The 244,434-nt window shown below is 41.0% G+C and overlaps 3 protein-coding genes across 4 annotated transcripts; all 3 read right to left on the reverse strand.

Moving 5' to 3' along the window:
* Nucleotides 1-12,134: 12,134 nt before the first annotated feature.
* LOC147198024 (histamine N-methyltransferase-like) lies at nt 12,135-16,545 on the reverse strand. Its single transcript, XM_086123896.1, has 6 exons — nt 15,040-16,545; nt 14,627-14,679; nt 14,130-14,237; nt 13,681-13,802; nt 13,089-13,182; nt 12,135-12,784 (listed from the first exon to the last, which is right to left on the reverse strand). The coding sequence occupies exons 1-6, from the start codon at nt 15,186-15,188 to the stop codon at nt 12,435-12,437; spliced, it is 876 nt and encodes a 291-aa protein (XP_085980022.1). The 5' UTR covers nt 15,189-16,545; the 3' UTR covers nt 12,135-12,434.
* A 589-nt stretch (nt 16,546-17,134) lies between these two features.
* Nucleotides 17,135-23,441, reverse strand: LOC147198025 (histamine N-methyltransferase-like). Of its 2 annotated transcripts, none has more exons than XM_086124567.1 (7): nt 23,351-23,441; nt 22,036-22,182; nt 21,485-21,537; nt 20,306-20,413; nt 19,872-20,002; nt 19,632-19,725; nt 17,135-18,604 (listed from the first exon to the last, which is right to left on the reverse strand). In XM_086124567.1, the coding sequence occupies exons 2-7, from the start codon at nt 22,170-22,172 to the stop codon at nt 18,243-18,245; spliced, it is 885 nt and encodes a 294-aa protein (XP_085980693.1). In that variant the 5' UTR covers nt 22,173-22,182; nt 23,351-23,441; the 3' UTR covers nt 17,135-18,242. The 2 variants fall into 2 exon arrangements, with proteins under 2 accessions (XP_085980693.1, XP_085980694.1); XM_086124568.1 differs by lacking the exon at nt 23,351-23,441 and adding an exon at nt 23,051-23,204.
* A 1,961-nt stretch (nt 23,442-25,402) lies between these two features.
* On the reverse strand, nt 25,403-143,242 carry thsd7ba (thrombospondin, type I, domain containing 7Ba). The gene is made up of 27 exons (XM_086124152.1): nt 143,082-143,242; nt 109,166-110,012; nt 107,245-107,493; nt 104,831-105,000; nt 100,495-100,653; nt 93,679-93,876; nt 88,796-88,987; nt 86,879-87,107; nt 80,558-80,673; nt 77,604-77,736; nt 76,915-77,018; nt 71,949-72,140; nt 66,241-66,507; nt 65,775-65,953; nt 54,651-54,784; nt 53,596-53,749; nt 48,236-48,383; nt 45,563-45,678; nt 44,214-44,331; nt 42,555-42,700; nt 41,934-42,102; nt 34,580-34,753; nt 32,504-32,599; nt 30,366-30,448; nt 29,170-29,359; nt 28,789-28,876; nt 25,403-28,479 (listed from the first exon to the last, which is right to left on the reverse strand). The coding sequence occupies exons 1-27, from the start codon at nt 143,239-143,241 to the stop codon at nt 28,398-28,400; spliced, it is 4,893 nt and encodes a 1,630-aa protein (XP_085980278.1). The 5' UTR covers nt 143,242; the 3' UTR covers nt 25,403-28,397.
* Nucleotides 143,243-244,434: the final 101,192 nt, after the last annotated feature.

Raw genomic sequence — 244,434 nt, forward strand, 5'->3', positions numbered from 1 at the left:
GTTTCTTTCGCAGAGCCTCTGGCAGAGCATTTGAAGTTTTTAATCTGGTGCTCCAGAGACTAAGGTCACCTTAGACTTCTCCTCTTCCTCCCCACTTTTATTTGCTCTTCTGGCAACCTTGCTATTTCACACACTATTAAAAGAAATCTGCTAATGCAAGGAGTGAGGTCCTTGGCTCGTGGAATGGAAAATGATGGCATTTCTGAATGCTGTCTCTCGAAAAAAGACCCCAGGCATCTTGTGCAGGGTTTATGACCCAAAGATTAGTCACTTTTTGGAGCTGGATGTACTGCCCTGAGCTATTTCAGCCAGAAACTGATTTTCATATTGATGTGCGATGTTGAGCTCTCCCCAGTCCACATATTGGCTCATGCATCACCTGGAGTCTGCAGCTGTCAAGCCTCAGTGATAGCAAAGTGAAGCAGACAATTCCTTTGTTAATAAATAAACAAGTGAGGCACTGCAGGTACATTATATTTGTCAGGCACGACGCATTTCGGCTACAGGCTCCACATTCCATTACCATTAACATTGCATGTTATTCAGTCTCAATCTGCTCCTGATTTACTTCCCCAAACCATTACTATGACATCGAGACTCAACGTGTTACTTGCTCTGTCATCAAGAATGTAAATTAATTCTTGGGGGAGAAAAAAAAATAAAAGGAGAAAGTGGCTTTCTCCTTTGCTCACCAGAAACATTTGGTCATGATTTTGCTGAAACGAATATGCAACTGCGGCAGTGTCTCAAGTGTATTTTGTAGAGAGGGACGCATTGAAAACAATGGAAACTATGTCGACATGTTGATATACTTCATCGTACTAACGTGATGTCTTTGACCTCGCCAAGGGTGAAAAAAAGAACAGCCGGGGAATTACATGAGGCAGGGCTTTGCATGTATTACACAGGAAAAGACTAAGGAGAGATTATCCAAGGCCAGATGTGTCTCTCAAAGGAATAATAACGAAAAAAAAAAAAAAGAATCACGTCGCCGTCCGCTAAGATGCTGTCATATTCTGCTAGCGGAAAGCAACAAGCAGCAGGACATTGGTGCTCGGCTGTCTGCGCCGCCGCTTTGACTGTCTCCGAATAAGCAAGATTTCAGGTTTAGGTCCTCTTCTAATGCTATCATCCATCATACTTGAGACAAAAAAAAAAAAAAGGCCCCAAGTTGACCGAGTGATGCTAATGCGGCATTAGAATGCTGTTTGCTTCGAGGCAAGCGTCTGTATATGGGAATGGAGATGTGCACATTTGGCTGGTTATACCATCAGCACTTAAGCTAAGAAAAAAGACACAATGTTACACATGACGTAAAGGAGCATGACACTACTGATGTACTAACTATTATTCTCAGAGGTGTCATACCAGGAAACTCTTACTGAACCTGATTTAAAGATTTTCTATTGCATGCGAGTGTGCGTAGAGAGTAGCCATCCATCCAAGGGTCACGGGGGGATGCTGGAGCCTGACCCAGCTGTCAGCGGGAAGTCGGCAGGAGACACCCTGAACCGGTTGCCAGCCAATCGCAGGGCACACAGAGACGAACAACCATCTGTGCTCACACTCACACCTAGGGACAATTTAGAGTGATCCATTGACCTGCCACGCACATTTTTGGAATGTGGGAGGGAACCAGAGTTCCCGGAAAAAACCCACGCAGGCCCGAGGAGAACATGCGAACTCCACAAAGGAAGGCCGGAGCCGGGATTGAACCCACGACCTCTGCACTGTGAGGTCGATGCGCTAACGACCACTTGACTACCAAACCACCTGTAGAGTAGCCAAGAATTATAAAATAAAGGTAGCAGTACTTTGGAGGACTACTTTTTGCTTGAAAAATATTCCAAATTATTATAATGACCCGGTACCTGAGTTGAATGGCTCGCCAATTCTAATATTTCCCAACAATATCATTTTATTCACACGCATCCGTGATGTGCATACAACGCAGAGAGCTTTTCTTTCTGTTCCTTTTGAATGTGCACAACAACTTCCACAACAAGCAACAGACAACTCCGACGGGTCTGAGTGTGTCCAACAAATTCCAATTGCTGGTTTTATTTCACTACAGCATTACATTCAGTTTGTTGTAGTTCCTTCAAGAGCCACGTGGAATTGTTGTTGGCCGAATGTCAACATTTTTAGGCAGACGCTATGCATAATTTAGCTGTTCCTTTTTTTTCTAGTTATCCATTCATTTTAGATGCCGCTTATCCTTACTGGGGTCACGGATGACCTGGATCTATAAGGTAAGGTTCTGATATTTTTCACGTAAATAAGTCGCTTTGCAAAATATGCTTCACATATAAAACAAACACCGATATAAATCACAGCCCCATGCTGTGGATCTGGTGGGGTACTGCCCCAGTGACAGTATCTATCTCAAATAAAATTACCATCGCCTCTTTGAAAAGCTTTCGTGTCACTTGTGAAAATTAGTTGAGGAATATCCCAAAGCAACCTCACGCATGTCGTCCAATGTCGGGATTCAGAGATACCAACGCATTCATATATCGGATTTTCATGTCAGCACTTTTGGTCAGCTGGTAAAATATAATTGTGTCATCCTTTATGAAGCAGTGTTGAGGTGACAGCACCCACAGAAGTGCCATTACTCTGCTTTTTATTAGGGTGCGAGGATGGGACATTTTGTAGGTGATGAATAACGTCTCCCTGGCGCAACGTTACTGTGGTGCTTGTGTGCTCCGCTGAACGTGCATGGGTCATTGAAAATGAAATCAATTCCAAATGAAGAATTAGTTCTGTTCTCCATAATGGGTTTTATTTGACAGCCATCAATACCCGCATCGATTTGCAAGTCCAATTGAATCTTGTGAGGCACAAATATCGGCAGAGCCCGGCAACCAGTGTAAGAAAGGTGTAGAGTGGCAACTGTTAATCAATCAAGATTTTCTTCAAACTGCAGCACAGAAGCACACTGAGATAAATAAGGTCAAGTATCTGAAACTGAAAGCTCTTATTGAAAAAGGCCCAGCAGAGGATGTACTTCCTGAGGCTGCTGAGGAAGCATGGCCTGCTACAGGAGATGCTCAGACAGTTCTCCACAGCAGTCATCGAATCAATCCTGTGTTCTTCCATCACAGTTTGGTTTGGGGCCACCACAAAAAAGGACAAAATCCGACTGCAATTGACAGTTAGGACTGCGGAAAAAAATCGTTGACACCGCCCTACCCACGCTTGAGGACTTGCGCACCGCAAGAACCAAGACAAGGGCACGGAAAATCTTACTGGACCACCCACACCCTGCCCACCACCTTTTCCAGCTACTCCCCTCAGGCAAGCGCTACTGATCCAACATTCAAAAAGCTTCTTCCCCCTAGCCATTAACTCCCTAAACAGTAACCCAAATCTACCTGTATAGTGGCTCTTTGCAATTTTGTACACCCCTGTGGAACAGCATTACCACAATAATCATTGTTGCTCCAGCTCTGTACTTGTCATGTTCCGTATTTGACAGCAGGGGGCAGGCGTTCTTGCTTGCCGCCTGCACACCTGCCACCCATTAGTTGACGATTGCACCTGCTATATCTAGGCACTCCGACAGTCAACTCACTGCCGGAGTATTCCACGCCGTGCCATTTGCTATCGTCTATTCCTTCTCGGTTAAAACTCTGACTTACATGACTATATTGCGTGCCTTGATATTTCTCTCGTGATTGATTAATATTTTACTTAAGAACTTTCTCCTTGCCGTTTTTGTTTCGCAAGCGTTTTCTGTTATTTTCCTGGTCCTCTTTTTTACCAGCGTTTTCTGTTGCTTCGTTATTATTTCCTGGTCCTCTTTTGACCAGCGTTTTCTGTTGTCCGTTTAGACGGGGATTTTGTGTTATAATAAATTTCATTTTTTATGACAAAATTCTTTTTCTGTGTCTGCTATTTCGGGGATCCACTTACCTAGTAGTTGTGCACGAAGCGATTATTCTGTCGCTTCGGGCTCAACGTGACAGTACTTACTTGAACTATTGTCACTGATCCCTATTCCACAGGACCAGACACTTTAAAGCGCTCAAGGACCTCTGTACAATTACACTTAAACTTGCTCTACAAACTGCGACTGGTCACTTTAAAACTGCACAACTGTTACAGTATTGTTGTATTCTACCACTGATCACTTTAGCTCTGCTTGATACTTTGCACATTGTCTCACAGCTATCATTGGGTGGTACTACCGCAACAGTACCCTTACATTACAGAATGTCTTTCCATACTTATTTGTCATGTCCTTGTTTCTCGTAGTTGCTTGTTATTGATGATACTAGTGTAGCCTGTACTACCGGAGACAAATTCCTTGTGTGTTTTACATACTTGGCCAATAAAGATGATTCTGATGATTATATTAAACACATTTGAACGGATCTATTTTTTCTATTTGCAAATTGCAATTGAAAAATGAAAAAGAAACTCGTTTTGTCATTTGTTTTCAAATCCAATACACATTTAAATTGTTGGCTCAGAGGAAACATTTTACTAGACTTGCTTCAGCCAGGTTTGAAATAAAAAATAAAAATGTAAGAAAAAAAAGAAAAGAAAAGGAAGAAGAAAAGGAACAGGGGAATTTAATTGTGAGCTATTAAGGCAGAGGGGTCACTCCCGGGAGTCACACTTCAAATAGAGCTCCAAAGTTTCCTTCTTCATTTCCGATGCGCAGTCAAGCTGATGCCCACGAGACCGAGGATATTTAAGATCCAGTGAATGAGACAGAACCAGCATTTAATAAAGGCAAAAGATAAGATACATGTAGATTAAAGTACTAAAGAATAATAAAGTCAGAGCAGAGCTGCAGGGAACTGTAAGGTCTTATTTTCCTTTTCTCATAACAGGGATTAAGTACAAATATCCCCGCTGCGGGTATTAACTTGTGGCAGGATTGTTCGGCGTTATGAACACTTCTTAACGCCGCTCTCTAACAGAACAGACAGAATCATCCTCAGTAATAAAACGCGCCACGGATAAACAACTGTAACGTTCACTTGGTATGGAGTTTTTCAAATCCTTTGCCAATATGTCAAACCTACAAAGTGACCATGTTTGGCATTTTTCATTTGGCCAATGTCAAGCTCGAATGCGCGACAGATTTGCTGCTCTTTCACTGCAACAACATCACATAGTTTAAATGTTAACTTTTCGTTCGTGTTTTACAGAGGCTGATGTTAAAATTAAAAATTGGAAAGATGGTAAAAACCGCAAAATTGTATTCCCCCCCCCAAAAAAAATCGGTTTCCACACTTTCTTCAGCATGAAATGGTCATTTGATATTTTGCTGATTAGTAACATATGGCAATCGCAACAACTGTGAATTATGAGAACAACAATATGCCCCTTGCCTCTCTTATTTTGCTTTTTTTGAATGTGTGCATCTTAACAAGACTGAAACACGGGGTCAAGTGGAGGTAAACTTGACAACATAGGAGAACCTTCTCCTCTGGCGTTCTCTCAGTTGACATAGCGGAACATTTGACAGCTTCTCATTCATCCAGATAAGAACACGGAAAACTGGTAGAATGGCACTGTTTATTAATTCTTAGATCACACTTTGTCAGGCACATTTGATGTTCCGTTTTACACGTTTGACAGTGTTAGTACCAAGAAGCCGAAATGGAGACTACCGGTACATTAGCTAAACCTGTACAATGTAACACATGGGCCACCACTGTTTTGAAATTGAGAGCTCAATGTGAAGGGCGACAAGTTTGATCCACTCTTGATACCTTTAGGCTATTATTAAATATTGAAATTCATCAATGTGAAGACACTGATACATGATGACGATATCTCAAAATTGATAAAAGAATTATTTAACAAGGTAGAAAACCATCAATTATAAAAACGCAACAATTTATTTCAATCAATCTCTCCAATTGTTTACATTTTCAAATGATCCCTTCTGAAAAAATGCTCAGGAGATCCCAATGTTCCCCCAATGAGGAGCTATTTTTAAAACAGCTGGTGCCCTGCCGGCCATGGGTAGCAACGATGCTGGTGAGCCCTTATCTAACAAGAAAACTAATATAAACACTTAAGAATAATTGAACATTTACTTCAGGCCTTACAAAGATAAAGAAAATCAGTCAATGAAGCCTTTTGGGTGGTAACCCTCTTGGGACGCCATGGCACTGGCACTGGCTCTGTATATTCATGATGTAATACTTTTAAATTATTATTTCATATTTAACGTCTTTATTTTTGCATGCTGTTTTTTCCCCCACTATAAAGTCAAACCGACATTTTCTGGGCTGTACATTTTGCTCAAAACATTCCTTATGGAAAGGTTTAATCTGACTCACCCAAAAATAGTATGGCGCTCGGTAGAAAGTTTGTTGATGATTCATTATTTAAGATGTATTCAAGTGTACCTAATATAACGGCCAGTCAGTGTACATACTACTGCATCTGAACACAATGCCTAATTCTGTTATGAATCATGACATGAACCAAAAGGGTCAGGAATTTGTGTTATGTTTTTTATTTTTTTCCCCCCAGATACATATAATTCTCTGTACTTCTGCTTCGATATGTTGCACTTTGAATCAAGACAACTGCTTATCAGAGCAACTTGTCTACGTTCATTCCCACGGGAGCAATGCAGGATAGCACCAACAAGGCCTTTGAACCACTCGATTAACGAGACAGACAAACAAAAACGTGATTAGAGCAGAGTCACCACTTTCCAACCCTTTTCTGATTTGTGCTTAATCGGCTTAGATTGATTTAAACCGGTAAGCGTGCACCATCACTTCTCTGCAGTCAAGTTCAACCAGAGGCAGAGAGAAAAGCCAAATCACCGACTGAAATATTCAGCCCTGCACCTTACTGTATTCACTATTTAGTGCTATTATCCAACTGAAATAAATGGCGGAGGGGACTCTTTGAAGTCGTCAATCAAACAGCCATATTGTGCTAGACCGAGTTCCGCGGAGGACAACTGCTATATAACAGCGGCTGCTAAACAGGACTAATTCTCCTGGATGAAATATGTCACAGAGGCCAGCCATTTACAGGACTGATATCAGAGCTATATTTCAAGGCCTGGGAGCAGCCTCTGCCCATTAGAGGGTGTTTGATGTATTTTAGGGCCACTTTACGTGCTGCTCGGTCTCAGAGAGCTACTCTGACATGATAGCTGATAGAAGAAGACTCTTGGCCAGTGTGGCGAGGAGAGAAGCCATATTAAAGAAGATAAACATCTAAAGAGGGAATTTGGCCAAGCGCTGAATATCTAAGCTCCGAAAAATACTCAGATGCCATCAAGGGTTTGTCCTCTAAGATAAGTGGAATCCAGGCGGTTTATGACAAATGTGCAGACAATAATCAAGTGGGGTGAAAAAAGTTTGAGACGTTTGATACAAACATTTTCAAACAAAAAAATCTTCAGCATTTCTTTTTTGGTGGCCACCGAAATAAAAATGCATGAGAGGATATAAACACAGTGACTCGTTCAGGGAGTTATTTATGTTATTTATGGTGGTTAAAGGTGGAGTTTGCATTCTAAATAAATAAATAAATAAATACCGGTATACACCTTGCACCCCCTGACAGTAAATATTTTTAAAATATTTTTGGGGGTGAGGGATCATGCCTTTTTGGCCTCATTTCATGCTTCCATTTTATTTTTAATTATTATTTCCAAACTTATCACGGCATGCATAAAATGAACCAATCAGAGACTTTGGAGAGAGAGAGAGAGAGAGAGAGAGAGAGAGCGACCGAGGGATCCCTCAAACTTGTGCCACGCTCACACACGATTTATGGGGACACAGATGATATAGCAAACAAGACTATTGTAGTTTCTTGGCAGGTTATTTAACTCATTTACACCCTTTGACGTATAAATACGTCAATTAGTGCATAGCCGCTCCCTCCCCATGACGTATTAATACGTCAAGCACGTGTTTTCATGGGGGAGGGTGCAAGAGAGTCTGATGCAACTTCTCACCTCTCACAATGTGTGAGAGATGTTGAAATGTAAGTGGAAAGCAACAATAAAAAATAGAAAAATAAAAGTGTGGTAATTGTACATACTTCTATAAATTACAGATTGTCCAACCAGAAGCCAAAAGATGACGACTCCTCGCTTTGGTGGTGGAAAGAAAGGTAAATACAATTATTGTACCTCACTCTGCAGCAAGATATATTTGTAACTTTTTATGTTTCTATAATTTATAGGTCGTGCATCTGGATGTGGTGGGATGAATCAATGTGGTGACAAACTGGATGGAAGCCAAAAACCATCTTCTCCACAGCTGCACTTTTGTTCACAGTTCAATAGTTTTGTTGTGTGCAAATAAATTATTTTGCTACAAAAACATTATTTGTAATGTTCTTTTGTAGGAGGAACACATTATTGAGGTATTTGAGCTGTCACAAAAGCAAAAAATAGTGTAAAACTTGAAATAATGCTAGAAATGAATGCTTTTACAAAAAGCTCATTTTCTCTGGATTTCTGCAGAAAATCGGCCTTTTCCATAAAACTTAGCAGTTTTCTAATGCTGATTGCCAACGAACGGCGAAAGCTAGAAACAAACGTTTTTTTCTGCTCAAAGAAGAGAGTCTCACCTTTCTTTTGACAGGTTGCATGTATATATAGCCATAGAACAGAAAATTCTGTGGGCCTTGCAAATCAGTCAAAATTCAGTAAAATATGAGGGATTGAGGGGGTTGCTCCAGTGAAAAGGGGTGGTATTCAATGAGTTAACTCCGGTTAGAAACAACATTTTAAAGAAGGAATTGGAAAGCTCTCTACCTCATGTCAAGGGATGTACCGGTCATGTTTAAGGCGTGGACGGCTGCAACCACCGGCGCCGAGGTCATCGTTCACATCAGGTCATCATGTCAGTTGATCGCCTCTCATAGATTTTCATAGATTGTACATTGCTAAAAAAAAAAAAACATATAATGTCAAACCGATGCATTTTGTGTTTGCCAATACTCCATCAAGAATAAGAAATGCTAGCACGTAAATGCTTTAGTGTAACGCCACGCATTAGAAAGATGGGGGGGGGGGGGGGTTCTTTAAGCAGAGATGCAAATGGGAGGAGTGAAGTGTGGCTACATTCAAATCTTGCTAACAGCTTCGAGACTACTTGTACATACAGAAGCTTTAAGTCATTGCTAGCATAGCAGTACACTTACTTCACTTCAGTACAGCCAGAGTAGAATCAGTTTCCACTCAGTGACGGTGTTATATGTTTGGAATGTGAGAGGAAATGGTTGTCCGTCTCGAAAGGTGCCTTGCGACTGACTGGTAATCAATCCAGAGTGTAGTGTAGTCAGCTAGGCTAGGCTCCGGCTTCCTGCAACATGGTACAGGGTGTGCATTGTATCATCCTTCGTCACATTTTGGAAACCTAATTTAGAAGAACAGAAATGCCATTAAGACTTTGTCAATCAAAACGAAAGTCATATCTTTATAGAGCACAGATGTCAAACTCAAGGCCCCCGGGCCAGATGCGGCTCGCCACATCATTTTATGTGGCCCGTGAAAGCAAATCATGAACTTGCAAGATCCTTGCTAAAATCTGTACTGAAATGTCAAATTGTCACATGTAATAAATCCATCCATCCAGCCATTTTCTAATCCGCTTATCTTCACGAGGGTCGCAGGAGTGCCGGAACCTATCCCAGCCTTCATCGGACAGTAGTCGGGGTTCAACCTGAACCAGTTGCCATCCAATCGTAGGGCTGTGTAATGAAGAACGCTGAGATTTTTGCAATAATTTTGTTACCCTCTTTACACTCACTTGAACAATAATTGAATAATTGTAGTTTACCTGATTAGTAAGCCATTAATTTGTTGTTTGCAAGTAATAATGCAATGACACGATTAAACATTTGGTGGTTTCCCGGTCATAACGACCCTCAGAGGAAAGACGTAACTCCAAAGTGGCCTGCGGCAGAAATGAGTTTGACACCCCTGTTGGAGAGGTATAGCTTTTCAAACAACTCTACGCCGTGCAAAAGATCATCAGCCTTTTACCATTTTAGTGCTGTACTTTGTCCTTACAGTTACTTAGATGACATAACATTCGGCGACAAGTATGATTTTGCACACATTGTACCAAAAGTCACATCACATAAGCTTTCTCAGATTAAAAAATATATATATAAATAAATAATGATGGGATTTGCTCATTAGCCTGAGCCAGAGTCGAAAGGTTCATCTGTGATCGCCGACCAGATGGAGTGAAGCAGGTTGGCTTCTTTTCGGATGAAGAACTTCATTGAAAGGTGTCTCAAAATCAGTGGGTTGGCACGTGAGCTACATCTGACATGCTTGGTGAGGACGGATGGATTTCACACGCCATTATCATAATAGAGACAATTACAACAAAACGGTGCCCATGTCATGTCATAGTTTGAGATGAGCTGTGAAAATGTATTTATCTTCTGCGATAAGACGCCAAGTAGCACAGTTCTTGAAGAGAATTAGCGTCGGTGTGTTGAGGTTGATTATCTCAGTGACTAATACTCTGTCTCTTGGTGGTGCGTGAGGGCCCAGTGAGGACCGCCTTTAATGAAGCCTGAGCAGGTGCTGAAAACGCACTGACATCGGCAGGGGATGGAGAGGGGGGGGGGGGGGGTGTTGAGGGTAGTGCATGGACAAGAATTTCTGATGAATTTCAATTACTGAGCTAATAAAGCTAATGAGGTAAATGAGCAGCCAGAACACATTTACCAGATAGCCCGAGACATAACCTGAGGAGCTTGACATGTGTTGTGTGTAGATGTGGAGTCACATCATAACCAAAATGTTACCTTTCAAAGTCGGCCATCAATTTTAACATGTTTTTGGTGAACGTTAATGCTCATTAGTGTTTTTCTCTATGAGGTGTGTCTGTTGTGTGAAAGTTAAGTCGTTGTGCCCTCTGGCGAGGAGCTTGTGAAGCACACAGATGCAGTTTGCGCCATTCTTGCACAGGCACCGCCATCTGCTGGCGTTCAGGTGCAAAACAGTTGCTTTGGTCAAAGGTACTGTTTCTTTTACAAGCAGGGGTGCCCATCACGTCGATCGCGATCGACCGGTAGCCCCCGGACAGCCCCCAAGTCGATGGCGAGGAGTGTAAAGGAAAACAAACAATCGGGTATCTCTGTGCATGTTAGTAATATACTTTTTGTGTTAATGCACACTGCACCCTAATCATCCTATTGGTCTCACTTTCACAAAAAGTATTTAAAAATCAAATAAAATACAGCAGGTCAACTTTAACTTATGGTGGTGTGTGACTTGCGTCACCAGAATTTGTTAGCGCTTAGCCGTCTGCAATTGCAGCTTGCGATCAGAGCTGTTGCGCTATATCTTTTATTTTTATTATTATTGCCATTCAGAATGTGTTCCATCTGCATTTTATGGATTGTTCATCCTAGGGGCAGTTATGGCTGTTGTTCATCATGGCATGTGTCTACAAGTGCGTTCGTAGGCGCGCGTGCGCGGTAACCGGTCGATCGCGGGAGGTTGGTTGATCGAAAAGTAGATCTTAGGTCTAAAATGTTTGGGTGCACCTGTTTTAAAGCATCCAGTTGATATGTGGTCGATATCTGGGGTGTGCCCAAGCCGGGTCCTCAAGAGCCTGTTTTCGATCCATGCCGTTACTTATGCCTCAGAGGGTGTGTTCCCTGGTCAACAATAGATCGTCCTGCACAGCAAGCAGTCGTTGACTCATCAACAGTTTATAGTGCCACTCTTCCCATTGAATGAGGCAATCTTTTGTGTGGAGAGATGGAAGGACATTGTTATCAGCAGACAAAAGGTGATGCCTCAAGCCTCATCCCCTGTCTTAGAGTCGGACATAAAAAGTTTCTTTCAAACCAGCGGTGTCCAGAATCTGTTGTTGAATGGCCCTGCTTCTGGATGCAAACAAACTGACGATTTCGCACCTGAAGAAGCTGCCCACTGATGTTATGACATGTGTCTTGTGCAGCGGCTCCTTAGTCTCTCTAAAGTAGATGTCTTATTATGGAATTATGAACAGTTCAAAATAACAATCAGCGTTTGAACAACTCTTTAATTTCATGCAAGAAAGAGAAACAAGGTCAGGAAAAGCCTATTAGAACAGCAGAAATCTATTAGTGTTATTCAGAGGCACTAAAAATGTAGAAAGGCGTGCGCTGGCTCCCATTTAACGATGAGTTTGAAGTGGTTAGTTATTCTGGATACATTCCCAATTAGAAGAGCACGCACAGGCCTTATTTCAGATGTCTTTCTTTCCATGTCCTCTCTAAATTTATTAGTATTTTTTTCAATTGAGTTGTACATGTTAAATGTACCTAGTTACACAAAAATATTACTTTTTTACTTAAATACAGTTTAGTTTAACAGAGTGTGCTACATTCAACTCAACACTTTTTCGGGGCGATAGGCCAGTTTTCTTTTTAAGTGAGCTGATTAATGATGCCTATCACTCCAGAGGACGAAATCAAGCATGCACAAATATACAACTCAAACAATTGTCGAAAAGTATCTTGCCATCTTTTTCAGTGCTACACTTGCTCCTGATAAGGTTCAGTATGTCAGCTCTTATTTGTGGCGTGAACGACTGGTAAAAATCATCCGTTGAGGTAAGGTAACAAAGCAGACGCTGTCCGGTCTTGCTGTTTGGATCAAAGCACTCAGTGATGTCAAAGGTGGTGGGGATGGAATACTCTTCGTATTTCAGACCCAGAGTCTTCAGGGAGGCCAGGACATCTTCGGATGAGCGATACCGAGGGGTCTCCTCGTCTTCCAGCTCCTCTGAAGTCCTCCACAGGGTGTCCCAGCTATGACCGGCTGTATCAACATAGTCATTTGAATTAAAATTCAAAGTTACAGCATCAGAAGAAGCATTTTTCAACTAACCCTTTTATTTTTCTGTCGAAGCAACAAGCAGCTGTGCATTAAGAATGTAGTTGATCTATGCTGATTCATCTGCTTGTGAGCTAAAATGGTGTCTCGGTTTTATTTTCTTTTTTTATTTTGAAGCCTGTGTATTTTTTTGTCTGTGTGGCAGAGATACTGGAAGCAATGACACTGACAATTAAAATAAAATTGAAAACCACAAGAGGTGACACGTAACAGTTACTCGGGGACTTACTTTTTTCTATTATGATCACAAGGCTGCCGTTCTTCTTGAGAATGCTGTGATAGAATTTGATACTTTCTGTCAGGTCATCAACGAAGTAAATCATCTGTAAAGCAAAGGATTGAGAGGAATATTCACTTCACAAAACAACAGTTAACATTTGAATTGCTGTCGGGATATGCTGTAATAATTGTGGTGAAATTGTTCGAGGGAAAATGTACCAAAAATTGTAGGCTGAAGGAACCGCAAACTATTTTTATGTGACAAGAAGTAAAATACTCTACATCTCTTGAGCAAAATATTTTGCCTTATTGGCTATTTCCTGCTTCCTCCTCTTGGATGTTAAACTCTCTGAGTGCTCCAAATAAAACTAAGCCGCTAAAAAAAACATTTCTCTTTTGCTAAATCCTGCACGCAACAAACATCATTGAAATTTTGTCAAAAATGAACTGATTAGCTTCCCATTTTTTGCCTTTAAAGATGACTATCAAATGGTAAATGAAAAAAAAAAATCAGCAAATTAGTTGATTCAAAAAAAGACAAATTCCCATCATGAATACATAGATACAGACGAACAGAAAGAGAACAGACTGATAGATAATACCTGAATCAGGTGAATGAAGTCATATTTCTTCAAGCCTTTGATTTGCTTTCTGTAATCCTCACTTGACATAACATGCCAAGTGAATGGAATCTTCTGAAGGTTTTCAGTCTTTCCTACCAATGCTGGAAATATAATACAGTAAGGATCCAACCATCATTAAAAAAAAAAAATACTGTTTATTTGAACAGGTGATTGGACAGGGGAAAAGGAAATATGGACAAAACGTTTCCTTTGATGAGATTGAAGGTTGAATGTTTTCAGTGTCAACATGGGCACGGATTCAAAAACACACATCGCGGCTCCGTTTAAATGCTGTGTGGACTCAAACTATTTAGAAGAAGCTGCTTATAAATGATATGTATTATTATTATTATTATTATTGACGAGGTGCATGAAAAAAAAAATCGACAACTTCCTACATCTAAAGCCTCACATCATGTTGCCCATACCTTTGAAGTTGGCAAGCAGTTCAACGCTTCCATCGACAATGTCGGCAGTGATGGGAAGAGTGGGGAAGGTGGACTGTAAGAGAGACAGGATCTGGACATCCACCTCGCCTGCACCCAGTCAAGAAATAAGCTCCTTAAAGTCAGCTTGCATACAGCATATTAAAAGTAACTGAGGTTACATTTATGAAGCATCTAGTCTGAATAATTTGGAATCCCACATGGATTCTGTTCATTGAATAGATAAAAAAAAAAACAATAAAATAAGAATGCAATGACACTGTGAAATGCTGTTAGAATTGTATAGTCTGCAAGGCCATGAAGATCTCTGAATGTCATTTGTGGTTGGATAGTTTGTCCTCATTTGGTTCCCGGGCTAAACTTGAGCTGACTCTGGGCGAGAGGCGTCGCGTATGCTAAACTGGTCGCCATCCAATCGCAGCCATCACATTTACAGTCAGGAAAAAGTGAACAGGTGCTGCATTTCACTCGTCATATACCTCCACCACTTCCCACACCGAGAACAGCCAGCTCGTTTTTATCTGCTGCCATTCTGCACCAACACACAGAAAAAAAAGAAAAAAAATCATACACTGCATCAAGTTACGGATACATTGTATCAAGGAGAATGACACCATTTCGTAAAAACTGATCAATCAAATGTACAGTGGAATGTCGGTCAGGTTTTAAAATTCAGTAAATGATTTTACTGCTCATCAAGCGATTTTGGTGTAATAAATACATGTAGACAGTGTTTTTTTTCATGTGCAATATATATTTTAGTTATTGAAATTCAAAGGTCTTCGAGATAGAATTTTTTTAAACAGTAGTTATAATAATCGGATAATCGATATCTAGGAGAATCAATGTTTGACCTGTTCATTTCATCACATAATAAAAGACATTTTGGTACCTCTTGAACTCCCCTGGGAGGTGCTCCTCGAGAAAACGGACAACATCTGTGTGCTCGTCCGAATTTTGCAGATAAAACTGAAAAACTCGGGCAGCACTGCCCTCATAGCTGGTTGACTTGGTCTTTGCTTCCATAATTCTGAAATGCATTAAAATAACAGCATGGTTATACAATATCAGAACAATCTTGTAATTAACGCTCCTCCGTGTCGAATACCAGTCAGGTCAGTCAACTCCGGGGAAAATTAATTATTTTGGAGCAATTCAAATAGGCAATTTCAAAATAAAATCCAGCATTTTCGTAATCATCCATCCATCCAATCGTAGCTACGATATCGTAGCTCACGAGTACTATTTAAAAATGCTTCTCTCGGCTCTCCAGATTATCATTCTTTGCCAGTACCCTCGGTAAATTGTACCTGAAACGTTTTTTTTTTTTTTTAACAACAGCTGAAAAAGACGACGAGTAACATTTACTTAAATAATTCTGGCAAATATTTGCACTCACTTTAAGTAAATTCTTCAAGTATGTCCTACTCATCATCGTAACATTTACAAGAAACTAAAGATTATATGGAGGGAAATATTAAGTAACTCTTACTCAACTCAATTATTAAGTTACACGCTATAGTTAAGTAAAATGTAATAATTGCAATTGGGTTCCATACATTAAATAATTAAGACTCAATCATAGACTCGTGTCAAACAAGCATGTTTTCCATATTAAATTATACAATGCATCTGGTCAGTTCACAGACTATTCCAATGTAATAGAAATGTCCATATTCAATACAAGTCCTAGTCATCGGTTCATTTAACATAAGGTATAGGCTCTGCGCATGCATGCATTCCAACTCCCCTACTTTCTGAGAAGATGTGGTGTTGAATGTTTCCTGTCTAGTGATATTAGATTAATTCATTCATGTCATGTGCGACACACCTTTGGAACACCCATGACACCCTGACAAATGCAAACGAGCTTCTTGCCTGAAATACCTGAAAAACAGTACATTTAAAAATCCTCCAGGCTATGAAGCAAAAGTTGTGTAAATAAGTGCATTTGTCACACCCTCTAAAAACACACTGGACAGTTTCTTGCTTTTCAAGATGAGTCGCGAGGTAGTCAAAATACTGTTTCTCTGAATGAAAACAACACAAGTTACAAATAAGGCACGAAAAAGACAGTTTGTTCGAAGGGCACACTTTGGGGATGATCTCAAAATAGATGAGAGTGAAGTATTGTAGGAAAACATTGTGTAGAATTTGCACAATTATTTTAAGTTGTCATCAAAACCAAATACTGTATATGTAGATATTATTAACATTTAGTAGATATAATTTACTAGAGCAAAAAGTTCGTTTTTACGGTGTACGTGTATCGCAGGCTATGACGCAAATCTTCGCTGACAGAAATGTTGAAATGTAATATTTATTCTACACAGTTTTACAGCATCGAGAAATGTTAAAAATGTTTTTGTCATGTTTGTCCTATTACAGAAACCACATTAAAAAAAAAAAAAAATATATATATATATATATATATATATATATATTTCCCTCCCCCATCTTTTTCCATTTTCAAACGTTGTTGAAAAAGCTCCAGGGAGCTACTAGAGCGGCGCTAAAGTGCCGCCTGCAGCTCTTGGGCCGCGGGTAGCCGACCACCGGTTTTGGTTGTTGTAACATTGATTAACTTCTATTTACTTTTACATATCTATATTGTTGCTTTTGTAAATGAAATTCTGTCATCAAGGTGTAAACCCCAAGGTCAAATTCTGAAACAAGAAATACTTGAACCTTGACGGAGTATTTGGTAAAAACAATGGAAGATCCCCAAGTGATATTTCACAGTCACACACAGTTCCACTTAATCATACCACCCTCAAGATGGTGCCAATAGCTCAGAGTGAATACAGTACTGTAATGCAGTCAGTTCAACCTATGTAATGCCTGTATAAAGGCACGTAACATCATTGAACTTCAAGGATGCATCCTTTAAAGTGGAGAACCCAAAGATTTGTGGTAACCTGTGATACTGTACTGTATTCTTTTTGCCTACTGATATTAGGTTTTGTTGCCAGTCATTATTCAAATAGTCATTATTCGATACCTTTAATTAAATAAACATTTTGCAACACTTTGTAAAAATGGTTGCTGTTAATCTAGTTAGTCATCACATTTATTTGCCTAGATTGAAATACAGTTAATCAACATTGACAACCGGTTCAGGTTGTCCCCCGCCTACTGCCCGAGGACAGCTGGGATAGGCTCCAGCACCCCCCGCGACCCTAGCGAGGATAGAGCGGTTCGGAAGATGAATGAATGAATGAATGACAAGTTTTAACAGTGCAACTGATCAAAGTCAAAGAGTCGACATTTTATCAAGTGACACACAACATGACGAGAACAGGCTGATTCCAACCCTGAAACGCAGCACTGTAAGGCAGGCGTGCTTAACACAATGAATGTGACAGTTGTCATACAACTTGCAATTTGATCAACATTTTTGAGGCATCTGCATATCACCCAAGGCTTTGCTGCTTCTTTAGCCTTTTCATGCATGCGGCACAAGAGGGAGCCATACTAGCAATTGCAAAATAAAAGTGGGCGGGGTGGGTAAATGTGTTGATAATACTGGAACCAAAACTGGAACACTGCATCACTCAAAAGTTACGATGATGACTTATTTTTTTATACTATTTTTGTATGTGTATGACAGATAGGAATATGTAAATGTGACTCAAATTAATTATTTAAAATGTAGTCGATAAATGTTATATGATAGCACTTTGACCCTGGATTGGATAAGATAAGAGAAGATAAGAGAACTTTTATTTGTCTCACATCGGAGAAATTTGCAATCTACAGCAGCAACAAATGAAGGGGTGGGGGTGGGGGGCACTAAAGAAAGTATTGCATGCACAAAATAAATGTTTCAGAAATCATTTCCAAAAGAGAACATTTCATTCCAGGTGGAACAAATCACAGATTGACAGAATGGATTGTGCTCCACTCTAAATGACCTGATAAACAGTTTAGAGAGGATTACAATTTCTATATCTTTCGCACAAAATTATGCACAATTAATATTAAACATGATGAAAAGGAACTTAAGTGGCTCAGAGCTCAAATCACTTCACCTACCTGGAATTTAAAATGTATTTTTGCTTGTTTTATACGTGTGTATTGAGTTCCAATTAACTTTTATCTGGGTGAATCAACAACAACAACCTCCAGGTTGTTATTGAAGACAACTTTTCCGTCTGCCTCCTGAGAACAAGCTGGGTCTCGCAGTAACTTCAGGACATCCGCTTTGAGTTGCGGCGAGGCCGTTTGGCTGAAGTGATCCACCTCGGTGAGGAAGTCAAGCAGCAGCTCTCCGCTCTCGTCACCCTCTGTGAAACACTCGGTGATATCCATTTGAGAAGGCAGCACGTAGCTCTTGTATTGCACTCCCCCCGCGTCCAGGATGCTTTTGACGTCTGCTGTGGTCGTACACTGAGCTATATCGCAGGCACAGATCTGACCCCTGAAGGTCTGCCACAACTTTCCCCAACCACTCTCACCTGAAAACAGACCACAGTGAAGACCAGACAATGTCTTTATCTCTACTCTCATATTCACCTTTTGATGTCTGACACAATGTTTTGCAGTCTACACTCAAAATAAAAATCGGCTTGACTGGGAGAGGAGTGTGAAAATCTCCCTGTTTTCAGTAATCGAAGTCAAAAAAATTCGAAAAGCATAATTCACTACAAACAAAAAATTGACATTCTGGATTTTATTCAGATAATTTGGATTGATATACTGTATTTTTCGGATTATAAATCGCTCCGGATTATAAATCGCACCAGCCCAAAAAATGCATAATTAAGAAGGAAAAAACATATATGAGTTGCACTGGAGTATAAGTCGAATTTTTGGGGGAAATTTATTTGATAAAATCCAACACCAAAAACATACATGTCATCTTGAAAGGAAATTTAAAATAAAAATAAAATGAATAAGTGTACGGTATACTAACGTTACACGACTGACATGCCTGGTAATGTCAGTAACGACGTAACATATTAAGAGTTATTCAGATAACTCTAGCATAAAGAACATGCTAACAAATTTACCAAACTATCAGTTTCACTCCAAATCACTAAATCCAATGAAATCTTCATCCTCTGTGTCACTTTTAAACAACTCCCCCAACTCGGGAGGTAGACGATGCGCCGCTTCCTCTTCTACGTCGCTTACGTCAGACTCATCGTCAATTTATCAACACAGGCCGAGAGCGCCCTCTTGTGGTTTAATGTGAAAATAACATGTGAAATGACATAATCACGTGTTAATAATTTCACACATAAGTCGCTCCAGAGTATAGATCGCACCCCCGGCCAAACTATGAAAAGAATGGCGACTTACAGTCCGGAAAATACGGTAGTTTAAAGCTAGCAAAACCCCATAGTTAAACCATCTCCAATGTAAGTCAGCACATATTTACTGTTAAAAAAAAAAATCAACGAATAGCTACGTCTATTTTCCACCCTAATATTAGAAATGAATGTAGAAATACGCAGAGAGATAAGAAAAACGATCCCTTACCAGACACCAGAATAATGAGAAGCTTCCCATTCGGGGCAAGGAGACTCCGGAAGAATGTGATGGTCGCTTCGACATCATTGACATAGTAGAGCATCTGTCAATTGCACCACAGATCAATGAGCTTCAGATTTGGATTTATGGAATGCCTAATTAAGGCATCACATCATACAAACGGATTTTCTAATGGAATAATAGATACCAAACGATGGAAGTTCACTTTGGATTGTCTGCGGCACTCACCTGAATCATGTGAATGAAGTCAATCTTCTTTGTTATTTCCTTCAACTTCCATTGCTCCTCAAACTCAATGGCAGTCATCTTGTTCCACTTAAATATGATGTAATCCAAATCAGACTTCTGCGACAGCAACACTGCACCAGCAAATGCAAAATGTACAGTTAAGAAAAAACATATTTTGACTTTTCACTTTTCTTATTTTATTTTTTGTTTTTATATCACAAAAAACATTTGAAAAGGGGTGTGTAAACCTTTCATTTGTAGGGAATGGAAATCTACAGAACATTTTTTACCCCTTTGTAAATCCTATTGATAGAATTTTGTGTGCTCCGATTTGCATATGAATTCGAGTTACCCCACCAATGTAAGAACAGAGCTCCATTGTAAGCCTGAGTAAAGTTAAATAGCAACACGCGGTTAGCGGAAAGCGCAGCTACCTTTGTAGCAATGAAGCTGCTGGCTGCTTGGTTCTACAACCTCGTAGTCCACCATCGCCTCAGGGTGCTTCTGATGGAGCTCGGAGAACATCTCGAGATCAATGCGACCTACAAGCACCAGCACATTTTTCATTTTCAAACACATACACACACACAGAACATATCTGAGAAATTGTGACCTACTGTATAGGTACTTTTTCCACACAAACAAAACTATTGAAGAATTTATAACAAAATGATGGAAGTAAGTAACAGCAGGGAGACAAATGAAAATATTAAACGTTCAATATTTCAAATCGGGTATCCATACGCGCATTGTACATTGTGTTTTGCCAACCTAGAAACAACTACACTATTTAAAAAAAAATCAGTTACAGTCAAACCTCGGTTTTCGAACGTCTCTGTTCTCGACCAAATCGGTTTTCGACCAAAAAGGGAGTTTTTTAGGCCTCAGATTACGACCAAAAATCGGTTCTCGACCAAACTGAGCAAACTTGAATGAGCCACCTGACTCCTCTCGTCTTCCTTACACAAGGAAGTGACGATTCCTCGGGTAGACTCGTGTAGAGTTCCATTGGGAGCAGACGTGTTCAATAAAGATTTTTTTTAAAAAAGACTGTGGTTTCGGTTTTCGAACAGCCTTCGGGAACGGATTATGGTCGAAAACCGAGGTATGACTGTACGATGTTCAAAATCGCAATGTGTGTATCCTGCTTGAGGCTGAAAAATGGTCTGTGACATGATTTTCAGTTCACTCAACTTTGATTTGTCCATTAGAGTGTGCAACATCACCACAACGGGCTGGGTGTAAATAGTTCAGGTAAATGAATAGGATTGGCTTGGACAGCAATACAAAGTAGCAGCAGCACTTGATAGCTTGAAAGTTGTGCTCACAGTGGTGAGCACCGAGGAGTAAAACAGTGACTTGATGTGGTCACATTATCTGTGAATGAGATTTTAAAGACAACAAAACAGATAAATACAAACTCTTGGGAGTGATCTCTCTTTTTTCTTTTCTTGCTGGTAGGGCAATTAAGGACACAACAGTGTAGTTACTGATACAAGAATGTGTCCTCACCTCAAGTGACCGCTGCAGAAGTTACTCAGTTATATAGTGTGTCATTAAATGTGAGGTTGGACTGACTATAATAAAGCTATGCTTTTAAAGCGGTCTCTTACCATCACCACTTCCAACTCCAATAACATTCAGATGGGGCTTGCCGTTTCCGATGCTGTGGAGGACAGAATAAATTAATAAAGTGACATCGTCAGACCTGCCAAACATCGGGCACACTCTTTGACCCTTTTTGTATCCCACCAAGCATGTACGAACTCATCATAAAAGGTAAGATTAATTATTTCTGTCACGTAGAGTATCCTTCTGCGTCATTCATCACAGACTAACATTTCAAGAACATTTAAATACTTTCCATTTAATGATCTATGACAAAGGGTATTCTGAGCTAATCCAATGCAACTGTCTCTCAAGCACATGGGTTTAAACAAGTGCCACGTGTGAAATCAACCTTCCCTCATCTTAAAGGTTAAAGCCATGTTCTTGACAATGGAGCTAATCTGCTAAAATCAAACCATGTCATAAAATAAATTTTATGACCATTGTTACATGGAGTACAATTGGTCTTGGTCAAGCCTTTCACCATTGAAGCATTCGGCCAATTGTGACAGTACAGTATTATTGCAAATGCAAACAGGCATGTGAGGTGGATTACCTGGCCAAAACGTCCGGTAGGATATTGTGTATAAAGTCCTTCATACACTGATGTTCAGAGGAGCGCTCCAGAAAAAGATGGAAGGCCTTGTGGTACCGATTATCATCATAAACGAGACTCCTCAGTGAAGATGCCATGACACGACGTCTGGCAAAACAATAGAAAACACAATCAGAAACACCTCGGCACAATATTCGTTCCACCTACAAAAGACTCCAGTAACCATTTTGCCCTCATTAGAGTATATCCACATACTTTATAACAATCTACATACAGGGGATGCAAAAAGTCTACACACTGAAGTTTACAAGGCGGGTTTTTGAAAAAATGCAGGACAGTCGGCCTTCATAAGAAAAGGCTTTCATCTTGCCAGCCTACCAGATTTCATTTACGTTAATTGAATGGATTGAATTATACTTACTTAAAATAGAGTTTGTATTCAGATCAATTTTAAATTTAGTCTGTAAATATGCAGTTAATATATACCTATATTAAACAACATGCGGAAGTAGGATCAAGAGGTCTAACAATATTGCATCCGTGTGAAGATAGTTTAAAAAAAAAAAGAAAAAGAAAATCACAGATTTTCCCCTATGTATAGGGGTGGCCACGGAGGTGGCCACAGCGTGACCAGAGTCAGACAAGCTGTAGCTCCGGCCCTGGTCTAACCCTACATGTAAAGGCGACTTGGGGACATTATTGTGATTCTGGGTACTGACACACGGTCTACAATAACAGTATGCACTAATGTTGAGTAGCACCTCTCTGACAGTGACAATCTTTAGCTGGATTATTGTTTTGTTAATAGTTATTGTATTAGATGTTCGTATTGTGCAATATCTATACGGTTATAGGTTGGGTTATACAACCGTTTTTATGTAATTTTTTTAGTATGCAAACTTCTCAATATTTTCCCTTCGACGCAGCGTTGACAATAATTATTCTGGAATTACGTTTGTATTATTACATAATTATTATGATTCGCTGGATTTAAGAATGGTAATGCAAAACTCACGGTTTCTGAATGACGTCACTATTTCCTGCTTTCGAACGAATATTCCACGCTGCGATCGCGTTTAGATTGCTTGATCAATCCAGGTGATTCGTGGTGCATTTCCCGTGTGTTGAAGCATTAGTCGTAGAATTGTTTAAATGCAATGTGCGGATGTAGAACGAGAAAGAGGACGAGGCAAAGCACTCGTGGACAACGTACCGGGAGGTGAAATACAGGTGCCATACCAACTGTGCATAGCACATTTCTGTTTACTTACACGCACCAATCGTGTTCAAAAACGGCAAATATTAGTGCACTTACTTTCTGGGGCTGTGCGTGCAGATTTGCGCAGTCCAGGCGGTGAATGTGCACTGACTGTAGCAAGTTTGGGAAAAAAACGTTCCGGTAACCCTGTCACGTTTCAGGTTTTGCGGTAGGGGGCGCCATAGCTCCCGTTGGAAAAGCAACAGTGGGCAGATTTTCAAAAAAAATAGGCAGAACTCAAGATTTACTTGCCTGTTTGATTTCACATTTGGTGGGTTCTGAAAATTATTTTGTTTAAATTTGAAACCTTTGACATCCGCAAACTATATAGATCTTGTGGTCCCTGAATAGCAATGGATACTACCCGGTATATTGCTCGACTCACTGCTTCATCACTGTTTGTTTACTCGTGCAAACTGTAACAAGACCATAAAACATCCCAGTGTTCATTTGTACAAATACATTCCTCTGACACGTTTAAAAGCAAAACATCATAAAGTAGATATACACTAATGAGCTGTAGCAATTATATATGAAGACAAATATGTGTACATTGTCAAGACTGGGGAAGGAAGGAGTATTATTTCACAAAATGGTTTGCCAATTATGACATTCGTGGCGCTTGTTATACCGTACTGTAATGCCAAATCAGGAATTGCGCCGAGCACCCCAAAATAGATAGTTACTCTCGGCCACACATCCGTATGATAGGATTTGAATTCATGACTTGAATTATGGAAAGGTTTTTTTGTCAGATTCGCAAAGATTGACCCTATTGGAATTTGAAGACTCCAGCAACTATGGGAGTTCTTTTCAAGCCAGCCTCTGTATTTTTAATGACCGTGTCGAAGAGCAGGATAAAGCTCTTTTTGAACCTCCCTAGTCTAGTCTGTTGCTCAACAATGTTGAACACACTTTTTTTTCTCCTCTTTTACTGTAGTCAGCAACAAGACCCTTAACTATGACACAAAAGCATAACCATATTACATCACTTTTTCCTCCCAGTCCAGCCTGGATTTCAAAAACTTTTCACTTAATTAGGAGGGCTTGCACCATCTTACATGTCAACCCTCATGATTGGATAAAAATATGCAAACACCTGCTGATTAGCAACCCAAGTTCATTGTTGCCAATCCCACATTAGGGTTAGGAGTCATTACTAAATAAATTGACTTTTTGACCCAGAGTAGCCCATGATTTATTGATCCAATATTCCACTCTCAGACAACATCATCATTTTATCCCCAAGTTTAAAACTAATGTATATACTGTACTCTCAACATAGCTGTATTTGTAAATTGTGGCACCATTACTCATCCTATGGCAAAAGACTTTGTTTGATCAGCATGTTCGCAAAATACAAAATCAAGCTCCACAATGGTGGTCCTGTGGCAGGTGGGTCAATGGCAAAGGCCAATTAGAGTACAAGGTTGCCTAATGTTGTGGTCTCGAGATAATGGGGCATGCCGACACTTCGAACTACCATATTTTATGTAAATCCATAGAAATGTTGAGAAAAATGGGGTTACATCTGACTGATGTTTTACACGTTTTAATGGATTAAAAAAAAAACACTTAAGTACAGGTATATGACTATGGGAGGAATTTCAAGAACAAATGGATATAAATGGGTATTATTGTAAATCTCAGTATAATCAATTTTATAAAAAAGCATTTGTTTGGAGTAGCTGCAGACAAATGTCTCCAAAGCCAGTCCATAATGCATTCACAATGCCACGTTCACAGATCGACACCCTGCTGTCGTCAAATTGTTCACTCTATTGTCGCGGAAGCCCTCAAGCATGCCCACGGAGCCTCTAAAATTAAATTAATCTAACTTGACGAGATTAGCCCACAGCTTTTGCCTCATATCAGGTGGCCGTGACACAAGCATTTGAATTAAACCTTCGCTTAAACAAAAGTGACAGCCCTAAATGAGTCAATTAGATACGACCAAAGATTTCAACACAGTTCTCCTTGCATCCGGCACAACACTGTGAGAATGATCATTTTTCATCATGTGTCCTTGCCATGAGAGTCGCAAGGCTGATTAATAAGATTGCAGGTGTAGCCCAAGTGAAAAGACAACGTGATTCCTTTGTTTCACAGGGTTCCACGATTTATTTGCATCAGTGTTCAGATCTCCAATTACACACAACAGTAACACAAATAGCATGGTACTTAAAAACAATAAGGGGCTACAAGTTAGTTTTTTGGGGGGGGGGGCGCACCAGCCAATCTACAGTAATCTTTTGAAAGCAGAGAAATTCCAAACTGAAACGTCATCAAACCCGATATGTTCATGGTCTTTAGAAATGATCCCTAGTTCACAGTTTGATCAAACTTAGGACTGCATCTTGTTCCACAACTACTTAAAACAACAGAGCTTTTTTTTTTCAAGGCCACTTTGAGCATTTCCGTTTCAGGATAGATCAAGCTTACCTGCACACAATCAGCTGCTGAAATACAATTGCTACAACGAGTAACAACCACAGGTGATAGTTACTGGTAATACATTCAGAAGGAGGTCAGATAACACCAGAGCAAATATTCAGATTGTGGAGACAGGGGAAGAAGATAGCGTACACTGTTGTCAGCTGCCGATTACTGAATACTCCACTCCATCACATGAATAATGCACTAAGGGTCGTATGTGGAAATGTAGGAGTTTATCTTGAATGCAGGATCCATTGGGATGACGGTCTGGTGTTATTTTATATTTATTTATTTGTAGTTTTCTTTGCATACACAAATGGTGGATATAAGAATAAAAGAAGATATACAGAAAATAAATCACTTGATTTGTGCTTTCAAATATTTGGTTTCTATCATTGGTCATGTCACCCGACGGAGAAAACAGTCAATTACATGAAGCTGTTTTTCTCCTTGATGTGGGCCACCTCTGTGTGTTTGCCTGTGAGCGCGTCCCTGTGTGTGATGCAGAATAAGATAACTTGCTCCAATAAATCATTTGCATTTGATCAAATATGAATGCACCATTTTAATTAGGCAATGACAAGAGTATTAATGAGTTTGCCTCTACACACTAACTCGATGAGTTTCATGTAAAGCAATCAAGATGTGACAAGATTGAAGAACAGATTAATTTTTAAAAATCATTGGATTTACCATTTGATGGAGGAGTTAGCAATTCAAGAAAACACTTTCGTCATTTTGTGTTACCTCACACTCGTACATGAGTCATATAATGGGGTGAGGCTTGGAGGGTTCACCCGGTATGAGTGCGCCCGCTAATGCATGAGAAATTATCGAGACCTCGTCAGTTACGCCTTATTGTCTCTGATTTGTTGTTTTTCCTCTGGCACGGTTGTTTCCTGCATATCGAAGTTGGGGCTATCGAGGGATGATCGTTTCACAGATCATTTTACTCAGGTGCTCATGTCAGGTCATGCTGACAGTTTTAATAAAATTGACAAAAAGTGATTTTTGTGTGTGTGTGTGAGGGGGGGGGGGGGATTACATCACTCCCTTGAAAGGTTTGTGTGGTTTTATATAGATTTCCTTCAAATGGCTCCCAAGCGATACTCAGACAGCCAATCAAAGTTTGGAGTTGGTATCGGGTATGAAGCATTCATTCATTTTCTGATCCGCTTTACCCTCACAAGGGTCGCGGGCGGTGCTGGAGCCTATCACAGCCGTCTTCGGGCAGCAGGCGGGGTACACCTTGAACTGGTTGCCAGCCAATCGCAGGGCACACACAGACGAACAACCATCCGCGCTCACACTCACACCTAGGGACAATTTAGAGTGTTTAATCAGCCTGCCGTGCATGTTTTTGGAATGTGGGAGGAAACCGGAGTACCCGGAGAAAAGCCACGCAGGCCCGGAGAGAACATGCAAACTCCACACAGGGAGCCCGGAGCGGGAACTGAACCCAAGACCTCTGCACTGTGAAGTCGACGCGCTGGACCACAGAGCCACCCTATGAATCAGCATCTCACAATTATTTTTATTCATTTTTTTTTTTTTATTACTAGACGTACAATAAATTATTTCCATAACAATTATTTTAAAAACTTTGATGTGGAATCACATTCTTCTTTTTCTTAGTTTCTTAGTGCAACTGAATAATGACCCTAAAACAAACAGGCAAGAAAAGAACGACTTTTTGAAAGTTGGGGAAATAAACATTCTCCATATGTTTGGAAAAATCTCAAAATACAAATGAAAGTCTTCTCTTTCAGCACAACTTGACTATCCATGGTGAAGGTGTATAAAGGCATAATCATTATGCCATTGCCCGTATAATTCCAGACCTAACTGTGTGTATGCATCTTCGTTTTCTTCCTGACATTCATGTGTGTTTTGTATGTTGTACGACGCGAGTTCGTATGTCACTCAGCGGCATTGTCTCACTGAAATGATCGAAATGTTCACATTTCTTGGTTTCTGAGTATCGAATGATATTTTGGGACAGAGAAACGAGTGCATCGCGTTGTTAAACTCAAGGCAAGCCTCCTTTTGGTTTCCACATCGACACAACATATGGCATCGTCAACAAAAGTACAATCCAACAGCAACGACTTGCATAAACATTTCAAACACTATAAAAGTCATTTCAAAGGAAAAGGAATTGTGTATCAGCACTAATGTAGTGCATAAAGCATGTTTTTTGTTTATTCTCAGAAAAAAAGGCTGTTTACACAAAGTTGTGACGTTTCCTTTACAAATTTCCAACAAGAATGAGAAAAGTGTTCCTTTTTCAGCCTCTGTATGTCATGAATTTTGGATATGTCCATTAAGAGACAACCACAGCTCCATTTGGTCCATGTGATTTTCAGCACACACACATACATGAGAATAAAACAACATTTTTAAAAAATGCTTCAGCTTTTGCAAGCTCTGATGATTTCAGGTTTGCGAGCCAGCCTGCATCGCCGCGTCCGTGTTGCGAGTTTGGCTTCTTGGCTCTTCTTTCGAGGAGCAATTTAGCATGGGAAAGTGTGTCGTTCAACAGCAAATGCTATTTGCGCGGCTCGACCGGAGTACCTTGATCCGTTCATACCACCTTGTGGCATCTGTATACGTCGAGAGTCCGTCCGAGAGGCAGAGGAGAGCATCGGTGTGAAGAATACCAACGTGGTTACATATCTATGTCACCGTCATAGGCCAGCGTCAAAGGTTTCTGCGGCGGGGGTGTCGTCTTTGCGATTTTGCCCGATTTGCTGAAATACAAAAAAACAAGACAATCTGACAGTGCGTCTGATTTGTTGCCTCAAGGCAGCCCGACATGATATCAGCTTTTATGTCGAGTTCCATTATGTGATAGCAGCAACACACTCGTGGTGAAATGTTGTGAGATGTGCAAGTCATCCTTGACAGCATGGAGAACAGATGGTTGGGAATTTTCGTGGCTTCGCAGCACTTTGCCTGTTTGCATCTACGGGTTGTATGAGGCCCCACACGCAACGAGAGGTTTTGGGAAGAAATTGTGCGTCGTGATGAAGCTATCAAGCAAATAAATTGGTACATACCAGACCAGGAATGAGAATGCAATAATGAAGAGTATTAAGATGAATCCGACGGCAGTCACGGCGTAAACCCACAGCTTTACTCTTCCATCTGTGCAATGAAAATCAACTTTTAAGATATTTTTGTATTTTCATGCTTTATGAGAAAACATTCAAACATAATTATAATACTCATAATTTATAACAAAAAAAATTAGGTTCTGCCTGCACAAACACATCCGTCTGCAGTCAAATGGTTCAGCTATTTTTATAGCACATATAACGATGAGCCCGGTGGAAACTTCACCCCTGACTTAGCGATTTAAGCTCTCGAAAGCCACACGTCAAAAGTAATGATTTCGGGCACTCGGGTCAAAGCAGAACTGATCATTTCCATTTCAGTACCTGGGCCAACAGGGCGTAAGGTCCACTCTGTGAGACGGTCTCGAGCCCGAGATGGTTTTAATCTTCCCGAGTTGGTTTTCACGTCAGCTTTCAAATTGGTGTCTACACCAGGGGTTCGAGTACAGTAGTCCAAGAAGCCGTGTGTGGTCATCACTTCGGTGTAACCCTTCTCGCAGCGACACACACCACTCTGCAGAGAAAGGGCTGGCATTATACACCGTCAGTATTTGCGTAAAACATCCATCCATCCATTTTCCGATCTGCTTATCCTCACAAGGGTCGCGGGGGGTGCTGGAGCCTATCCCGGCCATCTTCGAGCAGTAGGCGGGGGGGACACCCTGAACCAGTTGCCAGCTAATCGCAGGGCACACACAGACGAACAACCATGCATGCTCACACTCGCACCTCGGGGGCAATTTGGAGTGTTCAAGCAGCCTGCCATGCATGTTTTTGGAATGTGGGAGGAAACCGGAGTACCCGGAGAAAACCCACGCAGGCCCAGGGAGAACATTCAAACTCCACACAGGGAGGCCGGAGCTGGAATTGAACCTCTGCACTGTGAGGTCGACGCGCTAACTACTGGACCATCGGGCCGCCCCACTTTAGCTGCATAAGGTTTTATTGTTTATTATTAATAGCAAGTGTAGTAAACATTAATAATCATAATTAGTATATTAATTTTAATTAAATATGATTAGTGAATATGCACTTTTTGGACATTTTGTATCATGTTTTTTGTATACTATGGTCACAGTCGATGAAAACGGAAAAAAAAGTTTTGGGTTTTTTTTGACAAAAGAATTGACATTAGAGGGGTCGGAGCGGAATACTTCTCCCTACTTATTTTCAAAAGTACTATATGGTTCTTTTCAGTGTTTGACAATGTCTTGTAGTTCCATAAAGTCTACTGCAAGGGGCAGTAAAACTTCAAACTTTCGTTCCGTCTCCTTGATTGCTTTTTGATTTGTATGCGCCCAACCCTCCTCCCCAACCTTCCGTCGTCGCATCCTGGCATCCAGCCTGCATTTATCGGCATTAATATGATGATGCTTTATGGCCTGTTCTTAAAAATTTTTTAGAAAAAATCATGATGTCATCATTCAAAGTCTATTTGAAACCACCGCGACGGGAAGAAAGTGGCAAGACTTCACAAGAATTGATCACAGCTACGTGGCGACAGTATCACGTGATCTTACCGACGTGCAGTGCGAGAACGGCTTGGCGCACGGCGGATGGCAGTGCCGAATCATGCTCGGCCTTTTCTGCGGGAAACACCCCCCTGGTGATGAAGAAGAAGAAAAAAAAGGGTGTTTCGCTTCAGTGCCAGGACTCATCGATCACTAAATTAATGTAGTGTCACTACTGATTAATGTGGCTTAGTTGCCTATCAGGGTCCATGATCAATCTGTGAACATTTTAATTCCAACATTAGAAAATTACGTGTCAAAATATCAAAGGAGTGTTGGGGTACCTCTCCAAAGGGAGGTTATTCCTCCTGGGCTCATATTTGCCAGAAACATTTCCTTTAAAGCGATAAGATCAGACTCAGCGTCTATTTACAGCACACGGAGCTCACCCTAAGCCTCCATTCCCACAGCACCTTTGTTCCGTTTCTCTTCGCCTGCTTTTCTTCCCACACATACAAATGCATGATTATATTTATATGGATTGAAAGTCTCCCAGCTCAGCCTCTGGCTTATTGATTACTTATGCTCAGAGTGAGAGGGGAAATCAATGAAGGCCGCACTGAGAATATGCACATCAGATAAGGTGGTAAATTCGAGAGCACAATACTAAAATTCGTCTTCTCATGTGAGATGTGTTCGACATGTTGGCACCGGAGGCTATTATTTGCTACTATCAGCTCGTATTTTTAAGTTAATGCGTCGGATTTTGCTGTCGAGGATTAAATAATGCATTTTGCTGAAAATCCCACATACGTTATTTTACAAATGTGAGTACACTGATTTTAATTTTTTTTGGTTAGATATGTGGTTAGATTTTTTTTTTCATGGGACAATAACGAAGGAGTAACACTTTGAGGTAGGGTGTTGACAATATTTTTTTAATCACCTTGGCCTGTGTCCCTTCAGAGTTTGTACGTACCACTGGTGGTATGCGGGCTTCCTCTAGTGGTAAGCAAAAAAATCACTGCCCAAGTACGATTCCGTTCTATTGAAGTTTTAACTTAAAACGTTTGCATTTGATCATTACGCGTTTGCTTTTTAAACATTTATTTAGGTAGTGTTGTAGAAGTGTTTAAAAATGTTTTACCGTATTTTCCATAACTGCAGACCTTCGTGCTGGTTTTCAAACTGCACACTGTTGCAATGGCAAACAATAATTTTGAAATGTACTTCTTTTTTGCAACCGTACTAAAGAATGTTACATTGATGTCATTGTTGGTGTTTTATTTTGGTTCCTGTTTTATTGACTTCAGTTTTTTTTTTTTACTCAAATGAAATTGCATTACTTGTTTGTTTGCTGTACAAGACTTTCACTGAGAGTGTTCTAGAAAAAATATTCTTCTTATTATTATTATTATTCTATTAGGAATAAAACCTGTCTCATTTTTTAATAAACAATTATGGCCTACTGCGCTGTTGCATTTGAATGTTTTTTTTTCCCGATAGTATTTGGTGGAAAACGTTTGATAACCACTGGCTTCTTCTGTGTTTTTTCTTTCAATCCTCATATTAGTTCTTTGACTTTAAATGGCAGACTGAACTTCCCACAACCAGAATGAGGGAGCGTAAAAGCAATACACCAAATTTACCATATATGTCCTTTGTTCACACTTTATATCTATTAAGACTAATGAGTCACATGACACCAGAGAGGGAAAATTGCTTATTCGGCCCACTTTGGACATTCTCACCTCGGGGCGTCATCACGCTTGACACCATCGAGTTAGACATTAATGGCTGGTGTTATTTTGAATTTACATATAAGCTGTACACTGACTACTTTACATTGCAGTAAAGTGTAATTTCTTCAGTGTTTTCCCATGAAAGTATGCGATAAATTATTTACCAAAATGTGAGGGTATTCTCGCTTTTTGTGAGATACTGTACATTGTAAAAGATGTCACATCTGTTCCACTTGCCCACTGGAAAACATTGGAGCATAAAACCTTGATCATGCATATTGATGCACAGCTCACATCGGTTCACACCAGCGAGAGGTGCATTAAAAACAGAACTAGGACACTTAAGTGTCTGCTGCATCGACACAGACATAGTGCAAAGATATTCACATTTACGTCCAGCTCTGCATATTTCTATGACAACATGGCTTCAAGACCCATCTGGGGTGGTAAGATGACAGTGTTCACCTGTGACAATGACACCATCCGAGCGCTGACACCACACTGCTCTCTCATTATTGCTCCATCCTCCTGTCCTCCACTGGTAACTGTAGCACTGACCTCCTGCAGCAGAAGCAGAGAGGCAGATGATGCTCATTAGCAGCTCGTATCGACCATCCAGTGCGGTTGTTAGGCTCCGATGGACATTTTACCAGACAGGGTAAGACATAATGTGGATGGAGGAAAAAGGGGTACCATTTACCACTTTGTGAGGATTACAGGAAATGGGATGGCTGGAATTGGTTGGAACTGAATTAGAGACAGCCCCCCCCCCCACCCCCAAAGTAGAGTTTTTCTGGAGGGAAAGTCTGGTGAACACAACTTGGAAACATTCAAGTCGCACTCCAATCTGACTTTTGCATCAATAAAAAAACAGGATTAAAGATCAGACTATTTAGATAAGACAAATTAAGCAAGACAAGAATGTGGCATTAAATTAAATACCAAGTACTTCGACAAACGGTTTGAAAAGTGGCTAATTAATGAGGGAATAAGAAGCCTGTGGTTTATTCTGAATATCCAGGTACGGACGGGGGAAAGGGCAACGCTATTAATGAAACACAAAAACAACAGAGATGTGCGGTTGAAACAAGTCCACCAAACTAAACTCATAGAAAATACATGTGCATACAGTAGACTGTATCTGTGCAGTCCACTGGGCCGGGCAGTAACCCGATGCGTCATCTTTAATATTTCATTAAAATTGGATACGTGGCGGGGCAGTTATGACCTTTCGAGGTTTAGAATACTGACCTTTTAATAATGGCTAGTAACACTATTTCAATTTGACATTAATATGGCAAAAGCATCATTAATATCATGACGGCATATCTAGGTATGCTATAACCGTGTTTAACCTTTTTGCTTTAGTTAAGTGAAACCCACAAACCATAATTACGCGAAACTGAACTGCGGGGTGATGACGCATTTTACAAAGGGATGGTCAATTGTTTTACATACTCATGTATGTATTAGTCGTCAGGCATTGCGAAACACGGGAAGCAAGAACGAGCCAGTGGTGTAGTGCGGATGCGCAAACAGTCACCGTGAGGGCACCTCCTGTGCATGTAAACCAAAAAATGTCATTGTATAATAAGCCTTTCATTGGTTGAACGGATGCTTTAGGTTTTAGTCATGCTGCCGGTAAAATTCCTCCTCATGTTTCTAGCAGATATATAAATAATTTGTCACTGCTCTCTTCACATTCCACGCTGAAGGAAAAAAAAAAAGCATGACGCGAGCAGCGATCTGCAAGCTGTGCAGTGGGCAGTTAAATATATTGACGACACTTGTATCTGAGTCAATGCTCTGTGATTCACCCAATTGTTGTCAAAGTATTTTTCTTATCCCACTGCTTCTTTTGACTCTGTGCTGCGGCTTGGTGTTCACTCAGTGGATTAAAAAATAATAATAATAAATGTTCAATTGCTCTGCATGAAAGCAAAAGGGAGATCATGGCACGGCAGTTACTGGCGCTGTAGTGTTTCATTTGCCTCACTTGCGTCCAGGCAGTGTCGCTTGAGTTAAAGAGATTTTGGTCTCTTCATGTAAATGTTTTTTCTGTCACTAAATGTGCCCCGTGATTGTCCAAAGATTGTCGAGTCCAAAGTTTTGTCCATTTGCCGTACAGTCATACTTTGACTTACGATTGCCCAGTTTAGCAGTCATGATAAATTTGTTTTGTTTGTATTGTGATGAAAGACAAAATCTGATCAGGCGAAGACAAAAGTTGCAGTGAAACACTCAAAATGAAAGCACCTGCAAGGAGCATGGAGCAGAGGCTAAAAATGAACTAACCACTTTACACTAAGTGAGAGCGAGAGCATCTCCTGTCGCCGCCAAGGAGGCCACACTCCTTAAATGCATACATCAACACACTCATTTCCACTTTGTCAAACATTTTTCATTCTTTTTTCCAAGTCTTGCAACGACACGGTGATTTGACGGGACTGGAATGAAGTGAGCTCATTCAATCAATTTCAACTTGAAAACAGCCGCATTAACAAATAATAACAACAATCCGATAAGAGGTTTGTCCAGTACCTTTGCATGGCTGCGTTTGAAAGACTTGCTGTGGGCAGGTGTCCTGGTTCTCAGGAACTTGAATGATCACCGCTCTGGAACGGGATTGACGCCCTGTGCTTTCAAAACTCCGACCTTCCACACAAGTCAATTGGCAAGAGCTCCAAGATGACCACTCTGCCAAATGGCAGTCTCCTAAAGACAGAAAAAAGACAACCCCCCCCCCAAAAAAAAACATGACTGGCAAGGCCATCTTTTAGTCAGTAATGTGATCCGATGATTTTCCAACACGCACAGGCATTACACACACACGCACACACCTGTACACGGTGGCTGGCAAGCACTATTACAGGGATCATTTTATTGGTGTTCCCATGACAGTGTCTGGTACATTTAATCGAAACCCCCCCGCCCCCCCAAAAACTACTACTACACATCTGTGACGGATATCAAAGCACAAACAAATTACTCACAGGCCAGTGGGTATTCAGAGATAATAGACCAACCGCCATCATATATTACATTAATTTATAACTCGATAGCCAGTAGTAAAATGTGTCTCGCGAGGGAGCGGCAAATTAGTTTCATTTGGGGAGACATTTTTAGCGGAGAAGTGGTTGATATTTTTTGTCCCGCTACAAATAGCACATAAGCACTTTGCTTCCTGAAGGTCAAGCAAAATAAAAAAAATCAAAAAAAGCCTTGTAATCTTTGATAGGGTCATTTCGTAGGTAATAAAATAAATCAATATATAAAAATGCACATGCGTGCATGCACGAACGCACACACATATTTGTGACTATGTGGATTACTGATTTCTGTGGTTTAAATTTATGGCCAACTGAGGTCCACACAAGACAAGAGGTGAAATTTATGGAGTAGGTTTAAAATACATTACACATAATGCTATTATGGTAAGTACATATTAGCCCCGTTTACACAGAACAGTTAAGTTCAAATATAAATGTTGCATGGTGCCTCACATGTGATGTCCAAGTACGTTTGCAATAAGAAAATGGATTAACGTTTGTGCAGTATGAATTTTTTTTGCAGTTTTAACAGATAAAAAGTAACACCTAAAAATATATCAACAACGTTTTGACCCCCTCCCATGAAGGAAACACCCACACAGATTCTACACACATTTTGGATTTTTGAGCAATCAATCAAAGAGAGAGAATGAAAAACTGCTACTTATTTTACAGCTAATGTCAGCCTGTGGCTCAGTTCCAGTGCTTTCTTATCAGGGAAGGGCTGCTACAAGAGCTCTTGATGGTATGGGGAAGCTCTAATAGCATATTTAAGCTTATTTGACCCTTGTGACATGGAGTGTTATCCTGCTGAAAGTAGCTATCAGAAGAGGTTAATCTCAAATTAAGTGATGGAACTGGCTGGGCTGTCATGTTTGAATGATACTCAAGTCATACTAAGGTGTTAAAGCAGGCCAAAAGTATACAGGGACCATTCATATTTTCTGGATCATCCTTACTCATTCACTGTCATTTTCAGAGCAGATATCCCCCATATTGACTGAGCATTTTGACTGAAACACTGAAGTAACCAAAATAAAGAGTCATACTCTTCTTTCAGTAATGCTGGAGACAAGCATCAGAGTCCACCTGGTAATTCAACAACAATTTGGAAGTGGTTGTTTCTAACGTAACATTAACATCAACAACGGCAATAATATTCCAACAACAATGTGAACCCGACCACAAACGTACAAAGTGTTGCTATTTCTCTCCTTCATAATAGACAGGAGAGTGCGAAAGTCACCCCTTAATCTTTATCTTCTACTCAAAAGCTGTGCTGATCATAAAATCATAAACATCTATCCAGTTTTTGTGGCAGTAGTGCCCACTATACAAACTATATTGTCAAGACCTATAATGCCCATCAAGTATTAATAATCCAGGATTTTACTTGGGATTCATTCTTCTGCCGCACCACGGCTTTTTATTAATTTCAAGCCTCACCTTCGTGCTCAGTCTTTTCAGTCATAGTTCATGTTGTCAGAATGCAGTCAACAAGACACCAATCTTGTATGCGATACCACTCAGTGTATGTGTCTGTCACTCTTTTTACACGGCGTACTAAATAAGGTCAAGCACGGACGGTATCGAAAGAATGTATGCTACTTGAAAAAGAGACACCTCCCAGAAGGAGGCTCTGGCATCAGAAAACCAGTGAGCTGATTTATTTCACAAGTGAGCCCCACGTTTGAGTCCACGGCCAGTTTAGGCAGATGAGTGACGAGAAAGAATAAACAGCATCGGCTTTCATCTTATTTATTGTATACTGTACATATTTGCTGTATAAGGAGTTCCCTTACAGGGATTTGGTTGGATACACGTGCGATGGGAGAAGGCAAAGTGTACAGCAGTGACACACTTACTGTGCATTGCCTCCATTAGAACAGCCTTTCCCTGGCTGCAGGAATTCTCACCAACTGACACACAATCACATCAAAAGACCCTGATCCTGAGCCGATGCTTGCGGCACCAGTGTGTTGAGTGAGGAGGAATTAAGGCAAACATCAGAGGCGTGCTGCAAGATGGTGCGTCTTCAGAGCAAACAAGAGTCTCTGAGTCGCCAGAAGATTGTCATAAATATACCTCATATATACTTTGGCAGACTGGAATAAACGATGAAAGTCCCGATTTCCTTCATCCATCGTGCAAAAATAACCTTGCCAATGGACAATACAGCTCAATCTCTGAGCCACTTGAGAGATAGCATACAGGGGGAAAAATAATGAAGCATTTGCTATTCTGAATTCATTTTTGATCTTGCAAAATGTATCATGTAAGCCAGGGGTGCCTATTACGCCAATCGCGATCGACCGGTAGATCGCGGATCGCGAGGGGTGTAAAGGAGAAAAAAAACAAACAATTGTGTGTTTTTTTTTTTTTTTCCCTTCTCATGGTCTCACCACCCGTGGGAGGGGTCAAAGGGGTCGGGTGCAATGCGAGCTGGGCGGCAGCCAAAGGCGGGGACCCTGGCGGTCCGATCCTCGGCTGCAGAAGCTAGCTCTTGGGACATGGAATGTCACCTCTCTGGCAGGGAAGGAGCCCGAGCTGGTGTGTGAGGTAGAGAAGTTCCGACTGGATATAGTCAGACTTGCCTCCACACACAGCCTGGGTTCTGGTACCAGTTCTCTCGAGAGGGGTTGGACTCTCTTCCACTCTGGAGTTGCTCATGGTGAGAGGCGCAGAGCAGGTGTGGGCATACTCATTGCCCCCCGGCTCAGTGCCTGTACATTGGGGTTCACACCGGTAGACGAGAGGGTTGCTTCCCTCCGCCTTCGGGTGGGGGGACGGGTCCTGACTGTTGTTTGTGCATATGCACCAAACGGCAGCTCAGCATACCCACCCTTTTTGGAGTCCTTGGAGGGTGTGCTGGAGAGTACTCCTGCTGGGGACTCCCTTGTTCTGCTGGGGGACTTCAATGCTCACGTGGGCAATGACAGTGAGACCTGGAGGGGCGTGATTGGGAGGAACGGCCCCCCCGATCAGAACTCGAGTGGTGTTTTGTTATTGGACTTCTGTGCTCGTCACGGACTGTCCATAACGAACACCTTGTTCAAACATAAGGGTGTCCATATGTGCACTTGGCACCAGGACACCCTGGGCCGTAGTTCGATGATCGACCTTGTGGTTGTATCATCGGATTTGCGACCGCATGTTTTGGACACTCGGGTGAAGAGAGGGGCGGAGCTGTCAACTGATCACCACCTGGTGGTGAGTAGGCTCCGATGGTAGGGGAAGATGCCGGTCCGTCCTGGCAGACCCAAACGTATTGTGAGGGTTTGTTGGGAGCGTCTGGCGGAATCCCCTGTCAGAAGGAGTTTCAACTCCCACCTCCGACAGAGCTTTTCCCATGTTCCGGGGGAGACGGGGGACATTGAGTCCGAGTGGACCATGTTCCGTGCCTCTATTGTTGAGGCGGCCAATCTGAGTTGTGGCCGTAAGGTGGTTGGTGCCTGTCGTGGCGGCAACCCCCGTATTCGCTGGTGGACACCAGCAGTAAGGGATGCCGTCAAGCTGAAGAAGGAGTCCTATCGAGCCTTTATGGCCTGTGGGACCCCAGAGGCAGCTGACGGGTATCGACTGGCCAAGCGGAACGCAGCTTCGGTGGTCGCCGAGGCAAAAACCCGAGCGTGGGAAGAGTTCGGTGAGGCCATGGAAGCCGACTTCCGGACGGCTTCGAGGAAATTCTGGTCCACCATCCGACGTCTCAGGAGGGGGAAGCAGTGCACCACTAACACTGTGTACAGTGGGGATGGGGCACTGCTGACTTCGACTCGGGACGTTGTGAACCGGTGGGCAGAGTACTTCGAAGACCTCCTCAACTCCACCAACACGTCTTCCTTGGAGGAAGCAGAGTCTGAGGACCCTGAGGTGGGCTCTCCTATCTCTGTGGTTGAAGTCACCGATGTGGTTAAAAAGCTCCTCGGTGGCAGGGCCCCAGGGGTGGATGAGATCCGCCCGGAGTTCCTCAAGGCTCTGGATGTTGTGGGGCTGTCCTGGTTGACACGCCTCTGCAACATCGCGTGGTCAACGGGGAGAGTGCCTCCGGATTGGCAGACCGGGGTGGTAGTCCCTCTTTTTAAAAAGGGGGACCGGAGGGTGTGTTCCAACTACAGAGGGATCACACTCCTCAGCCTCCCTGGTAAGGTCTATTCAGGGGTGCTGGAGAGGAGGGTCCGTCAGGAAGTCGAGCCTCAGATTGAGGAGGAGCAGTGTGGTTTTCGTCCCGGCCGTGGAACAGTGGACCAGCTCTACACCCTTAGCAGGGTCCTCGAGGGTATGTGGGAATTCGCCCAACCAGTCTACATGTGTTTTGTGGACTTGGAGAAGGCGTTTGACCGTGTCCCTCGGGGAGTTCTGTGGGGGGTGCTTCGTGGGTATGGGGTACCGAACCCCCTGATACGGGCTATTCGGTCACTATACCACCGATGTCAGAGTTTGGTTCGCATTGCCGGCAGTAAGTCGGAATCGTTTCCAGTGAGGGTAGGACTCCGCCAAGGCTGCCCTTTGTCGCCGATTCTGTTCATAATCTTTATGGACAGAATTTCTAGGCGCAGCCGAAGCGTTGAGGGCGTCCGTTTTGGTGGCCTCAGTATTGCATCCCTGCTTTTTGCAGATGATGTGGTGCTGTTGGCTCCTTCAAACGGGGCTCTCCAACTCTCACTGGAGCGTTTCGCAGCCGAGTGTGAAGCGGTTGGGATGAAAATCAGCACCTCCAAATCTGAAACCATGGTCCTCAGTCGGAAAAGGGTGGAGTGCCCCCTCCGGGTCGGGGGAGAGATCTTGCCCCAAGTGGAGGAGTTTAAGTATCTTGGGGTCTTGTTCACGAGTGAGGGCAGGAGGGAGCGAGAGATCGACAGGCGGATCGGTGCAGCGTCTGCTGTGATGCGGACGTTGTATCGGTCTGTCGTGGTGAAGAAGGAGCTGAGCCAAAGGGCGAAGCTCTCAATTTACCGGTCGATCTACGTTCCAACCCTCATCTATGGTCACGAGCTATGGGTCGTGACCGAAAGAACGAGATCCCGGATACAAGCGGCCGAAATGAGTTTTCTCCGCAGGGTGTCCGGGCTCTCCCTTAGAGATAAGGTGAGAAGCTCGGTCATCCGGGAGGGGCTCAGAGTCGAGCCGCTTCTCCTCCACATCGAGAGGAGCCAGATGAGGTGGCTTGGGCATCTGATTCGGATGCCTCCTGAACGCCTCCCTGGTGAGGTGTTCCGGGCATGTCCCACCGGGAGGAGACCCCGAGGAAGACCCAGGACACGCTGGAGTGACTATGTCACCCAGCTGGCCTGGGAACGCCTCGGGATCCCCCGGGGAGAGCTGGAAGAAGTAGCTAGGGAGAGGGAAGTCTGGGCTTCCCTGCTAAAGCTGTTGCCCCCGCGACCCGGCCCCGGATAAGCGGTAGAAGATGGATGGATGAATTGTGTGTTTTTGTGCAAGCTAGTAATTTATTTTTTGTCTTAATGTACACTGCACCCTAATCATCCTATCAGTCTCATTTTCACAAAAAGTATTAAAAAAAAAAAAAGGGAAATCTTTAACTCTGGTGGCGTGACCTGCGTCACCGGAAGTTGTTGGCGTGCAGCAGTCTGCAATTGCAGCTTGTGATGAGAGCTGTTGCGCTATATCTTTAATCGTTATCATTATTCTCATTCAGTGTCTGTTTCGAAGGGCACGGGCAAAGTATAGGAATCTAGAGGGCCGAGGGGAGCACTTTAAAACGGTCCGTGTGAGCTACGATAGTTAACAGGCTGCAAAAGCGCGTCACATGCCTCCGTGTCAGGCTGTTGCTCATCATAGCGTGCGTGTGTGTGTGTGTGTATGTGCGTGCGCGGTAACGGGTCGATCGTGGGAGCTTGGTTGATCAAAAAGTCGATCTTCTGTCCAAAAAGTTTGGGCAGCCCTGATGTAGGCAACATATCATTTTCATCATCGAAAGTCAGTTAACGCTGCACCTTTTTAATTTTCTCACCCCCTTTTTTTGGTATGAAACAATTGGTGTGTTTTTCTCTCGTAGCTTACTACCAGATACCTACTTAGGTTAAGTACAAGGGAAACTACTGAAATTTCTTTTATTGTGCTTTTTAAAATTCCACTTTGCAAAGTAGCGACGTAGATATATATATTTTAAAAAAAGCCGTTAGTTGTTGCTAGGCAGAATTGAATGGCTTTTTTTTTTATGTGAATCGCCATTATTATTCTCCAAAAACAACACCATAAGGATTACAAGATATTCAAATACAGTAATTTTGGAACTGGATTATAGTTTTGCATTCAACATAAATAACGTACGTTGTACATATTAGAATGAAAAACAGATTGCCTTAGGTGGAGCAATGCTAGCAAAATGACAAGTTTAAAACTTGATGTGTGTGTGCCATCATGTGAATACAGGAACCAGGAGTGGCATGTATTCAATATTTGGTGGGATGTGACAATTTAAGTGTGGTAAGAAAGTGGTTTTGGTATGGTGACTGCATCAGTAGATGATGTAGTTTGGTGAGCAATTGGAAGCATTTGGAACCCAGAGGAGACTTTCTGACAAGGCCAGTTAAAGATGAATAGCTAATTAGTTATTGTGGTAGTTTATTGACTTGGCAAAAGCAGCTGTTTTCAGCAGCGGCTGAAATGTCAATGAGTTGGGGGAGGCGATGCATTCCGGCAAATGAATGCACACGTATTGACGATGTGGCATGTAAAGCAGGGAAATAATTATTGGTCTTATGAGTGTGAAATGAATGCGTAATACATAATTCATACTGGCAAAAAAATAATTACTGTAAAGTGAGAGTGCTGCTGGAGAGCTCTTGTGAATTATGTTGATACATTTAAATGGAGATGGTTACCTTGACAGGGAACGAAGCAAGGCTGCGCCACATCCTGTTGGATTTCCTTCTTCAGTTTATCGCCACAAAATTCCTCCGCCACTGGCACGGGAGGAGACTCAGTCCAGTCACCCTTGTGAATGACACATGATAGGTTTCTTCTCCGAAGCCCCTCGCCACAGTCTGCACCCTGCACAGTCACACATAAGTGCACATATACATACATGTATATTAATGGAATGTAATTAAATGAAAATCTTGCATTTGACTTACATAACAAAATTGCATGAACATACTCCATGTAACTAAAATACTGTGGTTTTGGGAAGATTATTTATGAGTGTGTGGGTAGCAAAAGTTAAAATCATCAGGTGCCCAATTTTGAATGAAATGGAAAGAAGAGGAGAAGACATAAGTAAGGATTCCGGTATGTTTGAACATAGATTAATTGTGCTGCTATTCTATTACGGAATGGAGTCGGGGGCAGAGCAGCCACATCTCTGTCCTGGCTGCTCTGTACAATCTGACAAAACGAATAAGAAGTTGACAGTCAGACTAATAGAACTGAAAACATTACAGGAGCCACGAACGCTTACCCCACTAAACATTTTTTTTATGCTGTTCCAGTAAATGTAGTCATACCTCAATGGTGCAGGGGGACCAGTCACTAAGCAGCCACGTGTAGCAAGGGCTTATGGGACATGGCTTTGTCTGGATGAGCTGGTTGGGACAAGGCCGACCTTCCTCATGAGCATCCTGCAAAATTCGCCGAGTACGCACAGACTGCCCTGTAGAACACAAGTGCACGTTTATAAACTGTTATCTAATAATAATAATAATACGTTTCATTTATAAGCACCTTTTAAAACACTCAAGGACACTTTACAATCACAGAACAATCATTTCTTTAATCTGCTTCTGTTACACGACAAACGAATAAACAATTAAAAAGTCGGGTTAATAAGCGGAAAGAGCGGACAGTATAAGCACCGTGAAACCGGCGCCTAAAATTGATATAATGCATATTCAGAAGAAAGAAGGCAGCTGTGCCCACGCTTTTCCCTCATGACACATTTTGCTCGAGACAAAGAGGAATTAGTTCAACAGCACTTTTCCTCTGTTTCATCATTAATGCTCATGTCTAACAGTCTCCTAACACAAGTGTTTCGTGCAAGGGACTCATTAATAATTTGTGAGCGTAAAAGTTTGGGAAATGGCTGAAAAGAAAGAAATGGCCCGAGAGGCTTTGCTAGTTAGAGAACAGTTCAGTGACTGAGCATGACCTTCATCAGTGGTCCGGTCAAGACAGGGGAGAAGACACACACACACACACACACACACACACACACACACACACACACACACACACACACACACACACACACACACACACTCATACACACATACACACACACACACACACACACACACAAAGTGGTATCTAATGCCACAAGCTCTGAACAACAGAAAAGACAAATGCTCCCCGCTGGCATCGTGATCATCACACCCTGAAACAGAGATGACACTAATCCCTCGTCGAGGTTGACAGACTGGCCGGAAGCGGCGACCGAACCGTGAGACTGAGTTTACATCCTCCGCTGCAGCATGATTGGCTGGGAACTTCTTGGAGCGGAGTGGGTAAGAGGCAAGAGCAACCAATGTCAAATTAAAATGAATGAACTTAGGAAGATGCCGGTGAGTCTTTCCAATTAAAAGAATAACAAGGTTTCTCTCCTGCAGATTGGTTTACGGAAGCCCTGGCAAATGATGCATGGATCCAGGTTACAATTATTACCTTTTGTATAATGCATGAGCTTATAAAACATCTCTCTCAGATGAAGCCACAGGTTCGTGGTCCCTAATTGCATTTTTGAAACCACCCTGCATGAATCCGATATATATATATATATATATATATATATATATATATATATACAGTATATATATATATTTTTTTTTTGATTTAGTCACACTAAATTATTAAAAGCGCTTATAATGTTATGGGTCAGGTGAGACAAAATCAACCTCACGATGACCTCTGAAACCAAATTTCGAGGTGACAGTTACCGATGGCAAAACGCGGTGTCAGCTTGCAAAAACACCCTCTATGTCTAGAAAAATTCGTTGAACTGACACCTTAATTTTTAATACTTTAATACATTGAAATCTATTCATGCAGAATCCTGCAGTAGAGTAGAGGAGATAATGAAGCCTTACAAATGCGATCAGCACTGTCTGTCCATCGGGTTGCCATTCCCAAAGGGTTCGGTGAAGTGTTTTTTTTTTTTTTGGTTTGTTTACCTTGGTTGCCACAGGCATGTGAGCATTCTCCCCATGGCGACCAATCAGAGAGGACGCAGCTGACCGGACAGTCGACCACACAATTCTCCACCAACTTCCAGTCCTTGACCAGTCCAAGCTATACGACAGAAGGGCACAGCAGCCGTAATAAGCGTCAATTACATATTTGAACACACTTTTTGTAAAAAATACATTTCAAACTTCCCATTGAGGTTCATAAATCCTGCCATTTTTTCCCCCCTACACAATGTATGAGAAATGAACAGCGCATTTGGGACCAAATGCTGCTTACAGTTTATTTTAAAGACACCTTTGAGAAAAGCACAAGCTGCTGCAGATCATTTAGCTTGAGACGAAATTGCCTCATGAAACATAGATAGACGCAATATATATAAATTATTGAAAGCCTGAACATCCTGTTTGAAAAAAAGGGGACAGAGGTACAATTGTTGCTCATACTGATCATGTGAGATGAATGTGAATGTCCCCAGTGGGCAGTTATATTAATTCCAGGATCCCATCCATCCAACAAATCAGAGATGAGAATTTTTTTTCTGGATGAATGTGGTTTTTTTGGGGGGGGGGGGGGGTTGGGGGATGCAGTGATTCCAAATTTGCCCTTGCTCTTTCTATAGTGGTTTTCATAATAGTAATAATAATAATAATAATAACTATTACTATTATTATTATGATGATGATGATTACAATGCTGGTAATAATAAAAATAATAAAGAACATGTTTTGCAACGTATTTATGAGGATAATTTTTTTCTGAAACATCAGAGCTAAACATGACATAAATTAAATCCATTTAAATCTGCAAGCTTTTTTAGGTTGATCTTAAAAACAAAAACTATCTAAAAATAATTTTTCAAAAAAAAGAATGTACTGCAAAAAAAGTAGACTTTTTTTTCTCTAAATCAGCACCAAAAATCCATATAGGGACATGTGAAGCCACCTCTGAGTAAAATTTATTGTTGACCAAGTTTATCCATAGGGCTTTTCCTTCCTCAGGTCATGGATGGGCAAGTGGGGGGGGGGGGGGCGGGGGGGGACACCCTGGACTGGACACCAGCCGATTACAGGGCAGAAATAGACAAACAACCTTTGACACCTCAGGACACTTCAGAGTCTTCAATGGACCTAACATTGTTTTTTTCAGAATGTGGGAGTTCTGAGAGAAACTATACAAGCACAGGGAGTCTGCAGGCTGGATTTGAATCCCCAACCTCAGAATTGTGATCACTTCCTTTTTAAATAGGCCAAACGCATCCCAGCCAACAATGCATGATACAACATATACAGCAACCTCGCAATTACAACGATAGTGTGATGAAGTTAATGATTACCTGCTCACACTTTTGCAAGTCCGCAATCTGTCCGTCACTGCGGATGCAGTCGAGAAGCCGTTGCCTGGCACCTCCACCACAGATGGCATTTTCACTCAGTCGACATGTACTCCATTCTGCAATATAAATGCACACACACTTTAAATAAACATGTACATGTGCAGTATTGCTAAAAAAAATGTCCAAGGCAACCTTTAGCTTTATTGATTTAACAGTGCTGTATGACCACAATGTCTCAGCATTGATATTCAACGCAGGCTGAACAGTTCCTACGGCTATAAATATTCATCCAGGGCACTGTATTCTCAGGGCATTGAGCCGATTGCAGCAGAACTGTTCTTGTTGTCTAGGCCAGTGATTCTTAAGTGTTGGGTCAGGAATCCGAATTGGGTTGCCGACAGATTTCAGCATAACCTCAGTTTACGATGGTCCCGACCTGATGTGTCAAGTTGACGAATGGCATGCAAGTGGCGTAAGAATACGTGATCACGCTTCACAAGACGGCACGCACATTAATTGGTACACTTTATTTATTGATTTAGTCATTTATTTTGGATCCTTTTATATTCATCAAGTGTTCTTAACAAATATTTACTGTAATTATGACTTACCGGTAGTGTGTTACGGTAAATTAGTGACAGACTGCGGCATGTCGCTACACATATTCGGTCTAACTTCTACATTGCAGTGACAGAAGTGGAACACCACCATAAACTGTGGATCCCTGATTATGAACGGCTGATTTGAGTTGGCGGATGGTGCATAAAATTATGTTAAAATGTATGCAAAAGACTTGGCCCTCTTGAAGTGTTGCAGTTTTTCATGTGGCCCCTTGCAAAATTAACTTCCCACCCCTGCTCTTACCAGTAAAATATTTAAAGTGCATCCCAGGTCGGTTTTCACTACTAAGATTTACTTTGAGTAAAATTCTGGGGTCATCTTTTGTCCAATTTTGATATTTCATCATACTATTTTAATTGACATTCTGTTGTCTTGTTCCTCCATGTCTTAATAGCATGCAAAGACGATTTGAACAAGTGAGCACATATAGTTACTGTCATGTACTGTCTATCATATTTTCAAAGCCATTTTTTTTTTACAATGCCTCTTCTTTCGAGAACATGCGAGTCCCAGGGTGACAACAGTTGGGAACCACTCTGCTCAAAGATGTTTCGTCTCACAAAGCAAGATAGAACAGATGTAGCCTCAGTGCTGGGTTGCAAACCAAAGTATTTATCGTCAGTGTTGGAGCCATGCCCAGCCACAAATGGCATCACTCTTTTGGGATACAACACAACGGTCATTAAGGTCATTGGAGAGAGGCCTTCGTCAGCTAACGGCAGTTGTTTAGGTAGAATTAGCCTCTTGAATATTAACTCATTCACTCCCAAAGACGTTTTTAAACGTCTTTTCAGACTTGGTCTAGAATTGGCTGGTACTGAATGAGTTAAATTCAGTTGTTACAATGGTCACAAAGAGGATAAATATGGAATCTATTTGGAAGGGATAAGAGTACTGAACTCCTAAGATTATCAAACATTCTACACACTAGTAGAGAAGGGATAGGTTAAAAAAATAAAAAATAAATATACTGTATACCCGTATATATTTCCTAAGCCCAAATAATTCTGAAAAAAAACCCCATTCTGACTCATTCGATGTCCATTTGCCATGATAAATGGGCAGTGGGGGATCCAGGAATAAATGGTAAAAATCCAAATTAAAAGTATTGAAACTAAAAAGGAACACATAAACTGAGGATATGCGAATCAGCGGGTGCCAAACTGTTAACATACAGGGGTCGACTGCAGCTTTAAGTTGCAATATCATCAATCAGCACTACATGGCAGACATATCTTAGTTGCGCTTACACTGGGTCGTACACTGCCCTAAAAAAATAATGTGAGTCGGCTTTTTTTGGCGGATTTGAAATGGTATGCAGAACAAACATAGGATCTAAATAATATTTAAAAATTGATTATTGTTGACAAAATTGTACAAAAAGAGTTCCATAGTTTCCTGTTCAACAGTTTTGTGCCACCCTTGAATGGTAACTTTTATGCATGAGCGCTCTTTGCCCTGGAAAAAAAAAATACAGCATGTGGTTATTTTGTTGTTTGTTACTAGGTTCAGATAGTGGATCTTTTATGCATACATTGAAAAAAATGTATTATCAAAAATGAATGGCACCATTTTGTAAGTATGCATGCAATTTGTCCATAGTTAAAACATTTTTGTCATACATCTGGTTAGGAAGAGTGCTGATGAAAAATTGTGGCTCCCTCCAGCATTTAAGTTGCCCACCCCTGTCCGAGAGTATCATATTTGTGTTTCTTACACCATCTGTTTGTTAGTTAGCAGGCAACTTGTTTATAAACAACACGAACAGACAGAATGGGCTATTATGATTATGCAGTGGGTGGTGTGGGGGGAATCTGCACCTTTATGCAGATTTGTCTCATTTCTTGCCTGTTGTGTAATCGTACTAAATCAATGTCATTAACGATGTGAAAAAAGACTTATACAAAACTGTAAATGCGGCTACAGTATTATTGCAGATGGCCAGAACAAAAGGCATCTCCTCTTCCGCTCATTAATCCATTGGCTCTCTTTCATCGAAAGTTCAGCCTCAACAATAATTGCATAGCAAGAGTACTCAGAAATGATTCCTACCTGAGACTTGATACTGGTAAGTGAAGCAGGTGGTGTTGAGAGAACAACTTTCTGACTGCATCATTTCTGGACAGGCTGCGCTTCCCACGGCAGGTAGGCGGAGGATCTGTCTGCTCCTGTTTCTCTCTGAGCCTCGTTCACATTGCTGCTTTTGCAGAGAAGAAAGCACAAACACATACACACACACACACACATACAAATACATGGCATGATGACAGCACCTGACTTAAGTTTTGTGTTTTTCTATATTTTCAGGACTGAGCATGTCAGATGGAAATGCTGCACTTTTTGCACTTGTTCATAGTGCTACCACTACCACTAACTTTGATGTATGCAGCAATCATTTCGCAAACACATTCGAATTGACTCACAATGTCAATGGGTTTGAATGACAGAAAATTTGATGGGTCAGACGTGTTGGTGAAAATGCTAAATATAACATACTGTAAGTGCTTCAGGTGATGTTAAGATCGAGTTGTAATTGGAGTTTATGGTAAAGGTTCTGCAAAAAAAAACAAAAACAAAAAAACCCCCCACTCCTTTTAACTTTCAGGCTACCTCGGCCAACACAGCAGCTCTTAAAGTTAAAAGCAAGTTGCTTTCCCAATAAATTCCAACTTTTTACTCCAGTAACAAATCAAATGGACTCCTCCCAGTTGTATTTAGTCTGACATGGCTGAGTACGCAAGACGGTCGAGAGTCTCTTTTTGCCAAAATTACAAGCGCGGTGAGAGAATGGGGCAATCGAACATTGCCAACAGCGTCTCAAAATATCCACACTATCGCTTTACTCTTGCTGGTTCCTCTTTGTAGTCATCTGTTGCTTCTTTGAAATTCATGCGAGTGTTTTTTTGGCTTGATAAAAACTTAATACAACATTATAGGTGAGCCTCAAAAAACCCCAAGCAGGGTTGTTGTTGTTGTTTTCTTTTGTTGGTCGATGTGTGTTGCCATCTGCATGACGTGTGGCAAGGAGTCGCCAACTGTTATTTTTTCCACAGTGGTCCACTTCAGTCACCTGTGGCCGCATCATTTTGTGTGCAATGGGCCTTGCATGTTGTAAATATATATTTCGGTGTCTTAATGATCGGTTTTGTAATTTAAATATAACTGATGTATTGACTGTGAGGCCTCTGTAGAGCCCTGTTTCAATCAAGCTAACTCATGTTTTACTTGTGAGTGAGTGTAAATATTGGATTAAGTCACCTTAAGTATCTTGAATTTGACGGTGCCTGGTCCACAATTTAGATGAAGAACTGTAGAATTGTACAAAAACAATGACTGTTGCTCTTCTTTGACTAAACACTATTTTATGTTTAACTTTACTTTTCTCTACCAAGAGCGCATACTAGCATGATGGCAACCAATTCAAAGTAGCGCTGCAAATCTTTCAGCGATAAATGAAGTGACTAAATGAGATGCTGAATATGGCAGATCCGCTAGGCAAGTCTCTTTGGGAGAGTAGCAGGAAAAAGAATGAAAGCTTTATTCGCCCCGGTGGTCCCGATTCATCAGAACATGCACTTCAATCAATGTCAGCTCCTAATGAGGCTCATCACTGGGAGGCTCATTAATCAAGAGCAGTTTTCACACCAACTGTCACCGAAACACACAAATCTATTTGTACATGACAACGCCGTGTCCTGCAATCTGGCTTTTTGTGTTGACAGATTAAGGCTTTGAAAGAATAGCCATGCGTACGCAGTTTCGGAATACGCTGCAATGATCAAGTATCACACAATTTGGCCGCCATACTTAACACTACCACCTGCGTGCAATCTACATTTAGCTCAATTCCATATCTTGTATTCAAATAAAAATGAATACCGGTACTATTTTTTGAGAATGATAGAAAAAGGTCCAATTGCATTAAATACATTCAAGATTGTATACTAAACCAAAAAAACTACCAGAGCAGGGATAAGCTTTGAACCCTATTTTATAGAAGAAACATATAAATACAACATTGTAGATGCTAACAGCAGGATTATTGCACAGGAGTGCCTCAGACTGGCCGCAATAAAAGGCCACACTGACATACAGAGCACACTGCTTTTACAGATGTGTGAACAATATTTGAGAGAAAAGGGCCTTTTGTGTTAATAGAAAAAGCCACTATCATGGAAAAAAACCCCAAAGAAAAATAAAAGTGTTGTGTTTATAGTTTTTCATCAATGTGTTCATTGGTAAGGGGAAGCTCTAGCAAAATCCAACAGTCGGTTTAAATCGGTTAAAAAGTTAGGAACTAATCTATGAACTCTCTTAGACGCCACAACTGTCTAAAAAGTCCAAAAGCCAACCCCCTCTTGATTTCATTGGAGCCTTGTGGAATTATTTCGCCACAAGAATTAAAGTCTGTATGCCTTTTAGACAAAAACAAGTTAAAAAAAAAACAATATCTGTTTGATATATTTTAATAGGACTGTTTTTTTTTAAAATCGATAGCTGCAATGTTGTGTGCCAGAGTCCGTCATCCATCCTCAAACTATTTTTGTGTGCAGATTAATTTCCACCTATTACAAAGTCAAGTCAGAACTTCAAAAAAAAAAATTTTTTTTAATTGCATCACTCTTGGCTCTTAGACCTTTGAAATCGGTTTGGGAAGATGATGTAACCACATTCCTTTGTTTTTGTTAACTATTTAACACCTTCCCTCAGAGCGAGCGCAGAGTTTGATATCACAGTTCGCGGCTGTGAATCAATGATTATACTGGAATGAATTAATGATTTTTTTTTGGTATTAAATTAATGATTGAAATGGATTATGGGAAGCTTTTTGTCGTGCGCAAACAGTATCGGTTGGCATTTGCTTGAAATAGTGTGCCTGTATGGGTCCTACACTAAGGCAGGAGATGCTCTTTACTTAAATAAATAAATAAATACAATCATGATTTGCGCCATCTATTTTGAAGCTGATTTGAGGTGTGATACAGTAACGGAAAAATACCACTTCCAAAGCCTTAGGGCTTCTTCTTTCGATACTGCAAGTGGATGATGTCATGTAATTAAGATATGTGCAGTGCATAACACACACCGGCGTCACCAGGGTCCTGCCCAGTTTCCAGGGCAGCCACTGTTCATTTTGCATGAAAGCGTTCTCCTTGAAACAGGGATTCATAATCAGCCATTGCCCAAATAACGAAAGAGGTATTAAAATGAACGTACCCCTCATTTCACTAATATGTCACATTGATGGAAAAATAATTTTGCCCGAGTGGTTGACATGTCTCGTTCGTTAATTGAATTTTGAAAAACAAAATGTCACACAAAACGCCAACAGACACTTCTATCAATGGCTCTTGCTGTAAAGTTGTGATGTAGGAACGAACTGAAGACCGGGACAGCTGGACCCAGACGTTGAACACACACAAACACCCGAAATCACGGAAGTAGGAAGAGGCAGGCATTCACAAAAAGCTCCACTGTATGACAAATGACATGATAAGTAGTAAGAGCTTGAAGGAAATGTTGCCTGTTTCATTTAGACCAGACCTAACACGCTCGACAGCTGGGGAAGACATGGGCCAGGAAAAGAGATAACCGCAGTCCATGAGTCTCCACCACCACCAACAACAAAAAGGTGTCCGAGAAAATCTCTGACAGAAAAAAACAGTCAAAAATGAGTCAAAAGTCCAATCACCAAAATCTACGTCGGGATTATAATGGCCGGCTTCCACCAAGTTTATATGGTGGCATAATATTCCACAGCTAAATAGATCATACTGTACATATTTGCGCCAATAGGTACACGCCTTTATGCGCAATATGCAATGTCTTGAAATGTTAATTTCATTCAAGACACCCAGAGAGGAGACTGTGATCTAATTCTATAGCATATTATGTTGCAAACATTTCCCTGATGTCTAATTAGAATGTAAATGTGTTTTTCAGCTTTTCATTTTGATTACACATAATTACCCTATTACAGAAGCTCCATCTATAGCACACTCATTGGGTGTACAAGTCATTATTTGGAGGACAAAGTACAGTTTGCTATTATTTTACAGGATCATGATGTCAGTAAAACTGTAATTCAGAACTTTCAATACAAATGTTGTATCATAACATGTAAAGCAGATGCGGGGACGTAGTGGTTAGCACTGTTATCTCACAGCAAGAATGTCCCTGGTTTGCCCTAAATACAGGTAATACTCATTTTCGGTCCTTAGATTTGACTTGCTCGCACAAGATCCCGATTAGTGACTATGAAGATCAAACATGATTCATGTCATGTTCATCTTTGTAATGTGGAGCTTTACCTAACGTGAGTCTAGATAAACAAGTCAAAACTCTTCTCAATGGCACTGTGATCATTTTCTAGGTCTACATCACCTCAGGAATTATTTTACCACTGGGTTTGCTACCATATCACGCAAATCCACAGGCAATGTGTGACCGTCAATTTGATACTTTGTTAAAAAAATTAAAAAAAAGAACAAAACTTGTCAACATTGAGCTCAAATGCGAGAGCTGTATGAAAGCATGCGACAAGTTCAGGCATAAAAGGTGAAAAGTGCCTTTTAGACAAAAATAGAGCCATGTCAGACTGCCTATCATGACATCGTTGGACGTTGCATTTCCCAACCCCGCAAAACCGAACAAGACCTAATAATAATTGGAAAATAAAGGCGATTTCTTCAAACCGACAAGCGCAAGACATATTTTACCGCGGCGAGGGCGATCACGATCCCATACGGTATGTATTTACGTCATCACGAATATATCATGCACGTCGCCAAACACTTGTGTCTTGTGAAGTTGCTGCTAATATTGCTTCTGTGGTTGAAAGTGAGTGTAACATAAGTCAACTGTGTGAAACAGTGAAAGAGAGATGGCATCATGAAAAGCATCGATGATCGCCCAAGTTGGTCACAATCAAGTGAGTCGATCTCAGAGTGTGAGCGTAGCAATCAACTGACTGCGCAATCAATGTGACGTGTCTTCACTTTAAAACATTAGATTCAAGCGCTAAATTAAGACAAAAGGCTTAGCTCAAGACCCAAAACAGTAATTCTACACTCACCTGCTCTTACTTTTTATTCACGAAGCATAATACCGACTATTTCACTGTAATTTTATAGTCAGGGACTCTTTGAAGAACTTGAGGGGGTTGGAGTTTTGTGATTAAATAACATCAAAGACCTTTTTGAAAAGATACTTTTTCCAAATTAGCCTCTTGATTGCTTCATTTGTACTGACGGAAAACAAAAACGACGAGCGTTAGTCTGGAACAAGAAATTAATATGAAAATTCTCTCTCTCTCTCTCTCACTCTCTGGCTCACTCACTCACTCACTCACTCACTCACTCACTCACAGGAATGATGGCATCAACTATCCAATAACAAATGGTGTTTCTTACCGGCAGGCAGTTGCTCCAAGATTCCCAGGGTGACAAGACACAGTCGTTGTGGCAGGCCAAAAAGCAGACCTGGGCTCTGGGTGGCATTACCTCTTGATCACACTGACTGTCCTCCACAGTGCTGACCTCCCCACTTTTTCCCTTCTTCACACACCTGTTGGAGCAGCAGATGCAGCTGTATTACCAGTCTCCAGGGTACTCCTATCTAGGTCTTTCTGGAATACATTTCCAAATTTCTGTATTTAATGTACAGTCATTTTTTTCCCATCGCCTCTCAGATTTAGTTCGTACTTTCAGATATCAATTTGTAAAAACAACAACAAAAAAACTCTTAAAAGGAGTTTGCACTTAAAATCTTACAGCTAGTATTAACCATGGTGTATGTCAATGTACAGGTAAAAATATGTAAGCTTGTTGGCTAGATTGTTTCTAGGAGACCCCGAGGACGACCCAGGACACGTTGGAGAGACTATGTCACCCAGCTGGCCTGGGAACGCCTCGGGATCCCTCGGGGAGAGCTGGAAGAAGTAGCTGGGGAGAGGGAAGTCTGGGCTTCCCTGCTGGGGCTGCTGCCCCCGCGACCCGGCCCCGGATAAGCGGTAGAAGATGGATGGATGGATGGATGGATGTTGCACATCCAGCACATTTGACAATAAAGTTGTACTTGACTTGACAATGTTCATGGATATATTTGAGTGATTTCTTAAATCAGCATCACCCTAGGCATTCAGTCGAAGCAATACGAATGTTTTTTTTTGTTTTTTTACAATTTCTGGATGTCTGAAACAGAATAATTGGATTTTCCTGAAAAATCAAGCCTTGTTAAGTTCGCATAGCCCACTATATCAAATCTGTGCATATATTCAGAGTGGATCAACACTGAACTGCTTTGCCTACTTTAAGTGCCACTCATTAGAAGGCAGCTGTTTGTTCTGAATGTTCTCTCTTGGCATCGCGAGCACCAGGACCCGAGCCAACCCAACAAACCCCCCTGGTGGGTGTTGCCATTCCAACACTCTGCCAAGGCTCACTCGCTCACTCACTCACTGACTGACCTGATCTTGCGGCTTTGGACTCCCTCCCCACAGGATGGCGAGTCGCCCACCGTGTTGATGGTGCAAATGGACCAGGGCTCGATCCTCCACTCGTATTTGTTGCATTCACTGTGGCATGGCAGAGCTTCATTTACCTGGACACACACAAGGACAAACACTCATTATGCAGTGAAAGCAGCAGTGTGTGTAAATAAAGATGGGGACGCATATAAAATATACAATGTAAACACCCCCACCGCCTTCACTCCCTACAGAGTTAGGAAAGGAGCAATTCCTGGAATTGGATAGAGAAAATTATAGGCTTTTTTTTATTCCATCGAGGTCAATCATAACCACAGTTTCACACTGAGTTAAGGTTAGGTAGGTTTCAAGCTACATAAAGAGGGCTTGAATGAAGATGAACGTGTAATGGAAGACAGAGTGAGCTCATCCTACGAGTGTATAGGAAAACATTTAGCTCACTCATGAGTGAATTTAGAGAATGGGAGAGCTACATGGTGTGTTAAATGGATGATCATGGGGGGGAAAAAAACAAAAACACCACAGGTGAAGGTGAATGTTATGCCAATTCCTTTTCAGCCAACTGAGACAGCAAGTCTGGAACAGTGACGAAACAGACAGAAGAGCCAACACCATGCTCCTGTAAACACGTTTATGCTCAAACCGCGTATTAGTCGGCTGTGGTGGAAGGTAGACTCCAGAGAACAATTTGTGGAAAAGGCCATGACAAGTTGTAGTAGGTGTGTGTGTGTGAGTGCGTGTGTTTGTATGTGTGTGTAAAGTAGAGAGGGGATGACTGTTGAGCATTGCTTCCCCTCCAGGCTGCACAGATGCCCATTATACACCCTCATCATCGCCCATCTGTCCCCCCAGATGCCCCTGCTGGGTAAACTGGCAAATAGTCTCCTCACACTTGCTCCAACACTTTTGTGGCAGCACAGCGATCCACGGTGTCACCAAGAAAAGAATGACTTTCAGCAATGTGACTACTACCTTTTATTTAGTGTGAAATCATGTCAGCCACACAGACAGTACAACAATACACAGACGGAGCAGAATCCTATAGAATATCTTCCCGAGTAGATGTGACATGACACATTTGTAATGATTTTTCGCCGCAGATGGAAGAGGAAAAATACTGAGTCGGGTCTCGGTCTGCATTTTCTCTTAACGTGCTATTGAAATGACGCATACTCTTCTGATAAGCAAGATGATAAAAAGAACCCGAGTCACTCGAAGCTGCCTTTGACATGCTTTAGCGGCTATTCACAGTTTATCAGAGCGCTAGAATTCTTTGGAAATATCAGCCTGATTCCCTCGAGTGGGAAAGCAAATGGATGCCGCATAAATTCTTTCCACCCGACTAGCAGCACTCTCTGAGGAAACTATTGTTCTTTCTCAGAAGTAAAGACAGCGCAGGGTCACAGGAGCATGTGCGAGTTAGACAGATCTTGCATGCAGTTTGTCTTCATTAGCTAAAGCAGAGTTTAAGTACAGAGTGAATAGAACTGACCTGGGCCTGCGTGGATGTCCATATTAGCAGTGCATGACAAGCCCCAGGTCGGGAAGGGAAGAGAAGAACAATGATAGGAGCATTAGTTTACTACCTTGCAGAGATGTAGAATTGTGCCTCGAGTTCACCTGATGTCACATTTTACAAAAAGGACACTGATATTGGTCCATTTTACACTACCCTCATTTTTCCCTTTAAAAAAAAAGTCAATCAGTTCAAGTCCAATGAATGGCTTGAAATTGTACAGAAGTAGTGAATTGCCAGAGATAAAAAAGCAGGTAAGGTTACTTTAAACTCATAAATAATGTACATTTTAAAGACTATACAAAAAGGCGCATTCTCCAGATTTAAACCTCAGTGAAAGCAAAGCAAGCGACAAGGGCCATACACTTATGGGAACGTCTGTAAAATAATTCGGAAGGACTTTCTGAACATTGTCTGATTTTCACTGGAGAACACAAGTGTGTTCAGGTGTGATATACTGTATCCACATAAGGTCCAGAATACATCATACTTTGATCCCGTGATTTCTTTAACTGGAACTTGAATTGTTTATCGGTCGTGTGCTTTTGTTTCTGCAGTACTGAACTGCAGGAATTGGAATTATAGGGGTGTGGGGGGGGGGGGGGGGGGAATCGGGTGTTCTACAACGTTTGGCCGGCAGTGTAGAATTTCTAATCAGTGTATATCAATGTATATCTTCTATTTGAACTTGTTTGTAATCTGAACATGAGGGAAAGAAATGTGTGGACAAGCAGAACAAATGTTTATTTTGCATTTATCATTCAGAGAGGCGTTTGTAATGATTTGAATTCCTGATTTGCACTGTTTATTTATGACGCGTTTCCATAAGAGGCAGCAAATGTGAAATATTTGACTATTAATGATTAAATCTGCAATCAAGAATGTGATGTGTTTGCCTGGTCCTCAGTGTGATCCTCTTTTAATATGGACGGAATCAACTCACGCATTGCATTTATTCTACACTAACATGAATGGGCAATGGAAAGACCGCTATGGAAAATAAGAACCGCCCCTCTCAAATTGCACTGGCTGGTCAGTGATCTCATCTCCAACTATTTGACATGACAGTTGTGTTGCCCTTCAACTGTCTTTTTGTTTGCCCCTGCCTTGCAAAAGAAATATCAAAGATAGTCTCTCTGAAAATGGCACAGCATTAGAGAAGGTTTCTTAACAATACAGCCGCGGTTTGTGAAACTACATCTCGAATCATTCAACTGTAGCAATTGTGAGGATTCCTCAAAGGAAATGACAAAAACACCATGTGTCCATCTGGCGAGATTTTTGAAGACCATTGCACACGGGGAAAATGCAGGTATGGTCAATGTGGTGCCACAAAGCAGCTAACAAGCCTGCAAACTCTCATGGACAACATTCCCCCCCAATATTTGTTTCATGCCTCTTTCAGAAGCTGAATGCAAAGACCATAAAAAAAGGCACCACGGTGATGTTACACTGTTCAGACTGCAAAATATTCTAAAAAAAGAAAAAAAAGACTAAAATGCCTTCACACATATTGGATACTGTCTCATGCTTTGTGTTTTTAATGAGGGTTAAGGATGATTGAGTGCTCATTTCCTTGGGCTCAAGCGATGTAGGATAATTTGCAAAGGTGCAAAGACGACTTTTAAACTGCTGCAGTTGGTTGCCAACAGCTGGGCAATGGTTGAGCGCAATGCTAAGCTCTGAAAAATTAATTTGTGTGAAGATGGTGCGACAAGGCGGCATGCGTGAACATATGTTTTGTTTTGTTTTTTCGAATGACTGTGCACTGTATATAAACAAGGCAATTAAAAATGAAACTTATGTTGCCGAGGCTTTTATTAGTTTTATCAGCAACAAAGACGCTAACCCAGAGGTGTGCAAACTACGGCCCGCGGGCCGAATCCGGGCAGTCGGCGGGGGACACCCTGAACCAGTTGGCAGCCAATTGCAGGGCACACAGAGACTAACAACAATCCGCGCTCACACTCACACCTCGGGACAATTTAGAGTGTTCAATCAGCCTGCCATGCATGTCTTTGGAATGTGGGAGGAAACCGGAGTACCCGGAGAAAACCCACACAGGCCCGGGGAGAACATGCAAACCCCACACAGGGAGGCTGGAGCTGGAATTGAACCCGGTACCTCTGCACTGTGAGGTCGACACGCTAACCACTGGATCACCGGGCCGCCCACTGTGTAAATCATCTTGGAAAAATAAAATAAAATAAAAAATAATTGAAAAGTAGTTTTGTATTTACTTAACTAAATAAACACGGTGTGTACTTTGGTAAATGCCACATCTTGCTCTGAATCAGTAGAAACGTTTTTTATTTTAGATTTTTCTCCACTAAAGCAAGGGAAAAAGTTCTAATTAAATGTAACGAAAGCATGTTTCCTGCAAAATACCTATTATAAATACTGTATAATGAAAATTATTGTAAGTAACGTGTGTTGGATCTCTGACACGTTTACAGAGCAGCACACACATTCACCCTTGAGTATTTATTTGTGTATTCAAAGACACACATCATCATCTTGTTGCCAAAACATTTTAGATTCACTCATGAATTCGCAGCTGCAAGCGTGCAAAGGATTAAAAAGCTTTCGGATCAGGGAGTTTGATCTTGGCTTCTTGTTAAAAAGAATTAGTTTGAGATTACCAAAGTAACAACACCAGGTATATTGGAAAAAACACTGGCACGGGGAAATTGCTTTTTAGAATAATAAAGGTTCTAAATCCCATTCCAAAAAAAAATAAATAAAAGACACCTGTATGGACTTCAACTAAATGTATGGATGGTCATCGACATATAATAGTCAAACCAAGACAAATAATTTCAGCCCATCCAGGATTGACCAAAAAGCAAAAAAGGGCTTGTCCCTAAATTGGATTTTTTGTGTGTGTGTGTGAGTGTCAGCTCGTGTTTAGATCATTGTGCTTCAGTCTCTCCTGGAAATGTGTATGAATCAGACCATCTTGGATATCAGCCTATCTTTCAAACCCAAGGTCCCTGCTCAGCGGGTGTTCCAGACATCAAGCACATTTCAAAAATCGAACCACCCGCTAAAATGACAGGTACTGGTAATATAAAAAAGTGAGAGAAAGGTAGTTTCAAACGTTTATCACCATGATTATGACCTACAAAACGTACAACTCAATTAATTATTTTTCACATTTTTGAGAAGAGAAGCAAAAATAAACAACTGGAATTATGTGGTTACACAAGTGTGCACACCCTCATATAACTGAATGTGACTGTTGAGCCAGTAAACACCTCCATTTCTAATGCCTCTGATTAAACAAGGCTGCTGTGACCACCGGGAATAAATGCTCAGCGTAACTCCAAAATACGACGATTGTTCTCAATTTATACCATGGGAGCAAACATGCTCTGGGGCTGCCTGGCGTCCACATTTTATCCGCAGAAAGCCTTGACAGAACGTGAAAACCGTGTCTTTAACTTTGATTAAAATGGGAGAAATGTGAAGGACCCCATCAGTGCATGCTAGGTCTGGAGGGAACATACGGCCACCCGAGTGCACGGACCCAACCGTAGTGCGTTTTGGAGCCTCCGAGAGTCCCTGCCTAAACCCCCCCCACCCGCCGCCCCAGGGTCAGTCACGTTTAACTTGCTTGCCCGTGACAAAACTTATACCAAGATCTAACAACACTTGAATACGGAGAACTAAACTCGCCAAATTTCCCAGGCGCACTAGGTAGCAAGGCAAACAATGCTACCGTGGCCGCAGGGAACGCTGTGTAAACGTAGCCTGACATTTCATTGTGAGCAAAGGAAACTTGCCAAAGGAAGTGTGAAAGATGAATGCTCAGCCCTTCAAGTCTCTTGTGTCAATGTCTGATTTCATCTCATCGATAGACTGCACTGTTACTCAGTAACTAAGGCTTTAGTCACAAATGGATTTTCACACAATGTCTCACCTTTTGAGATGTAAAAGGGAAGCAATGGTCTTTGTGCGAGCAATGGAAAAAAAACTACTGACATTTTTATTTTTTGTTTTGCAGTCTTGACAAAACATGGGGGAGATTATAGAATCACATACTTGGTTGTCATTAGTGATATTTGGTGCTGGTGTGTCATGATTGTACCCTGACAAAAAAAACAATACATTACGATATTGATATTTTGTGCCCCTAATCATGAGTACTTCATACGGTTTTGCTGTCGGCAATACCTTACAGCAGAACCCCCCCCCCCCCCCCCCCCCCCCCCATCATATTCCTCTTAATCTCGCCCACAGTGCTTTCTTTCTTGATAAAGGCAAAATATAGTGAGGATTACAGCAGTTCTTTGGAAAATGTATTACTGCTTGGCATGATGTTCTGTTTATAGCAATTCGGCATGAGATTTGGCTGCTAGCAAAACAGATGATTTTCAAAGCAACGGAGGGTGAACTAAGACTGCGGCTCTTCAAAATTAGCAGCACATTTTATGTTTTGCTTTTACTTTTCTGTAACCGGCCTATGATTGTATCAGTCGCCGCCTTGGCTCACTCTTGCCACAATATTGTCATCAATAACCTACTTGCAAGCCCTCCTTAAACAGTTTAGGTACTAAACAGCAAGGCCTCGCAAGGTGAACATATTCCAACTCAAGTTTGTTCCACCAACTTACAGTAGTCATATCGAGACTGCAGTAAGACTGACAAGTACTCGGCGGAGCTTCGTTGACTTTCTGAGCAGAAATTCTTCGTTCATGTAAACCAACTGTTTCATCAGATGTCTGGGAGGCTCTCTCCTGTGGAGATGGTGAGGGCTGCTGGACCTATTGTTGATTTCTCACACTTGTGTTGAATAAAAAAAACGTGCCCAGTTTGGATGATCCCACCATTTATGCATGACTTTGCCCACTGACTAATAGTTTGACGTCACATCCAAAACCCACCGACAAGAAAACTCCCACCATCAAATTTCCGTTTATGCTGCAGGGCAATCTTATGATTAAATAATTATTTAGCCATAAAAAAAATCTCCTTTTCTCATTTGTTACTTATTACCAAGGCACAGTTGAACAAGACAGCATTGCATTAGTACTTCGTTCCACAAGCATTTCATCCCTGAATGGCTTCCAGTCATAACGTGAAGCAAACAATCCTTTTCACATCATTAGAGTTTTGCAATTAGATCTCCTGTTACAGCAGAGCTGCTCCACTATCATATCTCAAATGAATAATTCCTATCTTGATTAATAATCCCTGATTAGCACCGGTGATACAGATTCACCGTGAGCTTTTAATGAGGACACCTAGAGACCAAAGTATCGGCTTTCTTTTAACCGTTCAGTGTAGTGATCAAATTACAGGAGATGAAAGTAGCATTGAAGCAACAATAATGACAAATTTGATGAGAAATGATTGCGGGGTCATTCTAGGAAACCTCCCAAATGAATTACTTGCTATAGAACACGGGGGCAAATTTTGTGTAAATTACAATACAATAATTAGGTGTATAATTATGTGTGTTAAAGGTCAGAACAGCACACTAGAATAAAAATGAAAATGGGGCAAAACCCCACTTTGGGTGCCCTAATCAAAATGTAAAATGTCAACGATGAAACCTTTGTTCAATCGGGTGAGCATAAGCGCCACTCGCATTCTCCCCATTTTGAAGGGTAAAGTTCTTCCTCTGTGACTCTCAAACTGGTGAAAACATTTGGCGCAGATGGTTTCCTGAATAACAACAATTCTGAGTTGGACACAGTCAGCCTCAATCGTCTTCCAGAAACAAAATGAGTCTCGATTAGAAATGTATGTTTACAAAACAGCAATTCGGTGTGCAAGCTGTAAGCTTTGCCGAAAGAATTTTATCTCCGCACAGGACATACTGGGATATGTGTTGATGACTTTGCAGAGAGTACGCAATAAGTCTATCTGTATATCCCATACTGTATGTTTGATCAAAACAATTTACCATTCTTAATGCTTTCATCTTGACATTCACTTAACATCCTAGAAATACTCAAAAGTTTCCTGTTGTTTGGCTCTTTCAGCTCCACACATGAACACTATGGACATACATTCAAAATTGCTCGCTCATCAAAAACTTCCAGAATTATAGATCGGTCAAACTGTTTTAGATCGGTTAAACTGTTTTGGATGTGTACTCATGACTCGTTATAAGTGATATTTTGTCAAAATATATCTAGCACCCCAAAAAGCAGCTGGCTACAGTTTTATGTACTCGGGAGTTCAATATTTGCTTTTCAGGGACTATATATCACACTCCACACACGAGCCCGTACCTTACAATCCCGGTCAAGCACGGCCAAAGCAAAATCTCGCATGTGTATTGAGTAGCAAATACAATAAACACCATTTTAGTTGACATCTGCTCTGAAGTAAACCTTGTTTACACCAGATCATTTAAGAAACAGCCGTTTAACTTGAAATTACAAGTCATTCTTTAAGGTTGGACCCAGCTGCGAATGCCTCTTTCATGATGTATGGGGCTGTCATCAGACTCAATGAACAAAAAGCCATGTCCCATTTTTATTTAATGTGGCAAAACAATATGACGTGATTACAAGCCAATTTGGACAATATACGAGCAGTTGATGACAACATTAGAACAGAATAGGGAACAAAGAAACTCAACAACCCCCACACAAAGGCCCCGACAAAGGATGTCGGCGCACTAGAGCAGCAATACTGCACCACAACAGCAGGTGATGCAGTGAGATGAATATGATGATTATCTCCACCAGACTGGCGCTTAAGTTGTTTTCATGGCAACAAATGTTTTCTGAAACTACTCTTCAACTGATACTTGTCAAGCAGAGTCGTGGATGTGTAAAAATAACATTAAAAAAGCAAAGAGAATTAAACATTGTATCTTCAAACACTCAGAGTCAAACAAACCACAAAACATCTGCTAGCTCAGTGCTAACATACAGAATATGAAATGCCATAAATAGGCGAACGTAAATTAGCATTCATTTGACGGTAAATCCTTATGAACTTTCATAGAATTGTCACATTAACACATACGGTGTAGCAACACATACAAACAGAACATATAACATTACTCAAAGGCCCGTATCGTCTATCCCCTGTGGTATCAATATTAAACAATATTAAAATGACAAGACACTTCATTAATCATGTGAGGAAAATTGGGTGATAAATTTTGCTCTACTACCATACGCTGAAGCGTCCTTTTCTTCATGCTGTTAATTATGCCATGCCCGGCACGTTGCAGCACAATATACTACTACACTAAATTTGGAACTCTGAGTTGCCTGTATGCAATGCATAATCCTTAATTAAAAAAAACAAACTAAAACTAAAACAACAAATTAAAAATCTATGGGTGTTTAAAGGGTGAACCGTGACATAGAAAAACACTGCAGTCACAAATCAAACCAATTCACCATATTGTGAACAAGTGCCTTATGCTGTATGCGTACACATGCACCTACGCACATGCACGCACGCACTCACGCATTTGCCAAGCGTGCATTGTTTTCTTCCCCCAGACTGTATAGGAGCCATGAATATGTAAAAAAAAAAAAAAAAAAAAAAAAAAAAAGTTCAATCCAAAGGTTAAAAAGCTGGACAAACTTTCTCTCAGACTGGTAAATGCCCATTGCCAATGGACTAGTGGCATTAAGTGCACAGATTATGTTCAATAATTTCCATATAGATTCAGGAGTGGTCTCGCACCCGACTCCCAAAATTGCTCACATTTCCTCAGCTTCCGTTTCTGTTCAGTGTGACCTGCTGCAATCAAAACCCTAACACACCATTTTATACGGTGTTGAAAAACACATTTTTACATATCCGTTACTAGTGTATGTTCAGAGTACCGCTAAAAGTATTTCGATTTACAGTCGTAACCACATTACAAACATGTAGTAAATGATTACTAAACATCTTTCTAAAGAACTATGTCAGAATCATATCCTAGTCAATGTAGAAACCCTCACTCTACATACTCTAACGATAAAGTGGTACTAAAATTCAAAGGTCTTAATCAACAAACTATATTATCCCCCTAGCCCCCCGATATGCACTACCCACCAACACAAACAGAACATTAAATGTGGAAGTACATTAAATGTGGAGGTGACACATCGAGTTTCTCCCCATCACTTTTGCTCAGTCAAGCACGGGATGATAGAATGAAGTGTAAATTTCATCTCTGTCAAGTCAGTCTCCTTTAGCCCTCATGGAGGGGAACCATCTGCTGGTCGGAATTCAGCCATATTCGGTCCAGAGTTCAGCTGACATGGATGAGGGAGTGGAGTTGTGGAGGATAGGAGGCATTTATGATTTAAATGTAGCCAGTATAGCATTTGTTAAAGTACTAGCCATTGACAAAAATGAAAAGCAAAATATAATAAACGTAATAAATTGTATTTGTTTATGCACATAGCATCATTGGAATGTGTTGGAAGAAGGGATTCTGGACAGCAAATGTCAGGAAACAGCTTCAGATGAATCTATTCATTTTTAATTACATTTTGCCATTTAATATGTTGCTGTCCAGAGTACAACATTAGGAAAAAGGGACTCATTTACTCAGACAAAGTAGAGCTTACAGTATATTAGCTTTTTAGCCACAGCCGTGACAGATGTAACTTGCTTTACGAGAACCATTTGGTAACATAAACAGCAGGCCCTGCTGTAACCCTGGGATAAATCTGTGAGGGCCTTGGCAATAACGGGCACCAGTTTAAGTGGCCAGGGTTATTTCAGGGCATTACAACCGGGGCCGTAAAGACCTTGTTAGCGGGTACTTAACCATCTGTACACAAATCTCCTCTTGCGAGTCGCGCCTCATCTCCATACTGACCTCCGCAAACTACAGTGTCCTTTCAAAACCATTGAAGCGTAATGGCAGCAATCATAAAACACACCTCCCCTTTAAACCGTGACCTACTAAAACATGTGCAGTTCACAACCACAAGTAACACCTGCCTAGAGAACCAAGGTGGGCAAACTTGGGTGCCCAAGGGCTGCATTGGCTTTTTTTAAATGAACAAATGGGACAGGTCAATGGTAGATAAGAGCCTGTTTTTGTTGTTTGTTGTTGTTGTTTTTTTTTTTTTTTATCTCAAGGAGAGGTGAGAATGTAAAGAGTCATATTCATTCATGTATTCATGTGACAGCACAAGGCAACAACAAGAACAAATACTGTTTGTATTTCTTCATCAGAGCATCCAGAAGCTTTTTCCAGCACCAAACCAATTTCCCTACAGTATACTGTATGCGAACAGGGCTTATCTCCAAATAACATCGTGTCATGCATTTGACCATTAGGACAAATTGACTTCCAGTGGATCCATGCAAATTACATGTGTAATGGTGGTGAACATGAGTGGACTGTAAGTGCAGATTGCCCTCATTTGCATTCAATAAAAAAAATAAAAAAAAGAGTGCAGAACATTGTGGATGAGTGAGGGGTTAACTATTATTGCCACACCTCCATAAAATTTGAAATGCATTATTCAACTGACAACGAAATGACTCACAATAGTTGAACATGAACAAAGTAACTGCATTATTTTATTTTATTTTTCACACAAGTAATTGTGGTTCGCAGTTACCACCCACAATGGGTTTGTCTGCCGTGGTGTTCACCTTACCTGGTTCTTCAGATCCAGTTTGGGGCATGGACGACCCCCGTTAAAAGCCTTTTCCCTCAGCCACTTGGATCTGACCTTGAGCCCGCCGCCACATGATGAACTGCAGGCCGACCACGCGGACCAGTCACTGAGCTTACAGTCTAGGGGACACGGGATGTGGCACACCTCCACCATGTAGCCTGTGAATGGAACGTTAGCAGACAGGAGAGAGAGTGGGGGAGAGAAAGAGGTCAGACTTGCACTTGGGTGACAGCTTCATTACGGGTCACATGAATAATTTCCCACATTGGCCTGTGCTCCGCCACACTTGCTCGCTGTGACCAAGAAGCAATTATCAGACTAATGAGTGCTTTTCTGCACAACTGTGCCAAGCGCTGTAATGTGAAACTTTCCCTGAGTTTTTTCAGGGAAACTGTCCATTACATGAGTCATATTTTGGACTTTTAGATGCACAGTGTACCCTTACCGGTGTCTGTACACAGCGTAGGCTCGACTAAGAGTCCTTGTTGATCAACGCAGGCTACAGCTCTGTAGCGTAGACCTTGACCACACTCCTTCACTTCTTGGTGGCTCATCCAACTGTGCATCAATCCCGGAGTGGAAGGTTCGCGGAGGATGCAATCAGACCAGTTCCCGAAAGGTTGGGACAAGTACTCCTCACAGGGACACGCTTCTTTCTCTTCCAGAGGGTATAACGCTTCATCCAGGCATTGTACCTTCTTTTTACTGCGACCTGATGGATGACAGCATGATGAAAAAGATGGCCAGTTACAGTATATCGACTTGGGCTTGTGTCTTCAAAAACCGGACAGGAGTTTGAGAGAGACATAATGAATTATCCACTTTCCAAGAAACCTTAAAACTTGGTATGGACCCCATTTGCTCTCATTGGACACGAACGAAATCTTGTAGAAAGTCTTTCCACAAAAGTAAAAAGTGTGATGGTGAAAAGAAAAAAAAATCTATTTTAACCACAGATATTAACACAGCAGTCTAATGCATTCCATTACCAATGTGTTAGAGGAATCTATGAGCAAAATTGTATCATGTTTAAAGTTTCATTTAATTTGGGCACATCGAAGCGTTTGGGTGCGTATCCAGCACCCCCAAATGCCTGCACACATCTGGCCGGGGGACTGTTGAAGTCCACAATTAGCACGTCAATACAGGTGGACAACCACAGGGGAGAAGGCGACACTCGGTCACAAAAGGGGAATGAATAATTCGGGAACAGCGGTTGAGCAACAAAAGACGAGTTGAGAACACCCGTCGCGCCCAGACGACATTGACCATCCGCAAAGTCTACAACATGCTAATTCGATGTAGACCAGCCAGAAAAGGCGCCAATGTACTGGTGGTTCAAGTTGGAAAAACAGGTAACCAATCACTACCGAGGAGCCGGACCGGGGTGCGGCATGCAAACATCGGGGGCAGTGTTTTTCTTGTATTTTGCATATGTTACAATAAAATGTCGAACTCGCGGTGGCGGGACTGAGAGTGTGATCGCGGAGCAACTAACCGTCGTTCGCTCTCAGAGATCCGCTCCCGCCGATATTGAAGACAATTTTCCTGTGTGCCGAGTCATTTCTTTAACTTTGTCCGAGAAAATCTCTGACACAATGTTATTAAGTTGAGTTTTTTCCTTATACTGCATAACTGGCGAGTAATTTTGGTGATGTTTGTTTGCAGTCATCATCATTCAAAAAGCGTCATCTGTGAATTGTGATCATTTTAAGAGAACTGTGCAAACTCGATGTCTGTCGAAATGCAGCAACAAAAAGAGGTTTGGAAGTGATGACAATTAAAATAGAAGAAGACAGTGCAAAATATACTTTGAACCTTTTGAAAGGCACAAAAAACAAAACAAATACCTATAATGGCCACATAGACAACAAAGATTCTCAAAAAATATGCTGGCTTACGTTCGCTCTCGATGTATTTTGAGTGCATCATATATGCTTCATTTGCATTCTTTCTTAGGCTACAAAGTGTTTGAGTCAATTCGCAGACAAAAGTGGAGAAACGACCAAAGAATTCACAGATCCTGTTGCACAAATCCTCACTAATGATAGGAACACACTTCCCTTTTTATTCATATCACCACTACTTATTTTATTAAAAACATCACATTGCCTTTTCAAATAATATTGGATTACAACTACGTTAACTTACAACTATTTGCAAGAATACACATCTAATGGATCTGCAGTTGTCAGTAGAAAGTATGAAATAAGGCTAATGGTGAAGTAAAACGTCATCAAAAACAAACAGCTGAATCGAACTAGGAATGCTTTCGTCATAGATGGCAACAGTTTCATTTTCTGCATTTCAATCCACACATGAAAGGAAGTGCAATTAAGAGTCATTCTACCAAACATCAAACACATGACCAAAAACAAAGTATGTCCAAAATTCAAAACTAAATCTCAACAGAGTTGGAGATGGCGCTGCTCTGCAGGCGACATGGAGGAAGGCTCCCGCTGCTGAGGAAATGGTGTTTGACCCTAAATCAATTGGAGACCATAGCCCCATCTCTATAAATGGTCAAGAACATCAAGCAGGTCTCCTCTTATAAATACTTGGGGATTTATATGGATGGCAGGTTTAAACTGGCAGACACACATATCAAATGTCTGTTCGAGGATCCATCAGCACCTTCATTTCTTGCGACGTCTCGGAATATTTGGAGTTGGCAGAAGCATTTTGTTGATCTTTTATAGAGCAACCATTAAGTCTGTCCTGCGCTTTGGAATAACCAGTTGGTTTGGGAACCTAACTGTTAAATCTAAAGCTCAGATAACCAGCTTGGTTAAGACGGCAGGGAAGGTAATCGGGCAGCCCTCAGCTCCCCAGGACATATATAACGAACTCCCCAGTTCGTTATTCAACAGGCCAGCACCATTTTAGACAAACCTTGCCATGTGCTACACTCACAATTTGAGCTCCTAAAGTCAGGAAGGAGGTATAGGACTCTTCTCTGCCAATTAAACCAATATAAAAACTCATTCATACTGCAGGCTATCAGCTTAGTTAACAAACAATTAGAGGGAGGCAGACAGACAAGCAGAAGAACATGAGGGCAGTGTGGGGCGTGCATATGCTTGTAATGTATTGTCCAATGTGTGTAGAGTCTATATTGTCCTGTGCTGTATGTATTGTCCAATGTATGTTGTGTATTGTATGTGGCATGTATTGCCCAATGCATGTAGCAGCATGGAGGGCCTGTCCTCCGAGACAGGTTTCTCCTACGGGAGACCAAATAAAAAGTCAAATTCAAAAAAATTCAAAAGATACCCAACTATCTCATTACGCACATATTGAGCTTTCAACAGCTGGTCGTGATGGGTTTATTTTTTTAAAATTGTTTTTGGAGTAGTAAAATAATGTTTTGTGTGTGTGTGTGTGTTTTTAATGAAATGGAACATTAAACCGTACTCTCTCTCTTCTCTCTTAAATACCATCTGCTGAGTTAGAAACACAATCATTACAACACAATACATTCTCAAAGTTAGATTCTTGAGCCAAACTATCGATGCAAATAAAACCACTCGGAAAGTCAGGGACATTAGGCTTTCGGGTGACATTTCAGGATGAACCTGAAATGCACTAAAACCTTTGCAGTAGAACATCAGACCTTCTAAGCTGCATATTTGATCTGTGAATGACTGAAACATTTTGTGTTTCAATTAGCATTAGCATTGAAGCAGTTCTCTTCATCATGCTGGTCATGTGTTGACAGCATGAGATCAAGATGACACCGAACTGTTGCTCAACAGTACCCACTGAGCTTTCTGTTACAAGACGACGGGGTTTTAGTGGTGGAGTGTGGCAAAAATGGAAGCAATCAGGCAAGGAGTGCAGGAGTCTGTACATGAATTGATTTTCCACAACAAAAAGGCACATAAAAAAGTCTAACACATCTAAATTCAAAGTGTTAATTAATACAAGGGGGAAAAAAGGGCTAAGGGGAGCATGACAAAAAAAAACATGTCAATTGACAGCAACAGAAAGAAACCAAACCGATTGCTGCATTCGTGGAAAGTCTGAAGTGAGATTTATCCGTCTCGGATTGCCCCAGTTTTCTGCGACTTCAAACCGGTAGAGGCAAATGTCAACGACAAAGGTGAGTAATTCTGATAAATTGTTTGTTGTTCTGGTTCATCACAACATATTTTTCCCCTCCAGCAAACCTTCTTTATAATTTCCTTAATTAATATAAATAATAATAATATATCTTATCGGCAAAGCACTTCATTCATTTCACCAAATATCTTCACGCAGTCGGTACAAATCATGTTATAACTAAATTAATGTAATAAGAAATAAATAAAGGCAAATACATGTTTATCATCTTGCAAATTATGTTTTTCCATTCACCGTCTGTGACTCCATGGGGTCACCATTGTCAAATGATGTCACATTGACGAACTCTGCGTCCTTTTTTTTCTGACTTCACACAAAAAACAAAAACAAGACATGTTGTGAATTTTGCTAATAAGTGTATTTTACTTGCATTGATAGCTTAGCCCAAGAGTCCAACTCCACCTATCTACACCATGAATGAGTCTATTGATTTACAACATATGCAAAAGACTTCCTCACCATTGAGTGGACCATGAGGTCATGCTGCAGTTTTGCCAATGATTGCCAGCAATTAATACAAACAATAGCCGTTCTTGCATCAACTCAGTAAAACATTCATCCTGACATACTTGACAGTTATCGTACAACTGAGCAACTCTGGCTACCTTCTCACACAATATGTTCATCCTTCATATAACCGTGTAGCAAAACTCATCTGCTCTAATGCAGGTGACTAATAAATTTTATCCTCTCTCCACATTTATGTAAATGAATGTCATAAAATTGCCTTGCAGTGGAGAAAAACCAGGCATGAAATTTTTTGCCATAAACCTAAAGCAAATGCATTAAATAAATGCTTCCATAGATATATCCTGAAATGTGACTTTGTGATTGAGAAGCTTACAAGATAATGAAGCAATTCAGAGTCAAGTTTCAGGAACCGATATCTGGGATACTATGCATACATGCACATGAAAACACTTTGCCTAAAAGCACCAGTCAATAAAACAGCCCTTCTTTCATTTTTAAAAAGAAGACTCACATGTTGAGTCATGGTTGCTTGGCGATGGATATAATAGACATCATCAGACAAGCAGGCTGTTATTGACTGTTTTCACTCAAACGTCCAAATTGTTGATCGAGAGTGGCAGCATCCTCACAGAAAGCAATAGAGGCAGGAGGCTCGGATGTTTTGCTTTGCACTGATGTGTGACGGAGGCCTTCGGACAGCTATAATTTGCTGTCAAACTAATTGTAGGTGTGCCATCATCTCCGAGTATCAATTAGTCTAAAAGAAAACACTGTTATTTGCCACCAAAGTAATGGTTTTCGCTTTCAAGAAAATTGCCAATGGCTCAGGAGTTAGAATGGTCGTCTCCCAACCTGAAGGTTGTGGATTTCACTCTAAGCACGTGTGACCCATGTTGAAGTGTCCTTGAGCAAGATACAGAACTGCCAGTTGCAGGTAGAAGAGTGCTACACAAGTCAAAGTCCATTTCTCCCATGTAGTTGACATTCTCTGCACTCCAATTGTCAAAACGTATATAAGTATGGTATAGTCAGGTCAGTGGAAGAAGATTTTTGAACTAAATGTCTACTTTAAAAGGTTAACAATTTGACAGTCTGAATAACTTTAGAAGCGGCTTGTGTTCTGTCAATTGTAATGACCTTGAAGCCTCACAAGTGTTGAATGAAAAAACAAAGTCATGACATTTAAGTAGATACAATGGCGCTAAACTTTGGCACATATATCCAGCCCTCAGGGATGACCTACTGCTGAACTCGGGCCTATTTTAATGAGTTGTGTTTGAAGAGCATTATCGAAAGAGACAGGGTGCGTTTGCTACAGCACTGTATATGGCACTGGCTCAAATATTCATGAAGACAAATAGTATCCAGACTGTTCTGCAAACACGGCATGTAATTCAGATTCGGCCATCTGTGTTGGAATCAGGGATTACATGCTATGTAAGACCCAAGGTAACGGCTGGGAGAGCGGGAAAACACAATCAGCTCAATTGCCGGGGGTGAACATGTTTAATACATCAACAAAAATTCACTTCAACCTAGTCCTAAAGGTGACACTCTTACCTGTGAGCGAGCGCTTGCGACTTTGGAAACTGCCACATCCTGTGCACTCCGAGAACGTGGACCAAGCCGTAAGAGTGCAGTCATCCTTGCAAGCCACTCGACATGCTCGGATCTGAGCAGGCAAAGGACCAGCCCAGCGCAGGCACTCTGTCAGGTTGGCCGCCTCGTCGTTCTCCCCAACACAACTGAGTCCTGCCGATATGGGGGAGGATAAATACCTACTCTGATTACATTTGACAGAACCATAGGTAATTCCGTTCTCACTGTCATAAAAATCCTATGACATCCAACCATCCAGCAATCCATCTTCTATACCGCTTATTGTCACTTGGGTCACCAGGGTCTACCACTTATCGTCACACGAGGCGTCGTGCTTGCCACAAGTCTTAAAATATTCATATCAGCGGGACCACAGGATTGGCAGTGTTCTTTGTCGGAAATATGTTATGGCCATTAATTCAGGGACAACAACGGTGTGCTAACGAGGACTTGATTCATATCATATTCACAACATGAACCAATATCATGAAGCGTGTCGCGTTGTTACCCTGTATTGTGATACTGCTGTACTGCACTCCAAGTGAGCGGAAATATTAGACAGTATGTAGCAAAAAATGAGGCTGAGAGCACAGTCATTTGCAAAAATGTGCAAATTTGTCCTCAAAAACAATAAAAGCACGAGTGAAATAGAAATGTTGAAACAGAGAATTTTTGGGGAGCCTCTATCCAATGTCCTTTCTTACAACCCGTTATACAATCACTGGCAAAAAATGATGGAATCACCAATCTCGGAGGATTCATTCAGTAGTGATGGCGGCGGTTGCCCTTTGTGGGGTCCAAAGTCATAATCGTGTACGTTTAAGGCCAACAATGAGCCAACAAGTTAAACTGTAACTAAAAGAGTAAAAGTAAAGACACAAATGCTAAAGATCAGCTAATATTTAGCTGATAGTATGCACAGCATATATGGTCCATACAAAGTACAGGCATAACCGCTACACATACAGCATTTGGTGAGAAAGACTGCTTCGGCTGCTTTTGTGAAAAATTTATGTTATGGTTAAAAATAGCCCTTTGAGTAACTCAAATTAAAGTTCACAAACAGTACCAACCCCACAAAAAAACAAAACAATAACATGAAAATAAAGATGTTCATGCACTTTATCCACAGATAATTCTGCTTAGCTCCCTCATTTTTTTTCTTCCCTTTTTTCTTTTAACGAATCGGAATAGAGAATAGTTAGTAACCGAACTCAAATCGAAAAACCGCACTCAGAATCAGGATCATTCAAATTCAAACTATCGCCAGACCTAAAATAATGTACGCCCATAAGTAATAGACAAGAGAGAAATACTTTTCACTGCTATACCAGCATGTCTGACATCACAAACATGACAATGTTACATTTTCAATGCCTTCCACTTGAACTTTTTTTTTTTTCCATCGTGCAGGACTGCCCAAGTCATTAGCTCTCTCAACCCTAATGTTCTTTTGTTAGCAGATTCGAGTGGTACAAAAGCTGAACCCTCATCTCTATTTTTAATGTAATCTGTTGAGCCTCGGGGTTGCCAAAGTCCACGTGTGTGGTATTTCACATCATCTCACCCACAGACAGGGATCATCTTTAATTACACACGAATTTGGAAAGGTGATGAATTTGGAGGAATCGCTGAAAGGACACTCTTTGAAAAGGTTCACACTCCAGAGTTTTCTCATGTTATAGAACTTGGGGGAAAATCTTCTTGAACTACTATGTATTTAATGAAGTTCCTTTCTATTTATATCAGCCAAAGCGAGTTACATTTTCCATCTCAATTAAATCTCATCCCATCAAATTTGATCATGTTAATCCAACCATAGCACATTGTGATATGAAACTGTGTAAAGTAACATGTGATCATGAGTGTGATTAATATGTGTTCGAAAGTCTTTGACAACCAGACAGTTTCACTTAGACTCAGGAAGGAGGCCATATCATTTATTCTAGTGGTTTTAAGGTGCAAAACGTGCCATCATAGTCCAGGACCATAGTTAAAAAATTACAAAGTCCTCTCCCATCCTGCTCCTGATCAGAATGACTCTGATTCCCATACCGCTGTCATTTTGGAGATCAGATAAATAAGGGTAGGAAAAAACAAAACAAAACAGAAATGGGTTTTTTTGAGGGTGGTCTGGAATGGATTAATGACATCCCCATTCATTTCAATGAAGAGCGACGATTTGAGATGCAAGTGACTTGAAGGATGCAGAAATCATATCAACCTCGATTTAACAGACTCAGAATCATCAGTCCACTCAAAGTGTCTTTTTATACAGTACCTTTCAAAGTCTGTCAGTTCTAGAATATCCCAGTAAATGGCGCTGTGGCGCCATCGACAGACATATGTCTTCTGCCATACATAAACAAGCTCTGTTCAAATTCGGAGGCTTCGTAGTACCCAGCCTACGAAAGGTCATTTCGGAGGCTTCCCATCATGTTGCCTCCGTGGACCACATAATCTGTGGCACATTTGGACAGGTCTGTACCACCGCAAAAATCACGGCAATGTGCAGGTAGAAGAAACTTTGTAGAAGAGCGGCAGTGAGTGGTATAGAACAAGAGCGGAGTAGTGTAGGCTATGAAAGTGTGCTCCGAAGCAGCCTTTGTTCACCGGACATCTCCATGGAAACGAAGGACAGATTTGAAGGCTAGATTCCAAGGCCGTGTGAATTTGGGCACTGGCATATGGTCAAGGCGCTCAAGAAGTTACATCATTTGGCCTTCAAATCTGGCTTTTGGAGGATGCAGCCTATGAAATTGGCCACAGCCAGAGTAGACTCGAGCAGATAAAACATGCGGCAGCCATGTTAACAGAGGCGACTGTCCCAACAAAGGTCACGACAAGCGTGGACATCTTAGCAGAGCTCAAAAGGAGCTGTGCTGTACGCACCAGGGCTCTAACAAAACGTGATTTGAAATGGAAAATCGGTTGAATGGATTTAAAAGGTGTGAGTGCATCAAATCAGACCGAATCGTTCCACTTATAAATATATCAAGATGCATAATGAATCATCTTTTATTAGAGAGATAAATCTTTGAAAAAAAATGCCACAATGAACAAAGGTCATATTATAAAATTCCCACAGGAAACTCATTGCATAATTATACCCTTTAGATCTGAGCCAAACCATACTGAATCGAATCGTAATCCAGTGAATAGAACTGAATCAAGATACGCGTGTCTTTTTACTCAAGAATTAGGTGCTATTTTGGGTACAACAAACATCCATCCATCCCTTTTCTGATCCGCATTTTCCTCACAAGGGTCGCGGGGCGTGCTGGAGCCTATCCCAGCTTTCTTCGGGCAGTAGGTGGGGCACACCAATCGATTGGGTTGCCAGCCAATCGCAGGGCACACAGAGACAAACAACGATTCACGCTCACAATCACACCAATTTTGAATGTTCAATCAGCCTGCAATGCATGTCTTTGGAATGTGGGATGAAACCGCAGTACCCGGAGAAAACCCACGCAGGCACGGGGAGAACATGCAAACTCCACACAGGAAGGCTGAAGCTGGAATCGAACCCGGTACCTCTGCACTGTGAAGTCAAAGCACTAACCACTGGACCACCGGGCCGCCTGGTATTGTTTCTATTTATTTTTGATGTTGTAAAGTGCTTCTCTGTGGCATCTATTCGTAACAGAGGTCGAAAAAAGAATCACTAACATCGCGGCTCAGAAACGCGAACAGAGACAAGTGTCTGAAATGTCAAAGATGTTTAAACACAGGTGTTTTTAATCATATTGAAAAGGTGAATTGCTAAAGGTCGAGGAGGATTGCGTTACACCTGCTTCATTTGCCTTTATTTCCTGGAAAAGTCGCATTGAGTCACTTGATAAATGTCGATCATTTATGAGGTTAGGTGGAAGACAGCAAAGATGGCAGCTGAAATTTTAAGTTCTTAAAGCCGCAGATCTTGCTCCTGGAAGCGTCATTACTGTAACTGAGCAAGCCAGTTTGGAGACCCATTTGTGCTCATCTTTGTGAGGTCATAATAACACTAAAGTGACATTAACCGTGGGTTACTGTTGTTCAATGGTTCTTCAGAAAACGACTTGTTCAGGCAAATACGTCCTTAATACTGGCGCTCGCCACTTAAGCCTACTTGAATCACTTTGGTGCGCCCAAGTGTCTGATTGCATAACAAAGGGTTCAATGTTTCACATTTGACAAACGTTGAAGGTCACAATCAGTTCTGCACAATCAAATGACAATTAGTGAGGCTAGAAAACTGCTTGCCATGAAAAGAAAGTCCTTTTTTATGCATATATTCCGTCATCCTTGTTGGCTCAAGTAATTAAACGCACCTGCCGTGTGTTATAAACCGACTTGTCAGGTTATACAAAGGTGGAGCCATTACTGTTGTGTAATCTATAGAAATGTATTAGAGAACCGCGGATACATCGAAGGAGTTGAGTGCCAGTGAAATCAAACAACTGTGCAATTTAGCACTCCTATCTATTGTCCCCAACATTTGACCAAAGCTTGAGTGTATTCATAAAACGCCTTTGCAGTATGTATGTTGGGGACCTGGTGTGTGTGTGTGTGTGTGTGTGTGTGTGTGTGTGTGTGTGTGTGTGTGTGTGTGTGTGTGTGTGTGTGTGTGTGTGTGTGCGCGTGCACTGCATGTCTAAGTTATCTCTCAGTTGGTAATGCGCCTGTGGCCGTCCGGGCTTGCTCCATTAATAAGGAACCAGTGGTGTGATGAGATCGTCAAGACAACAGACAGAAAGATTCATCTTATTACACTCTCAGGACAAATTGCCTCCGTGTTTTATGGCGCCATCAGTTGTTTGTTAAAGGAGCCGTTATGAAAGGACCGTTAGGACTCATTAAATAAAGACAGTTAACTAGATAGAAGCTTAAAATCGGCTAACAAGTACTGAAAGACAAATACTTGTGGGGATAAAGAAAGACTTGCCTCTTGTTTCTAACCCATTTCCGCAGGATTCTGCTGTTTGAGATAAGCTGCGTTGGACGGAATTAGGAACCAAGGTACAGGGGCGCCACTTGTGTATCCTCCATCTTTATGGAAAAAAAAACAAACAAACAAACAAACAAACGTAAACCCTCAAGCAACATTGCAGGCATTCAACATTTTGTGGGTTTCAAATTGATTGTCTGGGCCCCTTTTCGTCCCCATGTAGAAAACTTGGGCAAGACAATACAAACAGTAAAAGCAACTGCATTTGTGAAGACTGCACAGAATAAAGAAGTACGAAATCTTTTTATGGTGTTGCAATAATTGTTCACTTTTGCCATGCTTTCCCTTTCATATGAGAGGCATTTACCTTTTTTTGTTGGTTAACAATTGATCCAGGGCCACTTGTTGCCAATATGCCAAACAGAATAAAAACAAGAAAAAACACTTGGGAGTTCAAAGGACGAGCGGTTCCCACATGGCTGGGAGTAAACAAAATATTTTTGCTATGCTTTTCACTTTGCTTGTGTTTTCATAATAGGGCTTGAACCAGTTAATCGATTTTAACACTCCACAAAGCTTGAAGTCGATATATCAACATGGATGCCTCGCAGAAATCAATAGGCAAGGAAGGTCGCGGGTCCGCGCAGCTAACTAGCAACGGGATATGAAGAATGTGTGTGGTTTACCTGTAAATTGGACATGCTGCGAGTGATTCACACTCCCTCTCTTCATAAAGAGTGTCAGGGCACTCTTGACCTCCATTCGCGGACCTCTGAATGATAGTCCGATGCCGAGACTGTGTGGCAGATGTGGCATTTTCTGTTGGAAAAAAAATACAAATCAGATTCACAGGCTTTGGAAAAATCTGAAACTTATTGTGTTTAGAAAATATCAAATGTAATAGGTAAATGAGCTTTCATAAATGAAAGCTGGAAGGATACACTTTCAATCGTTGCACAATATGCAGCCTTTGGAATTAGAACTAAAATCCTTTTTTGTTCCTCTCTCTCTAATGAGGCAAACACATTTTTTCAATCCAGAAAGAAAATGTCTCCAGCTCAGGGACAACAGAGAAGTTCTCCCCACCATTTTTTGACAGACTCATACTGTATATTTTCTGTTAACTAAACACCTTCAATGTATGAGTGGTTGCTTTTATGGGCCAATTCCTGGACTGACTTTCTTTTCTACACAACCTAAAAGGATCTTATTGAATACCTGCTCCCAACTCTTTGTACAGTGCCGATGTGAGCCTTCGTGCTATGGCATTTCCCACTTACAATTGTGTTTAATCCCCCAGAACAAGGGAAAAACAAACTGATGATTTTATGATCATGGCACACCGGTCAAAACTACAAATAATTATTCTCTTGTAACTTCTTAGAATTGGTTCTGAATTCATAATAAAAATAAATAAATAAAAATCATCAAAAAGAAAAAAATCCTGGAATAACTATTAAGATCACATGAAGAATGGCTACTTCCAACAGTCCTCTGTGTGGAGTTTAAAAATCAAACAAAACGTTTGTAAATTTGTGCTTGGTGGGTTATTCCTCTGTTGTGAAAATGCTTACCGAGTTATGTGCGTTGAGACCATGTCAACTGTGGCAAATCTCCATTGCCTTTTTCCAAATAGCTCTCATTTTGCTGTTGTGTAACTTGCAGTAGCCAGTTGAGAATAAGCCACGCTAAAGTGCTCATTCGGCGTCTGCACCACCAATCAGCATGCTACCTTCATCTGATCTCAATAAGGCCCACTGCAACAGGAAAACTTCAAGGTCTTTCATTTAAAAAAAAATCAGTGGAAAAGCAATTCAAGTCTCAGTGCACCGAATTTGGCCTATCAACAGCCTCGGCAGCTACCCAACTGAATGCTTGTGAAAACCACTTGACCAAACAAGAATAAATAGAAACAACAGATGTTTGGCATAGGCATGCACCTATTAACTTAATTGTGCTGGTCATGCCATAAATGTGTGTTCTTGATAGCTGAGGCACTACTGAAAGGCAAAGAACCCTTCCACCTGTACAAATGAAATTGGCACGCGTTGTCATGACAGAGGAAATAAGCATAACATTAAACAAGCTTAACATAATTTCCAAAAGGTGGTATTTTATATTTATTGACACTTTATAATACAAGCAACTTCCTGCAAAAAGAAAATCCAAATTTTCAGAGTCAAAACTTCTGAGTGCATGTCTCGACAACAAGTATTCAAAGTTGATGAGGTAATGATTAGTGTGCCCGTGCATGACTATAATTTTCTGCAACACACAGCCCTTAATTACTCGACATACAACATTATAATGACCACGGACTAATCACCTCACATTAAAAATGGTGAAAAGAAATGTGACTGCATCATCAGCGGACCAATGAGCCAGAGAATTTTTATAGAGATGAGTTGCTGTTGTTATTTTGATTATTTATTTTTCTATGAAGATATTCGTTTCTGGTAATGTGCAAGTCAATGTAATATATATTAGCTATTAGCGAGAAAAAAAAATCTGTGGAGTATGAGACTGCGTAATCGTTTGGAGAGATACTTAAACGTCCAAATGCCTCTTATCATTTTAACTTGATTTAAATATACCAGGTTGAATTTTGACTACATCATTCAGAATCTGTGGTGCCTTGAGATACGAATGACCCCAGTTAAGAACTTTGCAAGATATGAGCCATAGATTTGTCTTGGGGAAAGTCTGCTTGGATTCATTCAACAATCAAGGCAAAACACGAGTGGCTATAGTATGGGTTAACATCAACAGTAGCGGTTTTAGAATCTTTCATGTAAAGGGTGTTTGAACAAAAATGGTGGAACACCACATTTAGACAGATAATACTCACAGACATACAGTATATTCTTAATTTTCTTGACGAAATGAAATAACAACATGACAGCACCTAACTGAGTCACAGCAGGAGTAATATTCTTCTTTGTTTTGGGTCTGCAAGTGTCATGTCTGTCTTTTGATTTTGTTCCAGCTGTAGTTGGAGTGAAGGGTGTTTCCCTCCAGCAGGCCCACCTGTTCCTTGTTCCCAGTCAAAGTCTTGCCCAGTATTTAAGGACTGAGAAATTGCCAACTCTCGGTCAGATTATTGACCTTCGTTGCTAATGCTTAAGTGTTATTTTCCAGGCCCCTCGATCTCATCATAGTTGTTTTGGCTCTCAAGTTCATCTTTTGTAAGTATTGAGATTATGTTGTCTTTGATCTCACTTTTATTTTGCTTTATGTAATTCATAATGTAATTCATATCCCAAGGCACCACTGTATGGGTCTTGCAACCATAACATAAAGAGAAAAAGACCCAAATGGAATCAAATATTGTCTAATAAGAATCATGCCTTTTCCAAATATGAATGAAAATGTGATATGAATTGGATATCAGTTAACATGACTGCAGCATCAACTATATAAACTACCCTGAAATTGAGGTCATGAAAATGCCAGTTGACGATGTGCACATGCGTGCGCCTACCCACACGCTGCAAAATAATGCACACAAAAAATAAGCAAAACAATGAGAAAACTGTGGTTAAATCAAAACTACAGCAAAAGTTCGAACTCTCGACATGACATCGTGCAAATACAACATTACAATTCTAGAATAGGTTCAGTAATGTATGCTCGAGGTTACCTGGCATGCAGGTTGATGGGCAGGCCGTCCATTCGCTGAAGGGTGTCACAATGCAGTCTTTCACGCAGGGAAGAACACAAGGCCGGATCGTTTCTGGACGAGCAGAATCTGGGCATCTACACGCACACACAAACAGTGGTCTTATATTGTACTCATCCCTTAGGCGATGAGTGATAAATGTCCTGAGTCTTGCTTGCAACAGGACAGTGCAGTGAAACAAGTGCCTTGTCCTTGACATCACACATCTCCCCACAGGAAACATGATTGATTATTTGTCCCGCTGCTTGTACGAGCCCAGGCAAAATGTAGACAGATTGCAAAAAAATAAAAATACGGTTGTCTCACACTCGCCGTTTGGCAGAAGAGTATTAGGGCCGCTCTGAAAAAAATGCAACAATAAAGTCATTAAAGCAGATGTAGCGTTGAGATAAACTGACATTGTACAAGCAAAAGCAGTAACCGTTAGAAATAAGTATGATTTGTTTTTCAATGGAGAAAAACGTTTTTAAACATTTTGGTCCTTTAGCGATTAAGAGTTAGGGTCCAATGCAATAGTGTGAGGACAAATGCAGAATCAATGATTTCAGAGGAACAGTTGGAGCCCTATGTTACCTTGGGAAAATAGAGAATTTAAATAACTTTTAATTTTGGTATGTTTGGTTAGCGAATTTACTCAATATTATTTCTTCAAGTGGTTGCGCAAAATGATATCTGGATCCAGATATGTTTTTTTAATGGACCATGCATCTCATTTTTAAAGTAGATTATATTCATCTATGTACAAAAATGCTCTTGATACTGATGATTTTATTTCGTGCAACCATTTGACAAAATAAAATTGAGTAAATTCAACTCACCATTTTTTTTCTGTGCAGGATCATTTAAACTCAATTAGTCACAGTTTGACACTGCTGTGTGCGGTATGTTTTTTTTAATTATTAAAATTAATAATGCCTATCATCAGCATGTATAACCACTGTAAGTCTGATAGAGAAATCTATGAGCAAAATTGTATCATGTTTAAAGTTTCATTTAATTTGGGCACATCTAACCCCCCAAATGCCTGTGCACAAAGGCGCCGGTCACCTGGCCGGAGGGCTGTTGAAGTCCACAATTAGCACGTCAATGCAGGTGGGCGATCACAGGGGAGAGGGCGAAACTCGGTCACAAAAGGGGAATGAATAATTCGGGAACAGCGGTTGAACAACAAAAGACGAGTTGAGAACACCCGTCGTGCCCAGGCGACATTGGCCATCCTGCAACATGTTAATTCGATGTAGACCAGACAGAAAAGGCGCCAATGTACTGGTGGTTCAATGTTTAAAAACAGGTAACCAATCACTACCGAGGGGCCGGACCGGGGTGCGTTATGCAAATATCGGGGGCAGTGTTTTCCTTGTATGTTACAATAAAAGTCAGAATTGGCGGGAAGGGAGCCCGAGTGTGTGATCGCAGAGCAACTAAACCGTCGTTCGCTCTCAGAGATCCACTCCCGCCGATATTGAAGACAATTTTCCTGTGTGCCGAGTCATTTCTTTAACTTTGTCCGAGAAAATCTCTGACAAAGTCGGAGAGGCTTGCGATAAGAAAATGAGTGAGTCCAACAAAAAAGGACCGATTATTGGCTAATCCTGCCACGCGACCATTGATAATCCAAAGTGTTTGCCCTCATTAGTGTCACAGGTGACTTGGAGCACGTCTCAGCCGACTTTGGGCGGGAGGTAATATACACCCTGGACTGGTCTCCAGGAGCACATCCTTACATTCACACCATCTTACTGTCTAATACTGCTAATGATGCCATCTCCATTCTACAAACACGGACACCCTGATTAGGAAAGGACAGAGCCGACTCTTCCTACTCAGGAAACTGAGGTCTTTTGGGGTTCAGGGGTCGCTCCTTAAGACTTTCTATAACTCGGTGGTGGCCTCGGCCATCCATTATGGCATTGTCTGCTGGTCAGGCAGCATCTCAGCCCGGGACAGAAAGAGACTGGAGCGACTGGTCAGGAAGGCCAGTTCTGTCCTGGGCTGCTCCCTTGACACTCTGGAGGAGGTGGGCAACAGAAGGATGCTAACTAAGCTAAAAGCTATGATGGACAGTCCTTCCCACCCTCTCCAGCCCGCTCTGACAGCACTAGGTAGCTCCTTCAGCCAGAGACTGTTACATCCGCGCTGCAAGAAGTAGAGATACCGACGCTCGTTCCTACCAACTGCTGTCAGGCTGCTGAATAAAAAATAGCAACAATATTAATAATAATTAAATGATGTGTAAAACAACTGTAAATAGCACTGCGATTTATCCATTTTGTATTTATATTGCACTTAATTGAACGGTGTTTGTTTTTTTCTTCTTCTTTCTGCCTACATTCTTGCTGCTGGAGGCTGTAAATTTCCCCAGTGTGGGACAAATAAAGGATATCTTATCTTATCTTATCTTATTCAGTCACAAATGGATTTGGACAGTATCAAATCGGTTTGGTTGAACACAAAGCTATTACTTACTGTATTCTCTTGTATGAATAGCAACCGGTAGTTATGCAGGTTCATTGTAAGTTCTGTTATTTAAAATGGAATACATATTCTATTGTTCTTCCTGACAAGATATGTCACTGGCAAAGATAGATTAACAAAGATATATTTTTAATGAATAAATGATCATTTTTGGACAAATGAGGTGAAATTTGATTTTTTTTTTCTCGCGGGACCCCTGATGATCTCTCAAGCCCACTAGTGTACTACAACACGTTGGTTGGCAATCACTGGCTTAATTATCCCAATAGCATCATAATGAGGTGATAAAATGCCAATGTTGTCATTGGTGAAATTTAATGCCTCCCTAAGGAAAGCTTTGATGATCATTAATATGGACAATTGATTAATTACCGAAATGCAGTTTTACCAATGCATGAATAAACAATGGCCTACATGACGGTCTGAGTCTATTGGTCCGCAGCAATTCTTTTAACACTAATGTGAATGTGCATTTCCTTGTTTACGAGCATAGCGTCGGCAGTCTGCCTTTGGCGCCATTAGACCCAAGGGACTCCCCGCAGCAAAAATCAATTAAAGTTCGCAACATGCAACGTGCTAATTAAACCTGACAAACTGAAGCCGATGCAAATTGTTCACCAACATGTTATTCACCTCCAAGGACACACCGCATTGTCATCGCTTTTAAAAAGTACATCACTAATATTTAACCAATGTATCTGTCTTCATGGAAAATGATTCCGCTGTTTAAGCTGCCACATTGCTTGTGTCACATATTTATGACAGGCCGCTGGCGGTGTTTTGCCAATGCTGCAACTTTGAAACCTTTCATAATTCAGGCGGCAATGTATAGTAAATCATATGCTTTGATGTCTTCATCCACAGGGAGCTTCACACACACATTCTTTCACTCAAACAATAGGCGCAGACATTTTTCCTCCCCCTGCCCACTAAATGGCTTTACTCAACCTAGCAACTGAGATCCAGGTCTCACTAGAGACTCAGCATGGTGCCACATTCTGCCAGTAGCAGAAAGTCAGCAGGCACAAGAACCTGATCAAAGTACATCCAAGTACAAGGAGCGACATGCAACTTTCCTTCCTCAACTTTATCCTCCTTCCCTGTTTGCAGTGATGCATGCCAAAGGGCACAGCAGTGTAACTGGGCAGCTGGGGAATAGTGTCAGCTAGTCCAAGAATAGAGCGATGAGAAATACTGTAGCTGCCTAAAAACTAGTGCTGAATACCTATTCAGTCCAGGGTAACAGTAAAACAATGAAAAACATTGTATGATTTTTTTTAATGTCACTGTAAAGCTCGCAGAATTGTCTTCATGACAAAACCCACAATGTTGATGAAGCGTTCTGGACAGTATTTCTAAAAACTGTCAGTTGTTTGTAAGATAACGTTTATATTGTTGTTGCATGGAGGGGTGCCAGCTAAAGTGCTTTCAAGTGAAACCCCCGCTGCTCGGGGCATTCATGTGTGCATGCCCAAAGGATCCTGATTGTGCATGTGCATATTTCTGGCTAAGTGTATGATGCATGTTGAATCCAACAGTTTAAAATGCGAATTTCCCAAGGGGTGGGACAACAGGAAATCTGTGGAATGCTGTTTGAAAAAAAATGTGTGATGAAAATTACAGCCAATGAACACAAAGGCAGCATTTAAAATTCCCTTCATTGTGGCTGACACCCAATAGCTATTGTGTCTCTGGTAGCAAAACTGGTTTACAATGTCAACATACAGTATGTGTGTTGGATTCTTGAAAGGTCATGACTATTTTGTACACATATTTGAGATCTGGTTGAACTATCTATACATGGCAGGAAAAACTCAATTGAAGATTCTTTTCAAAAACCCTGTCATGTGAATTTTGAGTGTCATTTCTAAATGCATGACCGTATTCACATTTGAAGATCATCGTTGAACACGCGCAGAGAGTGAAAACTATGTAGTACTCAAATGTGAAGACACAGCAATAAACAGTTGGTTATCATTTCAGTTTTCCTGATGTTTTAGGATGTGTCACGAGCAGTTAAACGGCACAGTTGCAGTTATATTGAAATTCGCTAGTTCACGATGCCTGCACTCAGAAAATGCATCTTTTCATATACTGGCTCGGACGGCTGATTTAGGGCTCCTTGTTATTGGCAGTGAGTGCCCACACCTGCTCACTGTAAAAAGATAGACAAACATGAAACACGAGATGTTTTTTTTCCGTAGAAATGTTCAGTCTTAAGATTCACATCCTCAAATAATAACTGAAGGCACCAGCTTCTTACATAAGAGCAATTCATAGATATGATGAGGGTCCTATATTTCAAAATAACAGATTTAAATTCAATTATTGACAAAACAACTAATACAATCTAATACGCCTCATTTTCGAGGCAGAGAAATAAGTGTTGTGTAGTTCTGATGGACCCAACTGCTATCAGGTTTGAACCAATGACAATTCTATTGTTTTATATACATAAATAATCCAACAACAAAGAGCACCGCGTTATGAGTGATTAATGAAAAGTGATGCAGGGAGTATTACAATAGCATCTGCTCTGCTAAAGGACAACTTGTTGCCACATTGTCGACTTTCATTACACCTTCTGTATTTGTGTGTGAGATAGCACAAGGGTAAGGGGTAAGAAATCCTTTCTATAATTCAGTTTAGAGCACTGTCAATAATATATGGCGCTAAGGAAGGCAAAATGTTATCAGTTATTTATGCGCCTTTCCAGTGCCAGCATTAGCACTGTTAAAACAACAGCGTTTGGAATTGTAACGGTCAAAAGTCAAGGAAAACTGTTTCACAACATATCCCTTATGGGGAAGTTTTACAATTCCAAGAATTAATTGAATATGCCAAATGAGCATCTCAAATGAGCAAAAATAAATCAATATTCCTCTCTGACACAATTTACCATTTCACTTGGGCTCCATAATCTAATACCTCAAATTTTAATCGAAGGAAAACTAAGAGAAGAAAATAATCGGTTGAAAATGCTTTGAATTGGGAATTTCTCCATTGCGAGGCTTATAAAGGTTTTCTTATCTTATCTTATAAAACATCAATGAAATTCTCAAATCATGTGCTCCACAGTCGCCCCCTGAAGACTGGCGGTTTGCCACCCACAGATATTTGCAGATTTTCTCTTCAATATTTTTTTTCAGTTGTTATTCAAGTTCAAGTAAACTTTATTGTCAAATGTGCTGTCTGTGCAACATACAGCACAGATGGAATTTCTTTCCTCTCAACCACAGAAGAGAGAGGAGCCGCTGCGGGTGCCCGCGCTGCCATCAACAGAACAGTGAACATAAAATGACAAAATAATACACCACAGCACATACGACAGAGACATTTATGGGATTTTATTCTCCATTTCTGCCTGGTTATTGTGGAAAAATTTCAACGGGGGTCCATTTTTTTTGCTATTCACAGGCCCCATCCTTGGCGAATACCAGTTGACGAAAATGGCAAGATGTGCAAAGTTGTTAGGTGGGCAAAAGGGTGTAATAATATACAATTCAAAAAATGTCTTAACATTGAAGAAAAAGACTGAAATGTGTTTTTTAATGGAACTGTAAATTTTGTTTTTCCAATTGTACATTTCCATGGTATTATTTTCTGAATTATCTTTATTTTGCAATTAAAACACACATTCTACTTTAAAAGGTTCAGTGCACGCTGTAATTTAGCTTTCATATTTTGTATATACATTTCTCTCCAATTTAGAAATTTACAATTTAGACTCTAAACTGTTACACGTCAAATACAACAAAAATTATGTGTAACTCAGGAGAACAGAAATAACAGCTTGTATCGCATTACCTTTTGCTGCCAACAGATCCCCCATTCATCTTCATGCAGGAGACTTTACGAATTTGGGCTCCCAAAGCACAGGTAGCGGTGCTATTCCGGAAATAGGTTCGGTTGAGATCCACAGTATCGTGAATGCAGGGTCCCCATGTTGAAACTTCCCAATAGAATACCAGGCAAGGATGGTCATTGCAAACTCTCCACTCTTCCAAAGCTGGAGCCCCTGGACATTCTTTCCCACCTGCGCCAAACACAAGTATACACTGGTTATTGCACATCATGTGAATGCATTTCAAAGGCGGCTAAACTACTGACTTGCAGATGGATTGCATGTATAGCCTTATGGACGACCGCTAGTGGAGGTTCAAGTTTAATTCATGGCCACGGTCTTAACTCAAAGCAGCCGTATATCAAATAATCATTTCCCACTGAAATGAATGAACATGACATTATTACGTTCCAACTGTGTTTTTCTAAGGAAAATAGCACTCTATAATATGGTACTTTTAAAAATCATTAAATGGAATGTAATGAATTCATCAATTGGGAATTTCTCCATTGTGAGACAAATAAAGGTTTTCTCTATCTTCTCTTAATTTGCATATCATGATTCGTTCACTGCCACTCCTTCTGGTGTGCATAAGCTGACCACGTAGGGCCAGTATAAATAGTTGTGAAGACAAAAAAAACTAAGAAGACTTTCATGACTGTAAGTGACTCAGTAAATTGCATGTCCCTGTGACTATGGTTCATATTGTCTGTCATCGGTTGATGTACCATATGCCGTTTTGCACTGTGTGTGTTAACATTAAGCGAGTATAAGGCAAAGTTGTGTGATTGTTTTAAAGAGTCAATGTGTCATTTTCTTTCTGGCATTAAATCATCTTGAGCCTCCTTTTGAAGAGTTGTTCATTACCTGCCAAACTGATGCTGGCTGTAAAGTGAGATCATTTCACCACCAACATACAGCGTTTGGTTCTCAAATATATGCTTTCAAGTCAAAGCAAAAAAAAAAAAATTGACCTTATCTCGAAAATCTTAAATCTCCAGGCAGCGCTGTGTTTTCTCATAGTATATAGTTTGGCACACAGGCATTTTTAAGTGATAATGTTTTTTTCTAATCAGAATGGCAAAATCCAGTTTTGATGTCATGATATGCCCTTTTAATGTTTTCCATCCATTGCAGAATTTCTCAGGCATCGTGTCACAGCTAAAATAAGACAACTGATGCATGTTCTGCCATTTAAAAAAAAAAAAAATATATATATATATATATATATATATATATATACAGTATATACTGTATATATACCGGTATATGTATATTTGTGTGTGTGTGTGTGTGTGTGTGCGTGCATGTGTTCCTTCCATCCATTAAAAATATTCACTACATTCAGGAGCCTGAATTTGTCATTCTTCCGCTGGTTTCTCAGTCCATTAATATTGCAGTTCATTCCAAGCATTTCATGGAACTTCTTTCTTAGAAAAACGACACCACTGTTAAAGGGTTCAATAGGAATGCACTGTGTTCTGTTTGTGCCCTTGACACTTTACATCTCATGCTGTTACCTATTTGGCCCTGGCAAAGGGACAAACAGTTACAATGGAGTCCAGCAATTAGCCCTACTGCAAGGAAAGTGGAGGATGCAGGCAGGGCCATATTATCACAGCGAGAATTTTACTTGTGACAGAATGTCAGACACATTCCCGGTGGGTTTTTTGGGTTCACCAGCCAGTGTCACATTCAACATTTTCAGCAGCATCTCAAGGTGTCATTAGGACTAAGCGGTGAAGTTTTGGGGGACAAAATGTTCACCTCTCTGCTTTTTGCTGACAGATGGAGAGTAGAGCTCTGAATGTGCATGTGAAAGAAAAACATATTCATAATTCTGGCAGAAAACATAATCATGTCGAGGTGAGCAGCGTTACCTTTTCCTGGAAGGGCCAACACAGTGCGTGTGCGACTTTGTCGACCCTCTACTGTTTTGGAGGCACAACTATGCGAGCACGGGGACCAGGAGGACCAAACGCTTACAAGGCAGTCGGCAGGACAGGCTACCTCGCAGGGCACCTGGGTCGGTGGAGGGTCCTCTGTACAGTAAGTCATGGGCACATCCTCACCTGGGCAACAAGAAAAGTATAAAAGAAACATCAAATGGTCACCCACCCACTGCTGAAATCATTTTTACAATACAAAATGAAAGAAAAAATAATATGGAAATCTTGCTGAAGGTCTGACCTGCTTAAATAGTCTTCATTCTAATCCAAAGACTAATGAGTGAGTTGAAGTGCTGTAATTTTACAGTACGTCTGTCGTCCTTTATCTTGCACAAATAGAATATTTATAACTGCGACCAGTTAACTCCTGCCCATGAAGAAATAGTGATTCATTTTCACAATTCAGAATTTTTCTTTAAGTGTTTCCCATTTCAGGGCCATCGGAATCTCTCAAGTTAGATCTATTCAAAAATTAAGATGAACCGATAACATGAGCCATCATGGGATGTACTTTCATGCAGAGCAGCATCGCAATCTGATTTAAACTCTTGCAAAAACATAATGGAAAGTGTTTTTATTTTATTTTTTGCAATAACAACCCAAGGGCAGTTTTGAAACCAATTTGTTGTTTTATTTCCTCTCCAGGAGAATATCCTTGGTGCAAGAGAAGAACAGTCAAGCGAGATCACTTCATTACAAAGATATGGAGGACAAGTTGGGGGATTATGGAACCCTTTTGTCCATAAAGTGACACTGATCTCACAACAGCTACTAAAATAGCTGCAGTGTTTACAGCAGAGGCATTAGTCTACTGCTGAGATTGGAGAAAAATAATAAAAAAATCCCACTGGTGACATTGGGGCAATGGCTTACGGTAATTACTGAACAAAAACTTCTGACATATTAAGAATGGATTGATTTTTATTATGACGAGTTTCACAATTAACAAATACAATATTTGGTCATGGAAAATAAAACACGGGATTGCTTGAGGCTTATTGTCGGACTCTGTATGTAGGCACTGTGCGTTAATATGCAAAATAAATTACACGATCAATATTTGTGGAAATGACGCGCATGCAAATAACCCCCGCCCCCCGAAAAACAAAGGAAATATGCAAACGTTAACATCTAAAATCACAAATGTGTATGTGCGTCTGTGAAAGACAGAGACAACATGGGTAAGGGAACTCTGTAAATAGATGGGTGCCCTGAGGTCCTTTTGCAATATTAATAAAGGGAATGGTAGATAATACCGCCTCTGCCCGCCTCTATTGAAATGATTTTTGTTCCGCTCTCCCACCCACCGATAAATCTTTTAACTGAGGTAGTTATGGATAATCCTCTCACCCCTTGCCTGAAAGCACATAAACACATCCAATTGTCTCAGATGGCCTTTTAGACAAAGCTATATAAAAAAAAAGGCACTTTAAAATGACTGTGGTTACTATCAAGATGGGTCACTGAAAAGCTATCAAGAATCACTATTTATTTTTTGAAGTGGGCTTTATACTTTTACTGGCACAGTCAAATGTTGGACCACTTAAACAATTTGCATGATTTTTCCAGAATTGGGTTGCCCAAGGGCGGTCCTCAAGAGCCACTATTCTGCCTGATTCAGATCTTTCCCTCCTCCAACACACCTGATTCACACGATCAGCTCATTAGCAAGCTCTGAGAAGCCTGATAACGGTGCTAATCCTTTGAATCAGGAGTGTGGGAAGAGGGACAGATCTAAAACAGGCTTGGTAGGGGATCTCAAGGACTGGACTTGGGCATCCCTGTTCCATACTGATCCAAACGAATTACAGTCGCTCATGTAGAAGATAAAAGCATTCAGATGGATTGAGCTCAAAAGGAACAAGTTCCTGTACAATTGTATAATGTGCACCAAATCATAGCAACACAGGTTGGAGGTCTTGGCCATACGTTTCAGCAAGCAGGGGCGACGCCAGAGAATTTTCCGTGGGGTGACAAGAGTGACTTCAGTGAGGGAACGTCAGGGGTGGACGTGCATGCGCCCGTCATTCTTTATGATAAAAAAAATTACTTCTCAGCCATGTTGTTTTCTTGCTATGGTGTGCTTTTGGTATGTGACTGACACCGACTCTAAGAATTGAATGGTCTTTTAGTTTTTTACTTAAAAAAGATTATTGTAGTTTTCATTCATATCAATTGTTGATTTTTTTTTTTTTTTAATGTGAAAACGGCAGAAAGGATTTTACAGATATCAACATTTTCACCCCATGGAGTGACAAGGGGTTGCCACCCTGTAGCTCTGCCCCTGCCAGTAAGCAAGAAACCAAGTTTCAAACTGGATTTTTATATAACTTTGGAGCTTCCACTGTATTTGTGATTGCCAATTAAATGTCTAATAGAATGGAACCTGATAAAGTAGGCCCAGAGTGCATCAACTAAAGCGCAAAAGGAATAGCTACATCAGAACCACGCAATCACATCAGGCCTATAAACGAGCACACAATACATACGGTTATGATCAACTCACTCAATGTTGTGATAATGAAGGTGTCAGTTCATAAATTGGTATGTAATCAGTGCTAATTTCTATCAACAAAGAGGCTCTGATGAAGACGTACAGGCATTTTACACAGCAGTTGCTGATCTGTCTACATCGAGGACAATGTTTCGTATGTGGAGTGAATTGAATTAGCAGCAGGCAAGGCCAAAAGAAAAGATGAAACAATGTAATCAAGAGGATGTTCATATCGTCGATTGCTCAGATTGAGGCATTCTCCCATCAAGTAACCTGGAATAACCCTGCAATGTCTCTCTTGGCTGGGCCCCAGAATCAATTTGGAGTACATGCTGTTAACTCATTCACTCCCAATGACGTTTTTAAACGTCTTTTCAGACTTGGTCCAGAATTGGCTGGTGCTGAATGAGTTAATAGGGGGATGCTGTTGAAATTAAACTAATTTAGTCAACAATACAAGTAGGGATTTAGTTGACACAGGATACTGATAAAAGATCGATTACTGGTAAGTACAAACCAAGTGTTAACAGTAGGTAAGCTAATATGAATTACTAGGGAATATTTGTATGTCATTATTTTTGTTTTATGTTGTGTTTAAAAAAATGGCTGATTTTTGCAGCTTTACAAAAAAATTATTACATCAGATGGCCGATTAATCCGTCAGGCCCTGTAATCATCAGCATCAGACAGAAATGTATTTGTTCAATAAAATTATAAAGCAAAATTGTTGACTCATGTAAATATGTTAGAAGCACGTCACTTGACAAGTACATTTTTAGATTGTCCGTAATGACACAACATGCAAACAGCATGCTATCCACCGTTGTAATATATGACTTCATTTGTTTTTGTCACCATTCTTTTGTCACGTCTTCATTCAATTTTAATAAGGAGCTGTAAGCAACACTACATTAAATTCATCACGGGATGTTTTATGGGGTTGTTTTCATTTAATAATTTATTATAATTTCAGTAAAATTGCACAAGGGCCATCTGTACTGTCACACAACTTTGCATTACCCATGTTAAAATGTTCCAATTTTGTCCATACAGTTTGTATAAGTTTCATTGTGGCAAATTCTGACCTCCTAAAAGATATTTTGGTTGTTTCGGGAATGGAACAAACAAAATACAAATCAGGAAAAAAATGGAGTTTGATCAGCATCCCAGAATGGAATGAACTTGACCTTAGCATGTTTACTATTTAAAAAAATAAAATAAAATAAAATAAACAACTCTCTCTATCTATATATAGTCTGCAGCCTCGAAGGTGGGGCAGGGGGGGGGCACAACAGGTCCCCTTCGAAGGAGACTGTTGTGGTGCCCTAACTATGGGATAGATTGACGTTTACTTGTTGTAATGACACTGCTGCATAGAACTCCAGTAGTGATAAAGGAAATATTTTTGACTTGCACTCATGGCCAAAAGCTTGGGGAAGAATTAAAAATATCTTGGATGACAAGGTTGATTCAAGCAAGTGATCTTTTCTCACCGAGGTGTCAGCTGAGGTGATTCAGCCAACTAATTAGAATGCATCACTGCTCCTTTATCTTGTCGTTTTTCCATTATTATACTGACTTGGCTCCGAGGTGGCCGCCTGTGAGAACAATTCATTGCACTCGGAGGGGAGTCTCACAAGTCAATCAAAAGTGCACTGATGATCAACATGTCAACATCCTTTCACACGAATTTGAGTCTCGCTAATTTCATTCTTTTTACCTCATATCCACCAAGACGCCTTTGCCTGTAGGCCTGTCAAAACGTATTAGACTCTAAGTGAATGATATAGGACAATGAGTTAGTGGATGGGCAACTACTGAAGGAAAGCACAAAGGGTGGAAGGAATTAAGGATGGAGAGAAGGAAGCCAGGATACTGAATGTTTGAACTTTTAGTCTTTTCTATGACTATGAATGCAGTGATGGCCACTTAATGAATAATGAATAGAATCGCATAATACATTTATCACAATGTTGCACATAATATTACTTTTTCGAAACTGCAGCTTAATTGTGTTTTTAAATCATCATTAATTTTTAAATCGAGCTTATGCAGAATAAAAGACATATATTTTGCGATACAGTATAAACATCTTTCTTAGAGGTTAATGGGATCAGTAACTAATACAGAAAAAATACGCACTAATTAAACATGAAATATATCCATACAATAACAGTTGGTGCTCAATTGATCATTAATAAACATGAAGACAAGTAGTGACCAGCCCGGGGTGGGGGAGGGGGGAACCATGCCAAACACAATAGTCCAAAACCTTTTAATTAATTTCAGAATGGTATTGCTAAAAAAAAAGAAACTGTACCTTCAGCACTGATGCACTTCGCGCTTTGGACCACAGTTCCAGTACCACAACTGCTTTTATTGGGTGTACATTTGCCTTGCTGAACTTGCCACAGATAGCAGGCAGGCTCCTCACAGGGGATGGACTCCACCAAATGAGGGCAGACATCAAGTGGACTGCTGGATGCCCACAACACTTCTCTCCTCCTTTGTATGAATCCTTACAAAGAAGACCAAAGGAGAGAAAGAACAGAGGTTGTTAAAATAGATTATCAAGCGTATCTGTTGACACATTTGGTTTGAACACCGCCTCCCACACTTTTCTGAAACTCTTTATTCATCCAGAAGTTCTTGTCTTGGCTCAGCTCTACTCATCTGTGGTCTGACGAGACAAAGGATGAGTTCTTTGCTGTTAAGCAGACAATGTTTGGAGGGAACCAGGCCATGCTCATTACATGCCCAACACCTTCCCTACAGGACAGCAAATCTATCTATTTATTTTTGTGCACTCTGATTGTGGCGAGGGTCAACTTTAAGCAGAACAATAACCCAGTACACAACCAAAATATCAAAGGATTGGTCGCAGGACAAGCCTGTGAATATCCTTGCGTAAGTGGCCCCGGCAGAGCCCAGCCTTAATGTGGTTGAGAATCTCCGGAGAGATCACTAAATGCCTGTGTACCGATGCTCCCCATCCAACATGATGGAGCTTGAGAGGTCTTGCAAAGAGGATTGAGTGAAACTGCGCAAAGGTAGGTGTGCCAAGTCATATTCCAAAAGACTTGAGGCTTCCGTTGCTAGTATTGAGCAAAATGCGCTTATTGACATGGGGTTTCCTCATCTTTTTAATATTATTTGTGAAACATATGCAAAAATCTAAATGCAAAATAATCACATTGCCATTTTGTAGTGTTTTTTTTTCACTGAGGGCATCAAAAAAAAAAAAAAAAAGGTTTCACTGTAGCAATGCGGAGACTCTGGAGCCGAACACAACACTATCCAGAGCTATGCTACATCAACCGGGTTAGCATCAATTAACCTGCTTGACCAGAGAACAGTGGTTTACATATTTATTTGGCCAGTGATGTTATGAACGCGTTTCTCAGTCATGCCTTTCAAGCAACTAATAATCACGTTACATTATCAAATGTCAGTCGTCATCTTGTGTCCCTCCGCTTTTGACTTATTTGTGCTGTTACAGTGACTCTTATACGTTATATACAGTACGGTCACCATCTGAAAAAAAAAACGTCACCTCTGGACCGGTATCTAGAATTAAAAAGTAACACTTCTAAACTATATGCAATAAAAATCTAACATTTTTGCACCATTATTTTCCAGCCTCTCCCTCAGCTTGTGTTAGCCCCTCAACTCACTCTAACGCATGAAATTGCCTCAAAGCCTGATTTGTAATTAATGTCATTCTCTTTTAAATGAAATAAATACAGACTTTGCTGATTGGACATAACTGAATGGTTTACTTGAAAATAACGAACTTTAGTAATTAACTATTGAAGGTTTCCCATTCCTTGATGAAAAAGAGAAATGTTGGCGATTAAATAATGTAAACTTGGCTCTGTACCACCTCTCCCTGGGGTATTTTCACTCCACTAGAGCAGCAGCCACATTCATCTTCAGCTATACTCATTTTAACAAAGCCCTGACATTTGGCACAAAGGTCCCAAGTTATTTCCTTCCACAGGTGGAACATCTAATCTCCAGTAGGGTCATAGCTTAACCAACACATCCTCCAACAAACTACTAATATGACCCACTGGTTCAGGAGGCTGATCTGAGGTGTACTGTCCAGGAGGCTGCTTGAAGAGCAGTGATGGTGAGGATCGATTGCAGCTATGCCCGCTGCACTGACTGCTGCTGAAATCCGCACCACACACACACACACACACACAAAATCAAAAAAAAGAAAAGAAAAAAAGAAGGATTTTGGCATGGGTGAAACGAAGAGATAATAATGAATAATTGATATGCCTCTTGGTCACGCTGGTTATTTCAGGCAGGTGAGCTACACCACAGTGCGAAGATAGAGCACTCCTGTCAGCGCTGTAACCACAAGTAGCATAATTACAAAACCTCTATTAAATAAAGCCTATAGTTAAATACATTTACAGCACATCACAGTCAAATCTGATAAGCACTGAGAGTCGAGTAAAACATGACAAGCATTTACTGCAGGGCAAATTCAGTGTAGTCAAAAAATATGCAGCTGACACAGAATTGTTATCTTTAGTTTCGTGCTGTATACTAGTATCATTTTGATTTAGCGTTGATGTTATGCCCACATAAAAAGGGATTTGTGTGTGATAACACCTGTCTACAAGGCAGTTGTGGACAATCAAATGCCTGAAAGTTAATTCTGGAAAAAAACGGAGAGGTAATAGCCACATACAATAGCTAGAATGTCAATCGGGAGACTGTACAGAAGATTTACACCAAGTGTTAAACAAGCAGCTCTAATTCTTTGTCAATATGCTTGTTATCTAACTGTCTACTTTGTGGTTCTGTAGAATGGCGGACTGTGATCCTGAGGGTGGATTGTTCCATTAATGTCAAATATCACTTCTCACTGTTTGGGATTGACCAAATTTTGGTTTGTAGAGACTTGACCCTGGCTGGAGGTTATCAAGTCAGTACAGTGACTGATGGTCAAGCGCAGTGGTTCTTAACCTGGTTTTGATCGAACCCTAGGGGTTCGGTGAATCGGTCTCAGGGGTTCGACGGAGCCTATGCCATGGAGGGTGAGACACACGCGACTCAACATGTCAATTAGTTATGACACACCCACTTGGCCATCACTGGCTGCCGATGATCACGGCATTGCTTGTCCAATCACTGCTGCGGGAAATTTCATTCCCTCAGTCGTCACTGTCGACTTGAGTTTTAAAAACTGTACTTCCAGCCATCCATTTTCCGAACCGCTTGATCCTCACTAGGGTCACGGGGGGTGCTGGAGCCTATCCCAGCCGTCTCCGGGCAGTAGGCGGGGGACACCCTGAATCAGTTGCCAGCCAATTGCAGCGCACACAGAGACGAACAACCATCCACACCCACACTCACACCTAGGGACAATTTAGAGCGTCCAATCAGCCTGCCATGCATGTTTTTGGAATGTGGGAGGAAACCGGAGCACCCGGAGAAAACCCACGCAGGCACGGGGAGAACATGCAAACTCCACACAGGGAGGCCGGAGCTGGAATCGAACCCGGTACCTCTGCACTGTGAAGCCGACGCGCTAACCACTGGACTACCGGGCCGCCCAAAACTGTACTTAGGCCATGTAATTTTATTAACTTTTTTCAGTTTTTAATGTGTTTTTTTTCTTGAATTTGTTATATATATATATATATATATATATATATATATATATATATATATACTGTATATATAAAGACATATTTATTTATTTTTCACTAATGAAGGGTTCGGTGAATGTGCATATGAACTGGTTGGGTTCGGTACCTCTAAAAAGGTTAAGAACCACTGGTCTAGTGGTTCATGTGCCCGACATTGGTGCAGGTCGTGACGATGTGAATGTGGGTGTGATTGTCTGTCAACCTGGGCCTTGTAATTGACGAGTGAATTGTGCAGGTTGAAGACCGTCTTTGGCCAAAGGTCAGCTGGGATGGATTCCAGCTCCCTGTGACCCTGAACAGGATAAGCGGTACAAATATTGATTGATGGGTAGTTTGTGTCTGGAGGGAGGGTCAAAATGCATAACAAAAAAAAAAAATAATAATAAAACCATTTGAAATATCCGATACCAGTTGAACATGGCCTTTAATGTTTTGACTCTTAAAAAGGGGACTTGGCACTATTTAAACCGCTAGCAAGATTTGAATAGAGCTTCACTTTGCTCATCCCTCCCCAGCTTAGATCTAACCAGTCCCCTGAGTAAATCTAACCAAAGTCATGCCCCCCACTAACATGCATAATTGCAATTCTAAAATTTCGGCATTCATCATGGCATGCGATTATGAAAGAGCAAAGTAGTGATTGTCACAGAGAATGCTAATCAGCTTAAACAAAATAGCACTGCCAACAATATTAACCTGGCATTAGCATCACAGTCGACATGGCTACTGCATACTTTAAATGGGGTGTTACTATCAAACTAAGGGCCCTATTTTGGTGGACAGGTGCACGTGTGCTTGGTGTAAAAACTGGCACATCTTCATTTTTTGTGCCGCGGCAAGTCAAGTTTACTGTGACTGGTAATTTGGCAGACCGTGCTCCATCTCGCTGGCCATTCTGCCAGACCGAGGGCATTTTCTCTCACATGTTCCTGGTGCACCTGACAATTTGCTGACAGAAAGTAGACTAGATTTTACACCAGGTGAAATCAAGTCACACACATCTGGTGCAGTGGCGAACTTTACCTCACCGCAAGTGGACCTCATCTTGCAGTTCCCTATATACATATTTTGAAAGCGCCAATCCTCTGCACGGAACCTAGCAGGTCCATCAAGCTTCCGCCATGTACAATGCACTCCTGTCTGTGCTGAATTTGAAGGGAATGGGGGGGGGGGGGCTGTCATTCACTTTAGATGTGGTGCACTCATATCTCGCATGGAGACATCTCTTGTGTGGACAACATAAGCGAGCGGGTACTTTTATCAAACTGGTGAGAACATCTGGTGACTTCAATATGTCCGTGGACCGCATGGAACGATCATGTCTCGTTGCTCTGCTTCTGTTTGCTAGTCTCATGCCCTGTTGTTGGCAAACAAAAGATGAGGATTTTTATTTTTTTACACTTTCCTGAGTAAGATATTCCCAAGTAGTTTTAGCCAAGCTCCCAAAGGCCAAGGTAACAGGTCAGCACAAAGCCAAGGGGGACAAATGATTGACATCTCATCAGTCATTGCTTCTGTCTCTGATTGGTTGTTTTTCCTCGGGCATGATAGTTTCTTAAAATTCTAATGAGAAGATCAGGCCAGAGAGGGCTGCCCCCCCCCACCCCTACAGACTAGAACAAGAAGTGAATCTTCTTTTTTAATTGCAAACTCAAACTTTGGTACCCCTTGGTCTTCTTTAGCAAGGGTTCAATCAAAAGGGCACTGCATTCCAAGAACCTCAAGCAAACACGCATCGGATCAATTTTACAGCAGGGCTCACTTCTTTTGATATTGTAATAGTTTCCTTCAGGTGCTCTGGGCCTACTAAAGCAGAAAGAAGTGCCAAACAGCAGATGCTGCGTCTTCAACCCCTTGAAATATATTAATGACACTGTCTGGGACACGAGCTGCCCGTGGTCTCATGGAAACCAGTGTGGGCATTGACCTGACTGAACAATCCGCGCTTCAGTCGTTCCCTGGGGGGCTTTCGTGCACATTTACACACGACAGCGATGAGGTCGTGCTGCCCTTTTAGTAGTGCGCTAACACACCAACAGCTTTGGCACACTCACACACACGCAAGAGGTGTAACTCGCATTGAATGCCAAGCCTGTCTGAAGGTTGTGACACACCTGTTCACCTGCTCCAAAAGGCAGTGAGACAGCACCATCCTGTTGAAGGCTGATGCATGCCAGCCACGTGCACACCACAGATAGACACACACGCACGCACGCACACACACACACACACACACACACACACACACACACACACACACACACACACACACACACGCACACACACTCAGGAAGCATCTTATCCATCTCTTAAAACCTCCTGGGGATGGAGAGTCCGGGCACCAGCTCACTCTCTTTGTGGTTTTCATCAGTCATGGCTTGTTCAATTCTTGCTTTTTTTCATAGCAGACTTCGTCTCAGCCAGTCACTTATACACCAGAAAAGAAGTATGATGCAAACACACATTATCTCGCGTCATCTCCTAATCACATCCTCCCGGTGTTCTTGCCATTGTTTAGACATTGAAAACATGGCACGCCTCTCAAAATGAAGTCATTGGTATGCAGAGCAGCTCTCAGGTCTGTTTAAATCTTGTTGACTACATTGAAAGTACTCAGCTCAGTTGCCGTGAGCAGCTGGTTGTAAAAACATAACTTGGCAATCTGTCGTAGAAGTGTGTGGTAAATTGATAGTTTCTGTACTGTGTGCTAATGTCCACGTCTTACCCATTTGTGCAATTATCGGTATCAACTTCAGCTCATATGAGCTACTTATAGGTGTGTTCTTTTGTATCCGAGGGATTGCTCCCAAGTCCCAGCTCTCATCTCATCCAATATAGGGTGAATGCATTTAGCTGCTAAAGTGGCTTCAGCTAATTTGCAAGAAAGTATCACATTAAAGTCAAAGTAAAGAAAAAGAGCAACTTTTAAAAGCGTTAATAAAGCAAGCTTTCTTGCTTAATTGAAACAACATTCCCTGAAATTAAAGTTAACATTCGCCAAAAGGCAAACAATTGTATGGATGGCTCCAACCAAGGAATACAATAAAATAAAATAAAATAGATACTACAACAAACAAAAATGTAGTGACATTGTAAAACTAATTTGCTAACAAACACTGGCCCCTTTACACCATGCAACTCTGTCTGGCCCATTCATGAAAAACAGTGCTAATAATTAATACACAAACGGCCAATAATTGTTCAACTCGAGTCCTTGGCCGTCATGCGCACAACCCGACTAAATCAATTCACTCTGCTTTACATATTACTACTTACACTGGTATCGAATACACATATACAGTATACTGTATATTAAAAAAATACAATAAATTAAAAAAAACTATCAACTTGTTTGTTTCTCAAACTTGGACACCAGTTGAATGGTGAAATATCAGCACTTGAGTTTGTATTATATGTATTTTATGCAAATTCTATGATTACGTCCAACCTTTTTTGTGATTCAATACCTTTCTTCCCCTCTGGATCTTTGCAGTTATCATGTACGCAGGAGCCCCAGGGTGACCAGCGGGAGAGCAGACAGCGGTGCTGGCAGGGAATGGAGCAGTTCTTGATGGCCAGGGGAGCTTCTTGACCCCCACACAGTCTGGCAGTCACAGGCCTGGACACTGTGCAAACATGAGTCACACAGCTGGTTGAAGTACCGCTCCGGCACACACAGGAAGCAGTGGAGCCTGCCAGTGTGATATTATGCCACTTGTGAGGATGTAGTGTATACCCATTTCTGCTGTTGCATGCCTGGAAAAGGTTCAACCAAAATGAATGTGATGTTGTTGTAATTGTGAATAGCTGCCAGTTTATGAGGAAAATTTGATTAGCTACAAGTGTGTTGATGTCTGTCATTCTTACAAGCTGTCTGTCGGTCTCCAATGAGACCGATTGGTTTTCATCCATCTTGGGGAAGGCTTTAACATCGGTACAGAGGTGCATAAAAACAGATTCAATTTCTGACTACAGTATGTCCCAGCAGTTTTTTTTAAGAGATCAAGGATTTTACCTCAGTTGATGTGCATTCTCAAATCCTGTTGTGACTGTCGTCTTCTAAAACACAGGTGTCAAACTCAAGGCCCGGGGGCCAGCTCTGGCCCCCCCACATCATTTTATGTGGCCCACGAAAGCAAATCAAAGATGGCAACTTTCATGATACTTGCTAAAATCTCTCCCAACATTTCAAATTCTCATTTGTAATAAATAAGAGTGACACTCTAAGCATTTTCTTCTTATCAAACGCCTCATTACAGTAACTTAATAGGTGAATAAACCGTGATTCTTGACTTCTTTATATGGTTTGAGTTATAATGGCCCTCCAACGGAAACTCACTAAAATCTGGCAAACAATGAGTTTGACACCCCTGTTCTAGAATATCATCACTGTTGGGCCGAAACCTCCTATCTCCAAATTTGGTCAATGTCTTTTTTTTTTTCTTTAATTGATCCTATTGGTAGAGTAGATCCTATTGACCTATTAAAGGTGTATTTTTTTAAGACCAAATGTCTTGCAGGTACACATGACTCAGGTTAACAATTAAACCAAGATTGCCAATGATGGTGAAACAGGTTGGCCTGGTTCCCAACATATTAATGCTTGTGTTATTTGTAGACTGAAGACAATCATAAAACATCCGTTGTAGAGGGTAGAATCATTCTTTACAACAAAGTGAGATTATATTCTTCCAATATAGGAGTTTTTATTTAATCTAATATTCCAGTTTGATGCACTTCCACACATCAGTGCATATCACATTTCCATTTAAATGAGAGCCCAAAGAGAGATTCAGCAAATGTCCTTCCTGCATAATGTCTTCTAGCCCTGAGTCATTTTACATGGTGTTTGATCTTCTGCGTCGAAATAACATGCATGCTTAAACACATGGATAAGGTGCATATTACACATTTATCGGCTTTGTTCCCGAGACTGCGGGTGACAATTACGGGGCTGTAGACATCCAACAGCAGCAAATTGTTTTCTGAGTAAGTTGCGCAAGAGAAACGCTCCGTGTTGAAGGCAGAAGCCACATCGGTTTACATCACCTGAAGCTGTGCCAGGGTTGTAAACACAGCGGCTTATGTATTGATCTTTGTCCTACACTGCAGTCCACAGAGTGCTTCATTGATATACTACACACTGAAGAGAAAAAAAAAAAACCTCTGATCTCCGAGCACTTTGGTTATGTTACGGAACGAGGCAGATGGAATGTTTCTTTATTTTTCAATTGGACATGTTTACTTGCCATCAATCGAGCGGCAATTGCAGGACAGGTTTCTCTAATTCAAAATAATCAAAATGCTTTAGAGAAGAAATAGAGCACGCTGTGACCGTGCTTTTACTTCAAAAATCATCTTTTAATCCGTTCCAGCTCCCACAAAAAACACACAGCACACTGAACCCTCACCATTGCAGGTTAAGGGTTCTGTGTCCTGCTAGTTTGCATTTTTGTTGTGTTTTTTTACTCTGTTGTTCTGCCTACCATTCGTTTAATTTCACTGTCAACCACTAGATGGGTAAACAGCATTTAGTTTGACACAGCATAAATATAAAAGGAGAACACAAAAAAAGGGAAGTACTTCAGCCCAGCCTAGTTTTATCTGAAGATTATTGTCTATCACATACTTTTTAATCCTGCTTTTTAACGGTGACCCAAAGCGACGGCTATAATGCAGGTTCATTTTATAACTACCATCTTTGGGCATGATTATTTATGTATATTGAGAGATGATAAGTTAAGTTAGGAACTTCACAGTTTTTTACAGTAAACAGGGGGATCAGTATCGGTACACTGTTACACTATTTGTATTTTTGTGTGATGAGGTGTTGGTGAGTTTGATAGCCAAGGGGAAGAAGTTATGAATGCGGCAGGAGGTTGAGGTCCAAATGGACCGTAGCCTCATGCCTGAGGGGAGAGTGTTGAAGTGTGAGTAGCGGCAGCTTTAATCTGACCCGCACGCTCACAGGTCCTGGAGACGTATAGGTCCCGAATTGATGGAAGTTTTCAGCCAATAACTTTTTCAGAAGCTTCTTACTCTGTGGCACCATCACACCGCACGTTGACGGAGTCGGTGAAGAAGTACTCTATGGTGGTCATGCACCAAAATTTTTGTTGGAAGCTTGAATTTGCATAGATGCTGGAGAAAGATGCTGCGAGGAGCAGATGGTTGGCTCCCATTTGAGGGTAGAAGCTGAAGTCCACAATGGCGATTGAGGTGTCTGTGAGGATGAGAGTGCACTTTGGGGCTGTGACCTTCCGGAAGTTCACATTCATCTCTTTTGTTTTCTGACTGTTATGCTGAAAACAGCTTAAACCGGAGCAAATTTAACCCTGCTCAGGAGGTGGTTTAAAAATTTACTCCAGAGCAAATGCTACTTTGCGGGGCAGCACCGATATAAAAAAAGACGTGTGAAACCTACAGGGGTAGACTCGCTACGCGTGAGAAGAGTTAATTACATACGGGTATTGCATAACTTGCACCCTGGGTATTTTGAACTTCTTTCCTTTCTCTCTCTCTCATCCTTTTACGGTGTCCGATAGACCACAGCGTTGATTTGTCTGGAGAAATATAAACCATGCTTTTTGATATGTCACAAACAAGGCGGGGAAAAGGAAGTACACTTTACTCATGTGCATGTTTTATTTCCGTATTATTACTTGCGGTCGTATTGCACGACCACAGAAACTGCCGTGTGAACGCAAGTGGGACTGCACCGGGGTTCACACGCTTCTCTTTAGTAAGCAGCTTTACATGTGTGAACGCTCCACAAAATTTACACCGGTGTAAGATACATCGGTGCAGCACCGATGCAAATGTGTGCCGTGTGAACACCCCTTATAATGGCTCAACAAACATTGTTTCATTTTTGTTTGGGGTGTAATGAAACACCAGCTTCATGCTCTTGGCGGACAAGCCAACTCACTTTATGCTACTGATTCAGCACATTATAACATAAAGCTGCTTAAAGGCAGAGACGTAATCATCTAACAGCATGTGGAATGATTCCAGGCCTCTCTTACGTGAAAATGTTTTGAACCTTAATAATGTGCCCTCTGGTTAGGGCAGATTTGTTTGCCAGCATAGATGTCAAGCTGTGCAATGGTCCACATGTTTTAGCGTTCTATTCTTTCTTGAACCATATACCTTAATGTGTGCGCTTTCCTTTCAATTGTGCATCATCACACCTTTGCTTGTGTGAATAATTGCTTCAGTGTCTAGCTAAATTGTTTTCCGAGCTTTATAGTCTCGCCGGGCCACTAGCACGGCCTGAGATGTTTTATTCTGCTCACAAACATGCTCCCTGAAGACTGCTGTTTTTACAACAGCTTAGCCAGCGAGGATGGAGTGACACTTTCAACTGCTGCGGAGGCTATGTTTGTACAAGATTTGTCAGGCTCTCTTCATCCCCTACACGAACAACTGACACAATGTTACCTTAACACACTTAGAAATTGATGACAACTACTTAGTGTTGTGGTTTAAATGCTTACCATGTCAGCGTTGTGCGTTCACTGTACGGCGTAAACAACAATGCGAAGATTTCATTTTATCTATTTTCACACCACACTGGGGTGTGCTGCGGATTAGGTTTTAAATGAAACTGCTTCGCCAATGAGTAAGTCGCTCCCAGGAGAGTCTACTGTAGTTGTAGATAAGCTTTGATATACTTTGAACAAGCTTAAGCTTCACCATCGCTGTTTGCTCTTTATTCTTCAAGCCTGCACGGCCACGATGTCTTTGTACGTACGTCTCAAACCAAAGCTCAGCTGTGATGACGGTGGTTTTGTCTTGTCTCACCTTCCTTTCTGTGATGTGGAGGTGAGTCATCAGGAACTTGTACACAGTAGGTCTTTCTGGTCTGCACCCCCCCTCCGCAGAGACGAGTGATGTTAGCCTGACGGCGGTCCAGCCTGCTCAGTAAAGGGGAAACCAAGCACTCATCCCAGTCAGTGGCTCTCCATTCATACCTGAAACAGGACCAGAGGACCAAAATGCGTTAACACAGACCAGAGTCTGCCTGACCAACCTTTTACTATTAGTGACGTTCCATATCACAGATTTTCCTTGACGATCTGTTATTGAGTAAAACTGGTATCGGTGATACGATTCAATACCAATACTGGGCTAAGTTCGTCTGTGTGATTCTCTCAGTTGTATTTTAATATGAACCCATGCGGCTATTTGGTGGAGCATGTACCGGTACTTATTTAATTACCAATTTGATAGCTGGACAAGTTAATATGAAAAAACTCCAACAACAGGTGCTTAGTTAAAAAACTCAAAACTCCACATTTTCTCCCTCCTTACCTAGAGAGTGCCAGAGACATCTGACACTGTGCTCTCCCTTTCTGTCCGCTTGATCATAAATGCCCCGTATTTTGAGTTCTGGTTCAATCTGACATGTTTCCCAAGGTGACACTCATTTTGCCGCAACAACTGGACACAAACGGTGTCTTGGCTGTTTGTGGAGCTGAAATACAGTACCTCCACAAATGGCTCCGTCTAGTCTCTGCAATTAGCTACGTATAAGACTGGCTTCCCTGTGTATTATGGCTAACGATGATTTCTACGCTGACTCAGGTGGAAGAAATTATAGTTCCCACCAACCCAATATAATTTTGACAATGTCTACATAGTTTAACTGTGTTTTGGTTTATGCAATACTTTACCTCAAATGACTGTAGTGTCTAAACCAGTGGTGCTTAACCTTGTTAGAGGTACCGAACCCAACCAGTTCATATGCACATTCAGCGAACGCTTCATTAGTGAATAATAGAAATACGATTTTTTTACAAATTCAAGATATTAAAAATAATAACATTTATTAAAAACTGAAAAAAGTCAATACAATTAGTACAAGTATAAAGTATACATTTTTTAATTGTGCACAAAATGAACCAGCCAGTGATGGCCAAGCGGGCATGTCATAACTAATTGGCATGTTGAGTCGGGTGTGTCTTAACCACCATGGCAGAAGCTCTGTCGAACCCCTGAGACTGATTCATCGAACCCCTAGGTTTTGATCGAACCCAGGTTAAGAGCCATTGGTCTAAACTATTAATTGATTTGACATTGCTTTCACAGCATAAAGATACGTATCAGGGGAATTCATATTTCAGGATCAATCTACTCTCTCTACTATCTACTAACATTATAGCTCACGTTTAACCTCGACTATCTCTATAGCACTACTTCCTGTCACCCGGGGGCAAAACACTGTCAGCCCACAGTTTGATATTTTCACAGTCTAATAGGCGTGACTGGCTCATGACAAAGTTTTTTTTTTCTTGGCCAATGGTTGTTCCCAATTAAGTTGGAATAAAAAGAGGCTGCTAAAATATTTGACGTGGCCAAGTGTAGAATTCTAGTAATGGTATGTTGATACTGGTGTGACTAAGGTTACATTTCTACTTCTAATTCTATTCTCCTTTGCAGTTGTACCATGAACTGCAAAGGATTTGTGTTGTCCGTGTCATTTTTAACAGTGTCTTTGGAAGAGACACTTAAATTTTAATCAAACAATAACAAAATAGTGCCTTGACCTAATTAAATGGTTGGTGCCCTAAAAGTAGTATAAAAATAATACTGCTTGTAACGGGGGGGGGGGGGGGGAACAGCTGAGTGAGAAAGAAAATGCAAATCAGTGGAAGGTTGCAGAATTTCGAAACAAATGATCACTCTTTGTCATGGAAAGTGCACCGGAGCATAAAGCAATAATATTCGAGGAGTTTTCCTGAACAACGGCCCTAAGTAATCCATCAGAGGCTTATTTCCTGTAATGAGTTTTCTCCCAATCAAGTGAATCCTCCACTCTGATATAGCGAATAAAACAAGATATTCCGACAGGAAAACAAAGCTGACTACATTATTTTCTGAATGAAATTACCTACTGTCTAACTTTACCGTATAACCCGAGAAACAATGGCGGGCCCTGTGGACCACAGACCCGTAAACTGCTGCAGGAGTTTATATGAAATGAAATTAAAGTCAATACTTAAGGTAGAGGGACAAATTAAATGAACAGCAACATCATGAATATATGTAGCCTCTGGGTATACTCTTGTAATCATTCTGGTTAGAAAGCTTGGGACATCTGAATGAATTTTAAAAGAGCTTGAAATAGTGTGCATGGAAGATTAAATATGAGCCCAGCGTTTCATTCTGATGATCGCGAGCAAGTAATGATGAGAAACATGTCAACTAAAACATACCTCGGACAGTTTGGAAGCAAGTCCCCGATAATGTTGCAAGCTTCCTTTTCCTCAAGGATGGGACATTGTTTCCCGCCACTCAGTGGAATCTGTGTCAGGACTCGTGACCGCAGACGGTAACCAGGAGACAGGTCGGTGGACCGGCAGGTCTTCGAACAGGTACTCCACGATAACCAATCAGAAGTGTGGCAGTCTGTGGGCATCACGCAGGCCTGGTAGGTCACAGGGGAGTTGTATTTGGCACAGAGGCTGCGGGTTGAGAAGGTAAATGCATTATAGTGAGTAGAGGGAAAGAGGATGCAGAAAAGACATTGAAAAATGGTGACATATTATGAAAACTGCACATCGTCATACTACCAGAGGTCAAGAAGGTGTTATTGGTATCTTCCTTAAATTCCCCTCAAAATCCTTCAACTTAAACTGCATTACTTTTTTTGTTAACGGAATTGCTGACTCAATCAAAACAAAACAAGCAGATTAGTTCTGTAATTATGGCTTCTATTGTTCACTTTACACTGCTAAATTAGGTTGGTTATAAAGATGGGGCTGCAATCCTGATTTAATTTGTTAATTAGGCTGTAATTAGAGGAACAAAATGATATTGAGCTCTCAGTTTAACCAGTCTTCAACATTAACGAAAAAATAATAATAATAACATTCAGAGGCCAAAAATAAGCTCAATCAAGACTGCAAAAAATGTTTTCCATCATGGCAATTCTGATTGATGGGAAGGAAATTAGAACAAATACTGTGTCTGCGCATGCGTGTGTGTGTGTGTGTGTGTCTTCTGTTCTTATCAAAATGGCAAATACCAAAGTCAGTTCAAACAGCAGGGACAGGAAAGGAGCAGTGCTTGACATTTAGCACAATAATAGTTCACTGCAGTATTGATGTGGTCAAACAGCATCGATAACAGGACATTTTAACTGAAAAAGTCCAGCCAATGCAGGAATCACTAAATTCAAGTCTCCACAATGATATACCAGGATCATGCAATGGGTGACCATTGGCTGAGTCTCCTTTGTACGATGACAGAACAGTGACAATAAACACCATGAAAACTAACATTATAGCTCATGTTTAACTTAAATAGGGAAAGGGGTGGGGCGGGGGGGGATGAATGTCAAACAAGCCACTTATCTAGACCAACAAATCAAGTTTTCAGCCTTTCAGTGAAGCACATTAACAATACAATGGTGCCTTGAGATCCAAGTGACCCGACTTACGAGTTTTCAAAGAAACAATCGTGGAATTTATTTTTTTGCTTTGACTTGCCAGCCAAAATTTACGATACGACCACTGTATTGGTGAACTCAACAAAGAAGCAGTTTGGCAATTAGAAAACAATTCATCAAAAAAAGAAGCTTAAAGCCCAGTGTCAAACTCAAGGCCTGGGGGCCATATGTGGCCTGCCACATCATTTTAAGTGGCCCGCGAAAGGAAATTAAAGATGACAACTTCCATGACGCTTGCTAAAGTCTGTACCAACATTTTAAATCTTCATATGCAATAAATCAGTAACATATTGTAAGTGTTTTCTTGTTGCCAAAACCCTCATTACGGTTAATTAAACAATAGTTGAATAAAACGTTATTGTTGACTTCTTTATCTAGTTTCAGTCATTACGGCCCTCCAAGGGAAACTGTCATTTGAATGTGGCCCGCGACAAAAATGAGTTTGACACCCCTGCTTTAACCTGTTTGTTGCCACTCCTGGGTGAAGTTTACTGTCAAAGTCATCATAAAACAGAGAAATGAACATTGTGTGCGTGTGTGTGGTTTTTTTTTTTTAATGAAGAGCTAAAAACATATCTGAACTTGTTGTGTCTCAAGGCACCACTGTACAGTGTTTGCCAATTATTCTAACCCCCCGCCCCCCAATACAGTTATTACAGGACCATATTACTATTTTCTTTGCTTACCTCAGCATTGTGTTCTTTCCATCACTGCGTGTGCAGCGGACTTGCCGTGTCTGGTATCCTACCTCCAGTTCCCACAACATGGGGTACTTCTGATGGTGACGATGGATATGATGGTCTTGACGGTAATGGGAAGCATGTCTGTGTAACATGACTGTATTATTCTCCTTGTTACTGCTGAAATCCACGGTGGTCCGGCCATTTATTAGGGTGTCTTTATGATGGGGTAGCCTACATTCGCTCCAGGCTCCTACTTTAAGGCTGTACTGGTACTCGTCCACCCCAGAAGGGCAGCCAACAGAGCCAGAACAAGTCCTGGTTTCGGTCAGGTTGGGGCAGCTCGCGCCACCATACATCGGCATAGTCAGAACATGTTGAGTTCGATGCTGCAGGCCAGCGCCGCATGTTCTACTGCAACCCGACCATGAGGTGAAGTCCGACACAACGCAGTCCTGTGGGCAGGGGATCAGACATGCCTGCTCCACTGGGGGTCTCTGAGAAAAGAAGTCACAAATCCTCGAAGTGACTATCGTGCGGTTAGAAGTGCGCATACACTGCACTTTGCGTCTCTGGATTCCATGCTGTGCTGTGATGCACTCTGCGGTCCGCAGCTTGAGCTCGTTGGAAAAAAAAGGGACAAGAACACAGCCCTCCCAGGGAGAGAGCTCCCACTCGAAGAGGTCCTGGTGCCAGTCGCACACCTTAAAACAATGCCGCCGACTCTCGGGTTTGTCCATGTGGTTGCAGTGAGAGTGATGGGTGGTCCAGCCCTCTGTGTGGACACACCATACTGTCCTGCTCTGAACTCCACCGGAGCCACAGTCTTCACCCATACAATGACCCCACTGGCCTGGAGAAGAGCAAAGACACCAAATAAGGACATTTTCACAAAAGAGCAAAACTCTAAACAGGGTGATTTAAATTGCTGTTATCTATCAGTTTGCAATCAAACACAATTCCAGGCCAATCACATACACAAAGGAAGAAAATCAACCAAAAGCAATCAAGCCAGCGGCAAATCAATGTCTAGAAATAAAGTGCACGTTTCTTATCACAAAGGAAGAATTTACTTAGTTGCTCAATTCCAAAATGCTCATTTATCTTCAGTTATGTGAGTCATGACCTGAAGATCTTGCGACCAAGTGACCTTGTGTGTGAAGTAAGCGATGCTGCACTGACGGCACAGTAGTGGACATTATGTCCATCCATTGATTTCCTGTTTGCTCATTTTCTTCACCAGGAATGTGGGTTAGTTGGAGCCTATTCCGCCTGAATTTGGATGAAAGACGCAGTACACCCTGAACTGTTTGTTTGTTTGTTTGTTTATTGAACATAAAACATATATACAGTAATAATTTGACAGAAAATAAGGTAGATAAAAAAAGTAAAAAGAAAGAAATCAATCTTCATTCAACACAGTTATTATGTTCAAGGGAGTAGGATGAAGTAAAAAACTTATCTAGTCCTACCCCGTTATGTGTTTATATCTAATAAATCATTTTTATATCAATCAGAAAAGAAAAAAGTAAGAAGAAAGAAGTCTCCATTAAGGCTCATACTTTACCCTTAACCGTGATATTTTTACAACTTTTGGTTTGTATCGGGATTATATACTTCCACACCCTGACACTCTTGTGTCAATTTTCTCTTGTATTCATAATGGATATTTATATACCTTTCTCTATTTATCAACTTAGTTCTGATTTATCATTATACTTAATGTTTTGAATTTATCATTTTAACTCTGATTGATGTAGGTTGTTTGAACTATTTTTTTGAATTTGTTTTTGAACTCAGCAAGCGATTTACTCATTTTCAGGTCCGTTTCGAGATTATTCCACAGATTAACACCTTTGATAGATACACTTCTTTGCTTGATGTTTGTTCTTGTTTTGAGTTTTTTGAATAAGTTGGTACCTCTTAAATCATAGCTGCTTTCTCGAATTTCGAAAAACTTCTGAATGTTTTGGCAGAGCAGGTTATTGTGTGCTTTGTACATTAATTGGACGATTTTAAAGTCAACCAGGTCATAAAATTTCATCGTATCTAATTTGATAAATAGTGGATTTGTGGGTTCCGTATATTTTGATCTATTAAAAATTCGAATTGCTTTTTTTTGTAGGTTGAGAATAGGGAGTGTTTGTTTTGCAGGCATTTCCCCATATTTCCACACAGTAGGTCATATATGGTAATAATAATGAAGTGTATAATGTGTACAAAGATCTCTTATTTAGCACTTCCTTGGTTTTGTAGAGGATCCCTACGGTTTTGGCTATTTTTCTTTTTACGTTATCGATATGTGGCTTCCAACATAGTTTTGAGTCTATTACTAATCCGAGAAACTTGGTTTCATACGCTCTTTCTATCTCAATTGAGTTTACCATAATTTTAGCTTGGTGTTTGATTGGTCTTGTGCCAAAAACAATTAACTTCGATTTTTTCAGGTTAAGTGACAATTTATTTCTGTCGAACCAGTTTTTTAATTTGTTTAATTCGTTTTCTACGGTTGTCAGGAGCTGTTTCAGATTTATTCCAGAACAGTAGAAAGTTGTATCATCAGCAAATAGGACACATTTAAATTGTTTTGAGACCTTGCAGATATCATTTATATATAAGACGAATAGTTTTGGACCAAGCACTGACCCCTGAGGAACTCTGTGAGTGATTTTCAGTCGATTTGTTTTTTTATTGTTGAGTTGCACGTACTGATATCTGTTTTCTAAATAACTTTTTATCCATTTATAAGCTCCACCTCTAATGCCATATCTTTCTAGTTTTTTCAATAATATACTGTGATCTATTGTGTCAAAAGCTTTTTTTAGATCTAGGAAAACCCCAACAGTAAATTCTTTGTTGTCTATATTAGTGGCTATTGCTTCCACAAACTCCATAACTGCCATTGAGGTGGTCCGTTTTCCCCTGAAGCCATATTGATTCTCACTTAACAGTGCATGCTTTTGTATAAAGCTATCAAGTCTGCGAGAAAATAGTTTTTCTAATATTTTTGAAAATTGTGGTAGTAGTGATATTGGTCCCACAATTTTCAAAAATATTAGAAAAACTATTTTCTCGCAGACTTGATAGCTTTATAGAAAAGCATGCGCTGTTAAGTGAGAATCAATATGGCTTCAGGGAAAAACGGACCACCTCAATGGCAGTTATGGAGTTTGTGGAAGCAATAGCCACTAATATAGACAACAAAGAATTTACTGTTGTCTAGAATTTACTAGTTGGCAGCCAATCACTGGACATACATCATAGATGTCGCATGGAAACCCTGTTCATCCAAATGTGGTCAATTTCATATTTTTTCACAAATAAATTCTATTGGTCTGTTCGCACATCATTTGTTATTTTCACACATTATTAACCAATTTCAAATGTGCAGAATACTGTATCTTGAGAACAAATCAATGAACTCTCCGGAAAACGCTCAACTGCCTGAAAAATGTTGTAAAACTCTGCCTCCTCCCTCACTCTGCCAAAGCCCGGTGGCATTATGCCATTTTTAGACAGTAACGAGTGAAAATAGTTGGGTTGGATACGTTCGAGTATCTCTTTTATTTATTGCATCACGTTTGAGAAAGGGTTGGGGGAAGATTATGTAATCACAATTGTTTACCATAACTGAGCGGGGGCGGCCCAGTGGACCCTACAGTGCACAGGTTGTGGGTTCGATTCCGACTCCGGCATTCGTGTGTGGAGTTTGCATGTTCTACCCCGTGCCTGCGTGGGTTTTCTCCGGGTATTCTGGTTTCCTCCCACTTTCCAAAAACATGCATGGCAGGCTGATTGAACACTCAAGGTTGTCCCTAGGTGTGAATGTGACCGCGGATGGTTGTTCGTCTCTGTGTGCACTGCGATTGGCTGGGTGTCAGGGTGTCAACGCCAACTGCCCGAAGACAGCTGGGATAGGCTCCAGCATCCCCCGCGACCTTGTGAGAATAAGTGGATCGGAAAATGAATGAATGAATAACAGAGATTTTTCGGGGCGTGTGTGTGTGTGTGTGTGTGTAACATTCATGATTGAACATTTTGGGGTGTACTGTAAATGGAGGTTGTATTGATGAATCAAGATTAAAAAAAGATAATACAAAATTATCAGAGTGACAAAAAAACTAAAACCAGAATATACTGTAAATCTTGTGTTTCAAATCAGTTTGGTTGGTGAATGTGAATCATTAATTTTGTAAACTGATGATACGTTTGATTTTCTGTCAATGGCAGTAATCATGAAATGATCCTGCCTTTTAGATATTGTTGAATGAAGCCTTGATTTCTGGGCCAATCACCAATTAGGAAACACTGCTTTGAAAATGCTGATTTATGTTTAAGAGGACAATATTTCAAATTACTGAATTATTTCATAGTTCGTTGGAGCATGTGATTGAGTTTGTCTTGACTTTGTTATTTTGAAGCTGTGTTTAAGGGATTTTTTTTCAACTTGCACACTATTTCTTTTTATTTTTCAGAAACATGCTGAACGAAATGCCCCCACTTTAATAAATGCATTTTTGATTGTGAAATGTATAACCCATCCAATGGAGAGGCAATAATTTCTGGAAAATGAATTAGTTTTATAAGACAAAAAAAAAAGACAAGCGCATGAAAGTCAAAAACCAATTCAAAGTTGGGCAAATAATTAAGCCATAGAACTTTGATTTCTGCTCATTTTAATGTGAATATTAAATGATGTGATGATATTGTGAGCTTCATGTGAACTAAGGTCATTGTAGTTAATGAAAACCTTTTTAAAAAATTAATAAAATTGGAAAAAAACAAGAGTGCTTTAAAACAAAGCATCATGGAAATTACATTTTAGGCTCATAAAAATAACGATGATTATAATGAAAATGTCCTTTGGGTTAATTTAAAATCTATTTATATCAGTAAAGACTTTTTTTTTACACAATCGTGAGCGAACTTTTTTTTCTTGCACACAAGTACTCGATGGAAAAAAACTAAAACTAATGCGAAAACTTCACAAAAGCAAAGCATTTTGCACAAAAACAAAAGCCATTAAAAGCTAACAAACCCACTCCAAAAACTATTTGAAACTGGATGGGTTGAAAAAAATAACATAAAATAAAAACTCTGTACAGTATCACGAAAAATCCAAAACTATCATAACCCTGGTGCTTCCCACCTGTCATCACAATGTTCAAAAACAGAATGTGCTGTTCATAATATTACTCTTAAACAGTAATTATTTCAGTTTTTAATTAAAATATATATACATATCTGAAAATCAGCGTTAAACAGGAAGACTTTGATTGTCAGCGAAACACAAGTTCCAGTGGTCACTGATGGCCTCCCACACGTTTATCAGCATCATTTTGAAACCCTGCCAGGATGGGTGCGCATGCTATACAGAAGTGTGATTGAGAGTGATTCCGCTGCCAGGAGAACCAGTGAACACAAGCATTAGCTCGCTCCTAAACTCTGAATAATCTCTCATTCAATCTGTCAGCATCAACACACATCTGCCTCTCACGAATGAAGAATTCGGCCTCAATTCCTTCATTCTTATTGCACTTATGCGCTTTGCTTACACTTTTAATCTTCCTTAGTATGGATCTGCGGGCTCTCTGCGGTCCCTTCTACTGTACACAGTGTCGTGAAAAAGTATTTTCCCCACTCCTGATTTCTGGAGGGGGGGTGGGGGGGGTTGCATATCTATGATAATACTTGCGGTTTTTGCAAAAGGATCGGCAGTGCTGCGCAAATGTATGGAGCAAAGTAAGTGCTGTCTCGTCCGTAGGGTGTTATCTTTGAAGTCAAGATGGCGCCCGAGTAGGCAGCCGTCAGCAAGTGCTCTCATGAGCCTTGCTTTTTTTTGTTGTTTTTGTGTTTGTTTTGTCACTTTGTGTTGTTTACGTCGTGTGGACCTGATGTGGACTTTTTTCAGCATTTTTTGGCCACGACATTCATCAAGGAGGAGACTCTGTGCTCGGTGGTTGCGCCTTCTCGGCAGCATGGGTATACCAGCACTGTTTTTGACTGGGAGGAATGTCGGCGCCATTTGACTGTCGTTGCTGGACAGTCCCGGGGCGCTTGTGTCTTGCGCCTGTAATGGGCAGCATTTTTCACAGCCCCGCTTTGTTCAGCGGAGAGATCGGTGCTGTTGAAGGGTCTGCGGCTGGATGGATGTAAGGCTTGAGGAGCCGACGATGAGAAGAAAGGAGCGTTAGCGCGGAGCGCCGATGCGGATTTGGAACTGGGAGTCACGGCTTGGAGTTTGAAGCGGATTAGGTGGGACAGGAAAAGTGAACTCATCTCTTTTCGTCAATGGACGCTACAGCTTCGTGTTTGCTTTCAAAACTTAGCTTGTAGCAGACGTGTGCACATTTTCAGCATGACGTCTCTGATCCACTGGTGAAAGGACACTTTGATCCTCTCCTCTTTCATCTAGAACTGCTTCAGACAACAAAGTGTATGCAGAAAAGTGGTGAAGATTGCACGACTGTCTGTGTCCTATGTGTTGTGTTGTGTCATTTTTGTTATTTTGACTTCAAAATGGCGCCGCGTGAGTGGCTGCCTTTCCAGCAGCTCCTATATTTTGTTGTTCTACTTCTTCCTTTCATAACTTTGCTGCTGTGAATCGGGAATTTCTCCATTGCGAGACTAATAAAGGTTTTCTTATCTTATCTTCTTAACTGCCAGGGCTCTCTCCCACCGTGTCATGCACGGATGTTTTTTTTTTCTTCGGGGGTTTAGGGGGTCGGACTGGGACGGATGCACTTCTAAAGGATGAGGACGAACGGGGACAGAGGAGGATTTTTACATGATAAGGACAGAGGGACGATGACGGAAGGGGACCCAGGTTGCGGACAGGAGGACGGACCGGCCACCTAGGGTAAAGTGCCAATTACATCCCAATACTGGAAAAGAGAGAAATTAAAAGGTCATGTGCCTTAAGTGAATCAGAATGTGTTTCTTTTTTTCCCCCAACATCTTTCACTTGAAGTCAGGCAAAAGATAGCAATAACAAGCCCCTCAAAAACATTGTACTCAACCCCAGGAACTCACAGATGGACACAAATTGGGAGCAAACAAGAGTAATACACTCTCTCATCAAAAGCAGCAGGCAGCACTCAGTCAAAAAAAAAAGAACTGAACGGAGTGGAATCACTTTCCTCTCTGGTCCATTTAATTACATTTTTTAAAAGTCTCTGGTCCCTTTAATTACATTTGGTAAAAGCTGCACTGGGCAAGTTCAGAAAGAATTTACTGGACATTTGGGTGCACAATTGTTCACCTCGTATGCAGTTTAGAAGCTATTAATGTCCAAATGTTTGTTTGGAATTGTAATATAAATGTCTTGGTTATATGTTTCAGATTTGGTTTATGTTCATATTTACACCTGCCAACACTGAACTGCATACCTGACCAAGAAATGGATATGGGTTAAAATGACATACAGCGGATGTATATATTTTTTAGATATATTTAGCATCAAATGTTTTTCTAAAACAAGCCCCGCAAAATGTAATCAATTATGACAGGATTCATAATCAAACAATTCAGAATCTGAATTTCAATACTTTAATTTGATGAAATCATGTGTATAATTTTGCAATTCAAGTCAACTCCCTTCCCATGAATTTGCCTTACCGTACTTGAGCTTGAGACTTTTGCCCCCCATGCCCCTCCTGTCCAAAAAGAACATGAAAAAAAAAAGACATTTCCGAGATGGGAGTTTCACAGTACAGAGCAGCTGATCCTCTTCAGTCACTGGTCCAATGTACCACAAGGTTCAGTTATTCTGCCGGTGAAGTCTTTCCCGACATTTTACGGTAATTTATTTGATATTTTTCACCTTCCTTCTCCGTGTGATTGCTGAAATTGGGTTATGCAGTCGTGATAAAAATACAGTAGGAGGGCCGTCATTACTCTTTCGATGTCATCCCCCCAACTTCTCCTTTCACACTTTAATATCATTTGAATAAACACACGTTAAATCACCTGAGATGACATGAGATGTCAACTCACACCAAATGAATTCACACTTCCAGCAGCGTTTGATATTGTTTCTCTTGGGAAAATGTACGTTCATCAATACAAGTTGGAACAGCTGATAAACTACAGGGGGATGACAAATATTTCTCAAGATTAAAAATGGAAGCCAGACGATATGGAGTACGTAGAACGTAATTTCCTCTGGCCGTGGCTGCCTTCTTCATTTTAGTCACTGACAGTTTTCCCGGCATCCATCTTCTATCTTGCAGCTTGATTCAAGTTGGACTGTTTGTTGTTTGTGCCATGACACTTTTTAATTAAATGACGCCTGTGCCACTGTGCCACATTACGTTTAAGACGTCCCCTGTGCCAAACTTACCAGCAATTACCGTTTATGAGTAGTGTGACACATTTTCAGTTACAACATACACACATGCACACACATATATACATATACATATATATATACTGTATATATACATACATATACTGTATATATACATACATATACTGTATATATACATACATACATATACATCCATACATACATATATATATACAGTACACATATATATATATATAAAATGAAAAATCCTCGTCTCACCCCCCCCTCGGGTGGTGTCCGTCCCTCATTCAGGTCGGGTCCTCTACCAGAGGCCAGGAAGCTTGAGGGTTCTGCGCAGTATCCTTGCTGTTCCCAGCACTGCACATTTCTGGACTGAGATGTCCGATGTTGTTCCCGGGATCTGTTGCAACCACTCATCTAGTTTGGGGGTCACTGCCCCGAGTGCTCCGACCACCACAGGCACGACTGTCACCTTTACCTTCCAGGCTCTCTCCAGCTCCTCTCTGAGCCCTTGGTATTTCTCGAGTTTCTCGTGTTCCTTCTTTCTGATGTTTCCATCACTTGGGACCACGACATCCACTACAACGGCTTTCCTCTGCCCTTTATCTATGATCACAATATCTGGTTGGTTCGCCATTACCATCTTGTCAGTCTGGATCTGGAAGTCCCACAGGATCTTCGCTCTGTCATTCTCCACCACCTTTGGAGGTGTTTCCCATTTTGACCTTGGGGTTTCCAGTCCATACTCCGCACAGATGTTTCGGTAGACTATGCCAGCCACCTGGTTATGGCGTTCCATGTAGGCTTTCCCTGCCAGCATCTTACACCCTGCAGTTATGTGTTGGATCGTCTCAGGTGCCTCTTTGCACAACCTACACCTTGGGTCTTGTCTGGTGTGGTATATCTGGGCCTCAATGGCTCTGGTGCTCAGGGCCTGCTCCTGAGCAGCCAGGATGAGTGCCTCTGTGCTGTCCTTCAGGCCAGCCCTCTCTAGCCACTGATAGGACTTCTTGAGATCGGCCACTTCAGTTATGGTCCGGTGGTACATCCCTTGTAGGGGCTTGTCCTCCCATGATGGTCCCTCTTCCAGCGCCCCATCTTCTGTTCCCCATTGTCTGAGACATTCTCTGAGTAGGTCTGAATCTCTTCCTTTGGCCACCTTATTATTCCTGCAGGGTATCTGATCACTGGCAGGGCATAGCTGTTTATTGCCCGGGTCTTATTCTTGCCATTGAGCTGACTTCTTAGGACTTGCCTCACTCGCTGGAGGTATTTGGCCGTAGCCGCTTTCCTTGTTGCCAGTTCGAGGTTGCCATTGGCTTGTGGTATGCCGAGGTACTTGTAGCTGTCCTCAATGTCTGCTATTGTTCCTTCAGGGAGTGAGACCCCTTCAGTGCGGACTACCTTTCCTCTCTTAGTCACCATCCGACTACATTTCTCAAGCCCGAATGACATCCCGATGTTGCTGCTGTAGATCCTGGTTGTGTGGATCAGGGAGTCTATGTCCCTTTTGCTCTTAGCATACAGCTTTATGTCATCCATGTAGAGGAGGTGACTGATTGTAGCTCCATTTCTGAGGCGGTATCCATAGCCTGTCTTGGTGATTACTTGGCTTAGGGGGTTCAGTCCTATGCAGAACAGCAGTGGGGAGAGTGGTATATGCCACATTTGATGGACACTTGGGTAAGTGGCTTGCCATTGGCTTCAAGTGTGGTTTTCCACATCCTCATCGAGTTCGCAACGAAGGCTCTTAGGGTCCTGTTCACCTTATACAACTCCAAGCATTCAGTGATCCATGTATGTGGCATCGAGTCATAGGCTTTCTTGTAATCAATCCAGGCTGTGCACAGGTTGGTACGTCGGGACCTGCAGTCTTGTGCAACTGTTCTGTCAACCAGGAGCTGATGTTTGGCTCCTCTGGTATCTCTACCAATGCCCTTCTGTGCTTTGCTCATGTATTGATCCATGTGTCCACTTATCTTAGCCGCAATGATGCCTGACATGAGCTTCCATGTTGTGGAGAGACAGGTTATTGGCCGATAGTTGGATGGGACTGCCCCCTTTGAGGGATCCTTCATGATCAGGATCGTTCGCCCTTGGGTTAGCCATCCTGGGTGAGTCCCATCCCTCAGCAGCTGGTTCATTTGTGCTGCTAGGCGCTCATGGAGTGCTGTGAGTTTCTTTAGCCAGTAGGTGTGGACCATGTCCGGGCCTGGTGCTGTCCAGTTCTTCATATCTGAGACTCTTTCCTGTATGTCTGCCACTGTTATGGTAACTGGCTTCTGTTCAGGGAGGTTGCTGTGCTCCTCTCTCAGGGTCACCAGCCATTGTGCACTGCTGTTATGTGCAACCTCCTTCTCCCATATGCCTTTCCAGTACCTTTCAGTTTCCAGTCTTGGTAGGTCAGCTCTGTTGTTAGGACCCGGCCACTGAGCGTACACTTTTGCAGGTTGTGTTGCAAACAGCCTGTTTATTCGTCTGGCCTCATTCTCTTTCGTGTACCGCTTTAGGCGGCTGGACAAGGCTTGGAGCCTTTGTTTGGCAGTTTCGAGTGCTTCAGGTATGGTCATCTGGATGTACCTCTCGGGTATCGGCCTTTTCATCACACCTCTCTGGGCCTCCGTCAATTGACTCACATCTTTCCGAGCCGCCTTGATCTTAGCCTCCAACCGTCTTTTCCATGGTGGGTAACGTATCTCATGGCTTCCATGGTTGCTCTTATAGCCAAGCATCTCAAGGATCACTGATGCTGAAGCGTGTATCAGCTCATTGGTTTCCGTGATCGTTACGGTAGGGATCGCCCTCAGTGCTGCATTCACACTTTCCATGAGACTTTCAGGTGGTACTTCACATAGCCGTTGTAATTGGTTTCTAGGTTGCCCAGCTTTCATTCTCGCCATGATCTTAGCTTTCAGGTCAGTTGCTGCCTCGCTCAGCATTTCATTCGTTGGGGCTGGCCTCCCAATCTCATCATCTGCATTCATTGGGGCTTGCCTCCCAATCTCTGGTATGACCTCCTCCTCTAATCTGGCAGCCTGGGGCCCTTCACCATGGAACCTGCGTTGTACCTCATCAATCTCAAGTTGTGACAGCAGTTGCCGTTTGTGGATGTTGGAACACTGAGCTACTAGTTGTTTCGTGGTCAACCGTGACTGTGGGTTTCGAAGAAACCATTTAGCCCACATTCTCTGCATGTAACCACTCTGACTAGGGTTGCTTGAGTAGTAGCATTCCAACAGAGCCATGTTATCGCATCTCGCCCATCTCCGCTTTGTTCCAGTAGCCCATTTTTCATCAAGGTGCTCTGGTTCCCCAGCACCTGACGCAGACCTTGTTTGGCCGGGCGACGTCTGAGCCGGCATGTCATTCATTTTACTGTCTCTCATCATTGTATGAGGTAGGCATTAGCGTGAAGGACCTTGCCCAAGGACCCATACTGGATGGTGTCATGTGCTCATTTTTTGCCCCAAGCGGGATTCGAACCACCGTCTCCCGTATGCCAAACCGATGCCTTACCAACTGAGCTATATATATATATATATATATATATATATATATATATATATATATATATATATATATATATATATGCACATACATATACAGTACACACACACATATATATATATATATATATACATATACAGTCATTTACATATTTATATATACATATGTATACATGTACATATATATACATCTATTTGTCTATGTATATATATATATATATACAGTATATACACACACACATACCTGTATATATATTATATACATACACACACACACAGATTGATAGATAGATGGATAGAAGGATAGATAGATGTACAGAAAATTATCATTTGGTACTCAAACCTCTTAAAAGTGGTGAAATTAGCCTAAATCACATTGGCAGGGACCCATTAACAGAAACTGCTAATTTATTGTGATGGCAAAAGTATAAACTTTCTTCTCAGATACTTCCTAATTTTTTTTCATTAAAAAAATAAAATGCATCGAGTGCTTTGCCTTGTTTTACTTTGGTACTGCACCTTGCACTGTCTCAAGTCAACAGATCGAATGGGACTTGGACATTCTACAGTAATGAATTCCATAGCCCCAGGCTGCTTTTCTATATGCTCATGGACCCAGCGGGCTTTTGTTGAGATTCAGCATTCATCCTTACAGCATTAGTGCCAGCTCTACATGAATGCTAAAAGCATAACCGCAAAGAGAGAGGTAACGCGTGGTGCTGACCAATGCAATCCTCAATTTGGCTAATCACCAACAACTGTGCGGTAAGACGAGCTCTGCATTCGCCAAACCAATGACTGCTTTCCTCCCCATTAACGGAAATGTGAAGCGACTAATAACGATCAAATTCACTTTGTGTCGACACCGTGCAACCGACACAACGCTCTAACAACCCTCTCTAATCTGATGGAGAGAGTCATTTAAAACTGTCAGCTTTAAGAGTTTGATATGTATTTGTAGTTTTTGCTTTTAAAATGAGGTCAAATTGTACAATTGTGCCCCACAATATTTTGTTAATCATTTATTTTGAAAACTACTAAGTCCAGTGAAATGAAATTGAACAGTTCAGGTGTTGAACATCATAAATTTACCCTGGGACCGATTTAATAAGTGTTCAATATGTGCACCGCTTGTGACATGCTGCAAAATCTTGGGTGTGCGAGCATATTGCAAGACGCAAAATGACTCTTTTTTTTTTGGAGTGAATGGCAAGGCTTAATCTGAAAACACAACAAAAACAAACATTAAATTAACTGAAATTTTGATCTGTTTGTACACATTGTGTAAAATGTCAATTTTACACAATTTGTATAATTTATACAGTTTAATAAATACGGTTTATTTCCAGAGGTGGGTCCCTCAGAGGCATTGGTAACAGCCAAATGGTGTTGAAAACGGACTTATGTGTACCATGTCACACACAGGTACTGCACACCTGACACGCCAAATACAGAAAAAAAAATTAAAATTGTGACATGCATCTCATATTGTTTTACTCCACCAATCACCACGCAGTGCGTGTGTGTACCTGTTGTTTTTCGAGTAGTCATTTTCTTTACTTGACTGCGTGTTGGCCGGTGCGGTGCCAGCGTGGAAATTATGTTCTCGATTGGCTGTCCCCGAAGAAGGACGGACTGCGCTGTCGTGGGTCAGCCTGAAATATTGACGGAAACGTTGACGGACTGACAGGCCCTCTGTCAGTCTGATGGAATGCCCACCTCTGTTTTTTTTTTACATTTGCCAAAATCTCACTGGTCAACAGCAAATTTTCATTCATCATTGATATGTCCGGAGTGAATTTTTGACACTGATTTGTTTACTTTTTTCTAACACAACAGGTTTTTGAGATGTTTTCATTTTTTGTTTTTAAGTTTGACCTGTAAAAGGTACCACAAGATGGATTTGACCATGTGTTTAATATTTATAGCTACCATGTTTCAAAAACAAATTCCACTTGTTGCTGAACCTAACTCTTAATTGGTAAATATTACAAGATATCCATCCATTTTCCAATCTGCATATCCTCACAAGGGTCGCAGGCATGCTGGAGCATATCCCAGCTGTCTTCGAGCAGTAGGCAGGGAGAAACCCTGAACCAATTGTCAGCCAATTGCAGGTCACGCACAGACAAACAACCATTCGTGCTCACACTCACATCTAGGGACAATTCAGAGTGTTCAATCAGCCTGCCCTGCATGTTTTGGAATGAGGGAGGAAACCAGAGTACCCGGAGAAAACCCACGCAGGCACGGGGAGAACATGCAAACGCCACACAGGAAGGCAGAAGCCGGAATTGAATCCTGTACCACTGCACTGTGAGGCCGACGGGCGAACCAGTCGCCCACCGTGCCGCCCTACTAAATATATTATGATGTTCAATAATATATGACAGTGACCTCTCCTAGTATTTACTCTATCGCCATTCAGCAGAAAAATACGACTTTTGGGCCATGTCACCCAGTCATATATCCAACAAAGAAGCAGACCAACATCCAAGAAGCAATACAGCTCCAGTAACAAACCAAATACTGTCCAACAGTGTTAGTTTACTGCCTCACCTGCACTGACCACCATTTGTCACCATGTGCTAACACACTGGTGGCAAAATAACAAGACATCCAGCGAAGGTGCATGGAGCCGTACCGGAGAATATTTTTTTTCCTTTTAAACACTGTACTATGATAGAAAATGATACAAGACTTAAGCCAGTGAACTCCATGTGTCCCTGTTACAATAACTGGTCTCCGGAGGCCCAGTAGTTAATATAAAACACACAGCCCGTGTATTTCCCTTCAGGTTCTTCTTCACATATACAATTCATGCAGATCCAACTTTGATTTCAAGCTGGGAAAAAATAAAACCCTCAGGGTTTGCCGAAATCAATGTGTTTATGCTTTAGTCTGTCTCGCTTTAAGACATGGTGAGAAGAGCTGCGAGGAACAGCTAAAGCTGCGCGATAGCTTTGTGGTGATCTGAATCTTTTTTCTGTGCAATTGCTTGTCTTATGTGGTTCCCTCAAGTCCCTGCAGCAGCCTGGGCCGAGGTGACAAGTAATTGGATAGGATGTCATTCACTCCTTGGTCTCGCCGCCGTCCACTGAGCTGAGATTTCTTTCCTTTACGCACAGGGCTAGAATTGATGGCCTTATGTTCTGATCTGCAGAAAGGCCCAGGTGTTTGGGTGATGATACAGGCCAGTGTGGCCATAGTGGGAAAAAGAGACCATTGTGAGATATCATGTCTCTGCTTTGCTCTCCAACTGTACATTTTTTTTCAAGCAACTACGTAATTGTAATTTTGTGAGATCAAGCAATTTTTATTCGACACAGGGAACGTGAACATTTAAACATAACGAATGCCAACAAGGAGTTTTTTTAAATGGATTTCCTAAGAGTTTGTAGGTGCAGCGATAGAGCCCAATGCGGAATAAGTGGATTCGATTTGCGCCTGGCCTGATCATTTCCTGTACATGTTTGCCTTGACATTCCATCATGGTTGCACAAGTGCTTTCATCTGTTCAGATATTTTCCCTGAGCTCCTCTCAGAAGGAGGATAATGTTCCGCTTTGTTTCACCTCGAAGATAGGATGAGAGCACTTCCAGCTATGTTACATTTCAACTTGCCAAGTACTTGCTCCTCAAGTACTGACAACTAAGAGCGTGAAGAGCACTCTTTAAACACTAGCAAACAAATTAAATGACAGCATTTTAAGCATTGATGTTAATTTTTCGCTACTCTTCGCCTGACTGCATGAAGAGCATCTAAATCAGCAGTGTCAACATTTTTTTCGCTTAGGCTCTCAAATGAAAAATTGAGAGGATATCATCACTTTGACATTCTTGACCTTTAGTTGATCAAACTCACTAAATCATCGATCCATCCATTGTCTAATCCGCTTATCCTCATAAGGGTCGTGGGCGTGCTGGAGCCTATCCCAGCTGTCTTCGGGCAGTAGGCGGGGGACACCCTGAACAGGTTGCCAGACAATCGCAGGGCTCACATTGACAACCATTGGCATTTACAGTCACGCCCAACCTCAGCTGCTGATGTTGCTCAATCGGCCACGCCCTTTAATTCATTCACTGCAAGCTCTTTCCAAAGCAGGGTTTGACAAATATTTCTAGATCCATAGAAAGATGGTAATGTGTGACAACATAATCACCAAACCTACCAAAATAAAGAGGCCCTCTACATTCATCAGAAAAAAAAATCTCAACTCATTTCTGTTCTTCAGTCAGCAGCACAGGAACATTGGTTGGTCTCACCGAAAACGCCCGTTTCTGACCCAAAAGCAGAGAAATTAGCTTTCTCTCACCCAATGAATGACCTGAAGATTAGATTCTTCACCCTCTAATTAGCTACTCGAAAAGTGTATTGATTCTAAATCGTAAATTATTAAACAGCGCCATCTCCAAGGATCTGCTAGTTATTACAGTTATTTAAAAACCTGAGTGAATATACTGTACATATATATATATATATATGGATAGAATGGAATCCGCATTCAGAACCAAAACAAAAGCAGACTGTCTCAAGCTCATCATCTACTTTACTTTAGGGAGGGTTTACTTGGAGATCATTGATGTGAGATATTTCACATATTGAACCCCGATCAGATGTGGAAAGTGGAGCAAAAAAGTTAGTTGTTCCATGTACAGCACTTTGTATGCAGCAATGGCTGTTTGAAAGTGCTCTATAACTACAGTTGAGTTGAGTTGAGCAAATGATCAAATTCACAGTATTTACTGCCATAAATGGATTATCATTATTCATTGGGGAGTTGTGAATAGATATTTTAGACAGGCTGTTGAGCACGACATTGGTTGCCCCTGTCCTTGCTCTGAAGGCTAATGGAGCAAAGCATGCCAGGCGAGCGTACATGCAAGCCATAGGGTTCAGGGTTTCAGATTTATTACAAGAACAGCAAGGCAATGTTCAGATAGCGTACACACTTTTTCCACCATTCATTCCACAGAGACTCAAACAAAGTGAGTTGAGTGTTGTCAACACTCAGTCAAGAAAAATGTGTACAGCTGTTTTATCTTTCAGAATTATCAGAAAAAGGATGAGGAGCGAATGGAATGTTTGGGAAATCTGATATAAACATGAAGTTTCCTGACAATCGATGACATTCTCCATATTGATCTTGAGAGCTTTGAAAAAAAAAAAGACAAAAGGGGCGGGGTTGTTTCATGATGGCATGTCGTCTCCTTCCTCTGAACAAGTTCTGCTGCATAGCACATCTCCTTGAGCAATGCTATCCAGTCTCATGTCCATGTGGTGGCTCAAAATAAAGTCTGCCTCAATTTTCCATTACATTGCGGAGTGTCACTGCATAGGCCACAAACTTTGTGAGTCGACAGCATGTCCCATCAGAATTCCAGGATTGTATCATTTTTGTTTTTGCCCTCAGTACTGTTGAGACTTAACAGACCACCATCATTTCTTTTTCTTTATGAATACACTACCTTTCGATCTACAAAGTAGATTTGTTCATCTTTTTTGCGTCCTTGTTTATTTTATGTGGCCTTAGAGGGGTCTCTGAATTTCCTGTCGTATTTGTACTCATCCCACACTTTGAGTACCTCTATTGTTCCTTTTCTTGTTTCATTGCGTTTTATGTCCTTGTGTACCACATCCCACTATTCAGAGTGCATATGTCTGATCGTCCAGTGTCTCTTTTCTACTCAACAGGCATTCCTGACTTTCAACACATTATTTAGTGATGTGCTACCACATTGATTTACAAGCCTTTTAATGTTTTGGGTCCATTAAAATATCATATCAACAACGGTCTTTCAGTCAATGATTAGAATATCCCCAATCAACAGAGCAGGACGTTTTATGCGTTTGAGGGCTCACTGACTTGGACCTTCTAGATAGCTTCGTACATTCTCTGGCTTAGGCCTTGTGCTACCAAATCAATCAATCTGAGAGCATGATCCTGGATCAAGAAAAGCCCCCCAAGCATCCCTTGAGCGAAACCCACCAGCACCAGTTTCCCAGTGCTGATTGCTTATTAAGTACTGTCTCTCTCCACGAGTAACATTTTATTGAAATGCGGCTTTGTCAATTCATGCTGGAAATCTGCAGCTCAATCCACCACCACTCCCCACCCCCAAAAGAATATACACTTGGAAGGCATAGTTTCAAGGCAATGTCGCTTTGGTGAGATAAACAGTCAACACTTGACACTTGAACATTCGTTGCCAGTTCTAAAACAATCTACCAATGGAATCTCTAAGAGTCCCAGATGCTGATCAAACAATTGAAATGTAATAAATCTTTTCCACAAACCTTTGCATTCACAAAACCCTTCGGAACATCTTAACATTTTTAACATCATTGTTATGTAGCACATGAATGCTAACCATTATTCGGGATTTTCATCACTAAACGCATATTACTAAAAACTGATATTTTTGGCTGCTTATATAGCCCGACTGTGTTTTGGAGATACACACCAAAAATACATTTGTGTATCAAAGTGGAAGTGTACTCTGAAAAACAACGCAGGGATGATGTTGTGTGCGGTGGTCACGAAAAGGAGCAAGTTGTGGCTTCCCCTGCGATGAGGACATTACTGTGGCGAGCAGAGATGCACACTGCAAGTCCAATTAGAGATGCGCAAAACCTCACTATTATATACATTATCAACTCAAACACTCAAGAGCATATTCACTGATTACAGGATCAAAAATGCACTTCGGGATAAGACAAACAATACAGCTGGCAACGTGAGGTTTTGATTCTACAATTATCAAAACTAAGCACAGTGTTTATTTTATATGTGAACCTTGCAGCCAACAATCTGAATAGGAAAAAAAGTCTATGAGGTTTATCACTGCTTTATTCTCATTTAAAAGCAGTGGATGAGGAGACAGCCAGTTTATAACTCATTCCTGGTGAGCTGCCCCGGGAAGTTCAACTCAAAATTCCGAAATAAGGCCTGCTTGTTGGAACTAAATCAAGATCATGAAATTGAAAAACATCCCAGTTAAAAGTGTAGCTGCCTGTTAGTATTAGTGATACTCTATGTGTAACGAGTTGATTACGTCAGCTCAATGCTACATTTGCCGTTTGATAAGTGGCACAGGTGATCGTTCCAAGCATAAATACAGTACATCCTTGGCAGGCACTTACAGTTTATCTGGCAGGATAATTCTGCCGCTCGTCATTTCTTTCCTCGGCGTTCCACCTCCCTCTCGGATATCCTCTCCCCCGACTTGACTGTTTCAGCACAGCAGACGATCAAAGGATAGAATAAAGCAAGCACCATGGATCAGTAACGCAGTGGATCCTAAAAATGACTCATTTGGGAGTTTGTGAATAAAATCCATTTTGTTTCACCTCACGGTCTCTCCTGTGTGGTTCCCGCTGGGTCAAATACACAGTAAACAGCGTAGGCTATTTTAACCGGTCTCTATAGATGCTGCTGTTCAAACACTGAGAACCTCATTAGCATTCCATTCCTCCTCAAAGTGCATCTGACTCAGTAAAGACATCTCACTAAATTTTGCAGAGATCTTTGAAACGGCACCACCACCCGAGGATAAATACCATGTGATTAATTATCAAACTCGGGGGGGGGGGGGGGGGGGGGAGGAAGAAAGAGTGGGAGAAATAACATGCGCATTGACATAAGACATTTTACCAGTTGGTAACCTATTTCCATCCAAATCGGTCTTGGGGGTGGAAGTGAGTGTGCTGACAAAGACAGAGCACTCCCGCATGACGAGTGGCTTCTGAATGAAACCACTCCATTAACGGAAATGAATATGAAAGGTTTTGAATTTTTATACCGCTAGATCTCACAATGGGTACCCAGAGGACTCACGGGCTGGCTCAGACCTTTATGCTTTGTTCAGAAAAGCCAAGTTTGTGTCACTTCAATGACCGATCAATCTTGGTCTATGCAAAGCAGGCAATAGCTTAAAAAAAACAAAAACAAATCTATTGTCGTAGGACCTTGTAAATAACCAAGGTTAGAATGAGGAAAGAAGTCCGATGAATGAGCAAAAATGTAATTCAAGCTTAATTGATTCAGTGGTTGTGCCAATAATAGCCTTTTTATCCAATTAATTCCAGACAGCCGTGAAATAATTTTACAGAATTTTTATGTGGCTGACCTTCACAGAGACAGACATAATACACAAGTTCAAAGGCACACCAGCTCACCACTCATTTGTCCCAATTCCGGAAAAAGAGATCAAACACTGCCCCCCTGCTGAGCGTCACTGACAGAATACCAAACATTTTTGCAATTCTCACTTCTGTCTCATTTATGAATCAGTCGAGTTCATTCAGCACAGTAGAGTTTCAACCTTGTAAACCATGATTAGGCTTACATGGGTTTAAAATGGCATGAAAATTCCATATTATGCTTGTACTGACCAAAAGGATGGCTGTTATCAGTACTCTAACAACGTTGCCGTAATAAATACTGTGTAAACAAAGAAAATCACAGATGCACCAAAAACAAAAAAAATATGTACGAGGAATAATAAAATGAGCCAATGTAGTCTCAGCATGTCATATATAGCATAAACTAAAGCATGTTATGGCATGGATTCACACAGCAGACACGCCCACAGCATTTGAGAGTGGAGAGATTGACTTGAATAATAATGACTGGGAAGCCTCATTGTATATACTTGCAATATTTTATATTACATATATATATATACACATATATATATATATATACACATATATGTGTGTGGCGGCCCGGTGATCCAGTGGGGAGCGTGTTGACCTCACAGTGTGGAGGTCGTGGGTTCGATCCCGGCCTGCGTGGGTTTTCTCCGGGTACTTTGATTTCCTCCCACATTCCAAAAACATGCATGGCAGATCTGATTGAACACTAAATTGTCCCTAGGTGCGAGTATGAGCACCGATGGTTGTTCGTCTCTGTGTGCCCTGCGATTGACTGGCAACCGGTTCAGGGTGTCCCCTGCCTACTGCCTGAAGATGGCTCCTCCAGCACCCCCGCAAAAAAATATTTTCATTTTACAAGGACTTTAAGTAAACAAATGTGTTATCAAGTTTCATGTGAAGCAGCTAGGTCGGATGTCATTCAAGTTGGAGTTACCGCTACAATTTGGGACCACTTGCTTGAAATTTGGCACAGGAACAGAAGAATGGAGAACAGCCATGCAAGGCTACGGCCCCTCAGATGCTCCCTTTTGATGCTCAATTTGTGAGGTCAAACACAAAATGATCGTTTCCACCCACACAGCCGGCCGCCGTACCTCTGCACTGCTTTTTTGCCTGCCTGTGAATGTGTCTTTGTGGAGATAAATTAAAGTGTTCGATGCACCAAAAAGACGAACAAACTCACATCCAAAGCCGGATTTAATTAAAACAGAAACGTGCAGTTCATCACACAGTTAAACTCACACCCACCAACAAGAGATCGTTGATAAAGCACAACACACCTTTTTTTCTTCACCTTCTTCATTTTCTAAATGTTGCTGGTACCGCATTTACCATTTAGGCCTGTCTGCAGAAGTTAAAAATCACTTGGCGTACGATTCAATTTCTAACACCAACATCAAATCGCCAAATGCCCTGACTTGCAATGAAGTGCAGCACCCGGCAAAGGACAAGGTCAATAGTGAAGATGCGGTTTCTTCTTGCTCACCATGAAGTAAATAGCTCAATAAAACACGTTTTAAATTAGCCTTGAAATGAGAAGGTTATCTGTAAAATGAATAGCAGGTAGAAACAGCAGCTAGCATTAAGCCGATATTAGACAACAAAAAAAGTAAGGTCATTTTATCCTCATTTTCACATTTTATTCAGCTAAATGGTTCTTTGTATAAAGAAACTCAGATGGTAATCTACTCATTGCTACACTGGATTATTTAATTTAAGTGACATTGCATATTGTACAAATTGGTATTATACCTTTTATTACTTTCAAATACGTTTGCACACTAACATCAGCACAACTCCACCTCAGCTGCTCAATTGCGAATTCAATGAAGTAAGAGATTGATCATTTATTATGTTGTTAATGATTGGGACACATCACAAGCGCCAGCACTCCACATCAAACTCTGCATTCAAGTCCACTAGACAAAAAGCAATGCATAAAAAAGATGCACTGACTAAGTTCACTTATTCACGGCTGATGCGCTTTCTTCTGCACCAAAGCATTACAGCTTTCCATTTGCAACAAAACAATCCAATTCAAATGTATCGAACCAAACTATTTTCATGGATTGTTGTCTTAAAAAAAAAAAGAATCCAGACTTTCAGTCTTGAGGTGCGGCACAGCTCCCGCAGAGTGGGGAAATGACTTTTACGACAATTCTCAGACAGTTGTCCAAGAGAGTTAAAAGATTTGTTCTCAAGTTATTTTCAACACTTTAAATTGGTTAAGCCAGGAAAAACAAGGCAAAAACAAAAAGACAAGGTAATAGTAAATCCAAGAGCACAAACAAAACGACAAGAGTCCAATTACATGAAAACAAAACAAGAGGAAGATCAAAAGACTATAATACTTACAAGCGAGAGACTAAAGAGCAAAAAACGACGAGGTGTAGCATGAGCCGCAAGCAAGATCAATAAGAAACTTGGCGCTAAGGAAGTCCTTAAATACATGGCTAACTCTATGAACATATTGGCAGCAGTTGTGCACACTGGAGGGAAAGCCCTCCTCCGCCACCTGCTCAAGGCACACAAGAACAGGATCATGACACAGTATGGATTTCAGAAAAAAATCGGAAATTGACACGCAGGGTTGCCGCAATGATACTATGCAAAGTATTACTCATGAATGCTAGTTTATTGTAAAGATCTTTGGTCAAGCACAGAAACACAGGATATAATTGACAAAAGAAAGCAATCGCCATATTTTCTATAATGTGAGCACTCGGCCCTCCCTCAAATTGGCCTATACTTCTCCTCTATGCCTTTTACACATTACTGTCAACGGGCCCAACCACTTGCGTCAAAGCATGGCATCACATTTGCATAAATGTCACTAAGTAAGTGTTGACAGTGGGCTGTTTTGACATGTTGTTGTGCATGCCCAGGAAGAAATAGGCTTTCGGGTGTTGTGCCGTCTTCTGCTAGGGAATCATTTGAAAACGGAACACCAAGTGCCACGAGCATGGTTTAATCCAGGTTGTGAAAAATCCCTTCTTAGGCCCTTGTAGTTATTACAGTATCAGACTATATCTTATTTCTTAAAGTTGAACAACATGCCCATTGCTGGAGCAACTTGAAATGATTTGAATGCAAAGACAAAGAAGAATATTCGGTTTTTTTTCAACCATGCCGAATTGCAGAGCAGAGAGCCCAGCTAAAACAAGCTATGGTGATTTTTCTTCTTTTTTTTCTGACACCTTGCATTGTTTTTAGTTTGGTTCCTCGTCCACATTCCTTGCAGCATTTTGAGACATTTATTTATTTTCTTCTCCGTGCTTTTCGACCAAAGTGCAGCAAATATTATTATGAAGCCCAAACAAATTTAAAACATTCAAAGTGACATTTAAAATGATTTAAGGGACAGGAAAATAAACGTCTTCCTTGCAACATAAATTGATGTTCTTACAGCTTTCTTCACCCATGCGTCTTTATCAAGTGGGAGTCATTCACCCGTACGACCTCATCAACAACATCCGTAAAGAAACTACTGCATGGATATTTTCATTTGCAATTTAATGTTTTGTTGTTATGCGCTCCTTCTTTGTTTCAACCCGCCCATGGCCTTGTATCCTTTACATGTCCACTCCGAAAATTAAAACCTTCAAGATATGACTTCGGGTGATTCCTTTGGAAAAGGTGACACAAAAGCATGTGTTGCAGTGTAAAAACAAGAGTATTTACAAAAGATTGGCTGTGAGAATTCCTTTTGGAAATTGAAGTTTTAAGAGCAGGTCATTCAATGGTTTGGGAGATGTGCTATGTGATATGTGATATGATATGATATACAGTCTGTTTCTACACCTCCATCCAATTTCCTGAAAGAGGGTACACGCAAGTTCAACCTGAGTGCTGAAAAGCTTCTGGGAGGGCCATCTTTAACAACTAATGTATGTTTGTCCTGACAGCCCTCAAGGTAAGTGGAGTTTTGTGAACAGTGCGTTGTTTAGGAAAGAGCGCAAGACTAAAATATTTGTCATTCACCTGTGTCAAACCGGATCGTCTATTTGTATTAGCAAATGTATAAAATCCGGATCTTTGACAGAAATACCTTTCAAATAGCAGTTTCCAATTCTACGCTGCATATTATTATATTGCAATAGCACAATGGTGCCTTGAGAATTTTGTGACCTGACTTTTTCATTTTCTGCTTTGACTTCTGAGCACAAACTTGAGATATGAGCACTTTATGGTGAGAGCAAAATCTGCTCAACTCACTTAACAAAAAGCAGCAGTTTGGCAGATGGTAATAGAGGCTTTCATCTATTTAATGCAACTCACAGTTGAAGTTAGTTGCCCAAAGAGAATTGAAAGTTTTGCATTTCAAACAACTACGACTTAGCCTTAGAAATACTGCCACTAGCATAATACCAACACGTAATGGAAAGCGGTGTTATAATCCCTCAGGCAATGGATATTTGAACACAAACGGTGAAGCAACATATGTATACAACATATTCCAGTACTCACAGGCATATAGTCTTTATCCTCTGTGAACAATAGATTTTGAAAAATGGTGATTTGTCTTTATTAGTCGGTATGACTGCATTATAATGCCTCCCCGTAAGCAAAAGGCAGGCACGCCAGAGGGAGGAGCACAATGAATTGAATGGAAGCATTATACCATGATGCACATACGGTTTAATTCTTTACATTCTAATTCATAATGTTCTTACCATATGTTTGTATGAAGTACAATATTATAGTCGACTATGTTCCTTCTTAAAAAAAACCTTATAAAAATATTCTTGGGTGTTTAGTGGAGGCCGCAACAGATTGATGGCATTTCCATTCATTTAAATGGGGGAAAGTTATTTGCAATATGAGTGTTTGAGTTGCTGGCTTGGTCAAGGAACCAACTCAACTTGTCAAGCCATCATCTTACAAGGAAGAAGCAAACCAAAGGTTTCGCTGTATTCAAAGAACAAAGACACTGAATTTTAAACTGTTCATCATTAGAACCGGATTTATGCTGAATGTCTCATTCAATGGCCAACATTTATAAACTGCGACTGTAATTGGGCAGCAGGTTAGTCGACTGGTTCGCATTTTCGCCTCACAATGCCGAGGTGCAGGGTTCGATTCTGGCTCGCTGTGTGGAGTTTGCATATTCTCCCCATGCATGTGTAGGTTTTCTCCCAGGTAGTCCGGTTTCCTCCCACATTCCAAAAACGTGCATGGCAGGTTAATGGAACACTCTAAATTGTCCCGAGGTGTGATTGTGAGCGTGGATGTTTGTTCGTTTATGTGTACCCTGCGATTGCCTGGCAACCAGTTCAGGGTGTACCCCGTGCACCTCGTGAGGCTCAGTGGATTAGAAAATGGATGGATGGATGACCCTAATCTGTCATATGTTGCTTACCTGATTGAGCATTTCATTTTTATGAAAATATGAGAGCATTTACCTGTACCTGACAACTGAGCAAAAACCTTTGGATGATAATGCCAATGATCTTCGTTTTCTCATTGCTCTGCAAAAAATGACTAAAACTCAGTCATATGCATTCCAAGCCAAAAGTGTGTGATGGCTGTGAAGAAAAAAAAAGACGATGGACATCTGTAGCAATTTTTCGTGGGTCTTTGAATAAGTTGTGTGTGTGTGAATGAATGCTTTGGTAAATAACGCAATATACTGTAATACATTATAAGATAAGATATCCTTTATTTGTCCCACACTGGGGAAATTATATAATAATAGGATTATGAGTCTGATCCTACTCCACTGTCGTGTTCTAATGATTAATAATTGTACTGTGACATATCATGTCATGTTTTTACAAATGACCATTTTCACCGTTTAATCGTTTCTAAAAATGTCAACTTTGACACTTGTGGTAATGGCCTCTAAAACAACCCCTGTTCGCATTCAAAGGAACCTGCTGGATTGTTATGGTCACCTCAAAAATTGTTAAAAGCCTCAAAAAGCTTCACAATTGCCAAGAAGAAAACTGTCTCATAACATTTAGTTGATAGAGTGATGAATAAAACCCCTTCTGACATCATGTGCTTTTGAAATGACTTCCTGCAATTCTGAATCAAATGAAGAAGTCAAATTGTCTATGCTCTGTAAGAACAAGCATATTAATCATTTACCGTTGAATAAAAAGTGTCTTGTAAGGAAGGCTAAACAATAGAAACCACGCTGGCATGAGAAGTACCAGTAATTAGGTAAACCCTTTCATTGTTGTTTGGTATTGAATTACAGCGTTATTGTCTCAGGATTTAAATTTTTCAAAACCTGACAACTTCAATATTGTGGGCAATTTGTAGTTTGCCGGCATAGAGTTCAAATCTATTGTGATAAAGCGTATCTTCAGCTTTCAAGGCCTTCTTTCCTGCTTTCCAGATCAGCTTATTTGCTATCAGATCTTCCCAATGTTATAATTTTCTGTGATGCCCTTTCGCGTTGGCAAGGAAATGAAAATTCCCTCGAGAGTTTGTTTTCCTCTCCATGAAGCACATGCTGCTTTTGGATGGATTACAGAGCACACAACTTGTGTGTTCTGACATTTGAAAAACAATTAGGTCACTTACACCATCAAAGATCCAATAGCAAAGCCGTACACACGCAGAGAGAACCAACAAAACTTCTGGAAAATGTTGTGACTGAACAGCTTTCTATCAGACATGACTGTTTGGGCTTTATTAATAGGATAGCATCATCGGTAAAACACACAGTGGATATTAAAAAAAAGTCTCCAAACTCTTGTTCAATTGTCAAGACAAGGTGGAAGGAGGGAAGAAAAGTATTTGCAGTCACTGTGTCAATACTTTCGGTCCTCTGTGAGAAAGACTAACAAAAAAAAACTAGTACATTTGAAGCGTATGTATTTATTTATTAGGGGATATTCAGAGGCACTATAAATGTTGGCAGTTGTGCGCTGATGCTGACATTTTACATGAATTTGCATGTAATTGGCCAATTCCGAACACAGACACATCACAGATAGAAAATGGTGTGCAAACTTGGAAACTTTTTACAACGTCCTCTCTCAAAATTGTCCTGAATTTGACAGATTATAGGTCACACAAATGGGAGAAACACTGAATTTGAAATCATTTACATTGGTCTCATTTTCTATATATCGCCCAAAAAACATTTTGAACAGCGGTGTGTAAACTTTTTATATGCCATGTATATCTGAAATATAATCATGCTGCAGCTGGTGGATCACTTTAGTCCTGTATGTGGTGCATTCAAGACTGGTGGGATTTTGCACCCAGGAGGTCCATATGGTGGCTGTGATTGATCGATGCACTGCAGTATGTGGCCCCAGTGCAAGTGGACTGTTGCTACGACAAAAACAAATTAGCTGAACTTTCCTCATTGAGCTTCTTGGCGCAGGTCACGATGCTCCGTTTTGATTAAGAGAGTCAGAGATGTATCGATTACCTCAACCAAGGAGTTTACATTGGCAAGGGTTTGTCTGTTGGCCACTAAATATTCTTCTGTAAATATTCTGTTGCATTTTGGGGGCATTCTTCCCAATGATGACAACTTGGTGGATAGAAGTAATTCATATCATGAAATAACTACTTCCTGAAAACTACCGTAATATCAAACAAAGTTTGTACAAGTGGACCTAAAAATAATGGATTTGTAGTTATATGTATGTGGCACTGGAGTTTCAATTTCCAAGAGGGGACAGTAAAAGCCAGCAGAGCCGCCATCTCAACGACACTGTGCTTCGAGATTAAATATTCAGGTGATCCGAAGGACAAAGTGGTTAAATCTGTCATTGATAAGTTGTTTTATAGCCGACATCCACGTTTGAGCACGCATGGCAGTTTGGAGTTTAAATGTTTGCGATAGACAGTCGTCATCATAAAAATTTCCATTTGGAGATTTTCATTGCGCACATCTTAAAATGTCAAAACACAGACATAAAAGGGCCAAAACAAAGAATAAATATCATACCAAAGGCACTTATCAGCCACGCTTTTCCTGGTATGGGATTATTCCACATTTTATCAAGGCCATTTTGAACAGTGAACCTTTACTGTAGCATTAAAAATGGTTTCAACACGTTACCATCCTATTATCATTTTATTTTACACGTGCGTGTTCATGGCTAATAAAAAAACAAAAAACAAAAGAGAAACCTCATATATTAACAAAAAAAATAAAAAATAAAAAACCCTCCAAGGTGTAGCCTGCACGCAAGAAATAAGTTCACCCAATTGGAGAGGTTCTAAGAGGGGTTTGAAAATGTCTGATTGATCGACATTTTTCCATCAAAATGATCCGAAAATGAGATTCAACTATAATATAAATCGAAGCGCAATAATTGTGCCTTCGAATGTGTTGTAAACTGTTTTCAGTTTTAGATGAGAGGGATCAATTGGCTACATACAAAGAAATCGCAACAATGTACAGAAATTCTGAAACATCTTTTGGACTTGTTTATATAGTCCACAAGACTCAAGACCACCACCTATAAGACTTGAGTTGAACAGCAGCAAAAGTAGACGACACAGCTTTACAAATAAGGACACTGACTTTGTTGTCAACCGGTTCAGGGTGTCCCCCGCCTACTGCCCGAAGCCAGCTGGGATAGGCTCCAGCACCCCCCGCAACCCTTGTGAGGATAAGCAGATTAGAAATTGGATGGATGGCTGTACTATGTTGTCCTTCCATTTCCCCCTGTAAAACCTTACAAAATCTCCGGAAATACATACGGTCGATTTTTGTCTGTATTTCACACCTCTCAGTGCTCTCGACTCTCAACCCGGTGGACAATGGAAACACTGCTTCGAGCCTTGGACGGGATTGTGCTGGATGACATGCGCGGTCCAAGGTACAATGACTTCCTGAGTTTTTGTGTGACAAGAATGATTGTTGAGATGCTACATTAACATTATATGATAAATGAATAACGGTTTGATCATTGATAATGGCAGTTATACCGGAAGATATTAGCATCTGTGGTTTTGGTTGGTACATGACACCACAATCTCCGTTAAGAGCACAACAAAGCTCGATTATGAAACCATTTGATGCGCCTGGAGTTTACATCATATTTATGTTTTGACTTTAATATTATATTGTGTTTAATCCCTTAATTGTTGTTCCATCATGACTGCCAGAAAAGCCGCTCCAATGCTCTCATCAAAAACATGATTCACGACAAAAATAACAGCTGACAGGGCATTCATGAGATATTGTTCAGCAAATACAGAGACATGACCCATTTAAATCCAACCATTCCATTGTATTTCTTCATCCTCCACATATCAGAAAAAAAAAACGCAGTTTCTAAAGCAGCCAGCACATTGTCATGGAAGGCTCGAAGCTCCTCACAGCTCCTTGTACTGGAGTGCTCATCTTTGATTTCAGCATTGACGGCACACCACTATGCAGCCAGACTTTGAAATGAAAGCATTATATTACTGCCCGTCTGTATCGCTGCTCAAATTAGTTCAATTTCTTTTTTTTCCTCCAAACATGAGCCTGGGACAAGACTGGATCCTTAGGTTCTGGCCCTGTAAGATTCCGAAATAATCTGGCTGGAGATCCTCTTCTCATGATGAAATTCTCAATATTTTTAGAATTAACTAATTGTCAGCACATAATTTACAGCGACAGAAAAGGTCTTTAATTTGATCCCCGGTTGACAAAAAACCACTGCCTCATTCCAACGATACCGTTCACTGAATTGTGTCGTGCTAAATTTATCCAGTTCAGTTCTTCTGTTGTCTTTATAAAAGTAAAGAAGAAATAAATTCAATTGTTGGATGATATCTCCACTTTAAGACCATCTGGCATTTGTTCAATCTTTTTGAAGGCAAATGCCAATATTTCGACTTCATAATAGTCCTTAAAAATAAAGTACCTTACAGTTTAAGCCAGTTACACAACGGTGCTACTAAAATGAAATCAAATACACACCTTGTGCAACTACAATATCAGTGACGAAAAAGGTTTATCATCTAGGCTTTTATTTTTTATTTTTTTGTGGTAGCTACCACAAAATTGTTCTCACATTTAATTCGATTGAAAACCTCTTTACTGGGGGGGTGGGGGGGGCAGCCTTGCACTGGAGGTCGATAAATGCCAAAAGTCTACCCAGCATCTTCCAGTACCTGCACAATTAATAGAAGAAGTCAGGGTCAATGTAACACGTGATCGGGAGGTGGGTGGGTCTTTCATATCAATAGGTCAAAGTGTCCTTGGGAAAGGCTGCTTGTGATAAAGGTGGGGAGTAGTTTGGATCGACATATTCAATCATCTTTGTCCTGAAAGTGACTGTGCACAAGCAGTGCAACACTCAAAAATCTCACTGTAACTCCACGCTTCACAGTTTATCCATTCAACTGATCATCAGCCATGTTCAATGTTCACTGTATCCAAAGCCCACTAACACCAACATTTTCTAAAACCAGCTTCAGCTCTTCAGCCAACTCAAATCCAATCTGCTGGGTCAAAATATTGAGATTAAGATTATATATATAATAATTATTACATGTATTAAGATATGTATAATATTAAGATAAAATAATAGATTTATTTATTTGAAAGCTTTTCATCATACTCAAAGACACTTTACAAGAATTAAAAACACAAGATAAAAAATGTACACTTAAAGCCAAGCGTACAGGATTTACAAAAAACACATTTAGATGAACAAAACAAAGCAAAAATGGGTAAACGAGATTAAAAGGTGCATTGCGGAACAGGCGGGGTTTAAGAGATAATTTGAAGGATTGGAGGTCAGTACAGTTGCGGATGTGTTGTGGTAGAGCGTTCCAGAGGGTGGGGGTGGCGACACAGAAGGCTCGGTCCCCCCAGGTTTTGAGCTTGGTCACAGGGATGGCGAGGAGGTTTGTGTTTGAGGAGCAGAGGTTGCGGGAAGGAGTTTATGGGTGAAGAAGGTCGGAGAGGTAGGAGGGGGCCTGATTGTGAAGGGCTTTATAGGTGAGTAGAAGGAGTTTAAACTGAATACGCTGGGGAACGGGGAGCCAGTGGAGGTTGTTAAGGACGGGGGTGATGTGATCACGAGTGCGGGTGTGGTATGGTGTGAGTAGACGGGCGGCGGGATTCTGGATGTAGTGTAGTTTATTGAGGAGTTTGGAGGTTGTACCATAGAGGATGCTATTGCAGTAGTCAAGGCGGGAGGTGATGAAGGTGTGGATGAGGGTTTGAGTGGCGTTGAAAGAATGTGAAGGGCAGAGACGGGAAATGATTTTGAGGTGGAAGAAAGCAGTTTTGGTGATTTGGGTGATGTGTTGGTCGAAAGAGAGGTTCTTATCAAAAATGACACAGAGGTTGCGACAGTGAGAGGAGGGGAACAGGGTGCAGTTGTCGATCGTGAGGTTAAAGTTGGAGGCTGTTTGGGTGAGGGACCGAGGACCGATTATTAGCAGTTGAGATTTAGTGCAGTTAAGAGTGAGAAAGTTTGTTTGCATCCAGGATTTGATATCTGAAAGACAGTTAGACAGGGTGGAGTGGTTTGTTGGGGTAAATGATTTGGTGGGGAGGTACAATTGTACGTCATCAGCGTAGCAGTGGAACTAGAGCCCATGATGACGAATGTCAAGTAACCAAATCTGCTCAAAAATCTGCCCACACTCAGTAGCTGGGTTAGGAAAACTGCCCTGCATTTTTTACTGTGTAGGAATCAAGAGCTTTCTCATCAATGATAAATTGATATCTCTTGATTTGTCATTTTACTACACTTATACATTATTGTAAGTGTTTTTGGAAATAACCGCTTGGAAATGACTGAAAATGTGTGGGCTTTTGAATGTCAAGAGATTTTCTGTGCACAATTGAATAATTATGCCATTAGCCACAGTTTTGCAGAGTTATATTCTGCTCTCCGTGGTGTTGATGAAGGTCAAGTTTAAATGGATCCAGCTTTGTTTGACTCCCAGTGACTCACAAAAGACTCACCCTACATTGCCTCTGGTCTACATAGACACACTCAATAGTGTGGTTTGGCATACCTAAGGGCAGACAGAGCTTTCTGAAAATTAAAGGTTAAAATGAAAATTCCCATCCCAATCAATTATGTTTAAGTCCACGTTTTGGGCTCACGGCTACTGGACATTAAAGGACCTTTCGATGGCGTTTTAATGTCCCCCCCCCCCCCCCCCCTCCGCTCGTTGTGACTGTTCCTTTTTCCTCTCCAGGGAGTGATAACGGTGAATGTGAATCTGTCTGTGTCCTGTGATTGACAAGCGATCATTCCAGGTTGTAGACCGCCTCTCAGTTATCTGGGAAAGGCTGTAGCTCACCTATGATAGTAACCCTGATGGATGGATTGTACATTACAAAAAATAAAATATATAATTGAGCCCTTTTCACCAAACAGTCCAGTATAGCACAGTCTTCTCTGGTAATTTTGTTCAGGCAAAAAAAAATAAAAATAAATAAAAATCCCCTTCACTATGCATACTTTGTATATTCAAATTAATTAACTGCTACAGTAACATGGAAGAGCAAACGCGGCTTGAAATGTAAGGCAATAGCCAATTAACATTATTGCAATTCCTAATACCAGAAAGAGCTGTACGTTAGGATTAATGTTTCAAACCAGATCGTGCAGTGAGCTACGCAAGACAGTGCCAAAAGCACCACCGTTTATTTTACACTGAAGTGCAATCGGCTCACAGTTTTTCCCCACGGCTATGAAACTGTAACCATCCGAGTTGCCCAAATCATGACACAACCGTCTCATAAAATAGCTAGTTGGAAAGCTCTTTGGATTAAACATATGCCATTTTTTATTTTATTTCCTTTTTTTTTTTTATTCATCTTGATGCTCTACTGTTGTACCTGTATTTGTTAGTTGCTCCATGTACAGCACTTTGTGTGTCGCGATGGCTGTTTGAAAGTGCTCTATAAATACAGTTGAGTTGATGCAAATGTCCCGAACTGTGAAACAACAGGAACACGTGATCGGGGCTTTCAACACAATTTGGATTTTTAAAACAACTTTTTTTTAGTTTTGCACACGTAAAATAATTCATTTTCTCAGATGAAAATCATGAAATTGCAGCACATAAAACCCCGGCCGCTGTGATCGTCAGCCAACTGATTCACAACCTTCAACTGATGAATGCATGATGCTTCAACAATTGATCTCTTTCCCTCAGAGTCGAACACTTAAGTGTGACACAAAGCATCTCAAGTTTGAGATTTTCTTTATAGTGTCTCAAACAACAAGGCATAAGACGACAGTGACTCACAAACACTGCAGAACCTCACCCGGGATTTTTCTTGATTCCATCCCTTTTCAACATGCGTTCTTTCAAGTGAAATTAATCAGCCTCTTTATCACTTAGGCAGTGTCATTACCCATACACAAAGTGCAAAGTGAGCGCACTAATCGCCCAGCAAGAGGGGTCCCTTTTGTCTGGGTAAGTTGCATTTTCTTCCTCAAGATGCTTTGCAACTGCATTTTCAATTGAATTTGTGAAGTGAGCAAAGGAGAACTTGTGAAATACGCTCACCCACCCCCCACCCCCTCCTCCCCAAAAATTTCTAATCAGTTTTGTGGCATTAAATACATCTTAAAATTGGTCACGCGATAACATCACATACAGGAAAATCCAACATTGTGCCGGCATTCGGGTATCATGTAGAGTTGCCTTAGCGGTGGCGTTGACTTTCCAAATCGTGTCTTTTCAATGTGCATAAGTGTAAGAGTCCAAGCCCAGCATGTAACCACTAAAACAGATGTTATTTCTGTGCCTAGAGTGTTGCAATGAGTAGTTGTGAGTCCTCCACTACGGCACGAACACTCTGGGTAGAAAAAGCCGGCTCAGTACAACAATTTAATCAAAACGGCAGTGCAAAACATTTCAGAGACTCTCTTATCCCATTGAACATAATAGGAATTAACCAATTAAGTCCTCCTTGACTAGTGCTGCTTTTTATCAGGAATGATATCAAATGGTTTCATTTAGATGAGGATTCGTTTCAAATGGCCACGAAAAAAAAAATATTTACCTGTTTTCCATGTGAACTGATGATCCATATGAAACACAATATCTGTTCGGACATGGATGAGCAAGAGCGACCAGAGGACGAAGAAAGAGAGGTAGTTCCCAGTTCCCCCAGTCCAGGCAATGACCCCAAAGTCATCCTTTAAAGTCATAGTCCAGCCCATTGTTTCCTCTCTTACTCCTATGGGGAAAGACAGAAAAAGTCGTCAGAAACTCACTTTCAAGTACGTAAGGTTCAACAGAAGGATATGCACATTGTAAGGCTTCTTCAAGAGGCTCAGTGTCCCTCATCCTCTCACGCTTTTACGTCGTTGATTCATGAATCCTTACATACAGGTTTGACATATTGCCTGCCCTTCCTTTGTTAAAAACTGTCATAAATAATTAGTCAAGGACTCCCAATATACGACACAAGTGGAAAGGTGTTGAAGAGACTTAAATCATGGTGCAATAGAAGGGACCAGGGCCTTTTTATTGCAGCTTATTTATTGCTCTCAGCAACTACATGGATTCCAGTCCTAATAGTGTTAAGAGGGATTAATCCTGGATTCACAGACCTTTAGTTGTTTTCTACTGACCGATATGACAACAGAATTTAATCCACATGACCTCAAAAGACTGAAAAAAAAGTCCCACACTTGAAAAGTGATTATATATATATATATGTGTGTGTGTGTGTGTTTGTGTATTTTTTAAAGTATACAGCTGGGCTTTAGGACTTATTTTTGGTTGGTTGGTTAATTAGCAGATTTCTACATGGAGCCACATGACTTCTGCAAAATTGTGGAACTGTAGAGGACCGTTGCATTGATGAGTGCAGGGAATGGTACAAAACATCCCCATTGTAGTATGTTTGTATCGGGAAAGGTGCCCCACCAGACCCAAATGTACCTTCAGTAATTAAAAGCTTACACTGACAGACGAACAGAGAGATAGGTAGAAAGATGGACAACGTATTTTTCATGGAGGATTTTTGTAATCGGTTTAGGATTGATTGGCATCGATGGAGGCCACGGGAAGCCGCAAACACCTTTTGACATCTGAAGCGATGATGTTAGCATGCATATTATATCTATATATCTATCTATATATATATATATATATATATATATATATATATGTGTGTGGGGGGGGGGGGGGGTGCAAAATAAGGCCAGAGTGTAGCCAAACAGTTTTGAGGGTATTAACATCACACAATTAGTTCGTACAACTCACTATAATCGCCATTACCTCACCTTCCTTTATCATCTCAGTAGTATTTTTAACACTGCCACCTAGTGTACAGTCAAAGGACATAACAGAAGTGGTACTCGTTTGGGAGATAAATAACATACACTTCCATCAGACATAATTCATTTTCCCCAGCAACGCAGAGCCGCAACATAAGCATGAAAGAGCCGCCTGCAGCTCCAGAGCTGCAGGTTGCCGACCCCTGATCTAAAGTGTCGAAAATGGTTTGCTCTCTTTGACGATGCAATGCAATCTCTCAGCAAGCATAACGATGTTTTGGTTTCATGAAAAGTGATGGTTCTGAGATTCTGGCGGATACCAGCACTACTTAATTAAATGGCTGATTGTGTCGGATAGTTTTGTATTCAGCGATGGTAATTTTAAAGTGCTCTATAAGTTGACTTGAGCCCGTCCCGATTTGAAGAGCTACATATGGTGTGTCTGAAGAAAACAAAGAAAAAAACTAAATGAATATGCGTTTAATTTGACTCAGGTGAACATAATTGGATGGTTGTTTAAGTTGTGTTTAATGAGCAGACAGCAAGGGTACAGATGGCTTGTTGGCCAGATGTGAGTTTCCAGATGCCAACTTAACAGACTGTTCAATTTTCCTTTGAATGTGACGTTATGCAGTCAGAGGTATCATTGGCCTTATATGCCTTCCAAATGGATGTAACCAAAGCATTTGGACGTTTGCATTTATTCTATTTTGCATTCTAAGAGTTCCAAATGAAGGAATTTTGGGAGAGTATTTTCATAATATTTGTCTTTTTTAGTAGTTGATGCTCTGGTGGCTATGGAATATGTTTTGCTTGTCAATTGTATGGCACCTCCACAACAATACACCAATACAACATAGAAAGATTCAAAATATCAATGTTCTTTAAGTCTGAGATTTGGAGCATTTATACAGTGCAAGCTCGGTCTGCAAGCCGTCTGCCTGCCTGTCAGTATCAAGGCGAAATAGAGGCTATCCTGAAAATCTGTGAAAAGAGAAGCTCTTCACGGCTAGATATCTGGGTCAATGGAACCGTGCCAAGCACTCAGTAGCTCCAGAAAACCTGGCGTAGGGCAGCATGGCTCAGATGCTGCAGTGCCTCCTGTTAGATACTCCGTGATGTGATGGAATGCAATCTGCCCGCCTGTCTCCTGCGGTGCTTGTTTGTGGCTCACAAGCTGGATTTGGCGTACACATCTTGGATCTATCATATGAGGACAGATGAGCTTTGCTCAACCGAATCCTCCGTCACAGGTGGTCTCGGTAATGGATGTTTGATTCCATCTATTAAAATGAATGGGAAAGGCTAATTTGATAAGGAAGGATTCTGAGCAATCACCAACCTGTAAGTTATCCAAAGGGATCATTCTGTGTGATATGACAATAAATCTTTTGGGGGTTGTTTGGAGATATCGTCTTCTCCAATTGAGTCACAATTAAGACAGGATTTATTTCATTTGGGGTCCTTCATAACTTGAAGGAATGATCTGATCTGAATGAGCCGAGCATTGAGAAACAAAGAAAGAGGGATCGATACCGACGGACTCTCGTTGATTCAGTGTTGCACTAGTTAAATTGGTTCGCCGAATGTATAAACTTTATATCTCCATTGTAGTACCGACTCAATGGTAATCCCAATAAAACAACAAATAGCTAAACACAATAGGAGGCACGACAGAGCGATGGCTGAAGGAGCTATTCCTTCATCATTAAAAACAACACTACTTGGGGTGACATTTCCGCTTCGAAAAGTACCAGCTCCAAGCTGTAGACTGTACCTATTTAAGAAAAAAAACACAAAAAAAACAAAACATGCCAACACAATTTCGAGTTTATTCCTATATGCACAAGTTTGTCTTTTAAAAAAGAAAATAGAGTATGCGGCTTTAAGAGTCCCACATTTTAATCATGTTTTAAAATTGGATAATATTTTGATCGGAAATGGCTTTCATAAAGGAGGCTGGCATGCTGCTGCCTTGCATGCCGTGCGGTAAATTGATTTTTTTCACTTGTATGAGAGACGACCACTCAACCACCTGAGCAAAGCCCACCTATTGTGGGCTGAACAGGTTGAAACACTTTTTATTTTGCCTGTACAATAGAAAATTCTGTTCTACGCCATGCTGGAAGTCATTAATTCTTCCACAGCAGCTGAAAATGGAATACTCCTCAGATGAAGAAAGGAGCCAAAGTAAAGCAAAAAACATTACAATTGATTTTTTTTTTCCTTTTAAAATGCAGACACTAATAATCATTCGGACGCGTTTGGGTGATTCAAGTCAAACCAATTTTGTCCAAAAAGTTACTTTGCTTGGATTAAAGCTGTTATAAGAAAATTCCTTATCAAACATCAGTTGTTTGGGAACTATTTTGATGAATTTGTTTCAAAGGCAGTTTCAGATGGCAGACTGAGCTACTGGGATTGTGCTTTTGGAAGCTATGATCTTTCCCCTCGAATTATCCTGATCTGCTTGCTTTTCTCGTATTACTGCGTTTTGTTGTCTCGAGTCAAGAGACAAGAAAATATTACGGAGATAGTTGTTATTGAGCAAGAAGGAATCAACAACACTTTAAAGTCTGGCAAAGTGTTATAATCAAAAAAAAAAAAAAAAAGACTGAAAACAGGCAAACAAGCATGAGCGTGCATTTTCGTCTATTTTTTCCTATAACACACTTTTGATTTCAGTCAATACTTGATTATGTTGAAGCTTCAAAATGTGGCACAATGCGCGGATGAAAAAAAAAAAAAAAAAAACTTCAATCGATTGAAGTTCAAGTGGCCCAATTTGGTTATGAGGCATGAAAAAAAACGATAACAATTTGATGTTTTCAAATTTGAATAAGGTTATGTGGAGGAAAATGGAATCTAAAATGATTTTCTATTTGTTTCCTGTATACGCACACACTTCCAACCAAACGGCAAAATCGCTCAGAGGAGCGAGCGCAGTCCATTAAATGAGAAAAACGGCCAGCGAATACCTGCCTGGAGACCAAAGTAATCGGTGCGTAATGTTTAGTATACCGTTTGTTCACCTCCCTGTTGTCCCTGCCCGAAGTCACTATTAATTGTGCAAGTGCGTTCAGCATTCAGTAAATGTAAACACAGTAATATCGGCTTTGGGTCACGATGTGACCTGTAAATAGTCAATAAATAAATAACTGATGCAGGCAAGAAAATGATGAATTTTACATTAAATGACTGCTAAATGTTCACTGAACATCAAAATATATGTTTTTTTTCAAATATTTAATCATTTAATCCTAATTTAGGATTAGGGCCAAATTCGACCCTTTGGGATTTAAGGGCAGCATTTGAGTAGCAGAATTTATAGGGGCCAAATTTGACCCCGTGGGTTCTCCTGGATTGATCAGAAGACAACTTACAAGATAACCGCAGCCTTCGAAACACTTTTTTTTTTAAATGCACAATTTCAACATTGCAATTTAAAGATTTGCAAATAATCATCGCACCTGATCAAAATGTTTGCCAGGCATCCCTTTGCGCAATGTTGTTGGTTCAGGCCGAGTCCAGCCCTTCTGTGGCTGGCAAGGGAGAGGAGGCCTCCAAAGATGTTCAGTCTGACAGGCGGGGGAAATGAGATGTATCAGGTCCTCCACCTCAAGCACCATGCAGTGGATTAATCCTGTGTGAATGTGTCGAGGGCTGGGACGATGTCACACCTCCAGCTGCACTTCGTACTATTAAGCCCCTGGCGTAGGATCTGTCGAGTACCCAGATGCTGATGTTCCTGCTGAGATGGGCACTGCAGTCAGCAAAGAGACGGCGGGTCTGATGGTTGGGAAGACACAAAGCGCGTAGATAGATAAGCATCGGAAATAACAGCGGAGAGAAAATTCAGTTCACACAACAACACGATTTTGTAATGTGATGCACTGATGAGAGCTTTTAGGCAAATGTGCGAAAACTGAATAAAGTGCACGTTGATTTAAATTCATTTACTGTATAAGATAAGATAAGATAACCTTTATTAGTCCCACACTGGGGAAATTTACAGCCTCCAGCAGCAAGAATGTAGGCAGAAAGAAGAAGAAAAAACAAACAAACACCGTCCAATTAAGTGCAATATAAATACAAAATGGATAAATCGCAGTGCTATTTACAGTTGTTTTCCACATCATTTAATTATTAAATATTATTGTTGCTATAAATGATGAACATGCTGTATGTTCATGTCTTGCTATTTATCTTGCAACAGAAATTTTAACAGTTCTATTCATGACACACTTATTTGAAGCAGAAGTAAAGATTTTTTCCCCCACCCTGTACCCACATATGAGCAAAGGTGGGTACTTACAAACTCGATTTACGCCATTATAATGTAGTAAATTTGGGAATAAATTGTACTTGTCCGACTAGTCTGTTACATTGCGCCACATTCCAGTTGCTCCTTTTTTTTTTTGTGTACACAGGTAGCTTGCGCAATCTATTTTGGTTCACCAGAGAGATTTGTGTCTCAAATGACTGCATCTCAATGCAAAGTAGCCACGATCAACGTTCAAGCCTATTAGACTTGTCAAATGGAGTGAGGAAGTCCCTGTCGTGTGTGTGCAGTGTTTTTTAAAGGGATTAATTGATCTGAAGCATGGCAGAAATAAGGGAGGAAAATACGATGTGTGACGTGCTGTCAGAAAAGGCACAGCACCCTTGGACTCACATTTAATCTGTTTACTTTACACCATATGAAAAAAAAAGTGATGGTGTGCTAAAATGCTTCCCTGCATTTTTCTATGTAACCTTTGCCTGCTGAAGCTCATGTATTGTTTCAGGAGGATAAATAAACAATTACATTTCAGACCAATTCTTGCATTTGCCTTATTTTTTCTTGTTTTGTAAATAATTTAGATGTTGGCCTATTTTACATTCAGGATTTCATCTGAAAAAAAAAATCAGGAGTTAGTCATGAGTTACTCTGTACTAAATTGAAGTTTTGTTTTGGGGTGTTTTTTTTGGGGGGGGTGAGTAGTTTTTATCACTAATTATTTAATGGAGTACGTTTTACTTTCACTTGAGTCATATTCTGAAGTAAGAGAGCTCCTAGTTAAGTAAACATTTTCAAAAACTCTACGCACCTATGCCTGTAGTTTGAATACAGTATATGTACATTTGACCAGCAGTTTGGTCAATCTAAAATGACTGCAGTGTCTTGCTTATGTTAAAACAAGAGAAGTTAAAGAAGCAGAGACACTATCGTGCTAAATATGTATGGGTGTTATAACGATAAAAAAAATCATGTATGGAAATGAATGTTTCAAATAATAATCAATAAAATCAACTGATTATTTTAGGGACAGCACAATGACATTGTGGTTAGCAAGTCTGCCTCACATCTGAGAGGTTCCTTATTGGAATCTCTGCTCAAGTGTTCCTGTGTCTCACATTCCAAAATTATTGATGTTATGTTAAAACTAAATCATCCAGAGGTGTGAATGTGAGTGCAAATGTTTGTACGTCTAGATTCACCCTGTGACTGAATCCAGCTCTATACACTTGTGGAGCTCCACTTGGAATCAGGCTCCAACCAGGACAAATCAACACAGTGTATGCCCAATCGATGTCAACGTTTGACAGTGACATCAAAGACGAGTATGCAGTCTTCCAGCTCATCCGCAGGAAACTGAATCTATCAACATCGACTGTCTTTGTTTCCCATCCGGTCTCATTAGCTTCCCTCAAGGCTCCGCTCACAAGTTTCACTCTTTCATTGACCTTCCTGTCCATGCTCCTGAAAGCCTCAAGATCCCAGTCACCTCGATTTTATTTCCCTTGGTTTTTAGATGCTTTAGTTTGCTGTTCAATAAGCTTGCCTTTGTAGGCACACCTCTCGTCTGACAACACAGTAAATAAACCCCAAAGGCCACAAAGGGGCTTCTGAGCCACATTAATTAGACATGTAAACTTTAAACAGTAAACAGCTTTTATTAACGCTCCAAAAGTCTCGTCTAGACCGCATTATTGGTATTGCTTAGCACTGCTGTCTCACGTCTCAATCTGCATAGGAATCCTCATTGGTTAGGATTTTTTTAAAGTTTGCAGCGCAGTGCATTTTGCACATTGTGAGAGGAGCATGTGCAAATACAATAATTTAAACTTCGCCTACAATTCCCTAATAAAGTGGCCTTACGGATTCAAACAGCTTGGCCATCCCAGACGAACTCGGCACTTGTCTGAAACGATCTATTTTAACCACACAAGGAAAGGGTGGGGAAAACGATAATCTTGTGCTGATGAAGTTTGCGGGGAAACTTTCACAACTTAATTCTTGTCCATATCAACCGTTTAGCTTTGCCGCCTTTTTTGCACCTGTTACCAATAGCCTGCTATTTGGGACCTTATGCCGCTTTTTCATTACAGGTTCCAAAGCTGGTTTAAGTCCGCAAGAGACAGCTGCTGCAAAGACATAAAAATGCAATATATACAGAACACATATATTGGGTTTTACAACAATATGTAACCATATTTACAATTTCATACGCACCAATGGATAGAATAGATGAAATAGTGACGCTTGTGGTAAAAAAAATTCGGCACCCACTCTGAGTTCCTGCCACTGGCAGCTCATCATAGTCACCTCCAGCATCCGAAGCCCTCCTTTTGAAGACCTGGAGACCTCTCATTCAAGTGATTGGTCCCAGTGAGCGGTAGGCGCAGCTCGCTAAAATTTTTATCACAAGCTTCATTATATCATCCATTGGTACCTATGAAATAATTAAAAAGAAAAGGTCCACACAGGGCGAGCCAGGCTGTTTCGGGGTAAAACCAATACAATAGAAAAGTGGCTTTAATAAACCAAGCCCCAAATGTTCTAAAAGTAGACTTGTGATTTCAAAGGTGAACACACACCCCATTCCAAGTGAGTTCTAATCAATACAAAACAACCTCAACCTTGTATCACTTTGCAAGTGACTCACTGCTGCAGAACGCCAACTATTACTTCTGGCTGAGCGAGTATACTGTAGATCGCTCACACGGGATCAGGACATCCCATTTGGAACTTACATGACAATATATGCTATATTCCATACATCCAGTATAAAGGAATGTTGTCAGTGGCAAAGCATATACAGGAAGAGTTAAGGTTTAAAAATAAAATAAAATTGAAACCAAGTTTATTCAAATCTACTAATCCGAACCATTGGTTTGATGTTTCCCATGACATGTATCTATCCTTAGCAAGTTGTTTTTACTTGCACTTTTATTTCAGCCTGTGTTTTAACCACCTCATTGGTTAACTGCAAGGAAACGTCTCTCGTTTTTAAACCACGGGCAGCTTGAAAAGTTAGTGATTTTTTTGGGCCTTTTAAAGATGATACTCAAGTGCTCAATTGATATGGGGGTTGTAATAACAGGTCATTCGACCCCCAGGAGATTATTTTACCCCTCAATTGTTGAGCAAGGACATTCACCACTTGTGTCGCAGAAACTGTGATTTTGGAGAACTTTCATAATTTTTGGTGGCATCTGAAGTCGAGGCATATCTCTGCACTGCCAGCAAACAGGCGGACATACTAGGCAACTGCTCTTGAAGCAAAGGGTTGTGAACTCAATCAGCCACTTGTTTATCCTTGTGGCATGGAAGTACTTTGGTCCGTTCAGATTGCCTCTCTTTGCAGTCGTGTGACTCGAGAGGCAGCCGGAGGGGTCAAAGCATTGATAACAGCAGGAGCGAATTTTTTACTTAGCTCTGACCTCGCGACCTCCAGCCTGGTACCACTATATGACCGAATAATATCACTTCCCAAGCTTTGCGCATGCACTGCTCCCAATTTTGTTTTCTTCAAGCTACATTGAGAACATCTCATTGACAGAATATCTCAGAGAATAACACAACCATGCAAAACTCACCGTCTTCCGGAAAAAAATCAACAGAGAGCGATTACAATGATTGCGCTAAAAAAAATAAGATGCATGATTACTCAGAAGTCTGATAAACTGACTTTGCTTGATTAAACAATTACATTAAAAAAAAATCCCCAAAGTTTGTTGCAGTTACTACTTTCAAGCGTTCCTCAGTACAGCACTGCAAGACTTTTATTTTGTAAAATTCGGTCCCAAGTGGCGACTGATGTGCCAGACTACAGCTATTAAGTTTCTTGTTGTCTCTCTTTATTTTTAGATTGACTTGAATTGGAATCTCATTTGATGAGAAGGCAGGGAAGGACATCTTCAGAGAATTGCTGAATTATGAAGTGTACTGAGACTGACTTCATTTGAAAAAGGCAAATGTGTTTCTTGGCAAGAAAGCCTTAATTAAATTACAGAAATACAATTAGATTCGAGTGGGATTTTTTTAGTTCAGCAAAGTCAAAATTAAAATGTTCAACCAAGGCCCAAAGGTCAGCAGTTTTACAAAACAAAAAGAAAAACGCCTCTTCATTCTCCCAAAAGGACAAATAAGAGACATGTATCAACAATTATCATACTCAACTAATCTTTGTTCTTCATATATTTGTGCAATTTTTTCTCACTATCCTGCTTCAAGGAAAACCAGTAGCTCTTGTTAAAAATCATTAAAAATAATAATAATTATAAAGAAGACTCATTTTAATATTGCATTAAAATGATCAATATTCATTCATTCATTCATCTTCCGAACCGCTTGATCCTCACTAGGGTCGCGGGGATGATCAATATCAGTGGACATTTTTCTCACACAATAAATATCTCTTCATGGAGACATGGAAATGGGTCGCTCTGAAAATGTAAAATTGACGCATAGCAAAAACAAACACAAAGGCAGCGAAATGATCGGCTCCATTGGTGTAAACACGTCAGATAAGAAGAAGATAAGCCGCAGGTGAAAAAATATAAACGATGCTGGGGTTGCTGGAGGTGAAAGGACACCTCTTATCCGTCTTTTCCGGAATGCTAATTGCTTGTGTTTCAGGAAATTAATCATCAGAGGAAATGGAGGGAGGAGGGTGACGAACATGGAGCCTCGATGAAAAGTTATGGCAGGGTGTGAGAAATACCGCAAAATGGATTTAAAGCACAAACAGACAAAAGCAAATGTCTCTGAAACGATTCCACAAAAGGACAAATGAGAGGGATAGAGTACCTGAAAAAGAAAAAACATTCCTGGATAATCGGATTTGTTGTGTGTGGTGGTTCCACCTGCCTGGCCTCACAATACCCCCCACCCCCACCAACCTTCATTAATAAAAAAAAAAGGGACTATAATTAATGCAGAACTGGCTATAATCCTGGTCACGCGGTCCCTTTTTCAATTGAAAGCAACGTCTTGTGGGACTGGGATTTGCAGGTGAGCGTATCTGAGTCCTGACTACGAAGGACCAGAGGGAATTGTTGCACTGCGAGGGAGCCATCACTGTGAACAAGGGGGTGGTGTGACGGCGTCAGGATTAATTTTGAGAGAGTCGGGAAGCTGAGGCAGGCTGATAACATGGGTCAGTAGCTGCACAGACACCCGGACTCCGTATGCTCCTCTAGAAAACAGCTTTGATGTACTGAGAGCGATGTGTATTTCTAGTGTGTGGTCCCAAGAATTCCGTCGACATGTGTCAGAGGAAGATCAGTTAATTGGTGATGGGCAAAACAAGGCAGGTGAACAGAAGATCAATGAAAAAGAGGAGTGGAAATGTGGGCCTGGCTCTTACGATAAGCAATGAACATCTGTTCCGGAAAAATAATCCTGTGCTCCTGGACTCTGCATTGTCTGTATGCATGAATGCAAGTGTGAATGGTTGAGTCCCTGTAGGGGCTCTGTATTCGTAGGCTGCACTCAAGCGTAAAAGTTAGCATATCCTAATTTTCATGCAGATGCAACTCTTGATGGGTCCGGTCAGAGTGACGCAGTCTCGGGTAGGCGCCACCTTGAAACAATTCTTCACAAAACAAGTTGAATAGATGATGGGCTTTTAATGATGGAAATGCACTTATTTTTTTCTTTTGGAAAAAACACAATATACTCTTGGAAAAATATCCATCCATTCATCCATTTTAGAATCTACTTTTAACTCACGAGGGTCATGGGGGGTGCTGGAGTCTATCCCAGCTGTCTTCAGGCAGTAGGCGGGGTGCACCCTGAACTGGTTGCAAGCCAAGCAGGGCACATATAGACTAACAACCATACGCGCTCACAATCCCACGTAGGGACAATTTAGAGTGTTCCATTAACCTACTATGTATGTTTTTGGAAGGTGGGAGGAAACTGGAGTACCCTGAGAAAAGACACACGGGGAGAACATGCAAACTCCACACACGAAGGCCGGAATTGAACCCTACACCTCTGCACTGTGAGGTGGACATGCTTATCACGGTGCCTTCTTGGAACTTTTTTTTTTTTTTTTAAATTACGTTTTTACACTTGAAACTTTACATGTATTTATCCATACTAGATTGTGGTGCAGTTGTTGTATGGGATGATTTCCCATTTAGTATGCTGTTCACAATTGTCCTCTGTTAGACTCGCACTGAGTGAACGTATTTGGTCGAAATTGCAGTGCTCGAAGTTGCTTAAATTTTTGTGAACGTGGATGTCAAAATATGAACCGTTCCAAAATAATGTAAACAATACAGGACTCTTACTAAAAGCAGAAAACAACCAATAGTATGTTGGCCCCTAAACAGTGATTCATCTGGAGAGATGGCGCGAGAAAGTACTTTCTGGGAGTTTGTAAGGGCTTCAAAAGCACCAAAGCAAATTCAATTCTCGATAAATGCCAATATTTTCCAATCCAGATGTAACAAATCATGACCGGAATTATGGTGGTGATGATCCAGTTTTGAGACGACCTCATACTGTACTGAATGTACAATATGGTATGCTGAAAAACAAGAGAACAAACAAAAAAGAGGGAAGTCTGAAGTTTTGCCGTTTGTTTTCCATCAAGTCATGATTGTAGAATTTTCATTAATCAGACAACCTAATGATTATCTTTGCCATTCTCTCACTTGCAAATGTCAGAACATTGTGTTCACTGTTCATTGACCTTTACCGAACCATCAACAGTGCCAGCAGCGCTAATCACCGAATTTCTCTCTCACACTGCGCGATATGCAGATTCCAAACGATGACTCAGTTACAATACAATGTTGTGCTGAATTGCGTGCTAAAATATGTGGTTGTGACATTATCAGTCTAGGAATGGGGATTGGATGAGATGAGAGTGATGGAGAAAGAGGAGAGCATTCATGTCAATGAATGCAACCTCTCCGGGCTGTCTGAGCAACTACCTTATTGGAGGTCTCAAGCAAAGCCATTCCATACATGTAAAATGTTTTGCTTTTCAACCTTTCTGGGCCAAAATAAGGGTTCGGTACCTCCAACAAGGTTAAGAACAACTGCATTAGAGGTTAAAGGACTACACGTGTTTTGTAGTCAGATTTGATGAAGTCACAGAATTTTTTTATTGCGTCTTCAGTTTGCTGTGCGTTCTTTCACAGATGATTTGCTCACGTTCCTCACTGTCCTTAGTTGCACTGCCAACTCCGTCTAATTCATCCAATCACATTCGGAACTTGAAAAATTTGCTCACTGCTGACATGAGGATTTCAGACTGCTCATCAGCTCGCGTTACCGGGTGTCATTTCAGATGGACATACGTAGCACTTGCTGCTTTTCGCATTTTAGGATAGATTAGCATATTTTGTGACCATGCTCCAAGTCTCATTTTTAGTATTTCCACACTGTTGTGGAGCTGGTGCGCGAACTCGGCCATCTGTTGATTTCAGCGAGATGTCCATGTTGTTGTCAAAACATATAATTGGCAAGTGATTAATTAACCTGGCAAGAGATTAATTAACCTAAAGCTATAATTAACCTCAAGCTATAACATATCATTGGAGTGCTAAAGAATGCTAAAGTCAAGTTGTTGTTTCAACCCTTAGAATACACACACACACACACACACACACGTGCACGGACACAGAAACAAAAAAAGTGCTTGAACTCTCCTCACATTTTGAAAGGTGCTGTAAAACTGTGGCTAAATTAAGGGCTGAGTACAATAGAGAGAGGCTGCCAGACAGGGCGTCATGCTCGATTTGTGCACACTTGGATTATCAGAGTGAATGGAAAGCAGAAGAGAGAGGACAAGAGGAGGCTTGTTCAGCATTTGCTACTGGAAATGGTGCTTCCATTTTGAGAAGAGGCATTCAAACGGGTGACTCCCTTTATTGATTGCAGATTGTTCCAGGGATTAAACCCTAACCTTATATAGATCCAGCTCCGTTTGCAAGCAAGAAAAGGAAATAGTGATGTCCTCAAGAAACTGGGACACTAAATCTGATTCAGATTTAACCCCAATTTTTTATTGTTGGATTAATTATGAATATACTGTTCTTGAAAAATAGTCTTGTTTCACTTTGTGTGCATTAATTTCTTAGAAACATCCATCCATCCATTTTCCGAACCGCTTCATCCTCACTAGGGTCGCGGGGGGTGCTGGAGCCTATCCCAGCCGTCTTCGGGCAGTAGGCGGGGACACCCTGAATCAGTTGCCAGCCAATCGCAGGGCACACAGAGACGAACAACCATTCACGCCCACACTCACACCTAGGGACAATTTAGAGCGTCCAATCAGCCTGCCATGCATGTTTTTGGAATGTGGGAGGAAACCGGAGCACCCGGAGAAAACCCACGCAGGCCCGGGGAGAACATGCAAACTCCACACAGGGAGGCCGGAGCTGGAATTGAACTCGGTACCTCTGCACTGTGAAGCCGACGTGCTAACCACTGGACTACCGGGCCGCCCTTTCTTAGAAACAAACTTGGTCTAAATTCAATCCATCAAGGTAAATTAATTGCAGTGTCAATTATTCATCAAGTAAATCATTGTTGTATTTACAAATAATGTCTGACATGCTCCTGAGAGGCAGAGAGGTGTTTTGCAAACAAAGCAGCTCAGCAGTCAGTTAACTGATGTCCCGCACAATTGTGGCTGCTGATGAGCTCGAAAAGAAGATGATGGAATGCAATTCGTCACTCACTCCGAGGTCTTTTATCTGTAGTGCTGCGAGACAGACACGCACACAGGAAAAAGTGCCCGCTTCAGCTCGTTCTAAAAGGTGCTATTTTGGCAGCTACAATTCAAGGCCATGTGCAAAATGTCGGAATTTGATGCGACGTGTCACTGCTAATTTCGAGCTTGAAAAGAATAGAGTACGGATTATTGGATGATGATAATGACATGACAATGTCGCCGTCAAAGTCATATCTTTACATCTAATGCATTTGACTGAGACAGCATGCCCAGTGTCAAATCTGTCAAATCTGCTTGTATAAAATGATGTTTTTAGAAACAAAGAGTTAAATGGACTTACAGCAGTTAAAAAGAAACTATTGAACTCTTGCAGCGTTCAACAATAAAGATGCCCCAAGAGATCCCAACAGGTTTTTTTTCTCTCCTGCCATCAAAAGAAATATCGATTCTAGTGAGTTTAATTGAAGACTCCAAGGGGATCCCTAAATTCTAAATATTTGACAACAACAACAAAATCGTGTCATAGCTTCATAGCTTCTTGAACATGGTATCGTGTTACTTTTGTTTTCTCATACATTGTTTAATTGATTGTGGAATCCTATTTTGGAATTGCCCACTGACTTGTGCTACTTTCGGGTGTGTAAGAGCTTTTAATAAAGTTCCTCACCACTGGTTCATTTCTGCCGGTCACCCCTCAGTGCACACAACAATCTTTTCCCCCCCTTTCCTCTAAAGCCTTGGTTTAAGAAGAAATTAAACGGATGAAGTTCATTTTAAAGTCATTAAAAGCGTTTCAGTTCTAAGAAAGAAGCCGATAAGGAGCAGAACACTCCAGCCTGCTGACAAATCACTATTCGCTGGTCCCCTTTTGTGTTAATACTGATTTGAGGGTACGTCGTTGACATAAGTAAGACTACTTCAATAATGTTGATTATATAAGTGACTTACTGACAATCCAGTCATTCATTTTCTTTAGCACTGGCCCTCATTTAGTGAGCGAGTGAGCTGGAGGCTATCCCAGCTGATTTTGGACTGATTTGTGTCTTGCCAACAAATCACAGGGCTCATCGAGGAAAAAATAAGAATAAATAAAAAAATCACACCCGTGGCAAATTTAAAGTCTCCAATTAACAGTATGCATATTATTTTAAATGTAGGAGGAAGTCAGACACTCTTGAGAAAGCCCACACAAGCACATGGCGAACATGCAAACTAAAAAGAGGAAGGCTCAAAATTGGAGCAAACTAAACTGTGTTGATGGGATACATTAACTTTCACAAATATATAAACTGTCATCGTCTGAGCTTTCTGATTTAATTTAAAAAGCGGGCATTTTATTAGCTTTCTGTATAATAAACTTTGATGCCGGTGGAAAATTTTAAAAAGAGAACATTTTGTTCAGACTGGTCAATTTTAACGTCATTCATTAGGAGTTCCATGTGGGATTTTCCCTCTTTCCTAGCAGTCTGGAATGCAACACGAGTGCATGCATATAGCCAATCCCTCATTACCGTATATTAGTACGTCACAGCCTAGAGGTGTTTTTTTTTCTTTGTAGTTATCATGTGTGGGTCTAAAGGATAGATATAAAAGTGCATGCCTACAATAATCTGACAAAGATCGGAATATTTCGTTGACTTTTAATAGGTCTATTCTACAAAGTATGATTATTGCCTTGGAGGAATATCAGAATATAAATAATATAAGCATAGAATGAAGAGAAAAGTGAAAGAAAGCAGCACATGCCAGGAGTCAAGGGTATATATACAGTGCGATGATCCCACAAAGTCTGACCCAAAACTGTGGAACCAAATAGAGTGAGAATAATTGCACGGATGAGACACAGTTGGATAGAGTGCTCGGGCAGGCAATTACTAAAAGGTCTAGCCAAATAATGATGAATCAGTAGTTATTCCACATCAAATCCATATCTAAATGAATAGTCAAGACTTGAACTTTATTTCTAAAATAAAGTTCAAAAAATGAGATTATTTAAAGGGTTTTTTTTGGCAATATTTCTGAACTCCATCTTTGTCTTCTCATTCTCGTGAGTCATCCACCAACTACGCCACAGAATAGCTCCTAAAAGCCAATATTTTGAGAGGGAACAGCATATAAAGAAGGTCCATCAGCAGGTTCAATACTGATTTGACATCGCCCTGATGAATCAGATAACTGCTGCAAATAAGATGGATTCTGATCATCATCATATTGCAGTTCTTGCTCTTCATTTCATTTTAAAAATGGCAGTGTTCACACTGATCTGCTTCCTCCCGAAGCATGAAACTGCCAATGTGGAGTAAACATTTTTTTGACGGCAAATACGTTCAAACATATTTGCAAGTACGTTCGAATGTCCTTGTTAGCTAGATGCTAAAAGCATAACGCCACAGGGTATTAAGTAAAAAGAAAATATACATTTTTGTAGCATCTGGCCAACATCATATGTTTGAAAAAGAAAGTAAACATTGTGTATTCATAAATGTTATGCTCTATTACAGGCCTGTCCAGTTCCAGTCCTCAAATGCATCATCTTGCGAACGTCACATGACCAAACTCAGTCATTACATGAGGCCTGAACAACTGTGATGTCATTTTCAGTCGAGAGCAAGTGCCAAAATGGCCGCCTCCTGAAATCGATAAAAACTGGTGGATTTTACTGCTGTATTCATATTCCACAAACACATTTATTAAACAGGAGATCATATTTACACTAGTGGGGCCGCACAGAACAAGAATCTACTTAGTTGACTTCCCCTTTTTTACATGTCGATGTATCGGATCGGGACATAGTATCGGCAGATCCTCAAAGTAAGGTGCGCAAAAATGTCCCTGGGACGTCCCTTGTTTCTGACCACGTCATTGCAAATGCCTGTTTAGTTTACCCCTCATCATTTGCATTGCAATTGGCGTCAAGAAAATAAATTTCACTTATCAACTGTAAGGCAGCGTGAGAGAAAATAAAAATCAAGAGCGTGCCAGAATTGGAATCATAATTTCAGACAACCCAGATTGAAAACCGATTGATTTTGGCTCCAGCAGAGTCCAACGGTTGAACTAAAATATACTGTGCAAGGCATGCGACAAAGCCACACTTTTTTTTAGAGGAGATGTACTCATTTTCATAAAACCTTCAACTGTGTCTTCTACAAAAGACTCATTTTCTCTGTACCATTTCATTGCAAGCGCAGGCAAGAGGATTTGTTCCTCATTTGTATGAGATTTCAGCCATCAGTCTGGTGCAGACATGAATACTGTCTTTTTATCCCAAGGACAAACAGAAAAGACATTTCAGACAGATGATTAAACTGAAATGTATCTTGTCTAATCTATTTATATCCAATAACCAAGATACTGTGGGTGCTTTTCAAAACAAAGAGGCACACCAAATGACTGTGGTTTCTGTTGTTAAGGGGGTATGGGGAATTGTTATTTAATCACTGCTGCATAAAAAGTCACGCTTAAAGACTAAAGGGGAGAAGCCATTTTTATTGAGCATGTCAAAATGGCACCCTAAGAAACTAAATGCTCCACTGCATCATACAAGCTGGAGATTCAACCGAACAGCATGAGATGGAGATTGAAAGTACAACGCATATATCTCACAATTTACATCGATGCAATCTCGTTTAACTTCAACCAGCACACCGGTCACAGCATAAATATTTCACAAGGTGTGCTTTACAGTGCAGCCCCAGGAAGATTTCATGAGAGCAACTCCTCATGGTATGCTTTGGGAGTGAGACAAAATGAATCCAGGAGTGAAATGAAATGTCTGCAAAAAAAAAAAAAGGTTCCCACCTGAATATCGATGTGATTATTCAACTCCCAAAACGGACAGCAATGACCCGAACATACTGTATACGAGGAGTCAAGTCAGTTGGTCTGTATTATGATGACTTTCCAATATTGCTAATGTATAGTGCACATTTGAATTTAAAAAAAAACTCATGCTGAAAGAATAAGCAAATACTTTGTAATATGGCGTTTGAGGATCAAGCCCAACTATTTTGTGGCCTAAATAATTCAGCATAGAAATCCAAAGTACACAAAGTTTTCATTCCCCAAACCTTTACAGTGGGAGCAGGTGTTTTCAGAAATTTAAATGTGAGACATCAAAGATAAGAGTGCTGACTGATATCTTTTTAGCAGTGTCAATCAAAACTGAGCATGTTTCTTTGTAGACATAATTGCTTCGGTGCACCTTGTGTGCTGAATCTACATAAATTGTACAAGTGAACCTTTTTTTTTTTTCTCAAGTCAAGGGAGTGGGCTTGGATCCCAGATTTATGTGAATTGTGTGTCTATGTGTGGCTTGTGTTTGACTGGCACCAAACCCGGGGTGTACCCTGCATCTCACCCAAAGACGTAGCAGCACACTTTGACACTGAACTAAACAAAGTGTATTCTTGGTTTTTGTATCTCCTAGTTTTTGAGTGATTCCGTATTCCATAATTTTTTTCAGCTAAATTTTATCTCGGTTTTCATACATTTTCTGACCTTCAAAATAAACCTTTGCAGGAAAATAACACTTTCCCCACCCTTTCTTCAACTACATTGCGACTGAACAGTCTCACTCAAACATGCATAGGACTTGACCGATCTGTGGGAGGCTAAGAAAAAAAAAAAAAAAAGATTTTCATGACTTTGCTTATTTGAGAGGTTTGCTCGTCATTTAATGGCGGTATAAGACACACTACCGGCATGCTGTCAGAACATGTATTCAAGATTAGGTATGAATTTGCTCAATTGTAGAGATTTGGACCCTAGCGCCCAATGGCAGTAATTGATTATGTCCTTACATCCCCTACCGTGTGCACCGTCATCGTTACAGAAATGCCCAAATTGTACGTAGCCAAGCTCTTGATGTCCGGCCCCCCCTCCCCCGTTCTGATGAGCGAATGTTTTTTGGACACTATTTTGAATCCTCTGCAGCGTGTGATGCAGCGTAGCGCTACTGCTGGAGTTGGACTGGGGTCATTTTTCCAATTGCCCTCTTCTTCTGGGTTGGGAGACTGGGAGATTTTTGGCATGAAAATGTTGGTCTTTTTCTAACAAACTTATCCATTGCTGAGATGGACTGCAACGTAATTAACTCTAACCTAAGGCTTGTTCGGGAATTCACTCTGATGGCCATGCACTCCTCAGACTGGGTGTGTTTTGAGAGGTAGAGTGTGCTCCGCTTTCGTTAATTTCCGAACACAGCCAGCACTGCCGGACTGTGTCCCCATCTGGAGGGCCTCGTGCCTAGCGCCATTTTTGGTGCACTCTGAATAGCCGGACAACAAATTTGAGCAACACTAAGTTTCCAAATGGTACAGTGAACCAGTGCATGCTTTGAGATAATGTCAGAACGTGCCCCTAATGTGCAAGTTACAGAAAGACTCGCTCTGCGCCTTCCTGCTCTCAAAGGGTACAGCTGCACCACAAACACGGAAACATGAATTGTATTGGAACAGAATGGTTACTTACTCCATCCATCCATCCATTTTCCGAACCGCTTGATCCTCACTAGGGTCGCGGGGGGTGCTGGAGCCTATCCCAGCTGTCTTCGGGCAGTAGCCAGCCAATCGCAGGGCACACAGAGACAAACAACCATCCACGCTCACATTCACACCTAGGGGCAATTTAGAGCGTTCAATCAGCCTGCCATGCATGTTTTTGGAATGTGGGAGGAAACCGGAGCACCCGGAGAAAACCCACGCAGGCCCGGGGAGAACATGCAAACTCCACACAGGGAGGCCGGAGCTGGAATCGAACCCGGTACCTCTGCACTGTGAAGTCGACGTGCTAACCACTGGACTACCGGGCCGCCTGGTTACTTACTTGTGAACTTAAAAGAAGTTTGTAAACCTAAATTGGTGTGAGGACTGAAGAGGGGCTAGACAGATTTATAGCCACCCCTAACCACGGTGTAGCGCCATGCATGCACGCAAATAAATAAAATCTAAATAGTTTGAGTGTGACTGCTAAATAAACCCACATGGGTGAAAGAAAATGTAGTGAAACTGTTATTATACTACCATGCTTTTATTTTGAAGGTGTGTCTTTTGACAGTGTGTTTCATCGATGTTGCCTCAATTTGATGCTGCCCAGGAGATCGGCAGGTTTCCTATTGCCTCGAGTTGTTCACTCATTCAGTACCAGCCAATTCTGGACCAAGTCTGAAAAGACGTTTAAAAACGTCTTTGGGAGTGAATGAGTTAATCATAACTTGCATTGTGGAATATGCCTTGCTGTCGGTTGTGCCTTTGTAACACAGTATGACAGAAGGTTTTGTGCACCAGATGTTCAATTAGGAAAGCGAGAATCACAATAGAATTCAAGAAAAAAACCTCTAGCAAGGTACAAGGATGGCTCCCTCTCTCTCCTCCTCCTTTCTTCCATACACCATCAGGAGTATTAAAGTATAAGTGATGTTGAATATTTGTTTATCAATTTCATAAAGGTTTTTTCTGGATTCACAAATATGAAATTAAACCAGAAGGGGAACTAAAATATTACACGATTAATACACGTCTGGCTAAAATGTTCAATGCTTCCCTGAAGTATTTGCTGGCCTGCTGAGAGTAGAAGTAACAGCTGCTGAGTCCACAAGGTGGTAATCCAATAAAACTCTCAGCGAGGTAGAAGAGTGAGGAGAAACTGAATCCACAATCAAACACATTTATGCACAAGGGGACTCAATATGTGGACTCTGTGTGAGAGCCATGACCTGGACCTCTTGGGGCTTTTTACAGGATGCAAGAGCTAGTTGTAAATATCACTGATCGTTGCCAAATGGGTAATTAAATTTCATATTCAAGAAAATCTAATTTGTGACTCTTTACACGCGTAATTGACACACTTGTTTTGAAATACTTTAGACACTGATTTCAGTTTTCCTTCTTCCCTTCAAAATTGTAAATCCACGTATGCAGAGGGCAAAGATGCAGTGACAACTGTGCTTCCTACCTCCTCAGTTTTCCAAAGCAAAATTGACAGCATCTATGACAACTTCATCACCACTGCTTTTGCTCAGCCGCTAACCATCTGCTCAACCTTTTACGACCAACCACTGTTTCAGTTCCCCCCCAGTCTGCAGAGCTTTCGATACAACTGACCGGAATGAAAACCATTACTTGCACCCTGGGCCCTCTTTCCCCATCTCTCAACTCAATTCTCTCTGGGTGGACAACTCAAACTTGCTTCCGACACGACCACTGAAGCTAAAATTGAATTTCCAATAGATTTTTGGCCCATTTTCAAATTATTATTGCTGTCTGAACTTCTGAATGTACTGTAGCTTCACAATTGCAAAGCACCGCCAGTTCCAGAAAGTAAAAACCTTGCCACAGTGTGGCTGTAGAAGCACAACAACACGAGTGCAGGTAATTGCCGGTTGAGTCAAACTGTGGCGGTGTTTTGACTTTCTGGACGAGATTTGGCACCTCTGCTTTGCACTACCAACTCCATAAAATTACTGGCAGAGTCTAAGTTCAAATCATATCGTGACAGACATCACTTCTACAATCAATATCTACACACGCACTGTAATGTCGCCCTTGAACAAGATTTAGTTCACGGGGGCCTTGTCTTTAACCAGCATCTGCTCTCTTTGGTCAGATAATCTGCCGTATTGGTCTTAACATTTGCTGCACCAGAGATATCCTCCACGACAGCAATCTCTACTGCTGCTCACTCAACCCTGTCAAAGTTTAACTCAGGAAGAAAATCAAAGCTTCAAAACAATTTCCTCAAACTCAATTGGGACCGATGAGAAATCAGCATCATTGGAACAAAAGCAACGACAGCTTCACCCTCAACATCAATGGCTCCACCGGACCCACCTTTCCTTACAAGCAAAATGTAGTTCTAATTTTCCAACAGAACCTTCCTTTCGACCAGCATGTCAATCACGTCACAAAGACTGCTTCACCTGTCGCCACCCATCCGTCTCCTCCTCAGCTGCAAAGACCCTCATTCAGGCCTTCACCTTCCATCTGGACTAATGCATCATCTCGATGGTCTAACTTCAAAAAACATCACAAAAACCTCCAATTCACCAAGAATTCTGCTGTGAACTTACTCACCCATTCAGTGATCCATGAACCACCAGCTTCTCATTCCCTCAGAGTATCAATTTCAAAATACTCCTCCCAACCTAAAAAAAGCTCTCAATAACAGGGCCCTACCCAAGCTGACTGCGCTGCTCCATCATCACACCCGCACATATAACCATTCTTGTCTCCTCCCATCAGGACCAAGTACAAATCTTTCAGAGAACTGAGCATTCTTCGTTGCCGCTCCCACAATTTGAGACTCACACCCAGAATCCAACCATGAATCTTCATTTGCCTCCAATTAAAAAAATTAATAAATTCAAAGAAATTTCCCTTCAACTTGTGTAGTGGCTTTAGGAGTCCTGAAATCCACAATGTACATGTGATTTCTTATTATTCTTATTTTTCATGACGACAGAAAAAGTCCCCTGACAAAGACTACAGAAGCCAGAAACTTGCATGATATTGATATTTTAGGTAATTAAACAATCACTGTGCTTCTCAAAAGTGTGTACCGCAATGGCACCATTATGACTGGGAAGAAAAGGTAAGTCTCTTTTAAGTCATACATGCTTCGAATGTCTTTAGGTAATTGGATTCACAGAAATGGAATGAAACCTAAAGAAATACCATTTGAGGGAAATATATGATTGGGTAAAATGTAATGTTGTCTGCTGCAATTATTACTTCTAGGTGGGTTGCATTTAGATTTTGACAGGAACGGTGCATCAGCAGAGAGCTGCGTCTGACCTTCCCTGCTGTTGAGCGCATTACACTTCAATTAACGACAACGGCCTGCTGAGAGCAGAAGGAGCAGCTGCTGGGTCCGTATGGTGGTAATTCAATGAAAGTCTCAGACAGGGGCAAAGTGAGGAAAAACTTTTGCCACAATCAAACACGTGTATGCACTCGGGGACACAGCATACTAGCTAAAACCAAGGAGTGAGAGCCATGACCCGAACAGCATGGAGCTTTCACAGCATGCAAAAAGTACTTCCAAATACACTTGATTTTCGACAAATTGGTAATTCAATTTCACGTGCAACAAAATCTAATCACAGACTCTTTTCTCACTTCATCGATATGGTTCTTTTCAATTATTATAGAGACTCATTTCAGTTTTATTTGCCTCTTTTAAAATGTCAAATGTGCCATCTAAACATTTTACAGACTTGGGATGCACGATAAAGTTTCACGAGAGAGACAAAATATTAAGACCACCTCTCTGCGTGACCAAGTGTACAATCAGAAAAAACAAATTAACAATGTTAAATTTATGGGTCTGGAGTGCCTGATGTTAGTGTTGTTTATTCGCCTGACTTCCTTGTAGGCACCGTCATTTCAGGTCCCTCTCAGTGATGGTATGAATGTGAGTGCGAATGGTGGCTCTTTTCCATTACGGCTTCCAGAATGGCATGGACCCTCTCTGCCCCAGCCCCGCTTGGCCTCCATTGCTTCTCCCTTACAACAGCCAAACAATCGGGGCACAATTGGAGCGTGATCAATTTAATTGTGCAAGCCTCTACCGCACACTTGCAGCGCCTGGGGTTCTGCCCCACAGACTTTGGAAGTGACAGAGTCTCGGCTACTCGTTTTGCTGTGATTGAAAACGTGAATCATCACATGCACAGAACTTAATATTTTGAGCTGCCCCTGTGTTGAAAATGGATGGATGGATAACCAAATTTAGAATTTGGTAATAAGATAAGATACGATAAGAAAACCTTTATTAGTCTCGCAATGGAGAAATTCCCAATTCACAGCAGCAAAGTTATCAAAGGAAGAAGTAGAACAACAAAATATAGGAGCTGCTGGAAAGGCAGCCACTCTCGCGGCGCCATTTTGAAGTCAAAATAACACAACATAAACACATAGGACACAGACAGTCGTGCAATCTTCACCACTTTTCTGCATACACTTTGTTGTCTGAAGCAGTTATAGATGAAAGAGGAGAGGATCAAAGTGTCCTTTCACCAGTGGGTCAGAGACGTCATGCTGAAAATGTGCACACGTCTGCTACAAGCTAAGTTTTGAAAGCAAACATGAAGCTGTAGCGTCCATTGACGAAAAGAGATTCGTTCACTTCTCCTGTCCCACGTAATCCGCTTCAAACTCCAAGCCGCGACTCCCAGTTCCAAATCCGCATCGGCGCTCCGCGCTAACGCTCCTTTCTTCTCATCGTCGGCTCCTCAAGCCTTACATCCATCCAGCCGCAGACCATTCAACAGCACCGATCTCTCCGCTGAACAAAGCGGGGCTGTGAAAAATGCTGCCCATTCCAGGCGCAAGACACAAGCGCCCCGGGACTGTCCAGCAAAGACAGTCAAATGGCGCCGACATTCCTCCCAGTCAAAAACAGTGCTGGTATACCCATACTGCCGAGAAGGCGCAACCACCAAGCACAGAGTCTCCTCCTTGATGAATGTCGTGGCCAAAAATGCTGAAAAAAGTCCACATCATTTCCACACGACGTAACAACAAACACAAAGTGACAAAACAAACACAAAAACAACAAAAAAAAGCAAGGCTCATGAGAGCACTTGCTGACGGCTGCCTACTCGGGCGCCATCTTGACTTCAAAGTCAAATACGCCTGTCGATGAAATAAGCGCAGTCTTGGCCGTCACTTCTTTATTGCATTTTTCTGCAGCAACATGTGTGTTTTTTGACTGACATTGTGCAGTGTGTGGCCGCCCTAAAGAGTAAAGTGAATCTATTGATAGATGGGACTCGATCTCATTCACTTGAATGGACCCATCGGCATGTACATGGCTGGTGAAAATTTTGACCACAAGCTTCACTTATGTCATCCACAGGTACATATGAAATTGTAAATATGGTAAAGTAGCCTATTGTTGTAAAATATGATACACTGTATGGTTACTAGTATATATACCAGTAATTAATTTTTATGTCTCTTGCTTGCCTAAAACCAGGAAATAGGCATGTGTCGTGGCTTTCCAAGCTGCATCGCTTAAAGAAATGCCTCATCTGTCAGTCAATCAGATGACAACCTGTCCAGGATACTGTCTGACAGGTTGTGTTGGGTGCCAATGTGATAAAATCCTTAAACTCCCATCAGAGGAGACATATAAGCTTCATGATAAATGGCTGGATTTGCAGAATAAATGAGAAAATATGTGCTTGTAGCAGTAAGTTAAAATTATAAAGTATTTAAATTTTTCCCCCAAACTGTTCCACACAAATATAAACTGTGCATCCATCTATCCATTTTCAACACCACTTATCCTGAACAGAGTCGCAGGGAGTTGCTGGAGCCGATCCCAACTGACTTCAAGCAGAAGGCAGGGTGTAGGCAGACTACACCCTGAACTGGCCGCCAGTCAGTCGCAGAGCACATATTGAGACAAACAACCACATCGACACCATCACTGAGTGGGAACCGAGCCCACGCTGACCGCACACAAGTCAGGCGAGTGTGCCACTACACCTTCAGCGACGATATGCTGTTCATTAAACACAAAATGAATCAAATGACAAAGCCTTAATTCTTATCATTGAATTTAATGAATGGTTTATTTTGAGTGTGCCATACTAAGGATAGAAAAATAGTAATTTGTGTGTATTTACAAAGACAATAAAAGAAAAAAGTCCTCCCAGCAGTGAAACATTTACTCCTTGGCAAGTGTAGAATTGTTCTCTAACTATTCTCTAAATTGGTCTCCATTAAGATGCGTGAAATATTTGTACATCGTTACGTTGCGTAAAAAATAAAAGCTGAAAGCTGATAATTAAAAGCAAGGTTGTTTTTCCACACAAAAGACACCCATCTGTCAACGAGGTTTTTTTTCATAACATCCATATTGTGAAAAAAAAGTCACCTTGAAACTTTGAGCGTGTGATGCAAAACCCAATCCTGACAACATCATTAACATGAAAAATGTGCAACGATACATTTGGGCCGACAAGATTAAAGCCCCTAACAATGCCCAGACCTTATCTGAAAACTTGACCAGCAGTGTAATTACATGGGCACCGGCCAGCCTTCAACAGCACTGTTAGCCTGATTGGATCTCACCTTGACTTGACCTATTTGACCCCGGGCGACTGAAACAACTCCGTACATCAAGACAAGAAACAATGCATTAGTTTATCAGCTGATAAAGACTTCAGATAAAAATATCCTGACCCTATTACACGTAGAAATAACTCCTTTTTATTGTACGTGCAGCAAAGGAACTTGCTTCCTATAAGATCTTTTTTTTTATTCTTTTAAAAAAATAAACCTTTGCAGAACTTGTTCAGAGGACTTTCTATCAACATAAGATTTACACGTAATATTTTAAATAGTTTTCTCAAAAATCCCAACCAATTTTTGTATTATGAATATAGACATAGACAGGATAAAAGTAGTATTTGTTTTTGAACATGCTATTGTGACCAAACCTGTTTGTAATGGCACAAGGGCAAATAAATAAATGCACCACCTTTTTTTAATGTTGATCTGGAAAAAGGTGTTACAGTACAGCAGCGCAGTAATCTTTGTCTCGTATAGAAGCCTATACATCAAATGCAGCGTATTTTAGTAACTCTATTTTCGCTGCAACCCACATTATAAAGGAGTTCATTAGTAACGAATGAAAAGCAAACGCTGTCATTGTGAATCATTTAAGCCTACGTTCTGAGAACATAAAAACATGTGTGCTTGTTTGTCGAATTGACTTGAAAACATACAGGTGACTGAGCTGCAGAGGATTTTCGAGCATTTGTCTCATTCAAATGTCAACAATCAAAATAATTGAATATTGACAATTTATCCAACGCTTGTGCAGTTGTAACATTGAACTCAGCGCATTTGAATGGACACACAGAGGCTCGGAGTACAAGGTCCGTGTTCTGAATGATGCAGTCTTCAAAACATGTGCACGCTGCCATTGTGCACCGATGACATATTGAGTTCATGTCTGTTTGAAACCAATCATCATTGATGCCCGCCCCGCGAAATCCTTCATACTGACATTTTGTGGGAATCTTTATCGTTTTTTGTGCCCCGAGGCTGTAATTCTATGAACCAATTATTGGATCCCCGTGAGCTTTGTTTGGCCCCTGTGTTACTCACCACCTGGAGCACTGTGTGGGTTACTTTTGACATTAGCACCCCAATGGCCTTCGTCAAGTTACCTGGTTCACTTTACTGTGCAGTTCTCAAACTTTTCTCCACATATACTGTATATGGCAATATCCTTCCAACATCCACTTATCATTTATTACACTCGACGATAATTATTTATTCCAAAATGCACTAGTTAGGTAAGGGACTTAAGTACATACATGAGAAATGTCACTTAAAGGGGGAATTTGCAACAAAAAAAATAAAATAATAACACGGCATGACATGACAGTTTTATATGAGCAGTTATGCTCTATTGTTACGTTTATCAACAATTTTTATTTTAATTAACCGGACAGTCTCCCAAAAAAATGAAACTTCTAAACAATAACAGTTCTGGCTCTGTTTTCGTTCCCAGTGCAAAACTAGCACGGAACTCAGTCTAACTGCAAATAGGTGAGTTTTTTTTCTTTTGGTATTTTGATCAACTTTGCACAGGTAGACTCGGACGTAATGGGGTATTTGCGTCGTTTTGGCCCATTACGGGATGAAACGTAGCATTTCCCTGGGCAATTGTGCCGTCATCCCTCATTTCCATTAAAATCAGGGCAGTCGCAGTGCGGGCTGGCTTGACATTGCGTAAACAGAAATAGTTTCGCTGGTCTGTGCCTGAGATTGGCACGTAAACTGCAAGATCTCCCTCCCCATATGACATAGTCAGCTGCGCATGTGACATGGACAATTGGAGAGCCCCTTCCATCCACGAGGTGTGGGGTGTCTGAACCCGGAGAAAACCCACGCAGGCTGGAGCTGGAATTGAAACCAGTACCTCTGCACCGTGAGGTTGACGCGCTAACCTCTTGACCACCGGGCCGCCATGATTTAATGTAATTAGTTAAATGTTCTGCATTGTCCAGGCTTTTGAACCTACTTTATACAGCCTTCTATAATGTCACCTCATTTAGCCATTCAAATAATGTTGCAGTTACCATGGAGCATTTGCCAAGGAAATTAACATCTCGTTCACATTTAGATGATGCCATGTCAGGATCAACCCGGGCTTCACTGTGCACTTAGCTGATGCTATTAAAAAGTGTCAATCAAGGAGGTCACTACAGAGGCCTGGGTGTGAAATTCTGCCTGCTACCCAACCATTTTTGTTCCGTGAACACGCTCTTAACTCAAAACATGCATATCTCAAATCATCCGTCCAGATTGAAATGAAAGGCCACTCATTCGTTTTAGCCTCCCCTAAATACCCGCAAAAAATGTCATGCGTTTTTATAATAAGGAAAATGCGATGTATTTTTCCTTATAAAGACAATAAAATTAAGCAGCTTCTGCATCACGATTTAACCATTGCCACTCCTGGTGTGTGTGACTTGGACTGTGAGGCAGTATAATACAGTCATACAGACACAAAGACGGAGTAGCTCAGTCAAAACAATAGTCAATTTACGTACAGGATTCAGGATATTGGCTTGTAATTATTTTCTGTATACGTGTTAATCCACTGCTTGTTTTCAAATATCCATTGCTTCAAGCATTATAAGATTGGCACATAGATGATTTTTTTTAGCCTGTCTTTGGCATTTCATCTGATGTGTGATGTTAGCATTAAGTCAAATGGACTGTTTTGAGGCAAACCATTGTGGTTGTTTGAAATACACAATGTGGAATTCTCTTTGTTTGATGTTTAGTTTGACAGTGAACTTCATATAGGAGTGGCAATAAACATCATCCTATTGTACCTCACTAGTGAAGAAACCAGCTACAATCGCCGCCTGCATTTCATGACAAAAGCAAGTCATCAGGCACTACTACGAGGTTGCTGCACAATTACAAATCGCAAATAATCAGTCAAATAACATACTTGCGACCTTTATGGCGCTAACCATGGAAAATAGCAGCAGGCAAACTCAGTACTTGTTGCTGCAATGCTGAGAATTGTTCGTATTACACGTAGGCCACCCAAAAAAAAATTAACCTTCCAATTTGATCTGACAATATAAACACTGCTGTTTTCTAATAATTGATGTCTCATTGTAATCAACTACAAATGAACACCGTAATGTATTGTTAATATAAATTTAGAGAAAGATCATGTCCTACCAGGAGACAGATAAATGAGCCCAATATTGTCATCCGCTTGTGGATAGTAATTGATATTCATTTCAGTTATTATGAAGATCCATAACCCAGTCCAATACGTTCAGTAAATATGTTCCTATAAATTAGAACCAAATAAATGAGTCAAGTGTATAGCTTGTTCATCACATTAAATGCCAGTGGACTCGCTTGCCAATTACAGTGAACCTGAACCACAATCGATAGGCTCGCTAATCTAAATTCACATACCATCTGTAGCTTCTGCACGCCTGTCTGAATGTTCCCTGGCTCTGGTAAGACAGTGATTAAAATCAGCCAATACTCGAAGGCAGCAACGCACACAAAAAAAAAAAAAAGATTTCCTGCACCACTTTGTCCACCTCTCACTGCAATTCAAAGATAAGCGCTTGAAAGAGCTGTAACCAAAATAATTCACTTTTCTTGATATTAAAAAAAAAGGACAAACTGAATAAACAATGGGAAGGTTTGATCTGTAATAAATGTAGAAAGGATCCACCAAGACATACTGCATCAAATCGGAGGATACATTCAGTGCTTTCTGAAAAACGCATTTTACCACAACAAAACATTAATTGAACATTATTATTGCAACATTTGATGTCAGACGTTGTAACCTAGCAACACCAAACGGCCACAATCATGTCAATCAAGGACATACCAGTAGCTCCTTTTGACCAAGGGTAATAATGAAAAGATTCACATCCATATAGTCAAAGTAGTGTAATTCATAGCGGCTTGACATAAAGCAGTCTGGAACAGCGCATGCGGTGTAGCTTCGAGAACTAACATTTGCCAAAAGAATACGACTGGTACAATCCCTTAGGAGAGCTCCCGGGAATTCCATCAATCCGTTTTCTAAAGCACTTGCTCTCGTTTAAGGTCGAGGGTGAGCTGAGGTCCTCCCTTGACTAGTGCCCAGTTAATCATAGTTCATATGCAGACAAGAAAATATTCATACTCACATTCACACCTATGAGCAATTCAAAGTATTCTTTTCACTAAAGAAGCATGTTTTGTGGATGAGGATGGAATTGCAGTACTCAGAAAACCTCTGCAGGCAGGGGGAGAACATGCAAACTCCACAGAGTCATTGCAAGGGAGATTCAACCCCAGATCTCCTGACTAACTGGCCCCACTGGGAATTGTTTCTTCTAATCTAACACCACCGTGGACCAAGAGCCTTTTGCCAAGATCGAGGTTTTGTTAACCTGACTGTAATGTGATCACTGTGAAAATGGAATCCATTAGTTGAGAATAGCCGTGTGCGAAATAATCTGATTTGTCCACAATTTTACAATGTTGGTGTTCAGGCAAATTTGACAGTGACATAGAGTAAAATAGCCCCAAAATCACATTACGTGTAGTCAGAACTAAACATTCTTATAATGCACAGATTAGTGTGAAAGCTACATTTGCAGTGTGCAAAGTACAGTCTGATGCAATGTGTCAACATCTTTTGTAACGCTAATCCGATGCATGATCCACTACATCGATGTAACCAAAGGCCACCATGAGCAATTTTCAGCAAGACTAACAGGTCATCTTTTATTATGTTCAATAACGCTGATGCCACATATTTATTTCCGTTATAATCCTACATGATACGCGTGGTTAATTAGTTCATTTGTTCAATCATTTGTTTTCTTTTCCCAAGACAATGACATACCCCGCTTGATGAGAATAAAAGAGGAAGAAAATTGACTTACTTTTCATATCTGTGGATGTAAAAAGAGGCATGCTGTAGATGTGTGTCTGTACTGGTTCATTTGGGCAAGTCCTGTGAACTAAACACGAAGAACGCAATTTTTAAAAAGGCTTTGCCATATTTAGGCGATGTAGGAGATCGTGTACATTGAACCCATGGCAGTGACTGTCATGTTCTGTGTTGATTGTGTTCCAGCTCCAGCTGGACTGGAGGGCGTTTCCCTCCGGCAGGTGCACTTGTGCCTCGTTTCCCAAATCAAGGATTTAGTGACTCTGACTTCTGATTTGCCATGTCGGATTATTGACCTATTTGCTGTTGTGCGCCAAGTATGATTTTCTAGACCTCTCGATACTATTCATAGTCGCTCTCGTTCATAAATATTTTTGTTATTCTACTATTGCTCTTTGTTTTCATGTTATTGGACCTTTGCATATTTCGTTTGAGTATTCTCTGTGCCTTTGCAAGCGCTTTTAGTTTCATACATTGTTTTTCCTGGCACTTTGTGACCAGCGATTTCATTTCATCCTTTGTTGGTGCGATTTTCTTTCGTAAATATTTTTTCTTATCGCACTTTGTCCGAGCCTGCATATTTGGAATACTAAAACATTATTTCACCTATTCCTAAAACAGACACATTCTATAATTTGCCATTCTATTGTGTGTTACTTTTCAAATGTTTTTCAACCGACAGAATTTTGGCAGTCTTTAATATGCCAGACCAACAAACCCGATGGCTTGACTCTTGGCAATGTGTCACAAGGGCCTGGCTTTGAGCCAGGACATATTCAGCGACAACACAAGCAGCCAGCCAGTTCTCACCATCATCCAATTGTCTGAAAGCACACCTTCTCTCCTAATTGGATGGAAACAAGCTGAGAAACGGGATATAATAGCACTGGAAATGAGGATGGAGAAAGTAGTCACCCCCGGCTCCAGGTTAGAACATAATGAAATAATTAACCACCATGGCATCCTTTCCTGTGGCGCGCAAGGCGCAGAAGTCGGGAGTATTTTCAAATTGGCAACATTCGTACAGAATAAGGTGTAAGCGCAAGGAAGGCCTGGCGTGCTGATTCCTGTACACCTGCTAATAGGACATACAGGGAAAGGCCGTCTTTATTGAAATGTCAAAAGCCTTGTGCCACTTGACTGCTCAACAGGACGATGGTTGATCTGGCATTCGTATGCAAAAGAGGCAGAAGGTTTCACTGCAAATAAAACATCCAACCATCCTCTGTTTGGAAATTCCAAGTGCTTGTGTTTGTCAGTTCTGCTTTCTGAGGAGGCAGGCTGCCAAGACTTTGCTGAAATATTCTGTTCTTCCTCAACACGTTTGTGCTGCTGAATTTAACTCACACAAACAACCTTATGCGACTGGATGGGTCCTAAATAAACCAAATTTCCACCTTAAACATTAAAATTGAAAAGCTCAACCTATTCATCCAAGATCTTGTGGTACACATTTAAATGTGGGGATCTCACGGTCGTGCGATGGACAAAAGAGCCTTTGCGTGTCCTTAACATGTACATCGTTTGCACATGATTAAAATGTGGTCAACCAATGTATTTTTAAGCAAGTTTTAGTTTTTAGACATTTTAATCATGTGCAACGGAAAACCCGAGTACTTTTTTCCAGTGGACGCTACCAGTTTACATTCACAGATCAAAGTCTGCTGTAACGCACACGCCTGCAATCATTTGGCACAAGTGCAACAACAAATCAGCCTGCATGATGCTTACACCTGCTCATTCCGAGATAATAAAGGAGTCAGAGAGCTCGGCCAGGAATGTGTTTATCTCATGAAATGTAAACACTGTTGTTCCGATAAAGACATAAAGGGAATTTGCGGTATAACTGTGCACTACAATCTTGGTTTGCCGACAGTTTAGTGGCTTTCACTGTCAAAAGACTCCACCTCACAGTTCCGGAAAATACTTAGTCCTGCTCCCCAGACACAAGCGAGTTGCCCACCACTGCAGTGTGTTCCATTACAATCAGTGTCATGATATATTTAGTCATAATGAGGGTTTTTTTCTCCGAGAGCTGGTTCACAGTCATGCGATTCATGAATCATTTGTTTACTGACCTGACGATTTTGCGACCTAATTCTTTTTTTGATGTCACACAAACGAAGTATGTTTTGCTTCTAAACTTTTCCAACATGGAAGCAGAAGCACTCTAAAGTCGAGTTATTTTTCATCAGACTGGGGCTACCTGCAATGCTTGCTGTCACATTTGCGGTGGTGGTGTACCCCAAAAAGCAGGCAGGAGGGAGGAGCAGGGTGTATTTGAAGAAGTGTATTGATAAAACACAGAAAACTAAATCCTAAACAAACAAAGTCACGAAAACAAAAAGAATCCAAAGTATCAAACAAAACCGTGACTGAACCAAAAACAATCAATAACCGAGACATGACCAGAACATGACAAACAAACAAACATGACAGCAGCAAAGAGCAACAATGAGTGTTCGGGCGGGAGTCCTTTTATAGAGCTGATTACCTCATGACCAACAGGTGTGCAGCTGCAGGGGAAGCCCTACAGTGCCACCTGTTGGTCCCAAACCAAATCATGACACTTGCGAAGGTTTAATTTTGCCGAAAAGAGAGAATGCTTCCAATATGCAGCAGAAACATCTTCTGCGTTATCATTTCATAGAATTTTGCATACATTAATAATGATATCAGGCATCATATATCTCTTTTGTATTATTTCATTTCCTCACCCAATGAGAACTGGCTACGAGCTCAACTAAATACATTGCTGGAGCTGATCCCAAGTGAGTACTTAGATACACTTCTGGAATGATGAGGAAAGATGGCAAAGCCATGCTAATTGCGCTTGGGTGATCGAGTACACTTTTTACAGAAATCTGGCTGCAACTGCGTTAAAACAGCGAACATCTAACTGTCTGCAGCAAAACAGTAGGCAAATGAATATGGGTTTGGAATCTTGGGAGCAAATCATACTCGGAAGCGGAAAGTAATTGATGATGTTCGTCAGCCAAGAGCAGTGGCCTATAAGGATACAAGTATAGTAATTTAGTATAAAATATTCATAATATCCATCCATCCTCACAAGGCTCGCGCAGGGTGCTGGAGGCTATCCAAGCTGTCTTCAGGTAGTAGGCGGGGGACACCCTGAACCGGTTGCCAGCCAATTGCAGGGCACACAGAGACGAACAACCATCCGCGGTCACATTCACACCTAGGGACAATTTAGAGTGTCCAATCAGCCTGCCATGCATGTTTTTGGAATGTGGAAGGAAGCCGGAGTACCCGGAGAAAACCCACACAGTGGAGAACATGCAAACTCCTACAGGATGGCCGGAGCTGGGATCTGCACTGTGAGGTCAACGCGCTAACCACTGGACCATCAGGCCGCCATATTAAAATATCAAAAATTATAATTATTTGTTTTTCCAATGGAGTCCTGAATTTTTATTTTCAGGTTTGCAGAATAAATGTTCTCAAAATTACTTCCAAGTAGATTTGATCTTTTTACAAACCAGTTTGGAGAAATGAAATACAGTTTGCTGTGAGAGTCAATGTGAAAATAAGAAACAAAAAATATTGATTCTCTCTCTCTTACTGATGATAAAAGGTTCATGGATGTTGATATACTGTGCAAATATCTCTCTCTCTCTCTGTATGTATAAATAAAAACAGACAAACTATATATATATAGAGAGAGAGAGAGAGAGAGAGAGAGAGAGAGAGAGAGAGAGAGAGAGAGAGAGAGAGAGAGAGAGAGAGAGAGAGAGAGAGAGAGAGAGAGAGAGAGAGAGAGAGAGAGAGAGAGAGAGAGAGAGAGAGAGAGAGAGAGAGAGAGAGAGAGGGTGGCCCGGTAGTCCAGTGGTTAGCATGTCGACTTCACAGTGCAGAGGTACCAGGTTCAATCCCAGTTCCATCCTCCCTGTGTGGAGTTTGCATGTTCTCCCCGAGCCTGCGTGGGTTTTCTCCGTGTACTCCGGTTTCCTCCCACATTCCAAAAACATGCGTGGCAGGCTGATTGTACACTCTAAATTGTCCCTAGGTGTGAATGTGGGCGTGGATGGTTGTTCGTCTCTGTGTGCCCTGCGATTGGCTGGCAACCGATTCAGGGTGTCCCCTGCCTACTGCCTGAAGACAGCTGGGATAGGCTCCAGCGCGCGACCCTAGTGCGGATCAAGCGGTTCGGAAAATGAATGAATGAATATATATACAGTATATATACATCAATGGGCGTTATATTGTCATGTTTTTTTTTAACATTTAATAATACCCTTCCTCAGGTCCCTGGGATTGTTAATCTGCTAAATATATATATATATATATATATATATATATATATATATACAGTATATATATGCTCCACAAAATTATGAAGTTGCTTGTTTTTTATCCACAAAACTGCACAAAGAAAAAATATATATATTTTGAGCCTTGAACATTAATCAGGACAATATCCCTCATGTTTGGCGAAGGTTTCTCAAATAAGTCCCTTTAATTTTCCCCAGCTTTCATGGACATGCAGCAGCTGTGTCGATACTCACGGAGAACACCCAAAAATGGCAAAAACACGAATCACAAAGTTGGCAGTTGGTTATTACTGTTGCCACAGTGAGTATCGCTACACAAAAGTACTTATGCTATATAAAACATTCTTCCCGATGTCATTAAATGTGAGGGTTGTTGAAAAGCATTTAACTGCGTGCGTGGGTGTTTGTCTGTTTACATACACAGTCGCTCCAGAAATGTGGATGGCAATTAGTTTTAACTGAATAATTAGCAAAGCATGGTGTGAACAAAGCAGAGAAATGTTGTCACGCACTTACATATGGGGGCCGGGGGGGGGGGGGGGGGGGGGGGGGGGTATTTTTTTAAATATAGTTTAGTAGGGAAAACAAGAAAATCAAGGTCTTCTACCAAATCAGTTTGTTGAGTGCTGTAATTGGAGGAAGAACTGACATGTCTGTCAGACAACAAGAAAAAAAAGTTTCATATGGGAAGAAAGAAGAGAAACAACCTTGCGGTACTTTGACATTTCTTGTGTTCTAACTTGTGAATGTGTCAGAAGAGCAACAAATTAAAGAGAACATCATGTTACTTGCAGCGTCTGGCATATGAATGCCGAGCCACTGTGATAAATGATCAGAGTGAAAATATCTTTTTTCTTTTTTTACAGCCTTGATCCATTTATGAATGCTGCATTAATACATGGGCTTTAAATATTCATTAAAATACCTACATGAATTTACAGGAGCAAGATTGTAACTTAGTGCCAAATGGTCAGTCATGAAAAAGAGCTTTAAATTATAAAATCCCATTTGTAGCATCTTATCACGGCAGGTCCGTCAAGGAGCAACAGTGGCATTGAAAAGTAATTCACTTAAAATAACTTTTTCTCTGAAAAGCGACTCCGCTGGGATGACACGCTCATGACTTTACCGAATCAGACTGCGCTTTTAAATAGTACTCGCGAGTTGTTATTTCTGGCATGCAATCATGTCAAATAGCCTCGGTTTCGAAACCTATGGAACACAAAAAGGCGGTTGCTGGATATCAAAGTGGCACATTAAACCCGAGCGACTCACTGCAGCTGCACATTTCCATGACATCAAAAGCCGCAGCTGTATATTTTCACCAGAGGTCATGTTTTCTCTTCAGGTGAACTACTCCTTTCTTTTCTCATTAGGTGTAATTACCAGTGACATCTAAAAGGCAGCTGGAGAAAAACAAAAAAAGAAAATGTCAACAGAAAAAGGAGATCTGGATGGACAACTTTAAAAAAGAGCCACTATCAAGGGGGGAGGCGGAAAAAAGCATAACACTAATTCTATTACTGGAGGAAAGATTTAGTGAATACAGCCAGTGATCCAGAGTTAATAGGGGTGATGGAAGAAGGAGATCTAAGCAAAAGGCCAGCGGGCTGACAGCCCTGTGCCAGGGATTTGCGACTGCCTCTTCAAGTGCCTTGCATCTAACACCCAAAGAATAACCATGTGGCCAGCTGGAAGCAACGAAAGACAAATAAGGCAGCTACTTGACAAGGACCCCCTGAGATAAGGCAAGCTGCAGCCATACTTTGGTATTCTGAGAGGGGCAGGGCGGTTATTGTAATTGAAAACTGCTTGGGGTGCTGGAGGTCAACAAATTCAAAAGACTGATAAACGTGCTTGTGTTCCAAAAGCCGAGCAGCACGATTCTTTTGTCCGAATAATGACTCCGATGACTGCCTTTTTTCATAAATGTCGAAGAATAGAGATACAGAAATAAAAATGATACAAAGCAATTTATTCATGGTTCAGGTTTGTCTGAGGGCGGCACGGTGGGTGACTGGTTAGCTCGTCTGCCTCACAGTGCAGTGGTGCAGGGTTCGATTCTGGCTCTGGCCTTCCAGTGTGGAGTTTGAATGTTCTCCCCATGCCTGCGTGGGTTTTCTCCGGCATGCACGACAGGTTGATGGAATACTCTAAATTGTCCCTTGGTGTGAGTATGAGTGCGGATGGTTGTTTGTCTATGTGTGCTCTGTGATTGGCTGGCAGCCAGTTCGGGATGTACCACGCCCACTGCGTGAAGACAGCTGGGGTAGGCTCGAGCACGCCCGCGACCATCGTGAGGACAGGCGGATTAGAAAATGGATGAATGGATGGAGGATTGTCCGAATATTAAACATTGAGAAGAAAAAAACATTTTGTACATTCAGCAAGATATACTATCTATCGATCTATCAGAGGGCCATCACATCCTTTCTGTTGTGTAGTCTTTATTTACATGTTATAGGTTCATTCATAGTGAAAAGGATTTAGAAATTATTTATCTCAGTCTCAAATTTTTCACATGACGAAAACCTGGCACTGAAACAGGGGTGTGTAGATTTTTTATGATGACCGTACATAAGTATTAAGACACCCGGCCATTATATAACAGCTCACAATCACTGATGTTCTTTCACACCTCGTTCCAAAAAAAACCAAAAAAAAACAGACTTGATCGATCGTGATTTGTACACAAGGGCAGAGGCCGGCTGGAACAGACAAAAGCCTCTTCCCAAACTGTTCCACAAAGTTTGAAGCATACAGTTGTTGTGTATCTCGCTGCTAAGGGGCGCTAAGGGACCCGCTAAGGGGTCGCTTCTAAACACTCACTGACTGACTAATTAAGAAGTGCATCTTCATCATTATAGTCCATATAGTTGAACCTGAATATGTGCATATGCTTTCTGACTGAAACCTTTGCTGACATACAAATAATTAAAGCACACGACATGCAAATAACGGACCTTGCTCTTGTAAGCGCCACAAAAGGGTGACTCGGAGTGACCTGACCTTCACCTTGAACTTAAAGCTCTCAGGTGACTTATTTGCCCGTACCAACGAAATGAATATATCTCCTTTGTAATACCAATAACCACTTCACAATCATGTGTGTAAAATGAAAATCTTGGAATAAAATTCAGTCCACACAAATCAGCATTTACATGTTTTAAAATTAATTCAACCTGACGTATGTTTCTTGGGATAAAGATGATTCATGTCAAAGTCATTGATTTAGTTTATGCATAAACTATATTTACACAAGATAGCAGTTCCCAGTTTCTGTCTGAATATTTTCTCCGTGGAAAATATACCCACCCACACATCTTCCACTGGGAATGGAGCAATATACTGCAGCTTTTAACGAGTAACTTCTAAAAGGCATCTGATAATCTTCAAAATAGATTATGAGTCCAGTACTTATCTGACGTGATAAGACAGCAAAGTTATTGTTCAGAAAATTGATGCATTGTCGTTCTTTTCAAATCTTTTCCAATGATTGCCTGTTTCAGGGACGGGCAACTTAAATGATGGAGGGGGCATATTTTTTCATCAGTGCTACTCCGCGGGCCACAGACGACCAAACACGAAATATGCGCTCGAAATATTTCAAACTTCATGAAACATTTTTCAATGCAGGTATAAAAGATCCAGTATTCTAGCCCAAAAACAAAGGGCTGAAAGCAAACAACTAAATATTCACACGCTGTCATTTTCAAGTGCAACTCTAGTCATAGTTAAAAGAAAAATTACTATCCTAGGACAGCGCAAAACTGCTGAATAAGAAACGAACATTAAGTGCAAGAACTTATTTTTGTGCATTTTTGACAAAAATCAACTCACTGAATATTGTAATATTGAGGTACTCTGTTTATCCTGCATGTAATTCCGAATCCACGAGGGTATATTAGGCCTCCACGCATTGTAGTGTATGGTACTATAAGACCCAGTACACTGGCATATGCCTGCCATCTATTTATGATTGGTGAAATTACAATTTAAAACTACAGTTGACCCCTGCATACAGTAGTCCCACTTCGGCACCGGCAAGTATTGGCAGATTTTATTTTTCAAATATTTTGGAGTTTTGCTGGTTTTGCTGAGGTCTTTCTCCCCCATTTCACACAGTTTTCCCTGGAAAACATAAATTGAGCGTTAATCAGTCTTTTATATGCAGTACATACTGTATATAATAGTACATATTTGAAAAATGTGTTCAAATGGTCTGTGACAACTCTCTGAATGTAAAATGGTCAAATGTAGTAAGCAGTATTTGTAACTATTTGGTGTTTAATGGCAGCTGGTCAAAGTGAATCACACTCCCAAAACGTTAGTTTTAAACCACATTGGGGTTTAGTATTCTGGTCATGCTTACGATGATGAGGATGCCACAACAAATCCATGCTGACATTGCCCCTACAAAAAAAAAAAAAAAAAAAAAAAAGCCTTTTAGGAAGCCATCACAGGAGAGAAGTACATTTTCTTTTATCGAGAGCATTTTATTTGTCAACAACAAACATGTCACAAAATTACTCATTTTGCCCAAAAGCTTTTTTTTAGCATTCTGACAAAAATACATCACAAAATGCTCCCCATTCCTTGTTTTACCACACAAAATAACTAAGAGTGGTTGAATTTAGATTGTGCAGAAATCCAAGGGACATGCCCCACTTAATAATAAGATCATATACATTCAAAACTCCCAATTAAAACATCATAAAGTCTTTTATTGGAATAACTCTGAAAGTTATCACAGGTGAAATAATGCTATGCTTCAGTGAAGCTCTTTGCTTATGTCGGGCTGGGTCTCCCAAATATGAATATGAATTAAAAGCTCATACAAGCAGCACCTTATGAGAGAAATGTAACCTGCACCACACACACACTCTCACACATACACACGTTCACGTTGCCTCCTCTTGCTCTCTGCATGCAAGTTGATATCAGCGCAGAGAGCCCAGAGGGGAATACAATATTAAATACCTTTTTTTGCAGAGAGATGATTTATTTTTTCTTAGCCCCAAGGTAATCATTTTTCAGTTTACTTTTGAAGGGTTGTTTGTAGTCTATAAACTTATCATAATTTAAGCGGACACTGCAAATCCTTGCAGTGTCTGTGCAGCAAATAAACAAGGTCATCAAGCCAAGCAGTAGTCAAAAGAATATGCATACGTAATTTGATTAATACAGCTTTTCAAGGAATGTTTACGCTATTAGGAAGCATTATTAAAGTGAAATTGGGTGAAAATGATTAGCATAATTCTCTATCTTTCTTGAATGATTGCACGGGTGATATGAAACTATTCAAGGGCATAATGCTCTTTTGTATAATGGCATTTGCTCATGGGGGCCTACTGCTGACGGAAAGATGAAAACAATGACACGTTGGGATTCGGAAATGCTCAAAAGTTTGATATTCGTTTTATTAAAGGTATAGGTGTAGGTGTAAGTATTATCTTCGTTTTCTTGTCCCGTTAGCCACAGAATGTATTCCTTTTTTCAGCAAAGTCAATTTCTTTCATTTGCATCTTCCTCCCTGACACCAACTGCCCTGGTGTTTTCCCTCATTACATCCATCAACCTTCTCTTCGGTTTTCCTTTTGCTGTCTATTCGGGCAGCCCCATGCTCATGACCCTTCTGTCTCTTAACTTTTTCCCCCAAAACATCAAACCTTGGTTGTCCCTCTGATGATCTCATTTCTCATCCTATCCATCCTGGCGACTTCGAAAGAACATTTTAATTTCCGCCACCTCTAGTTCTGCTTCCTGTCGTTTCTTCAGAGCTACTGTCTCCAGTTCGCACATTACGGCCAGCCTCACCACTTTCATTTCAACATTCCCTTTCATCAGGGACTCTTTTATCACTTAACGGCCCTGACCTTCACCTTTTCCAACCTGCGTGGATCTCTTTCTTCACCTGCTTACCGAACTCACTGTTGCTCAGGACTGTACTTGAAGTCCTCCCCCCTCACTATGTCCTATCCTTGTAGCCTCACGCTTCCATCTCGACATCTCTAATTCCAGCGCATACGTTCTTTCTTCTGCAAATCTACATTCCTCTCCTTTCCAGCACACGTCTCCATCTTTCGAAATGATCCGCCACTTGCTCCCTGCTTTCCACTGCAGATGACAACGCCATCTGCAAACATCATGTTCCTTGGTGATTCCAGTCCAACCTCATATGTCATCCTATCCATCACTATTGCAAAGAGGAGATGCAATCCCACCTCCACCTTCTATTCCTCTGCCGCACCTACAACGCACCTCGACACTGTTCTGCTACCCTCATACCCTCATCTCTGGCACCATTCAAACATACATCTCCTCCACTCCTCTTCCTCATGTAGTACCACTTAAATATCTTGTCTGGGTTCCCTGTAATAGGTTTTCTCCAGATCGACAAAGACACAATGCAGCTCCTTCTGACCCGTACTTCTCTATCAACATCCTGAAGACGAAATAATGCATCTGTAGTACTCTTCCAAGGCTTACTTGATAAATCCTGTGACTCTGTACATTGCCCTTGTTCTCGTAACTAGGCACCAGCACACCTTCCCTCCATTCCTCAGGCGTCTTCTCACATATATTTGGTTCTAGTCATGACTTTTCACACAAAAAGGACAGTAAGCATGACTTATTGTCAGTGCTGCGCAGTAACTTCTTCATCACTTTAAAAAAAAAAAAAAGAATACTAAATTCAAAGATTCTTTTTTTTCTATAATCTCTTAACACTCTGTAACACACCCAATGATGAAATCTTTATATCAGGGCTCCAGACTGCCCCTCAATGGGTGCATTTTGATTCTAAAATTTGAGACTGAGAGATTAAAACATCTACCTGCGCATGTGCGACCAGAGAATTCCATTTTTTTATTTTATTTTTTTTACTTTTTGTTGTTGGCAAACTTCTGCTCCAAACTTACTGGATAATGCACAATTGAACAGGTTTGCAAACTGACAAAGGCGACGAGCACCAAAGAAGGAGAAGGCGGGCTGGAGGGGGGCAATGAATTTGCAAGGGCCGGCAAATGACCACTGTGATTGGCTAACCTGTGGGGGGTTATCATGCAAATCTACAGGTTTCACATAACTCATGTAAACAACAGCCAAGAGAGTGATGAGCACTTGCTTTCTCCCCATTAAACGCAGTGTACCTGACACAGTCATGATGGAACGAAAGGCAGGAAATTTTGATTTCTGGATTTGGAGCCATGCAAATTCACCTGGCTGAGGTTTTCTCAGGGAGAGACGGATTCATTCTTCCATTGATACCCACAAGTGGGGAAACACGGAATTAGATATTAATACAGTACTACTCCTTGTTTCACAGCTCACACACGGTTCCTGCATGTATTGTGGAAGCATTTAACAGTAATAGCGAAAAAGAGAGCAAATGTGAATATTTACCTTGCAAGTGAATTCACAGTGGTCACCTCTATATTTTCTACTTGCACCGCTAACATTTTAGCTTTGGGAAAACTGCACTCCTTAAAAAAAGTTAGGCTGGAGCCCTGTAGAAGAGTATAGACCGTAACCATTAAATGTTGATGACATCTTCCATGAGAGAAAAAAAAAGAAAACAAAATGTGAGGCGAAACGGGGCAGTGGTTTCCAATCTTAATAGGAGACGGCAACGGACACATCTGTTGCATGAGGGAATTCTTTGAACAGATTCTCTGCCATATGCACTGTGTTTTCAAAGACTCACTGTGCTCTACTGAATGAAATGCAATATAATCTCGTTGCCTTGGCTCCCATTAATGTGGCCGGATAGCTTTATAAAAGATTAATCCGCACATAAAGTCTCACACACTGGTACAAATTCAGTGAGAGTGAACTCACATTAGACAAACGTCTAATTTCTGGGGAACTGACGCCGATCACATTGTTGGTATTGGTAGAAGGCGAGGTACATCCTAGACCAGGGGTGCCCAGGTCTGGTCCTCGACAGATCTCCGGTCATTACAATGCTGTTAGGGCTCATGGTTTGCACGAGTGTGGAGGACCCAGGCAAGAGACGGTAATGACCCACGAGGCACTATGGATGGCCTTTTAAGGGGATGGCCTGAATACCGAGCACAAAGTGTTTTACTGGGCCGTTCAGGCGGACAACCGAAATGTCGAGCCTTACGGTGATGCTGGCCGGGACCAGGGTTGGATGGCGGCAGCATGCTTTGTGCTGCCAGAACGACAGATGACTGTCGAATCGATCAGTGCTCGCAAGCTGACACGGGCCCGTGGAGGACAGGTCATTTTCCATTTGTGTGTTTGACTGTTTGTCCCATTCAATTGCTCCATTGTGTATTCACTTCACTCGAGCATGCAGCATATCTGAAGCTCAGACACGGAGCAAAAATAACAGGGTCAAGCGACAACTTGTAAATACAAAATCTCCTAAATTGATGCAATCATAATCTGCTCAGATCAACGAGTCTTTTGATTGACATTGAATCGAAGAGTAACAGAAAACAAATCACAATCATAGAATACTAAAAGTAATTACTGTCAAAGTCCCTTTTTCATTTCCGACCAAAGCTGGCTTTGTCTCAAATTTTTCCGGTGCCATTGTTCTGTCTGAAAGGTTCCAGGCCGAATTGGGGGGGGGGGGGATGATGTCGACTCAGCAATTTGCTGGCTAGTGTCAGAAAACATGTCTGAGGCCTAATGGGGGGGGGCTACGAAAAAGACCCGACACTCACAATTTGCTCACCTTACCATGTTGAAAGCAATTGGTCCATTCAGAGTCTATCTTGGTATTAGTCCACTCTGGAATGGGGTACTGTGTGAAAGGCTCAGGCCAACAAGTGTAGAACGTATTGATAAGTCTCGAGTTACCTTTTGCTGTCACGCAGCACTCCTCCACATTTTTTGCACCATCATTAAAAGCAATATTTAGATAGGCCGCCTAAGAAACAAATCGTCAAAATTACAATGCACCATTACACCGAATGTAATTGTTGTGATTAGTGGAAGTACTGTGCTTGCTTCTCTTCAACGAGCACCATCTTGGGGGTAATGGGAGATAATGAAAACCCCACTTCCGAAAGACAGGATGCAAACAATTCTGTGAGGTTTTTTTTTGGGGGGGGGGGCAGTTTTAAGGTTTCATTCATTTGTGAGCCTTTTGCCAACCAGCCAGTATTATACAGTGTGTGAGAATCAGCTACAGTCAAAATGCCGTATTTCAAGTCAGACTGCTGATATTGTCTCTTAAATGCAGCTTTCTTTTTCTCTTGGAAGTTGTCAGGTCATTTTTTGTGTCACAGATTCAGCAAAGATTTGTTTTTTTGTTGTTGTTTTTTTGCCAGATTTTGGACTGACCTTTTTCCTACCATATCACATGAATATAACAAATGCTTTGCCATGTGTACAGAGGCACAGCAATCCGTTGAAATGAACGAATCCTCTGAGTGAACGTGAGCACCTCATGAACAGATTTGTCCACGCTGAGTCAAGCTGCCCGTGTACTACTGCCTGCGAACGCACCATCAAATGAATATGTTACAGAGTGAAGGTGAACCCCGGGGCTCATTCATGAACGGAATGATCGAAGAGGACTGAACGAGTCGGTGAACGAATCTTTTGAATGACTCTTTTTAATTAACTGATTGTGGTGATTCGGTACAGTGAAAAGATCCGTCGTTCCCATCAGTCGCCGACTGTAAAAGTAACACATAGCCTGCGGTAATGTGATACAAAACCACAACCACAGTATTTCAATCAATAATCAGGCTGGGATGCAATTAGTTACGTGGAAGGGTTGTGAGATTCCCGTCAGATCAATTGAACAGCGAGGCGGGCTACTCATTCGTGTGATTCACAACCCCACAGTTTGTCCCACGCTGAGCCTGAATTCATGCCGTCTATCTTCTTTATATGAAGCATTCAAGGTTGGAAATATGCATCTGTCAAACGTCCCCCATTACCCCGGCTGCCTGTCACACCTGGGGCAACTCACAACCAGCCAGCAAAAAAAAAAAAAAAAAGACAGAGTGGAGCTGTCAGCAAGAGAACCCTCAGTGGACTGAAAAGGCACCAGCTTTTCCCATCTCTCCAGCTCTAATTTCCGCAAAACTCAGATACTTTTCTGGGTCCCTTGCTGAGTGCTGGGTTAATGACAAAGACTCCATCGGGCGAGTGGCTGAGAGACGGCTCCCTTTTCCTCAAAGAGACAATTGTTTTATTTATCGCAATGAGACGCTCTCTAGTATGTCGCATTTTCATCTGAAGAAACTGAGTGCTGTTGAAGAACGCAACTTGTGGGATGCAACAAGAAATGCTGGCTTGGACACGACCACAATGGATCCTACTTAATAAATGAGTATATCTCGAGGCGAAGATGGTACAATATCAGTAATATTTTATTCCCCCGCCCCACCCACCCACACTGAAGGGAATACCACTTGCCGCACAAGAGATTTCAAGTCCCAAGACTTGTTTTCTGCACACGAGACAAAGTACTATAGACTAACAAATAAGAGGCCAATGTATCTTGGTACAATACATCTCATCAGAAAAAATAACCAAACACCAACACTTTCTGTGCAGTGGGTGTTGGATCATCATCATCCAAGCCGCAACACAGTGTTAAGTGTGGTAAAAATGTGTCCGGTGGAAGTTACGTAAAGAAGACGCTCCAGTCCCAGATGATTCCATTGTCTGCGCGTTGTCTCACCTCAACAAGCGATGTCTTTTCACATCACAGAGCTATTTCTCTCATTTCTCCCTGCAGTCCAAGAGAGCACTATAAACTCCGCCATGAATGAAATATAAGAGCACCGTTGTATTACTTATGAGACTTAATGTAACTTTGCTCTCAGCCATTTTCAGCTTTGATTTTCATGCATCAGTGTAGATTATTTTACGGCAGACGACGGAACATTAGAAGAGCTTAGATCACCGATTACTTATCAGAAAAGACCACCTTTAATCAAACCAACAATGTTCACATTAATCATTATTGCAAAATCCATCTTCCTGAGCCCCTGCAGATAAATTGGAGGCATTCCAGCCGGCCGACTAGAGCACCAAGAGCACATTAGTCAAGTGACACCATGAATTTAGCGGACAATTTCAGTTGCCCCGTTTTTTAATTTAAACCTGACTAAGTTTAAATTGGTTTTAATAAAAAGCAGAAGAGAAGAAAAAAACACATTAACACCAATTGAATGCAAATTGAAAAGATTCAAAATCTTATTATGTGGCTGTTTTGGTAAATGCGATAAATATCACCGAATAACAATGTCACCTTTGTCATGGCCTAACCTTTTCCTGTGTCACACAACAGTGGACTTCTAATCATCGAATCATCCTGTTTCTCAAACCGGAAGAGTTAATGTTCCGTGCATACCGATTTACACTCGGTGTCATTTTGACTGCACGCATGTCTCCTCTCTGTGATTCTTTTTGCCTCTTTATATCCTCCAGTTCTCCCTAGCACAATTTACAATCCAGAGGAGAGAAATGCACAAAGAGGAGAATCAAATCTCGTTGCGGCAGGCAGATTGTGCACGGTTTGATCGCTGGATAAGTGAATATGAAGTCACATCTAATTAAAGTAGGCTTCATCCATAACTTCATATCTTTTTTTTCTTTTTTTTTTGGTGCTAAAGTGAATCGTAAGATCCGCTTTGAGATTGCAAGAGTCCACTCAACGCCTGCTGATCTTGCACACCGACAACCTGAGCTCACGCTCTCGCAAGTCTGAACTCCCTTCAGTGCAGCAGCTTTGATGGTGCTGATTTACAGCATGTTTCCATCCCCTTCCTTCCTACGAGCCGAAGGCACTTCTCATCTTCCCTCTCACACAGTTCAAACAAGATCTCTGCGGTTGTCATTGCCACACTTCATAAGCCACACTTGGACGCGTCACTAAAGGTACGAAACAACTTACCTCGCACTGTCCCTCCGAGCTTAACATCAAATTCATCACAGCAAAACAGCGCAGAGGAACACAGAGAAATCAATTTGTGCACACCGGCCAGTGAGCAATGAGCTTTCTAGTGTTGCGGCACCTCAATGCAAAGTGAATAAATCACAAGAGGTCTTACCTGGGATCTTGGTGATGCTGCTGCTGCCTCCGCTGCTGTTTGTAACAGATCATATCACTGCAAGTGGGACAGCATCCGAGGAGAGGAGGATGGAGAGGAGGGAAGGAGAGAGAGAGAAAGTGAGAGAGGGGGGGCAGGGAGCAGGAGGAGCTGATGAAAAAAAGAGAAAGAAAGTGTCGGTAGGCAACAAGACTGAAAAAAAAGAGAGAGAGAGGCAAGAGCAGTGGCAGCAATGCTCTCATACAGCGCTGCGTTACACTGAAAAGGATGTACTGGCTCTGGGAGGTGCTACTACTCAGCCAAATGACATCTGCCTCTCTCAAAACCATTGGCTAAGAGGAATCATTCCCTAATCAGCCATTCTTGCGGTTGTCCAAGTGAACACACCCCCTTGCCCCCTTTAACGTCATGTATGCATAAACGCATGACATGCAAGTACTCGACGCAGCCTTCAAAGATCTTTACCGCTCCTCCTTTTTTTTCCCCATTCACCGCTATTCTCTTTAGCTCGTCAGTCTCTCAAGTTGTCCCCCGTGCAATGTGTTGCCATTTTTCGAAATTATTGCAGGATGAATTTTCTTCTTCTAAGCTGCTGTTCAAAAAAAAAAAAAAAGTTATTTGGAGAATTCCGTAATTGCTAATTATATCAAAATAGTTTTACCGACCAGTGCAGGATGTACCTCGCCTCACCAAAAGTCAGATGGGACAACCTCCGACTCACCCGAAACACTAATTAGATAAGATGAACTGAGGTTTTCAAAATGTCGATCTCAGTGAAGATATTGCCCTTCATTTGTCTTTTTTTTTGTCTCATGACTAATTTGCATGTCTTATCCAAACATTTCATATTGTCCTAAATACTGTACAAAGTCGCAGCAAAGTAGAAATAACACAAAGTGAAGTTTGATACTTTATGTTAGACTTCATTTCCGGGTCTTTTATGTTTTTCGCTGCAGTTATTCCTTGGTGTAACCACAAAAGGTTGACCTAACAAAATCACATATTACTGATCAGTCAGAGGCTATGGACAAAATTGTTCTAGCTCACTATGTGTGTGTGTGTGTGTGTGTGTGTGTGTGTGTGTGAGGGTGGTTGGACATTGCTCCAGTGAAAAGGTTTTTGAAAAAGTGAAAACCTCTTTGAAAAGATACATAATTCATTCACTGCTTGTGAGATTAATAACCAGAGCTCATGGTGCTTGGCAGTCAGCACACGACTCTTCTATGGTTTGCATAGTGAAAGGGTGACCTTATATTAAAGCTTTTTTTTTTTTTGGAGTGATCAAGTCAATGTAATAATATTATATAATGTAGTGGTATGCTGATGGCGCACTCTAAGTCACATTCTGATGGTGGACACTGCTACTCAGGTGTCACAATCCTCATCAGGAGCAATTACGGAGTCACTGCCAAGCTGGAGGGCACTTGAATGGAGTCTGAGGAGGAGACAGAATTCGAATCCTTCTTCTCTCACTACCAAATCATTCCCCAACATGTATTAGCCACACACACACACACATGCACACACAAAATGAGCATTCTTACATTTGTGTCGCCAGCCATATTGTCCTGTGGGAAATAGCTGGGCGGTAGAGTGGGGCCAGCGGTCTGATTCTGGGTTCAGTCATAGCTCCTTCCTGTGTGGAGTTTGCAAATTCTCCATGAGTTTGAGTGGGGGGTTTTTTGTTTTGTTTTTTGTTTTTTGGACTTAGTCCTGTTTCCTCCCACATTTGAAAAAAATATGGACATTTGGTTAATTGAAGACTAAGTGCATGTGAAAGTGAATGCTTGCTTCCAGGGCCCAGTGACTGATTGGCGACCAGTCCAAGGTGTACCCTGTCTCTCGTCCAAAGTCATCTGTGATGAATCTGTGAAGAAACGTGACAGAATATGGATGGTTGGAACACAGTATAAATGCTCACCGGTAAGTACTTGACTGGTAGATAGTCTCAAAGTGACCTGTTTTTCACCTACAACCTGAAAAAAGCACCTCACTGATGCTGGATTTACACTGCAGCTCCAATTGCCATTTTATGCCAGTATCAAATACTAGTGTCATATACAAGTATTTACTAAACACCAGCAAGCACACACATCAAAAACACAGGTAAACATCCATCCATCCATTTTCCATTCCGCTTTATCCTCACAGGGGTTGCGGGGGGGGGGGGGGGGGGGGGGTGCTGGAGTCTGTGCCAGCTGTTTTCGGGCAGTAGGCGGGGGACACCCTGAACCGGTTGCCAGCCAATCGCATGGCCCACACAGACGAACAACAGGGACAATTTAGAGTGTCTAATCAGCCTGCCATGCATGTTTTTGGAATGTGGGAGGAAACCGGAGTACCCGGAGAAAACCCATGCATGCCCAGGGAGAACATGCAAACTCCACACAGGGACGCCGGAGCTGAAATTGAACCCGGTACCTCTGCACTGTGAGGTCGACGCGCAAACCACTGGACCACCGGGCCGCCCACAGGTCAACAAAACAACTAAAACATGACATCACTGAGCAGAGCCAACACCAGTAAACACATTAAACATTAAATACTGTTTAGTTTGGCCGGAAGGTAGGTAACCTTGAGATTACTCTGTTCACTGAGATGCAACGTTTTGTGTGACATAAATGCAGAAACCAAAGTGATGTGGGTAAGCAGAAGACAGTCCCTCAGTGATCCCGTGATGGCATTAGGTCCCGCTTTCAAACAGTTTACGTCACACAAAACCTTCTTTGCAACTGACACCTGACAAATTCAAACTTATTGCAAAAGTGGAGAAGGCCAAGATCATCACTGAAGCCTCTTACCCTGTTTTCTAAATCGTTAACCATGGTCAAATGACGAAATGAAGATTTGTTGACAGATTTTTACTGATTTGTTTACTGATGGAAAGCTCTCTCTTTCTTCACCCAGATATATGTGTAGCGTCATGGTGAAAAGGTCTATGCTACAGGGTGACGCAAGAAGTAGGGCAGAAACAGGAAGAAAGTACCAGACAATAGGTGAAACACAGCCACATAATCTATAAATACATCACATGCAAAACACCAGGAACAAATCTATCATCCCTAGGCTGGAACGTAGCGCAGCTCATCATGACAGTGTACCGATGTGTCTCCGTGCACTTAATCACATTATCAGATATAAGATTCATATCTGATTTCTACCCTGTGGTGATCCAGACTAGCAAGGACATAAATACTTCATACAGCTCCGAATGCATGCCGAAACGCCTTACCGCGAGAGTCGTTCTGGAAGTCAAAGCCGTTGCCTTTTGGGAAAAAAAAACAGATCCGTTTTGTGAGTGAAACCTGTTTTAAAGTGCCCAATTTTACAGCTATTTAATGTAATATATTGATGAAAGGCGGGCGTACATGTATAGTGTTCAACAGCCTTCTGCAATTGCTGCTGATGACAAACAATGTTTCACACGAGTACATAAGTGTGTCTGTCGTGGTGTTTGCTCATTACTTCATGCAGGCCAAACGTTCCTGATATTTAGAAATAAGGCTTACATGTCGGGAATATTTAACAAGCTCTGCCTTGCAGCTGCAAATAGATGTCAAGTCAGTGCAGAAAATACCAAATGACAAATGATGCATTTTGCAGTTTGCACGAGCCCTCCTCAAATAGCTCTAAACAACATTGTTAGCGCACGGCGCCAGCAGAGTTGCCGCCTTAAAACCGCCATGTCCTGTTGGAAATAGTCCTCACTTGTGCATACGGCAAAGGAAGCGCAAATGCCGCTGCTTGGACTCATAACAGTGAGGAGCGCCATGCCAACTCAGCGAGCAGTGAGCATAAACACCGCAGTTTTTGTCATGGTTGCAACAGCAATCAAAACAACAAACAGCCAACAATATGATGCTGTCAATGACAACAAAAAGGCCAGAATAGAAACACCAGTGTAACAGAAAAATTGATTGTGCCATGTCAAAAAAGTAAAATAAAATTGAAACAATGAACAAAAAAAATACTTGGATGGTCATAATTTCTTCATCTAAATTTGGTAATAAGTCTCACCTGCTATTTTTGTGAAATAAAAAGCTAATTGTCTTCACTACATCAGCAAAAAATCCCCGACGATTAGTTGAACACATGAGAAGCAAAGCACTGCACATATTGCTGTTCAATATGCTTTTCAAAACAAAGACTTAGTGCCAACTAAGCAGCGGATTAGAAATTTGCCCACACCACATACCTAAGCCAACAAACAGCTTGACGCAGATAGAGCCACCATAAGACATGTCCTGTCTTGCCTTATCAATTATTGGAAATTTTAGAATAATATATATTTAGTGTGGCTCACTTTTGTTCCATTGTTGGTAAATTTTGTTGTTGGGTTTTTTTCCCGTTTCTTTTATTTATTTATTTATTTAGTCAAGTCAAGTCAAGTCAACAGTATTTATAGAGCACTTTCAAACAGCCATCGCTGCATACAAAGTGCTGTACATGGAGCAATTTAACATGCACAATAAACAGTAAGACAAATCGGTAATAAAGGCGGTAGAAAGCACCAAACAGTAAAACCAAGAACAAATCTAAGTCATGCCGAGTCGAATGCCAAAGAATACAAGTGAGTTTTGAGGAGGGTTTTGAAGATGGGCAGCGAGGAGGCTTGCCGAATGTTCAGTGGGAGGTCATTCCAGAGAGAGGGACCAGCAACAGAAAAGGCTCGATCCCCTCTGAGCCTCAGTTTAGTTCTTGGTACTTCTAATAAGGTCTGGTCCACAGACCTGAGGCGCCGGGCAGGTGTGTAGGGGCGGATGAGCTCAGAGAGGTAAGGTGGCGCGAGATTATTCAGAGATTTGAAAACAAATAAGAGGATCTTGAAAATAACTCTAAAATGAATGGGGAGCCAGTGAAGGGATGCCAGAGTAGGAGTTATGTGCTCCCTCTTACGAGTACCAGTCAAGAGGCGAGCAGCGGCATATTTATTTTTGCTTGCCTGCTTGTTTGTTTTGCCTGATTCCCGCTGAGATTCCAGGTCAGGCTCCTTCAAACGAAGGCAGTTTTGAACAGCAATTAACAAGTAACAGCAATTATATTGTGTGTTAGACAGCTGTCTGGCGGGAAACAATATTCCCTTAAGACGTTACTTTATTTCACGATGGTGTTTATAATGATGATGATTTGCACGACAATAAACAAACTCAAACAGTATTAAAAAATATATAACGCTAATTTTGCAAAATGTGACTTCTCAAGAGTGAAAAGGAATCATAGCTGTCTAAATTTATCTTGCGATAAATTAAAATCAAAATGAGCTGCAGTTTTCACACGATATTAATGAGCAGCCCTTCCGAATCATGGCGGATGAAGGTGTTTTTATTTTTATTTATTTTATCTTTTTTATATGTTTCAGAGGCACTAAAATATTTTCAGACATATACTAGAAGAAGCACAATCTAACATTCCAATGAATAACCCATTTGTTTTTCTTCCCTGGCAAAACACATTTTATTAAAACACACTACAAACAATTGCTTTATGTATAATACGACTCGTATTCATAATTTTTACATCCACTGTCTCAGTGGTGAGAAAGTAAATGTAATAAAGGTTCTGAATGATAAAGTAATATTTATGAGTTGCTCTCATCTTGTTTCAAATATTTGCGAGGTATAAAACAATGTTTTCAACAATCTTGAGAGGTCATTGACCAGAACAACAGATTTATATTTTACATTCCGTGAAGCGCAATTTGAAATCTAATGATTAATATTGACACCCTAATTTGACTGCCGCACATATTGTGAATTGGAATGATTTCGTGAAAGAGATATCTTCACTGATAAACTACAACAATCCTCTTCTTTTAAGCACGGCAGTATAAAACACAGTTTCATTGATCGGTTCTTTGAATATTTTTAACAAGACATGCAGGAGGACATGAAGAATTAAATTCTCGAGCACAGGTGTCAAACACAAGGCCCGGGGGCCAGATCCGGCCCGCCAGGTCATTTTATGTGGCTGAAGCAAATCATGTGTGTCAACTTGCTACAATCTATACCGGAATGTGAAATTGTCATGTGTAATAAATAACGTTTTGATTTAGCAATAATTTTGTTACCCAGTTTCACTCACTTGAACAATAATTGAACTATTATCATTGATTTCACTGATTTCAAAACAAGTAATCTATTAATTTGTTGCGTACAAGTAATAATTTTGTGGTTTCACTGTGATAACGGCCCTCTGAGGGAAGACATAACTCCAAATTGGCCCGTGACTAAAATGAGTTTGACACCCCTGTTCTAGAGGATACAGGCACTGTTGAATATGGTCACTTCCTGTAAAACCCGGCATTGGAAATCCGACTGAGTTGTCAAATTCAGGACCACAAAATATGACGGGCCGCTGTCAGTGAATATATTCTCATGTTGGAATTTAGTTTTCCTATCTCTTTGAAATCTTGTCTCTCAACTGTATTGCCGTGTGAGGGTTACTGGCTCGGCTGTCTTGTGCTCATTTAAAGAGATTGGTGGAGGGCAAATTTGATTTGCTCCTTTAGAATGGGCAGATTATAGACATTTCCTAGGATTGATTTTGACGGAGGAAATGAACAAAAAACCATGACACCAATTTATCAATGATGACACCAATTGATTAATCTTCCTAGTGTGTGAAGTCACTTCTGATGTTGCCATGGCCATTTGATTTCTGTTTTATTATGTGGCTGGAAATAGACTGACTTTGTATCGAGTCCCATTGTGGGAGTGAATGAAATACAAATGATGTATGATATCATTGCTGTCATTATCATCGTTTGGGTATGTTTATTTTTTGAAAATATGTTTCTTCTTAGAGCTGTTTGACTTGAACAAAATCTTGTATCTCAGTATAGGTAGTTCATTTTATAGACTGATAACGTTTTATATTCTGATATAGTATTTTCCCTGAAAATGAATGATCTTTTCTCCATTGATTCATACAACACCTATTTTAGAGAGAAAAGAATGACATGTATAAAATATTAGTAAAAATGCAAGAAACACAACGACTGTATGCAGTGAAAAAATACCATTCAATATATCTACACTGAAAAGAATGGTGTGTTGAATTTACTCAATTTTATTTTGTCAAAAAATTGATTGTAAAAAAAATGTTTCTGGATCCAGTCGGTGTATAATCTACTCAAATAATATATTTACAAAATAAAATTGTATGGTTGTGACCATTGTTACCTACATGTTCAAATTGTATTTTACAGAAACCTTGAATGAAAAAAGCTTTTGGCTTTTTCATGTCCCTGATAATACACTACTTTTTTATACACTACTTTTGTTTGATCCATTTCCAACTTTCCGATTGTGGCATAATTGGCTGAGCTTGTGATATCCCTCTGGAGTTCTTGTCTTTCTCTTCTGACATCCCGCTGCCAACACATACTTCTTTTATTTTTAAGAGAAATACAACCAAGCATAATTGGATCTTTTTCACAATGCCCAGTTGCTGCTTCCTAGCTTTCAAATAAATCTTCCATTGATGAGGTAACACTACGTGGCCTGTAAATGCCTCTGAGTAATACTATCTTGCAATTACCACATTGATTTAATTAGAAAATGGTAATCAGTCAATCAAAAAGAGTTTCCTAAGGCAGCAAGTTTTCCCATCTATTAAGTAAATCACACCTTCTCTTTTGTCCCCTTCTATGTACTTTGAAAGTCACACTGCAATAACAATGCCAGGCATCCATTCTTGAGCCCTTTTCTATTGAGCGATAACAAACAAGGAGACAACTTACACTATATCTCAATGATGAGGGACAAACTGAAACGCTACAGCCCGAATCCAAATGTACCGATGGCAGCAATCAAATAAATTCACCTGGTGTAGGGGGGTGGTGGTGGGGTGTATAGTGGCTCAGAGCAGCTCCGCCTCTGTATAGTCTTTAACATTCAAGGATTCACTCGTACTTCAGCCGGTGTCTATCTGATTATGCGTTTTATTTGAAACTGTCGTTTCTGAACCCTAATCAGGGCTTTTCATCAGGTTGCCTTTCTATTTGCTATTGAAGTAATTAACCTCGTCCATCAGTGTCAGCCGACATAAGCCTTCACCGGCATCACTTTAAATGGCAGCAGTTAAATTCTTACAACATATTAAACCACCTACAATTAGAAGCCACCATTTTCGTCTTAGCTGCAAGTAGTGTATCATCTAATTTCAAAATAGACATTTTCAACTGACATCTAACACTGATATGACCAATCAAACTCAAGTTGGACACTGACTTTCTCAAAATGTGTGGCTTTGGACATTAGCGGTGCCGTTTTTACATATTGAGCCTTTGCTTAAGTTGTCTACTTTCATTTTAAAATATGAACAAATAACCAAGCCATACAGTTGCCACACCACATTGCCTTTGTGACTTCTACACTAGTTTATGTAGCATATTGCTACATTGATCGGAGTCGCTTTATGTTTTGTTATTTTTGTATAGAACAAGATATAAACTAATGGAATGCAAAGCAAGGCAGACATAACTTGCATACCTGCATCTCCACCATGACAGCAATAATAGTCAAGGACAATGTAGTTAAAGAGGTTGGCTATTGAAGAGGGTCATCATACCATCAACATCAATGCCCTGCATTACTAATCTCTCCCCTATGTTCCATAGGACTCATTTCAAGGGGTGTGATGAAAACGTGGCTGCAGATAGACAGTGAGTCATTGCAGGCTTGGAAGTGTTATCCATTACAGCTGAGAGCACGAACAGCAGGGCACCCTCACCCAGAAATGCTGTTCCATTTTATATTTAAATAAGTACTTCTTTAATGTCAAAACCCCTTCACCTCACGACCGGGTTAAGAGTCTTTTAATCAGTTGTTGGTCGCCACAGCCATGAGTGATGGGTTTCAGAACACATGCCAGTTGTGTTTAGACAAGTACTATAAAACACTCAAAACTCTCTAACAGGAGGTCTCATTCCATCTCACATATCATTTTCCCGTACATTGAAATCAGCTCGCAATCACACTCCCGAGCTAATGAATTCAATCCATCATTGAAAATAACCTGTTTTACTTTTTCCCAGCATGATTCGGCAAGGCCTTTCATATTCATTGTATTTGCAATCACATGAAAAAGACATCAATCTTATGAAAATATGAAAACAGATGATAGCATAATATTACATACAGTCAAAACTGGCGGCTAGGGGTTGTTGACCCCTGGATTACATCACTGCATTTTGCAGATGATGTGCTTCTGTTGGCTTCACCTTATTGCAATCTTACACCCTCACACAAGTGTGAAGCAGTTGGAATGAAAATCAGCATTTCCAAATCTTTGGCCATGGTCCCCAGGATACTTGAACTCCTCTACTTGGAGGAGGATCTTATCCCAGACTCAGAGACAGCATTCCATCCTTTTCTGATGGAGGACCATGGCCTCAGATTTGGAGATGCTGACTCATTCCAATGGCTTTAACGAACCTCACCAGTGAGAGCTGAAGATTGCGATTTGATGAAGCCAACAGAACCACATGAAATGCAAAAAGCAGGGATCTCATTCTGAGGGTGTCCGGGGTCTCTCTTAGAGATAAGGTGAGAAGCTCAGTCATCCAGGAGGGGCTCAGAGTCAAGCCGCTTCACCTCTATGTCGAGATAGAATCAGATTCCACAAGCCTAGACACAGATAAGAGTTGACAAAAATGTTTATCAACAAAATGCAAGACCAAAAATCTTTGCAAAAGGAATGAACAAAAGGCAAATCACAGAACAACGAAGAAATCCAAGAAACGTGTGGTACAATCTGAGAATTATTAGCAACAAGAACTACTTACATGCAAAATACTAGTAAAATGTGATTAAAGAAGTATTATGCAAAAAACCATGAACATCTAGAAAATACAGGCACTTGGAACAAGAGTCGTGACTAAGGCTGAATTGTCTGACAGCAAGTTGTTGGCGCGGCAAAGCTTTTAAAGGCAGCTAGATCACAAGGAGATCTGTGACAGGTGTGGCTCTGGAGGGAACGACCGACCTCCATTCCCACCAGAGACTGAAATACAAACAGGACAGGATCATGACAAGAATGAAGCATAAATTCTTACCTATATGTAGCTTAACAAGGTGCAATAATGACAGAACATGTATATTTTTTGGGAGTCGCAACTGAAAGATTAAGAATTATGATTCAATCAATAAATGAGAACTTACTACTCTGCGGCAAATGATTGCCTTCCAAATGCATAAATTAACCTGCTGAGAGCAACTATGTGTCTGCTCACAACAGGTGAATGTTGTGGCATTTCTACATATGATGACAAATAGCTTAATAGAATATTCTCATTTGTTTGTTTTGGGTTTTTTTTACACTTAATTCCTGGGCTTTCTGTTTCTTGTCTTTGTGGTTAGGCCAATTTGCTCGATGTTTGGTGCCAATGTAAAATCTTTACGGCTTGATGCTATCATGTCACAAACTCGACATGCAATATGTCACTCGTAATTTATAGTCACTGTCAAACCAACGTAGTATCGAATTTATTTTAAAAGCAGATCATTTTCAAGCTTTCACAGCCTACAAGCCTATGGGCTATTTGTTTGTCCTGCGGTATGTGCTCTTGAGCTTCACATTCACTGGGCTGTCAATCTCACCTTTGCTGGCACTGACCATGCAGGGGCTGGTCCACCAATCCACCATCTCTATGGAGACAAAGAGTGACAGGTGGAGGAGAAAATGAGCCAATGTCACAAGGTGCAAAAACATGACAGAACATGCGATCTGTAAAAACGCACACGGGATTAATGTCAGGAATGACATGCAACTCATACAGAGAATTGAATGAAATGACTGTGATGGATTTCTACATTTCCAACAACCTTTGTAATTACGTGAAGGACACACAAAATGCAATATTTTTATATCATGTCATTTCAGTGGGCCTTCGGAGAGTATATTGTACACATGCATGTGCAATATGCTACGTAAACTAGTGTAGATTTCCCGCGACACAGCACTCACTCTCTTTCTCAAACTGTGGTGACAGATTACACCTTAGGTGTGACACTTGTCACCTCGTGCAAATCATCATTAGCATTAGGAGGAAAAACAGAGGAAAAGCAGCAGTTAAGTCATGGCAACACATAGCTGAAAAACAAATGTGGCATTCGGTATTGGTGGGGGGACTTAAATTCATGAAATGGCCTCCTACTGCTTCTACAGTCTGCAGAGGCAATTTCCTGAGGAAACGGATGGTAGTAAATATAGTTAATGTGCTGAGGCAGCATTAATACAGCCACATGCTGTTAAAAGGCAGCATGAGATACCGGGGTGATTCTTCACACAATTGAGGTGAGACTTCCCGAGCTATAAACTAGTCTTGGACTGGACTCACAAATGATCCATCAAGTATTCAACATGAGAAAAGCAATTATGAACAAAATGAACCATTAGGGATTTTGTAGTTTGAATGGCCTGAACTCCTCGATTTTTGCAATTTGTGCCAATAATTGAACAAAGTATGTCAGGTTTGGTCAGTTTTAAATGATGCTCAGAGTAGAACTCTTGGAGGACCAGAGAAAGAACACAGATGAAAGTGAGTGCCTGGGGTAGGAAGAGCACTTAATGATTCCGCTGGCTCTCCTCAATAGTCTGGAGGCGTAGGTTTCTCTGGGCGCCCACACTGCCGCTTTCGCCGGCATCTGCTGAATTAACTCATGCAACAGGAGTCGGGTAGAAGTCTGTGAAGGAGCTGGGATTTGCATCATTTCCTGAGGAAGTACAGTTTTTTGATGTGTTTCATCAATTGATGAGAGATGATGGTGGACCAGTTGAGATCTGCTGAGAGTGGCGTGCTCAGTGGTCTTGGATTTCCTGAAGTCCATGATCATCTCTTTCATCTTGGCTGTGTTCAGGTTCAAGGTTGTCGTTTACAAACCAAGCTTTAGGCTGACTCCTTGCTGCCCGTGATGAGTCATCCAAGTGTGCTGTCGTTAGCAAGTTTAACAATGGCATTAATGAAGTGAATGGGAAAGCAGCCATGTGTAAAAAGGAAGTGGAGTAGGGGGACTTACGTCACATCTCTTAAGTGTCCCTTTGTTCAGTAATGAGAGTGAAAAAGGTGTTTGTTTTCCTGACATTCTGGGGTCTGTGCACCGTGAGTTACTGAAGCCCATTTTGCTCAACTTTGGAACCAGTTTATCAGGTATAACTGTGTTAAATGCAGAGCTGGAAACCATTCACAGCATCCTCATATAGGTGTTAGCATTATCTCACTGCATGAGAGCTCTGCGGAGCACTGTGTTGATTGCATCTTTTGTTAATCATTTTGTCTTGACCGGTGGGCATCACGTTCATATGTAAAAGTGTCCTAGATGTGAGAGAGAATGAGTCTCTCCAGACATTTCGTGATTATGGGTGTTAGGAGCGAATGGGTGATTCAGGTGTCTCACTGTGTTCTTCTTGGGTACTGGGTAAATGGTAAGTGTTTTAATGGTGGTGCTGACTACAGACTGAAGTAACCCGAGTTTAAAGATGTTGGTGAAAACAACTGTTCAGTGGTCTGCGTGTGCCTTACATTAAGTTCTCTTCCAATCACCCCATCTGAACCCGCTGCTTTCGTTGCGTTGCCCCTGTGCAATATGGCTTGTACCTGGTGTCGCTGCACCTGTATCGGGGAGTGGTCCCGCTTTGGAAGGGGAGGATATTTGTGGGTTTCATTGTCATGCTGGTCACAGCGGGCAAAGAACAGGTTCAGGGTGGCCAGTGAGGTGCTTGTCTAAGGGGTCAGGTGTAGTGCTGCTGTCCTTTCTGCCTGGGAGGTCTTTCATCCCTCTGGCTTTTTGATGCATTTTTGACTAAACTTTGCAGAGACCAGCGTGTCTTTGTAGGCCTTTTGGTCTTACATTTAAGAATGGTTTTTGTTTCATATTTAAGAGGTGCTACCACCATCATTTCTTTTTGTGAGCTTGCATTTCAATGCATGTGTGCTGTATAGTAATAAGACTGGCCCCAACATAGCGAATGTAGAACAATGCAACCTGTGACACCGTCTTCTCCTCTTCCCGCGCCTGGTTGGGCCAGCTGACGTTAAAAGTGTGCTTTGCATCTCCTTGACAGGCGACAGATGGCGTTTGGCAGAGGTCACCAAAGCTACATAATAATGAGTCTTCTCCTACTGTGCTACTACTCAACCTGCCCACCTATTCGTAACTAAGGAAACTGGCAAGCATAAAATTGGCATTCATTATTAACAACGGAAGTTCAAAAATCATTTAATTTTAAGACAATGTGTTAATGGCTCATCAGCCTGATGAAGTTACAAGCCATGGCAGGGCACTAATGTGGATTTAGAGGAGCTGCTGAACTTTTGGCATTTCACTCCAATTTGATTTATAAAGAAAAAAAAATTCTGTAACTGAAGGAAATCCATGCAATTTACATATTTCAGGGACATGACTACACAAGGACATGCCGTGCAAAAAGATAAGATAAGATAAGATAAGATATCCTTTATTTGTCCCACACTGGGGAAATTTACAGCCTCCAGCAGCAAGAACAAGTCAGTGACAAAAATCCACCTGTCAAAATGTCCCCGAAAACCTTGATGTCAAATGTTTCTGATATTCGATAAATATTGCAAATGACTAGACAAGGCTTTTAGTCTCATTAAAAAATATGTCTGGAATTTCAAGCACTGTCACGAACAAAAGAGTGCTAGATCATGTAACTTCCATCCATCCATTCCCTGGAGCAATTTGGCGATCTTGAGCCTATCACAGTTGACTTTGAGTAAGATGTGGAGTACACCCGACCAGGGGTCAACAACCAACAGCTCCAGAGGCACATGTCGCTCTTTCAACCTTCTGCGGTGGCTCCCAGTGGCTTCGGAAAATGAATCATAAATCATTTTTAAAACATGGTTAAATGGATCAATTTATATGTCACGACCACTAATCTGCAACAACCATAGGCAATATTTACACGACATAAACAAACAGTAGACAGAACCTCGAGTGTTGAATTGTATGTGGACATCAAAGCCACATTGAAACAGTGCAGTGTTTGTCTGAAGATGTAACTTGAAGGGCGGAACACATGTGACTGAACCATTACATCTCATTGTATTTGGCCATTTTTACACCATTCTATGAATATAAATTGCGGAGTTGGTGGCTCAACTATGGTCGCATCCAATACGGTCGACAGAAGCAGACTGCATTTTTAGTTTCTTACAGTGGGACAATTTAACTTTAGATTTTTATTTCATAAATACACAGAGGATTTTATGAGAATAGTCTTTTTATAAAAAAGAATAATCTTAAAAAGCATACTAAAAAAGAACGATAAGCATTTTCAATGTTAAAGGTTTGTTTGTTTTTTGGCTTCTGTGTTTTCCTTTCTGTCGGAACCGGGTTGAAATGGGCCTTTGAGTGTTCAAGGTTGCCGATCCCTGCCCAAGACTGATTGCCAGTTCTCTGGAGGTCATTTATAGACAAACAACCATCCACAATTAACCTAATATGTCGTCTTTGGGAATGTGGGAGCAAGCTGGAGCAAACCCATGCAAGCATGGGGAGATAATGCAAACTCCACAGCGGAAGGCTGAAGATGAGTATTATATCCCAATACCAAGATTGTTAAGGTGCACCTAATGCTGTGACTGATTAACGCAGAGTATCAGAAGCTAGAAATGACCTGACTGCACTGTTGACTTAACATAATGTAATGAAAAGTGACAGCCCTGATGCAGCATCAATTTGTGCCGGCATAGTTTTCTGCACAACATTCCATCAGTGCCAAAAGATATTTATGATTAAACATTGCAAGGCCTCAGATACTGTGAGCGATGATCACATTATGCCTGTCTAACCATCACACTGGAGGACCGTTTGGCCAGATAATCGTTTCTAAGTTTTGGACTTTCACAGTCGGTCCAAAGTACGTGGAAAACGGAGAGAATAAGTTGCTCACCGAAGGAGTGTAGCGTTATTCAGTATGTTTGTGACAGCAGCTCTCAATCATCAGTCAAGCTACACCCCTCGACGACACTCGCCCTCCCCTTCTTTCTGTTTTCCTTTATTTGTTCTTCCAGTGATGTGAGAGCAATGAGCTTATCTGATTTCCTCAGAGCACCTGCGAGCATTAGCTGCAGCTAGTGATTGGGACAATAAAGAGCTTAAGCACTTACTTTGCTCATGTTTTTGTACAATCATGGGGAAAGAAAACAGCTGAATCTGGATCTAATAATGGTCTGTGCAGCTGCTAAAGGGAATAAATTAGGGAACGGGAGGTCACAGCTTAAAGCTACGGCAAGACATTTCAGAGTTGGGCAAAGAGAGAAGGGGGACAAAGACAAAAGGCAGACCTTTTGTTCCCAACCTTCAGTGCAGCAAGGGCGGCTCCATTCTCTCCCAGTCTCCAGCCTTTTCAATCCATCAGCGGCACAGATAAGTGCTGCTCCCACGGAAAGATGAAGGAAGAAACCGATTAGAAAGCAATGTGATGCACAGAAACCTTTCGGCAGCTGCCTTGGTAAAGTGAGCTTGCCACTTTCACATTGAAACAATGTCCACTATTATAATGTTTTTGTATAGTTTCTGCTTTTGGGCTGTCTCTGTTCATTGTTGTTGCTACGAAACACTTTTCATTACATTACATGCATTACCTTTTTTTGTTTGTTTTTGCAAATGACTACATTTTGAGATCCTCGCACTCCTTGCCTTCCTGACTTGGGTCTCAATTCTCTGCCATTACCGCAAAAATCTGCAATCCTGACAGTGTGTTCACACTCAGGCTCTCCGAAGATGATGTTACCGTACACGCAAATGTCAACCCAGATCCGCAGCTTTTTACGGAGCTATTTACACAGCATTTTATTTATTTATTTTTTTATCCCATTTGTCACCAAGTCATCTTGTTACTTCATCGACAACATCTGGAGAAGCGCAAGTAAAACACAACCAAAAATAATGATGACAGACAACAGAGGTGTTGTGATGTTTGCGTTTATAAAACTTCTGCAGCAAAGTTGACATTTTATGCATTAGAATTGTGTTTAGTGGAGTCCAATTACTTCCCTGCGTGAAAAACAAAAACCCATAAAAGCTGTATGCTGACAACGGTACTATATTTATTCAAAACACAGTTTTAGATGAGACGAGAGAACAAGCAGCTGCTATGTATGAACATATTTTTTTGGTTTGTTTTACAATGTCCTAACCTGCACAAGATAGACTACAACATGCGTGCAAGCCTACGGTAATGTTTGCATAATGGCTCTTTTAGGGTTCTAAAACATTGCTTTTTTTCCCCACCCAATCGACAACCTTCTAATTCTCATGTCTTATCTCAAATAAAACACAAATCCGAGTCGGAGCGTGGTCATTTAGTGTTATTCATTTTTTGTATAAGCAATGTAAATGTTAGGTTCAGAACCGAACCAAATAATGTGTTGGGAGCTCAAAAATGCAGGCGCGGACAAAATGCAATAACAAAAGAATATTTACAGAAAAACGCACTGACAAAGTACAAACAGAAATTGCTTGTCACTAGGAGCCAGGAAAAACTCAACTCATCTGTATTTATAGAGCACTTTAAAAAAAATCATCTCTGTATACAAAGTGCTGTACATGGAGCAAATATCATATATACAAATAATAATAATAACAAAGACCGTAGAATACACAAAACAGTAAAACTAAGCTCAAGTCTGAGTCATGCGGAGTCAAATGCCAAAGAATACAAATGAGTTGAGACGGGTATTAAAGATGCCTAAACCAAAGGCGCATGCAAAAGGCAAGGTACACAAAAACAGAAAGAATACACAAACAAAAGGTCAAAAGTCCAATAACAAGAAACCAAACATCAAGCGCAACAATAAAATAATCAAAACATTTACAAACAAGGAACTACGGAAAAACTAGAGCGGATATAAATAATATTGAGAGGTCTAGAATACAACCCTTAAAGCGCAAAAGCGAGCAAGTTCAACAATCTGACAGAGGCTTGACGGTCCTTAAATACATGGCTTGGCTTGATTGGGAAACGCGGAACAGGTGTGCTTGCTGCAGGGATGCACAGTTCACTCCAGCTGGAGCTGAAACACAAGCAAAACAGACAGCACTTGACAGTAATAGGAAACGGCTCACCCGCAAAACACACAAGTCACTTATTTTCGCTCACATGAAAAATGAAGGGTGGCCCGATGGTCGACCGGTTAGCGCGTCGGCCTCACAGTGCAGAGGTGCAGGGTTTGATTCCGGCCCCGGCTTTCCTGTGTAGAGTTTGCGTGTTCTCCCCGAGCCTGCGTGGGTTTTCTTCGGGTACTCCGGTTTCCTCCCACATTCCAAAAACATGCATGGCAGGCTGATTGAACATGCAGAATGGTCTCTAGGTGTGAGTGTGAGCGCAGATGGTTGTTCGTCTATGTGTGCCCTGTAATTGGCTGGCAACCAGTTCAGGGTGTCCCCCGCCTACTCCCCAAGGACAGCTGGGATCGGGTCCAGCACCCCCCGCGACCCTTGTGAGGGAAAGTGGATCAGAAAATGGATGGATAGACGGATGACTGCATAGATGAAAAATTAAATTTAAAACAAGTCCCACCTTCTGAGTTATATGTCATGCAAATACCTGAAAATAAAACTGTTCATGCTCATCTCCTCTTAAAAGTATCGGAAAGATGATGAACAGGTGTGTAAGGACTTGCCTTCAAGGTTTATTTCATTTACAAATTTTCAAGGTTTTATAAAAGTGAACTTCAGCTTTTGAGTTTGGCTCGATGGAGGAATTTGACTTATTTTAGCATAGTTGCGAAATAAAGATGAAACCGCTGCAAGAAGTCAATGTCAATGTTTGCGGCTCGAACATTTGGTTTCAGCCATGGGATTGGTTTAGAAAGCACAGTTACAGCCACTAAACACACTTTTATTCATATTTTGACATTAAATGTCATATTAAGCATGTGCAACTGGAATGATGCAGAAATAATGTCCGGAAAACATACATCATCTCCAAAATATTGGAACAGTCTGGCCTTTATTTTTTCCTGTAGACTGAAGACATTTGAATTACTGATTTAATTCACACACTTGACTGTGCAAGGCCTCATGGTTGAAAAAGCATATCGGAGCAAAAACTAAGCCATGAGTCACAACAAAATGCCTGTAGAGTTCACAGACAGTTTTGTGGCGAGGCACAAATCTGGGCAAGGCTACTGAACAAATTCTGTGGCCCTTAATGTTCCCAAGAGCACAGTATAGCCTCTATCATTCTTAAATGGCAGACTAAAATTTGGCTCATCTCCAATTTCTTTGCCCATCGGTATAGGTGTGCATCAACTTGTTGTTTTGTAATGACAGTGACACAATAACACACCAAGTCAAATACTGACATTTGATCTTTGAAAATTTCTTTTTGATGCACCACAGTCATTAAAGCTTAACAATGCATCAGGTTAGGTTAAATTAGGTTAGATGTTAGGCACATACTTCATAGACCCTGAAAGATATTCCGCTACAAAGGATGGTAGTTATTTAAAATTCATTACCATATATTATTTTTAAACTACACTGTGTGGCACTCGTCTGGTGCACCATGTATTTTTTACTGTATCTGCAGAAGGATCAGAAGAACAACATATGGCATCACTGCCCAAGTTAGTTCTAACACAATTTATTTACCAACACTCTGCAACAACCAGCATCCATCCATACAAAAAAAAAAAAAGATGGCTGGCAGTTCATTAAGGACGATAGCATGATTAACCCGTGAAACCTATTCACGTCAAGATAACAGAATCAGCAGTTTTGGCCGGCCAATATACTTTACATTCGAGAGACAAATCCCTGACAATGCAACTAATGTAATTTTGAAACGAGCAACAAAATAAATCAAGAGAATGCACCATTAAAAGAATGGATAGAGTGGGGTACCAAAAAAACCCCAGCAGTTTCCAATTAAGGGAATAAAATTTCCACATACTTTTTCAACATGTGAAATGTGGGAATTTTTCGTGGAGGATTTTCCTCAAAGTGATCTTTTCACCTATTCCAAAATTGACTGAAGCTTTTAGCACCTTGAAGAGTTAAACTTGCACTACTTTGGGCACTTGATGTTGTTTTGTTCTTCAATTGTCACATGTTTGTATATATGACTGTTTTCCTTCCATCTTCATTAAATTTAAAAAAAAATAAAAAAACAGTAAACCAACAGAAATAAACAAGCCCAACTAAAGGACACAGCAATTTTATGTGTACGTTGACAGTGGAAAATTAAGTTTCTCTTTCTTAGTAAAAATCTGTTTTATCCTGTGTCTGTCTGTTACAAAGGTTAGCAACAACAAACAAAATCACACCCTGAGGGACACCCTTGAATATGAAGCACAAATGAATGAAATTATTATTGATGACAGATATGGTGTGTTTATGTGACAGAAGAGACTTTTTTAAGATAAGAAAAGATAAGAAAACCTTTACTCGTCTCGCAATGGAGAAGTTCCCAATTCACAGCAGCAAAGTTATGAAAGGAAGAAGTAGAACAACAAAATATAGGAGCTGCCACTCTCGCGGCGCCATTTTGAAGTCAAAATAACAAAAATAACACAACACAACACATAGGACACAGACAGTCGTGCAATCTTCACCACTTTTCTGCATACACTTTGTTGTCTGAAGCAGTTATAGATGAAAGAGGAGAGGATCAGTGTCCTTTCACCAGTGGATCAGAGACGTCATGCTGAAAATGTGCACACGTCTGCTACAAGCTATGTTTTGAAAGCAAACACGAAGCTGTAGCGTCCATTGATGAAAAGAGATGAGTTCACTACTCCTGCCCCACGTAATCCGCTTCAAACTCCAAGCCGCGACTCCCAGTTCCAAATCTGCATCGGCGCTCCGCGCTAACGCTCCTTTCTTCTCATCGTCGGCTCCTCAAGACTTACATCCATCCAGCCGCAGACCGTTCAACAGCACCGATCTCTCCGCTGAACAAAGCAGAGCTGTGAAAAATGCTGCCCATTACAGGCGCAAGACACAAGCGCCGGGGACTGTCCAGCAACGTCAGTCAAAAACAGTGCTGGTACACCCATGATGCCGAGAAGGCGCAACCACCAAGCACAGAGTCTCCTCCTTGATGAATGTCGTGGCCAAAAAATGCTGAAAAAAGTCCACATCAGGTGCACACGACGTAACAACAAACACAAAGTGACAAAACAAACACAAAAACAACAAAAAAAGCAAGGCTCATGAGAGCACTTGCTGACGGCTGCCTACTTGGGCGCCATCTTGACTTCAAAGAAGTTTTAATGTATTAATTTATGTATTTTCTGGACTAGAAAAACGGTTTTCCCACTTTTTGAACCCTGCGACATTTAATGTTTATTTATGAATATTTACTGACAAGCTTCAAGATGTCAATAGATTACCCGCAATCTCGTCACATCAAACCAATTAAATTACCTCCCGTGTCACAATGGACTAATGAAACAGTCCAAGTCCAACCTCATACTGAATTAATCATCAGCCATTTGCGGTTGGAGTGCGCACGTGGTTCTGTCTGAAACCCGGATTTGCGCGTAGTAGTATGGGACTGTGTAGGAACGTATATAAAGGATATAGTAGAGTGAAAATAAGCATCCTGATTTGAGTTTGATGATCATAGGGAACAAGTGCCATAAATACAGCCCTCCCCCATCTTTCTGTTGTGGGGCTGGTGATCGTCTTACACCATCACTGGCAACTGCTAGCCATGGAAGATGACATTTCTGGCCATGGAGCCACATGCCCTGTGTCTCCCAAACACATAACAAATGGCTTTACACAGGCTACACTGCCACAGACTTCTGCCAACTGATGAAGCTTGTCGGTAATTTGACCTCATGTGACAAGAGTGACTAAGAAAGGTTTTGGGATGCCACTATGTAACTAGCTGCCTTCGGCATTATTATTAGGGAAAAAAACAATTACCAGAATTTCAGGTAAATAAAGGTTTTGTGAGTGTGGCCTGTTTCTTTGCAAATATCCCATGCTGTAACATGGAAACCTGCATCTATTAATACAAAATGGCCAATATCTGTGTAAATGTCCATTTATGCCTTCATTTAGCTGTTGCAGCTTTTAATCAGGTGTTTTTTTGTTGTTGTTTTTTGTAGGTTGGAAATTATCTGCACAATACGAACATAGAAGCCTACTTTGCTCTGAGTGCAAACTGCTAAAGAATTGTAAGTGATGAAAAAATATATAATGTATTTTGTGAAGCCCACACAAATCTAACCCAGACACCAGAGAGGGATCTTCTGGAAGTGGTTGGCGAGAGTCGACCCCCAGTTAATGCATGAATAATGTATGAAGGATATCGGGACATCACTTAGAGACGCTGCCAATATCAGCTGGTGGGGCCGGGCCACCCCAAGCTTCTGATCTTTAGCACAACCTTTGAATTTAACACTCTCTTGAATGCCTTCTAAAAATGCTTTCAAAAAATGGTCAAATTATAAAATATTAATCGGATAGGGATGACCATATGTCCATCAGTGCAACTTGGATGAATTTTATTATGACGTTAGAATTTATTCCCTAATGAGCTGTCTGTTGACATTTTAGATACTGTGTCAGTTGCTATCATAGAAAACCAGACGCGTTATACCGGCGCAGGATCTTTTTGTCTGAATTCTAAACTGCTTTAGGGGTTGAGCGCTTATGGCTCGAGGCAGATGGTACCCTGGGCCCCTCACCAGTCAACGGGGTTGCAACAGTGTAACCAGTGCATGGCCCCCACTCAAGAATGTTTATGCAAAATATTTACGAGATTATGTAAATATACTATAATAAGAAAAGAAAAACACCATTTAAATGAATCATCACTGTGCCGAGTGTGGCAACACTTCAGTCCTAACCAATCAAAACGAATTTCAAAAATCAAAGTGTTTTCTTGGTTTCCCAAAGTCTGAAAAGTAACATTCCGCCTCTGCTAACAAACCAAAACAAAGCTGCTGCATCTTGGTTTGACAGAGCTGCTTTGACTCACAGACATATTGTCTGCTTTACGTTTTATTTGGATTTATGAATAAATATATAATGTGCTGTTTTAATCATAAATTAACATGCACTTACAATTATTATACCTTTGTGTGAAAAAACAATTTGTGCAGGTTTGCATAACAATGTTCATTGTTTATAAAGCACTTTCAACTTTAAGTACGTTTAAATGTATTCATGACTTCTCCTTCCTTACGGGCCACCAAGTGACCCCAGGCCCTTTTCTTTTTGCCAAACTCCTAAATTTCTTTCGCACGTGTGGTTTTGCCACGGCACCGTGAGAAGGGTCCCTTATTTCCAGATCTGAAAGACGGCAACCCTTTACGCACCATCAAACATTAGATGTCACTCATCTTGTAGTGTTTGAAGTGGCCCAAATTGCAAGTAAGCAGAGACTGAAGAGAAATAACACTGCAAGATGAATAATTATCCCAAAACGGTCTGCGACAGAAAGGCTAAATTTCCTAAGTAGCATATTTGAAAGAATTAGCATCGGAGCATAACATAGTAGGAAGTGGAAGACGGTGGATGCCACCATGTCACATGATATCTCTTAGAAAGTCTGAATATGATTCATCACATCTGCTCTCATTTGCTGAAATGTTAACATGTAATGACTTAGTAGGCGCGTCGTAAGCACTATTCAGAGGCTTTTAATGTGTTTATATGGTGTGAAACAACAGAACGTAACTGAGTCTTGGTCAGGCTTTAGAATCTGAAGCGAGAATAATCATCGGTTTGGAAGAGATAGGAAACGTGAATCCTCTTGGAAGCCACGCCGAAAGTCTGCAAAATAAGAGGTTTCATTGCCTGTGATACCAAACCAATGGCATTTTCCAACCATGTTTGTCAGAATTCATTTGAAAACAACATATATTTTCCAGATTCTGGAAATAGTCTGCTTGAGAGACAAAGAGGTAAATATTCTCATTTTTATAACGAGCTTACTTGCAGAGTCAAAAGAAAGCACAACCGCTCCGACTGTCCTTGACGAGTGCATGTTTGTTTTTGAGAAGACTGAAAAATTAGTCTCGCTCTGCATTTCACTCAGCATTACTGAACTCGATTGCCTCATTACTGCTGTACTGATAGTGTTGATTTGCTTGGCATCAACACAGTGAAGACGTTGTATTCTTTTTTGGGGGGTGGGGCGGTTATTTTCAACAGCCACCACCATCAAATAGTTGCTATGACATCTTTTGTGTTGCATTTTTTTTTTTGACAATTCTGATGACAGCACCCATCACTCGGCTAACTACCTCAAACACTCGAAAACTCCTCCAGGCGTATTAGAGCGTGACACAACTTGTCCTATTTGGCAGGCGATAATTTACATGACAGCCATACTGAAAAATCAAATATGAATGACTTGCATGACAAAACTAGTTTAACTCAGTCAGTAATAGTGTAGTCAGTGGACGAGTGACTGAAATTGTTACCTGTAAAAATTCATTGTATTGGCAAACTTTCAAACATGTTTGTAAGGCTTCAAATGTGCACGATGAAGCCAAATAAATCTGTCATTTGATCAAAAACCCGAAGAGATGGCATCCTGACAGGTTTGATGTCAGAGTTGAGCAAAGCAAAGGAGAGACCTAACAGTCGCCTGTGCAGATGTGACAGAAGCACTTTGTGATGATTCAGCAGGTTTGGAGGTCCTCTGATCTACATGTGTGAACGAAGCACGTATTTGTTCTGATTTCCTAAGGTGGAGAACGACAAAATGTCAGAGCAGTGATGGATTTAAGTGCCAAGTCTGCAAAATGGTGCTCAAAGGACTGCAGCACTTTTCCAGAACCTGAAGACAGCGACTGTATGGTCGCCCTTGCTTGCAAGGGCAGCTTCTTGAATTACAATAGGTGTACATTTTTTTCTATTGACTGCTGTATGAGACAATGAGATCATCTTGTATGCATGTGATGCTCCTCTTACAAGCAGCCAGTCACATCAAGACACCGCAATTGATTTTTTTTTAAAGACAGTCTGTTTAAAGCCGAAGCCCATTGGCACATATCTTTGGTTGGTCTTTTTAGCCCACGACTGATAACCTCTCAATGTTTCCCTTATTATCTTCCAACTGGTCAACATTATTTTACATGTAAGCCATGCCCGTAGCTGCTACTTAAATGACACTAATTGGTCCAAAGGTTTGCCCTGCTTTAACTTGAATCTAGGTAAAAATGTATTTGCAACACTAAATGCACTTAGAAAAGCAGAGTAAATGCATCTTGATAGCAGACTAGTAATTCAGAGAAATAACTTTAACTGGCATTAAACCCCTCTCCTCTATCTCTTGACTTAAAAATGTCCTAAAATTTCACCTCATTGCCTGTGAGTCTCAAGTCATCGCCGTGTTGTCGGCGGAAAAATCTTATCAAAGCACTCAAAACTCTCCCAAATTGTCACGTTGCGTGGTGGTGGTGGACCCCACAAAGCAGGCAAGAGGGAGGAGCAGGGTGAACTTGACGAGTTGTACTAAAACACAGAAAATAAATCCAGAACAAACAAAGTCATGAAAACAAAAAGATTCCAAAGTAACAAACCAAAACCATGGCTGTGGCAAAAAAACTAACAGGAACAAAAACATGACAGCAGCAATCAAACAGCAACACACAAACAATGACCTGACAATGAATGTTCGGGCAGCAGTCCTTTTATACAACTAATTACCTAACGATCAACAGGTGTGCAGCTGCAGGGGGGGGGAGCCCTACAGTGCCACCTGTTGGTCCCAAACCGAATCATGACACAAATGTGACACTGTTGTGTGAACACTACAGCGCTACATGAACCAAAACAGTCGGAAAATCTGGAAGTATGGACACGTTTTGGACTGCAAAGTGGACAAGACTCGATCGTATGTGCTGCTGTAAAGTACACCAGCGGCGCTAACTGAAGCAGCTTATACAGATAGTGAATTGTATCTTAACTGATTTTTAAATATGAGCAACCCCACCTATGACAAGGGAAAAAAATTGATTTGTATGTTCCTATTACACAGCACACCAGACACGCAGCAATATTTCCACTGACAATCGTGAGTCTTCTACTGCAAACTAGATTTCTGTCGTAGCTCCAAGACTGAAATGTGAGAGGCAGCATGATGATACAGGAAATCCAGCCTACCTAAAAGTTACACACACACACACACACACGCACACACACGCACACACACACACGCACACACACACACACACACACACACACACACACACACACACACACACACACACACACAAAAGGATTGTCCAAAGAAGCTAACTGTTAGATTGTCAGGTAACGACACTTTTGTTACAAACTCTTCTCCTTGTCATGTTTATTGCACTTTGTATTATATTTTATGGGATTTGTAAGCGGATTCATGTCACAATCAAAGTATTTGTGGCTTGCCATTGGGAATATTTCATCCATCCATTTTCTCGTATTTATCACTTGTTCTTTTAATAGGTATGGGGTGAGCTCAAGTCTATCCCAGTTGACTTGGTCAAGTTGACTTGGGCACCAGGGACCATCGGAAATCATGAGCAGTTTGAGCATTTACAATTGTTGGCCCACTGGGTGATTGACTGGCAACCAGTCTGGGGTTTTAGTCTGCCTTTCTTCCAGAGTTGACTCAAATAAAAAACATAATAAATTGATGGATGGACTGCCATCCCCAACCGTTTCCTGAGCAAATTGGGGAACCAAAAAAAAAACCACTTTGAACACAGCCCACACCACAAAGGTCACTCTTTTTTTTTTTTTTTTTGGAGTCAATCGGACCATCGCTTACTTAAATTGCACATACTGCAATTTGCCGTGTGTGTGTGCCATGCTTTAAGTACTCAGAGCGTGACCACACAGCAGTCTGGCACCCACGTCTCTGACTCACATCAACAGGCTCCATCCATGCCTCTTACTTGAAAATTGTTGAGTTGATTGCAACTTTATCAACTCACTTAGGCTCAGCCCAGGCCGTTTATTCATTCCTATGAAAGTGACTTATTTTGTTATTGTTAATATTGTTAACTATAAGGTTTATAATATAAGAGCACCACTCTGTAACATTGAAACATCATTCGGTGGATAGAATAATCCCAAAAAATATTGTACCTAAACTGAAGTGGAACAAATTGTAAAACAGTATGCTATTGTATTGCGCCATATGCACCGTGTCTCCTCGATGATAGAGATGGGTCATTTTCAAATAATTTTGATCAATAACGGTAAAGACACTTGTCAAATAAAACTAACAAAAAAAAAACTACTTTAGCAAGGGTTGGGGGTATACCCAGGGATGATTTACCAGCCAGTTGGAGGGCCCTTTTAGAAAAACATTTACATTCACAAATACTGGCAATTTCGTGTCTTCAATGAATGAGTTGTGGGAGGTGACACATGTACTATTCGTATATCCATTGGGCCAAGTTATCAAAAAGGGTATTCAATATATCGAGACCAAAAATGTATTTTTACTTTTGAACTCAAGTACATTTTACAGTCTATTTTTGTACCCGTACTTAATGAACAGAGTGGAATTAGTACTTATGTTTTTTTCCCAAAGGTTAGTTTACATAAATTTCTATCTATCATTTTATGGTTACTGTTGGAAAGCAGTGTCCTCACTAGGCTTTTAACAAGTTTCTCCCACTGGCAAAAGATCAATTAGAATACAAGTGTGGAAATGGAATTTCTCTTCAAAAATGGAAGTTTAATAACAAAGAAGTCCCAGAAAAGCTAAGCAATTTCAGACTGCAATTTTTTTAATCATTAATTCATGTGTGTAATCATCATTTTCTTTTTTCAGACGGTTAGCCTCTCTTGTTTTGCAGCCCCTCCGCCATAGTTGCAGCATAATGAGAAAAATTGCGCCACCCAGTGGATGTCTGGAGGACGACATTAATTACAATGATGCTTGTTGACAAATGACCCTCTCCTATTGCATGGTCCACTGAGTGCATTAAGGCTTTGACAGATGCTTCTGTGAACTGTACCCCATGTTACAAATGTAAATGACTTTACTAGGAGTGTACCCACTGCTCTGTGGACAACTTAGAGAAATAGTTTAGATTTGCCGGTGAGTTGAAATAGGCGCTTATTTCCAGACGATATCAGACAAGTGAGAGTAACATGAAAAACACTGGGAAACGTCTGAAGACAATCACAAGAGCAAAAATTCAGCATTCTTTACATTCCCTCAGACCTTTCCTCCCGGGAAATATCCTCCATGGATTCCCTCCCATGACACACTCATAGGAAACAGCAGACAGATCTGGCCTCCAAAAATATGATTCCATTCTCGCCAGTGCATCCAATTAGCAAGTCAAGCAAAACCTCTGCCTGGGGCAAATGGAAATGTAGATAAGATCCAAATTGGAGGTACAATATAATAAAGGACTGACTGATGGAGACCAGGAGTCTTAAGATGCTATCTCACAGACATGCTGACTCGCATCACTTCTGCTGACCAAGCGTTAAAGGCGGTCTTCACCCACAGAGCAAAAAGACACAAAGATAATTATGTTTCTTCATATCAAATGCATATAATAAATTACATTCCCGCCTTCTGCGAGACTTGGTATATAGGGCTCATCAGAGCACAATGTGCTTTATGTCGTTTCCAATTTGGCTCAGTCAAATAAAACCCTGTCGGTAGTGAATCTATTCAGATTTTTCCCCCCTTCACAGAAGGATGATCAAAGAGGGCGTAGTCTGTGGGAGTCAGTGCTTTCCCATTAAAATATCAGAATTTAAAACCACTTTGCCATAGCAGAGTAAACTTCCCGCTTCTTTTCGCAGCAAAGGCATGCATTTTTCATGTTAATGTCACTTTAACTGCATCAATAAACAGTGAATGGAGAGCTGCAGGTGGCATGTTGTGGAGAATGTGTATCTCCACGCTTGGCATCGCAGATCACAGAGAGCAACGTCCCTTGTGTGGGAAAAAAAAGTCTTTACTGCTCCACAGGGGGGAGGAGGGTGGGCGTGACGCGGCATGCAGCCAGAGGTGATTTGTCATTACAGAACGTGGGAATATTAATAAGGGAGTGCATGCAACGGTGTCATTTATGTGAAAACAGTTTCACTTTGTGTGTTATCCTAATTTAACAATTCATACTTTTTTTCTTGTGCCCTAATCTGAATGACTGTTGAGTGTCAAATGCTGGTTACTTAAAAACAAACCAAAACCAAACAAACAAACAAATGGCCTTAACATTTGTCTCGAGAAGCCTCCATCCAGCATTCCGAAAATAGATCATCCCCACAAGCGGAGAACAAATTAAGGGACTGGCTAACAATATGTACTGTATATATTCTCCTGCAGATTTGAAAAGGACACGTTCACACAATACATCCACCCATCCCCACCCCCAGTGACCTCCATCACACCTCTGACTCCCTCTTGTGCCTTGACAATTCCAAGCAGGATGTGAGACGGCCGGACCCAATTGCATTTCTTCTTCTGCCTGAAAGTCTGCACTGACCAGCTAGCTCCGCAGTTTTCACTGAGATCATCAACTAATCCTCGTAACTGTCTGAAGTCTCACCCTGCTTCAAACGATCCACAAGAAACCTGCAATATTGGGACTGAACGACTCGCTTTGACATCTGCGGTCATGAAGTCCTTTAATCACCACGTGGTGGACCAATTAAAGCGCATCACAGGACCCCGACTTGACCCCCTGTAGTTTCCAACTCGATGGCACAGGGACCTACGCAAAGACTCTTATTTGTGGACCTCAGCTATGCATTCACCACTATCGTCACTGCACCACTCCTCAAAGCGCCTCCGGCTTGGCTTCTCTCCCGTCTTCTGCCGGTGGACTTAGAGCTTCCTGACGTGTAGGACACATCATGTGAGGCTGCGTGGAACTACATGTCATCTACATGCATGCACCTTCAACACCGAGGCACTCCAAGAAGGTGTCGTTGCTCCGCTGCACCAAAGACAGCACCTGAGGGCACCCAGCTGTCCAATTCCTGAAAATTGCAGACAACATCACAGGCCTCTGCTTCATCAGTGACAGCGACGAGTCTGCATATTGATAGGAAGTGGAGTGTCATGTGTCGGTGAGGCCAATGCAACCTGGAGCTGAACACGCTCAAGACACAATCATGACACTTCATCTTGCCAATCACGTATTTCAAATTAATTTGTTCCAAACCAGGGTTTATTGAGCATTCAACAGGAGGGTGAGCTAATCATAGCACACCAGCTCAGTGATCCTAAGGAGGACAATCGGTGTAGAAAACGGTGGATGGATAGCCTCTGTAAGAAGAAAGGATGCTTAGTCATCACGGTTAGGCATATTGTTTTTCTGTGTCTTCTCACCACCCCCTTATTTTCAAAGCATTTCTATGCTATACTCTCTATACTTTGAATCCTCAAGGGCAGACTCTCTTTTCATGCTGCCGTATTTATTTATGCTGCTAGCAATTCACAAAGAACCAAAGTAGACTGATGGACAGATCAACAATGTTGCACCCCTGTTCAGTTTGCATTCCAGGGTTAGTGCCTTGCTCAAGGACACCTGCAAACTGAAAACTAGTCACTTTTTTCACAGAGTGAGTGAGTGAGCGCTTGAAAACTTTTCAGTTCATATTTGTGTGCCCTAAGTGTATGTTTGTGTACATTCTTCACAGATTCTGGTGTCATAAATCATCATGTCCACATTCAAAGACTCACTGGTATTGGAGTTTACTCGCCTCTTGATTTCCCTGTAGCTTAGGTTCAATTTCCACTCACAGACGATTGGAATATGTTTGTGTGAATGGTTGTACATCTCTGTCAAAGGTGACAAAAGTACACACACTTGGTATTTAAATAAAAGTACCTATATGTGTGTGTAAAAAAAAACTAAACTAAACTTTGGTATAAGTAGAAGCATTGATTAAACTTTTGGACTAAAGTTAAAAGTACAGGCTCTGGAATCTACTTAAATATTAAAAAAATTGTACTGCCACGTATGACCAATATGTGTTTTGATAACTTGGCACAACAACAAAAAAAAACTACTGCACACAAAAAAAAACGTTTTCCATCTTCTTTTTAACTTCTTATACAGCGAGCAGGAGTTAGTGAGCCCTGGGTCAATTTTTAGGCAATCAAAACAGCTTTCGGAAACTTATGGGAAAAAGTAATCCCTCGTTTATCGCGGGGGTTACGTTCCAAAAAGAACCAGTGATAGGTGAAATCCGTGAAGTAGTGAGCTTTATTTTTTACAGTTATTATACAATACTGAACCATGTATACAATGAAACCAAAGACCAAAACCTGTTTTCAGACCCAAGCACAAAAAAAAAACGTTTTCAACAAATAACTATAATAGTTTTTGGAAATACTGTACTGTAAAATAATATTGCTTTAGCGCGTCCTCAGGTACCTTTGCCAGTGCAGAACGTTTTGTCGACATTGTGGGGTATGTACAGTATGTACAAAGACGAGGTGCGGAGACTGTCCACGTTGGTCAGTGCCTTAGCCAATCAGGATGCAGAACACAATTCACTGTTTAAAAGCATTTAAAAAACTGCACTAAAAAAATCTGTGAAACAGCAAAGCCACGGAAGGTGAACCACATGAGAGTGAGGGATCACTGTATATATACTGTATATATATATATATATGTACTGTATATATATAACATGAGATGGCGGCATGGGTACCCGCAGCGGCTCCTCTCTCTCCTGTGGTTGCACTATGGTTGAGCGGAAAGAAATTTCATCTGTGCTGTATGTTGCACATAGAGCATATTTGACAATAAAGTTGACTTGACTTGATACATGGGGAGGGAGTGAGAGAGAGAGAGAGAGAGAGAGAGAGAGATACACACAATGTCCTGAGCACAGTCCCGTTGTAATGTTCCTGACAGAATTTTAAAAACATGACAATTCAGATCAATTGTTCATGAAGTAGTGGATTTCTATAGGTTGGCAGCTCTGGTGGAGTCTGCCTCTGGCATCAGACTTCAGCTCCCTGTGATCCTCGAAAGGATAAGCCGCATCGAAAATGGATCGGTCTTCAATGAAAGCTTACCTCCTCTGTGTAAATTGCTTCAAATATCCATATCACACTGCCTTACACTTCCTTTACTTGTCAATCAAAACATCATCCCTTTGAATGTGTGTGAATCCGCTCAATCGCTCCACGGGGGTCATCCTTAAATATCACCATCTTCATGCAGTATAATGTATCACAATACATTGGTCTTAGGATAGGAAAACATGGTTCATGCCTTCAATATACAGGAGATTACATATTCATCAACCTCACTGCATATAATTACAGAACATCACAGAAAAGAGAAGTCATAGCTAAGCAAAAAAAAAAAAAAGAAGAAAAGAAAAAAGTCATTTCGCTATATCAAAGATGTATTCAAATATTCCTTCAGACTCTTTGTTGCCAAGCAACAAAATACTTTATAGCCCTCAAGTTATAGCGTGTCCCCCTCAGGTTTTTGACAATTTATATAAGACGCACACTAGCATACCTTTTCCTTGGAACATAACAAAGAACGCTTCCCAAATTAAGATTCTCCTGCTGATTATGGAGGAACAGTAACTAGCAGGGATTTCCCGTAATCCTCATGAGTATAGTGTGTTTTCTCTCGGTCTAATTGGAGATGCAGAAAAATGAAGGAAAGTCTGCAAAATGAGCTTGAAGTTTTTTTCATCCAAACATGGGATTTCTTTTTTATAAAATTAATTCAAATGAATGCAAAATGAAGCATTATATAGTAGAACCTCTGAGGTCAAAAATAGTCTATACTGGATACTGACAAAAGCCTAGAACTCCATATGAAACTTATTGCACGTCATTGCAATACGCATATTGTCTTGATGATTTTTTTTTTTATACATTGTTCGGACAGGAGAATTGAACCAATCTATCTATTCGTCAATGGATGCTACTGTTTATTTTCAAATTTAGCTTGGAGCAGACAAGTGTGACGTCACGCGCGCTGTGATCATGACGTGATCCACCAGTGAAGAGACTTTGATTCCCCCCTCGTTCGTCTATAACTGCTTCAAGGAACAGTTGTTACGACTGTATTGTTCTCCGTGTTTTATGTATTGTGTTCTGTTGCATTATTTTTGGTATTTTATATGAAATCTGTAAAGTGCTTTGTTACAGCTGCAGCTGTTGTGAAAGCGCTATACAAATAAAGATGTATTGTATTGTATTGTATTGTATTGTAAACACACACACACACACACACTGTACATAACATATTTTACTGTTGACGCATACAACCTGAAATTTATCTATTTGAGAGAGGAAGCTCATGTGCATTTTCAATTTACTGCTGAAACCCTCGCAATGACCCGGTGGTATTTATTCCAGTCACCGCAGGCTTTAAGCAAATATAGCTTCCTTGCTCAAACATTTAGGGGTGTGTAGGCATTAGAAAGATGTGTGATATTTGATTGAAGCCTCGTTTGATATTCTTAATCGTTGATATTTGGCACTGCTCTGCAGTGTGTCAAATTTAGAAGCTTTTTATTGTATTTTCTTGTTGCATGGACTTCAGTGCTACTCTCTAGTATACAGCCCTTGTGACGTTATGATGACGGTTTAAAATGGAAAGCCGTATTTTTTTTCATCAAAAATTTTGGTTGTATACGGACTTTGTTCAGCCACTGGGTCATTCCACTTTAGAGTTTCTACCATATCTGATTTAACCTAACCTTTTATTACGTGACTGCCATGCCGAGTGCCATGTTAAGAAATTTGCAACAAAAAAAAAAAACAAGCCAGGCTGAGCTCAGGCTAGTTTAGGCTGTCAATCTACCATTCTCACACTTCTGAGTTGAGAAATGAACCAGACTGGATCGTTGGATGCGGTCCAGTTTAATTAGTGGAAATCTGAGAATGAAAGTGTTGACTCGTGAATATCTATCGAGGGATCTTTGGGGGCCACGGGGAGATGGCTGATATAATTTTATAGCCTACCTGAATTTGTAAACAACATTGATCAATATGACACAGACTTTACAAATGGTTGTAGTTTTGAAAAATGACAGGTCATTACAATAAAGTCGCAGGGCCAGAACTGTCGCTAATATAGATAATGGCTTGGGGATAAACTGCATCATTGATTTCCCTTTGCAACACGACGACCAACAACATTAAATAAAAAACCGCATTGGAGAGAATCTTTCTGGAAAATAGTAGATGACAGTGGATTAAAACACAGCCCGTACAACAAAGAGAACACTCATTGCATCGTGCTTAAAACAGACCTGAACCATTCTTTGTCTCCGTACAAGCTCAGCGACAACAGAGCTCACTGAGCCTTTGCTGCATTCTCCTCTGTGCATATCAACTCCTTCATCCTTCAGCGTGGCATTTTAATACTGCATCACGTTGTATAGCTAACTCACAACAGCGCGTGCAAAGATACAAATGCTGATCTATTTGCTGTCTATTGTCTGCCTGTGCAAGATCATTGCTGAAGAAGGACGTTTTGTTCCTCAGACTTTGATAGCACACTGAAGCACCAGAATAGGCCACGTACATGCGGGATAACATCAAGTAAAAATGAACGTTGTAGAACATTTTTCTGACTTCCACTGAACTGAAGCATTTGAGAAGTAGGGCAACACGGTTCCTCTTGCACGCAGCCAAATGAACAGAAATTGCCTGGGGAGCTGGAAATCAGGCTCAAGGGGACAATGAGGAAAGCAACATTCATTCGGAGCTGTGATCAGCCATGATAGCTGACGGGTCAATGACAACATTCAAAAGGAAACAACGCCTGCACAAAAGAGCCTCATTGCTCAACAGGGCCAATGGCACAATGAGCTCCCGAAATCACCAGGGAAAAATCAAGGAAGAGTAGCTAAACGACTGGAACGCAGCCTTCAGATTGAAGTCGGAGTGGCGATATTAGCATTCAAATGTTGTGGATGATCACAGATCATCATCGCTGCCATCATCAACATTTACATTTTGTTTGCCGCATACATTGATCATCTTGCCAGATTTGCCGCAACATTAGACGCAAGTGGATTCAGTAAAAACCTGCAAAGACGCTGCATCAGAGAGTGGAGAGCACTCTGGTCTTTGTAATATTTTACCCGTTTTATATACTGGCTGTCAGGGTCACCGAGAACTTCTCTACTAGCCTAAACATTATCAGAATCACTGATTACACCGTTGTGAGTCTGAACACAGCTGCCTTGATTCCCGGCCAGCGGAAGTAGCTCCAGTTATCCCCTTTAAATTCAGTGCAGGAGAAGTGCGCTTACATTCCAGGTGGTTTACATGGTGGAACCATCACGGACTGGCTGCAATCCGTGCAGGAGATTGGCACTTGCAAAATAAGGAAATAAGAAACTGCAAGATTGCCACTTGCGAATGATGTAAATTGGCCGCTGCAGTGTGTGCACTTGGAGACCACCATCAACCACTGATTGTGCATCTGTCTGTCACCTTATTCAATAAATATTGATGCAGAACTGCTCCAGATGATGGACGTGGCACAGTTATGTGTTGTTATATTGTGCTTTTGCATTGATGGTTTGGATATTTGGCAGAATGATATTGTTGAAATGAAGATGTGGATAAAATCGTGAATCTGGATTAATAAATCAAGGTTAAGATCCTGTGTAGTTAATTCAAGAAAAGATATTAAAATATGAGACACACCTTTCGATGTCTGAGTGGTGAGTAGTGGAGCTGGAAGTGCAGTTTGTTAACTTGACGGATTTTCGTGACCCTCTGGAATGTTAGATTCAGTGGCAGGTCCAGCAAAAGTTTACACTGTCAGGCAGTTGACAGTGATATATAGGATCAGACAATAAATAGTGGTCTGTCTTTCCTGCCCACCATCACCCACTGTCAGTTGGGATTTGCATCAGTGTGCCATCATCCACAGGATAAGCAATATCCCCAAAAATGGATGGGTAGGAATATTTTTAGCGTTATTCTGAGGGCATCACTTGCATGTCTCATTCATTCCCCAATACAGGGCATGTTTTTATTGCTCTGAAAATATTTCTCTCATTCATCAGACATCATAACACGGTTACGTTATTGCAATGCAATCATGCTAACTTTTTTCTTGACTATAATTTTATAGCCTTGTCTGGTAGGAAACAAATGAGCATCATAGGCAAACTCCTTACTAGCTTTTGTCATAGAGCTTCTACACAAAGTGTTCAGTTTATCTTAATTTATTATTTCTCTGTTTTGCCAAAGCTTATTTACATATGCATCCAAAGTTATTCAACTGTGGGTCGAACATTTCCTTTTTGTTTTGGATTTTCAAACTATTAAAGCAAGCTCATACATACAGTATTTCCGCTGCACCCACCTGCGAAATGAAACCTATTTTTATTCCCCTTCCAACTGTATTGTAAATTAGTCGAGATATGCATCCGTTTTACAGCCGGTGAATGTGATCTCCACTTAATTAGGGTTGTGTGGATGTATTTAAACATTCGGCATATGTTGCATTTTGAGATGCAGTGCACAATGTTGATGCCAGATGTCTTTCAGTGAACTCATTAATGTGCTGAACACCTTGCGGTGACAGTATCCAAAATAAATTTATATTTAGTAGTAACAGAAAAAGCCCCAACAAAAACACAAACAATCCGTCAGGTATCGGCAAGCCTGCAATTCCACATTGTTCTTCCAACACCCACTCGCTGCCCGGCAGGATGCTTTTTACACTTTGTGGTCTTCCTCCTACCTGCAGGAGCACGCTTAGCTCTCCTTGCTGCTAGAAATACTGGCAGTAATTGCAATGTCAGATGTGGGAAAACCATTCACCATGGACTGAATCTTTCTTTACTACATTTTAAACTCATCATTTTAAAGCTATTTCTGTCTTGTTTTAATCGTTAATATGGGAATAACAGTCAAGGGGCTTTTCTTCATTTTACGTACGGCATTTGTGCTTCAATAGGGCCGAGTGGTTAGCATTTCTGCATTGCAGTTATGAGTTCTGAGATTTGGGGTTTGAAATTTGATTCAGTATATGTGCTCTGCGATTGGCTGGTGCCCAATCAAGGCTATACGCCACTCCTTGCCCAAAGTCAGATGTATTAGGCTTCATCTACAACAACCCTAGTGAAAAGCGCTAATGAAAATGGACGGATTTATGTGCTAACACAAGTATATAACTTGTATATAATGTTAAATGTATTGTTCAAAAATATCACTTTAAAAACAATGAATTAAAACAATAAAAAAGCGACATATATTCAGGCAAATTCAGCTACAAGAAATGTTCTTAAATTAATTGTCTTTCTTGACACAGCACAAGAGGTTCATTAGTTTATTTATGATTACATAGAAAAACAGGAACAAGGCTGTTATTTTTTGTAATGTGTAAGATAAATACGAATCAAAGGTGAGGCAAAATATGTTGTGCCTCTTCTTCGCGCACCGTTGTTTCTGCTGTGGTTTCTTCCACGCTTCACGGAAATGACTTGCTTTAAAACATTGCTTTGTGTATGTGGCCCATAAAGATTTTGTGTGCGGTCAAGTGACTGGCTCTATTTTATGTGTCAAACGTTGCTAACGGTTGCGTAGGAGTGGTGGAACAGATTCATGTGGCAAGCAGTGTCAGAGGCAGAGGTCTCGCCAAAGAATCAAGACAAATATATACAGTACAACAGGCAAAAAGAAAGGGCAACACAACTTTTGTTGGGTTAGTCCTGACAGCTGTTTTTAGCTCATTTTTGGGTGCGGAATCCAAAACGGATAATCAGATTTTCTCTGTCATGTCAAGTTTTTGAGCTATAGGATCCCTGTTTTCTTAAAACATATGAAACAGGTGTGTATGTATGGAAATAAAACAGTAACATGGAAGAGTTACAAGCTTTAAAAACTAAACAAAAAAATGCATACATCAAAATATAATTTACAACAGTATGGTCGTGGTTTCAAGGTTAAGAGAAATGCCAGCACTAATCCTTTTAATTCCTGTTTCTAAGATAGATTTTTGGGAGCTCTGCACAATTCTCACTGCACTGTCTCAATTGTGACTGCACAAAAAAGTTGCAATACCACAATGGATGAGTCCGATCATCATCAGCTCTCCTTTCTACAGCTAATCAATGGAATGTTGTTGATCTGGAGTGTAAGCTGTGGAGATAAAAAGCTTGACGTGATCGACAAATGCGATTTATCCCAGAAGTTACTACCCACCTCCTGTTATAAAGATGACTGACTGAAAGATCCTATGAAACATTCCAAGACTTGAGGGGGTGGAAAAGTAATTCTTCCTCCGTGTGCCTCACCATAGTTCAAGATGTCCTCTGGAATGCTTTCAGCCAGCCCTTTCCTCAGATTCTCATCTTCTCGAGGATAAATTGTCTGCCAGCCAGCTGATCTGGATAATTCAGGGTGTAATTGAAGAATGAGCCAGAGCAGGCAGCCTCGTCAATTTGTTCCCAATATCCGCCTAGACTCCACACCTGTCCACTTCAAGCCTCCCCGGTGGAAACATTTCGATTCTTGCAACAGTATGTTGCACACTTTTGATATTACCACATGAAAATTAAAACCCCACATTTTGTAAAGAAAACAAAGTACTGTAAATGTAATTTATTTAAAGCCAGCGAGGCTCACAGCAAAATGCTTTACCTCACACGGGCTTTGCTCTGTTGGGAAACTTCCCTTTTTTTTTTTTTTTTTTAGATAAATGTTACCTCACATCTTCCAGCATCGTGTTTTCATCCATTTTCTCACCATTCCGAAACTATATAGCAGTTTAGCGAATGGCAGCAGCACGTACACAAGGTTTAGAGCAGGAGAAATTAGCGTTGTTTCACCGACAATAACAGAAAGACAGACAGCTATACTGGCAGTGCAATTTAAAAGCTTGTGTTAACCTTAACAAAACAGTTTGGTAAGACAAGCCGCCAGCTAAATGGCTTTGCGGACACATGGAAAAGCAATCTAAGTTTGCTTTGATTGGTCTAAGCTAATTTCCATGGACAGGTTAACCACAAGAATGAGATTAATGAGTCCATCCAAACCATTCTCTTCATTTCTCCTATGAGTGGGAAGTAAATATATAGTGGCAAACGCCGTTGGATGTGTAAGAAATGTGACGGCTTAATCTCAATTGTAACTGATAAACAGTTCCCATAAGCAAAGAAAAGTGCCTAAACGAACCAGCAGGGATAATGTATCAAAGGTCCGTTTAAAAAAAAAAAAAAACTTCTAATGTTTTATGTTAATGCACTGTGAAGGCTTCTGCTGCATTTGCCTGAGCATTCTATTTTGCTAAATGCACATATTCGAGCCAGAAGACACCACCCCGAAAAAACAACATAGAAAAATAATTCTAATGAGCTGCTCAAAAATCCAGCATTATCGTCCTTGTCCAGACATGATGTCCTATTTTTTTTACACTTGATGATTCGAAGTCTGCAATATGAAATTTCAACCTTTTAATTTTCATGAAACACAATAATCCAGTCAAATACCACACAGTGATTCAGCATTTGGTTGAGCAATTTGTCTGTTTTTGTAGCGTCTTCCCTCTTAATGTTGATATACAGTACATAATAGATACATTTCAAGAAGAAAATAATTTTAAAAAATCATGTAGTTAGTGCTTATTACTATTCAATAATGTCCTGAATTTCTAATGTATTATACACATTTCAGTATGGTGAGCATGTCTGCCTCACAAGAGGATCTGGGATTGAATCTCAGATCAGGCTAGGTTTGTCTATGTTTGCCCATTAATGATTAGTTGATGATCAGTCCATTATGCAATCCCGCTCCTACCCAAAATCAGATTTAATCGGCTCCAGCTCACCTCTGACCCCAATTCAGACGATCATGAAGTGCTGTAGAAAATGAATGGCTGGATCAAATTCAAGTGTCACTGTTCTGGTCCACTCGCCTGACTTGTGTGAGAGCAGCGTGGCATTGGTTCCCACTCGATGATGGGGTGAATGGTTGTTTGTCACTCATTCACACCTACAGACAAGGATGTTTGTTTAAATGAAAAATCAAAAGATTTTTCATTTAAACAAACATCCTTGTTTGAGAATGCGGGGAATATGATTTAGTACCCAGAGACGACCCACATAAATCTGAGCAGAGATTCAATCCAGATCCTCAAAACGTAGAGGCAGACCTGCACACCACTGGTGCTGCCTCACTTTATGTTGTATGTCATTAATCAAAGAGGCCACATAAGAATGAATACCGGTAATTGCATCCTATAATCGTGTATGAAATTCTTCAAAGAAAAAGCACATAAACATGCACACACAGACAACCACACACACACAAATTTCAGCCTACTTCTTACTTTCTATGGCAATCCCCCAGGACAGTTTTGATCAGGATTCATATTTTTTCATAAGCGTTTTCAATGCATGCTTCCATTACTGTGCCGACATGTTGGCAAATCATTGGACTGGACTGTTTATCAATTAAAAAAAACAAAACGGAAAAGCAAACAAAAGTCCAAGCGACCCAATTAGAGATTTTTTGTTCACACTTCAACGACACTCTCGTGAACAAGAAGCCATCACGCATAAACATGATCTAAAATAATGATTCTGATGCTGCTGCTGAGTGAAGCTGAAGAGGTGAGAAGCAATTTCATGTCTAATTATATCACTGATTACAGTATATGAATTCTTAGCATTTTTATGACTGGAATGGGATATTATGAGAGTATGCTGTGACGTGTGTGTGTGCGTGTGTGTGTGTGTGTGTGTGTGTGTGTTTGTGTCTGTGTGTGTATACAAAAGCAAATGATCGTAGGCACATCTTCACTGCACTCCCTGACGCCAACAAGCACTTACTTGGCAGGCGTATCAGTTCTGTCGCCCAGCCTGTCGGTCTATTTCTAATAAATAAGTGGTGATAACAAGACCAATGGCCGCCAAGCTGATAATTCTTCAAAAGCATATACGGTATTTCCAAAGGCACACATCATCACACCTTTAAATGTACATGGATTTACAGGCAGCAACAGTATACAGAGTCAAATCCCTGAATTAGGAAAGCCTATTGTCATCTAATTGTTACGTTTCTGTCTGGTTACGTTTGGTTTTGATTCCTCATGTGCCCTTTTTTCACCACCTGTTCTCGTTATCAGTGTTCCTTGTGTGTAACCAATTAGATCCCTCAACCCTTTGTGTCTTGTCCAGCTGTTTCTCGTTGTCTCGTCACTTAGCTTGTATTTAGTTCCCTGAGTTTCTGTCAGCCTTTGTTGCGTCATTGTGAGCTGTGAGTATGTGAGCATACGTGTGCTCCTGTCGTGTTTTGTTTCCTGTTATAGTTTGGTTTGAAACTTGTGATTTCCCGGCATTTTTTTGAGTACTCCGACTTAGTGTTTTTTCCATTGTACTCCTGTGTGTATTTTTTCTTAAATACATTTTGGTCAATCCACCCTGCTCCTCCCTGCCTCCCTGCTTTTTGGGGTCCTACAACTACCATCACGCAAAACGTGACACTAATAAAACAGCGACTCCCTTGTAACTGACTTTATGAAGGCAATATTGTGTGATAAAGGGCGATTGGAATTCAAATGCCGACTTTGAAATGGGTCTGTAGGTTGAGGACCCACTGCCAGCGAGAAAAGAATGCGCTGTGGTGAGACTTCTGTAATGGCACGTCTGCTCCCACTAGATGGTGGTCCATCCAGATGTATCAACTCCCCTGTCGAGCCTCATTAGTATTCTTTGTAATCAGTCGTACCGGATGTGAATCCTCAACCCAACAGTACCCGCCAAAGGTTTGAGCCACCATCTGTTGTTTCAGCAATTTAATGATGTCCATTTGTAAAATCATTGAGTAGACTGGAGATCTCCACCAAGGCGAAATTGAAAAAAAAAAGCAAACAAACAAATGAACAAAAAAGAAAGAAAAGAAAAGCTGCACAATGACATACAGTATTTTAACGGACCACTTCCTGGATCAGGAAAGATGACGACCAGACTGCCAGTGCCATGATGATTCTGAAATAGTATCCTCTGGTTCATCCTGATCTTCATCATTATATGTAAGTCCCGATGACATGTTGGGACGCGACTGAACTACTGCATGTTCTCACCATGTTCGAGTAGTTTTCTACAACTATTTTTTGTGAATGGCCAACTGTCAGATTTTGAAACACAGCAAGTTATTCTCTCTCTCTCTCTATACATAGATAGATAGACAGATGTATGACAGTTGTGTCTTGTTTTAAAATCAATAAAAACGTTTAGTGCCTCAAAACGTTGTTTCCAAGTGAGAGCACCAGGGGTTGCAGTTTATCAATTGTCATTTCCACTCACATGAACTGTCAAAGGCAGCATCATGACTGCTGGAAAATAGAAGAAAAAAGTACAAGCATAAGAAGTACTGTTAAACCGACTGCTTGTTTATAGTGTCACCACAACATTCTGGTTGCAAACTCTTGCCTTGCCATTTTTATTTTTATTGGACATCGCGATTACCAAGTCCCTGGCTGGACTAGATCCGGTGTTGAGCAGCCACATGACAAAAATTGCATTTGTAAATCTTGAACGTTTATGAACATTTTCCAAACAAATCAAGGAGGTAAAATGACTCACCCCACACCATAGGATAATTGCTCATGATAATGTTGTAGAGATTTATGATAAAGGAGCTTTTGCTGACTGATCGCAAAAGAGGAAAAATACTTGATTGGCAATGTCGCCGCCCAAATGCATCAGTCGGACAATTTACTGCTTTGCTATACCAGCAAAGCATTCAAAAAGCATTTTTTTAACAATTATTAAAAGAGCACAACATTACATATGTCTTCTGTGCAATGTTATGTCACATACAATGAGCATCTTCCAGAAAAGCATCCCAGACCACTTTTGAATCTGAACTAGACAATTCCATTAAAAACAACAAATGTTATGCTGAGTGCAATTTGTTCCACTCATTTGAGTGTTTACTCACCAGACTGTGTCACATGAAAATTGCATTAATATCTAATATCAAAGTCAGGTCACACAGCAACCTGATAGTTCATGAGCCAAAATAGCAAGCAGCCAGCCAGCTGGTGAAATGAACAATGGGCTGTGCGAAGACTGACAAAATCTTGAGTCTGAAAGCAAAGAAAGTGTCTTTGCAGGATGTGAGATGTCAGCCACAATCTCTTGTTGGACATAAATTGCTCCCTCCGCAATGATGGATTTCCGTCCCAAGGCTTCTCATAAACATCTCCAGAGTAGAACCGCTTTTTTTTTTCTCCCCCTCACACAAGCCAGCCCGTGGGCTCTCACTCGCAACGTGACAAGGTTTCTTTTGTTTCTCTTGGCAGCGTGTATACACCCTGAGATCTATCCACACTGGCCCGCATGGCGACGGGACACGATGTCAGAGGACTGCACAGCCTTAATGTCGCTCCCAGGCACAAGCTGAGCTCCACTGGTGGACTTGCAACCATTTCTCTTGGTGATTTATAGACCGGGGATAATGATAACACAAACAAGTACCTCAAAAGAAACTAAAGAAAGTTGAATGAGCAAGAGGAGGTATTGAGGTTGGGCTGTTTTGTCCGAAAAGTCAAAAAGTCACCGACCGGAGGGCAGGGCGTGAATGAGTGGGTGTGCAGGTGGTGTGTGTGTGGGCTCTCCTGCCTTCATCCCGACCTGGGTCAATTTACCTCTCCATCCCAGCACGCTGACCTTTTAATATGGGCTATACCTCCTCTCCTTTCACCGAGCTTTTATGACCGCATGTAAATCTCTCTTTGGTAACACAAGCTTGTCAGCCCTCCTCGAACTTCTTTCTTTTCAATACATTTATCCTCATCGAGAATTCAAAGAGGACCCGTGGTAGGGAGGCGGTATGCGGCTCAACTCGAGTTAAAGGGGACTGGGAAAAACTGAGGGATGATCAAAAAGGAGAAAGTCCAGAGCGAAACCCTAGACATGGGAATGGCTGGACAATCCAATGAGCAGGGGGGAAAAAAGGAGAAAAAAAAAACCCTTTCAGATGAAAGGCAGCCGACCGCATCAATAAGTCATTAAAGCAGACATGTAGATCAAAAAATAAATCAGAAGTAACCCTGACAGTCATAGATGGATGTCTGTACTGAAAGAGCAAGCTCTCAAGATGAGACGGTTGCCGACGTCGAAATAAATAAAACATTCAATAAAAACTGAAAATGTTTGAAATGGAAGTGATAAGCGTCTGTATTTTGTTTCAGTCGTTCCTTTTTACTGAGGGGAGGAAAAAAAAACTAAATGCTCCAAGGGTATTTGAGAGAGGCTCTGTTGGTACAGGGAGGTCATTAACTGCTCAGACAGGACTCACTTTTACAACATGATGTTGGGCAATAAAATACCACCCAGAGAATTCAGCTTCAGGTCTTCGCGCTTGTTTGTGCTCTATTTATAGAGGCAGCAAAAACACTCGAACGAAAGCAAGCAAATCTTAACTGACTATATTCTCAGGCTGCAGTATGATGCTGTGTGTGCGTGAACATGAATACAAAGTCCCAGAGCAAAAAAACCAAAACATCCCCCAAAAACTAAACCTGATCCATTTTAGTTCACCAATAAGCGCTAGTCTGACGAGGATCAGGCAGGCTAATTCCTGTTGCCCCATTGTGAAACCAGGAAACTTGCGGGGGGTGAGGAGGGGGAGCTTATTACTAAATTTACTGAGCAGTAAATTCAACCGTTTTAACGGTTATATTGACAGTGTGGTGTTGGCTTGTGTGTGCCGGGAAAGGAAAAGCTGGAAGAAAGCCCCGCCAATATATTTCATGTTGTTTTACACCTGAATCCGTTGCCTTTTTTTATGCATCATTTCTCTAATAGTATGTGATAGGAACCACGGGATACCTTAATAATTTAAATGGCGCTGCAGTTACAGAATGTTGCTCATATGACTTTTCCAAATTGCTTTGTATTTTTTGCCGTGTGACTGCCGTGAGGAATTGCGGATCACTTTGGAATGACCAAGAAATCACTGCACTCAATGGGCCCGTGCCGCGAATCCTAATCATCCAATAGCTCCGTCTCGAAGCCTTGGGAATAGCTTTGTTGCACTGATTGTGTCAAAGACAGAGGGCCAAACAAAGTCATTGTACAAATGTCGCTCCCATTCAGCCATTAGTTGTGGGACACTTTAACTACTTACTATCAAGCCTTTCACGACTGCGGGCTTGTTCGCACTTTAATGACTTGAAATTCCCTCGGCAAACACAGCGTCTGGGAAGAAGAGGTCACACGGCTCTCCTTTCACTGGTCAGCTCTGAGCGCTCGCTTTTGTTTGTTTATTTGAAGGCGCCTTACTAAATTGACACAAAAACACAGTGTCCTAAATCTGGATTAGGAGCCCCTGTTAACACAAATGTCCCCAAATGCATTGCCATTAACCCCTAACTCTTTGAAATGGTCTAATTATATTGTATTTAAAGGGAAATGCAGAACAATGGGTGCGAGTAGGACAACACAATTTAATCAGCTGTATTGTATGGGATCATTAGACTGAATTGGAGGTAACCAGATGGAGATTAGATTTGTTTAAGCCCTTTGGACACAAGTCTTTCACTCGTGCTTCAGGAAGAACAAAATGGGTCGTTGTGCCTTTTTGGAGCGCCACTCACTATGCAAGAGACACTTTGTCTCTTCAGTAGTGATGTTAATCACGGCAGTTGTTGAGAAACAATCACAGGGCAGCACTAACTGGCCTACTCCTATTACTATAGGAGAACAATTTGTTTTTTTCCAAGAATGAGATCTAGCAGTCAGAATGTTGCTGATGAATTCCTAGACTCAAGTTTTGAAGCTTGGCTTCAGCCTGCGAAGTTTGCATGTTCTCCCTGTGCTTGCGTGGAGTTTCTGGCAGTACTCCAGTTTTAGTGTAAGATTCATTCAGATTCAGATTCTGCTGACAATTATGACATATTACGTCTTCTAACTTGACTTGGGATGGAAATGAAGAATGGTTTCTTCTCTTATTCATCTTGGACTATTTTTAGGCAGCGATTGCTACACTTCCTCCGAAAAAATTCATCGAGCACCGTTATTTTTAATGATGACAGAATAGTCCCCATAAATGTATTACCCCAGTTGTGGATGACAGAACTGTTGTGTTGGAGTGGGCTGGGTTGAGTTGAGCAAAAGTGTCATGAATGATTGGCGGGGGGCACAGCATGTTGGTCTTTTCCTGCCTTGTGAGCAGCTAATGGTGCACACAGCATAGAGGGAAAGGAGAAGGGTGGGGTGGGGCCCTACGATGATGCCAGATGGGCTGTCAGCTATATATTGTAGCTTGTAACAAAGCCTACAGACCGTGCATTCTTAGTGCTTGTAGCGCATTGACAAATGAAATAGGCCAATGTTTTTACTGGTGGTGCTGCCAGCCCACCTACGACAACTAATTTGTTCCCACAATCAAGATCAAATGGCATTATTCCAGGACTCCAAATCTCAGAATTATAATTCTACAATGATTCCGAGGGTTAGATTCACCTGCCTTGCATATTTGTGAATGGAATACATCCGCCTGTGAATGTAGCCCTATCAAATTGACCAAAAATGTGTTAGATCAGCTGCGCCAATATTTAAATGTAATCTGATTTTAGATCCACTTTCTGTCGCCAAATTGTTATTCCACTGGGCGCACCTCCAGGGAAACACCCTCAGTGTGCCTGAACACCCCCGCTTGGCACAGACTGGTCCGCCTTTGGCAAACGTGCAGCGAACCTTCAACTTGGACTAAAATCAGGATACGGCAGGGTTTGCGCCACGCATCAGATCCGCTGTCGCTACAAATGGAGCCCTAAATGTCAAATCTGCTTGTCATCCAAACCAGGGTTCATTTGAAGGGGCTGCTCTTGATTAAAAAAAAAAAAAACTCAACAATTGTAGTACTGATAATCTATTTACATGTGGCTTGATTATTATTATTGTTATTATTATTTATTTATTTGATGCACGATACCATAAAAGTCAACAGTGGCCTTGCTAAAGCCATTTAGCCATAAGTTGCGTAAGAATAGCGTGACAAAACGTAGCTGCTGTGTCGACAAGTGTGAAATGTTGTGTCACAGTCTGACGCCAGCATAGCTGCATGGGAAGACGAGCCTTGTTGCCGCACTCCACAGTTCGTCTTTTCTTACCCCACGTTATCTAAAAATGAGGGAAGTGTAACTTGCGGGCATGAATGCTGCTTTATAACAGCTTGTGATCGGTGTTGCGGAAGAGGTGTGAGAGTTTATTGATCACACTGTGGACATCTGTGGCATCTATCAGTCAGACTGGTGGGCCTTTAGAGAAGGGGAAGTGAGTGCGGTTTGATGTGCGTGCGTGTGAAGAGGTAGTCAGACAACAACAAAAATGAAAAACAGGTTCATTGCGAGTTCAACGTGTTCTTCCGGCAACATCAACGTTGTTTTTGGTTGCTCTCGTTCTTATTTTGCCTTGTTTGGTTTTCTTTCTTTCTGGATACTTCTCATCACCCCTCACTCTACTGCAATTATACCCAATAAGACAATGGCGGTACCCGGCACTGGGCCATATATATATATATATATAGAGAGAGAGAGAGAGAGAGAGAGATTTGTACAGTACTGTATATCAACATCCATGAACCTTTTATCATCAGTAACCTGATCCAGTATAGTAAACCAATTAATCAGTCAATCAATCAATCAGGGAAAAGGTTATGCCTATCAGCATCGTTTGGGGGGAAAAGTCCTTTTTTCCTTCATGACTATGTTAGTGCACAAGACCGACCATAAAGGAATGCTCGGATGAGTTTGTTGTGAGAGACCTTGAGAGCTCCGACCTCAACCCCATGAAACACCTATGAGATGAACTCCAGCAGAGATTGAGATCCATCAGTTCAACGACACAGACAGACACACACACACATGCACACACACACGTGCACACACACACGCACACTTCCAACATCAGTGACCTCACAAATGTTCTTCTGGCTGAATGAGCAAACCACTGCAGAAGAATCTTTCAGAAAGTTTTCCCAGATGACATGATGGCCACGTGTTCCAGTGATCCAATACCTATAAATCACCTTTACTGTGCACAACTACGCATCTGCGATGTTTTAAGAATGAGAATATAAAGCAGCTATGACACCGAAGCCCATTATTAAAGAAAAGAACCGAGGCAGCTTGCAGATATATTGAAGTGCTTGTTGAATAAATGAGTCCTATAACATAATGCAAAAGGAATTATTATTTAAAAAAAAAAAGATTTATGACATCTGGTACCTCTGTGAAACAAAGCTAGGTGCTGTCATTATGTGTGAAGAAGAAATATAAAAGCCCTCCAGATGATTCAGAAACTTGATGATGGGAGAAACGATCTTTCTCTGCCTATTATGATGGCAGCCAGCCCCCAGGCTTCCAAAGCCAGAAAAATCTAATGAATCATGGGGAATGAGACACGGATAACATAAGAAAAGGTATCTGTGCATGATGCGGGACGAGAAAACGAAGCAGCGGGTGATGTGTTGTGTGCGTGTGCGTGTGTGTGTGTGTCATCATTACCGGAACTTTGTCACAGGCGCCAGACGCTGTAAGGTGAGAAAGACTGATAAAAGTCCACACAACAGAAAGGTGATTAAGATCAGGTTGCAGGTAAAGAAAAAAAATCCATTTCTATATACCGGTACACTCCCTGAACACTTCATTTTGTACAGCCGAATGTGATCCGGTGTGCAATGGGGGTATCAAAAGAATGTTTTCTTGACAAAGATCATATTGCTGACGTTGGGATTGAAAAATGTGTTTTTTCCCCCCGTTGTGGTTGGAGTTTGATCGTGCGCCGCAATGCATCATAATGAGAACTGCCTCTATTATTTTTTATTTTATTTCGTCACCGTACAGGAGCATGGCAAAATATTAGAAAATCCTTCATTGTAAAGGCAGAATGTTGTGAGATAGTTTTTGTACTTCATCTCATTAAATGTTAAAGCACGTTAAGTGAACTTTCATTGGAAATCGATACCATAACCGCCATGTGAATGTCTTGGATGACAACATGTTCTGACATGAACAAGTGTGGGTACATGTCATGTTAACTTTCAGATTACTTTTTGCACATTCGGATGACAAATACCCTGTTCGCCAAATCCCCTACTTTATGTTAACCTTTCGAGAAGTAGGACCTGCCCCCACTATGCCAGAACAGGTTAAATTTTGTGCTGCATACTTTTTATTAACCTTGGTTTAAAGGGCAACCAATTATGTCTGTGCAATAGTAAGAAGGGTGCATGGAAGTGAGGGTGATGGATTCGAGTTAACATCTTTTCAGACACTTGGTTCTTTTTTAAATACACACTGAATTTCATCTCTCACCCAAATCGTAAGAAGCAAATTATTTGAGAGATTTGCTTATTTTGGTGTGATTCAAACGAAATAGCCCACCTCAGCTTTGCAAATGCAGATGCAATATCTTTGTGATCTTTGTGTTTCTTCACGTAGTGAGTTGTCATAAAAAGATGACAAAAACAGAAACGTTGACGAGTGAAGAATTGGGCCCTTCTCTGTCAGCCAGGAAGACATAAAGACCCTTTCTTTATGACAGAAGAGGTATTGCTTTCTCAAATTGCTTTGCTTAAGCAATCGTCGACCCCATAAAAAAGATACCCTTTGGCATTTTCACCCAAATGGCGTGCTGCAAACTTGATCAGACAAGTCAGCGCCAACTTAAGTCACATTCACATTGAGTACTTCCGTGTCATGTTTGAAAAGAAGCAATTCATCTTGCACTTTAGAAACAAGAAACATTGCCCCAGAAACACCGATTGCAATGCCATGTGATATTGTTGACAGCAATCTGTCACGTCACCTCATCTCATGACATTCTCCATTCAGGGCCATAGAAATGTCACCAGGGGAAAAAATGGGAACAAATCTGCTTGTTGAGTGACACCAACTGCTTCCGAGATGAGTGTGCCTGACCTGCAATGACAGGCAACAACAACTAAAACACACTATGATAAGCAGATTGCTCCATCCATCCATCCATCCATTTTCTGATCTGATTTATCCTCCCAAGGGTCGCGGGGCGTGCTGGAGCCTATCCCAGCTGTCTTCGGGCAGTGGGCGGGGGACACCCTGAACTGGTTGCCAGCCAATCGCAGGGCACACAGAGACGAACAACCATCTACGCGCACACTCACACCTAGGGACAATTTAGAGTGTTCAATCAGCCTGCCATAGTTGTTTTTCGAATGTGGGAGGAAACCGCAGTACCCCGAGAAAACCCACGCGGGCCCGGAGAACATGCAAACTTCACACAGGGAGGCCAAAGCCGGAATTGAACCCGGTACCTCTGCACTGTGAGGTCGACGCACTAACCACGTGTTAAATTTAAGGTGAAGAATGTCAAAGTGGCCCTTTGATTTTTCTGTAAAGTTTGATGTCCTGAAATTAAAATGTGGACACCTCTGATCCAGATTGTTTTCCACCTCTCATACTTCATTTGCTGCCATTGAATCTTATTACATCTAAAACACTTAGGATACTCAAAACAGCCAACCAGCTGTGACCACAGCTTCCTGTCTCAACATCTGCTAATGTATATGTCAAAGGGTTTTAACATTTGTCAGACAACATATAAAACCAGATGGAAAGCTCCCAAGGGGCTCAAGGGGCAATCTATAATTCAATTACTGTGTATACACACACACACACACACACACACACACACACACACACACACACACACACACACTCACACATATGTCAGTGAAAGACGAAAGTAGCCAGTGGATACGACAGAGAGAAGTCCTTACTGGTCCAAACATGCCCACAGGCAAGGGGCCCATGATGGATCAGAATTGATTTGATTTGAAGCAAGTGTGAAAGCTTCCGTCAGTGGCCTCTGCCAGAGAGGTTGAACCATGATTGAGCAATGGCTGTCTGGAGGCTTTCTCAGGAAATTGCTAATGGATCAGACGGACCTACTGCTCACAGTAACCTTTTTGTGCAAAATCATTGCAAATTAAATGTTAGTTTAATATCGGCCAAATACATTTATGCTCAACATTTTCCATTCGGAAAAGTAAACAGAAAGTAGCAGTAAGAAGTTATTAATGACCAAACGTGTACCTTTTTCTTCTTTGGAAAATGATGAATAATACATTAAATGACTGCTATATGTTCACTGAATGCCAAAATATATGTTTTATCAAATATTCAATGTTTTAATCCTAATTTAGGATTAGGGCTAAATCTGACACTTTGGGATTTAAGTGCAGCATTTGAGTAGCAGAATTTATAGGGGCCAAATTTGACCCCGTGGGTTCTCCAGGGTTTGACTAGAAGAATGACTCAGATTGAGATTGTGTGGCGGTACCACACAACGTGACAAGGAGATAATGAAGTTATTGTGCACGCTACTGTATGTCAGCCCTCAAAACTAGCAACACGACAAACAAACAAGTTGAAGTACTACCACCCAAGTGATTATGTGAAAAGCACGAAAATGTGATTAGAGTCTGTATTGCACCAGCATGTCGCATTAGCATCTTGCCGCTACTAATTACTACTGAGCCAACAGAACAAACCAACAATCAATCATTAGGGTGGTTCAAATTAACTTTTTTTTTTAATCTATGCTACCGTGGTGGATTATGGTTTGGTTTCTTTTGTCAGATTTTAAATGTAATCAGTCCCACAACCCCACTCATAGTTGGCCATTTTAGCGATAGTCTGTAGGTACTGAATATGATATCTGTTGCGATATCAGTTGAATTGGGTTCATTTTGGAATGTAGCCTTCTGTTAATTATGTTTATTACGAATTAATAAATAAATATAGACAGCATTTACGTTTACATACACAACTTGTGATCAAAGTCACCAGAAATGAGCTTTTAATTGCGTATGCGGCATCATGGCTTGAAAATTATAATGTTTACATTTTAGGGTGTATTCATTATTCCTAAAGCGGCCAATGTGTTTATTTTGGGTCTTGCATACCTGCTAAAACCCTCAAAAGACTGGAAAGTATTTAATTGTTGTGTCTCTTTTTTTTTTTTAGATTTGTTGGACTGTCGAGTAATAAAAATAGTTTTATTAATTTTTTGTTCTGCTTTGTCAATTTTTTTAAAATTTTTACTTATATTTTCATTCATTCATTCATTTTCCGCTTTAATCCTCACTAGGGTCGCGGGGGTGCTGGAGCCTATCCCAGCCGTCTTCGGGCAGGAGGTGGGGGACACCTTGAACTTGGTTGCCAGCCAATCAAACAACAAATTATTATAAAACTACCAATCAAAAGAGAGAGAGATTGTGGTAATAATGGACAAAATTGAACCATAATCCCCCACTCCTTCATCCCCGAATGGTTGCCAGTCCGTGCAAAACATTGACGTGTGTATGAACGATCTGTGGTGGAAGACAAAAAGGCTGGGGACCTCTGCTTAGAGTTATTTCACATTCAGCCAGAATGCTCCAGTGGTGCTTTATTTTTCAATTTATTTCTTAAGCCCCAAAGCAATGAGGGTTCATGCAGAAAATGAGTCATCAAAGAGACACAGAATCCCTGCCTGCCTGCCTATCTATCTAGCTAGCTAGCTAGCTACTTATCTAGCTAGCCGTCTTTCTATCTCGCTATCTATCTGTCTAAGCAAGATGTCTTGGTGTCTCTTACATAAGGCAAAGGGCAGTTGATGTACAATACCTGTGTTTTTATCTCGGTACAAGACGGAGGTAAACAGAGAGTATCAGCAAGAAGTCAACTGAAACACAAACAACACTCCCACTGCCATACTGATGTTATGGATTATAACCCGAAAGCTTTGTTGACACTTCTGATAATGACATATTCTGTCAGATGCCTTGGAGCGTCCCTCTTCAGCCACTGCGGCTCAAAGCAAATTACCAAGTGTCTGAATACCTGACAGATAGTAATCAGTCGGAAAAAAAATGCAACTTTATGGTAGCACGCTCCCACCTGAGGCCTAAAAATTCTTCATGTGTCCCCCAGAAAGCCAGTCCATCGTCTCCCAGCACCAACCATTGACACATACTGTGTGGTTCATGAGTCATATTTCCGCTCTTTCTGTTCCTGGTTCTTTTTTTTTTGACTGGTAATGTGTTTTCACCACACTTAAATAGCAAACAGCGGAGAACAAGAAGCATCTATTGTATCCTCATCAATTTTTCTTTTTCCCACGGAATGTAGTATAACTCCTGTGCCAACAATGAGGCCACTACATATGTTGTAAACAACTCTAAGACACAGAGCTCTCCGAAATATTTCAAAAACTAGAAGACCGGATGTTAGTTGTAGCCCTGCAAATCCACATGTATTATTGAGTTCACATCTTTGTTTACACAAAAACACAATAATCCTCACAGATTTGAGGTGATGGGTTCCTGTAAAGGCAACACTTGGTATCAGCAATCCCAATCTACAATCTTTGGCAAAGAATTCAATTGTGCTGGGGAAAATAAACCCAGAGGCATGACTACAAAGGAGCCCGTTTCAGGCCAGAGAGTTTGGGTTGGGGAGGAAGTTGTATCATTTAGACGGTGAAACACCGCCCGTTGGTATGTTTATCTTAAAAACAAAAAAGGTGATTCACAAGGGGAACTCCCTGCTGCTGCTGCTGCTGTTACGCACACACATCAGCTGCTACATCCTTGAATTTTGCCGTGCTTTTTCAAGTAATATGTACATACAGTATTTCAGTGAGAATCCTTGGTGCATAGGATAAAAGAGTGTGAAAAACAATTGCGCGCACGCATTTCCAAAGGGATCACTTTTATTGCTTTAAAAATAATGCGTTATTTGAGTCATTTCGTAAAAGTGAGTCTGAAAGCTAACTTCACAAAAACTTTTACATGGCAATGGCAGGTTTTACTGATGACAGCTCCACCCTGCAGACAGTAGGCAATCGCAAAAAAAAAAGGCAATGGCAGGTTTTACTGTCGACAGCTTCACCCTGCAGACAGTAGGCAATCGCAAAAAAAAAAAGTTCTGAGTCCACTGGCTGTAGACAGTGTCATCTTTCAGACAAGGAGGCACCGCAGGAGCAGTGAAATGTCCCTTTGGCACAGCCTGATAGGTCCTCCCTTTGGTGCTTTGTTCTGGTTTGGTGCTGAGCATTTGTCCCTCAACCAAGTCATTGCTTTAGGACACCCTTCGTGGACCCAAATGCTCACATGGAAACATCTGCATCGTTTCTTTTCCATCACTGTGTTTCAATAATGTATGACGATGAATGAGGCCCCCTTGTGCTGAGTGGCGCTGTAAATCAGCACGGCCTGTAAAGAGTGACTGGATAGCAGAGGTTTTCATTGATTTTACATTTAGATCTTAAAAGTGGTGCTTCTGCGTCTTCCTGCTTGATGCTTGACAGCTCAGTCGAAGCATCCAGTGAAGCATTTGGATTGTCATTTTGAACTCATTCACATAGTTTTAGTAAAACGAACTAGCTAACTCACTAAATAAATAAATCATTTGAATGGTGGGTCATTTATTTGTATGTTACAACAAAATGTGTCAACCATGAGAGGCACTGCAGAAAAAAAGTGAACTCCACCAAAAGCCCTCTGTTATAAAATAATCTGTCTGTCCATCCATTTTTTCACCAAAGACTTTTTAATAGAACCAACGAGGCTAGAAATACTCGGCCTTAAATGATCAGGATTTCTTGGCAGGTTGTAAAATTTTAAACAAACTTGTGTCCTGTTTAATGGCCATCAACAGAAGTGTTCTCAAACGTTCTTGCCAATTCTTAGCAATCTTTGCAATGCCACCAGAAAGACAAGTAGACGGTGTACAAACATGCTTGTGGTTGGTTTGCTTCCCGTAAACGTATTTTCTCAGCATAATCCAAAACTGATGAGTTGTCCAAGCCAAAATTCACACGAAGACAACAAAAGCAGCACAGAGTGTGCTGCGAAAGTGACAAGATATCCCTTACACCTGCTTCTTAGCAACCAGGATTGATACTGTTTGAGCTGATA

Source organism: Hippocampus guttulatus, chromosome 11 (assembly GCF_054856545.1).
Source record: "Hippocampus guttulatus isolate MCC_2025c chromosome 11, RoL_Hgut_1.0, whole genome shotgun sequence".
Classification (NCBI taxonomy): Eukaryota; Metazoa; Chordata; class Actinopteri; order Syngnathiformes; family Syngnathidae; genus Hippocampus; species Hippocampus guttulatus.

Bases quoted from the DNA above. Each gene is read 5' to 3' on its own strand.
- LOC147198025 (XM_086124567.1), bottom strand. From the start codon at position 22,172: ATGGCATCTTCACTGAGGAGTCTCGTTTATGATGATAATCGGTACCAC. The intron at 21,538-22,035 runs GTAATCCACCTC...TGTCCTCCACAG, and splicing joins CTACCGGACGTTTTGGCCAG to CATCGGAAACGGCAAGCCCC. The intron at 18,605-19,631 runs GTAAGGGATCGT...GTCTGTTTTCAG, and splicing joins TCTCATTATTCTGGTGTCTG to GTGAGAGTGGTTGGGGAAAG.
- thsd7ba (XM_086124152.1), bottom strand. From the start codon at position 143,241: ATGGGCTGGACTATGACTTTAAAGGATGACTTTGGGGTCATTGCCTGG. The intron at 100,654-104,830 runs GTGAGACAAGAC...ATGTTTGCACAG, and splicing joins TCCACATCACAGAAAGGAAG to TGTCCAGGCCTGTGACTGCC. The intron at 28,480-28,788 runs GTATGTACCAAT...TTTGTATTTCAG, and splicing joins GCATTCTCATTCCTGGTCTG to CAAATCGGGCAAAATCGCAA.
- LOC147198024 (XM_086123896.1), bottom strand. From the start codon at position 15,188: ATGCATTTCAGAATTATGGAAGCAAAGACCAAGTCAACCAGCTATGAG. The intron at 14,680-15,039 runs GTACCAAAATGT...GTGTTGGTGCAG, and splicing joins CTCCCAGGGGAGTTCAAGAG to AATGGCAGCAGATAAAAACG. The intron at 12,785-13,088 runs GTAAGTCCCCGA...ATGTTGATACAG, and splicing joins TGTGATCATAATAGAAAAAA to CCGGTCATAGCTGGGACACC.